The 217,305-nt window shown below is 43.4% G+C and overlaps 6 protein-coding genes across 9 annotated transcripts; 4 read left to right on the forward strand and 2 right to left on the reverse strand.

The window, feature by feature from the left end:
* Positions 1-6,941: 6,941 nt before the first annotated feature.
* LOC119656895 (piggyBac transposable element-derived protein 4-like) lies at positions 6,942-7,969 on the forward strand. Its single transcript, XM_038063575.1, has 2 exons — positions 6,942-7,242; positions 7,302-7,969. The coding sequence occupies exons 1-2, from the start codon at positions 6,942-6,944 to the stop codon at positions 7,967-7,969; spliced, it is 969 nt and encodes a 322-aa protein (XP_037919503.1).
* A 1,580-nt stretch (positions 7,970-9,549) lies between these two features.
* Positions 9,550-20,816, forward strand: LOC119656927 (N-acetylglucosamine-6-phosphate deacetylase). Its single transcript, XM_038063620.1, has 5 exons — positions 9,550-9,929; positions 19,457-19,731; positions 19,789-20,007; positions 20,063-20,384; positions 20,496-20,816. The coding sequence occupies exons 1-5, from the start codon at positions 9,728-9,730 to the stop codon at positions 20,669-20,671; spliced, it is 1,194 nt and encodes a 397-aa protein (XP_037919548.1). The 5' UTR covers positions 9,550-9,727; the 3' UTR covers positions 20,672-20,816.
* Positions 20,726-22,486, reverse strand: LOC119656928. The gene is made up of 2 exons (XM_038063621.1): positions 21,921-22,486; positions 20,726-21,857 (listed from the first exon to the last, which is right to left on the reverse strand). Exons 1-2 carry the CDS (start codon positions 21,960-21,962, stop codon positions 20,841-20,843), a joined length of 1,059 nt encoding a protein of 352 aa, XP_037919549.1. The 5' UTR covers positions 21,963-22,486; the 3' UTR covers positions 20,726-20,840.
* A 104-nt stretch (positions 22,487-22,590) lies between these two features.
* Positions 22,591-35,736, forward strand: LOC119656926 (probable cytochrome P450 4s3). Its single transcript, XM_038063619.1, has 6 exons — positions 22,591-23,124; positions 34,109-34,565; positions 34,630-34,817; positions 34,870-34,994; positions 35,050-35,443; positions 35,523-35,736. Exons 1-6 carry the CDS (start codon positions 22,965-22,967, stop codon positions 35,681-35,683), a joined length of 1,485 nt encoding a protein of 494 aa, XP_037919547.1. The 5' UTR covers positions 22,591-22,964; the 3' UTR covers positions 35,684-35,736.
* Positions 35,737-43,077: 7,341 nt separating this feature from the next.
* On the reverse strand, positions 43,078-44,021 carry LOC119658075 (40S ribosomal protein S10b). The gene is made up of 2 exons (XM_038065335.1): positions 43,916-44,021; positions 43,078-43,592 (listed from the first exon to the last, which is right to left on the reverse strand). The coding sequence occupies exon 2, from the start codon at positions 43,590-43,592 to the stop codon at positions 43,122-43,124; it is 471 nt and encodes a 156-aa protein (XP_037921263.1). The 5' UTR covers positions 43,916-44,021; the 3' UTR covers positions 43,078-43,121.
* A 9,752-nt stretch (positions 44,022-53,773) lies between these two features.
* Positions 53,774-184,958, forward strand: LOC119656576 (integrin alpha-PS2). Of its 4 annotated transcripts, none has more exons than XM_038062963.1 (17): positions 53,774-53,876; positions 55,238-55,486; positions 107,146-107,267; positions 140,309-140,406; positions 155,152-155,281; positions 161,499-161,560; positions 161,618-161,666; positions 162,465-162,536; positions 175,132-175,517; positions 175,601-175,941; positions 176,003-176,172; positions 176,276-176,633; positions 176,696-176,939; positions 177,011-177,180; positions 177,267-177,445; positions 177,516-179,518; positions 184,073-184,958. In XM_038062963.1, the coding sequence occupies exons 2-17, from the start codon at positions 55,323-55,325 to the stop codon at positions 184,163-184,165; spliced, it is 4,641 nt and encodes a 1,546-aa protein (XP_037918891.1). In that variant the 5' UTR covers positions 53,774-53,876; positions 55,238-55,322; the 3' UTR covers positions 184,166-184,958. The 4 variants fall into 4 exon arrangements, with proteins under 4 accessions (XP_037918891.1, XP_037918892.1, XP_037918890.1 ...); XM_038062964.1 differs by having other exon boundaries at positions 53,821-53,871; XM_038062962.1 differs by having other exon boundaries at positions 53,827-53,967.
* Positions 184,959-217,305: the final 32,347 nt, after the last annotated feature.

A 217,305-nucleotide genomic window follows, 5' to 3' on the forward strand; every position in this document is an offset into this window, starting at 1 on the left:
TCAGATCGATTTCACTTTCAAAGAGCAACAGCGAACTATACCGTGCAGTTAATTCATATTTGCAACCTCAAGGGAATCATACATGCCACTACGTATTGATAAGTTTACAAGGTAGTAATTTAAAATTCTCTGTTATTAATATTCCCTAATCAAAGGCCAAATTTGTACAGGGCGCTCCTGTAGGCATTATTGTGCTGTTCGGTACAAAGGTTAGATGCAAATGGCAAAAGGACCACAGAAGACTGTAAATGTTATAGATTCTGAATGAATTATGGTATTCCGTTGAGGAGTATTCTGCATTACAGAATCGGCAGAATTGCGAATTCTCATTATTCATATATGCAGAATGCATTACAAATCTAAAAATTAACCCGAAAACGAAGTCAAATTTTTCAACATCGACAAACCCGTTTACGAATTTCAGCTGGATACCGTCATCTGTTCAAGAATACATAACATTCCACTGCACCTCCAAAGTGATGAGGACGTGTATGGATTCCTTCATGGCAAACAGAATTAAATTAGGAACTTCCTGAAATTTATATCTACACCTTACTACATCCGCATTCACCCTGCAGCCCTCCCTGTATAACGCAACCTATTCACAACTCGGTTTGCTTTCAGCCATTATTCATTCTGTGGGCGCACAGCGTACATATAGATGTTCGTACATTTTCTATGCAAATTCACCTGATTAACTTTAACTTCATACCATGCATCGTTCACTAGAAAACAGTCAAAAATCCTGTTCCCTCCAGCGTATCGGTGCACATATTCGCAGATATTGCCATGATGACATTGTGCGCCTATTTGAAAACGAGAAGAGTCTCCATGACACTACATGTAGGATATGGGGTCCCTTTTTCCATTCCGCGCTGCCTCTGCGCGATAGCACCCATTAGGTTCGCTCACCCCTTGATGCATTAAGCTCCTGATGGGCTAAATTCAATTTTTATGTTACTATTTCGGAAGCATACTATTCTAGCACGAGCACTATTATACGAGAATCATTTCAGATACAAATCGTTTCATTAAATTATATTATTGTCGTGCTGCTAACAGAAATGCTTCCGGATGAAGGCTCATCGACTGAAATTCCATTATGAGTTGCTATTTCTAATCGGCTAGCAACCCAAAAAAATATACGAGCGGCTATCCATCAACACCCTTCGTAGTACATATAAAAGGACAATCATTAAACGTCGACTATGCTGCAACTCCAGGATTTAAAATGTGATAGAATTCTAAAGAGAATTGGCCAGTTTACAGATAAGGAATCATGGTAATGTTTTACACACAGCTCCTAGAAAAGAAGGAAAAGTCGTAATTTAAACTACGAATGAATACTGTAGGTATGTACGGGTGTATAGTATATCCTTTTCCATCTTCATCGCAAGCCGTTCATATTTCGCTATCCGGAGTAACATTTGCACAATATCGCTCTGAAATTGCGGGCTTTTTTACTTTATGATGCACACGCATCCTTGAAACCCCCAAGTAAGGGCAGTCTCCGGCACCACACAGCCATATAACGGATTGCGGTATTCCATTTATTCTATAGCAGCTTAAAACCCATAAAAATCTTTATGTATATGGAAAATATAAAAGTGTTTATTGTTTTTGCTGCTTTCCTGCTTCGCTAACTATGGACTAACGGACGGACTAGAGTGCGGGAAATATAACAGGAAGGAATTGTCCATAGAACTTTGTATAAACTTCATCCCTAATATGTATCCTTCTGGTTGTGTGCCGAAAGGCCAACGCCATCACAACACAACCCTTGCGTCATTAATCTAAACGATTCTGAAAAAATGTGGATCAAAATAAGTACAAAATGAAAGCGAGGGCGAAAAGATGAGAAACTAAATAAATGGCCCGTTTTATTCCAACGCTGGCCATACGGTTAGCCCGGGACTTATTTGTTCTAATGCCTTCTGAAGCTCCAGTATATTTGCCCTACTTGCTTTTGTCTTTATACCGGGTCAACTGAAGAGATACTAAACAGAATATTCGCCACTCCTGCTGTATCCTTTTCCTATTCTCATGTCTGTTCGAATAAGCTAAACCAAGAGCACTCGCCAATTTCGGGAAATATAATACAATCGACGTCTTCGGTATCGGCATCGTTGTCGTCTTCGTCGCTATTAGGGCAAAGATGGACAGAAAATTGTCCCAAATTGTAAATATCTGGGTAGCATTTGGCATTGGTTATTTTATTTTATATCGAGTGATTTTCAATAATGTTCGCCCATATGAAGGCATTAAGGACTTTCCTCGGCCTTCGACTAAATAAAACCGAAAGGATTCCATCAGATGAAAAATTATTTAAATTTCCGTAGAATAATTTCATACACACTCGTAGATTTAAAACTAATATATTTCCGATGCGATACGAGAACCTATAAACTAATTCGCAAGTATTCCTTTTTAATAACCAACCCATACTTCCGTAATGTGATCATACGTCCCGTTTTGTACGAAACTGCCCCTTCTTTTGGTCCTCCGCCCCATTGTCCCCGAAAACAACCAGGGAACGCAAAACTGTCCCGTTTTCCCGAATCGCGCAATGACTGGCAGTTGCGGATAGTGCGGGGAGCACGTTGACACCGAACGGCCACTGGGAGGTGCTGTCAGTTACCTAGAAACGGAGTGGGGGAGTTGACCAAAAAGACCTGACGCCACCTTTCAGCCTTGATGAATCTCAGAACATATAGGGAACCAATATAGACGGATCACTATCTCGTTGGCATATTGCTCTGAATTACAACACCACCTACCATCCACTCTGACAATCAGGTGAGAGTGAATACTTGAGCCATTCACAACACAGCCCTCCGTAACACCTATAATGGGGAAATGGATACCGCAATAATCGCAGCTAACAGATGTTCTGGAGATGAAGCACCAACAAATGATCTTCAGAACCACCTGAATTCGTTATCATTGATACGGCCACAAAGATACTTGGCCCCAGCCGCAAGAAAAGTCAGAGCGACAAGTTAGCAGGATAAAGCCTTATACACCTCGATGCTCATCCTGCTGAGACAAAGAGGGAAATCTTATTTCCGACAGAATGGGCATATTGGAGCGATGGGTTCAGTATTTTGATGAACTGCTTAACCACCAAAATATCGTGAATGGGAGGTCCCGCCAACTAAAGGCGACGGACAAATGTTACCACCACCAAGCATAGAAGAAACAGTCCGTGCAATCCATTAGCTTAAAAACCGTAAGTCGCCAGGAGCCGATGGAATTAGAGCCGTATTAATTAGATATGAAGGCGACCAACTACACCGAGCGATTCATCAACTGATGCTCAAGTTGTGGGACAGCGAATCAATGCCTGACGACTGGCAACGAGGTATTATCTATCCCACACATAAAAATAGGTATATCACGCAGTGCAGCAATTATAGAGGTATCACGTTACTGAGTACCATCTATAAGGTTTTCTCCGCTATCTTGCTAGATACAACATACGCCCAGAACATCATTGGTCCATACCAAAGAGGCTTCACTCCAGTCAAATCAGCAACAGATCAAATTTTCTTTCTGCGACAAGCAATGGAAAAACTATTGGAACATGACCCCGTATCCCGACGAAATTGATAGGACTGACTAGGCTGACCCTGACCAATGTGCGGGGCCAGATAAAAGCAGCAGGACCACTCTCGAGACCATTCAACATCAACAACGGTCTAAGACCAATGCCCAATGCCCAATCATGCGTCCTCTTTAACCTGGCCCTGGAAAAGTTAAGTGAAGATGTAAATGCGAGAGGCACCATCTTCATATCCACCCAACTACTGGCCTACGCTGACGATATTGACATTATGGGAAGAACAACCCGAAATATACAGTTTACCTTCTTCCAGGCAAGCGGTGCGAGATTTCGAGCTACACATTAATGAAGGCAAGACAAAGTACATGGTGGCAATGTCAGCGTCAAAAACCAAAGAACAAGCAACATCGAATCACACTGGTCAAAAGAAAACAATAAAGATAGAAAACTACAACTTTGAAACTGTTGGAAATTTCTCCCATCTAAGGTCGAAAATTACAACCGATAACAGCTATGACGGTGAGATCTGTGCACGGATGTTGGCAGCCAACAGAGCCTATTTCAGCTTACAAAAACTGTTTCGCTCGAAATGTCTCACCATAGAGTCAAAGCTGTTACTGTACAAGACTATGGTTTTGCCAGTCTTCATGTATTCCTCGGAGACCTGGGTTCCTAGTAAAAAAACTTGCGAACACTTGGTCGCGTTCGAGAGAAAAATCGTTCAAAGAATTTTTGATTCCCCTAAATGAAGATAAACGATTTCGTAGTCGACATAATGACGAAATTTATTAGCGATACCACGACCGTCTCGTTGTGGATAAAATTCGGTTCAATAGGTTACGGTGGGCGGGTCACCTAATCCGTATGGATGAGAGTGATCCAGCCCAGAAAGTCGAAAGTCTATAAGGGCCATACCTATAGTAGAAAAAAAGATGAGGCAGACCCTGCCTGAGATGGAGCGATGGCATAAGTCAGGACGCCAAACGGCTTTTAGAGGTATCGAATTGGTAGACCTCGACGCAAAACTAGAGTGTCTGGAATTCCTTACTAAGGCAGGCATAGACCAAATACCGGTTGTTGCGCCGTTGATGATGATGATATCGATCTGAACGACCCACGACCCATGCCCCAGGCCTCGCGCCAGAAACATTGGTGCAATAGGTGTTCTCGATTCTCTCTTGAAGTTTTCATTAGTTGAATTGACTAAATGGTCTACCACAAGCGTGTTGACGGAAGTGTTTAAAATCCTCAAGTCAATAACGTTTGATAATGGCGTATGTGAGTGGCTTTCAACGATCGCTTGAACCAGTATGGCAACCAACACATCTACATTGTGTTACACTCTCCACATACGAGTGACTCATAACGAGGGAATCGCTCCTTGGCTGGTATACGCGCTTTTATTTTTATCCTGTTCAAAGAAATTGGGATAAACAGTTCTCGATAATGAGTTCCCCTTATCACATCGTCTTTAGGCAAAGATTGGTCACCCATAGAGCTACCTATGTGTCCGGATAGCTGAGTGGTTAGAGCGCAAGACTGTCGTACGGAAGGTCGCGGTTCAAATCTCACTGGTGGCAGTGGAATTTGTATCGTGATTTGACGTCGGATACCAGTCGACTCAGCTGTGAATGAGTACCTGAGTCAAAATCAGGGTAATAATCTCGGGCGAGCGCAATGCTGACCACATTGCCTCCTAGTGTACCGTTACGGTCTTGAATGAAGTGCTCTAACACACTTCAAGGCCCTGATCCAACATGGATTGTTGCGCCAACGATTATTATTATTTATAGAGCTACCTACGCCCTTTTACGACGACGGAACGCTGTGTATGATGCAAACCTGGAGTCTATTCTCATGATAAACTTGCTATTCTGAGAGCAGAGGTTCAGAGGCGCATCCTACAAACACGGGAGATACAGGGGAAGGGTTACAACTTGCGACGCTGAGCACGTGTGTTTCAGCTCAGAAACATCGTTTATACGCGGCTTTTCAACTTAAGCAGTGCAGTGAGGCGGGGTGTGTGTGTGTGTGTGTGTGTATGGTGGGGGAAGAAGCTACAGCTTCTGAGCACTCAGGCCGTGTTGGCCCATTGTACTCGCCTCCCCGGTCGTTTTTATTCGAGAGGTAGACTCCGGCTCCAGAACCCTCTTCTGTTTTTGAGCCATCAGTGTAGAAGACTTCCGTATATACCGCCACGCATACCTCTGGGTCTTCCCAGTCCTCTCTACGCTTCAGGGTAACTACATATCTCCTACCAAACAGATGTATGGGGACACGAGAATCGGAAGGCATTGTAAGAACTGGATTTAGTCCTCCCAGTAACTCTTCCAATGCTCTGTGCCCCCCACATCCGTTGTTTTCCCATAGATCTAATCGAATTAGCCTATGAGCTGCTCTCATTGCAGTGCTTTGAATAAATATATCCAGGGGCTGCAAATTGAGTAGTGCATTCAGAGCTGCGCCGGATGTCGTGCTCATGTGTGAGCGGGACAATGGCAAACTAGATGAGAAGTTCGTGAAAGCAAAGATCATTGGTAAGGTCAGAACGGTCCAAAGCGAATGAATGCAAAGAAGCAAACAAGCGACCAAATTGTTGGGTTCTTGGGGTAGGTTTCCCCGGTTGGTCGTCTCAGGAGAGTCTTTGACCGCCACCAACTCAAACAAGTCATTACACTTTTTCAACTCGTTATGAAACATGTTTCCAACAAAGATTGAAAGACACGCTTCGAAAGATTTAAAGACACGTTTGAAAGGTGTTGTCTCGCGCTTGATGGATGTAACATAAATTCAAATAGCGGCATTCATTGCATTATTCGTACTCAAAATACCATAAAACGAAAATTATATTCGCTATTTCGAGCGGCTTGTTCGTTATTTGCGGGTTCGTTATTTCGCGAGTACACTGTATTCTTCAATCCCACCTCGCAGGACCTTTAGAAATGGTACATTGGCGTAAATATTATATTAACTTGAAAATGTGGGCTGTAGTAGAAGTATCTGAAAGAAAGTCCACGTATTTCTGGTAGGTCTTTTATTAACCTTCATCCGTCCCTCGTATCAATTTGATACGAATCGCTACTTTCACGTTCTGTATTTTGTAGTAATATTAATATTTTGACCTGCTTTTTTGGCCCAAGGAATATTTTTATGAAATTCATTAGATAATATATTTCCTTCTTTTCTATTTTTCACCCAATTGGCACAATAAAAAAAGTCACGTAAAAGCTCCTCGCGTATCAAATTGATACTACGTAATGTTATGTGTTCGGAACAGAGGTACAGTACCGACATTTGTTTTCTTGTAGCTATCAAACGAACACAGTTCTGTCTGCTTGCCAAGCGTATTTTGTGTTCAGTTTCGCGTTTTATTGTCGAAATGTCGAATTTATTTGATTTCGATCCTCGTGAAGACGACGAGGAAGAAAGTGATTTTGATCCATTTGAAACTAGTAGTGACGACGAAGAATATTTACCAGAACCGGGTGAAAATGATGAAAGTAGTGAATACGAGTCAGACGACGATGTTGTAGATAATGAACCACAGCAACATGAAACTACTTGTTCTGAACCGAAGGAGTTTGTGTTATCGAAAGATGGAAAATATTGTTATTATTTCGAGCCGCCGCCACAATTGCCGAATAGATCTAATGCTTCATTTGCTCTACATGAAACACCTGGTAAATTTTTCTTCATATTCTACTTCTTCTTGTTATGCTTGTGATATTTGCTTGAACAGGTCGAACTTTGTTTGCGTCGTCACGATGTACTGGTATTTTGTCGTCTTTTCTATTATTCATGGAACCAATCGAAAAGACAATAGTTGAAATGACAAATTTATATGGATCTCGAAAATACAAGGAACTTTGGTTACCAGTTGATGTTGCTTCTTTGCGCGCCTATTATGGTTTGCTAATATTAGCTGGCGTGTACAGATCGCATGGGCAATGTATAAATGAATTGTGGGATGACCAAACAGGACCACCAATCTTCCGCGCCACAATGACTTTGAAAAAATTCAAACTAATAAATGAATGCATTCGTTTCGATGACAAAGAACAGAGAAAGGGAATTCGATCAAGAGATAAATTGGCACCAATACGAAACGTTTACGACAAATGGGTGAATCGATTGAAAATGTGTTACACTGTTGGAAAAAACGTTACAGTAGATGAACAACTTGTACCATTTCGCGGTCGCTGCCCATTTACACAATATATACCATCAAAACCGCATAAATACGGTATCAAAATATGGTGTTTGTGCGATGCAAGTACATATTATGCTTGGAATCTTGAAGTATATACGGGTCGCGATCGAAATTATAAAGCAGAAGTAAATCAAGGCCAAAGAGTTGTTCTGACTCTAAGCAATCAACTGAGTTGTCGTTGTTACGACAACAGATAATTTTTTTACTTCACGGCAGTTGGCCCTAGAATTGAAAAAGAAACAAAACAAGTTGATTGGAACGATCAGAAAAAATCGAAAAGAAATTCCACCATTGCTGCTGCAAATGAAAAACAAACCAGTATATCATTCCGAATTTGTGTTCAATCATGATTTGCGCAGCACAATGGTCTCTTACGTACCAAAAAAGAATCGTTTTGTCACTCTATTTAGTACACTTCATGACCAGAAAAGTGTGGCTAACGACGAACAAAAAAAGCCGGAAATTATTCGATTCTATAATCCGACGAAAGGTGGTGTTGATTCTCTAGATAAACTCGTAGGCACTTATCGCTGCAAACGCAAGGTGAATCGTTGGCCATTAGCCCTTTTCTGTAACATCCTTGATACTTCAGCATACAACAGTTTCGTAATATTTATTCATCTCAACGCAGATTGGAAATATGAGAAAAAAAAGTATCGCCGTCGCTTGTACTTAGTGGAGCTCGGAAAGCAATTAGTTACACCATATATTGCGAACAGAAAAACTCGTCCTCGAACACCAAATGCAAATGCTGTTATAGATGAAATTCAGAATATTTCATCAAGATCATCATCACCAACGACATCAACATCAGCAGCGCCAACATCAACGACAAACGCATCGCGAAAATCGAATTTACCAAATTCTCAAAAACTCACGCATGCTCCGTCAGCAGGAAAACGAAGTCGTTGTGCACATTGCGAATATAAAAACAACAAAAATTTATACAGCAATCGCTGTGATAAGTGTATAACTTATGTTTGCAATGCACATCATTTCAAACTATGCACAAACTGCATTGATAAACTATAATTTAATTCATTTTTTCATTTTTTACATTTCGGGATTGAAAGTTTTTTGCGAAAATCGACTTTTTTTTTAATAAATACTTATGAACTGAATTCAATTTTGTTTAAATAAAATATTTTCGAAATATTTTATTATTTATTTTATTTTTCCAAATAAAAATAAATAAAAATGCATGAAACACGTCTACTTTCTATGGGGTATCAATTTGATTCGCGAGGAACTTTAATGTGTGGGGAAATGAGGGAGGGATGAAGGTTAAAGTTACAATTGCTCCAAGAAGACTATGTAAATTGGTCTTACAAATTCAGTTCCGAGATACGAGATCATTTCTATGCAACTTATTTGCCGATGGAGTCGCCTAAGTGTGAGATGCAATTAGCGTGAGCAAGACGCGAGTGCTCCATCTAAACTACCAAATCAATTTCATCCTGTGTATAACGCAAAGTACAATACCTCGCTCGCTCGCTTAAAAGATTCAAAAAAATGAATTTTCCCACCGCGCACGCTCGCTCTCGTCAATTGCACTCGAAGCTTATACCATAGAAGGGCATCAAAGCTCCTCATAAGCTTTCATTCCACATTTGGGCAATTTGTTCTCAAAGTTCATTCCGTGACCACCATATTCTGCCAAGAGAGAACTTCACCCATATCGCATCCGTACTCAGCTTTTCAGGCCAAGAAAGTTGCGGATGCATGCAAGTCACTCGCATGACACAAAAGTATCTACATTTTCTATCTTCTCGAATATATTTTTCACAAGCTGGAACAGTCGATCAGCTGTTGTGTGTCATAGAAGGCGAGTTGGAGGTGTTTGTACTCGTTACCGTGGTTTAGTGTACCGAATTGCGATAGCCACAGTGAAATGTTTAGTTAATAACAAAAATTAAGTTAGCTCGCTTGTGCCTTAACGAAAAACTGATGCAAAGATGGGGTCATCCGTTTTAATCCAGTTTCGAAATTGCCGTCTCGTCAGAAACCATGGTCTGGTCGTTGATGATTTGTGGGTTCGAGACGGAAAGATAATAAATCCCGAAAGTGTTTTCTTCGATGAGCGCCGACAGGCGGACGTCCAGATAGATTGCAAGAATGCAATAATCGCTCCCGGCTTCATCGATCTGCAGATAAATGGTAACGTACGACTCGGAGATGACCCAGATTCAAAGGTCATACTTATCACAAATTGTGTGGCCTTTCTGGTGACTAGATATCCCAGTTCGAAAAAAATATGTATATATGAGCGTCATGTTGTGTCCATTATCAACGGACTATGCTGAGCTGGACAGGGCTACTTTCATAATACTTTGTATATCTTATCTTCATCTTATCTCATAGTTATCCCAGTTGTTGTGAAGACGTCGGTGCGGAGGAAAGTTCGGGTGACAAGTATACCCTCCATTAGGCACTATACCATGTAAACGTGTCCATCAACCGAAATTAATTCACACGCTAAGCCCAATAAAACGAAATCAGCTAGGCACTGTTGGGCGGCGACCCATAGCAATAGTTCATTGGGAGCCTAAAGCCGCGGAAAATGAACCACACATTTGAGAATCATTATCAATGTTTGCGGAGACAAATTCTATGGCGACCCGTCTCAACCGCAAAATTACTCGAAAGTGATTGAACCTATTATCATGAAATTTCGGTAGCAGTATAGGGACAAGCATAATCTACCACTGATTGTAATAGAAGCTAATGTGGTCATGCCTGGGTAATTTACGGAAGCTATTAATATTTGTTTCAGATTGGTTGAGACTCAGGGGAGTCAAAGACGACAAAAATCGTGTTTCTAGAATCTACAGCCTCAAAAATACCATGTAGGAGGCCCAAAATTCTTAAATTATCATAATCATCAACGGCGCAATAGCCGGTATCCGGTCTAGGCCTGTCTTAATAAGGAACTCCAGACATCCCGGTTCAGCACCGAGGTCCACCAATTCGATATCCCTAAAAGCTGTCTGGCGTCCTGGCCTACGCCATCACTCCATCTTAGGCAGGCTCTGCCTCATCTTCTTTTTCTACCATAGATATTGCCCTTATAGACTTTCCGGGTGGGATCATCCTCATCCATACGGATTAAGTGACCCGCCCACCGTAACCTATTGAGCCGGATTTTATCCACAACCGGACGGTCATGGTATCGCTCATAGATTTCGTCATTGTGTAGCCTACGGAATCGTCCATCCTCATGTAGGGGGCCAAAAATTCTTCGGAGGATTCTTCTTTCGAACGCGGCCAAGAGTTCGCAATTTTTCTTGCTAAGAACCCAAGTTTCCGAGGAATACATGAGGACTGGCAAGATCATAGTACAGTAAGAGCTTTCACCCCATGGTGAGACGTTTCGAGCGAAACAGTCTTTGTAAGCTGAAATAGGCTCTCTTGGCTGACAACAACCGTCCGCGGATTTCATCATCGTAGTTGTTATCGGTTGTGATTTTCGACCCTAGATAGGAGAAATTGTCAACGGTCTCAAAGTTGTATTCTCCTATCCTTATTCTTCCTGTTTGACCAGTGCGGTTTGATGTTGTTGGTTGATTCGTCTTCGGTGCTGACGTTGCCACCATATATTTTGTTTTGCCTTCATTCATGTGCAGCCCAAGATCTCGCCTCGATTGCCGCCTGCTCGATCTGGATGAAGGCAGTTTGTACGTCTCGGGTGGTTCTTCCCATGATGTCGATATCGTCAGCATAGGCCAGTAGTTGGGTGGACTTAAAGAGGATCGTACCTCTTGCATTTACATCAGCATCACGGAACACTTTCTTGAGGGCCAGGTTAAAGAGGACGCATGATAGGGGATCCCCTTGTCGTAGACCGTTGTTGATGTCGAATGGTCTTGAGAGTGATCCTGCTGCTTTTATCTGGCCTCGCACATTGGTCAGGGTCAGCCTAGTCAGTCTTATTAATTTCGTCGGGATACCGAATTCCCTCATGGCCGTGTACAGTTACCCTGGCTATGCTATCATAGGCGGCTTTAAAATCGATACATAGATGGTGCAACTGTTGTCCATATTCCAACAGTTTTCCCATCGCTTGCCACAGAGAGAAAACCTGATCTGTTGCTGATTTGCCTGAAGTTAAACCTCTTTGGTATGGGCCAATGGTGTTCTGGGCATATGGGGCTATCCGACCTAGGACGACAGCGGAGAATATCTTATAGATGGTACTCAGCAACGTGATACCTCTATAATTGCTGCACTGTGTGATATCTCTCTTTTTATGTATGAGACAGATAATGCCTCGTTGCCAATCGTCAGGCATTGATTCGCTGTCCCATACCTTGAGCACAAGTTGATGAACCACTTGGTGTAACTGGTCGCCTCCATATTTAACCAATTCGGCTGTAATTCCATCGGCTCCCGGCGACTTATGATTTTTTAGCCGATGAATTGCACGGACTGTTTCTCCTAAACTTGGTGGTGCCAGTATTTGCCCGTCGTCTTCAGTTGGCGGGACCTCCAACTCGCCGATGTTCTGGTTGTTCAGTAGCTCATCAAAGTACTCAACCCATCGTTCCAATATGCCCATTCTGTCGGAAATCAGATTTCCCTCTTTCGAGGTGTATAAGGCTTCATCCTGCTGACTTGTTGGTAAAACTGCCGCGCCTGGTGCGGTTGCTCCCTGTATTTTGCTAGTTCAGAGACTTGTTGGTTCTTCTAGGCTTGCTTTTTATGTCTGTGAAGTCGCTTCTCCGCTCGACGGAGTTCGTGATAAGTCTCTGCGCGTACCCGCGTTCTTTGAGAATGCAACATTACTCTGTATGCGGCATTCTTCCTAGCCTACATTCATCGTCAAACCAACCGTTCCGACTCCTTTTGCGGCTGGGGCCAAGTATGTTTGTGGCCGTATCAATGATAACGTTCTTCAGGTGGTTGTGAAGATCATTTGTTGATGCTTCATCTCCAGGTCCTCTGTTGACTGCGGTTATTGCGGCATCCATTTCCCTCTTATAGGTGTCGCAGAGGGCTGTGTTGTGGATTGTTTCAGTGTTAACTTTCACCTGATTGTCAGAGGGGATTCTAGGTGGTATTGTTATTCGAGCTCGGAGCACCATGCCAACGAGATAGTGATCCGAGTCTATATTGGCCCCCCTATATGTTCTGACATTGATCAAAGCTGAGAGGTGGCGGCGTTCGATCAACACGTGGTCAATCTGATTGAAAGTGGTCCCGTCTGGAGAGGCCCACGTATGTTTGTGGACCGCTTTCCGCGCAAACCAGGTACTTCCAACAACCATTTCATGTGACCCTGCTAATTGAATAATCCGCAATCCGTTATCATTTGTATTTTCGTGTAAGCTATGGGAGCCAACGTATCGCCTGAATACGGGCTCCTTCCCTACTTGACTGTTAAAATCCCCGTATGATTTTGATATCATATCTGGGACAGGCTTCGAAGGTTCGTTCTACTGCCTCGTAGAAGGTATCCTTCTCCGACTCTGCAGCCTCCTCTGTAAGAGCGTGAACGATAATGAGGCTTATATTTCTAAACTTGCCTCGCAAGCGCAGAGTGCATAACCGTTCGCTTATGTTTTCAAAGGCGATAACAGCAGGTTTCATTTTTTGGCTGACTAAGAAACCTACTCCCAGCACATGGTTTACTGGATGGCTACTATAATATATGGTGTAGTGGCTCTTCTCCAGGAAACCGGTCCCTGTCCAACGCATCTCCTGTAATGCTGTTACATCAGCCCTATATTGGGAGAGGGTATCGGCTAGCTGCTCATCAGCTTCATCTTTGTACAGGGAGCGCACGTTCCATGAGAAAATGCGCAAATCATTATTCCGTTGTCGTTGCCGGGTTCGTCGTTGTGTAATCCGTCCAGTCCGAGGCTCCTGTTGTGGCTTCGTAACAAGTTGTTTTCCGTGTAGGGTTGTCCGCCCTACCCAACCCCCACCCGGGAGGAAAAGCTGGTACAATTTGTCCCGTTTTTAGGCGCGGGAGACTCGCTTTCATCCTTCTCCGTCTGCAGCTTTTCGTTAAGAAAAAGCTCCCACAGCTACAGCTTCTGAGCACTCAGGCCGCGTTGGCCCATTGCACTCGACTCCCCCGTCTAACGGAATATTCCGGATTCGTTAACGTATCGCAGGATTCTCAATGCCCTCAGTGCAGCTTGACTGTCACTGCAGATTGCGATACGCCTGCCCTTCAACCGCTCGTCAATCACCCAGTTTGCCACCCTTAGGATCGCATAAACTTCGGCTTGAAAAACCGTTGCATATTGTCCCAAAGGAAAAGCCCACTTCTCGTTTTTATTCGAGAGGTAGACTCCGGCTCCAGAACCCTCTTCTGTTTTTGAGCCATTGGTGTAGAAGACTTCCGTATATCCCGCCACGCATTCCTCTGGGTCTTCCCAGTCCTCTCTACGCTTCACGGTAACTACATATCTTCTACCAAACAGATGTATGGGAACACGAGAATCGGAAGGCATTGTAAGAACTGGATTCAGTCCTCCCAGTAACTCTTCCAATGCTCTGTGCCCCCCACATCCCGCACGTCCGTTGTTTTCCCATAGATCTAATCGAATTAGCCTATGAGCTGCTCTCATTGCAGTGCTTTGAATAAATATATCCAAGAGCTGCAAATTGAGTAGTGCATTCAGAGCTGCGCCGGATGTCGTGCTCATGGCACCAGTGATACCCAGACAAACAGTTCTTTGCAGTGCGGCTAGTTTACGGTGAAAACCTTTTTGTCTCACCTTAACTCACCACACTACGGATGCATATACGAACATCGGCCTAATGATGGCAACGTATATCCACATTACCACATGAGGCCTGAGTCCCCATGTCGAGGCAAAGGTCCGTCTGCACAGCCCATAAGCTGTGAGCGCTCGTTTCATCTTTACCTCTACATGTTTGTTCCAAAGAAGTTTTTTATCTAGAGTTACCCCCAGATATTTCACTTCGGAGAGTTGAAGGGTAGTACCCCTCATCTCAGGGAGACAAAGTTCATCCAGTTTTCTCCTTTTTGTGAATAAAACCATTGTGGTTTTATTTGGATTAACTGACAAACCATGTCTAAGGCACCAGCTGTCTATCAAATCAACGGCACGCTGTATATTCCTACACACCGTTCCAAGATCCCGATCAACAGCAAGTACAGCCACGTCATCGGCATAAGCTTGAGCGTGTATTGGCAAATTTTGCAGTTCGCATAGCAGTGAGTCGATCAGCATACTCCACAGAAGCGGCGAAAGCACACCTCCTTGGGGGCAGCCCTTCGTTGCTTCCGTAGTCAGGTAGCGATCGACCCCTACCTCAGCGCACAACAATCTTTGCGTTAGCATAGCGGCATCACAAAGTTCTTGAAAAAGCGCACAGTCAAAAGCCCCTTCAATGTCCACGGACACCCCCATCGCGTACTCACCATTCAAAGTTGCATCCTCTATCTTTGTGACCAAAGAATGAAGAACAGACTCACAGGACTTTCCACGTTGGTAAGCATGTTGGTTTTCACTAAGTGGGTGTGACCTAAGTGCGTTTCCACGAATGTGACGCTCCACCAGTCTCTCCAAACCTTTCAGCAAGAATGAAGTCTAGCTGATTTGTCTGAAGTTCTTTGGATTAGAATAGTCATCTTTCCCAGGTTTCGGTATGAAAACTACCTTAACCTGTTGCCAAGAAGAATTCACGTAGCCCAGAGCAAGACATCCTCGAAAAATATTTCTTAGAGGTCGCTCTAAATGCTCCATACCCTCCTTTAGCATTGCCGGATAGATGCCATATAGATGCCAAACGTCAGCTTAGTAATTATGGTTAAAGCTAAAAATTGCAAAAATGAACGTTTTCAATTAGAATTTATTTTTAGAACAAGCGAGTGATTAGTGACAAACACAGACATTTGTCTGATGCAGAAAAAGGTCTTGCCTGAAACAGGCATTTGTCTAACGGAGATATTTTCCTGTGTGATATCTGATGACGCCTCAGACATTTTTTTGACTGATGTGTGATGCAGGCACAGACCTTTGTCTGATGCAGGAAAAGGCTTTATCTGAATAAGGCCAAACAGTTTCCAGCTGATGAAATGAATGCATGTTTGAAAAGTTCTTTTCTGTGGGGAAATGTACAGAAGTTATGGGTGCGCATACGCAAAATGGTCAATCAGTCCGTGGGATTTCAAAGCAACTATTCGAGATTTTTTATGGCAAAATTGCAAGTGATTTAAATGGTTTTATCATGTTACCAAGTAACTTTTGCACAATTTTACCATCGAAAGAAGAACTAATTTATCTTGTTTTTGCAATCTACCAGAATCATAATCGGTTAAGAGAATGCGCAATTTTAGCATAAAAAAATGACATCTTGAAGTAAATTGTCTGATTCAACAAAAATTGCCTCGTGACTTGGTCTCATACAAATCCATTGACACTGCTAGGAATGAAGAAGGCGCAGTCAATCGTCCGGTTTGCCACCGCATTGTTAGAATTTGAAAGTTGAAGAAGGTCATACTTCTTCGAAATCTCAATTCATCAAAACTTTCCAATGGAACGAGACTTGATCGAACCAACAATTCTCACCGGCAAAGCAAAAGGAAAATTTGTGCTAATATCGCGCATCCTGTTGCTACCAACAGAGATACCATTTTAATTCAAATGTTTCCAATTTCCAATGCGGTTATCCTTTGCTATAACCGCTAATAAAGTTCAAGGGCAAACGCTTCAAGTGTGTGGTGTGAATTTAGAGAAACCGCGGTTTTCTCATGGCCAATTATACGTAGCCTATTCCTGAGTAGAACCATCGAAAAATTAAACAAAAAATGTTGTATATATATTAAATAATTAATTTATTTTTATTTTTAAATTAAATGTATTAAATTAAACTAAAAAAATAACGTATTTGATCTAATGACAGTATTCGTGCGTAGCGGAGAACCAGCATATATATGTATTATTTTGAAAATATACACGCATATATATATTCCCAAAGTGTTCGTTTATTCTTGCCTAGAGCTAGTAAGAGATAAAAAATGAACCAGCAACAATTTACTTGTTTCGTTACTTCTTTTTAAGAACAGAAAAGATCCAACCCACGTTAATTAAATATAATTGAGTTTAATCGAAGTTGCATTGGAGAAGTAATACTGCCACTGGTGTCAACGACCAGGTACTCTATTTTACCAAGGAATCGGTAGTAGATAGGACTCTGACTAGCTTAGCACAGTTTTATGCACATTGTGATAAAGAGCACAACTGTTAAAGGTATTGTGAATATCAGGGGCAACATAAACATTGAATATAATATAAAAAATGCAACCATAATTAAATAGTTCATTTGATAGATGGGGATAGGAAAAATAAATATCCAACAACGAGAGCGCAGCAGTCGCTCCTTGTGTAGGTCTACCAGCTGACGCTTCACTAAAGTTTCCGTCGATACGCGCTCGAGAATGTGATAGGGTCCTTTTGGACTTTTCAACCCTTGTTAGAATACAACAATATTAGCCATGCATACACAAGCAACAAACAACTATACACATAATTATATAATACTTATAATGCATAGAGAAAAATTCAAACTTTTTGAGCCATCATCTGCCAGGACCATTACCTAAAGTTTGACTAAATGCAACTGGCCAACAATCAATCATAAAATTCCAAATGCTCTACTTGCATTGTTTAATTCACTCAATTTCAATTTTGAGTGCGTGGCAGTTGCACTTTCATAATAATTTTAAATTCAACTATGTCAGCATCTATTTACACAAATATTTTGCTCTGCAAAGTATTCTATCGATTACAGCTAACTCCATACGCTTCCCACTAGGAGTTCAACATTATTAGCAAATGTGAAGAATTCCACCAAAAACAGATACAAACAAGTCGGAATACCGGAAGCTCGCGCTTCGGGTATAAAGGTTTTGTGTTCATCTTATGTGAGAAACTTCAACGCACATTTTTCTGTCCGTATATAGCTACAAGGCCAACATAATCCTTCATATTTTTCCAAACTACGAGACATACGTACATATTACAGCCATAGATATCACGCTCACCCTAAACAAACAAACTGCTTATTACCGTGCACATATATATGCACGTATATAAATTGATCGTACCCATATTTCCGATTTACTTCTTATATCTATTTGAATTAGGCACTACCCGCAAAGTTCATTAGCACGCATATATTATATACCTACATACACACATGTCTGGCTGACAAAAAACTATAAAACTAAAACAAAATAATTCTCTGGGACCCAATTCATAAGAACTCATTTCGTTGTGGTATTGTCGAATTGATATGTGATGATGCCGTCATGCAGGTTGTAGAATGCACGAAATTCACAAAAAATTGTAAAGTTTCACCCCCTATAACTTTGTTAATAATAGTTGGATTTTCTTCAAACTTGACCAAACTGTGCATTATGTACTTCATTACACGCATGCCAAATTTTGTACTTCTGGGATGAACATAAGGGGGGTGCCGGGTAAATTTCTAAAATGTGGAAATATACTATTATTAAATTTATTTGTGCAGATATCGGAACCGGATATATTTTGAGGCCTAGATTCCGTAGAGATGCACCACTGTGATTTTTTTCAGATTTTTCGGTTTCCATTCACATGTATGGGGAGCCCCCCTTAAACTTAACACAAGATGGCGCCACTTACTGCATGTAAAGGGAACACCAGATTACATACTCTCACCAATTTTCGTGACAATCGGTCTAGCCGTTTCCGAATAAATCGGCTGTGACAGAATGACAGACAGACAGACAGACAGACACCGTCTCGATTCTAATAAGGTTTTGTTTCACACAAACCTTAAAAAAGGTCTCACCAAACAGGAAAGCGTAAAAGGGCTGGAGAGAAGTAACTTCTTCATATATGGGGCTTTAATATTTCACTCGAATGCCAATTATTCTGGTTAATTATGACGTCAGCATCTTGCAGTAAATTTGCGCGAAATTGATAAGTTTGAGCTGCTAATGGCTGAATTTTCATGAAATTTGGCAATGCGTATGCGAGATATTGTCCTCTATTTTGATGTTCCTAGCATGAACTTAAAGGGGGTTTTCAGTCAATTTCTAAAAGTTGAGTTTATTTGAGCAGATATCGGAGTGGGACATGTTTTGAGGCCTAGATTTCATATAACATCCTGATTTTTTTTCCTCGACAGAATTATGTGCGATACTGCCCGCTACAAGATTTATTACCCCTAGAATGAATCTAAGGGGGGTTTTCCAGTAAATTTCAAAAAGTTGATAATATTCTATTAGTGCGTTTATTCGAACAGATCTTGGATTGGGACATTTTTGAAGCCTACATTTCATGTAAGGGCATCATTCCGACGTTTTTTATGAGATTTTTAGGTTGCGTAGTTTCCGAAAATGAGTCCTGTTTCACTTTAAGTGTACACAATTTGACTCCTTACTTACGAATTTTACAATTTACATCAAAACTGATGTCAGTTTCGGAAAGTACTTTTCCAAGCCTGTGCATTCCCCCTGTCCTTTAACCTCCACGTAAATTTGTGTCACTCACTGTATGCATGGGATTTCATAGTTTCCATATGTCCACCAAATTTCATTTGGATCGATGTAGCCATTTTGGAGAAAAGTGTGTGTGACAGACAGACAGTGAACCGATTTTAATAAGGTTTTGTGTTACATATTCAATTCAATATTATTTAACTTTGATCTACATTTTCAGGTGGCTATGGAGTGGACTTTTCTTATGACATCGACACCGTCGAGTCCGGTATAAACAAAGTTGCAAAAGAGCTACTGTCGCATGGTGTAACATCTTTTTGTCCAACAATCGTAACATCACCATCAAGCACATACCACAAAGTTTTACCTAAAATTAAAAAGCGTGCTGGTGATAGAAATGGTGCTACTATTTTAGGAGTTCATTTGGAAGGTCCATTCATTAGTCGAGAGAAAAAGGGCGCACATCCTATGGAGTTGATTCGTGATTTGGAGAAGGTATCTACAATACAAACATAAAATCATATCTGCAAGTTTAATTTATTTATCTTTTAGGGGATGGATAATATTGAGGAAATGTATGGTAATCTGGACGATGTGGCAATCATAACACTTGCTCCTGAAAAAGAGCATTCGTGTCAAGTCATTCAATCACTGGTACAACGTGGAATAACGGTATCTATTGGACATTCCACAGGGAATTTACTCGATGGGGAAAAAGCAGTTAATAAAGGAGCAAGACTGATCACTCATTTATTCAATGCAATGCTGCCGGTTTGTTAGTCTCGAATATGCAATATAATTTTCGGTTTGAAATATTTCTTTGTAGTTTCATCACAGAGACCCTGGTCTTGTTGGCCTCTTAGCATCTGATAACATTCCAGTTGGGCAAACTGTTTATTTTGGAATAATTGCCGATGGGGTTCACACGCATCCTGCCGCACTTCGGATTGCACACAGAACCCATCCCGATGGTTTGGTCATAGTGACCGATGCTATTTCAGCAATGGGTTTGGAAGAGGGGTTTCATCATATTGGACAATTTGATATGGAGGTTAGAAATCATAAAGCGTACATTGCCGGAACGGAGACTTTATGCGGAAGTATAGCGTCAATGGATGAATGCATTAAGATACTCAAAAAATCAACGAGTAAGTGTTTAGAATTCTATTTCAGCGCTCTAAGTTTCAATTACGTAGTAGACCTCGTAATAAAAACTTTCTTGGAAATTTTTTATATAAAATAACAATCTCTTACTTCAGATTGCAGTTCCGTGTTCGCTTTGGAAGCGGCATCACTTCATCCTGCCAAATGTTTAGGCATTTCAGATAAAAAGGGTACACTTGATTTCGGAACAGACGCTGACTTTGTATTTTTGGATGACAAATTAAACGTTCTATCCACATGGATAGCCGGAGAATGTGTATACAATCGATAGTAAACCTCATTAGAACTGGGATGTAAAGCAAATTAGTTTGTAAACTTCCAGAGAAAGCCCAATCTATTTTATAATAATAATGAAGAAAGATACATTCAGTTCATCAATTATACAAAATATATATATATTTTATACTTGAAGCAAATATTGTGGTATCAATAAATCATGTCTATTTTGTTGCATGAGTAATTCTTTTTGCATACAGGAAAGTCCTTGGTTTTTTCCACACTTCGTCGGCTGCTCGTTGAATACGCATGGAAACAGTTCTTTTGAACACTTCTTTTTCCATTGGATTGAACTCGGCGTCTAAAGAAACACTTGGTGAAGATTGTCGCGGTCGTTTGGGATCTCGACGAGGTACTTCGATGTTATGTTTCGTTTCTGCGCCACGGTATACACATTCTTCGTTTCTTAAGCCGTTTTTATCCTTGCAATAATAACATGTAGTGCCGTCTTTGTATCTCCTCTTGCATTTTGACCAATTGTTCTTGTCATCATCGGTGTCCCCAGTAGCACTTCTGCTCAAATGTGGATCCAATGTGCTTTGGGTGAGTTGCTCATGAGATAGTTCTTCATTAAGTGGTGGTACCGCAGTCGTTCTGTAATGGGCGTGTTGACTTGAATGGTTCACATATGATGTGGGCAGTGCAGGCTTTTCTTCACTGCTGGAATATGTGTCCTGTTCGTTGCTGCCATTGCCGTAGCTCCGTTCTTGCTTGAAAGCATACTTTCTCAGTTCGGGAGCAGATGAATACACACAGTTTTCCGCTTGGGCATTCGTTTTCGTATTCTTGCATACTGTACATCGCTTCCCGGCTTTGAAAAGGGTCTTACACAACTTTTCACCAACCGGCTCGGAACTCTCGTCTTTGTTTTCCGAAAAACGAAAGTTTTCAGCAATAAATTGTTCATATGCTTTGGAATAGTCATATTCGCTTTCAGGTTGCTCACGTTTATGTCGAACATCATCTTTTTCTGCATCTAACACTTCATCTGAAGAATTGAAATGCAATTCTGAATGAAAATATGAAGCATCAGAGAGATTTAATGGAACATCAGGCAGGCCAGGATGCAATCCTATTCCATAGTGAGCATTGTTTATCTCCAAATCACTTTCAAGTAATCCTTCTTTTTCACTGGATTGCACAATACTGAAGAAGAAAACAAAAACTATGTTCCTTAGATGCTGAAATGAGTTTGGTAAACTGATAATTAGATATTAATCAAAATAATATATCTTGACGGGTACCTTCATTGTAATAAACGTAAGAAGAAATGCAGTGATCGGCATCAACTCACTGAATCTTTTATACAATATATTTCCGAGGAAATTTCTCAATTGCGGCAGTTAGCGAAGCGTGTAAAACCACAATTTCACAATCTCCTACATTTCTAAGGAAGTCCAAGTGGAAAATTGATATAGTAGCATCGTGCCGGTGGTGATCTCAGGTTGGAGAAAGATATGCAGCTTTTATAGAATCAAATAACCTGGACATGGTCTAGACTGCAAAGAAAACTGAATTTGGAAAAAGTTTCAGTCTCCCAGTGTTGGTAGAAGGATATAGCAGATAGCGGTCAGTGAATACTTAAAATTACTTCTATGCATCTATTAAGATTCAACATACAAATCAGGTAAGGCAATAGCGCAAAAAAGGTTCATTTTTAGTATTAGTAACAACAAAGTGGACGAATTTCTTCCCACGAATGATTAACTTCTGTATTCACGTTTTGGTCATGACTTGCAGGAAAAGTTTCCAACAACGTTTGATTTTTTCTGGTACTATATGCAATCATGTGCGATTCATGCCATCGTATCTGAAACGACTTCCCCATTATCAATCTACTCGCGAAATTAAAATCGTTACAATCTGTACACTTGCTTTATTGAGTCGCTTCGTAATTCGCAACCCATTCAGTACAATGTAAAGCGCAGAGAGCGTCGGTTGGCCTCATGCAATTATATATGTATGTCCAACCGGTTTCAAATAACTGCTGAGGTTGTTATTGAGTACAGCCTTGGATCTAATGTAAGGCGCCTAGTTTGGCGGGGGTCCATTTTTATCTGCCATATTATAATCTTAACTGCCGAGATTAGTGTTCTTATCAGTGCTCGTTCTAAGAAAGTTTTTAAAGACCCAGCCGTGGAGTGGAGAGTATAATCCATTTCCACTGTTCGTAGCAGTCGCTAGTCTAGTTAACAGTCATCTCTCATTGCTGTAACTAATCAGTTGTACAGTGAACAGTGCTTCAATCATTTTTTTCACGAATACGGGAAAGTGATTCCAAATCTAGAATGTGGTTCTGGGTGTTTGTTCTTTACGTGATAGTGGTGCTCATTGTTCTCAACTCAAAGAATGTAGTCTCCCTTATAAACTTCAAGCGTCGTATAGACTTCTCAAAAACGATTCCTGGTCCGGAATTCCGGGAGCTCTTGAAAAATGCTAAGAAAGAAAGTAAGTACTTAATTCAATATTGTGTATTATTTGGTATAATCGCTCAAGGGATTTACATGGTGAACTATGCCTGATAACGACACTTCTCTAGTCACGAACGGGCGGCGGGTTATCGCTATCTTAGGAGGTAGTGGTATATTGATACTATATTTAAAAATCAATTCAGCATTGAGGATTGTAAAGAAAATTTCGAAAACATACATATCAACGGTTGTCTGGGGAAATTAATAACAGTCGCTTGAAAGTCATGGTCAACTTCGGCTATGGGATTTATTCCAATGCTTTCAAACAAATCTGCCCCTTCTCTGATGCCCCTAGAAATGGGGTATCATGTGGCGAGAATTCATGATTTAATGTCTATTGATATAACAGCCTGAGAAACGCTCTTCGTCCGCAATACAATAATATCACTTTCACTAAAATTATAAGAATATAAATACAAACTTATAAACAATCTCTGATAATTCTTAAGCTTTTTTTCCAGTCAGATTATTACATTATGCTCTTCTAGATTTTCTCCCCGCTCAGAATCTAGCAATGTATGTCGTTGTAATTAGAAGATGCATTCAAGTAAAAAATAGTCAGGGAGCTTGACACGTTCGCCAATCTTGGCTGATTATGCCTCTTACAAAAAAATAATCCAATGTTTCCTTTTATATATGTGAATCACAAGGTTCTCCATGTGGAATCTACGTTTATACAGAATTATAATATGTAGAAGATTGACATTGTTTGATAGCTTGAAAGCATCCGGATGTGTATTCCTTATCTAACTTGGCAGTTTTTACGCTAAATTATGCTAGAGATGATATCACCCTGAGTGCAAACTGCACAGATAGTATTATGCATTCAAAGACTCAATCGTGTACAGTAACAAGTTGGCAAGCGACTACCTTTGCATTGTAATATCAACTATCACTTAAAATATCGACCCGACAGGTAGGTAGGTAGGTATCAAGGGCCCAATTAGCGCTGCGGTGCGCCGTTGCCGATGCCACAAACTCCAAAGACTATGACTGCTGTTATGAGAGCAGGGAAGCAGAGAAGTTAACCCAGTATCCGTAGCCTGACTCTAATTAGAGCTGATCAATCCCAAAGGAAGACCCTGAAGGTTTTCCCCCTTCCCTATGTTACGCTTGGCGCTCGGATCATACCCCAAACACCGACAGGCTTCGAGTATCGCTAGTACTTCCGCTGAGAATACACTGGGACCTGGGAGACCATACGACTCAGATACACTGTGTGTATTCGAAAAAAACCCCGCACCGACCCCACAGACCGCCTTTGACAAGATAGAGTTCCACAAGACCTGCTACTCATTTTTGATCTCCGCTTTCCAATACCAATGTTCTTTCTTATTTCCAACATTATCTAAAAATACATATTTAAGAAAATGATATTGAAATTATGAAAATAAAGAAGTTGATTCCTTTTCAGGTTGCAATCAGATTTTTGGTTAATAAATACAGAATTTCGGGAAACAATTCCTCACTTCTTCAGTGTTACATATGGTTGCTTTTTGTTTTTTGTTTTTAAAATCATTGTTATTTTTAAGAAATAGGTAACAATAGTATATAGATTGGAAAAATGAACAATAAAAAACAATCTTTTAAAATAACAAAAATAACTTAAATCTAATGGCCACTGTGGGCTCTCAAAGTTTTCGAATAACAATTTACAGGCAGAGAAGAGAAACATTAAGAAATAAAAATCTAATTTTACAATAAGTTGTTGGGAAATGGTCAAAAACCCGACAGAATTCAATTGGCCTTAGTGGCTGTTAATTTCTCGTTAAGTACTTGCAAAATAATGAAAAGGAACCTGATTTGTGATCTTGAGATCTGAGGGTATCAGCGTCTGAGAGCAAGTGTATAGCCTGTGATTTGATGATGACGAAAAGAAAAAAGAAATATAAAAGTAATAATAGTAAAACTTATCGCTTCAAAAGATACTTTTAACTTAAATTATTGTGCTTAAAACTATCATGATTATATATTTTATATTATATATTTTTATTTTTTATTTTTTTTACAATAACAATACAATAGAAAAAAAGAAATAAAAATAAGAAATAACAGTTGTAATATTTACAAGGGAACAAAGAATAATAACGTATGTATGTATAAGTTATTATACAACTGGAGGCAAAATCAGCACACGTTCAATATGTACATATTTACAAAGCCCCACCAAGTAACAAATGGCAGAACTGAGTACGGCCACCGCTAACCGGCATCCCGCAGCCACCAGTACCAGGATTTCTCTTTTTCATCCCGCTTAATATCAATTGCTCTCGCTCTGGAGTATCTCCAGTCGAATCCCGGAGCCCCCACTGTCAAATTCGGGGGGTATTCTATCCTTTTGTCCGTGGCCCGTCTATGTATATGATACATAACCGGATCACCGGCAGAATCAAGACTTAGACCATTCCTGTCAAGATACACGAACGCTTCGGGAGGAATGAGGCCTGTCGTGAGAGTTTTCTCGAAATACCCATCATTTGGGTAGAACGGCTGCGAAACCCCAGGGTTCTCACCATGCGAAGCAGATCGCACTATATGATTCAGAATCAATCTGACGATAACTGTATCGATTCTTGGCACAGCAGCAGCTGCATACATCACTTCATTAGTTACATAGTGCTCATAGTTTGACGAAGCAGTCCTATTAAGCCCCGTGCAAGCACGCAGACATTTCCTTTCAAAGATCCTTATTTTCTCCATTTGGCTAGCACTCAAATTAAACCAGATAGCACACCCGTAGGTAAGCACCGGTCTAACCAAAGTAAGATAGCAAATAATCTTAACCTTCCGGCTAAGATGTGGAGCATAAAAGAGTCTTCGAAGAGACATGAATGCCTTGCGAGCGCTTTCTAGCGCGACTTTAACGTGCTCGTTAAATTGGAGACGCTCGTCAAGACGCACACCCAGGTATCTAACGCACTTCTTATGAGGAATGCGCTCTGAACTATCCTCGTTCGAGACAATGTGGAAATCTCTCCAATTCCTTTTCAAGTTCCTACTGGCATACGCCAAGGAATTTCGAAACAGAATCGTTTCACACGTTTACGCATTGATTTTCATCCGCCAACTGTTCGTGAAGAACTTAATATCATTGAACATCTTCTGAAGTTCAACTTGCACCTCAGTTACCTTCTTGTGTACCGTGTAGGCTATCAGATCGTCAGCAAAGGCAACCAACGACCTTTTAGGAGATTTATTAAAATCGAAAGAATTGAGTAATTCGCCGGCAAATACCGCAAAAAGTGTAGGCACAGTCACTGTCCCTTGCTGTAATCCATTGAGAACATGAAATTCTCTGCTAGTATTGAGATTTCCGTCCGTAATGACAAACCACTTGCCATACAGCATACTACACATCATCGCTACGAGGTGGCTGGGAAACTCATTCTCCAGGAGCCTGAAAATCAGTCCATCCAACCAGACGGTATCAAAGGCTTTCTCAATGTCTATAAGGCAAGCGCCTACGCACTCACCATTGTTAATCCGCCAGCAAATATCAGACGTTACCTTCGTTATTGCATGTATTGTCTAATGTCCAGATCGAAATCCGAATTGCGCGTTCGGCAATAATTCCTTCTTCTTGATATGCCCGTTCAAGGCTTTCAATACCAAAACCTTAAACACCTTGCTGATGTTAGGCAGCAAATTGATTGGGCGGTAGCTTTGAGGGCTCGATGAATCCTTCCCTTTCTTTAAAATCGGGAATACTCGGGCTTTCTTCCATTGTCCTGGAAAGAAGGAATTGTTCAATAAATTATTGAACAAAATGCAATAATTACGAATGGCAATGTCTGGTAAATGCCTGAGGACCACGTGGGGAATGCCATCCATACCGGATGATCTCTTACTCTTCTGAATATGGAAGTTAACTCTACACATGAGACAAAGTAATCAAGCAGATTATCATTCGGTATAAGATCAGCCTGCAACGCAGAGCTAAATTGGAGAACTGTGGTGCCGTTCAGGCTATATTTGAAATTGTGGACATCTCGTTCTACAATTTCCGAAAGTCGCGTTGGCTCTAAGTCCGTTCTGGGCCGATGCACCGATTCAAAATCCCCCCTATAAGTTCGAGTTTCAGAGCATCATCCATCACGATGTAATTGCCTTGCGCATCAGCAGTTACACTATTCGTGTCTATACCTGAGTGAATAAGGTGTTGTATTTCGCTGTCACCGACTTTAATTCTCGGTACAGTTATTCGTGACTTCTTCCGGAATAACGTATTTATCTTAGTAAACATGGAATCTGGATCGCTTGGTTACATATGGTTGCCATTTATAGTGGATAGTGCGTCAAACACATTTCAGTGGACCGTGTACGGTCTAGTTGCTACGATCCGCTGAAATGCACCTCAATTCCTTGCAATACAACCCTACACGCCTCCTCTACTATTCTGCACCAAATGCTCCTGGGCGATCCCCTGGCTTCCCATCTTAGAAGAATGGATTTCACTGATAATATATGACTTATCCATTGTAATTTCCGCCTTTTGATCAACTCGTTCACGAGAAACTGACACGGACAAATGTAACACTTACATGGTGAGAGAAACTAACGAACATATAAACTTCGAGTATAAGGACTATACCCGATTTCGCATTAAGTGTAGATGATATAATAAGTTTTTTAGCCTTCAAACAATCTTTTTGAGCAGAGATCCTTGCATGATTGATTTTTTTATATTTCTTTAAGGAGGCTAGAGTCAGATTATAATACATATAGTTTCAGTTTCCTCGCGGCCCTCCCTGTTCTTTTTTCTTGTATTGGTCTATAATTACCCCTCGGCGCTCCAATACTTCGCAACTGTAGTAGAGTTGCGGAGAAGTACCTGATTCACACGGTGTCAGATACCATTAAACTATCGAGCAGCCTCTATGTTTTCGTGCGTCAAGTTGCTACCGACTTTCTGGTCTGGAAGGAGGGCCTTTAGGATGCAGGATGTAGACAACCTTTTATTTCACTCGAAAGAATACTGAATCTTGGTTTTGCAGACCCCAACCACCCTCGATTCTACAACGAACCCTGCTTTTCCCGGAACTCATCTTTTTGTATATTAAAACTTATAATGCATCCTGGTCATCATTAACAACTACGATATCGACTAAAAACCGTGTGAATTACTTTTTTCATCTTAAATATTATGAACTCAATAATGGCTAAACATTCCTGACCCTACAGCATGAATAACTAATACCTGTTAAGCTTACAACATATATCCAATTTGTTCGGGCAGTCTTTGACACTTATGTGTTTGTAAGTGTGTCGGCTAGTTAAAAAAAAGGATCAAACTTAATAAATTTGTGTTTGGCCGTTTATGGCCATAACCAATAGTGTGTTTCTGGGAGCATATGCTAGGTGCCTGCCATCAGCCCTTTTAGTGTACTTCGTGGGTGGCATCAGGTTCTGTTTGGACCGTTAGCCTGCCGGGCCCCAGACGACAAACAAAAAACAACATCAGCAGCGAGTAACTAGCTTGTGTGCCGACCAAGTTCTTTGTTCGAAATAGTATCAGGCCAGCGTACCTCGATGAGAAGTCGCAGATAAATGTTGAAGAAGGCTTGGAACTTTTGAATAACGGTGGTGGTCACTTTCTATGTGCTACTCCTATACTATCCTATGTCTTGGTGTTTAGATATCTGCGTTTCAAGATTTTAGACAATGCAGAGACGATCTACCGTTGTGAATGGGTGGAGCAACATCCAGTTCCACGAAATTATGCTTCCTAGATATACAAATTTATCAATGCCTTTGATGCTCTGTCCATCAACGTACTCGTAGGGGAGAGTGTGAGGATCCGTCGGACTGAGAACCTTAGTTTCGTTATCTTCAGCCCGAAATTTCCTTTTGTCATAGCGCACACTACGAAGCGCAGTATCGGAACTTGAGTGTGCCATGGTTGCTACCACTTACAGCGATATAGTTTTCAATAACTTCCGTTCATCGATCCGTTGCCATGATTTCACAGTCAGCCCGATGTGATGGCGATGGTTGCTCAATGTCCATCAATATTCTCACGCAGATTACTCAGTGCATCTGTTGTCCGATCAGCAAGATAGCTCTCCCACTGCCGAGCGATCGCTGGATCATGTAAACGGTGGATATTGAACTTCGGAAACCACAGCTCTCCAACATTGTGAGAAGTGGCGGATGCAACAGGCAAACAACAGCAAATGATCATTAGATGTTGATCCTTTTCATGGCCAATGTCAGTGACCCTCCATCCATAAATCTACTGCCGATCTGAGTGTAATTATGCGATATTTCCAACGATTAATTATTTTAAATAATAAAAAAAAACTTGTGGTCTCTTTTTCGTTGGTGTAGATATTCATTCTTGCAAATACCGATATTTCGGGAACCACTTGTTCCCTTCATCAATGCTAACAAGTCTCGCTCTACTGTTGATCGCAAAGTGGTCAATCTGATTGCTCGTACGGCGTCGATCAGTTTAAATCCGACATCACGTTTAGCCTCTCTTGAACTCTAGGTAACTGCACGTAGAAAGCATTCTTCTCCACCATATCGAAAACCTATGTATCTAGATTCCCCAGGTCGGCAATGTTTAGTTTTTTCGTTTCGGAGTCTTCCAGGTGATCGTTTACCTCCACCCTACCTTCGATTAGGCACTTGGGAATTCTTCTGTCGTACATACCCTCCACATGGCCTGCCCATTGGAACATTCGAATCTTAATATGGATGGCGGCTGTCACTGTTCTACCTCATTCGCCATGCACCGTACACCCGTACACTGGTCCTAAGATTCTCCTTGAAAAGTGTTAGATTTGCTGATGAAAAGAACAACTGGTCCTCGAAATGTCAATAATTGCAAAATAAACATTTTATCGAAAAAAAGCTAGCGTTTTTTCTAACCGTGTCTCTTAATGCGGTTGTCTACCGTCAAACTCAACCATAAATTTCAGGCCTCTATTTAGGAATAAATTGCAAAGCAACCACTGGAAATAATCTAATGATTTTTTTTTTTAATTAAATTTGTATATATTTTGACTTTCCAAAAATACTTTTGAGAAGTACCCCTCATTTTTCTTATGTTTTTGAAACGTCCTTACCATATTCCTTGCCGAAATGCCATGGGCGACTTTGAGGCACCTGAACAGTCATGTTTCTTATCCGAAATCAGAAAAATTGTATTTCTTACTAGTAAATGTTCCGTTGGCTATGTTTTCTGAGCGGGATTTTTACCATTTTGAACTTTGGAAAAATAGGCATCATTTTATAAAAAAGGTGTATTTAGGACTTTTTTTTAACCCTTTAGATGCTGTACAAACGATTTATAGCCAAACGTTTTAGAGCCAATCCAAACACAGTTTTTGAGGGATTCGGGGCTTTTTTGAGTGTATGCACCCAAGCATCTTTCTAATAAATTACCAGAAGGCAGATCCTTGTATTTCGATTTCATCAACTGTGCAATCTGGGATCGATGGGAATCCAGTCACGCTGAAAACTTGTGAAAGTCCCTTGGGTCTCAGCTTGGCTTCACTTGGTAAGTGGAGTGGTCACATGCCACTAAGCGCTCGAAAAGACCGCAGGGGTTCATATTCCCCCTCTGAAATACCCATGAATGAACATGCCAGCCAGGAAATCTTTTTTACGGCGTATTCTTAACATCATCTTCTTTCAAAATATGCGAAAACCAAAAATTGATTATTTATCATTTAATCCTACATTCACATCTCGTTATTTATGTGCTTTCGTTTCTTCTTTCTGCAGACTTTGTCAGCTGTATGGCTTAACTCTACGTATTTGTTTCATTTGGTTTTTGTGGGTCGTTCTTGATCTTGTTTATTGGCAGCATTTTTCTCATGCGCGCGGAGAGTCGAATCCGGCTTTCTCTGCAGCCATCATCATCTTCTTTTTCAACTGGCTCCATTTGACATCAATGTTATCGGCTCCCTGGTGCTGGCTATAGGATTTGATCTTTTAACACTCCAACATACATATTGCCATGCCATTTTCTGGTTCTGGACCTTTTCAATATCGAACCTGATAGCTAGGGCGATACTGCTACCCCAATTATTTGCTAACGGGCATCGGCATCTAGGTCTGACGAGATCTCGATGCGGAGATTGTTAATCTGCTTGAACGTCGTTCCATCTGGTGATGGATGAGGCGTACTTTCTCTTGCAGATCCCATGGTGGAGGAAGCAGAACTATAGGATTGCCAAGATTTTGTTGGAAGGGAATTCTTTGAGCTTTCTTTCGTTCTCATTCGATGTATCGTGGAGACTATGGCCTAAGAGCGCCAGTTCTGAACAGGGAGCGTTTCAGGTTCCAAATTCATAGTCCCTTTTCTGCCGCCATAGTTGGGGTTGTCGGTTGAGTCGGAGAAGGATACCTCCTACGAGGCAGTAGAACGAACCCTCGAAGCCTGTCCCAGATATGATATCAAAATCATACTTGGGGATTTTAACAGCCAAGTAGGGAAGGAGCCCATATTCAGGCGATACGTTGGCTCCCATAGCTTACACGAAAAAACAAATGATAACGGACTGCGGACTATTCAATTAGCAGGGTCACACGAAATGTTTGTTGGAAGTACCTGGTTTGCGCGGAAAGCGGTCCACAAACATACGTGGGCCTCTCCAGACGGGACCACTTTCAACCAAATTGACCACGTGTTGATCGAACGCCGCCACCTCTCAGCCTTCATGAATGTCAGAACATATAGGGGGGCCAATATAGACTCGGATCACTATCTCATTGGCATGGTTCTCCGAGCTCGAATAACAATACCACCTAGAATCCCCTCTGACAATCAGGTGAGAGTTAACACTGAAGCCATCCACAACACAACCCTCCGCGACACCTATAAGATGGAAATGGATGCCGCAATAACCGCAGTCAACAGAGGACCTGGAGATGAAGCATCAACAAATGATCTTCACAATCACCTGAAGAACGTTATCATGGATACGGCCACAAACATACTTGGCCCCAGCCGCGAAAGGAGTCGGAACGGCTGGTTTGACGATGAATGTAAGCTAGCAACGGAACGGAAGAATGCCGCATACCGAGTAATCTTGCCTTCTCAAAGAACGCGGGCACGCGCAGAGACTTATCACGAACTCCGTCGAGTGGAGAAGCGACTTCACAGATGGAAAAAGGAAGCCTGGGAGAACCAACAAATCTATGAACTAGAAAAGTTTTACCAACAAGTCAGCAGGATGAAGTATTATACACCTCGATGCTCATCCTGCCGAGACAAAGAGGGAAATCTGATTTCCGGCAGAATGGGCATATTAGAGCGATGGGTTGAGTACTTTGATGAGCTACTGAACAACCAGAACATCGGCGAGTTGGAGGTCCCGCCAACTGAAGACGACGGACAAATACTGCCACCACCAAGTTTAGGAGAAACAGTCCGTGCAATTCATCGGCTAAAAAATCATAAGTCGACAGGAGCCGATGGAATTACAGCCGAATTAGTTAAATATGGAGGCGACCAGTTACACCAAGTGGTTCATCAACTTGTGCTCAAGGTATGGAACAGCGAATCAATGCCTGACGATTGGCAACGAGGCATTATCTGTCTCATACATAAGAAGGGAAATATCACACAGTGCAGCAATTATAGAGGTATCACGTTGCTGAGTACCATCTATAAGATATTCTCCACTATCTTGCTAGGCCGGATAGTCCCATACGCCCAGAACATCATTGGCCCATACCAAAGAGGCTTCACTGCAGGCAAATCAGCAACAGATCAGATTTTCTCTGTGCGGCAAGCGATGGAATGGAAGGGGATGCGCTATCATGCGTCCTCTTTAATCTGGCCCTCGAGAGAGTGATCCGTGATGCTGAGGTAATTGCAAGAGGTACGATCCTCTTCAAGTCCACCCAACTACTGGCCTATGCTGACGATATCGACATCATGGGAAGAACCACCCGAGATGTACAAACTGCCTTCATCCAGATCGAGCAGGCGGCGCGAGATCTTGGGCTGCACATCAATGAAGGCAAGACAAAATATATGGTGGAAACGTCAGCACCGAAGACGAATCAACCAACAACATCAAACCGCACTGGTCAAACACGAAGAAGAATAAGGATAGGAGAATACAACTTTGAGACCGTTGACAATTTCTCCTATCTAGGGTCGAAAATACCACGATGATGAAATCCGCGTACGACTGTTGTCAGCCAACAGAGCCTATTTCAGCTTACAAAGACTGTTCCGCTCGAAACGTTTCACCATAGGGTCAAAGCTCTTACTGTACAAGACTATGATCTTGCCAGTCCTCATGTATTCCTCGGAAACTTGGGTTCTTAGCAAGAAAAATTGCGAACTCTTGGCCGCGTTCGAGAGAAGAATCCTCCGAAGAATTTTTGGCCCCCTACATGAGGATGGACGATTCCGTAGCCTACACAATGACGAAATCTATGAGCGATACCATGACCGCCCGGTTGTGGATAAAATCCGGCTCAATAGGTTACGGTGGATGGGTCACTTAATCCGTATGGATGAGGATGATCCCACCCGGAAAGTCTATAAGGGCAATATCTATGGTAGAAAAAGAAGACGAGGCAGACCCTGCCTAAGATGGAGAGATGGCGTAGGTCAGGACGCCAGACAGCTTTTAGGGATATCGAATTGGTGGACGTCGGCGCAAAACCGGGATGTCTGGAGGCAGGCCTAGACCGGATACCGGTTGTTGCGCCGTTGATGATGATGATAGTTAGGGTTGTATTTCCAATCCGATCACATCCGAGTCTTAGTTTTCCAGTTTGCAATCTGGAGGACTAATCAGCTCATCTCTGTTCCCTTAACTCGTGAATTTACTTTGATATTCAAAATCGAAAAATATCTACGAAAACGTAGAAAATCTAATGAATCAAAAAAAGATATCCTACTATTATCATCAACTGTTTTAAATATAAAAATTTTATTTTAAAAAAAAAAGGAAACAAAGGAAACCCTAACCTTTCTCTGTTCATTTCAGAAATTCTTCCTTGGCTCAACAACGTACGAAAGCGCTATGGTCCGCTCTTCCGAATATGGTTTGGTAAAGATTTGTTTGTGTTTGTGACGGATCCTGAAGATGTCCGAGCCATTCTCAGCAACAATCAACTACTATATAAATCCCGCAATTACCAAATGTTGGAACCATGGCTTGGCAAAGGACTTTTAACAAATGGAGGTGAAGAATGGCATAAACGCAGGAAGCTACTGACGCCCGCATTTCATTTCAAAATATTGAGTGAATTCAAACAACCCATGGAGAAAAATTGCCAGATTTTAATCAGCAAACTCAAGGAAAAGTGCGATGGAGAGACCGTTTTCGATATTTACCCTTTTATCACTCTGTTTGCACTTGACGTGATTTGTGAGACTGCTATGGGTATCAAGAAGCATGCCCAGGATAATAGTGAATCAGAATATGTAAAGGCAGTCCAGGCGTATGACTTTTATACTTCTTTGTTAATAAAAGTGTGTGTTGACACCCTTAATTATAAATTTCAGGATGTGCCGCATTGCTCATAGGCAATCGTTCAGTACTTGGCAACGCATATCCGTACTTTTTAATTTGAGTCCTGCTGGTCGCGAACGAGGTCGTGCTTTGAAAATCCTCCATGGCGAAACCAATCGGGTCATTGCATTGCGTCGACAAATGCTAGAAAACGAGAAAATTAACAACTTTGCTGACACTGGTGAGTCCTTGAATAGCACATTGACTTCTAGTAAAAGGGATCGCGATTTCAGAAAGAGCTAATATTGGAATAAAGCACCGTTTCGCTTTTCTTGATATGCTGTTGATCGCTCAAAAGGAAGGTGCACCTCTAACCGATAAGCACATACGCGAGGAAGTGGATACTTTTATGTTCGAGGTATTCTTCGAAAATCCCATTGAATATATTTGGTAGAATGACGATTATATCGTAGGGTCACGATACAACAAGTTCAGCTCTCTCATTCGCAATTCATTTACTATCGACACACCCTGAAGTTCAGCAAAAAGCCTACGAAGAAGCTGTTGCCTGCGAAGGCAGAGAAAATGAACCAATGAAATATATGGAAGCTGTAATAAAAGAAACACTTCGCATTTACCCTGCAGTACCATTTTTCAGCCGAATTTTACATGAAGATCTACAGTTCCGCGATATGACTATTCCAGTGGGCACAGCCGTAAGCGTTTTGGCCTACATGGTTCATCGAAACTCACAAGAATTCCCAGATCCTGAGAAATTCAATCCAGATCGATTTTTAGACACCGATGGGAAAGAATTACATCCATTTTCCTTCGTTGCTTTCAGCGCTGGACCCAGGAATTGTATAGGTATGTACAGACTTTTGGAATAAAAATAAGAAACGAACACATCAACAAATATCACTTGCATCTCAAATATCACTTGCAGGTCAAAAGTTTGCGATGTTAGAATTGAAATGCACTTTATCGAATCTTCTTCGAAGTTTTGAACTTTTACCTGCAGAAAATTTCACCGTAGTCCCACTAGCTGAGCTGGTAATGAAGAGCGGTTCAGGGGTCCAAATCAAACTAAGAAAGCGATCATCATGAAAGCAATATTTTTTTCAGATTTTCATATGAAATAAAGAAAAATAGTATAAAAGGTGTTTCGTTGAGAAGAAATCCCGACTACCAGGGAGTATTATTTTTACTACTAACAAATTTTAACATAAGCGGATTAGTCCCATTAAAACTTAACTTCCTTGCATCTTAACAAAATAGCTAGGTCCCGCTCACAAGCGGGGTCGGCTCGTTGTGATCGGTTTCGCCATTTGGTTCTATTAAATGCCTGGATGCAATCTCGAGGATTTTAAATGCCCATCCAGCGTATCAAGCCACCGTTGTTTTGGCCAGTCTTTTGGTCGTTTACCATCGGCTTCAATGTTCAGACAAATCTTGGCAAGTGAATTCTCGTTAGCGAAATATAAGTACTAATTATGAATAGATAAGGTTTATTATATGAACCGTCGTTCGGTGTGCGAACGTTACTTAAACTTTATCTCCTACTCCCACGAGGCGAGTTCTCTATTTTCATAGACATATTTGAAGCCGAAAATGTTATTTCAGGAAGAACTCTTCTATAACAGCAAGCCTCGTCCCCCAGATTATATATGATGTCCTGCTTCTTAACACTTAATCGACTTTTTGTCGCCGACGTTTACCGACCGGTCCATTAATAAGCTTTTTTTCGTTGATGCTTACGCTTCGACCTATTAATCGATTGCCATGGCGATAAAAAATGAGGGATTATTTATTACTCAATTGCATTAGCTGCGTGGCTTTGTAAGCTCTCAAATATTCACACAGTTTTAAAAAAATTACCCTTTGCAAAGAAGGAAAAAATAGTGTTGGATTGTCCTAACAGTTATTAAGGAAGGGATAGTGGTGATGGCAGCGATATCATAATTCGGAATCGAGCTTCTGTATTGCCACTAAGAGATAGTGAACCTTTCACCCTCTATGAAACACTAGAGGGTCAAAGGTGGATGGAGGTCACGTCGGGGGTAGCACAGGGATCCATCCTAGGGCTAGACCTCTGGAACGCTATCTATGACAGTCTACTTAAACTCGACATGTCAGAAGAGTCGCGCCTGGTCGGCTATGCAGATGATGTCGCAGCGCTTGTTGCTGGACGCACTGTCGAACAGGCGCAAAGCAGACTCGGCATATTGATGCGACGGGTAAGCGGATGGATGACTACTCATGGTTTCAACCCTGCACTAGAAAAAACCGAAGTAGTCATTCTGATTAAAAAGAGAACTTTGACCCTGCGTCCCATATTGTTCGGCGAGTCGATAATCGAGTCAAAATCGGCGGTAAAGTACCTCGGGTTGACTCTTGACTCAAAGATGAGCTTTTCTGAGCAAATCAAAGCAGGAGCGAACAAGGCTGCAGCTGGAGTTTCGGCGTTAATTAGGCTAATGGCAAACATGGCGACGTCTCCTGATGAGGCGCAGAGCTATGGGCTGGTGCTCTTAACAAGGAGGTATATCGTGAACGCCTCGCGCAAGTATAAATACGAGGAGCTTTGCGGGTGGCGTCTGCGTACCGCACTGTCTCTGAACCGGCCGTGATGGTGATCGTGGGAGTGATCCCCGTTGCCCTTCTTGCTAAGGAGCGTCACGCCATATACAAGCGTAAGGGAGATGGTTGCTCGCGCAGAACGGCAACGCATTCTAGACGAGTGGCAGCTCTCGTGGCAAAATGAAACTAGAGGCGGATGGACTGCGCGGCTCATCGGCAACTTAGGTGCGTGGCTGAATCGGAAGCATGGTGAGACTGACTATTTCCTTACCCAATTTTTAAGTGGACATGGAAGTTTTCAGTCTTACCTGCACAAGATTGGAAAGGCGCGTTCTCTGGATTGTGTGTTTTGCAATGGAGTTGTGGACGACGCCCACCACACTTTTTTTTCTTGTGGAAGGTGGGATGGGGTTCGTCAGCAGCTCTATTTAAACACAGGGGATCTCTCTCCAGATAACATTGTCGAAGACATGCTGAGGACTGCTTGCAGGTGGAACCGTATTGCCCATTACGTTCGGATCCTTCTCGTTGCTAAGAAGATAGAACTCGACGGGTGGAGGAGCCGGATGGCAGGCGGTTCCTTGAACTGACAGTTCCCTTCCTCCTCTCCCTTCCCGTTGGTGAAAGGAATTCCCTGATTTGAAGGCTCCACAAGGCGAGAGAGTTCGGGGACTAGCCCAAAGTAATGTGACAAACGATTTCAGGCTAGCTCTCTGACGACGGGGAGGTGTTTTGTTGGTAGTCCGACGACGTACCGAATCGGGAGTCCAACACTATGTGCGTAAATGCATCCACCTACCTCCCCCCCCCCCAAAAAAAAAAAAAAAATGTGAATCAGAAGATGGCGAAACAAGTAACATCGATCTTATTTCGATTATGCCAATATAAAGATTATGGTATATTATGTAAACTAAAAACCCTTATAATGGACAAAATAATTATAATCCAACAACAACATCATGAAAATAAATTTTCTGTTAACTCTAATTTTCATATAATAGAAAGCGGACATTTTTGTCTGATCCTACACAGAGATACTCCCGTGTAAGTGTCTAAACCGAAATAAAAACGGCGCCACGAAGAATCTGCTGTTGAGCGGTTGGTCAAAGTGTTAATGTTGAGTAGGTTTAAGGTTTAGTCTAATGCAGCGGTCCTATAAGAGATTACTTTAATTAATTATGACTAATTTGTTAACTTTCCTGCACATGGCTATCCTGATTTGTTTTGGATTGTAGTCAACCCTCATCGTCTGTTGTCCTAATAGAAAGCCTTTGTTATAGAACGTTTTAGCGAATTCCTCATCAATTTTGGTCTTGGGGTGTTTAGGGAAACCTAATGTAGAGAACCACTTGGTGATTGTGAGGTTCGGCACATATCTGGGAACTGAATTTGATTTAAAATTATTGAAGAGCGAAGAGGACCTCAGGTAAACGTTGGTGTAGCTATTTCGTATAATAGCTTGTTTTGTACAGTTCTGAGATTCGAATTTTTTCAAAATATTTAGATCAACTTTCTCAGGCATTTTTGATAACAAGGCCGTAACATGCTTTTGGAGTTAAAAAAATTTAAAAGGAAACTGCTTCTCCCTTTCACTTTACTTAGCTGTGGAAACAGCTAAGGGGCCTGTTGGCAGCCAAATACCACTTCAGCTCACAAACATTTTTCCTCGAAACGTCCCATCATAGGATTGAAGCTCCTCCTGTACGAATCAATGATCTTACTGGTCCCCCCCATTTTTCGAAGAATTTTATTCTTAGCAGGCAAAATTACAAGATCTTAGCCTGGGTCACGAAAAAAAATTTCTAAAGAATTATTGACACCTACAAGATCGATGCTTCCACAGTCGACATAGCAAAGAAATCTATAAGCAATATCGCTACCGTTTGGCTATGGATGAAATCCGGCTCAACAACGGCTACAGTGGGGAGTGGATAGTCACCTTATTAATAGTGATTGAGGGTGATACAGCCTGCAGGGGCAACATGTACGACAGAAAAGGTTTAGCGTTCCTTAACAGGGCAAGCCTGGACCAACACCGGTTGTTACATGGTTCATGAATGAAAAAAGCAGATTGTTTTCTAATTAAGGAGAACCCTAGTGTATTTGATCCCATATGTCGTTATTTCGGGAGTCATTTGCCCCGTTCCTCAGTGCTCACTATGATTGCAAGCAGCTGGCAACTGACTCCCGAAATATCGATCAAATATACTAGGGTTACCTCTAATTATTGGCTATCCAAGTCTCATTGGAAGCCGTGAGGAGCACTCGAGAGGCAGTTGTAGCATCGGGATACTTGCCAGAAGACGAGAGCCGGGCTCCATCGGAACAAGTCGCAAAGCTGACGAAGTATTGCGAGGAGAGGGCGTTACCACTTCTTCTCGCCCACCACGAAGTCTGGGGAAGCAGCGACACTAATCGAAGAGGTGAGTACCTTCTCGAATTTATTCTTAACAATAAGTTAGAAATATACAACGTAGGGAACACTCCAACATTTGTGACCAGCACCAGACAAGAGGTACTAGATATAACTCTAGGAAATGAACGGGATGGTCAGGAATTGGAGGGTGTCGGATGAACCCTCAATGTCTGATCCCAGGATAATCAGATTCGACATTGAGGGTAACTCCGAAATAAAAAGAATAATAAGGAATCCCAAGAGAACGGATTGGGAATCCTACACAACGCACCTGAGCAACAACATTGCCCACCTTCAAGGAGGCGGTGACATCAGGAGCGAACTGGAGTTAGAAACGGTGGTGGAAAACCTCAACACAATCGTCATTGACGCATATGAGGCCAGCTGTCCGGCCAAGACAGTCAAGTCATCAAGGGATGTACCATGGTGGAACAAGAACCTAGCCAGAATGAGAACAGAAGTACGAAAACTATTTAACCGGCAAAACAAACCGGGGACTGGCGGAGGTATAAAAATGCACTGACTGCGTATAGCAACGCGATCAGGGAAGCAAAACGGAACAGCTTTAGGGAATTCTGTGAAGGGATTGAACAGATCACAGAAGCAACCAGGCTGTACAAGGCTGTAGCCAAAGACGGGGGAATATCCTCTGTCTGCTTGAAAAAGGAAGATGGGATATTCACCGAGAATGAGAAGGACAGGGTACACCTGCTTCTCAGAACTCATTTCCCGAGGTCCTACCCCTCGGCGGCAGGCGACAACAATCTGCCTGACACCCCAACAACGTATAAAGGGGGAAGGAAAGAGAGCTGGAAACTAGTAAAAGAGGTATGCTCAGAAGCTAGGCTAAGATGGGCAGTGGGAACTTTTAGACCAATGAAATCTCCCAGAGTAGATGGCATTTTCCCAGCACTTATCCAGAGAGGCCTAGGAATTATCTTAGAATCTCTTCTGAGGGTGGTAAGGGGGAGCATAGCATTGGGTTACATACCAAGGGCATGGAGACGGGCAAAAGTGGTCTTTATTCCGAAAGCGGGTAAAAAGGATCCTTTTCACCCTAAATCTTTCAGACCAATCTGCCTAACATCGTTCGTACTCAAAACGGTGGAGAAGATCATAGACAACTATATTAGAACCTACATCACTGTCAACACGCTTACCGGGCAGGACGGTCAACTGAAACTGCTCTGTATCAGCTGACAGAGGTACTACGGGACGCCATAGAAACAAAAGAAATTGCACTGTGCGCGTTTTTGGATATCGAAGGAGCATTCGACAACACATTGCACACAGAGATACAGGATGCCCTAAGCCGGAAAGGAGTAGGAAACACCCTGGCACTCTGGATGGGAAAAATGCTAGAAAGCAGACAAATAGAGGTACAAATAAGTACAAATTCTATTATCATGAACACCACTCAAGGCTGTCCACAGGGTGGAGTACTATCGCCGCTGATGTGGAGTATGGTAGCGGATGAACTCCTGGACGTGTTAACTAATACTGGAATACAAGTCCAGGGCTACGCAGACGACATTGTTCTAATCTGTAGGGGCAAATATGAAGATACCCTATGTGATAGAATCCAAACTGGATTAAGGGTTACTAGTGCCTGATGCAGGAAGGTGGGACTGCGGATCAACCCAACCAAAACCACTATAGTACCATTCACTAGGAGGCGTAAGCTGGATCACCTGAAGGCCATAACATTACATGAGATGGAGGTGAAACGAGAAACAGAGGTCAAATATTTGGGAATCACGCTAGACCAAAAATTACTCTGGAAGACACATGTCGGAAAGCCACGAGGGCTCTGATGACTTGCAGATCCATAGCAGGAAAAAATGGGGTTGCAGCCCGAAGATACTACTTTGGATATATACTGCAATAGTAAGGCCAATGATTACCTATGGAGCGGTAATCTGGGCAGAAAGAACCCAACTCAGCACACAAGCCAGGGAATTAGATAAGCTCCAAAGGCAGGCTTGCGTGTGTATCAGTGGGGCAATGAGGACATGTCCAACGGCATCCCTGGAGGTCCTTCTGGAATTAACCCCTCTCCATCTGCACATACAGATGCAGGCAAGGAGATCAATATTCAGGATGGCCGGTAGTATGAGTGAGGCGGGGAGCTGCCTAAATCGAAGGAAGATTGATATCCTTTCTAGGCGGTATCCCGAATTACTGATACCGAGGGACAACATGTCAACGAGGTTTCACTTCGATTAGAAGTTTGAAACACGTTGGAGTAACAAGGCAAACTGGAAGAGCGTGGCTGCGACATACGGCTTAAACCAGCAACTGATTACTTGGTACACTGACCGATCCCTCACTGCAGAGGGAGCGGGTGCCGGTGTCATTGGTCCAAGGAAAATGTACTTTGAGCCAATGGGCAGGTACACTAGCATATTCCAGGCGGAAATTTACGCCATAGACAAATGCAATCTGCAAAGGAACTACAGGGGGCAGAACATAGCTACCCTCACCTATAGCCAAGCAGCGATTAAGGCACTTAGGTCCAACCAGGCGAACTCGAAACTGGTATGGGAATGTCTTGAGAGACTGAAAACACTCGGCTCGTCCAACAAGGTCTGGATACTTTGGGTTCCAGGCTATGCTGGGTTGGAAGGCAATGAGGCAGCGGATGAAGTAACCAAGAAGGGAGCAGGGATGCCTTTACACGGGCCAGAACCCTTCTGTGGAATCGGAAACGGTTTCATGGCTATGAATCTAAGAAACGAGAAGAAACGGTTGAGGGAACTATATTGAGCGGGCCTAATAGGGATGGAGCAGTCCAGGGTGCTTATTTGGGGATACGAACCCATGCGTACAAAGGATTGCTTAAACCTCACCAAAAGGAACCTCCGAATCATAGTGGGAATTCTCACTGGTCATTGTCGGCTGAACTATCACCTAGGGAAGCCTGGGGTTATCTACGGCCACTGCCTGCAGGTTTTGTGAGGAGGACGAAACCTCTATGCACGTTCTGGGACAGTGTCCGGCACTTGTGCAAAGTAGTTCGATACCAAAAGCTACGAACAGTTGATGGCAATATTATTTCAACGCTGGAAATCCACGAGTTCCTACTCTTATTTATGAATTGCTACCGTTCGCACCTGATAACTCCTTCACTATGGGATTCGTATGTTGCACAAGCATCCCCACGAAGTGCTTTGCAGGAAAAAAGAAAGACTTGGAAGGTTTTCTTGTTTTGCAAAACTCACACGTTTACGGCAGCCTGAAATGTAGATACACACTGGACTGGAAATTGGCGACGGAAGAAAATGGATTATTATAAACTTTTCCATGACATTGTCGTTTGCAAGCGTAAAGGAACGTCTTCAGTGGACGCTGAGAACCTTATGCCATTGCAGCACAAACGAAGATTCGTGTGAGGCAGACAACGCTGCGATCGAGGAACCAAGCGGTGAACCAACGACGATTTCAACACCGTAAATCATTCCACAACTACCCGCGTCAACAATAAACAGTATTCAAAACACTTCACTCACAGTTTAAAAATTATTCTTTTATTCGTCCTTACAAACTGTTTTATTGGGGTCGGGAGCCACGACCGAATCCTCCACGGAATTCAACATCGCCAGTACCAGCACCAACGTCAGCCTTCTTGTCGGCGGCTCCGGGTACCCTTCGGTAAGAGGAGCGGTCTTCGCCGGTCTTTGTAGAGTCCGAGCGTGGAGCAGCTGTGGGACGTGGACGAGCCGTCTCCGAGCGGGTTGTGCGCTTCAGTGTAGCTGGCACAATTTCTGGGGGCAAATGCAAGTACGACCGCAGGTATTCGATGCCTTCATTTGTCAAATACCAGTAGTAGTGTCTCCAGGCGAACTGTTCCGAGACGAATCCTCGTGAATGCAGCGACTGAAGAGTCTTGATGACATGCAGATTGGGAATGTTCTCCAATTCGGGGTGCTTGGGGGCATTGAAGTCCTTCTTGGCGACCATAACACCTTCCTTGAAGAGGTACTCGTAGATAGCTACGCGATGCTGCTTTGGCATAAACATCTAAAATGAAAGGAAAACAAATCATTATTGGCGCTTGTACGAATCTTCTCTAAGAGCATAAATGCGAGGACGCGGGCAAAAGACACCAGTCACAGAAATAGGACTCATATTTTCAAAGAAAACATCAGACGCGAATTTGACATTTCTCCATAACCTGGACCCTGGGGCGATTTTGACATATTTTCGCCTGAATCTGGGCATCTTTTTGTAAAATCTCTCTGCAAACAGAGCACAAGATGTCTTCACGTAGCAATTAACATCAAAACACCAACGTCCTCCGCAGGATGACCGAAATAATTAGAAATTCTGGAGCGAAAACTTACTTTGATGTGTTGCGTTTAAAGAACACCGGAAAAGAGGTCGAACTGTCAAAAGTGTTTAGTTCGGCACCGCGGAAGTTTCATACTCTGACCACCAGGCGGATAGCAGACAATGCCTTGGAACATCATGGGAAAGAAACACAATATCCACCATTTCAATATAGGATATTTCCTTTAAAATCTCCAATATATTGTTACGAAAATTTGGTGGAGTCTTGGCAAAATAGAATTTGATAAGTTCATAGGCGATCCATTTCAAAATATTCTACTCTGACTCTTATTTTTATCTCTCTTTTGCCCGTTGTCTCGCGCACGGGCTGCCTTCATTCAATTAATTGATGGATTAATCGATTAACTCATAGCTCTGAGATCTATCCCTGGATACAATTATTAAATTCTTATAGCTATTTCCTTTTATCGAAAATCAGCCCATTGTAAAATTTAATTAAATATTTTCAGCCGATAATTACAGGAATTTGTCTAACTATTTTTTCCTGCCTGAATGTATGCCAAATAATCTTCTGAAATTTTTGAAGGATTTGATTTTATTTTCCAATTTTATTTAATTTTTATAGCACAGTTTATCTAATAAGCAGTATCCGCACTTGCTAAGGTAGTGCGGAAGGTTATCCGTACACATTATTTATTTATTTAATGAGGACAATACACAGAAAGCAAATTTCTTATTACATATTGTCCTCAGAGGGAGGAGCAAGTAAATGGCATATTTTACGCTTAAAACTAGATAGGGACATTGAGTCGAATGACCCAAGCTGTAGGGCATTGTAGGACCGGCAAAACCTCAGGATCGGAGAGTGAAAGTAAATCTCGAGCTCGGCGAAGGGTACATAAAAAATGTCCACATTACGTGTGTTAGGAGACGAGGCGATACGGAAGGTAATATCCGAGTTGGCGGAGCAGTCCATCAGACCATTGCAGAGTTTGAAAAGAGTACACATATCAAGGAAGATACGGCGTTGCTGTAGGGAGGGGAGATTGAGGGTGCGGAGTCGTGACGGATAATCAACCCGTGGAAGGTTCTTTTAAAAGAGGGACCGGGTGAATTTGCGTTGTACAGCTTTAAGAGCGCGGCCGTCACGGATGCAGTAGGGGGACCAGACTACACAGCTATATTCAAGGATGTTTTTGACAAGGAAACAAAAGAGTGTTAAGGAGGGCTGGATTGAGGTAAAGTCGGACGAGGAACGTAGGATAAAACCAGACATTTTGGAAGCTCTATTGGTGATGTCAACGAAGTGGGAATTGAAACGAAGTTTATCGTCGAATATTACACCCAGGTCTTTGAAGGAGGTCAGTAGTGAAAGGGGTTGACCACTGAGAGAATAGGAAAAGGATGATGGGGAGGGTTTAAGGGAATAGCGCATCCAGTGGCATTTGTTGACATTCAGTGTTAGTTTGTTGACCGAACACCAACGGGCTAAATTATCAAGGTTGGATTGTAAGAGAGCACAGTCCGATGGAGACGAAACAGAGGCAAACAATTTAAGGTCGTCTGCGTAAAGTAAATACAGACAGGTGAGAATGGAGGCGAGGTCATTGATAAAAAACAGGAACAGTAGGGGGCCAAGTATAGAGCCTTGGGGAACACCAGAGGAAGGAGAGAAGGAACCAGATGAGTGACCATGAAAAGAAACTTTGCAGGAACGGTATGTGAGATAGGAGGAAAGCCAGGAGATGACTGAGGGAGGGAAGTCTAGCGAAGAAAGTTTAGAGAGGAGAATGTTATGGTCAACGGTGTCAAAGGCTTTGGAGAAATCAGTATAAACAGCATGTACCTCCTGTCGTGAATTCAAGCGTTTAGCAACAAAGTTGGTAAAGACCAGAAGATTTGAAGCCGTTGATTTATGTTTCACGAAACCATGCTGCTCTTTGACAATGAGGTGACCGAAGTGTGCGGTCAACCAGTCGTTGACGTATCTTTCTAGGATTTTGGAGCAGGAGGAGAGAAGAGAAATGGGGCGGTAGTTCACAGCAAGGGAAGGGTCATTCGTCTAGACTTTTGTTGTAGATTATACACAGGGGGAGGGAAATGTGTTTTCTACAGTTAAGGAGGAATCACATCATATAGCCTAACATCTGGCAGTATCTACCTGCGATTTAGTGCCTATAAGGTTTCCCCCATACATTTGTAAGTTCGGACCATTTAGTGTGGATACTGCTTATTATATTATATACAGTTGGGATGGTCGGGAAAAGCGAAAAATATATCTCAAGAACATTCTCACCCAAAATTCAAAACGATCGGACTTTTGGGTCCGAAGTTATAGTTGTTTATAGCGAGTTACACCAGCGACTTTCGCACCTCCACCGCCGAATATACTGCTGCAATTACAAGAGAAGATGTAGCGACTTGTAGGCAGCATCAAATCGATGCTTTGGAGTCTGTAGAAGAGGACTCCTCGGCAGTTCAAATAAGTTAAGTTTTAAACCTTAACTCAAGTCGGTTAGTCTTTGTTAGAAGCAGAAATACAAATGACTTGGGATCGAAATGAAGCCAGGACACAAGTTGGGTATACGAGTTATCACGGCCATCTTAGCCATGTATTAGTTATCATGGCCCATCAAGTTCTTTATATTTCCTTCATTATGATGCCCTCAAATTATACGGGTATCCGATAAACTGCTCACGTTGCATTTTCTTCAGCAAATTCAAATTAATTTCTTGAATTCCCGCGAACTAACTACTTTGCAGAAACTTTAACTTCAGCATGTAGGGGAACGGACAATTGTACACGCGTTCTATCGCCAGAAGAAATTATGCATAAAAGTAATTGTAATCTAGTTTATTACGGGAAAGCGAGTGATAAGAAACCGCGAACATATCTACGTGAATCGGGTCCTCTTGTAAAGATGCATACTTTTTGAAGAGTTACGGGTGTAACTCGTCGAAGAAGAGGTATCGAAGGATACGAACATATCTACATACTCGTAATCTTGGAGAGCCAGCTCCACACGAGGTATCAAGGGAATATGAGCGTTGATGAATTTTACGCTAACGTGAATTATTAACTCTCACTTTTGATAAATAAAATGAAAACCGAAGACCATTTACCAGAGACACTAGCAGCGCTAACCGAGAAATACCGTAATAGGCCCTTGATGTCTTTGTACGCGGACTAAACGAAGATCTCGTTCGGCCTATCATCCAAAAACTCCAAACTTTATCCGAAGCTTACGGATCATGCCTCGAGTTTTAAAATTTAAATCTCAGTCAGTCATGGTATCTGCGCTTATTAACCAAGTATTCCGCCAACGGCGAAACTACTCTTGAAACCAAATGGCAATGGGCAACCGGCAAGCTTCTCTTTTTGAACAAGTTAAAATATATAACATATATTAGAACTCCCATCAAAGTTTGCCTGGTACTTAAGATAACCCTCCACCAAGACCTACCTAACCCAAACCGTCAATCCCCATGGGAATAGATAGAAGTATTCAGATCCGTCAAATTTACTATCAAAATATACCTTTCTATCCCCAACCGAAGAAGCGCTTTAATAACAACCCCACCCAATACCCCGAGAAATCGCAAAGACTTTTCAACCTTCAAACCTGTAACGAGCAGTCAGTGGAATCTGAATATGAAGCCGACCCCGAAGCTTTGGATGATAGCCTTGTTGTCAATTTACCACTCATAGAATATAGATCGAAAGACGGCGAAATTTGAAAATTTCTCATAGACACTGGGACAAACAAAAACTTTATCTCAACAAGGATATCACAGGGAGCAAAACTCCCCAAGAGCAGAGCCTTGCCTGGCCAATCCGTCAGCCCGCTCATTCCCCTCTAGGTTCCTATGCCCGGGAACCCAGAGGAGAGTGATCTTGAGCGTGCCGCCCAGATGGTTGAGCGCGTCTCTGCACTGCCCCACCAACCGGGAAGATGTCGTCGTTGAGTACAAGGCCTTGATGGCCGCTTGGCTGTCGGTCAGAATGGCTATGTTACGCTCGAATCACGCTCCAGCCATCGACAGACTTCCAATATCGCCAGTACTTCCGCCTGGAGTACACTGGTGAAACCTGGGAGACCATACGACTTGGATACACCATGTGTATTCGAGAAAACCCCCGCGCGGACTACATAGGCCATCTTTGATCCGTCCGTAAAGAATACCGTGTCATAGTCTTGCAACACGCCGCTGGTTTTCCACTTTGCCCTGGTTGGAAGGTCCACAGCAAAGTTTCTCGTGAAGTTCAGCTTGCGTGTGACATAGTCCGTGGGGGATGCCCAGATTTCTCGAGGTATTTCACCTAGAATGTTGCTGTGGCCGTAGGACTTCGCTGCCCAGCATCCGGACTCACGTAGTCTGACAGCACTGCACGCTGCAACATATTTGATGTGGAGGTCTAGGATGAGGAGACGCAGGAGTACATTGAGAGCATCTGCCGGGCAGGACTGCAGAGCCCCCGTAGCACCTGCACACGCGGTTCTTTGAATCCTATTAAGCTTCGTTCTATTGTATTTCTTTTCCAAAGCCTGCCACCATACAATAGATCCGTACGTCAGGATCGGACGCACTACAGCGGTGTACATCCAGAGAACCATCCTCGGCCGGAGACCCCATTTCTTTGCAAAGGTTCTCTTACAGGCATAGAAGGCTATACAGGCCTTCTCAACCCTCAGTTCTATGTTCAACCTCCAATTTAGCTTAGGATCCAGGATTACACCCAGATACTTTACATTAGAGGAAAGAACCAATCTTTGTTCATTCAGCCGTGGTAGATGGAATTCAGGTATCCTTGTCCTGGTGGTGAATAGCATCAGTTGCGTTTTGGTTGGGTTTATGCTGAGTCCGCATCTTGCGACCCACAGGCACACCTTTCGCAACGCTCCTTCCATGATGTCGCTCATAATGGACAGAAACATCCTTGATACTAATATCACCAAGTCGTCGGCATACGTCACCACCTTCATCCCGTTGCTGTCCAATGTACGTAAAATTTTGTCCATTACTATTAACCAGAGCACCGGTGAGATAGCACCGCCCTAGGGCGTGCCTCTGTTCACAGCTCTGGTCAAGTGGTTGCCTCCCAGATCCGACTGGATTATCCTGGTACTCAGCATGGATATAATCCAATGCGTGAGACACCCCTCCAATCCAATACCGGTCAAGGCTTCCTTGATGGCGTTGGTACTGACGTTGTTGAAACCTCCTTCTATATCCAAGAAGGCAGCAAGGGTATACTGCTTGTACTGCAGCGACCGCTCAACCGTGCCAATTACCTCGTGGAGGGCGGTTTCTGTGGATTTTCCTTTGAGGTAGGCATGCTGGGACTTAGAGAAAGGCGTTCTCTCCATAATATAATAATAATAATAATCGTTGGCGCAACAATCCATATTGGATCAGGGCTTTGAAGTGTGTTAGAGCACTTCATTCAAGACCGTAACGGTACACTACAGAACACTGTAGGAGGCAATGTGGTCAGCATTGCGCTCGCCCAAGATTATTACCCTGATTTGACTCAGGTACTCATTCACAGCTGAGTCAACTGGCATCCGACGTCAAGTCACGATACAAATCCCACTGCCACCAGCGAGATTTGAACCGCGGCCTTCCGTATGATAACCCAGTGCTCTAACCACTGAGCTATCCGGACACTGAGCTATCCGTTCTCTCCATAATCGTCCTTAAGTGAATGTTCAGGACGCGTTCTAGGGTCTTCAGCACGAAAGAGGTCAGGCTGATTGGCCGAAAGTCCTTCGCGGACTCATGACCTCGCCTGCCGGCTTTCGGTATGAAAACCACCCGTGCGCGGCTCCAGGACTGCGGTAAGTATCCTAAAGTGATGCAGCTCCGGTAAATCTCAACAAGCCACGGCACAACCCTTTCCTGCTGCTACTGTAGCATGACTGGCATTATGCCATCTGGGCCTGGAGATTTGTATGCGGAGAAGTTGTTTATAGCCCAGCCGATCCTATCCCCGGTAATTACCGATTTGATAGTCTCGCACAGCTGGGGTTGCCGCAAACCCTCCAAGCGAGGTTCTGACTCACAGTCCTCCTCGCTGGAGGGAAAGTGCGTTTGCACCAGCTGCTCCAAGGTTTCACTAGAAGATTCCGTCCAGGAGCCTTCCGACTTTTTAAGGAAGGATAGACTCTTATGTTCCTTGGACAGAATCTTATTGAGCCTCGCGGATTCACTAGTGCTTTCAATGTTCTGACAATAGTCTAGTCAAGACCGCCTCTTGGCGGTCCTGATGGCCGACTTGTACTTCTTTAGGCAGTCCTTATATGGCTGCCAGTATTTTTGCCTGTAGCAGATGTTGAAGATTTCTCTGGTCAGCTTCCTGAGACTAGAGAGATCTTCGTTCCACCACGGTGGCAAGGTCTTTTTGCTGTACTTAGCAGGGCACGAGACTTTGAAGGCGGTATCAAAAGCCTTCTCCAGAGCCCCGACCTTTGACTCCAGTTCGTCTGTCGTGCCAATCCTACCAATTTGCGCACCGGAGAGTTTCTTCTTAATTACCTAACCAAACTTTCTCCAGTCGATCCTCTGGGGGTCTCTAAAGGGCTTGGGAACCTCTGCGGCGAGATCTAGACTGAAGAGTATCCAACTGTGGTCAGAGAAGGATCTCTGGTCAGACACTCTCCAGTCCTCCACCCTAAGAATCCCGTTGTCTGTTATTAGGGTGATATCAAGGACCTCCTCCCAACCGTCCCAGTTCTCCGAGCAGGGGAAATGAAAGGTTGGTGTACTGCCCCTGTTACACACCGATAGATTCGAAGTAATAATAAAATCAAAGAATGACTCACCTCTTTCGTTGATTTCGGAGCTGCCCCAAAGCGTATGCCTTGCATTTGCGTCGCAGCCTATCAGCAGGTTGGCTTTCTTTGCTGTTATGGTGTTCGTCAGATGTTGTAGTTCTTCTGGCGGAGCTGATCGGTCATGAGCCATGTACGCCGAGGAAATATACACGTTCTCTGCCCCCACCTGCTCCAGCTTGACGACAACTAGGTCACTGGAACTCAGGTCCGGGCACAGGAAAGCGTGCAGACTCTTCCTCGCAAGAATACATGCTCTAGGTCTATCCTGATCAGCGTCTCCTGTGCTGTGGAATAAATTAAAATATTTGCTTTGGAACCCTTTGATGGTTCGGTCGCTTCCGACCCAGGGCTCCTGTATTAATGCGATGTCGATGTCTTCCTCTAAGAGGAAGACGAGCAGATTAGCCGAGGCGCACTTCGAGTGCTGCAGATTGATCTGCGTTACCCTCAGCATGATCTGCTTGCGTGGGGGGTTTGTCAGCCCCCGTCGGACCGTCGATCGTCATCTCCTCCAACAGCTCGTTGGCGGCGTCGATTGGGTCAAGGTCGTCGTCCGGTTTCGCAGAACGGAACACTTTTACTTTGGCATTCCTGACTCCGAACCACACTTTATAATCAGCCTTTTTCAGTGCCTCCAGGCACTCCTCGTTTATGCGGAGTAGTACGGACTCGCTGTTTATCTGAGGTTCCTCCTCCTTTATAACAACCCAGTCGTCCATGGGAATCCCGGGGTTGTGAAGGCGCAGGAAATGGACGAGCTTGTCCTTCTCCATGCGGATCTTCGGCAACCAGATGCGAGCGACCGGTCTCCTGGGAATCTTGTCGTAAGGGATAATATTGAGCTTAACGCCCTCCCAGGCGTCGCTGATCTTAGCGAAACACGAGCCGAGAAAGTCCTTAGAGAACTGGTCCATGCAAGCTATTATATTACGTGGAACCCACGGACCACCTGAGATGAATCAAAGTGGGGAGTGAGTCCCGGGTGCTTGCCTCCGGTCTCCACGAGATGTTCATAGACCATGCCCGACAGCCTAGCCTCCATACTGGTCCACACCTCCAGCGTTAGTTTGCCGCTAGCAGAATTGCCATCCGCCAGCGTCACACGTAAGTGACTCCTGGCCACGTCGCTGAAGGGCTTCGCAGTACGTGGCCCGCCGGCTGACGGTTGCTGTACAATTTCTTCCGTATGTTGCTTGGCGTCTGCGCTCTTGCCCACTCTGCTCCGCTTCTTATCTTGTTCGACCTCGTCTTGAGATTTTGCCTTTTAGAGCGATGGGCTTCGCCTTCTGCTCGTCAGCCCGGCGTTTGCTGTTGTATTCATCAACAATCGCCTGGTATTTAGCGAAGTCTTTTTCATCCCGCTCGTCGACAGTACCGGCCTCCTTATTCTTGGCAATCTTGCCGAGAATATGCATGGCCTTCTGGTACTGGCTCTTGAGCAGGACACCCGTGGACCTTCGCTTCTTAGCCGGTTTCCGGCGACCGACATTCTTGTCGGTTTTCGCTTTCGAGGCATCCCCCGACGCTGAGGGCTTCGGGTCAGGAGCACTATGTCTGGTACTCGCTACACCCAGCTTGACGGCAGTGGTTTCTAGGCTGGAAGCCATTAGTCCGTCTGACGCCTCGCTCCGGGAGGTCCCTGCGGTTGGTTTCAGCACAACGGTGCTACGGCTGGTACCGAGTGTATCGCTCTCGATGGCCACTGTCTCCTGGCTGGAGGCCAGCAGCTCGTCCTCCGATGATGCGCCTGGCATCATCTCCTCCTCTTCTATCGTCGTTTTAGTTTTTTTGTTAATTGAGTCCATGTCTTGGTCCCACGAGTAGTCCGGGAAGAATGTCCACCCTGGCTGGCCCGGACACCAGGGTAAGGGTCTTATTTGAAACTGAAGGTGCCCAAGGTATTCAGAGTTCGCATACTAAAGACCAAGCTCCCCATTGGCCACGCAGCCCTCGTCGTATGCTGTTCCACCTTGGCTTGGGGTCCTATTAGCACCTTCTCCGGTGCAGGGAGGACGATCCCCGGGCTGTTGCTTCGGTCCATCCCCCCGCCAGATCTACTTGCCCCTAACACATGGCCAGCAGACAAGCAGATCCTCGTCAGTTGAATGGGCCTACTCCCAGCCCGGCCCTACAGACTCTTGGCCCGCCCGAAGACGTATGAGGACTTGTCGAATTATGCAACTTTAACCTGAAGCATAATCAGACCAGGCCGCCCTCGTGGGAGAGTGGTAGAAGAAGGAAGTGATTTTAATGAGTAGGAGTCTCATATAACTGTATGGGAGGAGCCAGCAGTAGGTTTTGAACCTTTCCACCTTCCAACGATGAAAAAAAGGCAGACATTGAACCGATTTTAATAAGGTTTAAAAAATTTAAAACTAATTCGTGTTCATTTTAGGAAGCGATTTTTTACTTGCATAAGTCAAATGAAAGCTACAAATAAGGAAATCAAAACTTCTTCGGTATTAACTTCGCTTTAGTAATGAAAGCATGTCAGTATCGAGTTGCTCATAAAAATCCCAGCTTCCGGTCTTCGGTTTGTTTTAAATTATCAACTGTTGTTCAGAGGAGATCCTAAATTGGTCCATACCTATTTTTGTAGGATGCAGATACCTTCAGGAAGTGAATTATTGCACTCCTCAAATCGCGACAGCATTTGAAAATCTTCGAGGCGCCCAACGTCCAACACGCACAACACCTAATGTCGGTTACATTGTGTGGTGCTCCCCAATGCTCATGACGTCACTCGGGAGCACATATGTATATAGCATTCACCTGACCATTTCTGGCTGAAGGACACTCGTAGCCAGGACGCTTATACTAGAACATGGAGCTATGGAATAGAATGTGAGGTGGATATGGAGCGTACGGAATTCCTGTTGACGGAAAAACGCTGCGTAAAGGAAGACCATTTAAATGCTACGATTCTCGCAGCGCCAAGAGCGAACTCGGTTCCTCCATTAAGGGGGCATGTAACGTGCGTTCCCATTCAATTCACGGGTCGGCGGTGCGCTGCCTTGCGTTTCGGACAAGCAACTCGCGCCTCCGCCTGGCACACCATTCGCTCCTCCGACGAGACGAGTATCTTTTGCTTGGTTGAATCTGTAGTTGATTGCGGCGTTTCAGTCCGGTTCAAGATTTCATGGGAGTTGCGCGCACGAAACGAGTAGAACGCAGTACGGTGGGTTGTTTCCATCTGAGATTGAGCCCACGAAGGAGTTTAGTGTGCCGGAAGTTCGCGACAGTTTCGACATCCTTTTAACGATCTTTGGGTACGAGGATATGTGGGATTGAGTTCATACGCGCAATATCCGCCGCGATTGGGTGGTGGAAACGGTCAATGAGCCAATAGGCGGGTGCGCTGAACCTAGGCACTAGCGACAGAGTATCTTTCGGTTCAGAACCAAGTGGATGTTCAGATTAGATGTGGATTAGAGACATGGTCGAGTTCGTTCACTAATTGACTCGCGATTCCTGATCTTTATGGCCTTGTTTTCTTGGCGGGTTATGTAATCGACGGATAGACGCCTTAGTAGCGCGCTTTTAGTGTTGAATTGAAAAAGGGCCGGTGCCCCGTAGTGCCTTGAATTGAAAACGAATTGATCATTGAAGCGGGTCCGGTTTCACTCGCCCGTTTACAAATCTGTTGTTTTTATTACTCAAAAGATCTAATTTAAGAAGTGATACCACCTTTTTGACTTTATTTTTGAATTTCCGAAGCACACGCATGCGCTATCGTCGACAAATTTGCATTCGGGAGTAGGTGGAAGACGGGAGTGATGGTATCTTTGCAAACGTAGAAGTGCGGCTGGTGCATCAAAGCTAGAGATGAATAGATGCGCGACTTTATCAATTTGTCAAGTGATAAGAGCCTGATTGAAGCGAGTAGCAAGTACTGGAGAGTCTAACCTCGCTACATGGACTATTCAGAACCAGGTGTTCGCGAGCGCTCTCTGACCAGATCAGAATGGAATGTCGGCTTAAAGATGTTTAAATTGAATTCACACCTTCGCAAATCGTTGGCAGATGAATGCCATTTATGTTTTCAGTTTCGTTTTCATGGAGATGTACATTTAGCGATTGATCTCGTCTCCGCGTAGCTTATGCTCACAGCTCCGTTGACCTTGGACCACGAAGTCGCTTTGGCGAGTCGTCGTCAGCCAACTTTTCAACTCAGCTCCATTGCTCATTTCCTAACTTCCACACTCACGTCTCGGCCTCTGGCTATGACCGGCTTTCCTTGAATGTCTACGACGATTTGATGATATCAACGTCGACCATTCATTTACAGATAATTTAACAGACAAACATTCAAGATATTCATAGAAAAATAAGATGTGTTTTGGGCTTTGTTTATTTCCATGTATTTTCTCAACTTATTGCTACTTTTAAAGCTTCTTAATGATTGTACACCTCAGAGAGGAACGTGGCGACTAGAGGTCCTAATTTATTGTATACACGATCTAATTTCAAAAAAGATAAAAATAAAGTTAAAGTTTGGTGGAAGGAGAAAAATCGCTAATTGTACTCCCAATGCTTCAGTTTCAGTACAAAATGTGTTAAACGATCCGCTACTTTATTAGAATATTTTAATTGAGAATAGTTTTAATAATATAAAGTATATACAATGAAAGTGCATTTAAGTGTCCTTCTGCTGGTACTATTCGCTGTAGCGAATAGTCCTGCGTTTGCCTTTAATGTTGATGTTTTCAACTACATCCGGCATGAAGTGGAGCCCAATTCAATGTTTGGATTTAGTGTTGCATTACACAAAGAAGACTCGAGAGGATGGTAAGTTTCGAAAATATTTTATTTTAATTATTTGATTCCAATCAAACACTGAAAACTTCAAATATGTTTCATTTCTTAAGGGGGTCATCCCGTGTGAAGGCCGTTTTTTTGCCTTTTTTTGAAAAATTATTTTGGAGGACTGGGTGAAAATAGAAACGTGATTTTTTTCACCATATGTTTATTGATATCTCTAGTATATGTGATAAATTTTTCAGCTTGATATCGTAGCTAGTTTTCGGAATACGTGTCAATTTATGCACCCATCTCCAAAAAAACGTGTTTTTCTGCCGCCACGCTGGAGGGCGCTGTGTTCATCTGAGGAAAAAAAAACTAAACGGCATTTTATTGTGGACAATATTCCACGGTCCGCAAACTAGGATAATTCATCATCATCATCATCAACGGCGCAACAACCGGTATCCGGTCTAGGCCTGCCTTAATAAGGAACTCCAGACATCCCGGTTTTGCGCCGAGGTCCACCAATTCGATATCCCTAAAAGCTGTCTGGCGTCCTGACCTACGCAGGGTCTGCCTTGTCTTCTTTTTCTACCATGGATATTGCCCTTATAGACTTTCCGGGCTGGTTCATCCTCATCCATACGGATTAAGTGACCCGCCCACTGTAAGCTATTGAGCCGGATTTTATCCACAACCGGACGGTCATGGTATTGCTCATAGATTTCGTCGTTATGTAGACTACGGAATCGTCCATCCTCATGTAGGGGGCCAAAAATTCTTCGAAGGATTCTTCTCTCGAACGCGGCCAAGAGTTCGCAATTTTTCTTGCTAAGAACCCAAGTCTCCGAGGGATACATGAGGACTGGCAAGATCATAGTCTTGTACAGTAAGAGCTTTGACCCTATGGTGAGACGTTTCGAGCGGAACAGTTTTTGTAAGCTGAAATAGGCTCTGTCGGCTGACAACAACCGTGCGCGGATTTCCTCATCGTAACTGTTATCGGTTGTGATTTTCGATCCTTAGATAGGAGAAATTATCAACGGTCTCAACGTTGTATTCTCCTATCCTTATTCTTCCTGTTTGACCAGTGCGCTTTGATGTTATTGGTTGGTTAGTTTTCGATGCTGACGTTGCCACCATATACTTTGTCTTGCCTTCATTGATGTGTAGCCCAAGATCTCGCGCCGCCTGCTCGATCTGGATGAAGGCACTTCGTACGTCTCGGGTGGTTCCTCCCATGATGTCGATATCGTCAGCATAGGCCAATAGTTGGGTGGACTTAAAGAGGATCGTACCTCTTGCATTTACCTCAGCATCACATATCACTTTCTCGAGGGCCAGGTTAAAGAGGACGCATGATAGGGCATCCCCTTGTCGTAGACCATTGTTGATGTCGAATGGTCTTGAGAGTGATCCGGCTGCTTTCATCTGGCCTCGCACATTGGTCAGGGTCAGCCTAGTCAGTCTTATTAATTTCGTGGGGATACCGAATTCCCTCATGGCCGTGTGCAGTTTTACCCTGGCTATGCTATCATAGGCGGCTTTAAAGTCGATGAACAGATGGTGCAACTGTTGTCCATATTCCAACAATTTTTCCATCGCTTGCCGCAGAGAGAAAATCTAATCTCTTGCTAATTTGCCTGGAGCGAAGCCTCTTTGGTATGGGCCAATGATGTTCTGGGCGTATGGGGCTATCCGGCCTAGCAAGATAGCGGAGAATATCTTATAGATGGTACTCAGTAACGTGATACCTCTATAATTGCTGCACTGTGTGATATCTCCCTTTTTATGTATGAGACAGATAATGCCTCGTTGCCAATCGTCAGGCATTCATTCGCTGTCCCATACCTTGAGCACAAGTTGATGAACCACTTGGTGTAACTGGTCGCTCCCATAATTAATTAATTCGACTGGAATTCCATCGGCTCCTGGCGACTTATGATTTTTAAGCCGATGAATTGTACGGACTGTTTCTTCTATACTTGGTGGTGGCAGTATTTGTCCATCGTCTTCAGTTGGGGGGACCTCCAACTCGCCGATGTTCTGGTTGCTCATCAAAGTACTCAACCCATCGCTCCAATATGCTCATTCTGTCGGAAATCAGATTTCCCGCTTTGTCTCGGCAGGATGAGCGTCGTGGTGTATAAGGCTTCATCCTGCTGACTTGTTGGTAAAACTTTCGCGCCTGGTGCGGCTGGTCTCTCTACTTTTCGAGTTCACAGACTTGTTGGTTCTCCCAGGCTCCAGGCCCACGTATGTTTGTGAACCGCTTTCCGCACAAACCAGGTACTTCCAACAACCATTTCGTGTGAAACTGCTAACTGGATAATGCGCAATCCGTTATCATTGTTATCCTTATGTAAGCTATGGGAGCCAACGTATCGCCTGAATACGGGCTCCGTCCCTACGTTAATCCATTGTCGTTGCCGTGTTCGTCGTTGTAAAATCCATCCTGTCCGAGACTCCTTTCGTGGCTTCGTAACATCGGTTTTCCGTGTAGGGTTGTCAGCCCTACCCAACCCCCAACCTGGAGGACCAGTTGGAACATTTGGTCCCGTTTTTAGGCGCGGGAGACTCGCCTTCATCCTTCTCCGTCTGCAGCTTTTCGTTAAGAAAGAGCTCCCAGCTATCACCACGTGGAGGTGGAGATAGGGTTTGGTAGTAAAGCTGTTGGTGTTTGTTCAGCAGGTGTTTCCCAGGTTTTATGCTCCATCGTGGGTACCAATCCACGTTTCACCCTGGGACCTAGGAAACTAGGATAATTAGAAAATATTAAAAGGTAAATTTTTGGTGGGCTTTTAAACTTAATTTTTTTGGATTTTGGTGTTTTTTTTACGGTTTTTTTTATGAATAAAAAAAACGACCCGTCCGATTGCAATTATCCCTGTTTGCGGACCGTAGAAATATATATTAAAGAAGTCGTGAAAATTTCAAGGAATTTGGTTGGATAGATTTTGAGCAATGGTGGCAGCCGATTTTCAAGATGCAGTTTCGAGAAAAGCGCATTTGAAAATTTAAATGTGATTATTAACAGTAAAATTTTAACTCGCCATTAATCTGCTATACCTGGTCCATAGAGAGCACCCTCCGTTTCTTCAAAAAAATCTTGTAAGGCCGATTGTTGCTCCCTGGTTTCAATTCTGGCTCTTTTAGCGAGGTCAGTCGATCGTCGTTTGGACCGCGAAATTCGTACTTCATTACGGTGGTCGGCATAAACCTGACATATGTGACCAACTTGACATCCCATTGTCACTAAGATTTTGAGAATGCCATTGAATCCTTTATTGAAAATAATTATAGCCAGAAAAGTGGCTATTTGTACGACCTTGGTCCCAGAATGAAGGTGTTTAGGAGCGAAAGTCCAAATCAATGCATTTAACGACTCATTGTTATTCTGGGTCTCTGCTCCTAAACATCTGTTCAAGAGATCATCTCCTGACAAATCTTGGTAGATTGGTTTGATGACTGTTTGAACTTCTTCAGCCAAAGGTGCCTTCTCGTGGTGGAAACTATCCAGTTCTCCTTTAGCTTCCGCTTTGCGCGATTTGCACCAACTGTCCTCGCCTGCTGGACAATTTTGATGCTGAGGATTTTCGTCTGTAGAACATTTATGGAAGAAAGTTGCCCAAATTTCTTGCTTCATTCCTTCTATCATGTGCGTGTCGACGAATAGCTAGCCCAAAAAATGTAGTGAGGTCGTTAATAACCTTATCAGTAAGTTTTCCAACCCCTTTTCCACCAATGCCTTTGTGATTCTTCTTTGCATTTCTAAGCCGCGTTCCCATTCTTTTCTCGACATGTCCTACGCATTCCTTTTTTACTACTACGTATATTTTATTATTTGGAGAAATTTGCAGAAATACCGGAGAAAACTCCAGCAAAATCCAATAAACAATATACAAAACTTGTCGCAATTGGAACATCCATGTTCATGCTTGCTTCTTTGCTGATGTTGATGTGAAGTCCTTTTTCTTCTCTGATAAGTATCGATTGCCATGAAATACTCGTTTTTTAGTGCGAGCATGACGTTAAACGTTAAAACGACCTCCCTTGGTACGATCTATTTAAAAAAATCACTGAACACACAAACAATACAATACTTACAACAAAATATAACTGAGTATAGCTTGAAAGCCTTTCAGTGCTCACTCTAGACTGGATTATCCTTTTTATTCCAAACAGCAAATAAGTTTAGACAATTGATTGGTTTTCCATCTTTTTATATTTATACCTGTGTTCGAATTTATAAGGCTCAGGTAAAAAACTAACAATGAAAATAAGATTCGATGCTCTTTCTCATCTAGTACTCTAGCCGCGGCTGCAAACTCCTTACCTGTTTAACACTGTAATTTCTGAACGACTCGGAATATCGGAAAATCCCTTTGCCCACATATTCTCCACTATATATAGATACAATTCATGCAAAAAAAATCGATTTCTCCAACCCGACACACAGGATGACCCCCTTAAAGCTAAAAATATAATCCTATTCTTAAAACTAGTAAATTATTGATATATCCCCTGCCAACGCCGGAAATTTTGTGGTTTAATATTGAACTATATTTTTTTTTTGTTTTTATATTTTTTTATTTAATTTAAATTAAGATAAAGAACAAATTGTTAGGGAGTGATAATCAATATTAATTTAATTATTTAAAAGAAAAAGCAACATTTTCAAACATGTTAGTGCAGACGCCTTTCCGAGGTCTTGAATTTTCAATCAGATAAAATTTTCTTGGCCATTGTGTTGGGGTGACTCTTCAGTCCGGCTAAATGTTTACTATCGGAAGATTCAATTTCTTCCATTATCGTCCTGGTGAATAAGTCCGGAAATACTATGTAGAAAGCACTGAATATAGTGTTATAGTGCAAAAATGAGTCAATGTCATACGAAAATGAAAAAAAAAATCCCGATTAAAAATTGTTTATTCGGTTAACCAAATAATTTTTTGTTTATTTTATTGAACTACAATTCATTAGTATTAAAAAATGTAATCAGAATTAGTAATTTTATGAACTAGTGAAAAAATACGGACATTTAAACACCAAATATCATTGACTCATTTTTGCAACAGGCAAAAATTTCGTATTTTGTCCAAAGTTGTTTATTTTTTTTTGGCAGTTTTATGTATAATAATTTGACATTGAAGTGTGTAATTTGAAAACATAGTGTCAAAATATATTCCTATTTCTCTTGTACTCTTATCCAGAGCTGTTTGATTCCGTAAGGATGCCCGTCCTCCTCCTCACAGAACCTGCAGGCAGTGTCCGTAGATATCCCTAGCTTCTCTAGGTGATAGTTCAGCCGACAATGACCAGTGAGAATTCCCACTATGATTCGGAGGTTCTTTTTGGTGAGGTTTAAGCAATCCTTTGTGGGCATGGGTTCGTATCCCCCAATAAGCACCCTGGACTGCTCCATCCCTGGTAGGCCCGCCCAATATAGTTCCCTCAACCGTTTCTCTTCGTTTCTTAGATTCATAGCCATGAAACCGTTTCCGATTCCACAGAAGGGTTCTGGCCCGTGTAAAGGCATCCCTGCTCCCTTCTTGGCTAGTTCATCCGCTGCCTCATTGCCTTCCAACCCAGCATGGCCTGGAACCCAAAGTATCCAGACCTTGTTTTACGAGCCGAGTGTATTCAGTCTCTCAAGGCATTCCCATACCAGTTTAGAGTTCACCTGGTTGGACCTAAGTGCCTTGATCGCTGCTTGGCTATCGGTGAGAATAGCTATGTTCTGCCCCCTGTAGTTCCTTTGCAGATTAAAGGAGGCACATTTGTCTATGGCGTAAATTTCCGCCTGGAATATGCTAGTGTACCTGCCCATTGGCTCAAAGTACATTTTCCTTGGACCAATGACACCGGCACCCGCTCCCTCTGCTGTGAGGGATCCGTCAGTGTACCAAGTAATCGGTTGCTGGTTTAAGCCGTATGTCGCAGCCACGCTCTCCCAGTTTGCCTTGTTACTCCAACGTGTTTCAAACTTCTTATCGAAGTGAAACCTCGTTGTCATGTTGTCCCTCGGTATCAGTAATTCGGGATACCGCCTAGAAAGGATATCAATCTTCCTTCGATTTAGGCAGCTCCCCGCCTCACTCATACTAGCGGCCAACTGGGTTTAAATTCGAACTCTGTTCTAGCCAATTTGCCATTTTAAGACTTCAAATTCTTGGTTGCTGATCCATTACTTTGCAATTTTTTGCCGGGAGCTAAGGGTCATTATTATGTTGAAATATGACCCCGCGAGATACTCTCGCATTTTTTCAACTGCGACAGGAAGATTGTTAACAAGAATGCCCAAATAAAACTAATTACGAATTACCTAATCTATTTGAATAAGTAGTTCAGTTCCATTTGACTTCACCCATTGAAGAACGAACATCGCCTTGCTCTGTAGTTTGCACATGAGATAGAATTTAAGGACCTCGTTACTTTGCCCACTACCATTCTCACTCATATGATATGAACAGATTTATTTTGATCTAATCGGACCAAATTATCTAAAAACCAATAAAAAATGTTTGTTTGAAAGGACAAATTTTGAGTTATCGAATTCCAATCTCAAGCAGTCCAATATTGGCATTTTTTTTTCAAAAAAAAAGTCCCTTTGTTTTTTGAGAGTTTTCGGAGAGACTTTTAGCTCTTTCGTCTTCACAAAAGCCTTCAGCCAATGTCTTTTAATGCTCTTTGACTTTTCATTCACCAATGAGAGTGTTCATAAGAGCAGTAGCTTCTTTAATCCTTTTTAGCCTACTAGAAACGATTAAACGTCCAAAAATACACTGGCTGATGCGTCAAAATTCATGCGTCAACTGGTTAATCTTTTATGAGTTCCTCTTTTTGCTTGGGAATTTTTGAGGGTTTAGCCATATTTAAATGATTAATAATAATTATTAACCCGCAATGATTTTACATTATGTCGACCTAACCAATCTCCCTTGGCACTCAAAATAACTTCAATTTCTATTACGATGCTAAGGGCTTTCATTTTATAGCTTACCACGTGTTCAAACAATAATTATAAAAATTTATTTTCCCATTATAATAGTGAAAGAGGAAATTGAGCCAATGCGGTGCAAGTGTTCTCCTTCGAGAGAATGGGGGGCAGGAAGAAAGAGAGGCCCAATTCCAAACCGAATAGATTCTTCTTCTTTTTCTTCAGCCTTTGTCCCGTTCACAAGCGGGGTCGGCTCGTCGTGATCGGCTTCGCCATTTGGCTCTATCGAATGCCTGATCTGGGTGCAATCTCGAGGCTTTCAAATCCCCATCCAGCGTATCAAGCCACCGTTGCTTAGGTCTGCCTTTTGGTCGTTTACCATCGACTTCGATGTTCAGACCAATCTTGGCAAGTGAATTCTCGTTTGCACGAGTTGCGTGATCATACCATCGAAGACGCCTCTCTCGCAACTTTTCCACGATCGGTGCAACCCCATAACGATCGCGGATATCCTCATTTCGGATGTGATCTAAACGTGTGACGCCACTAGTCCAACTTAGCATCTTCGTCTCCATCACCGCAAGACGCCGTTCATTGTATTATATAGTCGGCCAACATTCAGAACCATAGAGAGTGACTGGACGGACGACATTGCAGTAAATTTTAGATTTGAGACGTTCGTTGATACGTCGATCACAAAGAACACCAGTTGTGGAACGCCACTTCATCCAGGTTGCGTTAATGCGTGAAGCAATTTCATAGCCTTGAAAAAACATAAATTCACAAAAAAAAAAGCTTAAAAAGGCGCCAAAAATTTAGCTTTCAATATTTTTTAATAATCCTAGTTTGCGGACTGTGGTTAAGTCCGCACGTTAAATTGCCGTTTATATTTTTTTTGAGATGGTCACAGCGCCCTCTAGCATGGCAGCAGAAAACCACCTTCTTTTGGAGATGGGTGTATAAGTTGCTTTGTATTTCAATAATAAACTATGCTATCGGGTTGGAAAAATTATTACACATGCTCAAGATATTAATTAGAAAGTGTATGGTGAAAAATTCTCTTTCTTTATCTAGTTCTTCTTTATCCAGTTCTTCACAAAAAACATTCTAAACAATGCGAAAAAACGGCCTTCACACGGGATGACCCCCTTAAGGATTAATTGTGTGGGGGAAATGGTGGAATTTCGAGGATGTCAAACAGTGTGTTTGTCATGGCGCCCTTATTGCATTCTTGATGTGATTGAAAGAGTGTAAACAGCTCTAAACCATGAACCTCTTTTGCTCTTAATGGACCACGTGCTATCGTTCACGGTTCGCTGCGTCTCAGTTTCCTCAAGGACTTCTTGAGGTACTTGCATTCCCGTCCCCTTCCACCGTTTTTCGTCAAGTGTTCCGGGGGCTCGCTGGCTATCTTAGGATGCGTGATGATGGTTATTACTTTTGACCGGAATCTGGTAGTGAAGATACTGTCAGAAACTTACTCCCAGGTCAAGAGAGTGTACCTTGTGATATCCACTGACACCGGAATGGAATGGTGCCATGAGCACGACATCCGGCGCAGCTCTGAATGCACTACTCAATTTGCAACCTCTGGATATATTTATTCAAAGCACTGCAATGAGAGCAGCTCATAGGCTAATTCGATTAGATCTATGGGGAAACAACGGATGTAGGGGGCACAGAGCATTGGAAGAGTTACTGGGAGGACTAAATCCAGTTCTTACAATGCCTTCCGATTCTCGTGTCCCCATACATCTGTTTGGTAGAAGATATGTAGTTACCCTGAAGCGTAGAGAGGACTGGGAAGACCCAGAGAAATGCGTGGCGGGATATACGGAAGTCTTCTACACCGATGGCTCAAAAACAGAAGAGGGTTCTGGAGCCGGAGTCTACCTCTCGAATAAAAACGAGAAGTGGGCTTTTCCTTTGGGACAATATGCAACGGTTTTTCAAGCCGAAGTTTATGCGATCCTAAGGGTGGCAAACTGGGTGATTGACGAGCGGTTGAAGGGCAGGCGCATCGCAATCTGCAGTGACAGTCAAGCTGCACTGAGGGCATTGAGCAGTCCTTTGATCACCTCGAAAATCGTTCAGGAATGCAGAAACCGTTTGAACTCTATGTCTAGATTCAATACGGTGGAACTACTCTGGGTACCTGGTCACTGTGGCATAGAGGGAAATGAAATCTCGGACGCTTTAGCGACAGAGGGGTCAATCTCCCCTATGCCGGGACCGGAGCCAGCAATTGGGGTATCAGTAGCATTGGCTAAATCTGTTTTCAAAAACTGGGAACAAGTTTCCCATAACGACAGGTGGCAGAGCTTAAATGCTGCTCGACACACCAAACTTTTCCTGCCAGAACCCAACATACGTACCGCAAAGTTTATCCTGTCAAAAAGCAGGAGGACTTGCAGGTGTATTGTGGGCATTCTGACAGGCCATAATTCACTAGCTGGGCATATGTTCAGAATAGGAATTACCGAAGATGATACTTGTCCCTCCTGTAATGAGGAAGCGGAATCCACGGAGCATTTCCTATGTAAATGCCCCGCCTATGGACGCATCAGGAATCATATCTTTTGTGCCGATGTCCTCCGATTGCGACGGGTAGCATCACATCCACTAACGGAAATCCTGCGATACGTTAACGAATCCGGAATATTCTGTTAGACGGGGGAAGCGAGTACAATGGGCCAATACGGCCTGAGTGCTCAGAAGCTGTAGCTTCTCCCCCACCATACACACACACACACACACAGACACCGGAATGCCATTTAATTTTGCAGAGAACAAAAATAAAGCACCGCCATAAGGAGAGGAGTACTCTCCAGAGCGTCGCTTAGCCCCAGTATGTCTATCTTATGCTAGAATTCTCATGCAAGTTGGAGCAAACGACAATTCTGGGAACCCTCAATATCGTTGTCAAGGAGCGTGCGCACATTCCAGAAACCAATTAGCAGTAAAACGGCTACGTTGGTTGACTTTTCGGTAGCAGTAAAATTTCGAAATTTGCATGTTATTAGCTCACAAATTTCTTTCACTTTTAGTCACCTTTTATGACAAGCCGGGAATACTTTGAACTCCAGCTCACAGGGCCACACAAGCCCAAGTGATTTCCCTTTGTGACAGAAACTGAGAAATGTTAACTAATCGTAAACCACAATTATTCAGAATTCCTGGATATTTTCTGGGACCGGAAGAAACGGTGATCATTTCAATGCAGACCGTTTTCCTCTTGCGTAAGCAAAAAATTATGTAATTTCAGAACGCCACCACATTTACTCATGCACATTGAATTTACAAAACAAACGGTTGGTACGCTCCCTGCGTACAGTTTAATCGTTTCAGCTATCACCAAGAATGGTTCAAGTGAGCAAGTATAATTAGCCGGCAATAAGTAGGCTGCCATTTATAGTTCTTAGAGTTTCTGACATCGTAATCGGAACGGGTTCGTTCATTTCAATGGCCGGAATTTGAATACAATATTCGATGACGCCTAGTATGTGCGATCAAAGTCATATGCTGTTACGCGTTGCAATGTACGTGGGTCATCCCATTCAAAAAATCAAAAAGACATATCGGGTGTGTAGGATATTAAAGGTAGCATCTAGCCCCTTTTATGGTGCAGCAATGAGATCGTGACGTTAATAAACAGGAAAATGAATGAATGCTCCTCGGTTATAAACTCACGACTGCATAGCACTAGTGCACTCTCTGTGAAATGAAAATTTAACAGATGTTATTCGAAAAGGTGCCGGGAATTACGTCTTTTAATCTCACACAAGATATATTTTAAGCATTTCAGAAGAATTTTCAAATTTATTATCACATGTATGCGTTATGCACATTTAATGCACACATGCGAGTTGAGGAGGAATGTAAATTAAAGACAGTCGTTTACTTTTTTAAGGATATCTCCGAGTTCCTGAAGTAGCTGCGGTTGCATTTGTTACCATATTTTATTGATTTGGACTCACAAGCACGAAGATCCATGGTGAGATCAATAATTGAGATATTTGCCTTAACGGACTATACTATGTACATTTGTTCAGATAAATATGCTATTAATTAAACGAAAAGCCCTTAAGGTCACAAATTACAAAGTATAATAGTATGATATCTTCATGTATGCGGCAAAACAAACAACCAATTTTTATCCATACACATCATTATCTTTCCATTTAATTGTGAATCTAATGGATCTTTAGAGAAGAGGTATCTACACTAACTTCATTGTATTGCTCAAGTGAGTTCTAACTCAAGCGGTTCGTGACAAGGAAAATAAATGAGCTGACGCGCCATACCATGGCGGCGATATGAGTGAGTGACTACCAAACCGAGTTGGCAAGTACTTACGGTAGTAGAGTAGATAGATTTCCGTAGAAAAGATCACCCCCTTGATAACTTTCATATCAACTATCAACTGAAGCCCTACATGTAATGATAACATTATACTGTAGCAAAGGGAGGGCATTTGGTTAACTACGAGGAAATGTAAAGATCACCCGGCGATAATGCCATTGTGCAGAAATATGGGTATCATCTTGCTAATTAATAACGTACTCACGCGATAGCTTCAAAGTTATCAACTTGACATCATACTACGGCCAAGAATGACTTCCCTAATGAAAAATTAGAAGCACATACTCATCAAGATCTTGGAGTTCTGGGTATAACATGAATGTCGATCATTTAGATAAATAAGCGACAAGATAGGAATGTGCGAGTAATTGTGGTTGGTCCCTACACAGTTTATCGACGATTCGATTCACTGAACAACTGTCCTTCATGCAATATGCCGCACATGTTGCAACTTGATTTAAATATTCAAAACTGAAGTTTGTTAATAGTTCCGCATTCTTAGCGAAATTCTTTTTTTTTTTCAATATAAAGGACGCCAACTAGTTTCCTAATAGCGTTATTTTTTTAGGGTTTTTTTGTAAAACAAAACCTTATTAAAATCGATTCACTGTATGTCACACGTACTTTTCTCCAAAACGGCTAAACCGATCCAAACGAAATTTGGTGAACAGATGGGAGCTATGAAACCCATGCATACAGCGAGCGGCATAAATTTAGGTGGAGTTTAAAGAGGGGGAGCCCCTCCCATCTATGCAAAGGGGGGATTTAAATTTCTTTTACCGGATATAGTGTGGCATATCAAAAGAAACGTCTCGGTTAGTACTTTTCGGAACTAACATTAGTTTTGGCTTGACTTGCAAAGTACGCGAGTAAGGATTCAAAATGTATACACTTAAAGTGAGACAGGACTCATTTTCGGAAAACTACCCAACCTAAAGATAAAAAAAAAATCAGGGAAGGTGCGCTTAGATGAAATCTAGCCCTCCGATATCTGCTCAAATCAACTTACTAATTATTATATTACCAACTTTTGGAAATTGCTTACAAAACAATGGAAATACGATGCTGACGTCATAATTAACGAGAATAATTGACATTCGAATGAAATATTAAAATTCCATTCATAAAGAATCTACTTCTCCCTAGCCCTTTTTAAAGTTTTGTGTAAACACAAAACCTTATTAGAATCGAGTCGGTATCTGTCTTTTTTTTTTTGTTGAGGAGGTGGAAATCTACAAAAAGACACTGGTCTGGACACACCAGCGTGTGGGATTTTTACCCACTAAAACCACCCCCGACTCCCTCCCTGCCCCGCGGAACCACCATAAGGTATTACATCACGGGGCGGAGTCAGCTCACTCTAGCTTTGTCACCTTTCTTCTATACGCGGCGCACGTGACCGCGTTTTTCTCCTCTCCTCTGCTTTTCGCAGTTTATTTTGGATAGATGCGATCATGGAGTTTACCGCATCCCAATTCTCTTGATGTGCTAGCATTTTCGGCACCAGATTTTCTGGTACCAGCACCTCCCCTAGAGTCTCCTCTAGATTCCTCCTTTCTTCCACAAATCTCGGACAGTGGAAGAATACATGCTCTGGGTCCTCTGGGACTCCATTGCAATTTGGACAATCGGGTGAGGTCTCCAATTTAAACCTGTGAAGGTATTGGAAATATCCTCCGTGCCCCGTGAGAAACTGGGTGAGATTATAATTAATCTCACCGTGTCGTCTCTCCAACCACTCCTTGATGGCAGGAATGAGCCTGTGCGTCCACCGGCCCTTTCCCGAGCATTCCCACCGCTCTTGCCATCTATTTATGGATCTCTCCCTTTCCGTCTTCCTCGTCCGCGATGAGGAAGAGGTTGGCTTCGCATGGTATATATTCGCCATCTCATCTGCCAAGATGTCAATGGGCATCATTCCAGAGATGACGAATGCTGCATCATCTGAGACAGTCCTGAAGGCAGAGCATACCCTCAGAGCTGTCCTCCTGTAGACTGCATTCAGTTTGCTAGTGTTAACTAATATCCACAACGCCTCGCTCTAAACTGGGGTCGCATAGAGCATGATTGAGGTCACCACCCTGGCTATAAGCAACCTAGAGGTATGCCGTGACCCTCCCACGTTCGGCATCATCCTGGCCAGGGCCATACTGGCAGTGGATGATTTATCACAAACATACTGTACGTGTTGCTTATAGCTGAGCTTCCTGTCTATCACCACCCCCAAGTATTGGATGGCCGGCTTGGAAGTGATGATATGATTCCCGACTCTAACACAGGCGTAATTCTTCTTCGCTTCGTGATGAGGACCGCTTCCGTTTTTTCCTCCGCAAGCGTCAGACCAGAGCTCTCCAACCAGCATTTGACAGCACTGATTGCCTCGCTTGAGTATAACTCAGCATCTTCGAGATGCTTTGCGACAACAACCAGCGCAATGTCGTCAGCGTAACCCACTACTGTGGCTTCCTCCGGAAGGGGAAGATTAAGTACATCGTTGTACATGATGTTCCACAGTAGTGGGCCCAATACGGAGCCCTGCGGGACACCCGCGGAAACGACGTACTCCTGCGGTCCGTCATCAGTGTCGTACCAGAGCCTCCTTTCAGTTAAATAACTATCGACAATTGCGGCGAGGTAGGCGGGAATACCAACCTTCGCTAGGGATTTCCGGATTAGATTCCAATTGGCCGAAATGTATGCATTTTTCACGTCCAGGGTTACTACCACGCAATATTTGCTGGTACTACCCTTTCCGTGGATTGCATCTTCGGCCAGGCCAGTAACCAATTTGATGGCATCAATGGTTGATCTGGCTTTACGGAACCCATACTGCCGATCTGAAAGGCCGCCTTGGCTCTCAACTACTGGGAGTAATCTATTATAGATTACCCGCTCTAACATTTTCCCCACCGTGTCCAAAAGACATATGGGTCGGTATGAGGATGGTTCACCTGGTGGTTTACCAGGCTTAGGCAGAAGCACCAACTTCTGCCGCTTCCATACCGCTGGAAAGATTCCCTCGGACATGCACGCTTCGAACAACTCAGCAAACATGTCCGGCGTGGATTTCACGGCAAGCTTAAGGGCCTTATTCGGTACTCCGTCCAGACCCGGTGCTTTATTGTCTCCTATTCTGCCGCAGATCTCCAGCAGCTCGTCTCTGGTGACTGGCGGGATTGCCGTCACATTCAGAGGTGGTTGGAATGTGTCGGTGTTCTCCTCTTGCTGGGGGAATAACCCCTGAAATTTACCTAATTTAACTAAATCGGAAATATGGGTACGATCAATTTATATACGTGCATATATGTGTACAGTATTCGGTAATAAGCAGTTTATTTGTTTAGGGTGAGCGTGATATCTATGGCTGTAATATGTACGTATGTCTCGTAGCTTGGAAAAATATGAAGGATTATGTTGGCTTTGTAGCTATATACGGACAGAAAAATGTGCGTTGAAGTTTCTCACATAAGATGAACACAAAACCTTTATACCCGAAGCGCGAGCTTCCGGTATTCCGACTTGTTTATATTTGATGTTGGTTAAATTGTTGGCATTTGCTAATAATATTAAACTCAGAGTGTGAAGCGTATGACTATTTCAATATAGGGCTTTCCATCAAATGATTTATTTAAATTACTTTCTAAAAAATAGATGCCAATAGAAGTTTTAACTATGTGACAAGGAACTGTCAGGCTCATCGCTCCTCACCTCTTCTTCTTTTTCCTTAGCCTTCAGTTCACAAGCGGGGTCGGCTCGTCGTGATCGGTTTCGTCATTTTATTTTATCAAATGCCTGATCAGGATGTAATCGCGAGACCTTCAAATCGCCATCCAGTGTATCATGCGACCATTGTTTTGGCCTGCTTTTTGGTTGCTTACCATTGACTTCGATGTTCTGACCAATACTGGTTGTTGAATTCTCGTTAGCGTGAATTACGTGACCACACCATCGAAAACGCCTCTGTTTTGCAGTTTTTCCACGATCGGTGCAAACCCATATCGATCGCGCATATTCTCATTTCAGACGTGATCAAAACGTGTCACACCACCAGTGCAATGCAAGATCTTCGTCCCCATTACCGCAAGACGCCGTTCATTGTCCTTTATAGTCGGCCAACACTCAGAACTATAGAGAGCAGCAGACGGACGACATTGCAGTAAATTTTAGATATGGGACGTGCGCTGATACGTCGATCACAAAGAACACCAGTTGGGGAATGCCACTTCATCCAGGTTGCATTAATGCGTGAAACAATTTCAGTTCTCCATTGGCTGATAGCATTGACTCGAGATATTTAAATCGCTGAGTTCTGGCAATGGCAGTAACTTGCCCTTCGAGATATTTAAATCGCTCAGTTCTGGCAATGGCAGTAACCTGCCCAGAACTGAGCGACTTCAATATCTCGGGTCAATGCTATAAGCCAATGGAGAATTACGTTATGCTCCTCACATAGGGAAACACAAAACCTTTTATACCTAAAGCGTCAAGCTTCCGGTTTCCCGACTTGTTTAAACTTTATTGGTTTTAATTATAAGAACTAGGTTGCTGGCCAATCTCTCGCTTGCATTATTGTAAGCCTTTTTTTCGCTTTTTTAGAAATTTTTTGTGAAGAACTGGATAAAGATACAAATATGAATTTTTCACCATATATTTATTAATATCTTGAGCATGCGTAATAATTTTTACAGCCCGATAACATAGTTCATTTTTGAAATACTGAGCAAGTTATACACCCATCTCCAAAAAAGGCGTTTCTCTGCTGCCACGCTAGATGGCGCTGTGATCATCTTAAAGAAAAAAGGAAACGGCATTTTAACATGCGGACTTAACTACGATCCGCAAACTAAAATTATTAAAAAATATTAAAGGGGTTTTTTAAACTTTTTTTTTTGTTGTTTCTCAAGGCTTCTTTAATGAATACAAAAAAACTACCGAATGAATCGCAATTGTCCTAGTTTGCGGACCGTAGAAATATGTTTTGAATAAGTCAGGAAAATTTCAAAGAGTTTCGTTGGATAGATTTTGGACTATGGTGGCAGCAGATTTTCTATATGCAGTTTCGAGAAAAACGTATTTAAAAAGTAGAATGTGATTGAAAAAATCAAAAATGACTGACGGTTTCGTCCAGGGCAGAGGCAACTCATCAGACGCTGCCTCACCTCTGCCCTGGGAGCAGCGTGACCGAAAGTGCCAACAGGTGGAAAGACGCTCCCTTTTATCATCGCATCGAAACCGTCAGTCATTTTTGATTTTTTCAATTTTTAATGCTTGGGGTGCTACGCTCCAAACTAGGGATCCATGGACTAAAAAACGTGGGAGTAAGTTGCTCCTCATTTAGTCCGGTCCACCATCATGTGGATGGGGACTTAGGATACCGCAGATCCCAAACAACAACTCAGAATGTGATGTTTAGCCATAAAATCTTAACTGGCCAATAATCTGTCAAACCTTAAGTTTCTTCAAGAAACACATGTACAGCCTTGGCTTCAATTCTTGTCCTTTTAGCGAAGTCATTCGAACGTCATTCAAACCCATAAATACGCTCTTTATTACGGCGAGCCACATAAATCTGGCCTGTGACATATTATCTGTTCAACACTATAATTTCCGAATGATTCTGAATATCGAAAAATCACTTTGTCAGCGTCTTGGCATCTACAATTGTTTGTTTTACTGGTTAGGCTGTTGTTTCTGAGGTAGGGTATTCCTTTCCAAGTTCAACAAGGGTTTGGACTCGTATTTCTTTTGAGTTCCAACGGGTGAAGTTACTACCAGCAAAGTAGTTTCGATTTGGTATGATGTTAAATCTATCGGTTCACGATGGACGTGTTGTTGATTTCTCCCGCATGAACTTCCTTCTTCTGCGACCCTTCCATTTTGCCGGTGTGTTCCACTAAGTCAAATTAACCAACTGGAGTGGGTCAGTTCTTCTTTTGAAGCAGCCATATAAGAATGCTTTATGTAGTTTTTGCTGCGTATAACACATTCTTCCTTGGACGGTGTTAATATTGGTGTCACGTTGTGTTATTCTATTGTTAACGTAGCGAGGTGCCCCAAGTATTGATCTAATTACCTTTGTTTGGATTCACTGGATAATTGCAAGTCTGGACTTTCTGGCTGATCCCCAAAGCTTTATCCCATAAGACCAAATTGGCTTCAGCAGTGTTTTCTATAAAAGAATTTTTGTTTTTAGGTTCAGTTTATATCTTCTATTTAATAACCAATAAAGTTTATTGAATGCAAGTTCGACTTGGTCCCTTTTCTTCTGGCTACGGCTCTTCCAATTCAACTTGCTATCCAGGTATCTCACTACTTCGACCTGCTTTATTGCTTTATTCTTGATGCTAATTGGGCTGCAATTCTACTTACTTAGATTAAATGCAATTTGCTCTGTTTTACCGTCGTTGATCTTGATATTCCATGTGGTGAGCCAATCCATAACCTTATTAATATGTTCTTGGAGCTCCCTTACAACCGTTGTAGGGTTGACTGTGAGTAGAATAATGCTGTATCGTCAGCAAAAGTTGTGGTTACGATGTGTTTACTGGTTGGTATATTGGCGGTTTATAAAAGATAAAGGACCTGTCCTAACACGCAGCCCTGCGGTACGCCTGCTGTTATGGGGTGGTGCCTATTGACGCTGTCTTTGTACTTAACTTTGAATTGTCTGTTTCCTATGTAGCTATAGAGAATCTGGTGGAAGATATCAGGAAGGCTTGTCGGCTATTTTGTACTTTAGGACTTGGTGCCGCACCGCATCAAACACTTGAGGTACGTCTACGAATATATCATGATATATTTTCTTTGGTTCGAGGGCTGTTTTGATTTTGTTTACAATCTTATGTACCTGCCCTATGGTGGAGTATTTCTCTCGAAATCAAAACTGGTGTTCTGGAATATGAAATAATTCAAATACATAGTGGTGATCATCTTGTGGCAACGAGTATAACAAGCTACATATTGTCCAGTTCGTTAATTTGTGGCACCCTTAATTCAACGAAATTAGAAAAAGTGAAGACTTATCTAAGAAAGCCCTCATCTTTAATAATAAATTGTAACAGTTATGGAAAGGTCGCATACCACCTTATCAGGGCGCTTATCTGAGGATACCAATATTTCAGAGCCTATCCCTTTGGTTCTACAAGGCACTGAACCCCCTTTCATGGCTACTAAATGATGCCTGAAGGCATGGTTCTGCAATAAAATATGGCCGACGTGCTAAGTGCGAGCTGACACAGTTGATGTACTTAGATAACATCAAGTTGTATGCTGGTACTGAAGACCATCTTAGAAGTCTGTTGCGAATAAAGGACATGTTTATTCGTGATATTCGGATGGAATTTGTATTAGACAAATGTCGAATTCAAGCCATCTGCAAAGGTCGTCACGAGCCGCATGTCGGACATAGTATTGGTGACCTCCACATCAAAGCTATAACCGAGACAGGTATTATAATTATCTCTTATTTTGCAATCGTACAATTTCTATATCTCCTTAGCCAAAATAACAACTGATATCGATGATTTAGCATAACACCGAGGTATTAATGTACGACTTGGGATTTATCGCATGAAACTTTAAGCGTTCCTCCAACTTACTCCTACGTCCAGTCAAGTTATGTCTGCAATTACCTCCTCTGGCAGACTGACTACTGCATCGATGGTATATATTGTTGATCGAGCAGTGCGAAATCGGTGCTTTTGGCCCGACTTGTCTTTTGCCTGCTCTACTATCGGGTGCACTTTTTGCTTATATACTGTCAGGTAAACAAATGAAGTGATACGAGAATGGCTTACCGCATGGTCTATCACCCTAAGTATTCCATCCAGCGCGGTTTTTTGGCATCTAATATAGCCATATCTATGAGCGACACCATGACCGTCCGGTTGTGGATAAAATCCGCCTCAATAGGTTACGGTGGGCGGGTCACTTAATCCGTATGGATGAGGATGATCCCACCCGGAAAGTCTATAAGGGCAATATCTATGGTAGAAAAAGAAGACGAGGCAGACCTAAGATGGAGCGATGGCGTGGGTCAGGACGCCAGACAGCTTTTAGGGATATCGAATTGGTGGACCTCGGCGCAAAACCGGGATGTTTGGAGTTTCTTATTAAGGCAGGCCTAGACTGGATACCGGTTGTTGCGCCGTTGATGATGATGAATATAGCCATATAGGGTATTAAATAAAAGGTCGGCATTTGTGGTAAAGAGGGCGCTCTTAAATCAACGGCCTTTCATCCCGATATCTGCTCAAGCTAGTATTAGTATATTACTGTATTTCAGTTCATCCCAAAAGTATCATAATATGTAAATGCTACTACTATTGTGAGTAAAATGTATCTTTTTCGATGAAATTTACTGCATCTTAAGGCATCACATAACGATCGTACATATAAAGCTTTCGTGCATCGAGATATTCTTAGATAAAATATACACAAAACCTTTCATATCTGCAAAACCGAGCCTCCGGTTTCCTACTTATTTTTTCGTTGCTAGAGGTGAAAACTAAAGCTGGATTGAAATCTTCGAAAATATAGAAAACATACCGGAAATCCTCTTTAACATTTTGAATCATTTTCATACTTTTGTATATCAATATGTACAGACAAGAAGTATATCAAGGGCAAGTTTGAAATATTCATCCTGTGACGTAATATGCGCTATATTTTTTTAATGTAACATAGTGAATAACTCCATGACTGAATACAGTTTTCAATTGATGATGCTTAAGCAATCTATACTTTAATCGGTGGCCTTCTCGAGCAAATTAGACAGCGCTTTCATTTATTAACGGCCACATGCATCTATTAATATCTTCACGCTTTTATTTCCATGATTGCTTCAAATTCTGATTATTGTTTATTTGCTTTATTGAAACAATCTTTTACTACATATAAGAATGGAGTTACCAATAAGTGCTAGCACTGGTTTCTGCACTAGTTGGACATTTCATTTGTGTATGACGTAACGTTTTATTTTCAGATGAGCGCGTTCTTCTCGGATAGATATTCTAATTGAATTGAGTTTATCGTTGTCTGGAAGATTTTTAAGTTTTCGTTTCAACCTAGTAATATTTTCTAAAATCTTGTGAATTTGGATGTTAGGCAACCTGGCATACCGGGATTTTTTAGATGCTAGAAACCGGATAAATTTGAAATGGACCGTAAAGAATAAGTTTAATTTTTTTTAATTGGATATCTCCAAAAAAGTGAATTCTTTGTCCCAGCTTGCTAAATTATTTTGTAAGAATTCATTGCTTTTTGGGTACGACTGAAAAAACTGATTATTGCCAACTAATCAAAAGATATTTACTCCGAAATATGGACGACGGCACCAATGAGTTCGCACAATTTCTATGCTCATAACATTTGCTTCAACGTGAAATGATGGCCTTACAGGAATTGGGTTAAAATCATTTCCGTATCACTTTTCCCTTAACTTCCATTTACGACACATGAATGACAATGTAAAAGCAAGCAAACTAAAATTAATCAATATCTAACTTAGTTGCCTGCAAAGAATTTTCGAATAGTGACCGCTCACTAGTCACTGATATTGATTTACTATAAATGTAGCACTTTTTATAGAGTATATATGTCTCAGGTTATGTGAGTTCTAGACAATTAAAAAATCGACACTTCGAGGAAGTATAACTACTTTGGAAATTAGTAGCCTTCATATTTCAGAATATTAGAAGAAAACAGTAATCACAATTTAAAACAATTTTAGGAGCTTGTATTCTTTTCCTTTTGACAAATTTAAGATCTTTTATTCTTCGAAATAGGTTTCTGACATGTTTTTCGTATTTAACAAAGTTCTCGTATTTAACAAAGTTCAATACACAATTTAAAAAAAGTACTCCTATTATAACTCCGAGATATTACAAATTATACTGATTTCCGTCTGTAACTATTTTCTTTCTGCACAAAACTCGTTATTCTCACAATGACTGCCAACTGTCTTTTTTCTTATTATTATTTTTTTATCTGACGTTTCTCGTCACTTACTCTGCTCTTCACTCTTGTAGCGAAGTCTGAACTGAGTGGAGAGCGCCGGTGACGCTGGTATTTGCGACATTCGAAATAAATTTAGAATGCCGCGAATCCTGCCGCGCCACATCACTCCGCCCCCAGATGAAACCGAGGGGTTTCAGCGACCGAATCCGGAACTGTGTTTCCCATCAGTCCTTGAAACGAACGCGCCGCTGTTTAGGGATGCACACGCGGTGGTCGGCCTGGACGAGGAGTCCATCGTGCTCGTGTCTGACGTAGTGAAATCGGCTTCATATTCACTGCTCAAGACCGAATTAATCAGGCGCCTGTCAGTAAGTGAGTCACCAAAACTGGATCACTTGCTGGCAGGCCTAGCGTTGGGAGATCGGACTCCTAGCCAATTGCTGCGCGAAATGAAGCAATTGGGTGGGAGTAAGATCGGCGACGAATTGATGAAGTCCCTTTGGCTGCGTCGGCTCCCGGAAGGCACCCAGGCGGTCCTCGCGTGTGTTTCAAGTTCCTTGGAGGCACTGGCAGTTGCGGCCGACAAAGTGCACGAGGTGCACGTACGCCCGACCATAGCGGCCGTTCAACAGCCATTAGACGAGGTGGGCGACTTAAGGCGCGAAATAGCCGCCTTAACAGCCAGTGTGGCTGAGATGCGGGCGACCCTGGACGCTCAGCGTTTGGGCGCCAGATCGCGAGCTCACCCGCGGTCTGCCACCCGAAAAGAGCGATCAGGTACCAGGTCGTCAGGACAGTCCACGGACTGAGGGATTTGCTGGTACCACCGCAGATTCGGCGATAAAGCCACCAAGTGTACAATCCCTTGTAAATTCACGCTTGGTGCAAAAAACTAGGTCTGTCCGCTGGTATTCGCGACATTCGAAATAAATTTCGAATGCCGCGCATCCTGCCGCGCCACACAATTATTAATGTATCTATGGAAGTATAGTGCATGTCGTTAAGTTGACGTATGCATTAAAAAAATTTTCACAGTATGCAGTATGGAGACCAGAACGTTTGCGTAATCAGTAATAGTTTTATCTCCTATTCTTTGACCAATAATGAACAAGTTGGGAAACCAGAAGCTAGACGCTTCATATATATATCAGCATATTTGAGTGGGCATTTGCCCCTTTGTACCTAGCTCGTAATTTTTATGCATTTAATTTGTCAGATTATTCACTTTAGTATGATACTGATATTCAAAGTCTTAGAATCCAATAAATTTGCATAAAAACGACAACTTTGACTCTGTCAGTAATAGTGAGATTTCCACCAAACTTGGAGGTTTCGTGCTCCATAATATGTCCGTTATTACTACTTGGTAATTCTAGGATAAACTAAAGGGGATTTCCTGTCAATTTCTAATAAATATACTTGTAATGAATATGATAATATAGTTAGTTAGTTTAGTTAACTGGGGGGAGCCGCAGCTTCGAGCACTCAGGCCATTATTAGGCCCATTGTACTATCCCCGTAAGTTGCCTATTCAATGGCTTCCCGCCTACGGTGTTCGCAGGCTTTAGCGAATCTGAGAACATTCTCAAGAGGCAGAGAGTGTGCAGATTCTTCATTGAAGAAAACCTTGTCAAGGTGCAGGGCTGTCACTTCCTTCTCCTCACATAGCCGAAACCACGTCCCCAATCTTTTCCATATGATAATTTTAGTAGCGGTATCCCGTTAGAAGCCCTACTAGGGTTTTCATGCCCCACTTCTTAAGGGATACCAAAAATGCCGCTCTAGTGACCCCATGCTCTTTCTCAAGGATTTTCGCCTGCCGGCAAGAGTTCAAATTTTTCCACTCGGCTGCGTGAATCCTTGCCAAGGTGTCTTAGTCTGAGATCTGAGGATGCCGGGCAGCTGCATAAAAAGTGCAGGGCTGTCTCCTCCTCCTTCTCACATTGGCCGCACACAGCCGAAACCACTACCCCAATCTTTTCCATATGGTAGTTCAAGGGGCAGTGTCCCGTCAAAAGCCCTACTAGGGTTTTAATGTCCCTCTTCTTAAGGGACAACAAAAATGCCGCTATAGTGGCCCTAGGCTTCTTCACAAGGATTTTCGCTTGCCGGCAAGAGTCCAAATTTCTCCACTCGGTTGCGTGAATCCTTGCAATTTCACCCTTCAGAGTAGACTTGACAGTAGATGGTCGGATACCAAGAGCTGGTTCTGGCCCCACCATTGTGGATCCAGACCCTTGGCGAGCCAGTCTATCAGCCCCCTCATTACCGGCGATGTTAGAGTGCCCCGGCACCCACATCAGGAATGTTTCGTTCAGTCGGCAAAGTTTCAGCAGCACCTGATGACAACTCCACACCAACTGGCTTGATATGTTGTTGCTATTTAGTGCTGATAATGCCGCCCGACTGTCGGAACAGATTCGAATGGTGCGACCCCTCCATTTTTGTCGCAGATATTCTTCTGCTGCCAATGAAATGGCATATATCTCCGCCTGGAATATGGTCGTCATTTTTCCGAGGGGTCGGGCCAGTTCTATAATCGGATTCTCTGAGAACACACCTGAACCCGATCCATCCTCCGTGACTGACCCGTCGGTGATGATTATTAGGTCTGTAATCTGAAAAGACTCATGGCCACTTATCGACCATTCTTCTCTTTCGGTGATTACGACAGTGTATGTCTTTTCAAAGACGAATCTGGAAACCATATGATAATATACTATCATTAATTTTAATTAAACTGGTATCGTTATGGAGAGTATTTTGAGCATTAGATACCATGTGCATGGACCACCGTACTTTTTTCAGACAGTTGGGTTGGGTAGTTTCTGAGAACGAGTCATTAAAGTAACTGATCCTTTTCGGACTCCCGCATTCCAACGTTGAAACTTGCATTTGATACCACACAAGACTATATTCGGTGAAAAAAATGTACTCCTCCTTTAGCCTTTCTGATAAGCTGATAAGCTCACAGTAGCAAGACAAATACAAACACCCACGAAGACTGGGGGCCGAACCCAGGGCAACGAGATCGAGAGGCCCGCGTTCTAACCCCCAATCATATTTATGTATATTTGAAGTTGGACTTAAGCAGATGACGACCGCAAATCATAATGGAAGTATCCTCCCACTATTTGCATCATGTGCCAGGCCAAAATGGAGCTTAGCGTTCAGGAAATACCTCCTCCAGACCAGCTGCATTCTCCGGTTAGAAAATTTATCTAATTTCCCACTGATCGACTCTTTTGGCTTTGCTTTCGAATATTTTTATTCGCTCTCTGCCCGCTCGTTATATATGATCGGTTCACTGAAATTTTGGCAATTTTATAAAAATCGACGAAGTTAAATATTTCATTAACAAGTCGGGAAACCGAAAGCTTGACGCTTCAGGTATAAAAGGTTTTGTGTTTCCCTATGTGAGGAGCATAACGTAGTTCTCCATTGGCTTATAGCATTGACCCGAGATATTGAAATCGTTCAGTTCTGGGCAGGTTCCTGCCATTGCCAGAACTTAGCGATTTAAATATCTCGAGTCAACGCTATCAGCCAATGGAGAACTGCGTAATGAAATTGTTTCACGCATTAATGCAACCTGGATGAAGTGGCATTCCCCAACTGGTGTTCTTTGTGATCGACGTATCAGCGCACGTCCCAAATCTAAAATTCACTGCAATGTCATCCGTCTGCCACTCTCTATAGTTCTGAGTGTTAGCCGACTATAAAGGACAATGAACGGCGTCTTGCGGTAATGGGGACGAAGATGTTGCATTGCACTGGTGGCGTGACACGTTTTGATTACGTCTGAAATGAGAATATCCGCGATCGATATGGGTTTGCATCGATCGTGGGAAAACTGCAAGAGAGGCGTTTTCGATGGTGTGGTCACGTAATTCACGCTAACGCGAATTCAACAACCAGCATTGATCAGAACATCGAAAGCAATGGTAAGCAACCAAAAAACCGGCCAAAACAACGGTGGCTTGGTACGCTGGATGGGGATTTAGAACTGCTATAATTTCCCCGCTAATAGTTGGATTTTCATGAAACCTGGCATGTGTATGCACGAGATTGTCCTCTCTGTCGGTGCAAAATTTAGTACACTTAGGATGAACTTAAGGGGAGTTTTTTTAGTCTATTTCTAAAAGTTGATAACATACTATTAGTAAATTTTTTGAGCAGATACCGGAATGGGACATCTCTCGAAGATTAGATTTCACATAAGTGTTTTACACAAAGCCTTAAAAAGGGCTGCAGATAAACAGATTCTTCATAAATGTGACTTTAATATTCCACGTGAATACCAATTATTCCGGGTAATTATGACGTCAGCATTTGATTTGCATGTCTTTGGAAGCAGTAAACTCGCGCGAAATTGCTAAGTTTGAACTGCTATAACTTTGGCGTTAGTTGCCTGATTTCTATGAAATTTAGCACATATATACGAAATATTGTCCCCTATGCTGGTACAATTCGGAAGACCTAGGATGAATCTAAGGGGGGTTTTTCAGTAAATTTCTAAAAAGTAGTAATATACTATTAGTAAGTTTATTTGAGCAGATATCGGAATGGGACATATTTTGAGGCCTAGATTTCATCTAGGCGCACCACCCTGATTTTTTTCGGATTTTTGGGTTGGGTAGTTTCCGAAAATGAGTCCTGTCTCACTTCAAATGCGTACATTTTGACTCCTTACTCACGCACTTTGCAATTTATGCCAAAACTAATGTCAGTTTCGGAAAGTACAAATCGAGACCTTTCATTTGATACCCTACACAACTATATCTGGTGAAAAAATTTTTGAATCCCCCCTTTGGATGTATGGGGAGCCCCCCTTTAAACTCCACCTAAATTTATGCCACTCGCTGTATGCGTGGGATTTCATAGTTCCCATCTGTCCAATTTCGTTTGGATCGGTTTAGCCGTTTTGGAGAAAAATGCGTGTGACAGACAGACAGACAGACAGACATTGAATCGATTTTAATAAGGTTTTGTTTTACACAAAACCTTAATAAAAACGGTAGCTTTTCTCATTTCATGTAGATAAGTAGGCCTTTCAAAAGGGCCTGGAAGCGATTCACGGCTGTCAACCAACAAAACCGAAAACAGTGTGCGTTATGTTCGATAATTGTTCTAATTGTTGGTCTTTGACCATCGACTGAGTATCAAGATGGTTTCCATGAACTCAACTTGTCCTCTACTGTTTTGTTTCGCATTATTATTCAAGATTAAGCGATGAAGGAAGTGTGCGTCAAGTTCGTGCCCAAGCTATTGTTAGATCAAACGTGTGGAAATTTTAAGTGAACTTTTGCACCGTATTGAAATTAAACTTGATTTTTTGGTTAATGGTGATGAAACCTGGACTGGAAACAGTCCCCCAAGGCGAAAAAGGCAAGAATGATCAGGTGCAAGGCGAAAACAATACTCATTGTTCTTTTTTGACAGTAAAGTAGGGGTTCATAAGGAGTTTGTTTCTCAGGAGAGACTGTCTACTACGTGAATCTGCTGGAAAAGCTCCGAAAAAGGGTCATCAGGACGAGAAAAGTCATCTCCGTCATCTGGAAACTCCACTACGACAACGAGTCTTGCCAAAGCGCACTACTAGTCCGGGAGTTCCTAGCTAAACACCAGGTATCAAGGCTGCCCCATCCCCTTTATAGTCCTGACATCACCCCAGCAGACTTCTTTTTGTTTCCTTGAAGAGATGCAATCAGCCGTGGCGAGGATTTTGCGAGAGGTCCCTGAAGACACCTTCCAGGGCCGGCATTCTTCATGGCAGAGTGTATAGGGACCCAAAGAAATTACTTTAAAAAAAAAATAATTGAATTACGTTTGGAATGCACCCTGAATTACTTAATGTTGGGCGATCCCCCTTGGTAAGTTATAATTAGGTATTGACGCAATTAGGTCCTGAAGGAATTGAACATTCAAACCCTTTAATGCATTTAAGTCTATTAAATGTGGCTTTTAACGAAGATTTCGCAAACATAATTTGTCCTTGCTTTGATTTAGACTGTCAGATAAAGGAGACAATAAAGTTAACTTATAGTTTTTCTGATCACCTTAACGGTTTAGACCTCTACAGGGTCCTGAAAATATGAACTGAATCGGAACCTAGTTCTTACAAAACTCCTGATTTATTAACACTATATTTTCCATTTTTTTCAAATATGATTTTCTCGAATGAAGCTAAGAATCCCATCTTATCTGTACTTTGCTATTGTTTGCCTTTGCAATCTTTAATTCAATGAAACTATTAAAACTATATCGAATAGAAGAAAATGAACAAACCAAAGAGACAAAGTCTGCCAACTGATTTGATATAGCTTTGCGTAATGTTTGATGTGGCCAATCAATTTGATATGGATACACACCAATAATATTTGAAGTCAATTGATAATATCGATTGAGTTGCATGCAGTGTATCTAATAGATACATATACATACAGATTCAAAACTTAAACGCTAATTTATGGTAGTTGAGATATGTAGATTGGGAAATCAAGAAATGCAATGCAAATCTCTTTTTTCAAAATAATATGGGTATAATATCAACGAGTGTAAACCAGGAGATTATTAACAAAAGACATCGGTGAAAACATGGACCTTCCAACGTCTGGTTCCGAGTACTGGGCAGCCAACAAAGACAACAAACGCCACCTCGGCGTTGGGGCAAGAAGATGTTACGCTGTTTCTATGGAATATTTGTTGTGGTTTATAACGGTGCCCCCATTGTAGTGAGGCCCCGGGGGAAGTGACTTCAATCGTATGATAATGCCGTCCGTGTTGATAATAACTCGCTAGCTAGTTTGAATTTCTAACAAGGAAAACGATCCAGAGGTCTGAAACGTTAAACGTTGGTTTGAAAACCTCTCAACTTCACCTGAAACATTTTTATGACTGTCAAAAGAGATGAACCTGGTCAAAACCAGTCGATCCCGCTACCGAACTGGATAAAGACCTAAGAAGAAAATAATCATATTTGCAGATTTCACTTTCCTAGGTTCAAATGAATCCAATAATGTTTGTCACCAGTTTAAATGACATTTGGGACTCAGATGATGCGAAATCTCCGAAATACCAAATCAGATTTTTTTGATTCATTGTATCATCACAAACTAACATATCTAGAATAATTATCAAGTATTAAGTGGCTCAGCATCATAAAGATGCAAATGCGAATTTAATACTTGAGTTTTCTGAATGCTTTGTATCATTCTCAAGTGGCCGAAAACGAAACCATGTGGTCAAAGTGTCCTTTCGAAACTGGTAAATTTTTCTTTGATTTAAAACTCAAAAAGACAAAACACAAATAGGGAAATGTGCAGATCGAGTATTTGCCGGGAATTGTACTGGAATGTTTTTTTTGTGCGGATGAAATCAGAACATTATCTATTTTTGCTATAAAATCTAAAATCAGGTCCACTTGAACATGGGATGGTTATGTTGTAATGCTCCAGACCAACATACGCTTCTTTCCATTTTCGACATCGGGAAGATTAGAAAAAAAATCATAGACTCCTCTAGACGATCTAGAATAGGAGTTTTTTTAATTTAATGTCTGTCTGTCTGTCCGTCTCTGTCTGGGGGCCCATACATGTAAAAGGGAGGTGTACAATTTTTTTTCACCGAATATAGTCATGTGGGGTATCAAATGAAAGGTCTCGATTAGTACTTTTCGATGCCTGTCTTAGTTTTAACATTTGTTAGAAAATCGGGGTGGAAATTGATGATTTATTTAACGGACCCATTCTCAGAAACTACCCAACCTAAAAATCTGAAAAAGAATTCTTGAAGCTGCCTCTATATGGTGCCCAGGCCTCAAAATACTCTCCATATCGATATCTATTCAAATTTAGTTACCATATTTTTGGGGAAATTAAGTAAAACCCCCCATAAGTTTATCTCAGAATTATATGTATAAGGCGGTAGTAATATAGAATATAATATAAAGCATATTATCGCCAAGTTTGATCAAAATCCCACTATTAGTAACAAAGTTACAGTAACTCAAAGTTAACTCTACCGTGTAAATTTACTGCAACTAAATATCGATATCACATTAAAGTGGGTAGTTACACATGCTAAATGTATCATATATCCATAACGGGCTACGTACAAATGGGATAGTTCTACACTCAAATATACTCACAGAAGAAGCAAACAAAACCTTTCATACCTGAAGCGCCCAGCTTCCGGTTTCCCGACTCGTTTTATTTTTCAGGTTAGCCCGCATGTTGGTTATTTCGTTAGGCTCGTGCGTATTCTCGTGTTTGATTTGTTTTTCAGGATCCGGTGCGAACCCACGCACCGGCAGGGACACGTAAGGGATCGAAGCGCTCAAAGGAATCCCCACCCCTCCAACATTCCCGAGCCTGGTTAGCACATTGACGGAGCACTTCGATGAAGCTGCAACAATAGTCAGCGGATCATCACGGTCAATTTAGTGATTTTTTTGGCCTTTGGCATAGCTCTTCCTTCTAGGTCGTCTCTGACCACTCAGGTTGGTCATCTGATCTTCGACAACTTCCATTTGTCATTACAAATGGCACCCAACATGAGCCCAACGATTCCTAGATTCAGGCACACACATTTCCTAATTCCAGGCTCCTTGAGTCAGTGGAAGATAGCCTATTCCGGCTCACAATTTTCTTTTCCTACCTTATAGACTAGAGTTTCCTGTCCTATCCTTGGTAGTATACCACAAGTCGTTTGTTGTGGTTCTCTTTGAGGCTTAGTGCCTCGTAGGTGGTTGCCTTCCAGTAGCCTCTGGATCTACGGTTCTTTGCGGCTTTATGCTGAAAGGTATTGCCACACGAGCTTTTGAGGAGTGTCTTTACCTACCTACCTGAAACGACTATTTCTTCGTTTCAGAGTTTGAAAAATTGAATATTCTTTCTTCTTTGTCAGGATGAAGTGACGGGTGAGACGAATCGTTGATGGAATTCGGAGATAGTCGGCTAAATGCTGTGCTGTTTCTTCCTCAATGATTCATCCTCACTTTGCTCCCTGATTTCAAACGAAGAAGATTGAATTTTCGAGGTGCCTTTTGTTTAATTTGCTTGCCTTATACTCTGCCACGAAGAGCAACTTGATTGCTGTTTTTCCGTATATATGACATGTGGGCGGAAGTTATTCTGGGCACAAATTGCAACAATTTATGAGGTTGGGATGGTATTTTGGCCATCGATGTGTTTTCCGGGAGGTTAATGAATATAGAATCGAAAAATTTAGGAACGAAGGAGTTCTCAAGTTTTTTTCTGTTTGATTATTTTTGTTTGCTTTTCTGATTATTTGACTCTTATTTTATTTAACTCATTTTCTTTTTTTTGTTTAGTTTTGGCTGAGTTTTGAGGTTGGACTTGAATTTCCATGCTTCTCTCTTTTTACCCTTATTTTGGAGGCGAAATGTCTGAAAGCGGACGCGACGTTGAAGCTAGGTTGACGTCGAGGGTGAACCTGTTTGTGAAGGAGGTGTTGAACGAGGAACAGCGCTCTTCCGCTCTTAAGAACCCTGCGAGTATTAATCGACCCCAAGCTCCTGTGTCGCTTTCGTCGCCGTTGCCTCCTTTGACACTCCTAGCCAGTTCGACGGGTCGTGCTCGTGGCGTGATGTCTCCTGACAAAATATTCCATATCTTAAACTCTTGGGGTTTATAGTATGATGGGTCAGAGAGATCACTGGCAATTGACAAGTCTCTTTTTACAGTCGAATCCTTGACTCATTCGACTCTACAGGGGAACTGGACGCAGCGGAAACTTCCGGCGACAGGTTCCAACAAGATTCCCATGATATTTAGGAAGCGGAGGTCGAAGTGATTCGGTCTCGTGTTTGTTGGAACTGCGGTGACCTGGGACACCAGTGGCAAGATTGCGTGGGAGAATTACGTTGTTTCTGTTACGGCTGTGGAACGCCAAACATGATGAAGCCACAGTGCCCCCTCTGCGCGCTTCCAAAAAATTTCAGGATTCGTTCCTCTGGGGAAGGGAGGCGCGAAGCTCAATTGCCAATGCAACTCTAAACGCCCCGACTTCCGTACTGCCTTTAGTATTAAGGCCAATAACCTAAAATTGATCTGCCCGGATTTGACAATGACAAATGGAAATTGTAAATGATCAGTCCACCAACCTTAGTGGCCGAGGACGAACTAGAACGAAGATCTATTCCAAAAACTTCGCCTCTATGGTTCCCGTGGGTACGTGTCTCGGGGACTTAATCCCACGGTCTTCTTAAGACATTGATTGAGAGATCAGAACCTTGCTGCCAAGCTACAGTGGTACCAGTCTATACCGAGTGCATGGCTTAGCATTCATACTGGTGGATGCAAGACCTACCTACTTAACGCAACACCATATCGAGACCCGAAGGTCTCTGTGCTTGAACGTAATCACAACCTCCATGAAGATCCCACTAGGGGACCAACCGCAACAACCGAGCTGAATGCACATACAACAGGAATTCTCATGAAGTATGTGAATTCGAGGGGTATTCCTGTTCCCATTGTACCAGTGTACCCTTGGTACGGTTTCGTGACTTATTGCCACTTCAGATGAGTCCCCATCCAGACTCAGGTCCGATTGCCTCAATTAGGCCTTTGGAGCATTTATCTACTACATCACGGCCGGCAAACCAATGTGATACAACGTCTCCGGGTGCTGCCACTATGGAGGTTCTCGTCGGCCACTTGGTTTTGTTTTGGCCAATAGGGCTACTGCACCATCCTCCTCACCATCACATCTGAGCACCATCCCAGAGACCTAAAAAAAATTGGCTAATTTGACCGTGAAGAAGGTCCGCCCGTAAATTGTGAAGCTCTATCGAAGTGCTCCGTCAACACGTGCTTACACGCCTCTGTGCTAGCCAGGCTCGGGAAGGTGGGGGGATCCTTTCAGCGCTTCGATCCATCACGTGTCCTTGCCCAGTATGGGTCCGCATCGGATCCTGAAAAACAAATCAAGCACGGCATATGCGCGAGCCAAACGAAATAACCAACACATGAAAATGGCTCGACCGCGCGCGTGAGCCATAAAACTCCAGCCCCGAGTACCGCGATAGAGAAGGAGGATCTACGACGGATCACATGCAGTGTCGCTAGCGGATCACATACGGTGTTGCTAGCAAGACTTGCACCGCTTTGTCCTGACAGACACTGGAAGTTGGGTTTGAACGTGGTTCGTGCAGAAAATTCTGAGTGCCTTAGAAGTCTTTGGTCACGTGTGAAGGAGATGATCCGAAGACTCTTTTTTTGTAGAATTTAGGTACTACCGGCGGGTCAAAAAGAAAATTGCGGGATCTTGTCGTAGAGACGAAGAAAGTAACGTTTCTTTATAATTTGGACCTTCACGGTCAATTTAGCTAATTTTGTTTAAGTCTTTGGGATAGCTCTTCCCTCTAGGTCGTCTTCAGCCATTCAGGATGGTTGTCCGATCATCGACAATTTCCATTTCTCATTATACCCTAATTTCCCAGTTAATTGTCTGTAACAAGCAAACTAAACTATCGCATAAAATATGTTAACATATACGCGGTGAGCCGATTTTAAGAAGTTTTAATTGAGCACGAAACCTCAAAAACAAAGTAGATACATTCTTGTATTGTCTCCCCAGTAATGGAATCTACTTTATCAGCTCGAACTGCAACGTTTCTTAACACCTAAAAAATACAATTCAAGCTTGATTGAGAATGATGACATCAAAGTGAGCGTTTAAAGACCAACAACGTTGGTTAGGAAAGGTTGAACTAACAAAACAGTTTGTTCACCAGTAAACATGCTCACTCAGCAACGACAAAGTCGCGAGCGGATAATGCTTCGTAAGTGATCACATTAGTTCTATGAAATCTACGGTTGGAATCAGTGCGGGGTTCCAGTTGAATTCAGGTCGGCCTATTGGCTTCTTGCAATGGAACGTTTTACTCAAGCAGAAATACTAATGCTAGTCGCAACACGGTAATCAGTGCCTGAATGTAATCATTTGCCCATTTAGAAATTGAGAGTGTACTCTGTTGAAATTAACACCCTGCAACCAATTGAAACGATTCGACAAAAGGGTAAAGCGGATGCATCCAGATGCGTTCCTAAGAGCAACGATGGTTGATCTGTCTGGCTGGAGAACATGGTCGATCCCATAATGTTGATACCTTGTGGAGCACAAAATGGTCTCTGTAGTATTATATATATTGACGATATATGACTGTGCGTCTGCCAAGACGATTATACATTTGCGTTCAAGTTTAATTGCATCAGCAGGAATGACTCCAGTGTTAACTAACTAATTGGTACTTTGACCATGCTCGCTATCTTATTGTTATCCAGAGCGAATATGTCATCCGTACGAGCAAAGGTACATACGTGTGTGTATACCAGACATATAATCTACTCAGTGTCTTATCATTCCTCAAACAATTGGTGTCAACTTAACCTTGTGCAATATTTGCATTTCTACAATTGCATAAAATATGCTGGCAAGTTCATTACTGCAGAATTCTTGACTACATGGGCATAGCTGCATAATCATATATGCATTTATACATTTATCTGTACTTTGACCGTGGGAAAATGAATGTATGCGCAAAATTAACAAGTTTTTCATGGTTTGACAAATTGGTAAATAAAATAACTAGTCTTTATCTAAGCTGTACCCTGTCTCTGGAAGGTCCAACGTCTCTAACGCCGAACCTAACATTCTGCACTGGTCGTTCTCCACCCATTCTTTCACGATGAGCTTTTTATAAGCCCGGGTGACGACCACGCCGTCCTGAATGGCACACATGAACCCCTCCGTCTCAGCAAAGAGCTCCCCAGCACAAAGCCATCTGTTCGACAAATGCAAATCGACAAATGGCTGCCAAAGACAATTCACGTCTTTACCGTGCATTGCCTTCGACTTCCATTCATCGATCCGCTCTTGGTCCGACTTCACCCCACTCAGTGGATTGAAAGATCGATTCTTCAAGTTAAGTGGAGTCAGCCCACAGTCTGCCTTACAGACAGCTGCATGCAAGGGACTCGCTTGCTCTTTGCTGTAAAAATAAGCGCGCAGCGAGTCGACTTGGCAATGATGTTGTGCCGCCACGTCAACCACGCCCCTACCTCCGATGTCACCAGGCAGGTTCATCCGCTCCACGGCCGACTTTGGATGATGCATTCGGAATTTGGACATAGTTGTCCGTATCCGCTGCTGGACGTTTTCCAGATCGGTCTTCGTCCACGGCAATATTGCGAGTGCATAAGCCAGTGAAGGGATAGCGAATACATTCAAAGCGCTTATTTTATTCTTCCCCGAGAGATGCGATTTCAGCACCAGCTTTACACGTCGCAGGAATTCGGACAGCAGAGTATCCTTCAGATCACCAACTCGAGCATGGATTCCTTCCTAGGTACTTGTACAAGTCTGTCTCGATCATAGCTTCGATGTGCAGGTCACCAACGCTATGTTCGGCATGTGGCTCGTGATGACCTTTGCGGATGGCTTGGATTCGACACTTGTCTAATCCAAACTCCATCCGAATATCACGGCTGAACATGTCTACTATTTGCAACAGACTTCTAAGATGGTTGTCAATCCCAGCATACAGCTTGATGTCATCTAAATACATCAAGTGTGTCAATTCGCAATTAGCACGTAGGCCATACTTTATTGCAAAACCATGCCCTCTAGCTTCATTCAGTAGCCATGAAAGGAGGTTCAGTGCCATACAAAACCAAAAGAGACTCAACGAATCCCTCTGGAAGATGCCCCTCCGTATGTGGATGGGCTCTGAGGTATTAGCACCCTCAGATGTACGCACCGATAAGGTGGTATGCCACCCTTCCACGACTGTCGCCAAAAACTTTATTAGTTTCGGATCAACGCGATACAGATGTAGGATATCGATTAGCCAGGTATGCGGAACGTCATCAAAAGCCTTGGCATAATCGATATAGCAACTGAAGAGGTTTCTTTGGCCTCTAGTTGCTTGTCCTACAACTACCGAGTCGATAATGAGTTGCTCTTTGCAACCCCTTGACCCAACTCGGCAGCCCTTTTGCTCCTCGGACAAAATGTTGTTAGTCTCGAGGTACGCATTGATCTTCTTCTTCTTCTTTTTCTTCAGCCTTTGTCCCGTTCACAAGCGGGGTCGGCTCGTCGTGATCGGCTTCGCCATTTGGCTCTATCGAATGCCTGATCTGGGTGCAATCTCGAGGCTTTCAAATCCCCATCCAGCGTATCAAGCCACCGTTGCTTAGGTCTGCCTTTTGGTCGTTTACCATCGACTTCGATGTTGAGACCAATCTTGGCAAGTGAATTCTCGTTTGCACGAATTGCGTGACCATACCATCGAAGACGCCTCTCTCGCAACTTTTCCACGATCGGTGCAACCCCATAACGATCGCGGATATCCTCATTTCGGATGTGATCTAAACGTGTGACGTCACTAGTCTAACGTAGCATCTTCGTCTCCATTACCGCAAGACGTCGTTCATTGTCTTTTATGGTCGGCCAACACTCAGAACCATAGAGAGTGACTGGACGGACAACATTGCGGTAAATTTTGGATTTGAGACGTTCGTTGATACGTCGATCACAAAGGACACCAGTCGTGGAACGCCACTTCATCCAGGTTGCGTTAATGCGTGAAGCAATTTCATAACGCAGCTCTCCATTGGCTGATAGCGTTGACCCGAGGTATTTAAATCGCTCAGTTCTGGGCAGATCACTGCCGCTGACAGTGATTGTGCCTGTTTCATGGGGATCGATCGTCAAAAATTCAGTTTTGTTTAAATTCAATCTGAGACCGTGTTGCATGAGGCGATCATTCCATTTTTGACCAAGTTGCTCCAGATCATTTTTGCTATCAGATGCTAGGTAAACATCATCTGCATAAAGCAGTGTGTAGGGCGCTGGACGTTGGATATCCCGTGTGACGGTGTCCATAACAAGGACAAAGAGGAGTGGTGAGAGGGCACTTCCTTAATGAACTCCAACAGAGACACGAAGCGGTTTTGATACACCCACCATAGTTCGAACTTTACTTTTCGGATCGTGGTAGAGCAATTGAACCCAGCGCACGAGTTCTTCTTGCACGAGGTGTTGACGTAAAGTATACCAGATGAGTTCGTGTGGTACACGGTCAAACGCTTTCTCTAGATCCAGAAAGGCAATGTAAAGAGGGCGATGCTTCTCACGGTGTTTCTCCATGAGTAACCGCGCAGCGTGTATTGCGTCAGTAGTTCCACAGTTCTTGACAAATCTGGCTTGATTCACGGTTATTTCAACGATTTCGCGAATACGGTTGTCAAGAATGCGTTCAAAAATCTTCATGGTATGGGAAAGTAACCGGATCGGACGGTAATTTGAACATTCTGCTGGGCTACCTTTCTTTTTCCATATTGGAACAGTGGTACTTTCTTGCCAGTCAGATGGTGTTCTTCCTTCCTGAATAACCCGGTTAAAGAATTCACTGAGCCACAGTGTTGGGTCCCAGCTCTTCGCTTTCCACAGCTCAGATACGATGTCGTCAGGTCCTGTTGCTTTCCCCGATTTCATTTGTTTTATTGCCTCCTCGACTTCAGTTGCGCTGACTAGTGGAACTGCTCCAAATGTCGGCAATGATTGTGGAAGTGGAGGATGAGCAAATTCTTCAGTTAAAATCTGCTCGAAGTATTCTCGCCATCTATCCGTTGCGGCTCGACGGTTGGTAAGCAAAGTACCGTTCTTGTCATTAACACAACAGAAGTGTTCGATATCCTGTGTGCGTTCATCACGGCTTTTAGCAAGTCGATACAGGTCTCTCTCGCCATCCCGAGTGTCCAGTGTATCGTAAAGATTTTTGAAATGGTTCGCTCGGGTGACAGCGACCGCTTTCTTTGCTTCCCGGTTGGCATTCTTATAAATTTGCCAATTAGCAGGCGTTTTATCGTCGAGAAATTTGTGGTAGAGGCGTTTCTTTTCATGGACCTTCATTTCAACATCATCATTCCAAAGCCAAGTATCTCGGTTGATGTACCGCTTACCCGGCTTGGTGACCCCGAGGGTTGCAGAGGCCGCTTTGTGGATCGTGTCTTTCATTTGGTTCCATGATTCTTCCACATTCGTAATGGTTGGCAATCGTATGAGTGAGACCGTTTCTTCGTTCTTCTCACCAAATCGCCACCATTTAATGCGCGGCGGGCCAGTGCGTTCCTCACGCCATTTTATCGGTGGCTTAATTCGCAGGACAGCAATCAACGGCCGATGTTGAGGTGCGATGGTCTCATAGGGAACGACTTTGCAATCAGTGACAGTGGTAAAATGTTAACGTCTTATGAGAATATAGTCGATTTGCGTTTTATTGTTCCACAGGTCGGCCTGTCTGTGGTGCATACGCGGTGAAGAAGTGAATAGTGCGATCAGCTGATATAATGGTGAGCTTCATCAGCCGATCATCAAATTGTTCGACTTCTTTAATGGCATCACGGAAACCCTCTGAGATGGCAATGCCAACACCATATTGAGTGTGTGGGTTACCAAAATAGAGAAGTTTGTAGTCATTTTTACCGCGTTCGCGTTCAATGTCGCAGCTTTTGAAACCAGACCATCGGGTTTCTTGCAGAGCGTCAATGCACCTTTTCCGAAGGGCTCTTGCGAGTTCCTCGGTCTTTCCATTTAGCGTGCAGACACGTATTTGTTTTGTTCGTTGTGTGCGGACTAACTTGCTTACGTCCTGACGCCGTCCATGCGTCAAGAACCCTTGCCCATTTCTCGACAAGACCGGGGCCCGTCCTGCCGCGTCGACTGAGGTGGACGCCCTAGCATTTCTCCAAGGCCTGTGACTTAATCTGATCATCATGTTTGTAACGACATTCTATGCATTTTCTTGGTCGACCTGTCGCGGGGCCTGTCACCAAGAGATATCAGGTAGGATTTAGCATAGTGGAATAACTCCAACTATACTCTATTTATCTCTTTCCCTGATCTCAGCATTTTATTTTTGTTTTACTGAGGATAGTACAGAGTACGTTGCCTCAAATCCTCCTCCTTTACCTGGGCTTGGGACCAGCATACTATGTTAATAGCATGGCGGAGTTAGGTGCGCATTGATCGTTCCACTAATAATGGACGTGATGAATTTGTAGAGGGTTGGTAAGCAAGTGATCGGCCTTGTGTCTGCGGGGTCCTGCAACGTGTCCTTCTTAGGGATAACATAGGTAATCCCCGCAGTGAGGAAGAGTAGAAATTCCTCCGGCCGACTCATGACCTCATTTGTACTGCGTGCCAACCGACTGTGTACGCTGGTAAATTTCTTATACAAGAAATTCTGCACCCGATCCAGACCTGGGCCCTCCAGTTCTTCGAGCTGTTTATGGCTCGTCGAACTTCCTCTTCGGTAACATCCGCAAAATTCATGCCACGCGTATTGGCATGGCGGGTGCCTTCGGCGGTAATCCACTCAGCATGCTCAGCATGCTGGGCGGGTAACCCCCAAAGTCCACCCCAATACTCTTTCGCTTCCGTCACCGAGAACTGTATTGTCTAGACGCTCTGTTGGGATTCGTTGAGAGATCTCCGCTGGTTCCTCGCGTATGTTGTATTCTGGACACGTCTGGAATGACTTTCGCCATACCGTCGTAACCGACTGCATATGACAGAAAGTTTCTGTTTTAGTGTGTCCAGAATTTCAACTACGGGTGTCTCACTGGGGATGGTATAGTTCCGGTAAACCTTCTGCACTTTATTTTTCACCCGTCTGCTGGCATTGCCAGTGCTGATCTGAATCAGTCTAGCAATGTCCTGCCTTAGTGAGTCCCGCCGTCGTTGCAGACGAATTTTCCATAGTGGATCTCTCTGGTCACTCAAACCAATAACACGAAAGCGAATCTTCTGACCGTGCAATCTGATAGCCGCAACTGCACCACAATACACAAGTGATTGTAGTTGGAGCAGCGACATATCAGCACGCAGCCGAGACGCAATCTCATCATTGATTTGAGATTGAATTCCCGGAGTTGCTGGAGATGCATAGAGCCTGGGAATACCTGGTCTATGCAAAGGATCCATATCCAAGAATTCTATACACGCTCTTTAGAATTCGTCCCGAAACTCAGCGGAAACCTCAGCTGGACGTTGGAGAAGAGTGCTTCGGCGAGTACTGAACCTGTTGCCTACAGTGCGGCGTGGTTTTGTTGATGCCGCCGCCTCTGCCCCCATCGACTCTCGGTTACCAGTTTCCCCGATGACCTCAAGTCGAACAAGCTCCCTGATGGTGACCGGGATTGTGTCGCCACAGATTGTGGCGAAACGGCTGCATCAGGCGGAGCTGTGCTCCTGGTCGTCGTGGCGGCTAGACGTCGAACCGCCCCACGACTAGCGGTTTCGATACCGTGCTGTCCATTACGGGAGCCCGACCCAATCACCAAGTCAGACAACTCCGGCCCCGGTTATCCGTACCGTATCTCAAATTTCTCCTTCTTCTCATTGGGTGGATTTGCATTTTATACCTAACTGCTAGGTGTTGGGATAGCTTCCTCAGTGAGTAATCTGCAAGACTGCAAAGTTCCTGCACTCTCCTCATCTACCCCCTGAGACGCTGCGGTGGCGTACAGTCATTCAGACTGAAGCTATCCATCCCTCCTCCTTTCACAACCGGGCTTGCGACCGGCTTCGGGGGAGTTTTATTACTGTTTTTATATTATTATTTTTATATTATCATATATTACTACGGTCTAGTTTCCCATATTAGTCCTACTCATATGGGAGCAAATTACAGCTGTCTCATAAATTTTTGAAGCTAGTCATAATAGCCTGCCCCGAAAGAGTCATTTCTGACTAAGTTAAATACTGAACCTAGGCTGTATCTTACATCGACATACTATAGTTCGCTGAGTAGATGCAAAACTGTGCCTAGGGAGCATTTGAATCAAGATCTAGAAAGCAGCGAAATGAAATCCAGAAGGTATTCTCATGAACATATAAAAATACGACGTACATATATTACAAATGATGAACCCATATGAGCACTGGGACCAAATGAATCCCTGATGAACTTCTACCCAGCAACGTGAAAAGACAACTTACACCGTGCCACGTCAATCGCTTGGCTGGTTGCCTACAGTTCTTCTTCATTTTAGTATATGAGTACATATGTACATATGTAGGAGAGGAAAGCAATGTTTAACGTTTAGCGCATGCTAACCACTCATCTGAAGCTGACGACGGCTAAGATGCCAAAATTCTTCTTCCCCTCTTCGTAAGGGGCATAGAGGTAGTATTTCGGCCTACCACGAGATCAATCTGATTTTGTTCTCATCATGAAAGTTGTTTTTCATAGTCTGGATGTATCTTAAAATAGATTCCCTGTAGGTTGAAAGGAAGTTTTCTTATGTGTTATTTTTTTTTAAACTCTGTTCGCTCAATGAAGAGTGAATGAAGTGAAGTAACTTCCGAAGAAGTTCCAAAAGTGTAAATAAGGAGACAGTCCATAGTTGGAACATTAAAACAAAAGTAGAATATTGGAAAAAATAAGGACTAACCTTGAACAACAAACTAAATTACATTCAGGTATTATTCCCCATTGCATGCATTGCCACATGTGAAAAATAAATCTATATTATGGAATTCTGTGTTTACGAATATTATGGGAATAAGAAAATGTGAGGGATTTGAGGCACACATATGTATATCGTTTCTAAGTTCTCATTTATGCATATGTGCCTAGAATTGAGAAAATGTTGATTCCCAGATTTGTACTAGGGGTTGGTTTCTAACAAAAAAAAAACGAGTTCCAATATTTTTCTATTTTATAAAATGTTTCTCAAAGGGACCGGCTAAATATATGATTCTGCTGTGACAAGCCACGGAATCAATTACCCTATTCCTATTCACTCCAACCCCTTTTGTTTGTTATGATGATTAATTAGCAATAAATTTGGTCGCAATCGTATACTGAATATCTGTTAATAATGTCAGATCCCCTGCAATAAAAAGATGTTGGTGCGTTAGATGCATTTCTGTCGCTTATCCTCCACACTCTCTGTAAAATCTATTTTCATATATACATATAGATATGCAAGCGTACATTCCAAATATGATTTCAATTTGAGTTCCTTAAAATTTCCATGACCGCAGTAAATGTCAAAGGAAATTTTTCAAATTTAATATCCTACATGTGCAGGACATCCGCCCTTGTAAGAAAACCCTCATCATTCATTCGAAGATTTTGGACATCCATATGTTTGTTGAAGGTCTATTTGAAGGCATTTACGCATTTACTTCCACTCTGAGTACACATGGCAAACCGTTTTCAGTGCCCTTTGAGTGAATACATTTATTATGTGAAAAGAATTGTTTTCATGGTTAAAGAAACTCTCAGAAGTCTAGTAATTAACTTTTGTAACATTTGACTGAATACCTAATGAAGCAGTGAGCGGATGGAGTATGCACGGATTATGTTTCCCTGATAATATTCCGAAGATGATGTTTGGTAAGGGGGTGTTATGTTGATCATATGCATAGATATTCAAGGCAGATAATACATATTTTTTTTTTTAATGGATGGAGGTGGAAATCTTAGAAAGACGCTACTGCGCCAGGTTGCAGCAGTGTGTGGGATTCACACCCACTAAAACCACCCCCACTCTTCCGCCCCTCCCCGCGGGACCACCGTGAAGTATTACTTCGCGGGGGAGGCTCTGGTTCGCTATACCAGCTCGTCCATGTCACGTTTCCGTCGCGCCGCCTTCCGAGCTCGATCCAACTCCAGGAGTTTTGTCTGCACCACGGCTACTGCCTCATTTACCGCCATCTAGTTTTCCTCCGACTTCAACATCTCTTCCACCAGGTTGGAGGGCTCGATGTCCACCCCTAAGATGCTGTTCAACCTCCTTTTCTGCTGCAGAAATCTGGGACAATGGAACATAACGTGCTCCGGGTCCTCGAGTGTAGCACCGCATTCAGGACAGTTGGGAGACTCGTCCAAATCGAAGCGATGCAAGTACTTCCTATAGCCACCGTGTCCCGTAAGGAACTGTGTCAGGTTGTAATTCAATTCTCCGTGCTTTCGGTTGACCCATTTCTCGATGCACGGGATCAATGTATGGGTCCACCTGCCCTTGTCGGAGTTATCCCATCGTTGTTGCCACTTGCCACACAACTCTCTCCTGATGGCTTTTCGGAAATTCGCATACACCTCGGCTGGATTTGCCTTCCGTTTTTCGTAGAGCCAGTGTGCCTCGCTCGCTAGAAGATCTATAGGGATCATTCCTGCGATAACACACACTGCCTCCGTCGAAGCTGTCCTAAATGCGCTGCACACCCTTAGCGCAATTGGCCGGTATGCCGAACATATCTTCCTCCGGTTGACAGCGTGGTTCAACGCTCCCGCCCAGACAGGGGCCGCGTATAGCAGGATCGACCTCACCACTCCCGCGATGAGTAGCCTGCGACTATACTTCGGCCCTCCCACGTTAGGCATCATCCTTGCAAGGGATGAGCTGGCATTTCCTTCTCTCGCGCATAATCCAAGTGTCCCTTGAAACTCAACTTGGCATCGATCATCACCCCCAGGTATTTGACAACCGATTTTGAGACGACCTCACGATTACCAACCTGGATGGTAACCGTGTTGTTCTTCCTACGGTTAGTAATGAGGACCGCCTCCGTCTTATCGTCCGCCAGGTCCAGCTTGGCCATTCGTAACCATGACTTGATGGTATGAATGGCTTCATTTGCATAAAGCTCCACGTCCTCGGGATGCTTTGCAATTGCAACTACCGCCAAGTCGTCTGCAAAACCAATCAGCGTTGCCTCGTCCGGCACGCGAAGGCCAATCACTCCGTCGTACATTATGTTCCACAGCAGCGGTCCCAATACAGAACCTTGAGGCACACCTGCTGTCACAATGTACTCCTTCGGCCCGTCGTCCGTCTCGTACCAGAGAAGTCGGTCCGAAAAGTAACTCTCGATGAGCCGAGCCAAGTAGCTAGGAACACCCAGTTTTGCCAAAGCGCCCGTAATCCAGCCCCAGTTGGCTGAGTTAAAAGCATTTTTGACGTCGAGCGTCACCAGAGCACAGCATTTGCCCATGGCCATTGCATTTCGAGCCAATTCCACGACCTTTGCTACTGCATCGACCGCAGAACGGGCTCGCCGAAACCCATATTGCCTCTCTGAAAGACCACCCGCAAGCTCGATGAACGGGAGCAGCCTGTTGTATATCACCCTCTCGAACATCTTCCCCATGGTGTCTAAGAGACAAATAGGGCGATATGAAGAGGGTACGCCGGGTGGTTTTCGAGGCTTCGGTAGCAAGACCAGCTTCTACCTCTTCCACTTGGCGGGAAACACTCCTTCCGCCATGCACGATTCGAATGTGCTTGCGAACTACCTTGCTCTGGCCTTGATCGCCACCTTCAGAGCCCTGTTCGGAATTTCGTCCAATCCCGGAGCCTTGCTGTCCCCAATACGTCTGCAGATTTCCCAAAGTTCCTCTTCAGTAACATCAGGGATCGAGAAGACGTCCTGCTGAGCTGCCAGTTGGGGTTCTCTTTCGTCCTGCTCTTGCTGCGGGAAATTATGCAATTATTTGCAACAAGAGCTGTGGGCATGTCACCTGAGGTGATTTTCGCCCGCGGATCTTCTTCATTACAACTTGGTAGGCTGTACCCCACAGATTCGTATTAGCCTCCATGCAGAGCTTCTGGTAGCATTCCCGCTTGCTTCTCCGAATGGCCTTCTTAAGGTTGCTACGCAGATCCCTGTATTCCTCCTCACGCCCCTGGTGCTCCGGCCTTTCCCTTGTCCTGTAGGAAAGTCTCCTCGCTCGGAGACAAGAGGATCTCAAGGCAGCGATCTCGGTGTTCCACCAGTAGTTTGGCCTCTTGCCATGGTGCAAACGTAGTCGTGGCATCGTAGCGTCGCATGCTTCGATTACACGCTGAGACAGCTGTGTGACCCTTTCCACCGCTGTTCCATCCGGATCATGGGCTCCTTCCAATGCGGCCAGGAATGTCTCCTCGTCGAAAGTTCCGATAGACCAGCCAACCGCCTTAGCCTTTCCACCTCCAGAGCGTCGTTGACTGCTTCCCCGGTTTCCAATGCGGAGGAAGATGGCCTGGTGGTCACTGTGGGTGTAGTGCTCACTCACTTGCCAAGCCATCCCCCTCACCAGTGAAGGGCTAACAAATGTCAGGTCAACGATCGAACCCGACCCTCTTCCTCGAAAAGTGGGCACGCATCCAACGTTGGCCAGCACGATGTCCAGCTCCGCAAATGACTCCAACAGAATTTGACCTCTGGTGTTCGTCGATCGGCTTCCCCACTCCAGGGCCCATGCGTTGAAATCGCCCGCAATGATTTTAGGGCTGCGGTCTCTAGCATCCAACACCAGACTGTCTAACATCTCCTCATATTGTGCTAAGGTTGCACTAGGAGGAGCGTAGCAGCTGTAAATATGGACACCGTTGACCTTCGTCCTTATAAAACCGGCTGCCGGGGGGGCCATGACTTCCTGAATGGCCTGTCTTCCGCACGCCCAGATTGCGGCGTTGCCAGACGCATCCACCGCCCAAGTCGCACCGCCGTAGTTTCTGTACGGCTCGCAAATAACCGCGACATCGACATTCGACTCTCGAATGGTTTGCGAGAGCAGGTCCTGAGCTGCCTCACAGTGATTGAGATTGATTTGTATCAATCTCATTTGCCTGTGCGGTTCAGCTCCCTCCTATATATCGGACATCTGCTGCTTCCCGCAATATGCCGGCCATCCACGCCCTCTTTCCCACTACATAACATACACCGTGGATCTCCGGTGCAATCTTTGATGAGGTGGCCCTCTTCCCCACACTTCCTGCAACTCCTCGACCTATCATGCTGGCTAGTGCATGCCGCCGCAAAATGGCCGAAATCGAGGCATCTGAAGCATCTCTTTAGAGAAATTTGCTCCCTGAGCCTACACACGACCCAACCTACTCTTACCTTGCCCGCGGTAATTAACTTAATAGCTGATTCCGCCGGCAAACTAATAATAGCGGTCTGTGTGCCACCATATGCCTTCTTCATCCTTTTTATGGCACTCTGGTCTATATCGCCAAGGTTGAACTGCTGCTTTAGCGCAGCACAGATGTCCTCCCGTGAGGTGACTTCATCTAGGTCCTTGCATTCAACCACTATCTCCTGTTTCCGAGCTCTTACCTCAGCTTCCTCTCCAAGTACACTTTCCACCTTCCCGCGGAAGTTATCGGCCGACTTGTCGGCGGATTTACTTAACTCCAGCATCAGATCCCCTCTCTGTGTTCGCCTGATACGGCTCACACTATCGCCCAAATCCTTCAATTCCGGATCTGACTTCACCTTTCGGAGGATGTCGGCATAGAACATATTTCCCTTCTTGGAAATAATTATTATTTCCGGGCGGAGCTTCTTTTTGTCCTTTTTCCTCTTGTTGCTCACTTTAGTCCATTGCTCCGGGCGTTGGTTTCTTCCACTTTTGTAGGTGTTGTGGCTGCAATCGTGAGATTACCGACTTTCGCGGGTACTCTCGCCGGCTCCGCCTTCTTTGGTGAAGAGGCTTTTTTCTTCTTCGGGACTTGCTGTGGTCCAAGAGGCTCGCTGGTACCGTCTCTAGCCCGTTTTCCTGTCTTCCCGCCTGCTTTATTATGGGGAGGCGTCACCTGCGTTTCCCTTGTGACCTTGCCAACTGACGCTTGGGAATTCTTTTCTTCGAGTGCCTTGATATAAGACAATTTAATGCCTCTTATCAAGACTCGAATATTTTGGTGGATATTCCGCCTCTCCTTGATGAACTCGCACAGTTCATTTATTCGTTCCCCGAGTGTAACGAACGCCATTCCGGTATGTTCCCGTTTGCTTTCGCGCCTTGCACCACAAGGAATGATCTCGATTAAGGGACTATTCGTATTTCTTTCAGAGTCCCGCGACGAATCTCGACTACCAAAAAGAACCATTGTTCTCGGTGGTGATCTCCCAAGCTTCGAACTCCTCCTAAAGGGATCCGGTGTGGCCCTAATTTCCACTCCACCATTATCTCTTGTAGCATTAGATGCCACAGTAGCCAAGTTTCCCACTACGGAGGCACTGCGGTCGTTGGATATCGACGGCCGGGAGCCCGCTTGCTCACTCCCATTATTTAATTATGGTAGAGTGCCGGATTGATCTTTAGTTAGTTCTTCGGTTTTCACCTTTTCGAAATCGATATCATGAAAAAAATTGCAGGTGGATTCTCGTTGGTCCCGGAAAATGACGCCAATCGAAGGCTTCTCATCCACGATAATCAGCAATCTCAGAGGCAAAGACAAAAAACAAATTGATTTGTTCTTGCCTCCTATTTAGCTTCCCTCAGACTGTATCCTCTTTTCAAACTCCTACGTCTCATGCCAACATCATAAAACAGCCAAAATCTTCATTTATTCCGAAATATTAATTGCAAACAATAACAAAAGTTCCATAACCCTAAAACTTATTTACATATTATCAATTTTAATGTAGGAGCTCTCCAATATTTCAAAATGAACATAAACCTTTCCTTTTTGTTATTGAATTAACAGTGCATTGCATGGATCCATTATAGGGTTGATCATGGTGCATGTTAGTACATGCATTTTTAACGTTTGGTTCAGGTTAGTGCGAAACGTTTTGTACACAAGTAGTACTAGGAACAGCTGACATTGCGGGGATTTTCGTTGTGTGGAAAAAGGTCGGTTTAAAATAGGATGAAGATAGCTGATACTTGAAGTTGGAGTTTTGCTTTTTCTTTATTCATGTTCTTGAGTACGTAAACCTAGGCACTCCAAACATCCAGCTGCTTGTAAAAAAGTCCCTGCCAATATTTCGCGCACACTGTTTTAACGAAGAACCCGACGTATCATTTCATGGCCTGCTCTTCATCGGCCATCCTCAGATAACAAGTTACATCAGAGCATTTCACCACTTTCAACCAAATTGACCACGTGTTGATCGAACGCCGCCACCTCTCAGCCTTGATGAATGTCAGAACATATAGGGGGGCCAATATAGACTCGGATCACTATCTCGTTGGCATGGTGCTCCGAGCTCGAATAACAACATCACCTAGAATCCCCTCCGACAATCAGGTGAGAGTGAACACTGAAGCCATCCACAACACAACCCTCCGCGACACCTATAAGAGGGAAATGGATGCCGCAATAATCGCAGTCAACAGAGGACCTGGAGATGAAGCATCAACTAATGATCTTCACAACCACCTGAAGAACGTTATCATGGATACGGCCACAAATATACTTGGCCCCAGCCGCAAAAGGAGTCGGAACGGCTGATTTGACGATGAATGTAAGCTGGCAAATGAACGGAAGAATGTCGCATACCGGGTAATGTTGCATTCTCAAAGAACGCGGGCACGCGCAGAGACTTATCACGAACTCCGTCGAGCGGAGAAGCGACTTCACAGACGGAAAAAGGAAGCCTGGGAGAACCAACAAGTCTGTGAACTAGAAAAGTACAGGGAGCAATCGCACCAGGCGCGCAAGTTTTACCAACAAGTCAGCAGGATGAAGCCTTATACACCTCGATGCCCATCCTGCCGAGACAAAGAGGGAAATCTGATTTCTGACAGAATGGGCATATTAGAGCGATGGGTTGAGTACTTTGATGAGCTAATGAACAACCAGAACATCGGCGAGTTGGAGGTCCCGCCAACTGAAGACGACGGACAAATACTGCCACCACCAAGTTTAGGAGAAACAGTCCGTGCAATTCATCGGCTAAAAAATCATAAGTCGCCAGGAGCCGATGGAATTACAGCCGAATTGGTTAAATATGGAGGCGACCAGTTACACCAAGTGGTTCATCAACTTGTGCTCAAGGTATGGGACAGCGAATCAATGCCTGACGATTGGCAACGAGGCATAATCTGTCTCATACATAAAAAGGGAGATATCACACAGTGCAGCAATTATAGAGGTATTACGTTGCTGAGTACCATCTATAAGATATTCTCCACTATCTTGCTAGGCCGGATAGCTCCACACACCCAGAACATCATTGGCCCATACCAAAGAGGCTTCACTCCAGGCAAATCAGCAACAGATCAGATTTTCTCGGTGCGGCAAGCGATGGAAAAACTGTTGGAATATGGACAACAGTTGCACCATCTGTTCATCGACTTTAAAGCCGCCTATGATAGCATAGCCAGGGTAAAACTGTACACGGCCATGAGAGAATTCGGTATCCCGACGAAATTAATAAGACTGACTAGGCTGACCCTGACCAATGTGCGAGGCCAGATAAAAGCAACAGGATCACTCTCAAGACCATTCGACATCAACAACGGTCTACGACAAGGGGATGCGCTATCATGCGTCCTCTTTAACCTGGCCCTCGAGAAAGTGATCCGTGATGCTGAGGTGAATGCAAGAGGTACGATCCTCTTCAAGTCCACCCAACTACTGGCCTATGCTGACGATATCGACATCATGGGAAGAACCACCCGAGACGTACAAACTGCCTTCATTCAGATCGAGCAGGCGGCAATCGAGGCGAAATCTTGGGCTACACATCAATGAAGGTAAGACAAAATATATGGTGGCAACGTCAGCACCGAAGACGAATCAACCAAGAACATCAAACCGCACTGGTCAAACACAAACACGAAGAAGAATAAGGATAGGAGAATACAACTTTGAGACCGTTGACAATTTCTCCTATCTAGGGTCGAAAATCACAACCGATAACAACTACGATGATGAAATCCGCGCACGGTTGTTGTCAGCCAACGGAGCCTATTTCAGCTTACAAAGACTGTTCCGCTCGAAACGTCTCACCATAGGGTCAAAGCTCTTACTGTACAAGACTATAATCTTGCCAGTCCTCATGTATTCCTCGGAAACTTGGGTTCTTAGCAAGAAAAATTGCGAACTCTTGGCCGCGTTCGAGAGAAGAATCCTCCGAAGAATTTTTGGCCCCCTACATGAGGATGGACGATTTCGTAGCCTACACAATGACGAAATCTATGAACGATACCATGAAAAAAATCCGGCTCAATAGGTTACGGTGGACGGGTCACTTAATCCGTATGGATGAGGATGATCCCACCCGGAAAGTCTATAAGGGCAATATCTATGGTAGAAAAAGAAGACGATAGTCAACCCATGGAAGGTTCTTTTTGTAAAAGAGGGACCGGGTTAATTTGCGGCTAACCAGTCGTTGATGTATCTTTCCAGGATTATGGAGCAAGTGGAGAGAAGAGAGAAGCGTAGATGGTGGAGTCCTCGAGGGAGACATTGAAAGGCCTGGTGGACCGACTTCTGAGAAGATATTGAGGTTACACTGTTAGCAACAGTAGGAAGCGCCTTTTCAAAACATACTTTTCTAATCAATTTCCCAAAAACAGTTATATACTATTATTAACTCAATATGACCAGATATCGATATGGAGAGTATTTTAAGGCCTGGTCACCGTATAGAGGCAACTTCATGATTGTTTCAGATTTTCCGGTTGGGTAATTTCTGAGAATGGGTCCCTTAAAGAAATCATCACTTTCGACCCTCCACACTCCCCGCCTTCCCTGTGAAAACTAAGACATCTCGGGACTAAGGCATCGAGACCTTTCATTTGATACCTCACAGGACTATATTTGGTGGAAAAAAATGTTTACACCACGCTTTTGCATATATGAGGACCCCCTCCCTTAAACTCAACGTAAAAATATGTAACTCATTGCATGTCTGGGCGTTCACAGTTTCCACCTTCCCACTAACATTCGTGTTAATCGATACAGGCGTTTCTAAAAAAGTTGCATGTGGCAGATAGACAGACAGATACTGAATTGATTGTAATAAGGTTTTGTTTTACACAAAACCTTAAAAGCGATGTAAATACCTTTGAGATGACAGTCAGTGTGAATGTGAAATGATTGATTTGATTTATTGAAGTAATCTCGTGATACATTTAAAAGTTATTTCTAGCTACATATACACATCTGGGACAATAAATATAAAAAAAGATTAACTCAAATTACTCGCATAAGATCGAGTTCGGCTTTTGACCTACATAGGAAACCAAACTCATGATCGTTCAAAACACTAGCTTCCATCTATTTTCAAGCAAACTCGATTCTTGAAGGCAACATTCTATCAACATCACCGTTTCTCTTTTGAGAATGTATTTTTGGCACTCAACACCTCCGCATTATCCACTTATGTGTTAGCTTGAATATGAATGAAAAAAGATTGGAGAATCTATCATTGAAGGCTGTATCTGAATCTACGATCAGCCACAAGATTCAGCCCTTTGCTACGATTCTAGACAATTATGGTTTTATCGAATCGGTCATTAGGCATAGTAATTTATTCGACTCTCAACTTTGTTTGCCCGGAAATATTTTTATTATAGATACCTCGCCTAAATAACCTTCTATCGAGGTCCAAACATGGCAGGTCCCACTCGTATGAGCGAGTTAAGCGTACATATATACACTGTGCTTGGTAAAAGAACCACACGCGGTGTTCTGTGTCTCATGTCACCAGTGACCAAATATATTAAGTGGTCTGTTCAATCTGAATATTTGACGTTTAAATGCTAGTAAGATTGTATTCACTGGTATGTGAGATATAATGGTAATATTGGCTATGAGTAGACAAGTTGGAAAACGGTTGTGACATCCTACGCTGCTGAATAATGGCGTGAATAATATGACCATCTGGTGATTGGATCATCAAAATTATTAGGAGCTATTAGTACTGCAGTTATGAGGCAGAAGTGGACAATGGTAGTCAGCGAATTTGACTACTATCACCATAAGTTTAGTTATTACTTCATGTCTTTCACCCTAAGTGCAGATGATTCAGCGTGTTCGCAAGAAGTGACTACTTCTGTTAGATTTTTCTTCACATAAATGACTCAACGATGTCAAGATTAATGGCGTGCTTATGGCATTCTGCCAAAAGTATGTCAACTACTATTTATTTTGAACATATCTAAATTTACACGATCTTCTTTTTGGAAATAAACACTGAATGAAGGGTTAAGTTTAAAATGCATATAACATATTTGTTGGTAGCTATTTTTCGGTTTTTTTCCTTTTCACCCATGGCCTTTGTGATATTTACAAAATAAATAGAGAAAAATATCTGCCTGGGTCAATAAAAGTAATAAAAAAATCTGCTGGCGCCACGATTTTATTCCTGAAATTTATTTCCTTTTTATCAATCTCAAAAAAATAACTAGTAAGGTACTAACCAAGTAGATCTGGATCCATTCACATAAATGTTTTACCAAGAAAAAAGATACTTGTACCTGTACCAAAAATCCTACGTTAGGATGTCATGCAAATAGCCTATTTTATGAAGGGGTTGGCTACAAACCTTTTACAACGTATTGTTTTCAATTGAGTTTATTGGGTCGCATCGACTTCTTTCCATAACCCAAACATTTTTGTAGATATTTTTTACTTATAGAGTCCAATTTCATTCTAATGGTAGCTGTTTCTTTTTACAGGGTCCTTATTGGCGCTCCCGAAGCACAATCCGGACAACCGTCGGTGGTACGCGGTGGGGTTGTTTACAGATGTGATATCTCTGAAGATAATCGTTGTCAAGCAGTACCTTTCGACAGAAATGGTAAGTTTTATTATATTTGTTAGGTTTTATTTATTTATGTGGCCCTTTTATTTTACGCGATGGGTTATTATGAAATTGAAATGCTGCTCAAGTCTGGCAATTTCAAAACAATAGGAAAACTCATAAAAAGTGTAGTTCAGATAATATGGGGTAAAAGATTTTGGAATCTTGTTTGACTAATTCTTTATCTTTCACAATAAAATAATGTCTGGTATGTGTACATAGATTACAATGAAAAATTTTGCTAATTGGAAGTTTTTGGTTTAATGTATGCAAACCTTCATTATTTTAGATTAATTTTTGGGGGCAATAGTTTTCTGAGTAGGACGTCTACATAAAAGGAATTTAATAAGGTCACGTCTCTATTAGAGTAGTTGACCCCGGGTGGGGTTAGTTTCATCTGGCAGCATTCATCCGGTTCCACATTATTATATCGTGCAGTCGGTGTTCACGACTGGCAAACCTGCTAGGGGAGTCTGGTTAGTTGACGGCCCTGATGATCGTGTTGGTGCCATGGGGATCGTAACAAATATCACATTACCATCACCCAACGCAATTTAAAAATTATCAAACTTGGCAACATCACTGCATGACCTAAGATGTTCGCATTATCAAACATCACCGCATTACCTAATGATACCACATTCCAGAAGTAACAGTTTCTTTTCAGTGAGAATTTGTCAAAAATTCCTCGAAATACCGGTATATGAGCAATAGAAACTCGTTATTCGGCAATTAAAAAATAAAATTTTGTCTTTTTTTCCATTATACAGGGTGCGGCAGCATAACGTCCTTTTTTCAAAACTCAATAAATCAATTATAATGTAGGTACATGTCTAAAGTTTTTATTTACATTGTTTTGAAGATCAAATCTGTTAGGTGACGTCCCCCATTCTCCATACATTGCGTAAACCGATTTCTGGCGTTTGTCATGACTCTTGTTAGCATAGCAGGTGTTATGTTGGCAATTTCTTCTTGGATGTTGGCCTTCAAATCTTGTAGGGTTCTTGGACGGTTCACATAAACACGGGATTTCAAAAAACCCCATAGAAAAAAATCCCAAGGGGATAAATCGGGAGAGCGTGCCGGCCATTCCAAATCGCCTCTAATTGAGATAAGGCGCTCTGGAAAGTGTTCCCTCAAAACAGCCATCGATGCTCTTGAAGTGTGTGGAACCAAGTGTCCCTCAAATCCAAATTTTCTAGCCGCGGGAAAAAAAAATTCTGTAGCATGTTTACATACCGGTCCGAATTCACTGTCACTGTAACCTCATTTTCCTCAAAAAACCAGGAACCAATAACTCCAGCTGAGGAAATTGCACACCACACTGTGACTTTGGGTGAATGCAAAGGCTTTTGATGCAATTCTCGAGGGTTGGTGTCAGCCCAGTAGCGCATGTTTTGTTTGTTAACCGACCCAAACAAATGAAAATGGGCTTCATCGCTAAAAAAAACAATGGCACCCTCGGGAACGATATCAAGAAGAAGTTCACACGCGTTCTTCCGAGAATTGAAGTCACGTTCTGAAAGTTCCTGCACTATCGCCATCTTACAGGGATGAAAATGAAGATCATCACGAAGAATTCTTCTCACAGAACGATCGGATAGTCCAAGGGCATATGCGTGTTTGCGCGCAGAACGCCGTGGCGATCGCAACATTGACGCTCTCACTGCTTCAATGTTCTCAGGTGATCTAACGGGCCGAGGGACTCCAGTTCTTCTTTTTGTCGCACTTGCAGTTTGTCTGAATGTAGTGACCCATGTAACAATTGATTTGCGGTCTGGGACGGGAGCCAACGAGGCTAAATTAAAGCGATTCCGAAATGCACGCTGTGTTGCAATAACCGAACATCCGCTTGAAAAGTAAACCTCAACGGGAAAGGGACGCTCCTCACTATTCCAACGCATGATGGCGATGGGTATCCCCTCTTGAACGAAACCACTAGCGCTCCGCTATGACATCAACTAACTGAGTGGCGCGCATTTTATAAAAGGAAGTTATGCTGCCGCACCCTGTATTAGAACAGATAGCAGAAACTATAAAGCGATTGGAAGATTCCCCTGAAGAACCACAGGAAAGAAAGGAGGAGAACTGTAGTGTGTCAGGATGAAAAGCCGATGCATCAGGAAGTGAGCATATCGTGAGATCGCCAACGAGATTCCAAAGCCAATGGAAGAGATGGTGCAAGAAGTTGAAAGACGGCAGGAGGAATTTGACAAGTTGCAGTCCAGTCAGAATATTCGAAAATCACAAGAAGTAGTCAGTCAGGAGGTGACTAAAGAGGAGGAGCGAAATTGCCAAGAAGCAATAGGCCATGGAGAGGTCATAAGTGAAGGTGTAAAATGGCAGGAGGAGGCCCTGCTCTTGTATGGCAGGTACGAAACAGGAGGAAGAAACTTGTAAGCAGGATGAGCATACTTGGCGGGACAGTGCAGAGCCGGAGGAGATGACTATTCATGAGGAGATGAGTCGGCAGACGGAAAATGTTAAGTGGCGAGAAGCGATTGAGAAGAACTTGAGACTTTTAAGGTAGCAACAGGCATATGCCGGAAAGCAAGGGATCTAACAACAGTGTATAACTCGCTTAGTGACATGAAGACAATGGTTCGCCAAGTAGTAAAATTGATGAGCGTAACACTTATGCGCATATTTAGAAGGGAGTGCTATGATTCGAATAGAGGAAGGAACGTAACACGGAATTATAAGAAGCGCCGGAGGAAGCGGAAGGGATCAGAATGGATGGATAAATGGACACGGAAAAGGTAAAAGTTTTGGGATAATTACAGTGAAGAAAGCGAGGAGGATACACGAGTGAGTATCGTGGAGCGATTTGATTCTTCAAATACTTCAAAAATTTTAAAATACCGGAAAACTCGGGTTTTCTTCGATACAACACAATTTTATTTCCACAATAAATTCAAAAAAAAACGCCCTCCTTTTTAAGGTTTATGGAAAAAGGAATTTATTGTCTGTACGCCTGCAATTTGTATGTATCAGAATGAATGAGAAATTAAATTGATGGCAGGTTAAAAAAGCAGGAGAAAGTTCTCGGCCGGAAACTCAACTGGAACATTGCTGAATGTCAGTTATCAAACGATTCAGATCTGTATGAGTACCTGAATGATATGAAGGTAATAATTCAGAGTGATTGTGGTGCTGACCCCATTACCTTCTAACATACCGTCATATGGTTGTCCATCTAAGCGCCATCCTTACCGATTCCCTGAAATATGTTTTAGCTTTCTTTGTGAACCCTTGGTCACTTTGAGATAGTGGATTCGATTACATTTCATCCAGAAGAGATAAAACTTCGTCGGATGTTATATGATTTAGAGCCGTGGTGAAATTTTCCCCGTATCTTTTAAGTTGCTCGAACGTTAATGTTCCTCACAGGACCATTGAACGCTCTCTATGGTTCTGAGTGTTGGCCGACCATAAAAGACAATGAACGGCGTCTTGCGGTAATGGAGACGAAGATGCTTTGTTGGACTAGTGGTGTCACACGTTTAGATCACATCCGAAATGAGGATCTCCGCGATCGTTATGGAGTTGCACCGATCGTGGAAAAGTTGCGAGAGAGGCGTCTTCGATGGTATGGTCACGCAATTCGTGCAAACGAGAATTCACTTGCCAAGATTGGTCTGAACATCGAAGTCGATGGTAAACGACCAAAAGGCAGACCTAAGCAACGGTGGCTTGATACGCTGGATGAGGATTTGAAAGCCTCGAGAGTGCACCCAGATCAAGCATTCGATAGAGCCAAATGGCGAAGCCGATCACGGCGAGCCGACCCCGCTCGTGAACGGGACAAAGGCTGAAGAAAAAGAAGAAGCAATGAAAACGGACACAACCAAGGGGTTTGTTGTCCTACTGAAAGACAAACGAATTTTTTATTCTTCAGCCGGCGTTTTGTGACAAATTAAAATACGGCGCATTGAAGTATACTTGCTGCTCTAAATACCAATCTTTTCACTTTGGTTGCTTTGAAGCCGCAAGTTAATTGATCCCTGCCCCCATGCTTGACGATTGCTTGTATGTGTCGTATGGTGGTATGGTCTATTTCTAGACATATTGCTTTCTATTAAACTCAAATGAGTTTTATTTATTTTTGCCAGACCCCCTAATTGAATATCAAAATGCCGCGTGCAGCCACTTGGCACAAACTTCAAACGTTCAACAAATATTTACCTTGATTTTGGGTATTAACATCGTCATCGTGTACAAGTGCGCTAAACTAGAAATGTACGTGCAACCAAGTTGTCAAGCAAGTTGTTGGTTGGTGAAAGATTGCAGGTGCATGGGCAAGTTGCAGTTGCCATAACTCGATCGACCAACTACAACTTGTCCACACATGTGCAATCTCGCTGCAACCGCAACTTGCCGGCAAATACGCAATCTCTCTACAACCAACAACTTTTTCGACAACTTGTTTGCACATCTGTGGTTAGTGTTAAGCCGGCTCCACACGGTTGCCGCAACTGGGTTGTGCACCAAAGGGAAAGAGCTTCCTTTAAGATTCTTTTAGGATTAATGGTAAATCTCGCTGGTCAGCTTCCTGACGCTGGTCAGCTTCCTGACGCTGGTCATATCTCCTTTCCACCACGGTGGCAGTGTCTTCTTACTGTATTTAGCAGGGCATGAAACTATAAAGGTGGTGTCGAATGCCTTTTCCAGAGCCCTACCTTTGACTCCAGTGCATCTGTCGTGACAATCTTACCAATTTGTGGTTAGTGTTAAGCCGGCTCCACACGTCTGCCGCAACTGGGTTGCGAACCAAAGGGAAAGAGCTTCCTTAAAGGTTATTTTAAAATTAATGGTAAAACTCGCTGGTCAGCTTCCTGAGGCTGGAAAGACCTTCTTTCCACCGCGGTCGCAGTGTCTTCTAACTGTATTTAGCAGAGCATAAAACTATAAAGGTGGTGTCGAATGCCTTTTCTAGAGCCCAGACCTTTGACTCCAGTGCGTCTGTCCTGTCAATCTTACCAATTTGCATGCTGGAGAGTTTGTTCTTGATAATTTGACCAAACTTCTTCCAGCCGATCCTCCTGGGGTGTCCGGAAGGTTTCGAGACCTCCGCGGCAAGATCTAGACCGAAAAGTACCCTACTGTGATCTGAGGGGCATCTCTGGCCAGACACTCTCCAGTTCTCTACCCTAAGAATCCCATTGTCGGTTACTAAGGTGATATCATGGACCTCCTCCCAACCGTCACAGTTCTTTGAACTGAGAAAATGAAAGATTGGTGTACTGTCCTTGTTAAACAACGACAGATTTTTATTAATAGCAAAATCAAAGAATGATTCCCCTCTTTCGTTGATTTCCGAGCTGTCTCAAAGCATATGCTTTGCATTGGCGTCGTACCCTATCAACAGGCTGGCCTTCTTTACCACTATGGTGGATGTCAAATGTTACAGTTCTTCTGGTGGAGTTGATCGATCGTGAGCCGTGTAAGCCGATAAAATATACACGTTCTCTGCCCCCGCCTGCTCTAATTTGACCACGACTAGGTCGCCGGAACTCAGTCTGAACACAGAATAGCGTCCTTGCGAGGATGTTCTATTTATCCTGCTCAGTGTTTCTTGGACTGTCGAATAAATTATAATATTTGATTTGGAGCCCTTTGACGGTTCGATCGCCCCCGATCTAGGGCTCCTGTATTAGTGAGACGACGATGTTTTCCGCTAGAAGGAAGACAAGCAGATTAGCTGAGGCGCCCTTCGAGTGCGCAGATTTATCTGCACTATTCACAGCATAATCTACTTGCGTAGAGGGTTCGTCAGTTCCCTTCGGACCGTCGATCTTTATCTCCTCCAGCAGCTTGCTAGCGGTGTCGACTGGATCCAGGTCGCGGAGCGGAACACTTTCACCGTTGCATTCCAGATTTCGAACCGTAATTTATCGTCGACCTTTTGCAATGCCTCCAGACACTCTCCGTTTATATGGAGTAGAAAAGTTTGGCTGTTTCACTTGTATTCGCCCTCCTTGATAACTACCCAGTCGTCCATAGGAATCCTAAATTTACCCTTGAGTTAGGATTGCTGAAAAATGAAGGGAGACGATCTTTCCATAATCATACTTAAGGAGCACACAAAGAAGGTAAGTGTGATTGCCCTAAATTCTTCGGCGAACACACCACGGCCCCAGTAAATTTCCTCCACCACAGATTAACCCTTTCCTGCGGCTTTTGTTGCGTAGCTAGGATTATGGATGGGGTAGGAGGTTTGGTGGTCGAGAAAAGTGATCTGACGTTTTCTGATAACGAGGACGGCGTCCGCGCGGACAGTCTTTGTATCGCAATATTTCTGGAGAGCATATATTGAAGAATCCTCCTCCCACCACTATCTTTCTCAAATTGGACGCGATCGGTTATGAGCAGTATACGCCCAGAAAATATGCAAGGTTTCCCTACCAATTCTAGTTTGGCAATGGTCACATCATTGGAATCTGGGTTAAATAGCCGGAAAATATGTAAGGACACAGCTTTGGAGCTTTTCCCAATTGATATTTTTTTGGAGACCTCTTATTGCCGGATCTCCTCCAACTCACGACTCAGGGGAGTATTAAGAAGGCCATTTGGTATCTTCTATTTTTTTCAAAAAGTCGATTTTCTAAAAACGCTTTTAGCTTATGTGTAGTATATATGTAGCTATAGAAATAAGATACAAAATATTATATAGGCCTGCGAGCTCAGCAAAAATAAGTGAAATTTATTTCGAATGGGCGTGCATATCACCAACTTCTATACGCGTTTTTCTAAACGGTGTTTTTTTCAGGACTACACTATTTGAACCGGTTTTTTGTGTTGGACTCCCGCAACAGCACGCTGGCAGACTACCAACTAAACACCTCCCTGTCATCAGAGAACTAGCCTGGAACCGTTTGACATATTACTTCGGGCTAGCCCTCCCGCTCTCCCGGCTTTGGGAGCCTTCAAGTCAGGGAATTCCTTTCACCAACGGGAGGGGAGGGGAGGAAGGGAGTTGTTAGTTCAGGGAACCCCTTACCGTCCGATCCCTCTGCCGGTCGAGTTCAATCTTCTTCGTAGTAAAAAGAGCCCGTACATAATGCGCAATACGATTCCAGCTGCCAGCGCTCTTCAGCATCTCTCGCACAATGTTATCTGGAGAGAGCTCCCCTATGTCTGCATAAAGCTGCTGGCGGAGGCCGTCCCACCTCTCGCAAGAGAAAAAGGTGTGTTCAGCATCATCCGCCACTCTATTGCAGAATACACAACCAGGAGATCGCGCCTTCCCAACCCTGTGCAGGTAAGACTGAAAACCTCCATGCCCACTTAGAAGTTGGGTAAGGAAGTAATCAATCTCACCGTGCTTTCTGTTCAACCACGGATCTAATTTGTCGATGAGCCGCGCAGTCCACCTGCCCCTTGGCTCATTTTGCCAAGAAAGTTGCCACTCGTTAAGGGTGCGTTGACGTTCTTCACGGGCAACCACTTCTCTTAAGTTTTCGCTCTTACGGCGGTAGATAGCTTTGCGCTCTTTGACAAGGAGGGCAACGGGGATCACTCCCGCAATCACCATCACAGCCCATGAGGAGACGTCTCCTAGTTGATATAGGGCCGCCGACATTCGCCATTAGCCGACTCAAAGCCGCGACTCCTGCTGCAGCCCTGTCCGCTGCTGCTTTGATCGAGCATTAAACCAAGGTATTTAATCACTGGTTTTGACTCTATAGTCAACTTGCCGATCGATATGGGACGCAAGGTCGGGATTTTCCTTCTGGTCAGGATGACTACTTCGGTTTTTTCCAGCGAAAGGTTGAAACCGCGAGCAGTCATCCATCCGCTTACCCGTCGCATCAATATGCCAAGTCTGCTTTGCGCCTGTTCAACAGTGCGTCCGGCAACAAGTGCCGCAACGTCGTCTGCATAACCGACCAGGCGCGACTCTTCAGGCATATCGAGTCTCAGCAGACTATCGTAGGAAGCGTTCCAGAGGTCCGGCCCTAGAATGGATCCCTGCGCTACTCCCGACGTGATTTCCATACTCCTCTGGCCCTCTAGCGTCTCATAGAACAGGGAGCGGTCTTTCAGATAATCCCTTATTATCCGCAAGAGATAGGTTGGCACGTGAAAGGAGTTCTCTAGTGTGCCTAGCATATCTGTCCATCTTACGGAATTGAAGGCATTTCTGACATCAAGAGTTATGAGGAGCACTATCCGTCGAGATCGGCGGCTGTGTGCCCCGGCTCGATTAAACGCATCTACGACCTCCATAACAGCATCCACTGTAGATTTCCCTGTTCTAAACCCGAACTGCCTTGCGGATAAGTCGCCGGCGGCACGGATCGCTTCAGCGAGTTTACCCCTGATGAGCTTCTCGAGCACTTTTCCGGCCGTGTCAAGCATACACAGCGGTCGGTATGCAGACGGGAGCTCCGGGTCTCCTTTACCCTTACTGATCAACGCGAGTCTGGCCACTTTCTAGCGACAAGGAAAAATGCCCTCCTTCAAGCACGCGTTGAACGCTTCGAGCAGCAATTCTGGCCGTTGGCGGAACACCAGTTTGTAAACTTCCGCCGGGATGCCATCAGGACCTGGCGCCTTCCTGTTTTTCATAGTGAGAACCGCTTCTTCGAGTTCTCCCATTGTGAAAAGGGGGCAATCCACGACGCTTTCCGTGCTGTTTACATCAACCCGTACAGGGTGTCTGGGGAACAATGCCCGTACAATGCGGTCCATCTGGTCGGTGCTCAATATGCAGGGCTTCCGCAGAGCCCCGATTTTCCGAGTGACAAGCTTATAGCCAAGTCCCCACGGGTCATCATTCACCTCATTAACAAGCTTTTGCCAGCCGCGAGCTTTGCTTTTATTTATAGCACTGCGGAGTCTCCTTTTTGCTGATCTATATTGTGCCTTTATGGCACATGCCTCCTCGTTGGCGTACAAACGTTGTGCCAAACGGCGGAGCTTATGACACTCCTTCCATAGGTCGGCAATTTCCGCCGTCCACCAGTACATAGAAGGCTTGTCGCGCCTGGGGCCTCTCCGGGGCATGGAAGCCTCACACGCCGTCGTTATCAGGTTCATCATTGAATTTACGACGGTGTCAGCTGCGACACCACCACCCCCCGGAGTGCCCCCCAGCGCGGCCCTACCTGCTCCAAGAGCTTCGATGAACCTTCCGATGTTCACCTTCGCGACATTCCAAACGCAGGGGAAACGTCGTGTTGGTGCTCGCCGGCAAGTAGCGTCAAACACTTCGAACGCAATGTACTGATGATCACTTGCCGAGAAGTCTTCTAGGACTCGCCACCCGTTCACCGATGATGCCAGAGATTCCGACGCAAAAGTGATGTCGGGAATGCTTCCTCCACAACCTGGGCGCCGAAACGTTGGCGTGGATCCGGTGTTTAAAATTACGAGCCCGGTTCTCGCCGCCATTTCCAGAATCCGTTTCCCTCTGGAGTCTGACTGAGGCATGCCCCATTCAAGAGCCCTGGCATTAAAATCACCGCCAACCAGGATTCGTCCCTCCGTGCTCGAAACGGCGTCCTCCAGAGCATCAAGCCGGCGCCGAAAGTCCGGAATCGCCTCATTCGGCGTCAGGTAAACGCTAAAAAACGTTATCCCTAAACACCGGATCCAGACAAATCCGTCCCCCCGGCCTTCGGCAAGAACACGAAGTCGAACGTCGTCCCGAACCCAGAGGGCAGCGGTGCCCGATAAGTCGAGATACCATGAGGACGGGTCCTTGTTTCGGTATTGCTCGCTAATCAGCACTAGATCAGCATTTACTTCCGCAGCGAACTGTGCTAGCAACTGGTGAGCGGTTGCACTCCGGTGCATGTTAATTTGCAAAATGCGGATCATGGCGTTCGCACCCTAGCCCTCTCCAATTCCGCCCTGAAGATTGGACACCGTCCCGAGCCCGCAGTGTGTGCGACGCTTTCGCCAGACGCGCCACGATCCCTGCAGAGAACACAACTCTCGCTTTCCTTGCAAGTCTTCGCTTGATGACCCGCTTGGCCGCATCTCCGGCATGCTGTCCTCCTGTCCGGACCCTTGCAAGCTGCTGACGTGTGTCCATAGTCCAGACACCTGTAGCACTTGGTGGGGACTATCCGCATTCGTACCCTGCATACTACCCATCCGATTTTGATTCTCCCGCTGTTAAGGAGTTTCCCCGCATATTGCTCGGGGACTTCCACCACGGCAAGTTTTTGGCCTCGAGCATTTACAGAGGTAATACCTACCCGGGCATTGGTTACCTCTGGACATTCACGCTTTAGCGCCTCCTCTACTTCGACCTTTTCTGTGAGGCAGTCAAGATCCCGTATTTCTAGAGAGCACATGGGTTCTAGGCTGGAAACAAGAGCCTTCTCCCCCAATAGCCCCTTGACCGCTTCGCAGAACGTGCTCTTGCTGGTCGTCTTTGGGCTCAGTTCACCTCGGGTTTCATCCTGTAGCGGATTTTACTAAGGACCTCTGCAAATGTCTTGCCTTCCATCGGCTTAATGAGCAGAGCCGACGGTCTAGTCCTTCTTCGTTTCCTCGTTTTTTCCACTACTGGCTTTGGGTTGGCAGCCTCCTTGTTTTTGGACAGACGTGTCTCTGGCGACGGAGTCCGTTGTTTCTTTTTATCCTTTTTCGCCTTCTTTTTTTGTGCCTTGGAGACTACTTCGACAAAGCCTCCTTCAGGCACGTCGTCCTCTTTCCACTTTTTCCCCTGTTCATTTTGCAGAGGGCTATCTGCAGTCCGTTTGGCGCAAGCAGCATTCTCAGCGGGGAGTGCGACTGTTTCTGCTCTACAATCGTCTTCCGCTGCTCTCCACGTGCGTCTATAAAAGGAAATGCGATCCAGTAGTTCCTCCAGTTCCATCAGCCCGTTTTTGACGCCTTTGCTGACGTTTCTCTGAAGGAACGTTGCTGACCGCATACGTTTCACCACTGCTGCGCACTTTCTGATGAGCCTTTCCTCTTCGGCTCTAGCGAGGACAGTCGAATGCGCTTCCACTCGATTTGTGTCCAAATCCATCTGCTCAGGACTAGCGTTTCTCACTGAGCTTACTTCCAAAACAGGGGCACTGCAAGGTAATGGAGTTGCCATCTCCGCACGGTCAGTTGCGCCACTTGATGAGGCTTCCTCTTTATTTGGGCGCCCCGGTGTCTCATCGGGTATATCAGCCCTCATTGCCTCTTTCACTGATCGTTGCGGCGAACGACGCATTTTTGTGCTCCGCCCAAACGCACCCAGCTCTTCCTCCTTATCTGTTGTTTCGTCGTTTTTTTTATAATTTTCAGAATATTCTCCATGAAAAAGGTACCAGCGCATCGTATGCAAGGGAGCGGGCCGCAATAGTCAAGAACGGGTATACCCTCGGGGACACAGCCCCTACCCCAGTTCCCTGAGGCCTGACCTACGCTTAGCCGATCCCGGAATTCACGGACGGATCAGCGCTCGCTCGGGGCAACGCGGTCTACTAACACCGGTTCAATGCACACTTCCCGACCAGGGTCCCGAAGGGGCTGGCTCCTGATACACGTCGCAACTACCACCTTGGCAGAGCTACGCTCACATCACCCCGTCGACGCCGACAGAGAGTTGTCGACGGCTCCGGAGACTCCCAGTGTGTCCCGACGTGTACCGGTCATTCGCGGTTCGCTCTTCACCGAGAAGCTTTCTCGAGGCTACTACCTAGGACGCAGGTATGCTGCCAGCTAGGGAGCAGAACTACTTACTCGGGCACCTCGGGGACGTCACACCCCGTATCGTAAGCGACCTGTTTAAAAATCGCTAACGACCCCTGAGGGAACCGGTTGACATAATTGTGAACAACCTATTCGACCGATTTAGCTTAAATTTTGAGGGATTATTATGAAAACGCATTTATTTAAGGAGCTTGTACTTGTACGTCTCCTTAATGCAGAATCGAAAGCATTATTTATCTTAGCGAGGGATGAGTTTGAGAAAATACCGAGAAAATTGGTCCTCTGTTTTATGACGGGTAAGATATATAGAAACTTGAAGTCCACTTTTCAACCAGCTATAAATTCCCCTTCCCGCGTGCCTCACTTTTAAAACGTTGAGTTTTCTAATTTTTGGATTTGGACTAGCGAAAAAGAACAAAGGAATCTATGGGGTTCGTTTTGACATTGCGGAACAGATACAGATAAGTTCAAAACAGCAAGAAATGATTAGCCTTGACTGACTCGTGAATAGTTATTCACTAGAAATAACTCAGTCGTGACCATTATTTCGGATACCAGAACTCTGCAGCTTATTGTGAATCGAACAACAATCTTAAAGAATACCAGAAGACTAGCATTAACGTTAACAATGTTTCTTGACCCCTTTAACTAGTTGATGAAGACAAAAAAATGAAACCGATACTTGGAAACCTCATGCAACACAACAGTTTGTTTTCGTTGTCTTTAAGCTGGTTTGTGCCTTCATTCTCCTGATAATGCTCATAATTTTTAATAATTTATTTTTATGTCTGCATTTCTTCGACGCTGTTAGCGACACAGAAGAAATATTTACGAATGGAAAATAATACTGCGGTAGAGACGACGATCATCTTTCGGAATTACGAAGACATTTAGATGGGAGAGTATCAACAAAAGCCGCCACTTGAGTATCGTCTTCATTGCATTTGCTGCGATGATTTGAAGGTTATCAAAGAGGATGCCACCGCGGCGTTAGCCTTTTAGCTCATCTATAGGTTCTCCTCCAGTCCCAACCGAACGAGCTCTTATTGAACTGATAGAAATGATAACAGCTTAACGGAAATGAATGATATTATAACCATGAAGCTGCAAAGTAGAAAAATATTGGAACTCTTTATATTAAAGTCATTTAAGCACTTTCCAAGTGAGGGGACATAATTTTTATAACGTGGGCGGAAGGTAGTATTGCTTGGCAGTCCGTGTAAATATCTATTATCATTTTGTGCTTAATCTGCATCTACCTCTGTTCACTTTGAGGGCAACGATTACTTCCGCTCGTTTCAGGGGATTGGATTGATTCATTGCATCATAAATACATACAAACATAAATGGAATACCATGCATTTTGAAGACTTGTTCAGATAAATCCAAACTTTAGTCCATGCGACAAAAGATACTATATTTTTTCATTTTCTAGTTGTCTTAACTCGTTCAGAATGAATCACGCTTAATTCGGATATTCGAGTTACTATTTTTGGGCCAAAACTGGATAAGAGTGGAGAAAACAACAAATCTTAAAACCTAGAAATATGGAAATGATGTAAGAAAATTTCCAAGTATGGGAACATTTGCGTAAAGTGAACAATCGCTCGACGATAATTCGCAGATAACATTTCGAGTGACACAGATGCCATCGGTTATTTGCGTGGGATAACTAGTTTTGTCAGAATGAGAGCAAGTAGCTTTTTAAATTGTGAGGCATAATAATAATTGATTAAAAAGATTTGATGTACTATTTCTGTTCAGCTTTTGGCTTTTGCTATGCAGATGATCCTTTACAAAAAGCAATAAGATTCTGAGTCTGCCTAGCAAAAACTCCTAAGTCGTGAGTCGACTTATTGACACAAGTGGAGACAGGTATGGTACACACAGCTCAGGTGTAATGAACTACTTAATTGGTATTTACGAGCCAGCGACCAGCACACAAACGTGCAAAAAGATTTTTTCATACATGTTTTGGTATCTAAAGTTGTTTAGTAACTTTTTGGGATTTTATGGACATGAATATATTTCGAGGCAAACAAAGCTATCTACGTATTTCGATACATATGTGTGTAAAAAAGTCTTGATGACGTTCTGTGGTTGAAATTCTAATACTGGATCTACTATGACGCGGTTGAAACCTTGACGAATTTATAAAAGAAAACTTTTGTGTTAGTTGACGCCACTTTAAACTGCACCGTAATCAGTTCATCTAGAGCGAGCTTGTTTAAAGTATAGAATTTTTGAAGAAGACGCTTTATTTTGTTACACAGAAATCGGAGGAAGTTTGAAAACTGATAGTAGGTGTGAACATGCCCATTTCATGGAAATGTGCGGATTTCTTTTTCATTGCCTCATTTTGGTAGTAACTGCAAGCGTTATTTTGTTAGTTTCTCCGTTGAGTTTTTAAAATTCCAGTAATTTTGTTTTGGAAAAATTAGGAACGCAACAACATCACGGTGCTACGAGTATTTTCAGATTCTCGTAGTGGTGGTTGCCAATCTTTTTGTTTGCCCGATATATACCTTCGGACAATCTGAGCAGGCGATTTTATAAATGCCGCTCATCTCTTCTACCGTTTTTCGATCTTTTTCCCCCGCCAGCTGGGATTTTAGCTGGTAGATACGGCTTGATCCTACCAGCTGTATGTCAAACCTTTTCAATGTCATTTGTATGTGTTTGGACAGATTTGAGAAGGTGACACTTGATCTTTTTTGAGCAGTTAAGGGTAATTATTGGCTATAGAGTGTAGTAAGATTATTACGTTCTAACCTTCGGGTATGTTTCTTAATCATTGTTTCCATGGTGGCGCTGGGGTATCCGTTCTTCATAGCCGTGTCCAAGATGTAGAGTTTTTCGCTTCGGTAGTCTTCCTCTATGAGAGGAATTGTTAGGAGGTGGTGGATCATAGTGCCATAAGCAGCCATTTTGTGCTGGTAGCTGTGGAACGAAGTGGCCGGGATTGTACGTTGAGTGCTGGTCGGTTTCCTGAAAATAGAAAAGGTAAATTGTCCGTTTTGACGTTTGATTGTCAAATCTAGGAAAGCCAATTGGTTATTAACTTCAATCTCGTGAGTGAAGGTAATTTTAGGGTGCAGCGTGTTAATTTTATCCAGCATATTTTGGATATTTGTGTCCGGGATCACTGCCAAAATGTCGTCCACGTACCTGAACCATTTATTTGGCAATAATCCATCCTGCTCCATTTTTTCCTCTAGTGATGCCATGAAGATTTCACTTAGGAGTGGGGAGAGGGGATTGCCCATCGCTACACCTGAGGTCGTTTTGAAATATTTTCCCCTGAATGTGAAATAGTTCTCACTCATGCAGAGGGAAGCCAACCTCGCATATTGTTTAGCCTTTTTCCTCCATTCTGGTGTCGAACCAAAACGTACTAGCCACTCTTCAAATTTTTTTATGGCTTCTTTTACAGGCGTGCTTGGGAATAGAGCTTTGACGTCAAATGACACTAGTCGTTCATTATCCGCCAAAGTCCCCACTGCACTCAATCTATCAATCAATTCTTTCGAGTTTTTGACGGATTGGTTTCCGTTAATGGATCCCAATTTTTGGCATTCTTCATCTCATTGCCTGGTTTATGTACTTTTGGTTGGCATCGAATTCTAGGTAACGAGGGGTTTGGCATCCGCAGCCTAGCGGGGTTACCAACCACTAGAGAGCATTGTTTGAGGGCCTTCCCTACTCTTTTTATGGATCCTAGTAGCGGGTCGTTCCTTAGTTCGAAGTAGTTTCCTCCAGTCAACTTTTCCATTACAAGGTTGTCGTAATGTTGCTTGTCCATAATTACGATCATGTTACCTTTATCCGCTTTTAAGTAGTATACCGGCTTCTTCTTCAGTTCTCGTACGATCTTGATTTCACGCTGGTTAGCAGACTTCCCAATCCTGTTTTGGTGAGCCATGGCTTTTGACATTTCATGCCGGATTTTCTCCTTTGCTTCATTGCCCATGAACTTTATAGCTCCTTCTACATCTACTACAACGTGCTCAACTGGCAGGTCGGTTTTTACAGCGTAGTTCCAACCCTTGTTTAGGAGATCCATTTCCTCCTTGCTGAAACTAGTAGAGGATTTGTTAATAACTTGAATAGGAATAGTACTTACCGTTGGTTTTTCATAACTAGTGTGCGGGGAATTATTTATCAACAGCTTGAGCTTTTTCCTTAGCAAAGTCCGCTTGCGTTCCTTTTCACATTCGTAACCCCGTTGAATTTTGAAGAAAGTAGGTTCCGCACAGTTTTCTGTTGCTGCTAATTGCAAGTGCGCATTATATGCCTTCAGTGTGGTAGAGGCTAATTTTGCATGAAGCTTTTTAACACTAGTCCTAATTAAGGTTTCTTCTACTGATCAAGTAAGATTAGAGGGTAAACTTAAACCTGACTTAAGACTAACCACATGGGACTTAGGCGTGATACCATACTTCAAGCATAGTTTGAGAAATTTGATGTCTTCACCGAGTGCAGCCATGCTTTTTTTGAATTTGAGCAAACTATTAAAAACCGCTTGAGGCTTGACAGCCATGTTAATCATAGTGAAATTATGCGGTGTTTCCAACGATTAATTAATTGAAGTAATAAAAACTTGTTGTTTCTTTTTCGTTGGTGTGGGTATTTATTCTTGTAAATACCGATATTTCGGGAACCACTTGTTCCCTTCATCAGTGCTAACAAGTTTGCTCATCTGTAGACATTAAGGTTCTATTTATAGTATTCTAAATCTATACTATACCTTTTTCTTGTGTCTCGGTTCGCTGCAGTGGATGCAAACGGCTTGAATTTTCCTATTTGATCCTTTGCAGTCCATTATCAATTACTGTACCCAAAACATCTAGAACACTTTACGCTAGTGTTGTGTTGTTGCCGTGTTTTTCGTTTATCCCCTGAGACCCGCCAGGCTAGCAATCCAAATAGGACCTGATAACACCAGGGAGGTGTGGCTTATGTTGGCCTTTGTTGCCAGAAACACACTATCCTTTATGGTCAAAAACAGCCAAACACAAATTTATTAAGTTTCATTCTTTCAAGATTGCGGCGGTCTGCACGGGGCACTGGCCCATAGGGGACCATGCCGCTAGGCTCGGCTTACCCTACAACTCGCATTGCCGAAGCTGCGGAGAAGGAAGGGAAACCCTCATGCACTTTCTCTGCGATTGCCCGGCTCTGGCTCGAGTCAGGCTGCGGACACTGGGTAAACCATTCTTTGGGGACCTCAGTGAGATTTCTAGTTACAGGGTCGGAGAGCTGCTTTCCTTCGTGAATGCTACGGGCTGGCTCTGAAGATCCGAGCCAGCTGGACTCCGCTTCCCTGTTCCTATAACAACAGTCACGGTCTTAGGAGTTTGTGGCATCAAAACGGCGCACCAAAGCGCTAATTGGGCTCCTCGGAGCGGCCACTGATACCTACCTACCTACCTTCATTCTTTTTTTTAATTAGCCGACACACTTTAAACACATAAGTGTCAAAGCCTGTCCAGACAGACTGGACACGTGGTGCAAGCTTAACAGGTATTAGTTATTAATGTTTTAGGGTTATAAATGCTTAGTCGTTATTGAGTTGATTATATTTAAGTTGAAAAAATTTGTGCGTGATGTTTACGGAGATAGTAGGAAATGAGGTGCCACGAAGAAACTGAAACTATACGTATTATAATCTGATTCTATTATAGTTTCCTTGAAGAAATATAAAAGGTCATCAATCATGCAAGGATCTCTACTCAAAAAGATTTGTTGACAGTTAAAAAACTTATTATACCATCTACACTGGCTGGGGCATAGTCCTTACACTCGAAGATTATGTGTTCGTTAGTTTCTCTAATCATACAAGTGTTACATTTGTCCGAATCTATGTTTCCAAACCTTTTGAGAAAAACTTTGTTATATGTGTGGTTGGTCTGAAGACGATTCAGTAAGATTCAGCTTCCGGTTGAATTATGGGTAAAACAGCAGGAATGTGATCCTTTGACACATGATATCGCCAAAAAGTCATTCTCCCGCTCTTCATAGGAGTGTTCCTGAATTACTTTCATAACATCTACCGGGGAAGGTTCGACCAAACTTGTGGGACTAGTGCCCCAGAGCTTTATGGGCCTCTACATGGGCGAGTTCACTCAATGGATGTCTCGTGTGCGCCAGACTTAAAAACTTAAAAAGGGGTCAGAAATAAGGGCATGTATTTTGCCCATTACAAGTAAGCCGCTAACCGTTAGGAATTTTAATATATTCCCTACTTTCAAGTCTTAAAACTTTGTACCTGGTACTAAGTATTCTCCCTGGTGTCTCGACCAACTTTGTTAAAGTGCCGGACACTGTCTCAGAACTTGTATAGAGGTTTCGACCTGTAGGCATATCATAGTATCCATAGCTTCCCTAGATGATAGTTTAGTCAGTAGTGACCAGTGAGAATTCCCACTATGATTCGGAGGTTCCTCTTGGTATGGTTTAAACAGTACTTTGTACGTTTGGGTTCGTATACCCAAATAAGGACCCTGGACTGCTCCATTCCTGGTAGGCTCGCCCAATGTAGGTACCTCAGCCGTTCGTCTTCAAATTTTAATATCATAGCAATGAACCCGTTTCCGATTGCACAGAAGGGTTCTGGGCCCTGTAAAGGCGTCGCAATCCCTCATGGCCAGGAACCCAGAGTATCCAGAATTTATTTTGCAGACCGAGCCAATTCAGTCTCTCAAAGCATTCTCATACTAGTTTAGAGTTCACCTGGTTGGCCGTAAGTTCCTTGATCGCCCTTTGGCTGTCAGTGAGAATAGCAATATTCCCCCCTGTAGTTCATTTGGAGATTAAAGGAGGCACATCTGTCTATTGCATATATTTTCACCTGGAATGGCACCTTCATTGATACACACGCAAGCCAGTCATGGATTGATACACACCACTTGCACCATGCACTAGTAAAGCTTAATCCAGTTTGAATTTAATCATATAGGGTATCGTCATATTTGCCCCTACAGATTAAAACAATGTCGTCCGCGAAACCCTGGGCTTGTATTCCGGTATTTGTTGGTTCGTCAATGGCAATACTCCACATGAGCGGTGATAGTACCCCGCCTTGTGGACACTACTCCAGATTGTCCATCTTCATGACAATAGAATTTGTACCAGTCGGTACTTTTATTTGCCTGCTCTCTAGCATTTTGTCCATCCAGAGAACCCAGGTATTTCGCATTCCCTTGCGGATCAGGGCATCTTCTATCTCTGTGTGGTATGTGTTATCGAATGTTCCTTCGATTTCTAAAAATGCACACAGTGCCACTTTTTTTGTTTCTTTGGCATCCCGTAATACATCCGTCAGAGCAGTTTCGGTTAACGGTCCTGCCCGCTAAGCGTTAGAAAGTTAGTTCTAATAAAGCTGTCTATGACTTTCTCCACCGTTTTGAGTACGAACGATGTTTGGCAAATTATTCTGAAAGATTTAAGATGAAAAGGATCCTTTTTACCTGCTTTCAGAATAAAGACCATTTTCGCTGGCCTGCACACCCTTGCTATGTACCCCAGGGCTATGCTGCCCCTTACTACCCTTAGAAGAGACTCTAAGATGATTTCTAGGCTGGGAAGATTCCATCTACTCCGGTTGATTTCAGTGGTTTGAAAGTTCCCACTGCCCACCTTAATTCCGAGCATACCTCTTTTGCTAGTTTCTAGTTCGTTTTTCTTCCCCTTTTATATGTTGTTGGGGGGGGGGGGGGGGGGAAAGAACCCAAGGAAATGGGTTCTGAGAAGCAGGTATACTCTGTCCTCCTCATTCTCGGTAAAAAGATATTGCCCCGTCTTTGGCTACAGCTTTGCATAGCCTGGTTGCTTCTGTGGTTCGTACGAACCTCTTTTGCTAGTTTCTAGTTCGTTTTTCTTCCCCTTTTATATGTTGTTGGGGGGGGGGGGGGGGGGGGAAAGAACCCAAGGAAATGGGTTCTGAGAAGCAGGTATACTCTGTCCTCCTCATTCTCGGTAAAAAGATATTGCCCCGTCTTTGGCTACAGCTTTGCATAGCCTGGTTGCTTCTGTGGTTCGTACGATCCTTTCATAGAATTCCCTGAATCTGTTCCGTTTTGCTTCCCTGATTGTCTTGCTATACATAGTCAATGCATTTCAGTAGCTGGGTACCCTTGATGGCTTAACTATCTTACCCCGACAACTGGCCAATCAATGGCGACTTTCTTTTCCACCACTGTTTCTAGTTCCAGTTCGCTCCTGATGTCACCGCCCCCTTCAAGGTGAGCCATGTTATTGCTCAGGTGCGTTGCATTGGATTCCCAATCCGTTCTCCTGGAATTCCTTATTATTATTTTTATTTTGGAGTTGCCCTCAATATTGAATCTGATTATTCTGTGATCAGACATAAAGGGCTCATTCGACATCTTCCAATTCCCGACCAGCCCGTCTATCAAAGTATTCCCTAGAGTTATGTCTAGTACCTCTTGTCCAGTGGTGATCGCGAGTGTTTGAGTGCTCCCTATGTTATATATCTCTAATTTATTGCTAAGAATAAATTCAAGAAGGTACTCACTTTTTCGATCTCCAAACTTGGTGATGGGCGTTGGCATCGCAGCCGAGGAGAACAGTTTACCAGTCCAGCGACTAATTCCGGTGGGATCCAGATGTCGTCTCCTGGGAAATAACTCGATACCATGGCTGCCTCTCGAGTCTACCAGTATGTGACCTGATGGAAAGCGTATCTCGGTAAGCACAAGCTTCGCAGTCCATCCCTGACACGTCTGCCTGACGACAAGATTTCCCATAGTTTCTGGCTCTTCAGTGAGTATTTGCTCGGGAAACGTTTTTGGCAATATGGGTAGTCACATGCCCCTGGCCACACTAGCATAGCTTCCTGATTCCTGTCTTTATTCCTGATCTACCCAGGTTCTCTCCCCTCTTAGGTTCAGGTGGGGATTTTTTAGGGGCATTCCCTTCATCCGGGCTAATCTCAGCTGCTCCCTGCTTTTTTTGCTCCAATAAAGATAACTTAGGTCGGGCCCGAGCCTTCTTAAGGGCCTCTTCTGGTTTCATGCCTTCCTTCAGATAATGCAGGTACCATTTAGCACCTGCGTTACTGAGGCCTGTCTCCTTCCTGACGTTTGACATATTGATCTCAGACGTGTTTGACCTAATAAGAAATGTTGCTAATTTTCTTCTGCATTAGCCTATGATTATTGAACGAAGCTATATAAGCTAAGCGCTGAATCTGTTAAGATATGTTTATCCAGCACCATTAAAATTGCGTGCACATTCACTACTTCACTACTTGCTCCTGCAATTAATCTCTATATCCTGCAAGCGATTATTTATAGTTGTGCAATATAAAGATACTTCTTGACGTGCACTCAAACCGCAAACGTGTTCTCATCTTACGACAGTAAGTTTGTATGGTGGTTGCTCGCTACTTCCATATGTGCGTTACATGACCGCATTGTGCAGAACTTACTTTATGTTTCTTTGAAGCGTCATATGTATGAGAAGTTGTAATATATTCATTTTATTTATCAAAATAAGTTGTTGTTGGTTACCTTTTACTTTGCAAAATAGACATCTCTGTTAACACTTTGTTGGCGGATAATTACCGAGCTATGACTTGTTTCAGAGAAAGTTATTTTTACAAACAGGACTAAATATGAAGAGCTAATCGTTCTAGTTATCATTCTGATAGAAAATCCTAATGTTTTGCCGATCAAATCGCGCTAACAAGGAATATTCCAAGTGCAATCTGCAGACCTATTGGCACTGGGATTTACTCCTGCGCAAAAGAAACACGATTGCATGCTACATGGGCAGATTACTCATCAACATTGTTTTTTTGGGCAAGAACCAAAAGTAGTCAGAAGTCAAACAAACTAAATTGATTTGTTGATTTTGCAATGCGCTCCATATGTTTTTATGAGTCTCTTCTGTCGATTTAACGCTCATGCCATGTTTACTTCGACGAGAGATAATTTAATCCCCAATTACCAGATACAGATAACAGCAACACCTGGATTTTTTCGCATTTTGCTGTTTCCATGGTCAAATGTATGGTTTAGTTACTTTTTAAAAGTTGTAGTTTAAAGAACTTTCTTCGAAAGAATCTCCATGAATGAATTAAATTGAGTGCGCCCTCTTCGCTTTTCTCTTTTACTCCCTTCTGAATTTTGCGTAATGGCAAATTCAAATTTAATGTGCATGAGTGGATTATAAATTAAACAGTTGCTATCATCGTCTGATTCAGGAGAATGAACATGGTTTTTTACTGCAGTCGGTTCGATGACTCTTCTTGTTCTTCAATTTAGTTGTCTCTTTGTGAATCTGACTTCCATCGCTGGAATAATTTATCATGCGAATTGCGACATCCGTTTTCCCTGTCATTTAGCAAAGAGGATGTTATTGTCTAGACGATCACACAATACTATTTATTGAAGACAATATTTTACTGAGCACCAAAATAGGTGAAAGTTAAATTGAATCCTTACACCAACTACTTATTTTACCTTTAATGAAATGAAAATTAATTACATATATTTCTCGATTTTACAGTGAGTGCTAAAGCTCCTAATTTAAAAATGTTCCGGTCTAGGCCTGCCTTAATAAGGAACTCCAGACATCCCGGTTTTGCGCCGAGGTCCACCAATTCGATATCCCTAAAAGCAGTCTGGCGTCCTGACCTACGCCATCGCTCCATCCTAGGCAGGGTCTGCCTCGTCTTCTTTTTCCTACCATAGATATTGCCCTTATAGACTTTCCGAGCTGGATAATCCACATCCATACGGATTAAGTGACCCGCCCACCGCAACCTATTAAGCCGGATTTTATCCACAACCGGACGGTCATGGTATCGCTCATAGATTTCGTCATTGTGTAGGCTACGGAATCGTCCATCCTCATGTAGGGAGCCAAAAATTCTTCGGAGGATTCTTCTCTCGAACGCGGCCAAGAGTTCGCAATTTTTCTTGTTAAGAACCCAAGTTTCCGAGGAATACATGAGGACTGGCAAGATCATAGTCTTGTACAGTAAGAGCTTTGACCCTATGGTGAGACGTTTCGAGCGGAACAGTCTTTGTAAGCTGAAATAGGCTCTGTTTTCATTTCATCATCGTAACTGTTATCGGTTGTGATTTTCGACCCTAGATAGGAGAAATTGTCAACGGTCTCAAAGTTGTATTCTCATATCCTTATTCTTCTTCGTGTTTGACCAGTGCGGTTTGATGTTGTTGGTTGATTCGTCTTCGGTGCTGACGTTGCCACCATATATTTTGTCTTGCCTTCATTGATGTGTAGCCCAAGATCTCGCGCCGTCTGCTCGATCTGGATGAAGGCTGTTTGTACATCTCGGGTGGTTCTTCCCATGATGTCGATATCGTCAGCATAAGCCAGTAGTTGGGTGGACTTGAAGAGAATCGTACCTCTTGTATTTACCTCAGCATCACGGATCACTTTCTCGAGGGCCAGGTTAAAGAGGACGCATGATAGCGCATCCCCTTGTCGTAGACCGTTGTTGATGTCGAATGTTCTTGACAGTGATCCTGCTGCTTTTATCTGGCCTCGCACATTGGTCAGGGTCAGCCTAGTCAGTCTTATTAATTTCGTCGGGATACCGAACTCTCTCATGACCGTGTACAGTTTTACCCTGGCCAGGCTATCATAGGCGGCTTTAAAGTCGATGAACAGATGGTGCAACTGTTGCCCATATTCCAACAGTTTTTCCATCGCTTGCCGCAGAGAGAAAATCTGATCTGTTGCTGATTTGCCTGGAGTGAAGCTTCTTTGGTATGGGCCAATGATGTTCTGGGCGTATGGGGCTATCCGGCCTAGTAAGATAGTGGAGAATATCTTATAGATGGTACTCAGCAACGTGATACCTCTATAATTTCTGCACTGTGTGATATCTCCTTTTTTATGTATGAGACAGATAATGCCTCGTTGCCAATCGTCAGGCATTGATTCGCTGTCCCATACCTTGAGCACAAGTTGATGAATCACTTGGTGTAACTGGTCGCCTCCATATTTAACAAATTCGGGTGTAATTCCATCGACTCTTGGCGGCTTATGATTTCTTAGCCGATGAATTCCACGGACTGTTTCTCCTAAACTTGGTGGTGGCAGTATTTGTCCGTCGTCTTCAGTTGGCGGGACCTCCAACTCGCCGATGTTCTGGTTGTTCAGTAGCTCATCAAAGTACTCAACCCATCGCTCCAATATGCCCATTCTGTCGGAAATCAGATTTCCCTCTTTGTCTCGACAGGATGAGCATCGAGGTGTATAAGGCTTCACCCTGCTGATTTGTTGGTAAAACTTACGCGCCTGGTGCGGTTGCTCTCTGTACTTTTCTAGTTCACAGACTTGTTAGTTCTTCCAGGCTTCCTTTTTCCGTCTGTGAAGTCGCTTCTCCGCTTGACGAAGTTCGTGATAAGTCTCTGCGCGTGCCCGCGTTCTTTGAGAATGCAACATTACTTGGTATGCAGCATTCTTCCGTTCCGTTGCTAGCTTACATTCATCGTCAAACCAGCCGTTCCGACTCCTTTTGCGGCTGGGGCCAAGTATGTTTGTGGCCGTATCCATGATAACGTTCTTCAGGTGATTGTGAAGATCGTTTGTTGATGCTTCATCTCCAGGTCCTCTGTTGACTGCAGTTATTGCGGCTTCCATTTCCTTCTTATATGTGTCACGGAGGGTTGTGTTATGGATGGCTTCAGTGTTCACTCTCACCTGATTGTCAGAGGGGATTCTAGATGGTATTGTTATTCGAGCTCGGAGCACCATGCCAACGAGATAGTGATCCGAGTCTATATTGGCCCCCCTATATATTCTGACATTCATCAAGGCTGAGAGGTGGCGGCGTTCGATCAACACGTGGTCAATTTGGTTGAAAGTGGTCCCGTCTGGAGAGGCCCACGTATGTTTGTGGAACGCTTTCCGCGCAAACCAGGTACTTCCAACAACCATTTCGTGTGACCCTGCTAATTGAATAACCCGCAGTCCGTTATCATTTGTTTTTTCGTGTAAGCTATGGGAGCCAACGTATCGCCTGAATATAGGCTCCTTCCCTACTTGACTGTTAAAATCCTCAAGTATGATTTTGATATCATATCTGGGACAGGCTTCGAGGGTTCGTTCTACTGCCTCGTAGAAGGTATCCTTCTCCGACTCTGCAGTCTCCTTTGTAAGGGCGTGAACGTTAATGAGGCTTATATTTCTAAACTTGCCTCGCAAGCTCAGAGTGCATAGCCTTTCGCTTATGTTTTCAAAGCCGATAACAACAGGTTTCACTTGTTGGCTGACTAAGAAACCTACTCCGAGCACATGGTTTACTGGATGACCGCTATAATATATGGTGTAGTGGCACTTCTCCAGGAAACCGGTCCCTGTCCATCGCATCTCTTGCAACGCTGTTATATCAGCCCTATATTGGGACAGGGTATCGGCTAGCTGCCCATCAGCTTCATCTCTGTACAGGGAGCGCACGTTCCATGAGAAAATGTGCAAATCGTTGATCCGTTGTCGTTGCCGGGTCCGTCGTTTTAAAGTCCATCCTGTCCGAGGCTCCTTTCATGGCTCCGTAACTTCGGTTTTCCATGTAGGGTTGTCAGCCCTACCCAACCCCCAACCTGGAGGACCAGTTGGTAGAGTTTGTCCCGTTTTTAGGCGCGGGAGACTCGCCTTCATCCTTCTCCGTCTGCAGCTTTTCGTCAAGAAAGAGCTCCCAGCGGTGACCACGTGGAGGTGGAGATAGGGTTTGGTAGTAGAGCTGTTGGTGTTGGTTCAGCAGGCATTTCCCAGGTTTTATGCTCCATCGTGGGTACCAATCCACGTTTCGCCCTGGGACCTATACTACCCTTTGACCAACATAATATGCATAATATGTCAATATAAAAATTTATATGAGAAACAGCGTGGATTTTAATGCAGCAAAAGTAAAATGAAATATCTTGATTGCTTAACCAATTTAAAATGCCGGAAGTGATTTCTGGCCGTCGCGGGCGCTTAGTTGCATAGATCCTTATACGAAGCGAGCCTCGACAACGTTCATAGTTCATCCTTATTTGATTAAGCTGACAATAGAGACTTTTTGGTAGACCAAATGCTGGAACATGCGCTTGGAAAAACACCAGACCGATTTCCATTCATTGTTTATATCTAGGCTGGCAATTTATAATTCAAAAGCGTTCCTTAACGGGGGCATACATTAGTGTCGACGGTAGGAACTGTGTATATTATTGAATTGGTGAATAAACAAATCTCCAGTTGTAATAGTTTTCCTATACGGCTGAACCAGTGCTTCTGAGCGTGCCACAGGGGGAAGGGCTATGTTACATAAAATGAGTACCCTCAGAGTAGGATTGGATTGAATAGTTCCCGAAATCAGCTTCATTGTTATTCATTTGAACCCTTACTGCTTCTGGGTATGTAAATTATTCAGTCAATTCAGGCAACGTATTCCATTATTGGACAAACTAGGCCTCAGATCGAAGTATGCAAGGGCCTAACGGTACGGGAATTTTACTCTTATTTATTTTTAATTCAACTTCTTTTCTGTCTTGTTAAGCATTATCGGGATATTTATATCATCTGCATAGGCTTATATTCGAGGTGATTACTATACCAATACTCCGATTAAGTCTGCAGACATCTCTTAGATTACCGTTTCACGATCATTGGACCCAATTTCGAGGTGACCTTGCGACGTTGAGATCTCCACCATTCTCATCCTCAGATGGCTCGGTATGTTTAAGGACGACAACTGGCAGCTTTATGGATTCATAGACGCTTCGCAACGAGCTTATGCTGCTTATCTTCGCTGTCGTTCCTGGATATGCATCTACGCCGTTAATAGCAAAAACGAAGGTTGCTCCAACAAAGGTTTAATCCTTACCTCGATTGGAACTTTGCTTAGCGAATCTTCTTACTCGTTTCGTTTTGCATATCCTCGATGCAGGGCAGCGATCACCGAAGGCGACTCACGTGTGGTGAGACTCCCAAACCGAGCTGGAGTGGCTCAAAGGCCATCCGTCTAATGGAAAAACGTTATTGCCTGTCGCACAAGTGAAATAATCACCCGGCTTCCTACGGCTACTTGGAAGCATGTATGATCAGACGACAATGTCGCAAATTGTGCCTGAGCCCTGCTAACCTCGCTTCCCATCGCCTTTGGTGGCGTGAAACAGATTGGTTGACGAAATCAGAAACCGATTGACGGAGGACGTGCACTCCCTTGCTTTCTTGGAAGAGAGAACAAAAACGAACCCTCAACGCCGTCTACCTGCAATTGCTTGCGGTTTTCAAAATTTGAAAAATCATGCGGATTTTGATCTATTGCTCCTGTTGGAGACTTCGCATTGTTGAAAAACCAACGCGTAGTTTCTCATTGAGCAGAGAACGGAACCTTGCTCGTGTATTTTGTTCCAGAGCTGTTCAACTTTCAAGGTATTTCAAGGACGAGCATGTGCGGCCCATCGCTTGCGAGACAGTATCAAAACGTAGCCCATTGGTCAGACTCAGCCCTTTCATTTGTCAGTAAGGACTGATTCGAGTAGGTAGATGCCTACTCTACTCATCGCTTCCATTCAACGAGAAACACCCCATCATGCTTCCAGCCGGGTGCACCACCATCAGACATTTCATCGAGTACGCACACCAACTGACATTGCATGGCGGCGTTTAACTCATGCTATCGCATCTCTACCACCCGTTCTGGATAACGAGTTGTTCAACAGTCGCTACCGGAGTACTTCGTCGGTGGGTTCGCTACACTCCATTCGGCGGGAGAAGGCCTGTGCAGCAAACGGGCCCATTACCCTTCGAGTGCGTCCTTCAATAAGAGTCTTCACCATCACAGGCTTGGATTACGCTGGAGCAATGTCCGTGCGATACGCCAGAGGGCGAGGATATAAAACCACGAAAGGCTACATAGCTATTTTTACCTGTTTTTTTAATTCGAGCAGTGCACATCGAAATTGTATCCGACCTTTCTCCAATGCATTTCTTGCATGTTAATCCCGATTCTGCGCTTGCTGAGGAGTCTGTGAGAAGCTCTACTCCGACAACTACTACTACCTCCGACAACGATTTACAAGCTCTTTTCCTCAAGTAGTCTCCCTTCATGGACAGCGAGAGTAGTTATTCATACCACCTTGCACTTCACACTTTGGCAGCCTCTGAGAAGCAGCGGTACGAAGCTTCAAGCACCACTTTCGCAAAACTATCTAAGATCTCACTCTTACTTTTGAAGAGCTGTCAACGCTGGCTGCAAAAATCGAAGCATGTTTCAATTCGAGGCCCATTTGCCCAATTAGATCAAATGCCAACGATGTTGCCGATGTTGACCAGCGAATGTCCATCAACCAATCGATGGAGGCTACTCAGCAACCTGTGTAACTCCCTCTGGGCTCGCTAGAAGAAGGAGGTTATACATCACCTGCAACGCCGCAATAAATGACTGAATCCGTAACCCAACTTACAAGAAGGAGGTAGCGTCTTGTTGAAAGACGAGCTCTCCATTTATTCTGGTCATTCCTTTGATTCACGACTTCTATTCACTAAAACCACCTCCTTCTTCTTCCACTCTCCCCACGGGACTGCTATAAGCATTGCATCGTGGGGCTGGATCAGTTCTTAACTGCGGCGCATTATTGTTCGCTCCCTTTCTTGCTTTCTTCGCAGTCCTTCATGCTTTAGCTGTTCATAAATCATTTTCAGCTCAATTACGACTTGATTCCAAGCCTCCGTTGATTCCAACATAAACTCCACTATATTTCCAGGTGTTAAGCGCCTGTCTGCGATCGCCTCCAGCCTAGTTCGGTGTGCTGCAAACCTTGGGCACTCAAACACAACATGCTCCGCATTCTCAGCCACGTTACCACATCTTGTGGAATGTGTGGAATGATACGGTGGGTCCAACGGCCAGTTTGTGCCTCGTTCCATCTCTTTTGCCATTTTGCGATGGATTCCCGCCATGCTAGTTGCCGTCGAAGTACAATAGACTCACTGATTGCATACATATTGTCGTAGAGACGCCGACCTTCATCCGCCAAGATGTCTATGGGGATTGTCCCTGCCAGTACATATGCTGCGTCTCCTGATGTCGTTCGATAAGCACTGCATACCCGGAGTGCACTTAGTCGATACGCCATTCCTAGTTTTCCGCAGTTTGATTTGTTTTCCAGAACGGTTGCCCAAACTGGAGCTGCGTAGAGTACACGGAACTAACTACCCTTGAAATAAGACGACGTCGACTTTGTCTTGGTCTACCAATGTTCGGTAGTATCCTCGAGATCGTTACAGCGATGGGAGACGCTTTAGTTACAGCGCACTCAATGTGTTTTTTAAAGTTGAGTCTTTTGTCAATCATTACTCCCAAATATTTAAGCGACTCTTGGGAGTAAATTGTTTTTTCACCAACTTTAATTTTCACGGTCGTGTCTTTCCTTCTTTTGCTGATTAGCACTAGTTCCGTTTTATGTTCAGCAAGTGATAGACCGGACTTTTTCAACCAGGAATTGATCTCCCATATCGCTTCATTTGCATAGATTTCGATCTCGTCTAAGCGTTTTGCCACTATTGTTACCCCGATATCGTCCGCAAAGCCAATAGTTGTCACGCCGTTAGGAAAGCGTAGCGTCAGCACTCCGTTGTACATAATTAACCACAGTAAGGGACCTAAGACAGACCCCTGTGGTACGCCGCACGTCATTGGGAATAATTTCTCTCCATCGTCCGAGTCGCAATATAATCTTCTTCCAAGAAGAAATGCAACAACAATGCGTACAATGTACTTTGGAACTTTTAGTTTGGTTAGAGCCTCTACGATTTTCGTCCACTTTGCAGTGTTGAATGCATTTTTTACGTCGAGGGTCACCACTGCGCAGCATTTGTCATCTTGTATTGCAGCGCGAGCCAGGCCAGTCACCATGCTGATTGCATCGATGGTTGATCTCCCCTTACGAAACCCGAATTGCTTGTCGGATAGGCCTCCTTCCTTTTCCGCAACAGCGAGCAGCCTGTTGTATAATACTCGTTCAAATAGTTTACCAATGGTATTGACCAAACATATCGGTCGATATGAGGAGGGGTCCTGGCTTCTGAATAAGTATCAACTTTTGCAGCTTCCATTGCTCGGGGAATTCTCCTTCTCTAACGCATGCCGTAAAAACTTTGGCAAACATACCTGGTGCTGACCTGGTTGCCACTTTCAGGGCGATATTCGGGATTCCATCTGGCCCTGGGGTCTTATTTTCAGCGAATTTCCTTGCTGCATCAAAAATTTCCTCTTCTACCACTTCAGGAATTTCCTCGGGGTTTACATGTACTTTAGGCAGATTTGTGTAGTTCACATCCTCTGGGAAGAGAGTGTCCACTATGTTTTGTAGTAATTTTGGACAGGTAATCGGTGAGGAGCGCTTGCCTTTCAGGGATGACATTACAGACCTGTAGGCGCCACCCCATGGATCAGAATCAGCTTCGGTACACATCCGCTTGAAATGTTCGGATTTGCTCTTCGTGATAGCTACTTGCAATTTTTTTCTCGCGTTCTTGTATTGCATGTGTAGCTCAACGAATTCAGGTTGATTTCTTCTGCGCTGGGAGCATCTCCTAGCTCTGAGGCAGTTTTTCCGACATTCCTCAATTTCTGAATTCCACCAGAAATTGGGATTTCGTCTTCGGAAAGCGCTACGTCGTGGCACAGAGGCATCGCATGCCCGCTGCAATTTTTCCGCGGCCTGTAAAGCTTTTTCTTGTGCGCTTCCCGATACTAATGTGTCATCTAGAAATACCTCCTTGAACATTTCTTCATCGAATTTGTTAGTTACCCAGCTCATCGTTATTCTTTTTGGTGGCTTCATATATTATAATTCCTACGCGAGGTTTGGAAGACAATAGCCTGATGATCGCTGTGTGTGTACTCTTCGCTAACATGCCACTGCAAGTCTTTGATAAGGGTGTCACTGATGAAAGTGAGGTCTACTACCGATTGTAATTCTCCCCTCCGGTATGTGTTGGCTCCCCCAGAGTTCGCAAGTACGACATTTAGACGCGAGAATACCTCTAGCAGTATTTGCCCCCTTGCATTTGTTTTTCTGCTTCCCCATCCTTCTGCCCATGAGTTGAAATCACCGGCAATTATTTTGGGATTATAGCGCCTGACATCAAAAGATAGTTTCTCAAGCAATAAAGTGAATTCCTCCAGCGTGAGGCTCGGGGCTGCGTAACAACTATAGATGTATATACCTCCTATTTTGGCACGTGTAAATCCGTTCTCTGGATGTTTTTTTACATCTTCTATAGCACGACTTCCGCAGCTCCATATCGCGGCTTTGCTGTTTTTGTCAGCTACCCATACTCTGCTATGAAGATTTTCATATTGTTCGCATACAATAGCTACGTCGACATTATTATCAAACACGCTCTGGGAGAGCAGGTCTTGGGCCGCTCGACAGTGGTTCAGATTTAGTTGCATACACTTCATTTGTGCTTATTTATGAACGCCTTTCTGAATACTGGGCAATTACTGCTTCCTGCAATGTGAGCACTGTCGCTATTTTCCATTTCGACACAGAACACGCATTTGGGCTTTCCGTTGCAATCCCTCGCAAAATGGCCTTGCTCCCCGCACTTGCGGCGCAGACTAGATCTGTCTTCTGAGTTGGTTCAGGCTTTCGCAATGTGGCCGAATTGCCAGCACTTAAAACATTTATGCACCTGACTTTGCTCTCGTATCCGGCAAACCACCCATCCAATACGAACTTTACCTGCTGCTATCGCCTTTTTTGCTGCTTCGACAGGAAGACTTATCGACGCTATCTGTGTATCCCCGTACGCCTGCCTAAGTCGTAACACGTTGGCCTCACTAACTGACTGTAGTCCTAATTGAGATTGCAAGGCTTCACAGATTTCCGACTTCGTGGCGATTTCATCCAAGTCCTTACATTCTATCACCACTGAATCTCTGCTCATTTTGATTGCCGCAGCCTCATCTAGTGCCACTTCGATTTTTTTTCGTAGGTGTTCGCCTACATCTTCACCCGCTTTAAGCTCCAGCAACAGATCACCTTTCTGCGTACGTCTGTCTGTCTGTCTGTCCGTCACATGCATTTTTCTCGGAGACGGTTATAGCGATTGACACCAAATTTGGTAGAAAGGTGGGAACTGCGAACGCTCACGCATATAGTGAATTACATCCTTTTACATCGAATTTAAGGGGGGATCCCCATACATGCAAAAGGGGATGTAACATTTTTTTTCATCAAAAATATAGTCATGTGGGGTATCAAATTAAAGGTCTCGATTAGTAATATTCAAAGCCGGTCTTAGTTTTGACATTCGTTGGAAGGGTGGGGAGCGCGGGGGGTTGAAAGTGATCACTTCTTTAAGGGGGCCATTCTCAGAAACTACCAAACCGAAAAATCTGAAAAAAATCAGGAGGCTGCCACTATATGGTGCCTGGGCTCCGAAATACCTTCCATGCCGATATCTGTTTAAATAAAGTTAATAATAGTATATTACTACAATTTTTTGTAATTGGTTAGAAACTCCTCTTAAGTGCAGTGATATAGGCTATAATATAGAGCATGATCTTACCAAGTTTGGTGGAAATTGCACTATAACTAACAAAGTTATAATACCTCAAATTTGTTGCTTCTTTGAAAATTGAAGACTATGAATGTCAACATCACCCGAAAGTGGATACTCTCACATAATATATGGATATATTACGTGCTACGTACTAAGAATTACATAAAACCTCTCGTACCTGAAGCGTCCAGCTTCCGGTTTCCCGACTTGTTTGATGCTGATTGTGTATACATAGGATATGGTGTTCTAATGTTTTGACATGTTTGGAGGTGGTTTCTCCATTCTGGAGCCTTTCGATATCAATTCTGATAGCGGAGGTAACCAGATATTCTGACTATTTCTATCTGTAATTGATTTCTGATCACTCATTTTATGACGAATGAGTGTAAAAAATCGTTATTTTAAATCTGATCCTAAAGACCTCTTGAGATTCCAGATTTATAAGCATCCATAAAACAGTATAGAAAGGTAGCACATTTGGCTGGTATTAACATATGACAACTCATTAAAGTTTCATCCGTTTCCCTTAATTATAGTCGAATTTGTAAGTTTATATAAATTGAATATGTATGTCAATTGTAAACATATGAATATCGTAAAGTTCTTTTACTACAAAGTGGAAATATTTTCTCTAGTTAAAGGTCTGTACAGATGGTGGTGCGGTAGGTGTTAATTTGCTTTTACAAAAGTATATTATGTTTCGATCAGAATTGAAAATAAATCTTAATTTGTAGAATTATATATTCAATATATAGATTTTTTTATATCCATGTTACTTCACGAATGCTAATTGAGTCCGTATTTTTCAATAGGAAATAACTACAACAATCGAATGGAACAAACTGATACAAAGTCAAATCAGTGGTTTGGAGCTACAGTTACCAGTGCTGGGATCAATGGTCCAATTGTGGTAAGTATCTGATGAAAAGCAAGTTGCAATGAATCTCTCGGCTATAGTATATATGCATATTTATATATAGATATATAGTTGCAATGTGGTAAGTGGTTGTTTCTATTATAGAAGCCTTCGAAAACGGGCTCTTTGGCCCGTATGCTTACATCGTTCCGTTTATTATGAAAAATGTCTATCAAGGTGATGTTTCTCCACAAACTCTTCCTTCAACGCACTCGAGAAATATCAATTTATAAATCCCTAATTACACAATTTAGAACTGCAATCATCTAATTTGATATTTGTCACCAAGCCCCAAATAGTAATGAATAGCAGAAATTAAACGACACATAAATGGGCAACCATTAATTTGCGCTTTCAGCTACTCATTGAGACTTCGTTTCGCAAAAGTAGTTAAACCTGCTCCGTCCATTATCCCTTGAAAGACACCCTCCTAAAGAATTGCGTGAGACCGTGTAAATCTCAGTTTGCTTTTCGCGAACACACCTTCGTTCACCTTAAATCGTTGTCTATAAACCAAACGACTCCCCCAACAATAGTGAACTAACATATTTGGAAGTTGCGCTCTAAATAAGGCCAATTATTGTCTTTGGAGTCATTTCCACTTTGTTTGATTGACCCATTTGCGGTCTGACAATGAATTTACGTTTTTCGTGCCAGCGTTGATAGCTTTACGATTTGAGTTCAGGAAATTGATGTTGCAATTTGACCTCTTCTAGTCACATGATGAGTTGGTGGGTGCGCCTACTACGGAAAAGAAAAAAAAAACTTATTCCTATTTGTTGCAAAGGCTTTATTTCTAATTCCGTTTTAAAACATATTTAAACGTTATGGAGCAACATAATTTATAATTTGAGTTTAGCTATTCACCAGAAACAGGTGGAAATAAGTATATATTTTCGTGGGAAATTAATCAATAGTTTTAGTTTAGTTAACTGGGGGGAGCCGCAGCTCCGAGCACTGAGGCCATTATTAGGCCCATTGTACCATCCCCGTAAGTTGCCTATTCAATGGCTTCCCGCCTACGGTGTTCGCAGGCTTTAGCGAATCTGAGAATATTCTCCAGAGGCAGAGAGTATGCAGATTTTTCATTGAAGAAAACCTTGCCAAGGTGTCTTCGTCTGAGATCTGAGGATGCCGGGCAGCTGCATAAAAAGTGCAGGGGTGTCTCCTCCTCCTCCTCACATTGGCTGCACACAGCCGAAACCACTACCCCTAACTTTTCCATATGGTAGTTTAAGGGGCAGTGTCCCGTCAAAAGCCCTACTAGTGTTTTCATGTCCCTCTTCTTAAGGGACAACAAAAAAGCCGCTCTAGTGGCCCTAGGCACCTTCACAAGGATTTTCGCTTGCCGGCAAGAGTCCAAATTTGTCCACTCGGTTGCGTGAATCCTTGCAATTTCACTCTTCAGAGTAGACTTGACAGTAGATGGTTGGATTCCAAGAGCTGGTTCTGGCCCCACCATTGTGGATCCAGACCCTTGGCGAGCCAGTTTATCAGCCCCCTCATTACCGGCGATGGTAGAGTGCCCCGGCACCCACATCAGGAATGTTTCGTTCAGTCGACCAAGTTTCAGCAGCACCTGATGACAACTCCACACCAACTTGCTTGATATGTTGTTGCCATTTAGTGCTGATAATGCCGCCCGACTGTCGAAACAGATTCGAATGGTGCGACCCCTCCATTTTTGTCGCAGACATTCTTCTGCCGCCAATGAAATGGCATATATCTCCGCCTGGAATATGGTCGTCATTTTTCCGAGGGTCGGGTCAGTTCTATAATCGGATTCTCCGAGAACACGCCTGCACCCGATCCATCCTCCGTGACTGACCCGTCGGTGAAGATTATTAGGTCTGTAATCTGAAAAGACTCATGGCCACTTGTCGACCATTCTTCTCTTTCGGTGATTACGACAGTGTATGTCTTTTCAAAGACGAATCTGGAAACCGTATGATCGGTCGGCATCAGGGCTACCGGATGTTTTTCAAGGAATTTCCAGATAGACGCATGCCCGTTGGATTGGCCGCCTTTCCACGCCCCAATGGTATCGAGCCTATATGCGTCGTTGGCTGCTTTCCGTTTCACCTCCAAGTGAATGGGGGGTAAATTTAGGATAGCTTCAAGTGCCGCACTCGGCGTAGTACTCATTGCTCCAGTAATACTTAGGCAAACAAGTCTCTGAATCTACGTTAGCAGCTTCCTGCTGTTAGCAAAGTTCAGTCTTGGCCACCAGACGATGCATGCATACATCAAAATGGGTTTTATTATGGATGTATACATCCAATATATCCGTTTAGGTGAAAGTCCCCAGGTCTTACCTATTTTCTGGTATTGTTCCTAGATATGATGCTTCCACGTTAACTTGGAGTCGAAATATACTCTTAAGTACTTGACTGTTTGTGCCAGCTGGATTTCCGCCCCTGCTAAGGTGGGTAGCGTATAGCTGCCCCACCTGACCTAGTGAACATAACTAGTCCAGTCTTCCTAGCGTTCGATATGTGGATTTTTCTCCACTCCATCATGTGAAGGATCCAACTGATTAGCAGCGGTTCGATTCCATGCTGTCCCGCCGCATCACAAATTGCCGCAAATGAGGCATAATTGAAGTCACCTTCGATGTCCATGAATGCGCCTAAGGCGTATTCTTTTTCGGACATCGCCTTTTCAATTTTTGCCGTAAGTTTATGGAGTGCTGTCCCCGTGGATTTGCCTTTCTGGCAGGCGTGTTGCCTATGGTGAAGTGGCCATTTAGGAATGTGTGTATCCCTTATGAACTGATCTACTAATCTTTCTAGTCCTTTTAGCAGAAAGGACGTTAGGCTGATCGGTCGATAGCTTTTTGTGTCTGTGTAGGTGGGTTTTCCTGGTTTGGGAATGAACAACACCTTCACATCCCGTCATTTAATTGGAATATAAGCGTAGGCTAGGCATGCACGATATATATTCCGAATGGGTAGACCCAGGGCATCCATTCCTTCTATTACTAGCGCAGAACGAGTTAAATGCCCATTCAACTCGCTCCAGTGATACTACTTTGCATGTCTCTCGGTTGAGGGCTGTATGCACCTGTTGGCCCCGAGATTAGATTTTGGATGCTGCCTGGGAAGTGTACTTCAACCAAATGATTTGCCGTTTCTTCATCGCTTTTTGTGTACTTCCCATTCTGTAAACGTAAATAACTCAGTTTCTGGCTACGTTCTTTGATCAGAATCCGCTTCAGCTTTGAGGTTGCCTCAAGAGAGTTAGTCTCTTCGCAAAAGCGTCTCCAAGATGATCGTTTAGCCGATCTTATGCTCTTCTTTAGAGCCTTCTGTGCCTCTTTATAGCGATTCCAGCTAGTGCTTGATTCACCCTTCAGAGCACGATTAAGGAGCATCCTTGTCGTTCTCCTCTGTTTTGCCAAATCCGAGTTCCACCATGGTGTTTTACCCTTCTTTGGCGTCTTGATTGGACAGCTTTCTTCGAAAGCTTCTCTCATGCTAGTTGTGATCATCTGGGTTGTCTTCTCAATTCCAGCAATGGATTTGATGTGCTTCCCAGGGATCGTGACTCGGGCGTTCAATTCTGTTTGATACATTACCCAATCTGTCTTCCTCGGATTCCGAAATGGAGTGGGTGGAGGTAGATCCATGCCCATAACGAAATCAATGCGTCTGTGATCCGAGAGTGTGATATCGTTTGATACTCTCCACTCTCCGGTCAGAGCTGCGATGTCAGGAGATGCCACCGTGATGTCGATGACCTCTCGCCTGACCACGTTGAAGAAAGTGGGTTCATTACCCACATTTAGAATCTGCAAATCGGTTCCTACTAGATACTCCAGTAGTCTCGATCCTCTTGCATTGATGTTCGAACTTCCCCAGCATATGTGGTGAGCGTTGACATCACATCCTGCTATTACCCCCATGCCTTTACTTTTAGCATATTGGATAGCTCTGATGAATGTTCCACTGGGAACGTCTTCTGCGTCGTAGGGGAAATATGCAGAGCACCACAGTATCTCTTTATCTCCCTATTGACTTTTTATGGTTAGCTTAGCCGATGTGGTGTCGCCATCACATAGGTTGTTAACCAGGTTAGCCTGGAAGTCTTTGGAGACTATCATGCAGGTGCGGGGTCGCTCGCTTCCATTGGCATACAATAGGTCAGCATGTTGGAAGTTTAGGCCCCTGACTACCCCACCAACAACCCACGGTTCTTGTATGAGGTATATAAATGTCTCGCAGCTATTGATCCGACGACTGATAAGTGCAGTCGCCACTTTACAATGCTGCAAATTTACTTGAGATATGTGGCACCTTATTTACGTTTCAGATGAAGATGCCGGGGGCTGCATGTCCCCTTCAATGGTTTTAGGAGCCGACACTTGTAACGTGACGGTCCCCAGCCCATAGTAGAGCCGGCAACCCGATTTTTCCCGAACCTTCTTAACATCAGGTTCGAGAACGCCGATAGTGAGGAAAGTTCCCGGCCTATCGGTTCTCTCTCCTGTTTTGCTGCCTAGCAGCAGCCAGGTGGAAGTGTTAAGGTTGTTCTGTACACCAAGTTGTTCCAGAACCCCGACACCATTTCGCTCTTCTTCTGGAAGCCAGAGAAAGCACTTTTTGAACGATGGAAGCTCAGAGACCCTTTTCAAGGTTAGTCGCGCACCCTCCCACACATCGTTAAGGGAGAAGCAGTACTGCCTGAGCCACTCGTTCGTGTCTTCGTCGGCAAAGTTCAGCCGTAACATTTTACAGTATACACCTACCGACTCAAAGCAAAGCTTAATGCCTTGCGCAGACGCAGCCCTTACAGCTAGGAGGAGTTTCCTACTAAGCTGTTCGCACTGCTCATACAGGACCCATCCATCGGCTTCGATAGCCTTGACTGCAAATGAAGGCCTAGTCGTTGCCGGCCGAGCCCTCTTTGCCGCCTTTTGTGTCGAAGAGTTAGGATCGTCCGAGGACCGCTGCCGCTTCGGTTTCCCCTTAGCCACAGGTGCCCCGAACGCTCCTTTCCCCTCAACCTTGGCACAGCTCTTTGGTTGTGCGTTGCCCGGAGGCGGTTTGCCCGGAGGCGGCCTGCTCGAAGGCGGTTTGCCCGTAGGCGGTTTGCCCGAAGGCGGTTTGCCCGAAGGCGGTTTGCCCGGAGGCTGTTTGCCCGAAGGCAGTTTGCTGTCCGTGGACAGGTGCTTACCGATGAGCAAGACTTTAGCCTCAGCAGGTGGCGCCGATTGGAGCCGGTGGTCAGGAGTACTGACAGAAGGGGCCTGCTTCGGCTCGTCTGTTAAGGACTGGGTCCCAATTGAATTGGTTCACACTTGAATAAGTGGGGAATCTGAATCTAGACTCAGGTTCTCCATCGATGAGCTCAGGGTTGCCCCTTCACTCGGGGTTGGATCGTCACGATCGAAGTTTAATTTTGTTTGCTTAGTAGGTTTATGTTTTTGTTTTTTCATAGTTGGCTGCCATGGCCTCAATTTTTCCGGGGAAAGTAAATCGATCTCGGCAGAGCCCCTTTTTACCGAGACAAGGCTAGTTGAAACTGGGGGTTGCCTGGTACCCAGAGTTCACCGTTTACGGCCACATCTTAACCCCTGTGACCATTCAGCACTCGGCACGGTAGTCATACCTTGGCTTGGGGTTTTGATTACCGCTTGGCTTCAGGTGTCACTTCCCGTTTTCTGGAGGATCTTCCTTACTGAGCTCCCTCACCACGTCAAGGTAGGTAATCGTCGAGGGAGAAATTAATTAATAAATTAAGGAAGAAAGTAAGAAAAAAAGAGTCCTTGGAATTTTCAGACAGAAATCTTGGTATGAACTATGTTTTTGTGTTATTTTTATTAATCAAATTGCCATTTAAATGCATTTCAAATGGTTCCCGAGCTAAGTAAACTATTGTAAAAGTTTAAGGGATTTTCATAAAAGTATAGAAATCGAGGCTATCATTGCCATATTATAAATGATAAATTCTGTTAAGTTATTTTTGGGGCCATTCCAAACAGCAAAACATTCCTTAAAATATATTACGGTGGAAAACAGGGCAGCGAACATATGGTCGACTTTTCTTTTACTGAACACGGAACGGTACTTTAACTGTCCATATACGTTTGAGCCGCCATCAAAACAACTTAAGTTTCCAAGCGAGTGTCCACTTTTAGGATACCTTTGCCATGCAGGTTTGTTTATGTTGCAGCAATCATAGCGCGAGTAGTAGTCAATGTTCGAATAGCGTTATATCTAAGAAAGGGGAGGACACTACATACGGCAACCTGACGACAGGTTGCTGTAAAGCACAGTTTCTCGAGACATCCGTCACGTTTGTTGTTCATCTTTGTTCCCGCCATGGACGAATAGTTTAATAAATGTGTATCGTTCACTGTCCACCATATTACAAACGAATGTATCTCTGCTACTAAAAAGATACACCGTCGATGATGTTCATCCGGGGTAAAGGTGCCCTAACTACAATCCGATTGATCTTTAATTCAAGACATGTTCTTTGCGGAATCTCTTTTCAAGGCAATATCGACGTTTATGGTTTCTGGGATTTGTATGGATTTGTTGCTTTGACCAGTTTTTTTCCTGGAGCGATTTCTTTTCTATCTTGATGACACTCCATCGAAGAATCTACAATTTAAATGATTTTCTTCAAGAAATGAAAGTATGTATGTACAAGCGATTGTTTGTATTGACTGAGAAAATATGAAAAGAGTTTTTGTTTTGGAGGTGAATTTGGAAAAGTTGAAACTAGGGAATCGAGCAGGCGGTTCTGGGACTGGAGGGATAAAAGGATCTGGGGGAACAGATGAGTCCGGAGACGGTTATCTTCAACGATCTCGATCTGCATGGCATTGGTGACAAGAGGATTGGGATGGGTTTGGCACTTGGCCAGGAAGTTGAGGGCAAGACGAGCAAGGAAGGCGTCAATGCGTGGGGTTTGGCAGGATTCATAGAGGATCTGGTTGGAAATGTACTTGGAGCGGTCCTCGTTCTTAAAGATGTTGGCGCAGTGGCGAAGGATCCTGCGCTCTCTGAGGCGCGAGTCGCTCCACTTGGGATGGGGAGCAATCGGACCAGAAAATGAAGCCGAAGATGAGGAGTGGGCGGATAAGCTGTTTATAGCAAAACAGCTTAACATTTTTTGGAGTCGGGATGTTGTATTTAAGGATAGGATACAGGGACCGGAAGGCACCAGTTGCACGGCCTAGTGCCTTCGTTATGTGACGTACGTGGGAGAGGCGGGAGTTCATTGTCACCCCGAGGTAGGTGACTTCTTTAACAGTAGGAATGGGCTGGTCGTGGATTGTGAGTAATAATGATCTGGTGTCACTCCACATCTTCGGTGTCATTCCCATGTCTCCATGGAGGACAATGGTCTCACACTTGTCGGGATTTAGGGAAAGTTTCCAACGGGTAAAATAGTGGTAAAGTTCGTCCAAATAAGCATTCAGACGCGCTTCACCACGGGCGATGTCTTTGGTGGCCGTATAGATGATTAGGCCATCCGCATATTGGAGGATCTGGATGGGACACGGGTGTGGAGGTGGTTTTGGGATGTCTGCGGTGAACAGAGAGAAAAGGGTTGCAGACAAGACTGAACCCTGGGGAATGCCGGCGGGGCAAGTATAGGACGAGAAAAGGTGTTGGTGGATGCTCACTAAGGATTTCCACCCATCTAGAAAGCTAAGTATTAGCTTACAGAGGTGCGGATGGAAATAGTCCGTATTGCCATACGGAGTCGAAAACTTTCCTTAGGTCAAGGAGACAGGCTATGGTGGGTGTCCTCCGATTGATAGCCAGGAGGATATCAGTCTTGAGGACAAGTAGCGCGTGCTCAACCGAGTGTTTAGTTCGGTTGGCGAATTGGAACTCTGGTAGTGTGTTGTTGGAAGTGCAATGCTCGTCTATGAGGGATTTGATAATCCGCTCGAAGATTTTGGTGGAGGAAGAAAGGATAGAGATAGGCATGTAGCTATCGGGATTGAGTGGATTAAGGTTCTTTTTTGGGACGGGAACTATGCGAGCATTTTTCCATTCGGTGGGGAAGTGAGCGTTGAGGATACAGTGGTTGATGATCGAGGAGAGTATGGTGGAAATGTTGGGGGCGTACTTTTTTAAAACTATGGAAGGGATTTTGTCGAGACCCACTGATTTTTTGTTCTTGAAGGCTGCAATTGCAGCTTCCACTGAATTTGGGCTGACAAAGTGGATGGGAGAAACATTATCATGTTCATCGGGATGGATAAGGGGTTGAGTGAATAGGTTTAGGTTGGGACTGGGTTGGTAAAAAGTTGGTGTGGATTGAAGTTTTTCTATGGATTCGCTCACAACACTTTCGAAGTGTTGATCGCGAATGTGGAGGGTGCAATGATGCGCTTGAAGGAAGTGGTCGGCTAGGATGTTCATCTTTTCAGGAGTTGAAATATTCTGTGGAAGGATGGTGGTTTGCTGGGAGGACTTGCCTAGACGGGGACAAGTTTTTCTGAGTTCCCTGAAGGTATCAGGGTTCAGCTCGATGTTGGAGAGGCGTTTGTGGAGGTGGTTGGTATAGAGTGTTAAAATCTTATTGCGAATTGACCTGTCAAGGGAAAGGATTTCTTTACGGAGAGGAGAGGATTGCGGAGAGTATCTATTCCTAAATAGCCTCCGCCTTAAGGTACGCTTGTACTTGATATCCACGAGGATATCGTCTGGGAGAGAAATAAGGTTGCGGTAGTTAAGGGACCGAGAAGGTATCAGTTCGTCACATACTTGCTGAATTGCTTCAGTGTACTGACGAACTGTCCAATCTATAGTGTCGTTGGAAACTGTTTCGTTGGTAGGGAGGAGGAGAGGTTCAAGTCTGGATTTAAGGGTGCGGTTGATGAGTTTCCAGTTCGCCTTCTGGAAGTCCGGGACTAAAGTGGGTGAGGGCCTGGTGGCTCTGTCGGGGAGTGAAACCTCTAAGACCACGGCATGATGGTCACTGATACCGGGGGCTGTTTCTAGGAAGGGATAAGTATTGGGATTGGGTTTGATGGTAAGGTTGCTGCTGATTAGGAAGTGGTCAAGGTAGGAATGGTAGTACCCTTTATTAAATGAAGGGAGGGCAGGGTTGAAGTGGGAGAGGTTAATATTGGAATTAGAGGTGGTTAGGAAACGGTGGAGAGTTTCCCCGTTCCGGTTCGACCGTACATCGAACCATGATGGGTGCCTGGCGTTGAGGTCTCCCCCTATAATTATGAACCACGTTGAGCGGCACAGTAGGATAGGATCGAACGGATGTCATGGGTATCAAAGGATTGGTCGGGACAGTAGACAGCAGCTACGAAGACCAGGGAGGATTGGATTTCAAAGGAAATAAGGGTAAGAGAAGAAAGTCTATACAGGTGTTGTCCAGAATTTATCTTATATTTTCCGACCCCTTTGTTATTTTACTATATGTGTAGTGAATTTCTCTGCGTAAAGTAAAAAGATGAGGCAAAAAATAATGCATGAAGTACTAATACTTAATATATATATACAAATATGCCTTAATATATACGTGCAAATATGTATGCGCCTGTGTGGAATTGCCAAATCTCCCATTAGGCGCGTCCCTTCGTGCGGATAAGGGAATGCTCGGTGAATGTGCCATGGGCATGCTTATGCGGAGGCTGGATAGGTAAGGACAAAAGTGAATAAAAATTGGCTCTGAGAAAGATACCCAGAAATAAAACCAAACATGGAGGAACAGAAGGGGAATAAAGTTACGAAATAGGACTTCGGAAACCCAGTACCGGCGGTTTTTGGGAGTGGGCAAGCGGGGAATGCCTCCGTAGTGGGAACCTACTGTGGCATCTAATGCTACGAGCGTACGGGAGGGACTGGAACTGGCTCCATCCACAAGCCCCCGCAATCGCTACTATCTGTGGAAAGTGTGTAGCGGGAGTCTTCAATGAGGAAGAATACTTGGCGGCGAATCACTCGCGCGATGTTTTAAGCAAGAATCAGTGTGAAGCTGCCTTTACTGCCCTGGGTGAAATGGTCATGGAGCTGTGTGAATTCATAAAGGAGTGCAAGAACTTTCACAAGGGCCATGATAAGAGGCATCCGTTTGGCGTACGGCAAGACCCAGGACGAAAGAGAGGGGAAAGTCGTCAAATGAAAAAGTGAACCAGGCGACTCAAGTAACGCCTGTTCACAATATAAAAGGGGAGAAACCGGGGAAGAGCCTGCACGAAAAGCTGAACAATTCAACAAACCAGCAAACTCCGAAAAGAAAAATGGATTCAACTACCAAAAAGGCGGAACACATGAGGACTGAAGCTGCCAGCGACCTCGAGAAAAGCGCCCGGATCTTCAAAGGCGAATGTGGAAACCTGGAGCAACCGTGTCCCACACACAAATACCACCTTGTCCAAAAGTGGAATGATCGCCTTTGTCAGAATGGTCTCTGAATCTGAATAAAACAGAGTATTTGACAACTGATTCTAATGGAATAACAATCTTGGATCGATCCTCCCAGCCAAATGGCCCTCATTAACTGATTCCTACCGGAAAGATGGAGCCTCGAGAAAAACATTGAATTATTTTCGGGAGCGACAACAAAAACTACTAGAACTGTGGGAGCTGTTCGAGCAAGGCGACAGCCAAATACGAGAGCAGTTCGGAGATGATCAAACTCATCCATACTTTGCAAAGCGGTACTACCATCTCATGAGAGATGCCTTTCAAAAATACTCGGCGGAATTTGCAGAAAATATTGAAATACTGCAGGCTCAGTCGGAACACAAGACGATGGAGCAGCAACCAGCGGTCATTTCTCGTGAGGAAGCCGGGCTGCAGAAACAGGTCAGACGACAACAGTCAGTCATAGGAGCATTAAAACGAGTGCTTCAAAATGCGCTTCTGGTGGAGCAATCCCGGCAATACTATGAGTTTCAGGGCGCAACCATTCAGCACTATTGGGATCAGATCGAAGAAATCCACAATAACATCTGGGAGGCATCAGAGGATCCAGCGGCAACAGGATACAATTTGGAGGCATATATTCAGTTAGAGCAGCAAGTTCAAAATACACTTGTAATGATAGCAGAGGCAATTGATTCATTATCCACACAGCAGCCTGCTGCTACCAGTAATGTAAGGACCCATTTACCGAAAATTACTGTGCCCTAATTCGAAGGAGATTATTTACAATGGCAGCAGTTCTTCGACCTGTTCACCCAGATGGTGGATAATCAGCCAATTGCACCATGTGAAAAGATGTGGCACCTGAACATGAATCTTGGAGGCGAAGCGGAACGTTTAATACGATATTTAGCTTTGTCGGATTTACACTACGCCGCGGCTTGGAAATTACTGCAAGACCGATACAACAATCCTCGGCTTCTAGTGGCCGCCTTCCTCAACAAAATTCTGGGCCAACCATCGCAATCATCAGATACGACATCAGCCGCAACTCTAAAGTCATTGCATGACACCACACAAGAGTGTCTTCATGGGTTGAAAAATTTGGGAGTTGCGGTGGACACCTGGGATCCAATACTCCTACACATAGTACTCAGGAAATTGGATAAAACGACCCTCACATTGTACGAGCAGTCGTTGGCAAATCCTAAACAGTTGCAATCGCTGGCCGAGTTTCTGCAATTCCTAGGAACTCCTTTTCAGTCGCTGGAAGCGCTGGGTGCCAAGAATATTAAAGCGAAGGACAGCAAAAAGAAGCTACCAAGAACAACGATGTCAGTCACTACCGTCAGCGTAGGTTGCACAATGTGTAAAGAGGCGCATCAACTCTTTGCATGCAACGACTTTTTGCGTTTGTCATCCACGGATCGTTTTCATCATCTCCGGAAACACAAGCTCTGCATCAATTGTTTGAAAGGTGGTCATTTTGGATCATTTTGCTCTTCGAGAGGGTGTACGAAGTGCTCCAAGAAACACAACAGCCTGGTTCACTTTAAGCCCCGGGAAGAAACATCATCGGACGACCAAACGCAGAATCTTGAAAAAAATTGCCTCGAGTCGAAAGCCTTCTAAGGCGGCAAGCGAGAAGGATACATTAGCGGCGGTTAGCAACGACAGCGATGGACTTGACTGTTACGTGTTCCTTAGCACAGCGTTAGTTAACGTAAAAGGACCCGATGGAACTACAGTCAGCTGTCGAGTGATTTTAGATTCTGGCTCACAAGTCAACATCGTATCAGAGAGACTATTGCGGAAATTAAATATGCCGCTAGGAACTAATGCTAAGCCAATGCGCCTACAAGGAGTGGGACATTCGAAGCTGGAGACGCATCGAAGAGTGAGCGTTGAGGTTCAATCAGGAGTGACCAGGTATTCAACGAGAGTTGAAGCAATTGTTCTGCCTCAGATCGTGGCGCCGCAGCCTTCGCGAACGTTTGACATCTCTTCATGGAAAGTTCCTAAAAACATTAAGCTATCGAACCCAAGGTTCAATGAATCGAGACGAGTCGATATGCTAATAGGAGCAGAGTACTACCATGAACTTTTGTGCGTTGGACAAATCAAATTAGGGAAGAACTTGCCGCTGCTGCAGAACACATTACTTGGATGGATAGTTACAGGAAAGCTGAAGGAAGGAGATGCATCTGTTGCTACATGCGGCATCTGCACGATGGGCGAACCTCTAGAGCGCAGTATTGAGAGATTTTGGCAGATCGAACAGCTACCAGAGGCCTCCGCGGCACAGACATCCGCGGAGCAACAATGCGAAGAAATGTTCAATCAGAACACCATGTTAAGCAATAACCAGTTCACGGTAAGCTTGCCATTCTCAGACAGTGCTGAGAAACTTGGATCTTCAACGGACATCGCCAAGAGCAGATTCTATGCACTAGAACGCAAGCTTGCAAAGAATGGGGACTTGAGAAAGCAATACACCAAATTCATGAAAGAGTATCTCGACCTTGGTCACATGAAGGAAGTCAACCCGGATCAGATACCTCACCCGCATTATTTCTTACCGCATCACTGCGTACTTAAATCAGATAGTACCAGCACAAAATTAAGGGTCGTATTCGACGCATCAGCAAAGACCTTTACGAACGTCTCCTTGAACGACATATTGCATGTGGGACCAACCGTACAAGACGAACTTTTCACAATTTTATTGCGATTTCGACTGCCGAAGTTTGCATTCAAGGCAGACATACAGATGATGTACCGCCAGATTCGATTACAAGAAGGAGAAAGGCGCTTCCATCTAATTTGGTGGAGAGAAGATTCAAGCCTACCTTTAAGATGCTACGAGCTTTGTACGGTAACCTATGGAACTTCTTCTGCACCATATTTAGCGACAAGGTGCCTTTAGAAACTCGCATCTGAAAACGCTATAAAATATCCGTTGGGTTGCCAAGTCCTCAGAAGAGATTTTTATTATATATGGATGACTTAATGAGCGGTGCCAACAATCTTACAACTGCGAAGGAAATTCAAAGGCAATTAGTGACCGTCCTGACAAAAGGAGGTTTTAAACTTCGAAAATGGTGTTCCAACCATAACAATCTTCTGCAAGAGATCCCATCTGAAGATTTGGAGGTGCGTCTTAATGATGACAATGAAGCTTCAATAAAGACACTAGGACTGATCTGGCTGCCAAGGTCCGACGTATTTCAGATTAAGGTGAATCCAATAGAACAGTCGCCAACTCGTTATTTGGGGTTCTGGATTCGAATTACGCCACGGAAATGTCGGAAAAAATTAGTGATATTCACCAAAACGAAAACTGGTTCATGTCACTGCTCAAAAATCACACTTCTATCTTGGACGCGACGATCAATATCTTGAAAGAGAACCAGGAAACAATTGACCATCGATACAAGGCCCTAGAAGAAAAACTGGAAGAAGTGGTAAATCAAGGGAATAATGTCATCAATTCCAGCTTCAACAACTATTTCTTTCCTGGTCTATCTACAGCATGGTCCTTATGGGTAGTATAGAAAGGACCCAAACAGCTATACCAGACATGATGTCGGAAACTCACCAAGGACAAATAAGTTACCTCTTACTATCGCCTCACCAATTCCACCAGGAGGCAACAAAAATAAGAACTCATCTCCCGGCTGGTCTTTATCTGCCTGTGGAACCAGAAGATACCCTTCAGTTATATAAGCTCACTTCGGTGGAAGGCCGTCTGACCGTCAAGCACGCTATTTTCCAAATTAAAATACCATTAATCAGCTTGGAGAAGTTCGCATTATTTAGAGTATTCCCGATTTCGACGTGCTATAACAAAACACTCATAAAGGTTCGGCAATCATGCAACTACCTTGCCGTTACCGCTCATCTCGATCGATATTACCCGGTGGCCGATATTGAACTATCGAATTGCGTAATGGTACACAATTTATCTCATTTATGTACCCAGTCACATCCCATTTATTATCACGGAGCAAGTGAGAACAGGTGCGAAATCGACCTCTTTAACAACATCTCGATGCCAGAATCCTGTCAATTGGAACCGCCTGGATAGAAATTCCAAAAACGAATAAAAAAAATATGCAAAATATGAATATTAGAAGCATAGAATTCAACACCCTTTGTAACCGACGTAGTCAAATTCAAAATCTAACTTAGCGTTGTTTGTTCTGTCATTTTCTATGATTCCGAGTGCTGATCGGCCACTAAAAAAATGACCTCCGTTTTGCAGTACCGAAGCGGGCAATGAGCCGCTATGATTAAGTCTAAAATAAGTACATCTACTATTGATGAAGGATTATATCTTCCTTTGAATTTATATGTAAATATTTAAATTCTTTTAATTTCTTTTCAGGCCTGTGCACCTCGCTATGTATTCCACACTTTGAATCCCAAGAAGGTGGAACGGAATGAACCAGTCGGAACTTGCTATATGTTAAAACATAATTTTACTAATTCCCGAGAAATTTCACCATGTCGAACAAGTAAGTTGCTCTGAAGAATGGTAGAATGTAAATGGATAAAATTAGTAATTCCTCAAATTCCTTTCATCTAAAAATGAATCATGTAAAGAAGGACCCACGTTCTTTTTGCCTGTTCGTTTTCGAAAATAATAAAAATGATTCTCAATGTGGTTTTATTAACAAAATCCACGGCTTATCTTTAGCACTCTTTTTCATGTCGGCAACTCAAGAAAATATAATCTGAAATAAGAGTTCCAAGCTGCCCAATGTATTTTCGAGCCCCTGCATATGCAAGATTACAAGGGGCACACATAAGTGACAAGAACCACATGCCACAATTCAGTGTATCATACGTACGGGTATAAGCAGCTAACAAAAATGTTACGAGGTGTGAATGATGTATGTACGCTAGTTTGAATGTGTCAAGGTAATTAATATTGGAGTCAGGAAAAATAGAAAAATACATTTTTAGAGCTTCACTAGGAACATTTTCCACTAAAACCGTCCTTAGGGAAAATTTATTAAGCAAATTAAAACTCCAAATGGAATAACAATAAAATCTGACATTCTCTTGGATTTTTTTTCTATTTTTTAAGAAATCTGGAAGAAAGATATACGTTTTCACTGCCAGTTTCTCGTAATGAACCCTTTACAATTAGAAACTAATAAAAATAACGTGTAGTCGCCTTTTATAAAAAAGGCTCTAATATTTGATCAAACCAGAGAAATTAACTTATAAGGGATGTGGACTTTGGATGAAAGGGCAACTTCATATGCTTCTATCCTTTGAGAAACATTTTAGGAGCAAAGATGACATTAAGGACATAAAACTGTATAATGATTGTGACACGTCCGGAATTTCTATTTTTGTTTTCTATTTAGGTTTCAATTACTGTGAATCAATTTCAGTTATCTCCAAAAAACCATACCCACGAAAACACTCCTTTCACCTAAATGGTTCGTAGTAAATCAAAGGGTCCTCTAGATTTTTCTAATTTGAAATTCTGCTCAGGCTACTTTTTATTACTTTTAAAAAGAATCGGTAACTGGTGCCATAATTGAAGGAACTTACTATGTTATGTATATTAGGCGGTTCCAGTACTTGTTTTATTATCTGATTCTATTCTCGTCAAAATTATATAAAAAATATTAGGAGACAATAAAAAACCAAACTGTTATGGTTTCCTGTGGGATATGGTAATATTTGTCGTTAACTCCTTGTTCCATCGCCATTAATTTAGTTTACCTGAGTGCTGAACTCCCAATGCCTATTTGTTATGAAGGTGCAACCTGCTTAGCACTAGTCTCACGTAATAGTAACATAGTGTTGAGTACGTGTTTTCTAGACAATAGGTGATACCTTTTGATTGTTCTTTAAGGCCAATATTGATACAGCAAATTCATCATTGGTGTTGAATTAAACAAAAAGGCTTTTCTTTGCACGATATTTGCGGTAGCGATGTTTACATGTTAATGCATACAACGGACACCTTTTGTTGTTTCTGCTCTAGTTTAATAGTCATACAAAGGAAGAAGCTGTGACATTATTAGCTTTCAATGTTATGTGTGCTTGAAATTTTGTAACATGGAGTGCTGGGAGAACAATCCCGAGTTGGCATTTGCCAACGACGGGATCAGAACTGTGTATATCTGGATGTGGAATGAAGACCATACAGATTGATCGGCATCTAAATGTAGCTCTACAGGAGTGCCATTGGTATGGCTGCGTGCCTTTACCTTAAAGGATTCCTAAACTGATTACGAAGGCTTTTCAAAAAAAGGTTCATTTCATCCGTTTGATGAAGGGAATACAGTCGGTGTTCCGCTGGCGGCTGTCGGGAGCCAAGTCTACTCGCACTACCTAGCAGCCGTGGGCCTGAGATGGCGAAGGCTTACAAGCTGTGCCAAATCAAGGAGAATTTGGCCCGCTTATAACATAGCCCGATCACGAGAGCTCCTGTGCCACACGCGTGCAAATGCATTCAAGATTACGGCGGTCTGCACGGGGCACTGGCCCATAGGGGACCATGCCGCTAGACTCGGCTTACCCTACAACTCGCATTGCCGAAGCTGCGGAGAAGGAAGGGAAACCCTCATGCACTTTCTCTGCGATTGCCCAGCTCTGGCTCGAGTCAGGCTGCGGACACTGGGTAAACCATTCTTTGGGGACCTAAGTGAGATTTCTAGCTGCAGGTTCGGAGAGCTGCTTTCCTTCGTGAATGCTACGGGCTGGCTCTGAAGATCCGAGCCAGCTGGACTTTGTTTCCCTGTTCCTATAACAACAGTCACGGTCTTAGGAGTTTGTGGCATCAAAACGGCGCACCAATGCGCTAATTGGGCTCCTCGGAGCGGCCACTGATACCTACCTACCTACCCACCCATCCGTTTGATATGATCAAGTTTGATAATAAAAAAATTGTAGTGATTACAGGCGAAGGTATATTTATGAATATTATATTAAACCTGGATACCTCAGTGGTTAGAGCACTAGGCTGTGAATGAGTACCTGAGACAAATCAGGGTAATAATCTCAGGCGAGCGCAATGCTGACCGCATTGCCTCCTACTGGCTATTCTGTAGTGTACCGTTACGGTCTTAAATGAAGTGCTCTAACACACTTCAAGGCCGTGATCCAATATGGATTGTTGCGCCAACGATTATTATTATTATTATATTAAGCAATATTCATGACTTCAAAAGGCTCAGTTATCTTGAGAGTAAAATTTGACGATATTGGAAGACATTTCTACGAAGCAGTCTAGGCTCAGTATTTCTCGGCCCGTAGTCTTGAACCAGTAAATCGTCAAGAGACTTTCTTTGCAGGCGTCCTGGGCCAGAGGCAAAAAACCAATGTGGCGAATAGAACTTATATTCCACATGTTCTTAAGTTTCCTAATACAGGGAGCGCAATTTCTATAGGCACACCCAATTTTTTTCAATTTTGAGATGAAATTCATGTTAAAACAAAATATTATATTCAAAGTAAAGTGGACACATTTATTTTAAATAATAATACAAACAAAAAATAACGAAATAAATATTATTCTTAAAAAAATTAACAAAAAATAGCATTTCAGTGCGCAATTTCCATAGGTGCACTCTCATTGTAACACTTTTACCAATCGAATAAAAGACATCAATCAAACTTTAGTATTTTGTTTTTGCACCATTATTTCTTATTATTTGAAATATTCTGTTTGGCATTGAATTAATAAGGGTTTTTAGTACATTATCATCGATTTCCCCCCAGCACTCTAATATTTTCTTTTTTAATTCAGCGACTGAGCTAAACTGCCGCCCATTTGCATAAACCCTTCTGGATAGTATTCCCCAAAGGTTTTCGATTGGGTTTATGTCGGGACTACGGGAGGGCCACTCCATTATTTTTATGTTTTTAGAATCTAGGTAAGATTTTGTGAATCGGGAAGCATGGACGGCGGCGTTATCTTGTTGGAAAATAAAATCTATGTTATTTTTCTCGTCTAAATATGGGACAAAAATAACCTCTAACAAATCGGTGTAAATGTCTAAGTTCATTTTTGTGGGTACTATCCCAAGGCGAAGTTTTCCATGATAGGAGAAAGCACCCCAAATCATTAAACTTCCACCACCAAAGTTTCTGCTCATACGCGGAGGGTTATCTTTTCGTAGGTCGTGCCAGTAACAACTAAACCCATCGGGGCCATCTAAATTGAATTTCTTTTCATCAGAAAAGATAACTGTTTTCCATTCATCTTCCCATTTCATATGTTTCCGTGCAAAATCTAACCGGGCGGTTTTATGGCACTGTGTTAGGTGCGGAGCTTTCGCGGGTTTCTTGTATTTTAAATTGATATTGGCCTGCAAAATTTGCTGAACACGCCTCTTTTTGATGGGAAGATTCAGTTTGGAAACAATTTCAGCCGGACTTAATTTATTTTTCGTCGCTTCATCCTTAATTTGTGTGATGAGCCTGTTTCCAACTTTTTTGTTTCTTTCGGGTGCTTTCGGGCGGCGTATTTTTCCCCTAATTTGAAAAAATTTCGGATAACATTTAATGATCTGCCGATTTCCTTTGCTATAGCTCGCATACTGCATCCCAGATTCTTCATAGTGGCTGCTTTTACTCGTTCTGTTTCAATTAATACTTTTCCACGTGGCATACTGTTGTTGCTATATAAAACAATAATATAAGACTATGGATTTTAACCTATATAACATTAAACAATACTATTACTAATAACACACCGTTTTTTGTACGAAAAGCCCCCTCTAAACAACACACTATAAATTTTTTTTCGTATGCACTTATAGAAATTGCGCAGTTGAAAACGGATTTTCACCATAAAAACATAGAAATTAGCACAACTAATCAGCTGATCACATTGCAAATGTCAAAACGCCTTCCCAGCAAACCCGAGAACAGATATTAATGCAAGTGGTCATGATACAGCAAGCGTTCTTTGTGCCTTCCTTGAAAATTATTAAAAATGCCATAGCACCTATAGAAATTGCGCTCACTGTATGTATATGTTAATAGGTGGTATGCTCAACGCATGTTAGCAGGTTTCTGTTGCTGTGCTAATATAATTTGAGAGGTTCTGAATTCAAAGCATGTAGTTGGCCTAATCCCACCAATTCATTCAACTTAGGACGCGAAAAGGACATTCGTGAGGAGTGGTAAGATCACGTACTTTGCAAATACTCTCTATGGAACCTAACCACAGAGAAGTCCTTGTCCGTAAAGCAAAGTGATGTGAGCCGTAAGCCAAAAAGTTGATGCTCATAAGATTCGACTAGGTTTCCTTGAAAATGAAACCCCAAACGAACGAAAAAAAAAACAGAAAAATATATTCCCGAGAATCAAGAGAGGAGGAGAGTACCTGAGCTGAATCGACTAGTATCCGATATCCAGTCATGATACAAAGAGAGAAAATAAGAAGAAAAAAAATGTAACCTAAATTTCTTAAGCTCTATTGAGAAAAAAATGTTGCAGTTCCTAGTTCCTCCTAGCTATGTTGCTGATCGAACGGTAGATATACTGAGTAACTCGTTTGAGAATATCGATGAGCATCTCTTCATGGATTTTGAGAAAGTTTCCCATAGGGTGCACAGAAACTGCAGGTGAAGTGCTCTAGGCAGGAGGACATATGGTAACACAAAATGCCACGTGTTGCATTGAGGTAAAATCTCGAAGGATTTTGAGGTCCAAAAGGTTGCATCCTGCTACGATATTAGTTCTTCTTGTTATGGGTGATATTCTTCATGTTGTCTGATCCGGATGAAGTGGTAAAATTCAATGGACTATGACATCTTTCCTCAAACAGGAAATACGTGAATATGCGAATAACATCTGCTTTCCCTCACCAGACAATGGACCCTTTCCAAATGGCTCTGATTTCGGAAAGAGAGGCAAGTAGAGTTTAACTAAAGATAAACACCCACAAAACCAAGATCGTTAATCTGATGGGTCATCGCAGCCTCATTATCTGCTTGAATGCAGAAATTACCCGGCGCATTAACAGCGCTAGATCCGCTTTCGTTGCCTTGGTTAAATCTGGAAATTCAGTTATCTAAACATCAAGATCAAGTTGAAATTATTTTGTGCTAATGTTCTTTTTGTGTTGCTAAAAGGGAGTAACACGTGGAAAGTTAATCCCACTGTTATTCAAAAGCTCTGAGTCCTTATTAACGCCTGTCTGCGTGGTATCATTGGAGTACCCGGGACTGATACTATCTCAAATGAAAAAGTTGGTCGGCGCACAACGGAAGTGGCAATGGATAGGCCACACATTAAGAGGAGGCGACAATTGCATTGCTGGCTCCGCCATGCAGTGGAATCCACTCTCCTTAGTTTGCACTTGGCGCAGGTCTGTAGAGAAGGAGTGCACGCGTCTCAGGAAGTCGTGGGGGAGCTGAAGCGCATTTCAGGTAACCCCGAACGATGACGTGTAGGTGTGGTAGACGCGCTATACCCTACCGAGGAATTATTGACAACCATATATATAGATTTAGTATAGATATTCCATCGTGTTTTTTTTATGTTTTCGTGAATGGGGTCTCAGAACGAGAGCTGCTGCACTTTATACGTTAATCTTGAACACTAACTTCTCTATTTTGAATGTATGTTGAAAGTTAATCCAGCTTGAAAAGCATTAATCAAGCCCTTTCTGTTTAAACCACACGATCAAAAAGATGAAAACCAAATTCGACCTACTAAATGATTCTCATCTGAAATACAAAAAAAAATCTCTTATAGGTTTCTGGGGATACCATCGGCAGGGATCTTGTCAGGCTGGCTTGAGCGCAGCTGTAACGAAGGTAAAAATAGGTTTACATGATCTTTCTCTTTTCATTCCGATCATTCATCAATTTTAGGATGGTAAACGTTTATTCATTGGAGCTCCTGGAAGTTGGTATTGGCAAGGTAAGTTTCCCTCGAATCTAAAATTAAAATATCAATCGCAGTTGGCGAAGTTTTTTTCTCCAGTTCGTAGAGAGTAAAGTGTTCGCTCCGTAACTGTTTCGATGTAGTCGAATTGTTAAGTTTGAATTATAATCAGTTTTTTGAATGCATACGTTCTATTATTGTTTTATATCACTTTCTAGTTCAATGTGCGTTAGAATTAAATGAATCATTTGTAGCGTATAGTGAATGCTGAGTAGATACAAAGGCATCATCGTTCAAAGTGCGTTGTTATCGTAATAAGTTATACAAAGTGCTTAGTGTAGAAAAAGGATCAACAATTTATACACATATCGTTAAGCATCAATCACTAACGGCCAATGCAGAAATGGCGAAATCTATTACGTATCAGGGACCAAGAGAAAATGTTAAAGAAAGTAAAAATAGATACAAAGTGTCGTTTTAATTAGATTTTTGTGCAAAAAGCCTCTTGATGTTGGCAATGTTTTCACATCTATAGTAATAAGCAATTTATTTTCATTTGTATTATATTAACACATTTTATTTACTTTATTTTCCTTTTTTTCTGCTCCGCTCCTGCTTGTATCTGCCCCATTGTTGTGTACTACTATCGTACAATCTCTTTGGCCCAAACATACGCAAAACTGTTATGAAACAACGTTAATACCATGAATAATAAAAAAAATCAATTGAAAAAATATCTTAAAACAAAATTTACCGTGCGAAATATGCACGATTATTAACTTGGATAAATTTAACACTGATCGATTAAAAACCGTCATGAAATGAACAAAATAGGACAAGCGTATTCAGTGAATACGAATGCGGCTTTTCCATACAAGCCGCCATTCTACTCCCAGTTTGGCGAAGGTAAAACGTTTTAAAGTATAAATTTACAATTTATTCTAATATACAAATGACTACTCTTTTTTTGGTGAGGTTTCGAAATCGAAGTATCTATTGATTTTCTCTGAAGAGGAAACAATACTCGAATTGCAATAACGAAAAAAATAACCTTTGGCTTTTATCATTGTGCTTTGTACTAAATTAACAATGTTCATGATTTGTGGAACATATTTTCTGGAACTGAATAATAAATCATGCTTTCTAATTTTCAACGAATAATGGTGTTTGCTCGAGACATTGATAGAAGTTTGGAAGCAGGTTTAGTCTTAAATGTATTGTTGCAACATATGGGACGGAGTGCAAACAATTTGGCACAGATACTTCACGATTGTGCAGAAGGTGTATCGTTATACTCGTATAAGCTTTGGATGTGCGTAGAGACGTGTGCACACGACAACCCCATTGAGACGGTGTTGTGACTATTCTAGTTCTACTCACCAGTACTTGTTAAGTTTAAATACATCCTCATTCGATTTTTTTTTATCATTCATATATATATATAGTTTCTTGCACCTTATCATTAGCTTTAAAATGATTTCTTTTCCCCGCCCTTTATTAAGAGTTATTTTGAAATCGTTCACGCTTCAAATTCATTAATTCCTGTCCGCAATAATTTAGAATTTATTCGCCGAAAAGAAATTTTTAAGTAAATCCAGGTCCAGCCGAAAAATATTTAATATTTAAACAATTCCAGTTGACTTGAAGTAGGGGGCAACCGAAATTTTAAGTGAAAAATTTAACTTTGAAGAGATTTTCCTTTTTATTCATCATCATCATCAACGGCGTAACAACCGGTATCCGGTCTAGGCCTGAACTCCAGACATCCCGGCTTTGCACCGAGATCCACCAATTCCATATCCCTAAAAGTTGTCTGGCCCCCTGACCTACGCCATCGCTTCATCTCAGGCAGGGTTTGCCTCATCTTCTTTTTCTACCATAGATATTTCCCATATAGGCTTTCCTAGCTGGATCATCATCGATATGGATTAAGTGACCCGCCCACCGTAACCTATTGAGCCGGATTTAATCCACAACTTGATGGTTATGGCATTGCTCACAGATTTCCTCATTATGAAGGCTACGGAATTGTCCATCCTCATGTAGGGGGCCAAGAATTCTTCGGAGGATTCTTCTCTCGAATGCGGCTAACAGTTCGGAATTTTTCTTGTTAAGAACCCAAGTCTCCGAGGAATACATGAGGACTGGCAAGATCACTGTCTTGTACAGTAAGAGCTTTGACCCTATGGTGAGGCCTTTCGAGCGGAACAGTTTTTGTAAACTGAAATAGGCTTTGTTGGCTGCCAACCACCGTGGGCGTATTTCATGTTCGTAACTATTATCGGTTGTGATTTTCGACCCTAGATAGGAGAAACTATCAACAGTCTATATAAGTCTATGTAATCTCCTACCTTATTCTTTCCGTTTGACCAGTGCGGTTTGATGTTGTTGGTTGGTTTTTGGTACTCAGGTTGCCACCGTATATTCCTTTTTATTGGCTAAAAGGATTTGGTAATGTATACAAACACGTATTTCGGGGAACAACTGTCCCCTTCTTCAGTGCTTTATCTTCTGAAAATTTTCTTCACAATTTCATTCATCATTTCATTGTTGTTTTGTCGCTATAAATATCGCATTGACATTAGAACGCGCCTTTCAGAATACGAATTGAAGCTGAGAGACCTTCCTTCTCTTTTTTGGTTGACATAAGCGTATTGAAAATGGCCGCTTTGATTAATTTGCTAATGAAATGTTAAAGGCACATAGGACTGGGTAGGTTTGTCAAATTTAGAACTTGCAGGAAAAAATGCTAATAATACTGGGCAGCAAATCATGGTTGGTGGTCGCCAGTGGCATTCACCCTACGGTCATTTGAGGATGCTTCCTTAGGAGTGTTTTAAGCACTAAGTTTCCTCGTGGGTGTATTATCCAACTTTGCACAAGTGTTGGACATTGTCCCAGAATACGTAAGGAGTTTTCATCGTGCCCTCAGAGAATTCACAGACGATGTCCTTGGATATCCCCAGCTTTGTCAGTGGTTAGTTTAACCTGCAGTGAGTGTTTTCACTATGACACTAGGCTCTTCTTGCTTTAAATATCCTGAGACCACTTTGGGTCATACTTTCCTATGGACACCCTTGCCTGTTACATTCCTAGTAAGTTGACTTCATATAGTTTCGTTTCTTTCTAATTATCACGTTCATGGAGCCCTTACTAATCAGTAAGTAATCACTCAAGAGGGTTCTGGTCTATTCGGCTACATTTCTGCTCCTTTCCTGGCCAGCTAATTCACTACCTCATTGCAGTCTAACCCAATATAGCTTGGAACTCAGTGTGTCGAAACGCTAGTATACAAGGTGTGGCTATTTGACTTAATAAGATACTCCGTTTTTTTTTTCCCGATGGAAGGTGGAAAGCTTCAAAAGCTACCGCAGGCTCCTGCCACACGGTTATGTGGGACTCTTACCCACTAAAACCACCTCCTTCTCCTTCCACTCTCCCCGCGGGACTCCCATTTGGTATTACGTCGCGGGGCTGGATTAGAATTTATTCGCGCTCATGTCAACATTCGTGTTCCTCTCATGTTCATTCTTTCGGATGACTTCCTCCTGCCTAAGCTTCTTTCCGATAGCTACAATAACTTTTTCAACTGCGGTCCATATCCCCTTGGCTTTCACCATAAGCTCCATGATATTTTCGGGTGTAAAGTGCTCCCCGGTTGTAGCTTCTAATGTAGCCCTTTGGGTTTCGAATCTGGGGCAGTGAAAAAAGACATGTTCTGCGTCCTCTGGAATGTTTGCACACTGTGGGCAATATGGCGAATCATCACGCCCAAATCGATACAGATATGCTCGATAGCCTCCGTGTCCGCTGAAGAATTGAGTTAGGTCGAAACCTACTTCGCCGTGAGGTCGTTCGATCCATTTCCGGATATCCCATATAATTTTGTGAGTCCAACGGCCTTTTTCTGACTCGTCCCACTTCTCTTGGCATTCCGCGACAGTTTCACCTCGTGCGAACTGTCGTCGACGGGCAGGAGATTCTCCGGTGAGGTACGTTCGATCGTAAAGTCGTTGTATTTCTTTCGCCAGAATCTCAATCGGGATCATTCCTGCTATCACGCAAGCTGCTTCATTAGAAATTGTTCTGTAAGCGCAACATGTTCGGAGTACACTTATGCGATACGCAGCTCCAATCTTTTTCTTATTTATTGTATTTTCCAGTGCATCTGCCCATACTGGGGCTGCATACAGTAGGATCGAACTGACCACTCTTGAAATAAGGAGTCGACGGCTCGGCCTTGGGCCACCTATATTTGGTAGCATTCTCGCAACCAGCGCTCCGATGTTATATGCCTTGGTTGCTGCACCCTCCACATGCAATCTGAAATTCAACCTCTGGTCAATCATTACACCTAAGTACTTAAGTGCAGGCTTGGAATAAATTGTTTGCGTTCCAACTTTGATCTTCATGGAAGTGCACTTTCTCCGCTTGGTAATAAGTACTATTTCCGTCTTATGCTCTGCGAGCTGTAGACCAGCATTCTCTAACCAGGATTTAATCTCATAGACTGCTTCATTTGCATAGAGCTCGGCTTCCTCGACAAGGCGTGCAACAACCGTCACACCAATATCGTCCGCGAAGCCATTGGAGGCCACACCAGTAGGAAGGTCTAGGGTCAGTACCCCGTTATACATAATAATCCACAAGAGTGGCCCTAGGACAGACCCTTGTAGAACTCCGCATGTCGTTTGGTAGGATTTCATTCCTTCATCTGACTCACAGCACAGAGTCCTATCGATTAGGAAGTCGGCAACAATACGCACCAGGTACTTCGCCACGCCTAAGTTGATTAGGGACTCAAGTATCTTGCTCCATCTAGCGGAATTGAAGGCATTCTTCACATCAAGTGTAATCACTGCACAACATTTGCCCTCGTCAAGTGCGGTCTTAGCTGTGTTAGCTACTAGGACAAGTGCATCGGTTGTAGACCTCCCCTTTCGAAAACCGAACTGATTTTCGGAGAGACCGCCATCCTTTTCGGCAATTCGAATTAATCTGTTATAGATTCCTCGTTCAAATAGTTTGCCAGTATTATTTAGAAGGCAAATCGGCCTGTAGGACGAAGCTTCACCCAAAGGTTTGTTTGGCTTGGGGACTAGAATTAATTTCTGCTTCTTCCATTGTGTAGGAAATACTCCTTCTTTAAGGCATGTGGTGAACGCCTCGGCAAACATATTTGGAGCTATTTTGACTGCTGCCTTCAGAGCTTTATTGGGGATGCTATCCAAGCCAGGTGCTTTGTTTCCAACAATTTTATCCGCAGCTTCGAGGACCTCCTTTTCGCTTACCATTGGAACTTCGGCGGTCTCTATCTCGACAGTGTGAAGGTCAGCGGTACTCACATTCTGTGGGAAAAGATCCGTTACTATTTCATCAAGCAGAGTAGGGGAAGAGATCGGTGGGGAGCGTTTGCCTTTAACTTTTGATATTATGGTTTTATAGGCGCCACCCCAGGGGTTCGTGTCAGCTTCATTACACAGTCGCTTAAAGTATTCGCTTTTACTTTTCATGATGGCCACATGTAGTTTCTTCCGAGCGTTTTTATACTCTTCATGTAATTGCTCGTATCCAGATCGGTTTCTATTTCGCTGACTGCGCCTTCTGGCCTTGAGGCAGGCCTTGCGGCATTCTCCGATTTCAGAATTCCACCAAAAGTTCGGAACTCGCTTCTGTAATACAACATACCTTGGCATGGATGCGTCACATGCTCGTTGCAACTTCTCGCCAATCTGCAGAGCTTTATTTTCTGCGCTTCCTTCAAGCGCTGTATTTTGCTGCAGAACCTCTCCGAAAATCTCCTCGTCAAACCTATTAGCTGCCCACCTTACAGCTCTCGTCCGAGACCGTTTCATTCGTTTTCCATGTCTGATTTCAAAAATGATGGCCTGGTGGTCGCTATGTGTATATTCGTCACTGACATACCACTGCAGATCCTTAGCTAAAACATCGCTAACAAAAGTGACATCTATCACGGACCCCATTTCTCTCTTACGAAAAGTGTTCACGCATCCAGTGTTAGCCACTACAAGATTCAGACGAGAAAGAGCTTCGAGTAATATTCGTCCTCTTGCGTTCGTTTCTCGGCTGCCCCATTCGTCAGCCCATGCGTTGAAATCTCCAGCCACTATCTTAGGACTATGGTTTTGTGCGTCTGTTGCTAGCCTCTCCACCAAAGAATGGAACTCCTCTGTCGTAAGGCTTGGAGCCGCATAACAACTGTAAATAGATATTCCGCCTATTTTTGCTCTAGTGAAGCCATTCTCGAGGATCTTGGTGGTTCCTTCTATTTCCCGATTTCCGCATGTCCATATCGCTGCCTTTCCGCTCTTATCCGCGACCCATACTCCACTGTCTAGGTTTTTGTACTGCTCGCAGATAATAGCAACGTCGATTTTGTTTTCGAATATCGTCTGGGAGAGCAGGTCCTGAGCCGCTTGGCAATGGTTCAGGTTTAGCTGTAGGAACCTCATTTGCGCATAGTGTTGATCGCCTTCCTATACACCGGACATGTGCCGCTGCCTGTGACATGGGCGCTGTCAATGTCGTTTATTTGCCTGCAGAACAGACAATTGGGTTTTTCTTCGCAGACTTTTGCAATGTGGCCTTTATTTCCGCATTTACGACACAGGTCGGACCTATCGTGAACGCTAGTACATTTCTTCGCCACGTGCCCAAATTCCAAACACCTGAAGCATCTTTTCAGAGTTATCTGCTCTCGTAGTCGGCAGATGACCCAGCCAATCCGAACTTTACTGGCTGTGATAGCCCTTTTGGCCGCTTCAAGTGTTAGGCTTATGGACGCAGTTTGTGTGCCGCCATATGCCTTCCTCAGCCGTAAAATATCTCGCTCCTGGACCGACTGTATTCCCAACTGGGATCGTAGCGCTTGACAAATTTCTTCCTTCGTTGTGATCTCGTCCAAGTCTTTACACTCAATAACCACTCTATTTTGACTGAGCTTCACTTCTGCTACCTCACCCAGTGACGACTCGATTTTTTTCTGCAAGTCTTCTGACTTGTTTTCTCCTGGTTTGAATTCCAGCAATAGGTCGCCCTTCTGTGTTCGCCTTATGCGGTTCACACTTTCACCTAGCTCCATTAACGAGGTGTCTGTTTTGACCTTGCGCAGAATATCAGCGTACGTAAGCTCACTTGTTTTTGTTATTATTAGCGCATCGGGCCTGCTTCTCTTCTGCAGCTTTTTCTTCTTTTCCACCTTAGTCCAAGTGGAACCTTGATTGGAATTACCGTCTTTCGCCGTAGGCTCTGGTAGTCTTTCGCGAATTTGCCGTGGAGGCGTTTTCTCCATTTTGCGTTTTTGCTACGTCGAGGAGATTCCGGTTCCTCATTAGACTCTCTCGGTCTTTTACGGAGCTCCGGAGTTTCCTTAATAGTGAAGGGGCTGTCCCTAGATGGAAGCAGAACTCTAGGCGATGACTGCAGTGCTGTAGTTTCTCCCTGTTTCTTCCCTTCACTACTTTGTAAGATACTCCCTTACCAGTCTGGTTAGAACTGAGTGTTGTCATCGCCGCGTCACTGTCAGCTGGGATGTCAATGTTTTGCCTCTTATAGCACCTTTAGACGCTAAAAAAAAACATTTGTCTATGATGTATATTTTCGCCTAGAATATACTGGTATGCTATCCATTGATTCGAAGAACGCTTTCCTTGGACAAATGATTCCTACACTCGCTCCTCCACCATTGGCAGGTTTGAACGCCCACTGCCTCGTTCTGTGAATTACCCAGCTCTTTCTTGCTTTTGATATAGACATCTCCTCGCATATCCCCCCCCCCCACATTTTATACATCCAAAAGGCGAGTAAGTTAATGTTTTCCATTGCCTAGGTACTGTGTTCGCCTCCTGGGGGAGTGTTGAAAGTTGCGGTCTTGAGGTCTGGTGTAGTTTCTTTTTGATCCGGTTTTAAATGAGGTTCCTGTTGCATCCGTTTTTATTGACTGCTTCCAGGATGTAGTTCATTTCTTTATTTGTTCTCTCCTCGCTGAGCGGTCTTGTGGACATCCTGTGAATCATAAAATTGTATGGCGCCATCTTATGGTGGAAATCGTGGTTTGAGATGTATGTGATTATTAGTTGTGTCTGGGTCGGTTTCTTGTAGATATCGAATTCAAAATCCCCTCTTTCCCGGATTATTTTGAAGTTCAGGAACGGTATCTTCCCCTCCTTTTTGATCTCCATGGTGAACTCGATGTTCCTGTGTGCCCGGTTGGGTTTCTCGAGGATTGTTCCTGCTTCTTCTCTTTTGATGATTGCTAGTACATCGTCCATGTATCTGATCCAGAATCTCAGGAATGCCTCAGCCTCCTTGAGTTCATTCTCCAAATACCTCGCATAGCAGCGGTGAGAGGGCGGCCCATTGCTGCCCCGGAGGTTGTTTTATAAAATTTATTCCTGAATGTGAAATAGGATTCACTCATGCATGTGAAGGCCAGTTTCTTATACAGTGTAGCCTTCTTCCTCTATCCGGATGATTTTTTGTGTGTCCTGATCCATTCTTCGAACAAGTATAGAGCTTCCTTCATCGATACACTTGGGAACGTCGAAGGATACTAATATTTCATCACTTTGTTTCCCCTCGGCCTCGTTGAGTCTGACAATGACTTCTCTGCTATTCCCCACTGCTCGTTTTCCTATTTTAAAGCCTAAGGACTTCTTCCAAGGACCACTTCGCAATATTTTGGGTCGGTGAATTCGTTGCTGCTATTATCTCTCTGATTTCGTTGCCTTCTTTATGTAATTTGGGGAGGCATTTGATTCTAGGCAGAGATGGGTTAGGCATTGTCAGTTCGGATGCCTTCTTAATAATGGGTTTGAATTCAGCCAGAGCCTTTTCCATTCTTTTAACAGAGTCTGGGAGAGGGTCCTTCCTGATGACGTGAAACTTACCTTCTTTAAACTTTTTGCATACTGAGTTGTCGTATGTTCCTTTGTCCATGATGACCACTGCGTTTCCTTTGTTTGCTGATAAGTAGAAAACGGGGTTTCTCTTTTATTTCTTTAATAGTTTTGTGGTGGTTGGACGATGCTCTTTTCCTTGTGGCCATTGGTTTGGTCGGGGTCAGTAGTCGCCTAATTTCTTCTCAGGTGCCGGCCTTTTCTTCTTGTGATCTATATTTGATTCCTGCCTCGATGTCAATTTCGATGTCCTCTTTGCGGAAAGTGGGGTCTCTTATGGCGAAGTATTGAGAAGCGAAAGTTGTTCCTGGGTAAACTGTTCGTTGGATTTGTTGATCACATAGTTGGGTATGAATTGTTCCTTTGGTTCCTCTGTTGCACCCTGGCCCGCTTATGGCAAGGCAAATTTTTCACTTAAAATTTCAGTTGTTCATTAAACAGTGTTGGCGACTATCGATTAAGATGTTAATCACGATTAAGGATTAACTTAGATTAATAGTCATTGGCAATTGCAATGTTTGACTATGATTAGTGTTGGGTATTCGATTATTGGAATTTTGTTTTTTATAAGTATGAATTTTTTTTTTTCCAACCAAGATCGCCAATTTCAAATATCCATATTTTACTTTAGGGTTACGATTATGCAATTGATTAAATTAATTCAAAACTGCGATTGATTAAAATATTAATCGTTGAATGAGATTAATTAATCACGACCAACACAATACCCTGCGATTTGGCAAAAAAGGGACAATTATCTTATTTTTTGATCTTCAAACGAGGGAGCTCCTTGCGAAGGAGGTGACAACTATGAGTTCTCATCACATCTCGGTGACCTTAATGTTTCTCATTTTGGATTTCAATGAATGTTTACACCTCGAAAAGAGCTTTTGGTAGGAATGCAATTTTCCTTATGGGAGAATAACGTATTCTGTATTGATTTAGGATAAATTTCAATAAAAGTGGGACATGGGAAGTTGCTCAAGATGTTCTCTCTGATTTACCTCATTACCAAGATGTTGTCTCCGGATCTTCCACAAAAGAATTTCATTATTCGATTCAAGGTCGTATGATTTCCAATTGATTTTCCCGAACGAATTACCCGTGTATGAACTCATGAATCCTAAAAAAATAAATATTAAAGTAAAGGTTGCCAATACTCAGCATTTTCCTCTCCGCCTACTGTTTGGTGCATCCTCCTTTGGTGTTTAATTTCCATACGAGTTTTTAACATAACAATGCAATGAAAATGTGGATTAAAAATCGTCAAGATCAGGACTTATTTTTTGTTTAAAGGAAGGAGCACCAGCGCAAACATCATTTAATAAAAGCAATAATGAAAGGCGAAACCGTGATCGAAATTGGTTCCGGTTGGAAGGTTCGAATATTACAAGATCTACTGAACTAAAGCGCCATAAATTGAGTAAGAGTTAAAGAGTTAATGACTTAAAGGATTGCCCGGTGGTCAAAATGTAATTTTCTTGGTCCGGTGCCGACCTAGAGAGAAGAGTTATAGTAAAAATCTAAAAATTGACCGGGTGGGCATCTCCCAAATACATTGAAACTTGTTTGAAATATACCCTCGACACCTGCTACCACGCCTCCATTTTAGGGGATTCCTTTAGGACACTTAAATTCCTTACTTAGCATTATACAAAGTTTCAAGAATCTTTAAACCGACGCATGGACCCGCAACGGAATCTAAAAGGCAATCAAAAGGACATTCCGTAAACCTAGCCCAAGGAAACATCCAGATGGAAATGAAACAAATAAAAGCTCAATCACAACCCTGGAGCTTTAGGCAGCTATATTTCCCAATAATACCTGACATTTGTCTTCCAACCACTACCAGGCTATCTATAGGCTGGGGGTTGTGGAAATTTTCCAATTTTCTTGGGTTTCTGAGCGTCTCCCTCCGGGTCCATTTCCCGCTATATCTTGCCTTCCCGACGCCGTAGTGAAAAAATCCTTGCATTTCCTGAATGTGGACCGCCTCCCCTTCCCGGAACGTAATCCGTCGATTTTGCATTTTTGGCCATTTTTGCTGGCCGGGGGTCGTGAAAGTTTTTCAATTTTCCTGGGTTTCTGAGCGCCCTCCTGTAAGAGCATTTCCCTCGATATCTTGCCTTCCCGACGCCGTAATGATAAAATTCTTGCATTTCCTAAATGTGGGCCGCCTCCCCTTACGAACGAGGTATCCCGCACCATAATCCGACGATTTTGCGTTTTTCCTAGCCGGGGGTCGTGGAAATTTTTCAATTTTCCTGGGTTTCTGAGCACCTCTCTGTAAGAGCATTTCCCTCGATATCTTGCCTTCCCGACGCCGTGGTGATAAAATTCTTGCATTTCTTGAATGTGGGCCACCTCCCCTTACAAACGAGGCATCCCGCATCGTAATCCATTGATTTAGCATTTTTGGCCATTTTTGCTGGCTGGGGGTCGTCCAAGTTTTTCAATTTTCCTGGGTTTCTGAGGGCCTTTCCGCGGGTTCATTTCCTGCGATATTTTGCCTTCCCAACACCGTAGTGATAAAATTCGTGTATTTCCTGAATGTGGGCCGCCTCCCCTTTCAAACGAGGTATCCTGCACCGTAATCCGACGATTTTGCATTTTTGGGCATTTTTTCTGGCCAGGGGTCGTGGGAATTTTTCAACTTTCCTGGGTTTCTGAGCGCCTCCCAGTAAGCGCATTTCCCTCGATATATTGTCTTCCCGACGCCGTAGTGATAAAATTCTTGCAGTTCCTAAATGTGGGCCGCCTCCCCTTTCGAACGAGGTATCCTGCACCGTAATCCGACGATTTTGGATTTTTGGGCATTTTTCCTGGCCAGGGGTCGTGGAAATTTTTAAATGCGAGTGCATTTCCCGTGATATTTCGCTTTTCCGACGCTGTGGCGATAAAATTCTTGCATTTCCTGAATGTAGTCGGCCTCCCCTTTCAAACGAGGTATCCTGCACCGTAATCCGACGATTTTACATTTTTGGCCATTTTTGCTGGCCGAGGTCGTGGAAGTGTTTCAATTTTCCTGGGTTTCTGAGCGCCTCCCTGTAGGAGCATTTCCCTCGATATCTTGCCTTCCCGACGCCGTACTGATAGAATTCTTGCATTTTCCGGAATCTGGGCCGCCTTCCCTTTCGAACGAGGTATCATGCACCGTAATCTGACGATTTTGCATTTTTGGCCATTTTTCCTGGGCGGGGGTCGTGGAAACTTTTCAATTTTCTTGGGTTTCTGAGGGTCTTCCCGCGGTTCATTTCCTGTGATAGCTTGCCTCCCCGACGCCGTAGTGATAAAATTCTTGCATTTCCTGAATGTGGACGGCTTCCCCTTTCAAACGAGGTATCCCGCACCGCAATCCGATGATTTTGCATTTTTGGGCATTTTTGCTGGCTGGGGTCGTGGAAATTTTTGAATCGTCAGGGCCTTCCCGCGGGTTCATTTCCTGTGATATCTTGTCTTCCCGACGCCGTACTGATAAAATCCGCATTTCCTGAACGTGAGCCGCTTCCCCTTTCAAACGAGGTATCCCGCAGGGTAATCCGACGATTTTGCATTTTTGGCCATTTTTGCTGGCCGGGGGTCGTGGAAGTTTTTCAATTTTCCTGGGTTTCTGAGCGCCTCCCTGTAAGAGCATTTGCCACGATATTTCGCCTTCCCGACGTCGTAGTGACAAAATTTTTGCATTTCCTGAATGTGGTCCGCCACCTCTTTCAAACGAGGTGTCCTGCACCGTAATCCGACGACTTTGCATTTTTGGCGATTTTTGCTGGCCGGGGAAATTTTAAATTTTCTTGGATTTCCGAGGGCCTCACCGGGGGTGCATTTCGGGCGATATCTTGCCTTCCCGACGTTATAGTGATAAAATTCTTGTATTTGCTGAACCTGGGCTGCCTCCCCTTTTGAAGCATTCCACACCGTAGTCCTACGACCTTGCATTTTTTGGCCGTTTTGCTGACCGGGGGTCGTGGAAATTTTCAATTTTCTTGGATGTCTGAAGGCCTCCGTGTGTTTGCATTTGGCCCGCATTTCCTGAATCTGGGCCGCCTCCGAAGATACTGTTTTGTAAATACACAGGTGCGTCCCCATGCATTCTTCATTGCTGCTATTCACAAATCAAGTGCTACGTAAAGTGAATTTTATGCCATTATTATCAACGATAATGGCATTGCAATGTCTGCTACCTCATGTGCACAATTCTCCTAAACTTAAATGGCTTGGGTAGTCAAAATTGAAGCGGCCTAGAATTTTTTGGACATTTAAATTGTCTGCACATCTGGTTTACGCATATATATGACATAAAAAAATCAGTGAAATCTAATCATCACTCATAATGGCTTATGTTCATAGGAACTAAATTAGAATTAACAGTCCTAGTTATTTAAGTAGAATTAATTCTAGTACAGTCTTTCTTATTCTCTTCATTCGTTGAACAATAGTTAAACAAAGAAAATTTCATAAAAGGCATAAACATAACACATAAATGCATTTTGGTGTTTTGGCTTCATTCGAATTTTAATACTCAACTTACGAATCCTTTTTGACAACAAAATCTTTCCATTGTTTGAGAATACTTTCATTTTTAGGTCAGGTGTATTCAACAGATGTGAATAATCCGGAGAATAAAGTCTATTCTACCGGGGAGAGTACTTCTGCAGAAGATGACTCCTATTTAGGGTACTCGACTACTACAGGAGACTTTGATGGAGACGGAATAGCAGATGTTGCTGTGGGAATGCCTCGTGGAGGAGGATTACTGGGAAAAGTTCTGATTTTTTCGTGGGACATGATAAACCAGGATAATATAACGGGCGAACAAATCGGTTCATATTTTGGCTATTCCTTATGCTCAGTGGATGTCGATGGAGACGGATTGGATGATCTTTTGATCGGTGCACCAATGTACACGGAACCAAACAACGAAGGAAAGTATGAGATGGGAAGGGTTTACATTATGTTCCAAGGAGTGACGGTAAGATAAAGTTGAATTTTAGGTTCACCGGTGATCGACTAATCCTTGTTTTTTTAATTTAATGTTCGCGTTCAAATCTAAAGGACAAATTCAAAACATTGGAAACTCGGGATGGTACGACATCACGAGGCCGCTTTGGCCTTTCGCTGACCTCTCTAGGTGATATGAACTTGGACGGATACGGTGACTTTGCTGTCGGTGCACCTTACGATGGGCCAAATAATAAAGGTGCTGTCTACATTTACCATGGATCGAAAGAAGGTCCTCTCGCTAAACATTCACAAGTCATTTATGCTGAAGATCTAAACATTCCGTATTTGAGTACATTCGGGTTCTCATTGTCTGGTGGCTTAGATTTGGATGGAAATCTTTACCCGGATTTAGTCGTAGGTGCTTATGAATCAAGTAAAGCGATTTTCTTCAAGTAAGATATAAGACTGCAGTTTCCAGAACGGGATATGTTAAAGTCATCTTTGTATTTGTAGATCTCGTCCAGTAGCAGTGGTTGAAGCATCAACAGTTTTTCTAGCTGAATCGAAACTAATTTCACTTGACAATAAGAACTGTAAAACTCCACGTGACCGCAAGGAAGCAATTTGTACGAAAGTCAAGTCATGCCTCAAGTACAATGGTGTCAATTTACCATCATCACTATGTAAGCAATGAATGCTTATACATTTATAAAGAAATCAAATTTAAATTGCAAGCTTTTTTGAAAACACACGCAAATCTATGTCTTTAACTTTACTTATCTGCAGACCTCGACGTTTCATGGGTGCTTGACTCAAAGAAGCCGAAAAGTCCAAGAATGTTCTTTTTCAATGACGAAGGTAAAAACATCAAAAACTCAACTATGGCGTTGTATCGTGGAAAACCAGAATGCCGTGAAGAAGAAGTGTACGTGACAGACAACCTTCGGGACAAATTGACACCGCTAGAAGTTGAAATGAGATATAATCTTGTACCACCGGTACCGACTGGAATCCGAAAGAAAAGAGCAACTCCAGAACCAGTGATAGACTCTAACCTGGGTCTCATTCAACGCGACTCAATTAACATCCAAAAGAATTGTGGTCCAGACAATATCTGCATACCGGATCTTAGACTATCAATAAAGTAAGCCCTTTTTTTAATGCGTTGTTCTCAGATTGTATACTCAAGGCTTATACTCTATTAAGGACTGTCGACCAATATCTCTTGGGATCTAAGGATCTTTTGATAATTGATGTTCTCATCTCAAACTATGGCGAGGATGCTTTTGAAGCGGGCTTCTACATGAATATGCCTCAGGATTTGAATTTCAAAAAAATTGAAAGAATTGGAGATATGCGTGATTCTCCTGTTACCTGCACCGCTCCGTCTCCAGCCACAAACCATACTCTCAAATGTGATATTGGGAATCCTCTATCGGCTGGTAAAGTGGTAAATATCTAGTGTTAAAATTGTTCTGTTTGATCAAATCACATGTAGATATCGCGAATCCTTACTTCTAGGCAAATTTCAAAGTTATTATGATCCCATCACAAAAGGCCGGAATGGCTCCAAGTTACGATTTCTACATGGAAGCCAATTCAACGAATCCTGAAAAGGAAGGATCAGGTTTTGATAACGTTATCAAGAAAAGTATTGGGATCTGGATTGAAACGGATTTGTCGATCGAAGGGTAAGACATCTTCCTTACTTGCTTACTTGCTTGTTTGAATAAGAATAATTGATTTCTTAACACAATTCTTTGACTTGATTTTAAAGCACGTCTATACCTGACCAACAACTGTACAACATATCAGAATTTAAGAGTCTTGAGAATGCAACGACAGAAAACGATTTAGGACCTCATGTTGTTCATATGTACAATATTAGGAATAACGGACCTTCAACCATTGCAGAAGCAGAGGTCTACGTATTATGGCCTTACGAAACGAAAGGAGGTATGATCACATTTCACGCAAATCCTTTCCTGCGTATTCAAAAGCATTTGTATTTTCCCTTTTACACCAGGTGAGGCGTTGATGTACTTATTGAATCAACCAGAGACCAGTGGCAATATCCAATGCACCCCCACAACCTATGCGAATCAAAGGGATTTAGTGCTCGACTCGAAACTTTCCCGGAAAAGTTTCTTAGAAAGTAGTGGCGCTGTAACTAGGATAAATAACGCGGCCTGGTATGGACGACAACAAGGTGTTTACACGGAACATTCTTCATCTAGTTCTTCATCATCGTCATCGTCATCATCGTCGAGTAGTAGAGGATCATCAGTACTGAGTGAGGAACAAAAGCGAAAGTTGATGGCTGAAGAGCATTTAGAGTCGAAGGGAGATGCATCTTACGTTCACAGCCAGCGTGCGCAGGAAGCAGCAACCTCATCGGGCGGAGCATCAGGTGCTTTCGTAGCTGGTGGTGGAAGGCAGGGTTTTGCTGGACAGAGACAACATTCATACCAAACAAGTTGGACTTCAAGCTCGAAAGATGGCGGTCCACCAGTAACCTTCAGTGCAAGTCGAAACCGAACAGTTGTTCAAGGACCAGATGGACATTTTGTAGTCTCTGAATCAAGCACTGAACATGTTGGGCTTGCCGGGTTCGCTCACAGACCTGCGACCCATTTCGATGAGAGTAGAACCGGGTTTTCAAGTTCGCAAGCATCGCATTCTCAAAGCCAGGGAAACATGCAGAGAGAACATTATGGACAACAACAAGGACAACAGTATCGAGGCGGTGGTCAATATCATGGCGCAATTGGAGGTGAAATTTCAAATGAACGGAATGTAGCTCATCAATCCAACCAGTTCCAAACTGCAAGAGGAGGTGCTGATAATATGCAATACCACAGGGGTTCCTCAAGTGGAGGAAGCTATCGTGGTCAAAATGAACACGGTGCGGCACATGTAGTACATACAAGCGGTCAGGATCAAGCGGCTATATCTCAGGGAAGGCAATTTCAAGAAGGCAGTTCGCAAGGTAGACACTATCAGTCAGGTGGCTCTCAAGGAAGGTACTATAGCCAAAGCGGAGGAGGTTCGCAAACTTATCAAGGACAAGGCAACTATGAAGGAAATATGATTGAATCGGGACGCGCAAGTGGTAGCGGAAATATCGCTCAACAGCACAATTATGATTCTATAGACTCAGAAGCACAGCGACGAGCGTACGCTAAACAAAGTGGGGCATCTTCTCGTCGGCGTATGATGAGCCAACAAGACGGAGAACCACCACGATCAGATTTGATTACCGGAGCGACGAGTTTAGAGGAAATGGCTCAAGGTGGCCAGGGATTTAAAGTGAGCACATTCGATTTAGGCATATCTAACCGTGGAAATGTGGATGATGAGCTTCGCCGAAATTCAGGTGAGAGTGCTGGCTTCTACTCGCAATCACATTCGGGTCAACAAGGTGGTGGATCTTATGGAGGAGCGAGTGGAGGTTCAAGTTATTACTCACAATCTCAGTCGCAATCTGGAAGTAGCGGTGGCTCTTCTGGTGCCTATCAAAGTTACTCTTCCTCGCACGGCTCTGCATCGCAGGGTCAATCAGGAGGCCACTACGAAAATTATGGACGGAATGCACATGGAGATCCTAAATTGACTTTGTATCCGAGAGTTCGACGAGCTAGTGGAAATTCAGAAGACGATCAAGATCGTGAACTTGAAAAAGCTTTACACTGCAATATAGTTCGATGTGCAGCTATTCGTTGTGTTGTCGGACCATTGGCGGATGAAGAGGGAGCTTGGATTGCCATAAGGACAAGACTGATAGCATCAACATTACATAAACTAGCGCCTAGTGTGCCAATGAATATTTCCACACGAGCCGTTTCACGTGTCACGAAACTTCCTTATATTGGCACCCCGAAAGATATGCCAATCAAAAGTCATGAAATTTTGTTCACAGCCACTCCAGAGCCTGTTGCGAAACCTGACGTGGTGCCGCTCTGGGTAGTAATTTTATCTGCGTGCGCTGGCGCTATTATACTACTTCTTCTTATTTATCTACTCTACAAGGTAAGTCCTTCATTCTATGTTGCCATTTTTGAGGTTTTGCGTAAACACAAAACCATATTAAAATCGGTTTACCGTCTGTCTGTCTGTCCGTCTTTTTTTTTTTTTTTTTGAGGAGGTGGAAATCTTCAAAAGACTCTGGCCTGGGCACGCCAGAGTGTGGAATTTTTACCCACTAAAACCACCCCCGACTCGCCCCCCCCCCTTACCCCGTGGAACCACCTTTAGGTATTACATCACGGGGCGGAATTAGCTTACTTTAGCTAGGTCTCCTTTCGTCTACCCGCGGGTTTCGTAACCGCGTCTTCCTCACTTCTTCTGCTTTTCGTAATTTATCCTGGATTACAGCGATCATGGAATTGATCGCATCCCAGTCTTCCTGACAGGCTACCATTCTCCGGACAAAATTTTCCGGTGATAGCACTTCACCTAGAGTTTCCTCTAGGTTCCTACTTTCTTCCACGAACCTAGGACACTGGAAGAAAACGTGTGTTGGGTCCTCTGGGACCCCGCAGCTTGGACAATTAGGCGAGGTGTCCAATTTAAACCTGTACAGGTATTGACGGTACCCTCCATGACCGGTGAGAAACTGGGTGAGATTATAATTGATCTCCCCATGCTTTCTCTCCAGCCACTCCCCGATGGAAGGGATCAACCTGTAAGTCCAGCGACCCTTTTTTGACTGGTTCCATCGCTGTTGCCATCTGCTTATGGATCTCTCCCTTTCGGCTTTTTTCACCTGAGATAAGGGAGAGATGGACCTGGTGTTAGAAATGTTCATCATTTCGGTTGCCAAGATGTCAATCGGCATCATTCCCGAGATGACGAACGCTGCATCGTCTGAGACGGTCCTAAAGGCAGAACACACCCTTAGGGATGTTCTTCTGTAAACCGTACTCAATCTATGTGTATTGCCTAAAACTTGCAGTGCTTTTCCCCAAACTGGGGCTGCATACAGCATGAAAGAGCTCACCACCCTGGCTATGAGCAGCCTGCAAGTGTGCCGCGGGCCTCCTACATTCGGCATCATCCTTGCCAGAGCAATACTCGTGGTGGATACTCTTTTACAAGTATGCTCTATGCGCTGCTTAAAATTTAGTCCTCCGTCTATCATCACCCCCAAGTGTTTGATGGCCGGCTTGGAAGTGATGATCCGATTCTAATGTAGGCGTAATTTCTTTTGCGGCGCTTAGTGATGAGGACCGCTTCCGTCTTTTCCTCTGCGAGTGCCAGTCCAGCACTCCCTAACCAAGCCTCAACAACACTGATTGCTTCGCTTGAGTACAACTCAGCATCCTCGAGATGCTTTGCGACCACAACCAGTGCTATATCATCGGCGTAAACCACCACCGTGGTCTCCTCCGGAACCGAAAGGTTAAGTACATCATTATAAATGGTGTTCCACAGTAGTGGGCCTAGTACAGAGCCCTGTGGGACACCCGCGGAGACAACGTACTCTTGAGGTCCATCATCGGTATCATACCAGAGTGTTCGCTCTTTCAAGTAGCTATCGATAATAGCGGCGAGGTAGGTGGGAACACCAATCGTCGCCAGAGACTTTCGTATAAGGTTCCAATTGGCCGAGTTAAATGCATTCCTCACATCCAGCGTCACCACCACACAATATTTGCTGGTACAACCCCTTCCGTGAATTGCATTTTCCGCCAAGCCAATAACCATTTTGATGGCATCAATGGTTGATCTGGCTTTACGGAACCCATACTGCCTATCTGAAAGGCCCCCTTGGCTCTCGACGACTCGAAGTAATCTATTATAAATGACCCGCTCCAACATTTTCCCCATAGTGTCTAGAAGACATATGGGTCTATAGGAGGACGGTTCCCCTGGAGGTTTGTCAGCCTTAGGCAACAGCACCAGCTTTCTGCCGCTTCCATGGTGCAGGAAAGATACCCTCCGACATGCACGTTTCGAACAGCTCCGCGAACATATCCGGTCTACATTTGACGGCAAGTTTGAGGGTCTTATTGGGTATGCCGTCAAGACCCGGGGCCTTACTGTCGCCTATTCGACTGCAGATCTCCATCAGCTCGTCCCTGGTGACTGGTGGAATCGGTGTCACATTCAGGGGGCGCTGGAAGGTGTCAGTACCCCCCTCTTGCTGGGGAAATAACCCCTGGATTATTTTCAACAAGAGTATAGGGCACGTGATCTGCGGAGACGATCGGCCTCTGAATCGTCCTGTCACGATTTTATAGGCGCTACCCCACGGATTTATGTCCGCTTCCGAACAGAGCTCCTTAAAACATTCCCTCTTACTCCGCTGGATGGCGAGCTTGAGGTTCTTGCGAGCTTCTCTATAGGCATGCTTCTTTTGCCCCTGATCGATCCTACCTATTGCCCTCTGAGCCGTTCGTCTGGCTCTGTGGCAAATCGATCGAAGGCTGGCAAGTTCACTATTCCACCAATAATTGGGTTTTCTACTCTGGAATGAGCATCTCCTAGGCATCGACGCGTCGCATGCTTTAGAGATACTCTGTGTGACATGGAGAGCTCTATCCGTGGAGGTGCCTGCTTTGCTAGGTAAGTCTAGCCACACCTCCATGAATGTTTGCTCATCCATCGCTTTGGCAGACCATCCTGGTGTCCTTCTGGATTTTGGCTTCCCCCCCTGATCGATCCTACCTATTGCCCTCTGAGCCGTTCGTCTGGCTCTGTGGCAAATCGATCGAAGGCTGGCAAGTTCACTATTCCACCAATAATTGGGTTTTCTACTCTGGAACGAGCATCTCCTAGGCATCGACGCGTCGCATGCTTTAGAGATACTCTGTGTGACATGGAGAGCTCTATCCGTGGAGGTGCCTGCTTTGCTAGGTAAGTCTAGCCACACCTCCATGAATGTCTGCTCATCCATCGCTTTGGCAGACCATCCTGGTGTCCTTCTGGATTTTGGCTTCCGGGGTGCGGGTCTCCTGCCTTGTTGTTCCGTCCTTAGTTCAAAGGTGATAGCCTGGTGGTCGCTGTACGTAAAGTATTCGCTAACTTGCCAGGCCATGTCACGTGCTAACGCAGAGCTGACAAAAGTCAGATCTACAATTGAACCAGTTCCCCCTTTCCGATAAGTGTTTATATCGCCTTCGTTGGCCAGAACCACATCCTGCTGGGCGAATGCTTTTAATAAGCACCTTCCCCTTGCGTTAGTTTCTTTGCTGCCCCACTCGGTAGCCCACGCATTAAAGTCACCGGCTATCACCTTTGGACTTCGTCCCCTTGCGTCGTGAACAAGATAGTCTAGCAGGTCTTGAAACTCAGGCAGTGTGAGGCTTGGTGGGGCGTAACAGCTATATACGATTATACCGCTTATTTTTGCCCACACAAAGCCTCTAGCCGCCTGACCCATGCTATATTGTATGGCTTAACGACCGCACGCCCATATCGCCGCTCCACCAGTCGAATCTGTGACCCATACACCACCGTCAAGATTTCTGTACGGTTCACTGATGATAGCAATCTCCATCGCAGATTCGTAAGGGGTCTGCGCAAGCAAATCTTGTGCGATCCTGCAATGATTAAGGTTTATTTGTATTAACCTCATTTTTTCACTGCAGTTAACGCGTTCCTAAATTCTGGGCATTTACCACTTCCGGCAATATTGCCGGTTATCCCTTCTTTCCTTTTCTTCGCACAAAATGCATTTGGGGTCTCTATTGCACTCCTTGGCAATATGTCCTTTTTCCCCACATCTTCGACATCGATCGGGCCGATCGATGCCGCTAGTGCATGCCTTCGCGAAGTGTCTGTCTGTCCGTTTGCCTGTCTGTCTGTCCGTCACACGCATTTTTCTCGGAGTCGGTTATAGCGATTGACCCCAAATTTGGTAGAAAGGTGGGAACTGTGAACACTAACACATACAGTGAGTTACATCCTTTTACGTTGAATTTAAGGGGGGGTCCCCATACATGCAAAAGGGGTGTCAACAATTTTTTTTCATCAAATATAGTCATGTGGGATATCAAATTAAAGGTCTCGGTTAGTACTTTTCGAAGCCGGTCTTAGTTTTGACATTTCTTGGAAACGTGGGGAGTGCGGGAGGTTGAAAGTGATCATTTCTTTAAGGGGGCCATTCTCAGAAACTACCAAACCGAAAAATCTGAAAAAAATCTGGAGGCTGCCACTATATGGTGCCTGGGTTCCGAAATACCTTCCATGCCGATTTCTGTTTAAATAAAGTTAATAATAGTATTATATATTACTACAATTTTTTGTAATTGGTTAGAAACCCCCCTTAAGTTCATCCTAGTACCATGAAATTTCGCAGTGATATAGGCTATAATGTAGAGCATGATCATACCAAGTTTTTTAGAAATCGCACTATTACTAACAAAGTTAGAAAACCCAAATTTGTTGCTTCTTTGAAAATTGAAGACTATCAATGTCAATATCACCCGAAAGTGGATAGTCTCACATAATATATGGATATATTACGTGCTACCTTTCGTACCTGAAGCGTCAAGCTTCCGGTTTCCCGACTTGTTATCATTTGCATGAGATAAATGCTCAAAATAAATATTTCTTAATCTATATTTTTGCTTTTTATAGTGTGGTTTCTTCAACCGGAATCGACCATCCGATTCGTCCGAACGACAACCATTAAACCGAAATGGAAACTATCATGGCGATGAGCATTTATAAAAACCGACATTTTTCATAAAACATATTCTATGCGATAAGTTCTGGAAATTTGTTCATTTCATTTTCCTTCCATGAAGAAAGGCAACGAAGAAAATAATTTTGTAAATGTTTTTTTTTAATTGACGATCATTTTAAGCTACATTATTTCTATTTCCATAAATACCAATTGGATTTTATATGTTCAATTCTTTTCAAATTTTTTTTTTTTTATAAATTAACCTCGATTTTTTTTGTATATTTTCACTATACTGATTTTGTTTTCGGTGAAGAGAATCTCAAATTACTAGTCACGAGAATTTTAAGAGGAAGAATATTAGACGAAGTATGTTTTGAAGGCAACTGTTTGTATACATTCTAGATCCAAGAAAGGAAGGTTTCCGTCTATTTTTTCGAAATACCTTAACTTGTCTGAAATAGATGAGTATTTCCGTTAAGTTTCATCTGGCATTACTGTTGAAAGGGAATAAAGTAAAGTTATTAGAAAAATTAATTGAAATAAAAAAACAAGAATTGCCTCTTAAGCAAAAATAAAAAAAAAAAAAATGCAATACAAGACGACCACTTACGAAACCAATTTTATTAATTTGTAATAAAGAAATCTTATTACTAATAAGTTTAATGCTAAAATAACAAAATTATTAATAATTGCAATTGTTTGCTGTATGAGCACTTTGAATGTACTATAGAATGTGTAAATGTGATTTAAATTTTTTTAGTTTTTAATTGTAATTATGTAATTTGTTATTTATTTTAATTGTAAAAAACAACAAATAGAAAACTAACCAAGTAAAAATTGCATTTATTTTTCTGATATTCAACAGACCACACTATTACGTTCTACTTCTCATAAACTCCAATAGTTTTATTTCACTTTCAGCCGTTTATTGTGTTACAACAATCACTGTGAGACAAGTATCAAAGAAGAAATCAGATATAAATCTGTGTGCAATGTTAACAACGTTCTGCTTTTAATAGATGGTATATACATATGCATAGATAGTCAAATTGAAAACAATGGGATGCAAGGAAGCCTCCATGAAAGAATACTTAATCAAGTTGAGATTTATGAGTATGAAACAACTCAAATGCTTTGCCGTTAAGCGATTCTGGTATACCAAGTTGGGTGCTGAAGGAAAGCACCTGGACCGTAACCAAAGGAAATATTTACAGATTATTGCCATTGTTATAATCTATAAAGATCGGATCGGCATGCGCCAGTTTAAAAAATGTTTCATTTAGTACGTACAATGTTCATGTTTTTTTTATAAAAAGAGCGAATGCGAAAGACGAAAGAACAAAGCCGAAGTTAGGACTGTACTGGTTCTGCTTTGAACGAAAATTTTACCAGAAGACGGTTTAGTATACCAGATACGTTTGAGCCTAAAACTGATAATAAACGGTTAGTTATTATCTCTGAAATACGACATGCCTAGTATCTTATGTTGACCATCCCGGTGACTTGATATGTATAACAAACTAAATAAATCTTCACCAATCAATCAACTTTTTAGACTAAGAGGCGAAAAGGCGATTAAATTGAATTGGCTGAGTCACACCATCTAACGAATGAGTCGAATGAGGAATTCTGTGGTATCCACAGCACAAGAAGCTTCACTTCAATCATTGCAATAATTACAAAATTTGCTTTTCTATACAATGCTATTGCTATTGAGTTGAAATGGTTGAGATGGGCTTCCATATCCGACGAAACTAATGTTGCTCATAAATCTATCAAGCATGAATAGTATTCAAAGATGATGAATTATTGCTGTTGGTCAATTGAGGTTGTAATTTTGAATTCGAATTCTTCTTTGGTTTTTACCCGGTTTGATCGGGTTTGTTACCTTTCTGCTGCCACGGCGCACAGGGCGTCGAAACTAAACTAATTACGAGACCCTTTACATTGAATCCCTAGAAAAAAAACAACTAACAAGTAGTCTAAGGGTTACGCCAACTATACAAATATTGGATTCACCAATCTCGCAAAAATTATTTATTATTTTTCTAAAATGGAAGTGTACATGTACATATGTAAGTGGTTTCATGTTTTAATTCAAAATTCAGTTTAATGCCGTTTCGGGATGTTGCATTTGTAAGAACCTAACTCTTTAGCTCCCTCGACGATTACCTACCTTGTCGTGGTGAGGGAGCTCAGTAAGGAAGATCCTCCAGGAAACGGGAGGTGACACCTGAAGCCAACCGGTAATCAAAACCCCAAGCCAAGGTGTGACTACCGTGCCGAGGGCTGAATGGTCACAGGGGTTAAGATGTGGCCGTAAACGGTGAACTCTGGGTACCAGACGACCCCCAGTTTCAACTGGCCTTGTCTCGGCAAAAAGGGGCTCTGCCGAGATCGACTTACTTTCCCCGGAAAAACTGAGGCCATGGCAGCCAACTATGAAAAAACAAAAAAACAAAAACATAAACCTATAAAGCAAACACTATTAAACTTCGATCGCGACGATCCAACCCCGAGTGAAGGGGCAACCCTGAGCTCATCGATGGAGAACCTGAGTCTAGACTCAGATTCCCCACTTATTCAAGTGGGAACCAATTCAATTGGGACCCAGTCCTTAACGGACGAGCCGAAGCAGGCCCCTTCTGTCAGTACTCCTGACCCCAGGCTCCAATCGGCGCCACCTGCTGAGGCTAAAGTCTTGCCCATGGGTAAGCACTTGTCCACGGATAGCAAACTGCCTTCGGGCAAACCGCCTTCGGGCAAACAGCCTCCGGGCAAACCGCCTTCGAGCTAACCGCCTTCGGGCAAACCGCCTTCGGGCAAACCGCCTCCGGGCAAACCGCCTTCGGGCAAACCGCCTCCGGGCAACGCACAACCAAAGAGCTGTGCCAAGGTTGAGGGGAAAGGAGCGTTCGGGGCACCTGCGGCTAAGGGGAAACCGAAGCGGCAGCGATCCTCGGATGATCCTAACTCTTCGACACAAAAGGCAGCAAAGAGGGCTCGGCCGGCAACGGCTAGGCCTTCATTTGCAGTCAAGGCTATCGAAGCCGATGGATGGGTCCTGTATGACAACTCTAATCCATCCGGCTATGATACTGTAAGCTAGCTGTAAGGACTGCGTCCGCGCAAGGCATTAAGCTTTACTTTGAGTCGGTAGGTGTATACCGTAAAATGTTACGGCTGAACTTTGCCGACGAAGACACGAACGAGTGGCTCAGGCAGTACTGCTCCTCCCTTAACGATGTATGGGAGGGTGCGCGACTAACCTTGAAAAGGGTCTCTGAGCTTCCATCGATCAAAAAGTGCTTTCTCTGACTTCCAGAAGAAGAGCGAAATGGCGTTGGGGTTCTGGAACAACTTGGTGTACAGAACAACCTTAACACTTCCACCTGGTTGCTGCTTGGCAGCAAAACAGGAGAGAGAACCGATAGGCTGGGAACTTTTCTCACTATCGGCGTTCCCGAAACTGATGTTAAGAAGGTTCGGGAAAAATCGGGTTGCCAGCTCTACTATGGGCTGGGGAACGTCACGTTACAAGTGTCAGCTCCTAAAACCATTGAAGGGGACGTGCAGCCCCCGGTATCTACACCTGAAACGTAGATGAGGTGCCACATTTCCCAAGTAAATTTGCAGCATTGTAAAGCGGCGACTGCACTTATCAGTCGTCAGATCAATAGCTGCAAGACATTTATATACCTCATACAAGAACCGTGGGTTGTTGGTGGGGCAGTCAGGGGCCTAAACTTCCAACATGCTGACCTATTGTATGCCAATGGAAGCGATCGACCCCGCACCTGCATGGTAGTCTCCAAAGACTTCCAGGCTAACCTGGTTAACGACCTATGTGATGGCGACACCACATCGGCTAAGCTAACCGTAAAAAGTCAACAGGGAGATAAAGAGATACTATGGTGCTCTGCATATTTCCCCTACGACGCAGAAGACGTTCCCAGTGGAACATTCATCAGAGCTATCCAATATGCCAAAAGTAGAGGCATGGGGTTAATAGCAGGATGTGATGTCAACCCTCACCACATATGCCGGGGAAGTTCGAACATCAATGCAAGAGGATCGAGACTACTGGAGTATCTAGTAGGAACCGATTTACAGATCCTAAATGTGGGTAATGAACCCACTTTCTTCAACGTGGTCAGGCGAGAGGTCATCGACATCACGGTGGCATCTCCTGACATCGCGGCTTTGATCGGAGAGTGGAGAGTATCAAACGATATCACACTCTCGGATCACAGACGCATTGATTTTGTTGTGGGCATGGATCCACCTCCACCCACTCCATTTCGGAATCCGAGGAAGACAGATTGGGTAATGTATCAAACAGAATTGAGCGCCCGAATCACGATCCCTGGGAAGCGCATCAAATCCATTACTAGAATTGAGAAGACAACCCACATCATCACAACTAGCATGACAGAAGCTTTCGAAGAAAGCTGTCCACTCAAGATGCCAATGAAGGGTAAAACACCATGGTGGAACTCGGATTTGGCAAAACAGAGGAGAACGACAAGGATGCTCCTCAATCGTGCTCTGAAGGGTGAATCAAGCACTAGCTGGAATCGCTATAAAGAGGCACAGAAGGCTCTAAAGAAGAGCATAAGATCGGTCAAACGATCATCTTGGAGACGCTTTTGCGAAGAGACTAACTCTCTTGAGGCAACCTCAAAGCTGAAGCGGATTCTGGTTAAAGAACGTAGCCAGAAACTGGGTTATTTACGTTTACAGAATGGGAAGTACACAGAAAGCGATGAAGAAACGGCAAATCATTTGCTTGAAGTACACTTCCCAGGCAGCATTCAACATCTAATCTCGGGGCCAACAGGTGCATATAGCCCTCAACCGAGAGACTGGAATCTGGCATGCAAAGTAGTATCACTGGAGCGAGTGAAATGGGCATTTAACTCGTTCCATAGATACAAGTCTGCAGGTCCGGATGGCATCATCCCTGCGCTAGTAATAGAAGGAATGGATGCCATGGGTCTACATATTCGGAATATATATCGCGCATGCCTAGCATACGCTTATATTCCAATTAAATGGCGTGATTTGAAGGTGTTGTTCATTCCCAAATCAGGAAACCCACCTACACAGACGCAGAAAGCTTTCGACCGATCAGCCTAACGTCCTTTCTGCTAAAAGGACTAGAAAGACTAGTAGATCGGTTCATAAGGGACACACACATTCCTAAGTGGCCACTTCACCATAGGCAACACGCCTACCAGAAAGGCAAATCCACGGAGACAGCACTCCATGAACTTACGGCAAAAATTGAAAAGGCGATGTCCGAAAAAGAATACGCCTTAGGCGCATTCATGGACATTGAAGGTGCCTTCAATTATGCCTCATTCGCGGCAATTTGTGATGCGGCAAGACAGCATGGAAACAAACCGCTGCTAATCAGTTGGATCCTTCACATGCTAGAGTGGAGAAAAATCCACATATCGGTCGGCCAGAAGTCTATTGAAGCAGGATGTCTCAGGGGCTGCCCACAGGGATGGGTTCTCTCTCCACTGTTATGGCTCTTGGTAATGGATACCCTGCTGTGGCTCCTGGAGGACAAAAAAGTCTTCGCGCAAGCATTTGCGGACGACCTAGCCGTAATAATTACCGGCAAGTTTGCGGACACAGTATGTGACCGCTTGAATGCAACTCTGCATGTAATCCACAGATGGTGTCTCTCTGGTGGCGCAATGGACTCACGGTGAACGCTAGGAAGACTGGAGTAGTTATGTTCACTAGGAACGTCAGGTGGGGAGCTATACGCTACCCACCTTAGCAGGGGCGGAAATCCAGCTGGCACAAACAGTCAAGTACTTAGGAGTACATTTCGACTCCAAGTTAACGTGGAAGCATCATATCCAGGAACAATATCAGAAATCCTGCAGATTGCTCTGGTGCTGTAGGAATGCGATAGGTAAGACCTGGGGACTTTCACCTAAACGGATACACTGGATGTATACATCCATAATAAAACCCATTTTGATGTCTGGTGGCCAAGACTGAACTTTGCTAACAGCAGGAAGCTGCTAACGCAGATTCAGAGACTTGGTTGCCTAAGTATTACTGGAGCAATGAGTACTACGCCGACTGCGGCACTTGAAGCTATCCTAAATTTACCCCCAATTCACTTGGAGGTGAAACAGAAAGCGGGCAACGACGCATATAGGCTCGATACCATTGGGGCGTGGAAAGGCGGCCAATCCAACAGGCATGCGTCTATCTGGAAATTCCTTGAAAAACATCCGGTCCTGAAGCCGACCGATCATATGGTTTCCAGATTCGTCTTTGAAAAGACATATACTGTTGTAATCACCGAAAGAGAAGAATGGTCGACAAGTGGCCATGAGTCTTTTCAGATTACAGACCTAATAATCTTCACCGACGGGTCAGTCATGGAGGATGGATCAGGTGCAGGGGTGTTCTCGGAGAATCCGATTATAGAACTGGCCCGACCTCTCGGAAAAATGACGACCATATTCCAGGCGGAGATATATGCCATTTCATTGGCAGCAGAAGAATGTCTGCGACAGAAATGGAGGGGTCGCACCATTCGAATCTGTTCCGACAGTCGGGCGGCATTATCAGCGTTAAATGGCAATAACATATCAAGCAAGTTGGTGTGGAGTTGTCATCAGGTGTTGCTGAAACTTGGCCGACTGAACGAAACATTCCTGATGTGGGTGCCGGGGCACTCTAACATCGCCGGCAATGAGGAGGCTGACAGACTAGCTCGCCGAGGGTCTGGATCCACAATGAGAGAAAAAATCATGCCATCTGACATATAGTCTTGGACCCTGTGCTTTCTGGAATACAGGGAGTACTTGGGGTAGGCCAGGGAAGGAATGAGAACAGAAATTGCTGAGTAGTTAAAATCCAAAATGAAATAACCGAACTCAGAAAGAGAGGTTTTGCCCTATATGATCTGATGCAGCAACATTGGCTGTGGCTTCCAGCTGTGCTGTAGTCTCTGACCACCCTCGAATCAAAGCTGGCTACAGGGTGCAAGCAATGGCGGTCCTCTCTGCTGAACTGAATGGGATAAAGAAGGCCACCCAAATGGCAAAGGAAAGATAAAAAAAGAAGATAGCAATAATCACAGACTCCGAATAAGCCTGCACTCTTCTGGAGAAGCAAGACATCAGACATCCTATTGTTTGTTAAATAATTGACGCAATATCGAACTCTAGCTTCGAGAGGATAAGAATTCTGGGGCACACTCAGCAGCAAAGGTAGCCCTAATCAGCAGAAGCGCCATGGTTTCATCCTTTGCAGCTGAGGATGTGTGTGAAATCAAGAAGGATTGGTAATATAAATACCAGGCATCGTTGAAATTAAAAGGCTACGATTTTGCGGTAATCTTTCCGGAACTGCCCGTTAAAATACCAGCTTTCAACTCAACAAATAGTGTAGCAATTGTAAAAACTTTCAATAGACTTTACTCAAAACATGTCTACAGCAAACCTTTCCTTTGGAAGATTGGTAAAATCAACAATGACAATTGTCTAAAGTGTGGCGTGCAGGAACCAATAGACCACCATATTTTTGAGTGTAGGAGGCAAAGTGTGGCTAGGAACAAATTCAGCTGGAAAGAGTCTTTCAACTCCTAACATTTTTTTTAAAAGAAGGATATCAACTCCAGATTGAGAATTTGATCAGCTTCCTAAAAGAATCAAGAATAAAGCTTTAAGACTATGCACCTCCCACGTTTTATTTCACATTCCTTTTACCTTGTTTTGTAAGAAAATATAAATATCGTAAGCCACAAGGCACCCCTCTGAGTTCATTTAACCCATCACATACATCCCCTATTCCATCTTCCTGGTTAAGATCAATTTGAATGAGTAATGCAATAGGGACTTTTTTATACGGGTATTTCGAGGACCGGTTGCCCTCTTCCTCAGTGTGTTTTTGTCTGTTAAAAACTGGCACATTTAGCAAGAGTGATATCAGCTGTACGCAAAAAAGGGATCTGATGCTAGAGGTAAACAAATTCAGCGAGAAGTCAGTGGATGGTTTCCGCGGAAGGGTGGGGTAAGCAAACTGAAGTCAAAACTCGAAAGCAAGAGATAGTAATCAACTGCAAGGACCTAGACGAGGTCAACTTTGTTATCGGATCGTGCATGGTGGGAGTGTTTCTCGCCGAATGGAAGGAACATATTGCCCTATCTGTCTTTTAGATGTTGGAGAGGGTGATAAACAATGTCCTGTTATTGGAGCGGTAGTATGGGTATCGGAGAACCCGTTTTACGTTCTGGAGGTGTCAGCCTTTGGTAAGTGCTACGCTGGATGTTATAAATGTCTTTAACTCCACCAACTGACATTGGACTGAAGGCAACCTGGCTAAACTGGATATTTGCATTCGGGTAAACGGGTGGTTGGAATCGTCACCCACTTAGCAGTAATGATCTACAATGAAGGGTTTTTGTCCACTTTGCAAGTCAGGATTACTTTGGAAGACGAGAAACGCATCGACTGTACCAAGCGTAGGGTCAGTGACGATGCACAAAATGCGCGGATTTAACAGAGACAAGAAAATGCGCCCAACCGAGAACATTTTCTTAATCAGGAAGAAGTACTCTGCGGTGCTGGAATTGTAGACTGAATTGTCTGCCATCGTGTTTTATACTATACTTTATCTTGAAACGCGTTTTCTCGAATATTGACTTTTTTAAACATTGTGGCATCACTTCTAAACGAAGTAATTATTGAATTCAATCAATTTTTTAAGGTTTTGTGTAAAACCAATCCAATCACGCCGCAATATAGGCTATAACGTAGAGCATGATCCTACCAAGTTTGGGTGAAATCGCACTATTACTAACAAAGTAGAATAGGTCAAAGTTGTTGCTTCTGTGCAAATTGAAGACTTTGAATGTCAGTTTCACGCGAAAGTGGATATGCATATATTACGTGCTACGTACTAATAGGGCAAATGCACGCTCAAAAGTCTTTATCAAAGAAAAACACAAAATCTTTCATACCTGAAGCGTCCAACTTCCGATTTTCCGACTTGACTTTCCGAGTCAGTCCAGTAAACAAAATGCAGAGTAGTTAGAACAAGCCAAAAGTCGCCAAAATCGAACGCCAAAAAACAGCGGGAAAGGTGTTGGCTTGTTTTTTTTTTATATCCATGAAATTATTTTTATAAATCATCATCTGAAAAAGCAATGACTAAATGGAATCACCACAACTTTCGAAATCTTTTCCAACCACCATATTCCCGAGACATGTCACCGGACGTTTATATAGTTGACATTGACCTCTGTATTGCTCTCGTGGTAAATAAACAATTTTCCGGAAAAATAATTTGTTTTCTTCGTGTTCGCGGATTTTTCACCCCATATATAATAGTATGTACAGGGTGCGGCAGCATAACTTCCTTTTTTAAAATGCGCGCCACCCAGTTAGTTGATGTCATAGCGGAGCGCTAGTGGTCTCGTTTAAGAGGGGATACTGTAAAGTTTTGTCGCGACACGGTTCAGTCGCCATCATGCGTTGGAATAGTGAGGAGCGTGCCTTTGCCATTGAGGTTTACTTTTCAAGCGGATGTTCGGTTATTGCAACACAGCGTACATTTCGGAATCGCTTTAATTTAGCCCCGTTGGCTCCCGTTCCAGACCGCAAATCAATTGTTACATGGGTCACTACATTCAGACAAACTGCAAGTGCGACAAAAGGAAGAACTGGAGTCCCTCGGCCCGTTAGATCACCTGAGAACATTGAAGCAGTGGGAGCGTCAATGTTGCGATCGCCACGGCGTTCTGCGCGCAAACACGCATCTGCCCTTGGACTATCCGATCGTTCTGTGAGAAGAATTCTTCGTGATGATCTTCATTTTCATCCCTATAAGATGGCGATAGTGCAGGAACTTTCAGATCGTGACTTCAATTCTCGGATGAACGCGTATGAGCTTCTTCTTGATGTCGTTCACGAGGGTGCTATTGTTTTTTTTAGCGATGAAGCCCATTTTCATTTGTGTGGGTCGGTTAACAAACAAAACATGCGCTACTGGGCTGACACCAACCCTCGAGAATTGCATCAAAAGCCTTTGCATTCACCCAAAGTCACAGTGTGGTGTGCAATTTCCTGGAAGCTGGAATTATTGGTCCCTGATTTTTTTAGGAAAATGAGGTTACAGTGACAGTGAATTCGGACCGGTATGTAAACATGCTACAGAATTTTTTTTTCCCACGGCTAGAAAATTTGGATTTGGGGGACACTTGGTTCCAACAAGACGGTGCAACAGCACACACTTCAAGAGCATCGATGGCTGTTTTGAGGGAACACTTTCCAGAGCGCCTTATCTCAATTAGAGGCGATTTGGAATGGCCGGCACGCTCTCCCGATCTGTCCCCTTGTGATTTTTTTCTATGGGGTTTTTTGAAATCCCGTGTTTATGTGTACCGTCCAAGAACCCTACAAGATTTGAAGACCAACATCCAAGAAGAAATTGCCAACATAACACCTGCTATGCTAACAACAGTCATGACAAACGCCAGAAATCGGTTTACGCAATGTATGGAGAATGGGGGACGTCACCTAACAGATTTGATCTTCAAAACAATGTAAATAAAAACTTTAGACATGTACCTACATTATAAAATATAAATAAATATTTTCCGATGCATACAATAGTTTTTATTGAGTTTTGAAAAAAGGAAGTTATGCTGCCTGTATATATTGTATATTGTATTCACGTGTATGTTCATGTGCAAGAAATATGTAGTGGCCGCTGCCTTTCGACATTGACAACAGTTTCTTCCCCTAATATGCAGTATTCCTTCGGTTTTTTTCCGTCCTAACACTCCTTAGCCTCCTCCAATTTACTACTTTCAATTTACCTATTTCCATCCCTACATTCCAAGTCTAACTTTCAACTTAAGCATGTAACTTTTGAACTTTTTGGTGAGCACGGCAGCCGGAGGCATGAGATAGGGCTTAGGGTCGCAGAGGATGGTGGCTCGTCAATTGGTCGTGAGTTGATTTCAGTATTGTGTTTTGGAGTGAATTTTAATGTAATATTTCATCGCAGGGAGGAGATCTAGAGCCATTGCCAACCGCAGCATCAAAAAGAAAAGGAACGGATTCCATCCTATTTTCGCCGGATTTCTAATGTGCACTATCTTCCGTGAAATTTTTTTCACGCAATTTCTCCGTTCTTCTGGCAAGGTGCACAGCCGATTCGGTAAACTACAGCGATAGTTGCCCAGAAAGATCGCACGCGGAAGTCCTGGCGATTCCGTTCTCCAGTTTTCCGCTGACATGTTTTTCGCCGATTGGCCATGGTTTGCGTTGTCCAATCAAGTGATGTGGTTGAGGTCCTGTGAAAACTCGAGGAAAAGGTGGTTGTTATCCAACTTGACATTTTTTTTTTGGGAGTAGGGTAGGTGAATGCGTTTACGCACAGAGTGTTGGACTTCCGCGACAGCACACTGGCGGACTACCAACTAAACACCTCCCTGTCATCAGAGAACTAGCCTGGAACCATTTGGCACATTACTTCGGGCTAGTTCTCCCGCTCTCCCGGCTTTGGGAGCCTTCAAGTCAGGGAATTCCTTTCACCAACGGGAGGAGAGGGGAGGAAGGGAGTTGTTGTCAGTTCAGGGAACCCCTTACCGTCCGATCCCTCCGCCGGTCGAGTTCAATCATCTTCGTAATAAGAAGAGTCCGAACATAATGCGCAATACGATTCCAGCTGCCAGCGCTCTTCAGCATCTCATTGACAATGTTGTTTGGAGAGAGCTCCCCTACATCTGCATAAAGCTGCTGGCGGAGGCCGTCCCACCTTTCGTGTGTTCAGCGTCGTCCGCCACTCCATTGCAGAACACACAAGCAGGAGATCGCGCCTTCCCAATCCTGTGCAGGTAAGACTGAAAACCTCCACTTAGGAGTTGGGTAAGGAAGTTAAGTCCTTGGGGTTTTAACGTAAGTACCTGTCGTAAGACTTAATCCCACGGTCTTCTTAAGACATGGATTGATTTTGTGACCACAATCAGAGCCCCGCTGTGACAAGCAATAACGGTACCAGTCTATACCAACTACATGGCTTAGCACTCATACTGGTGGATGCAAGACCTACCTAAATCTCTACCGAACTAAGGAGTACGGCACCCGTGTTGAAACGCAACACCACGCCGAGGCCCGAAGGTCTCTTCTCGCTTGAGCATAACCGACAAACGCCGTGAAGCTCCCACTAGGGGGCCAACCTCAAACAACCGACAACTGTACTCATATAAGACAGGAATTCTCCCGAAGTATATGAGTTCCCATGGTACCAGTATACCCCTGGTAAGGTGTCGTGATCGAAGCCACTTCAGATGAGTCCCCGTGCAGACTCGGGTCTGATCGCCCTAATTAAACCTTGGAGCATTCGCCTACTGCATCACGGCCGGCAAGTCAATGCGATACAGCGGTTCCCGGTGCCACCACTATAGAGGTTCTCCTCGGCCACTTGGTTTTGGTTCAGCGGGCAGGGTTGTCGCCCCGTCTTCCTCCCCGCCACCACTGAGCACCAGGGTAAGGAAGTAAACAATCTCACCGTGCGTTCTGTTCAACCATGTGTCTAATTTGTCGATGAGCCGAGCAGTCCATTTGCCCCTTGACTCATTTTGCCAAGAAAGTTGCCACTCGCTAAGGGTGCGTTGACGCTCTTCACGGGCAACCACTTCTCTTAAGTTTTCGCCCTTACGGCGATAGATAGCTTTGCGCTCGTTGGCAAGGAGGGCAACGGGGATCACTCCAGCAATCACCATCACAGACAGTGCGATGAGCAGACGCCACTCGCAAACCTCCCCGCCTCTGCACTTGAGCGAGGCGTTTACGATGCACCTCCTTGTCAAGGGCATCAGCCCATACCTTCGCACCATAGAGAAGAACGGACTGCGTTGCTGCCATGAGGAGATGTCCCTCAGTTGATATAGGGCCTCCGACATTCGCCATTAGCCGACTCAAGGCCGCGACTCCAGCCTGACAACCTGGCAATTTAAACGCTGGGTTCCTCGGCAGCGAGAGTGCTCGCAGCGCTTTCCAAGAGCCAATTTAGCCTATTTCTTTTTGGTTTTGGGATAGCTCACGATGGTCGTTTGATCATCGACATCTCACTTTACAAATGTTTATAATAAACGATGATTTTTTACTCAACGGGAATATTATTCTAAATGCATTAGATATCCCAGAGTTAGCTTAGGAGTTTGTGATTTTTTTATATCAAATTTGTTAAAACCACTGAGGGAAGTAATTATGAATGCGATGATTGCAAATAAAACTAACTGCACAATTGACCGGCAGCCGAGAGTTAGTAGTATCCTAACAAAGTACAAACACTCCAATTCCAAGGATATCAGAAAGTGGCCTTGGAGCGCATCTGTTACTGACGATCGATTGATAATTGCTATGATCTGAAGTGATTGCTGGGCTAATTGTGGAATCAATAAATATAAATTAGCACACAAATGGAAGTGCATAACTACATACATATGGACAAATGTTCAAACCCAAACATGTTGCTATATTTATCTTTAATCGCAAACCGGGAATAGTTTGTGCAAAGTACGTGTAGACAAGCGTATATAGATACACATAAGTATGCCCAATATCCAACTCATTCTTCTTTCTGAAGAACGGATAGGATGTTTCCCAACAATTTGTCATCAAGTTTATATTTGTACGGCAAACATAAATACCAAACAATGTACACCACGCCATGTGCGCCAATGGTTGCAAAAACGAATACGACGCGCACGTCACTTACAAATCCTATTAAGGAGTTGTGGCCAATGCCCCAAGTTTATTTACAGTGAATGACGATTTTATGCGATTCTCCATTTGGTTCTTTGGCGCCAGCAAGCAAATAAGCATTGCATTCACAAAACCTTTGTTAGAAAGCTGACGACGCAACCGCACGAATGAAAGATTACAATCATGAAATTATATGACGCTGTTAGTGGCTTTCTTGTAGACCACTGTCATCACTGTTAACTCACAAGCAATTTCGAGGAGAACACATATCTTTAATTTATTGGAAATGTAAGCGGAAATATTGGATTATTTGTAGAACTGTCTATCCCAATATTCAGATTCAGATACTTAAGCAAACGGTTCTGAAATCAATGCAATAATTACGTAGAAATGCATCCTTTTCATCGAATTTATAAAGGGTAAAATGCAAGGCTACGTCACTGTTGCTAACCTGCAAGAAATGCATGTATCTATATTTTATATGATTTATGGGCGCGCATATCGGAAGGAATTCGGTACTTTAGATCAATATGCAGATTCAATGAATTTTATCAATTTTCGGCATCTTCACTTTGTTGTTTGGAAGCCAGACAAGCGCCAAGTCCTTTACTATATATGTAGTTCTAAAGTACCGACTTCTTGGACATGGCTAGGTGCAGGGAACATTTGAGTGCATTCTATAAGCAAGAAACAGAAACCAAATTTGTAAGATATAAGTTTATATAGCTGATGGAGGTGGAAATCTTAGAAAGACGCTGCTGCGCCAGGTTGCAGCAGTGTGGGATTCACACCCACTAAAACTACCCCCACTCTGCCGCCCCTCCCCGCGGGACCACCGTGAAGTATTACTTCGCGGGGGAGGCTCTGGTTCGCTATGCCAGCTCGTCCATGTCACGTCTCCGTCGCGCCGCCTTCCGAGCTCGATCCAACTCCAGGAGTTTTGTCTGCACCACGGCTACTGCCTCATTTACCGCCATCCAGTTTTCCTCCGACTTCAGCATCTCTTCCACCAGGTTGGAGGGCTCGATGTCCGCCCCTAAGATGCTGTTCAACCTCCTTTTCTGCTGCAGAAATCTGGGACAATGGAGCGTAACGTGCTCCGGGTCCTCGAGTGTAGCACCGCATTCAGGACAGTTGGGAGACTCGTCCAACTCGAAGCGATGCAAGTACTTCCTATAGCCACCGTGTCCCGTAAGGAACTGTGTCAGGTGGTAATTGAATTCTCCGTGCTTTCGGTTGACCCATTTCTCGATACACGGGATCAATGTATGGGTCCACCGGCCCTTGTCGGAGTTATCCCATCGTTGTTGCCACTTGCCACACAACTCTCTCCTGATGGCTTTTCGGAAATCCGCATTCACCTCGGCTGGATTTGCCTTCCGTTTTTCGTAGAGCCAGTGTGCCTCGTTCGCTAGAAGATCTATAGGGATCATTCCTGCGATAACACACACTGCCTCCGTCGACGCCGACCTAAATGCGCTGCACACCCTTAGCGCAATTGGGCGGTATGCCGAACATATCTTCCTCCGGTTGATAGCGTGGTTCAACGCTCCCGCCCAGACAGGGGCCGCGTATAGCAGGATCGACCTCACCACTCCCGCGATGAGTAGCCTGCGACTATACTTGATGAGGGGGGGATGAGCATTTGCTGCCTTCTCTCGCGCATAATCCAAGTGTCCCTTGAAACTCAGCTTGATCATCACCCCCAGGTATTTGACAACCGATTTTGAGACGACCTCACGATTACCAACCCGGATGGTAACCGTGTTGTTCTTCCTACGGTTGGTAATGAGGACCGCCTCCGTCTTTTCGTCCGCCAGGTCCAGCTTGGCCATTCGTAACCATGACTTGATGGTATGAATGGCTTCATTTTGCATAAAGCTCCACGTCCTCGGGATGCTTTGCAATTGCGACTACCGCCAGGTCGTCCGCAAAACCAATCAGCGTTGTCTCCTCCGGCACGCGAAGGCCAAGCACTCCGTCGTACATTATGTTCCACAGCAGCGGTCCCAATACAGAATCCTGAGGCACACCTGCTGTCACAATGTACTCCTTTGGCCCGTCGTCGGTCTCATACCAGAGAAGTCTGTCCGAAAGGTAACTCTCGATAAGCCGAGCCAAGTAGCTAGGAACACCCAGTTTGGCCAAAGCGCCCTTAATCCAGCCCTAGTTGGCTGAGTTAAAAGCATTTTTGACGTCCAGCGTCACCAGAGCACAGCATTTGCCCATGGCCATTGCATTTCGAGCCAATTCCACGGCCTTTGCTACTGCATCAACCGTAGAACGGGCTCGCCGAAACCCATATTGCCGCTCTGAAAGACCACCCGCAAGCTCGATGAACGGGAGCAGCCTGTTGTATATCACCCTCTCCAACATCTTCCCCATGGTGTCTAAGAGACAAATAGGGCGATATGAAGAGGGCACGCCGGGTGGTTTTCGGGGCTTCGGTAGCAAGAGCAGCTTCTGCCTCTTCCACTGGGCGGGAAACACTCCTTCCGCCATGCACGATTCGAATGTGCTTGCGAACCACCTTGGTCTGGCCTTGACCGCCACCTTCAGAGCCCTGTTCGGAATTCCATCCAATCCCGGAGCCTTGCTGTCCCCAATACGTCTGCAGATTTCCCAAAGTTCCTCTTCGGTAACATCAGGGATCGAGAAGACGTCCTGCTGAGCTGCCAGTTGGGGTTCTCTTTTGTCCTGCTCCTGCTGCGGGAAAAGAGTTGTAATTATTTGCAACAAGAGCCGTGGGCATGTCACCTGAGGTGATTTTCGCCCGCGGATCTTCTTCATTACAACTTGGTAGGCTGTACCCCACGGATTCGTATTAGCCTCCATGCAGAACTTCTGGTAACATTCCCGCTTGCTTCTCCGAATGGCCTTCTTAAGGTTGCTTCGCAGATCCCTGTATTCCTCCTCACGCTCCTGGTGCTCCGGCCTTTCCCTTGTCCTGTGGGAAAGTCTCCTCGCTCGGAGACAAGAGGATCTCAAGGCAGCGATCTCCGTGTTCCACCAGTAGTTTGGCCTGTTGCCGTGGTGCAAACGTCGTCGTGGCATCGTAGCGTCGCATGCTTCGGTTACACGCTGAGACAGCTGTGTGACCCTTTCCACCGCTGCTTCATCCGGATCATGGGCTCCCTCCAATGCGGCCAGGAATGTCTCCTCGTCTCATGACTTTCTGAATGGCCTGTCTTCCGCACGCCCAGATTGCTGCGTTGCCAGACGCATCCACCGCCCAAGTCGCACCGCCGTAGTTTCTGTACGGCTCGCAAATAACCGCGACATCGACATTCGACTCTCGAATGGTTTGCGAGAGCAGGTTCTGAGCTGCCTCACAGTGATTGAGATTGATTTGTATCAATCTCATTTGCCTGTGCGGTTCAGCTCCCTCCTATATACCGGACATCTGCTGCTTCCCGCAACATGCCGGTCGTCCACGCCCTCTTTCCCACTACATAGCATACACCGTGGATCTCCGGTGCAATCTTTGATGAGGTGGCTCACTTCCCGCAACTGCTCGACCTATCATGCTGGCTAGTGCATGCCGCCGCAAAATGGCCGAAATCGAGGCATCTGAAGCATCTCTTTAGAGATATTTGCTCTCTGAGCCTGCACACGACCCAACCTACTCTTACCTTGCCCGCGGTAATTAACTTAATAGCTGATTCTGCCGGCAAACTAATAATAGCGGTCTGTGTGCCGCCATATGCCTTCTTCATCCTTTTTATGGCACTCTGGTCTATATCGCTAAGGTTGAACTGTTGCTTTAGCGCAGCACAGATGTCCTCCCGTGAGGTGACCTCATCTAGGTCCTTGCATTCAACCACTATCTCCTGTTTCTGAGCTCTTACCTCAGCTTCCTCTCCTAGTACACTTTCCACCTTCCCGCGGAAGTTATCGGCCGACTTGTCGGTTTCTTCCACTTTTGTAGGTGTTGTGGCTGCAATCATGAGATTACCGACTTTCGCGGGTACTCTCGCCGGCTCCGCCTTCTTTGGTGAAGAGGCTTTTTTCTTCTTCGGGACTTGCTGTGGTCCTAGAGGCTCGCTGGTACCGTCTCTAGCCCGTTTTCCTGTCTTCCCGCCTGCCTTATCATGGGGAGGCGCCACCTGCGATTCCCTTGTGACCTTGCCAACTGACGCTTGGGAATTCTTTTCTTCGAGTGCCTTGATATAAGACAATTTAATGTCTCTTATCAAGGCTCGAATATTTTGGTGGATATTCCGCCTCTCCTTGATGAACTCGCACAATTCATTTATTCGTTCCCCGAGTGTAACGAACGCCATTCCGGTATGTTCACGTTTGCTTTCGCGCCTTGCGCCACAAGGAATGATGTCGATCAAGGGACTATTCATATTTCTTTCAGACTCCCGCGACGAATCTCGACTACCAAAAAGAACCATTGTTCTCGGTGGTGATCTCCCAAGCTTCGGACTCCTCCTAAAAGGATCCGGTGTGGACCTAATATCCACTCTACCATTATCTCTTGTAGCATTAGATGCCACAGTAGCCAAGTTTCCCACTACTGAGGCACTGCGGTCGTTGGATATCGACGGCCGGGAGCCCGCTTGCTCACACCCAAAAACCACCGGCACTGGGTTTCCGAAGCCCTGCACCGTAAAAAAACTACTTTTCGGATCTTCCATATTTGTTTTAATTTCTGGGTGTCCTTCCCATAGCCAATTTTTATCCATGGGTGGGCGTTAACTTCCTACCTACCCGGCCTGCGCATAAGCATGCCCATATACGCGCATCTTCGGATGGGTGCATGTGCATGCCCATGACACATTCGCCGAGCATTCCCTTATCCGCACGATGGAAGATTTGGCAACTCCGCACAGGTACATATATGCATATGAATCTTATAATTCATTAGATATCTCTATAAAGAGTTAGCTTTTTATTCACACGAAGGATGATAGGTATACCGAATTCAGTGCATACAGACTACACAAAGTAATATCATTACCCGCCTTTCCCCGATCCCTCATGTGAGCCATATTCTAGATAAAACACTGCTTGGTCTCAAAAACCTCTGGCCCCACCTCAATAACAACTCCTCTCTCCTATCAGAGGTCAAATTATTCAATTATAAACAATTAATTCGACCTCTGATCCCTTATGGTTTTGTCGCTTTGTACGACCTTTCCTCGCACAAAATGGAACGCTTTACAACAAAAGAGAGGAGATTCTTCCACATAGCCCTGAATCCCGACCATCCTCTAAATAACCAAGATGTCTATGACGCGGTGAAAACCATCCGCGCAAACGTCTTCCTCATCAAATCCCGAATAAAGCTCCTATCCTGAACCCAAACCCATCCCAACGAGTTAGTATGTCGGTGCATGCAAGATCGACCTATCCCGGCCACTAATTTCCCACGATCGCATCAACTCCCAGTCAATATATTATTCAACCACAATCAGGATCAACTTTTCCGACAAAATTCCTTAAAACACTATAACCGTCCCTTCCACAAAAGTCGAGCTGATTTTGACTACTAGCTCAATAACCTAATGACAAACTAGACGTATCTGACTTACCAAAATCTCCAAGGAAGCACCTTGAGATTCTTTCGTTTTCTAAAGAAGAAGACAATTTGTGAAGAGTGGAGAAAACGAAAACGAGTTTAAAAACCTCCACACCTCCTGTGTGTTCAAAACATTTTGTGCAAGACGATTATAAGCTCGAAGACATACTTCTGGAGATTGTGTAAAGCAAAAGGCGGTTAAAGGACGACGCTATTTCGAGTCAGTATTTACGGCAACAGGGTAATGAAAGCGATAAATCCAAAAAAGCTTAGGAGATAAAAAAGGTGGTAAAAGATGCAGTATCATCTTTTGAGTGATAAGATGTTATTTAATTTGAAGATGAAGTTTAAAAAATTGAAAAAGGCTAGACGTGTTCATCCAGGACGGAGGCATAATTCATCAGACGCTGCCTCGCCTCCATCTTGTGAGCAGCGTGACCGAAAAGCAGTGGCCAGGTATTGTTTTCTGCTTATATTTGCTCGTCGCGTCTCCTTCTTGGACGAAACCGTCTAGTGTTTTTCCTCTTTTTTCAGTGGGTGCCAGCCCATGAATGAAGGGTTCGCGCATAAATAATGGCACAGTCGTCGGTCTAAGATTGAATCTGAATAAAGCAACATTTTTGACGACTGACCCAATGAAAAATGCACCATCACAGTCAGTACAGTGACCTGCCGAGAACTGAGGGATTTAAATATCTCGCATGAACTATAATGGATGAAAGGCATCTTTTAAGGTTCGCTCATTGATGAAGTGCGTTATGAAATTGCTTCATGCATCACCGCAATCTGGATGAAGTGGGGTTCTTTGACGAACGTCTCAACACCTCAAATTCAAAATTTACCACAGTATCATCCGCCCTGTTTTCCGCTTCGAGTGTTAACCGACTATAAAAGGCAATGAACGACGTCTCGCGTGAAGAACAAGTTGTTGCTTTGGACAATGATGGCATCCGAAATGAGAATATTTGATATGGGGTTGCACCGATCATGAAAAAATTGCGAGAGAGAGTCTTCGACGGTATGGTTTAATTCACGCTAACGAGAATTCACTCGGCAAGATTGGTCTAAATATTTAAGTCGATTGGAAACGACCAAAAGGCCGGTCCAACCAACGGTGGCTTGATACGCTGGATGGTGACTTGACAGCCTTGCGGCTACATCCAGGGTATACTTTTGACAGACCAAAATGGGGCAACTGATTAAGACAAGCCGACCCGCTCCTCAAAGAGGCAAAGGCTGAAGAAGAATATAAAGCGTACCATCTGAACATTTTTCCTGCTGTTACGCTACTGGTTGGTTTTTGGCTGGTGAATGGGGGTGTAAGAGGTTGAAGTGGTGGATGGAAAAGAAGAAGGTGGAGGAGCCTTGAAGGAGTGCGCAAGAGGAGTTTGGTTTAGCTTTGGGAGTGGATGAGCCGTGCGAAAGAAAAGAGCAAGGAGGACAGTCTTTCTTTTGGGGGTGAAGGAGAACGAAGCAAGAGGGAAGCGGGACAGATTGGAGATTGGGACAAAACGAAAAAAGTGGAAAGCAGTGAAGTTTTTGGTTTTTTTTTGGGTGCTTTTGTTTTGGCGGAGAAGTGCAAACAAGTGAGAGTTGGGTGGAAGAAGTTTTGGTTTTTGTTTGGAAAAGGAAAAAAAAAAGATCTTGCCGAGGAAAAGATTGTCTAGAAGAAAAACGGAAGGCCGAGGGCCAGGAGGAGTTTCGAACGTTGAGGAGAAATTCCGGAAAGGTTGTCGTTCGTAGGAAACGACTGATTTTGAACAGCCAAGAAACGTGTGGATTCTAACATAATATATTAATCGTTTCTGTATGAATTTAAGCAATACGCCTGCTTGATGCCAAGTGTTTCATATTTTGCCCGAGAAGGAATCGTCAAGTTAGAATAACATAAATATATAAAGATGAATTAATTTTTCTTATAATTGTTTTTATTAAAAAAATTTTAGAATTTGTACACCAGAATCATCCCGAGCTCGGAGTGACGACCTGGGTAAGTCGTTTTTTTCTATTTTTTTAAATTTCTTTTTGTTTTCAATACATATTTTTTTTGTTTTCTCCTTCTATATAATTCTTGAATTTAATTTAACTATTTTTTTTATTTTTATTTTTTATTTTTATTATTTATGTTTATAAGTTTGTTGGTTGAGTAATTCTATTGTAATTTGAGGACTTCCTCCCTTTCTTAACCTCCTTTCTCCCGCGGAACTTCTAAATAGGGACATCCTCAAAATGATAAACTGGCCTGAGGATGTTGAGGAAGGGTGGGAACCTCAGGGGCCGCGCCTCATACAAGATCTGAGGCGGAAGAGGCAATAATTGAGACGGTGATCCGTCGTGGATCTTCCCCTCCTTGATCGCGGCACTCGGGTCCGGAGACTTACGGCTCCACGCGCGCGGTCGAGCCGTTTTTTTTTTCTTTTCTATTTTCCAATTTTAGTTCGCGTTCTGTTTATCATTCGATAGGCCGTCGCGAAGTCCCTTTTAATGTCTATCTTGGAATCCGGTGCGGGCCCACGCATCGGAATAGACACGTTGTTTTGTAGTAATGAAGCGTGAGGGATCAAAGCGCTCAAAGGCTCAAGGCCATTTGTAATGATAGAAGTCGTCGTCGCAACGCCTGCGCAGTCACGTGCATCCAATGCAGGAGCGCCCTGATGACTGGGGCTGGGCTCTGGAACTCGACAATTCGGACATACGGGCTTACGAGTGTTTGGGCGCACGCAACCGAAACAAAAGACTTTGGGATCCTCCCAACAGTCTTCAAACAAATGTCCAGTCTGCCGACAATTCCAGCAGACCAAGTCCAAATCACGATCCTGAATCTCAGACTGAGGACTTCCTGAGATGTTCCTTATGTCAACACCCTCTTCAGATTCAGCAGAACAGCTGTGTACTTGGTGAGAGAGCCTGCTTGAGAGACGCTCCTTTAAAATTTCGCCCTGCTGCACTAACTTACGCAGCTCGCGAACCGTACTAGCCGGAAAATAGAGAAGTTGCCTTTGAACGTCGGGTCTCAGTCCACGACGTAGCAACTTTCTCTTCCGTTAAGGAATTTTCTAGCCTATTGGCTAGCGATCGCACAGCTTTATAGTAACTGTCGAAATCTCCGGATGGACCTTGCATGTGCTCCCTAATCAGTTCAAGGATATCCCAGTCATCTAGAGAATCCTTAAACTCATGGCGAAGAGCCTCACGAAAAGAGGTCCACTCGATTCGTCCGACAGAATGGTGATAGTCCCAATATTAATCTGCTGCTCTGTCTCTGAAAAGGGTGTGTACATAAGTACACAGCAGGCCGAAATCCCCCTGTAAGGTTGTGTTGGTCAAAGCCTCCACGCGGAAGAGGAATTGGTTGATGGGCAAAGTTTTCGATGTGCCATCAAAAACCAAGTCCCAGGATGCCAAAATTGAATAAACACGATCCGCTGACCTGGTATTAAGCGGTCGTGCCTGGCATCCAACGTCATCGTCAGAGTCAGTAAAATCATACATATAGTCGAGTCCGGATCTGTCCTCATGTCGGTGAAAGTTCTCGGACCCGGACCTGTCGTCAAGTCCGTAAAAATCAACGTTACGTCTATGGTCAGGCGTGTAAAAATTGTCATTATTCTGTCCATTGTCACGTCTGTCCTCAAAATGTACTGCACGAGTTGAAGCAGGCTGATGTTGAGCTGCCTGATGCACTGAGTGCGTGTTCGGGTTCGAGTCTCGAAGCGGGACAAATTGCTCTCGAACCAATCCTTCAACCCGTGAAGCGTCCGTCGCCCTAGCATCCCGCGTGGAAGGATCAACCCAACCCACAGGATCTCTCCTCGCCGCCTCATGCCACCGTCAGCCGTCACGGCGTGCTGGCAGGTCAAGCTCAGCTGAGCTCCACTGACCTGGAGGTAGCGCAGAAGGAAGGCGATAAAGGTCGCGAGACCCGTGATCTTGTCGATGTGACATGTCGTTATTAAAATTAAAAAAAAAATAGAATAAAATTGGAAACGACCAAAAGGAAGTCCAAAAAACGAAACGAAATTCTAAGGCGAAAAGAAGCAATAAATTGGAAAAAGAAACGAAGTATATAGAAAAAAGAGTCTGGAGTCAGAGAACAAAGTGAAGATGAATCATTGAGGACGGAACGGCAAAGCATATAGCCGACTACCTCCGTATTCCATCAAGGACCAATCTCACCCGTCACTTCATCCCTATGAAGAAGAAAGAATATTTAATTTTCTTCAGATTCTGAAACGAAGAGATAGCCGTTTCACATAAAGATAGGGAAGGACACTCCTCAGAAGCTCGGACGGCAATACCTTTCAGCTTATAGCCGCAAAGGCCCGTAGATCCAGAGGCTTCTGGAAGGCAATCACCTACGAGATGTTAAATCCCAAGTCAAACACAACAAACGACTAGCTATACCTAATATTACCAAGGATAGGACAGGAGACTCTACGTTACAAGGTGGGAAAGGAAATTGAGGCTTAGGAACACTTGCTTTCGGGGGAAAAGGCGTGAAACCTAAAACTAGAAATCTGAAGGCAAGTGTACGTGGAGCCTAGCCGGGAACAATATTGAGAATCTATTGATTCTCTATCCGACACCACCAAACGAAGTTGTGAGCCGGAATAGGCTATCTTCCACTTGATTCAGGAAACCTGCAAATAAGAAATTAGGCCTGAATCTAGGAAATGTTGGGCCCCACGTTGGGCGCCATTAGTTGCTTGACTATTTAACTGCCAAAAACTGCTTGACTATTTAAATTTGAGGATTACTGTTGTGAAACTGTCTAAATAATTTTTGTCTGCTGGATCACAGAGTATTCCACTATTCTGCACAATTGAGGACTCAGTCATTATGGGCGATGCTAATCCTATACATTTGATTGCAAATTACGATTCTGAATTTCGGTTTTTATACGAGTATAGAGTATAATGTCCACTGATTTTCAAGTGCATTTTCTTTTCAAGTGCATATATACATATGCTGTTCCCACTAGGATGGTAATCGATGTCCATACTTGAAGTAATTTCAAAGGTTATGCCGCCACTTCTTTTCAAACCATAGTAATGCCTCCGTACGGCTTCACGGAAATTCTCCGCGACTTGTCGTAGGTCAGAAGGTCGAATTCTTTCCGTTGCGGCAAGTAGGTAGCTTCGGAGCGTAACGATGTACATTTGATACTCCATTCGAATTTCTTATTAGCATTTTCCTTTCGCGGAATATGTTCTGAACCCAAAATCGACAATGTCAACTACGTACATTATTCACATTCTCTGCGTGCATGCGAAGGAATCATTTGCATATTCGTATGCCACGGCTCCGTTTAAAACAGATCTTAGATAGTTTCCAATAACTTGAATTTGTGGTCGTCGCAATATGGGTATTGATTCAAACGTGCTATCTGCTTCACACTTTTGTAGAAATGACAATTTTGAATTTTAGCAAAGGAAACGTTTAGTGAGCACAAGAAACTACATATATTGCTGCTTTTAAGGCTATAGAATATGTATGGCCAAAAAGCGAGTTTGCATAGGTTGTTAAGAAGGTCGAATTTCTTTTGGAGTCTTATCTAAATTATTGATTATTATTTCCTCGCATCTGCATAGGTTTTTGCTAAAAAACGCTATATTAAAAATTTCTTTCCGTTAAGGTAGAATCTGTCAATTTGAACTCACCATTCCATCTCCTGCATAGTTTGCCAAAACTTTACTTCATTTAATAAGTCACCATGCATTTTCTTACCTGTTCTTTTAAATATGGTCAATACAGGTTCCCCACGCTCTCTGAAGATGTTAGTATGTATTCAAAGCGGTGTTCATTGTGTTTTCTAAAGCAGTTTTATTTCAAGATCTGTTCAGCCAAGTTCATTTGGATGCCAAGTACCTTTGATGAAGAGAGGAAATCGGGCCCCGATGTGAAAATTAACACATTGTTCAATAAGTCCCGGGACTAGCGTAGAGATGGTGCTAATAATGCCATTTATATACCAAGGTTCAGTAGTACCAACCTTCAGATAAGATGTGCTAAAATTTGATGTAATTCGAAACATAACCAAGAAAGCTATAGTGGTTAAAGTGACGCTACCTTTGCAATCGTGAAAAAATGGACCAAAACGAGTTTCGTGTGTTGATAAAACATTGTTTTCTAATGGGAAAAAATACTGTTCAAGCTCAGCAATGGCTTGAAAAACGTTATCCGGACTCTACTCCGTCGAAAACAACCATTTGTCGGTGGTATGCTGACTTGAAACGCGGTCGTGCTGATACAAATGATGCGGAACGTTCGGGTCGGCCAAATGAGGCAGTAACTCCCGAAAACACCAAGCAAGTATAGAAAATCGTGATGGGTTAACCCCAAATGAAAGTGCGCAAGATAGCTAAGATGGTGAACATATCAACTGGTAGTGCATTTACTATTTTGCATCAAAAATGGGCTATGAAAAAGGTTTTTTCCAAATGGGTGCTGCGTTTGCTCACAATGGAACGAAAGCAACAACGTATCAATGATTCGGAGAGCTGTTTGGCACTGTTTACTCGCAATAAACAGGATTTTTTGCTTCGATATGTGACAGTGGACGAAACATAGATTCACCATTTTACTCCGGAGTCAAGTCGGCAGTCAGCTGAATGGCGTACGACCGGTAAAAGCCGCCTGAGGTGTCCAAAAACACAACAGTCGGCCGGCAAAGTGATGGCGTCCGTATTCTGGGATGCGAATGGTATAATTTTCATTGACCACCTCGAAAAAGGAAAAACCATCAATAGCGACTACTACATAGTGTTATTGGATCGTTTGAAGGCCAAAATAGCGAAAAAACGCCCACACAGAAAGAGGAAGAAAGTCATCTTTCATCAAGACAACGCACCGTGCCACAAGTCAATCAAAACGATGACCAAATTCAACGAATTAAGCTTCCAACTGCTTCCTCATCCTCCGTACTCGCCGGATGTGGCCCCCAGCGACTACTGGCGCTTTGCGGATTTCAAAAAGATACTCCAGGGAAAAAGATTTGGCTCAAATGAGGAGGTGATCGCTGCTACTGAGGCTCATTTTGAGTCAAAACACAAATCATTCTACAAACATGGCATTGAAAAGTTAGAGAAGCGTTGAAATGATTCTATTACACTTGAAGGAGATTATGTTGATGAATAATAAAGAATTTTGCCGATAAAATGTTGTTTTCATAGTTAGTCCCGGGACTTATTGAACGATGTGTTATGCATGCGCAGAATGTGTGAAAATGTATTGAAAATTATACGGTTTGGGGAGAAGATTTTGCGGGTCTGCCTATTATCCCTTTTTTCATTGAAATTTATATCCTGAGCCCACAAGAAAACTCCGCGCTCGGGGAAATTGTCTCCTCTCCAGGCTCTCTACAGAGGTGAAAGGGGGTGTATATTTTTTTCTAAGAATATGCTCATGTGGGACATCAAATAAAATGGCTAATATAGTAGATAGTTTTTTTTTGGAATATGAAGTATCCTAAGTCTCATCTACTTGATGTTGGACCGGACCAAATGGAAAAAGTGAGAGTAAGTTGTTCTCCATTCGGTCCTGCCCAAGATCAAGTAGATGCAGACTTAAGATCCCTTACAGCTTAAACAAAAATCTATCTTTCCCCTAGCTTAGGCTCAAATTATTGGCGGTTTAAACTTGGATATAATTTGCACCCTTGTCGTGTTTTTGCGATCCTATGAAGGAGCGTTTTCCAACTTTTAGTCACGTTGCTCCCAGGGCACAGGTAAGGTAGCATCTGATGATTTGCCTCTGCCTTGGACGAAAGCATTAAGTGGGAAACACTATTGATGAGATGCGTACGGAATGCGCACGAAAGAGGCTCCGATTCGCACGCAGTTTCAATGTACAATCAAGATTTCACCTCGGCAAAGTTCACTCTATGTCGGCAAGGTTCGTTCTGGTGACAAATTACGCCATTTGTAATTTGGCGGGGAATTTCGTTTTCGGCTGTTACTTTTGAATGTAATTAATTTGAAGGAATTCCTTTTAAGAATTGCGCAAGACACTATTTTCGTTGCAAGTGCTAATTATTAACATCACTTGCATAGTCGTCTTGTCCGTTTGTACTACGAAATATTAAGTGCATAGACCAATACTATACCCAGATCAACTAGCAGTGGACATATATTACCATAGCCTTACAAATCAATGACTTAAAGTCAGTCATATTGACATGCAATCGACCAAGGCAACCCAAAGCTAGCCAAAACCCAGCGAAACGAACAGGCAATCGTAACAACAAGCGGCGGGAGCATCGGCTCGAGATTGGATAATTGCCTCCGCCACTTGTACTACGAATGTTAGGTGATGTCTTGAAATGTGATATCACATTATAAAACACTACCTATCACGAACGTAATATTACGATTACTTTGTAATGCGGCGAAATTTTTGATAATGCGGTTATGTTAGGTTATATGGTGATGTTATGTAATGCATTGACATTAGGTATGATGTGGTAATGGTTGGATCCCGCTCGATGTTGGAAGTGATATATCACACTTTTGTGATATTAACATACATGCTTCACATAGTTATCTCTACTGTGTTCGCACATAAATGTCCATCTAAATTCACCATCGACTGTTCCCAACGTTGATTTCGTACCTCTAAAGTTTAATATGCAGATGCTGCAAAAATGTTTACATCTTTCAGAGGTAAGATACAGTTGCAATGGATGACAACGATATTTTCTCGATTTTTTCCGACAGCTTACTAAATGAACGGTTAGTAGCATCGATTAATACACATTATGGGGTACTTGTAAAAGTTTTTTTAAGAAAAAAAAAATTAAAAACAGCGGATCTACAAAGTGTGCTTTTTTAGGAATGATCTACGATGGACTCGATAGCTCGGTAATAGTTCGTCGGAAATCAGAATCTAAATGGCTGAACGATTAATTTGTCAAAACACAAACCAAATATTAATTTTTCATGGTATTAAATTTTCGATCTTTTTACTTAAATAAAAGATACTACCCTGATTTGACTCAGGTACTCATTCACAGCTGAGTCGACTGGTATGCGACATCCAGCCACGATAACAAATCCCCCTGCCACCAGTAAGATTTGAACGGCGACCTTCCGCTACGACAGCCCAGCGCTCTAACCACTTGAGCCATCCGGACATTATCATAATAAATATGGTGAAAATTTGACCTTGATTGGATTAATAGTTTTTGCGATTCTAAGAAAGCCGCGTTTAAGGGGGTCATCCCGTGTGAAGGCCGTTTTTTTGCCTTTTTTTGAAAAATTATTTTGGAGGACTGGATAAAGATAGAAACGTGATTTTTTCACCATATGTTTATTAATATCTCTAGTATATGTGATAAATTTTTCAGCTTGATATCGTAGCTAGTTTTCGGAATACGTGTCAATTTATGCACCCATCTCCAAAAAAAGGTGTTTTTCTGCTGCCACACTGGAGGGCGCTGTGTTCATCTGAGGAAAAAAGCTAAACGGCATTTTAATGTGGACAATATATCACGGTCCGCAAACTAGGATAATTAGAAAATATTAAAAGGGTAAATTTTTGGTGGGCTTTTAAACTTAATTTTTTGAATTTTGGTATTTTTTTACGGCTTTTTTTATGAATAAAAAAAAACGACCAGTCCGATTGCAAATTATCCTAGTTTGCGGACCGTAGAAATATGTATTAAAGAAGTCGTGAAAATTTCAAAGAATTTGGTTGGATAGATTTTGAGCTATGGTGGCAGCCGATTTTCAAGATGCAGTTTCGAGAAAAACGAATTTGAAAATTTAAATGTAATTATCAACAGTAAAATTTTAACTTACCATTAATCTGCTATACCTGGTCTATAGAGAGCACCCTCCATTTTTTCAAAAAAGTCTTGCAAGGCAGATTGTTGCTCTCTGGTTTCAATTCTGGCTCTTTTAGCGAGGTCAGTCAATCGTCGCTCGGACCGCCAAATTCGCGCTTCATTACGGCGGTCGGCATATACCTGACATATGTGACCAACTTGACATCCCATTGTCACTAGGATTTTGAGAATGCCATTCAATCCTTCATTGAAAATAATTACAGCCAGAAAAGTGGCTATTTCTACCACCTTGGCCCCAGAATGTAGGTGTTTAGGAGCGAAAGTTCAGATCAATGCATTTAACGACTCATTGTTATTCTGGGTTTCTGCTCCTAAACATCTGTTCAAGAGATTATCTCGTGACAAATCTTCGTAGATTGGTTTGATGACTGTTTGAACTTCTTCAGTCAAAGGTGCCTTCTCGTGGTGGAAACTACCCAGTTCTCCTTTAGTTTCGGCTTTGCGCCATTTGCACCAACTGTCTTCGTCTGCTGGACAATTTTGATGCTGAGGATTTTCGTCTGTTGAACATTTATGGAAGAAAGTTACCCAAATTTCTTGCTTTATTCCTTCTATCGAATTTGCGTGTCGACGAATAGCTAGCCCAAAAAATGTAGTGAGGTCGTTAATAACCTTATCAGTAAGTTTTCCAGCCCTTTTTCCACCAATGCCTTTGTGATTCTTCCTTGCATTTCTAAGCCGCGTTCCCTTTCTTTTCTCGACATGTCCTACGCATTCCTTTTTTACTACTACGTATATTTTATTATTTGCAGAAATACCGGAGAAAACTCCAGCAAAATCCAATAAACAATATACGAAACTTGTCGCAATTAGAACATCCATATCCATGTTTGCTAAAATTTTCTTTGCTGATGTTGATGCGAAGTCCTTTTTCTTCTCTGATAAGTATCGATTGCCATGAAATACTCGTTTTTTAGTGCGAGCATGACGTTGAACGTTAAAGGGATCTCCCTTCGTACGATTCATTTTAAAAAATCACTAAACACACAAACAGCACAATACTTACAACAAAATATAACTGAGTACAGTATTTCCCGGTTAATTGAGCCAGCAAAATTTCACTAATTTCAACCCTCTTAAGCGGGGAACGCAATTACGGAAATCCCGGTTAATTGCGTACCTAACGCAATTACGGAAATCCTGGTTAATTGCGTACCTGATGCAATTATGGAAATCCTCGTTAATTGCGTGTCTAACGCAATAAACAACATTTTCAATAAGGTCACTGGATTTGAAGTAAACTCACTTCTTTACTACCTGTGTTTTATTTTATTTTATGAAAAAAATTAACATAAACAAAAAGGAAAGAAATCCAATAACAAATCATTAATTTTAAACTAAAAAATTTAAAAACTCAAAGACATAAAAATTCATATTAAATAAAGGAACTCAAAAATCACAGAAATGGATATGAAGATTTAATAAAATAAAGGAGAATGCGTCAAAAATTTCATTCTGAGGAAGGAGTTTCTTTAAAATAATCAGTAATTTTCGACTGAGTAATTTTTTTCAAATAGTTTTTATAAACATATTCCTCAATGTTTTCCAGCTCCTGTATGAACTCATTTTGAGGCAATAAAAACTTTCGGACGGTCGTTAGGGAATTTAGCACATTCGGAAGACTAGGAATTTCATCAGGAATTTCATCCTCTGCATCACTATCGGAGTAGTCTTCATTGTCTTCCTTTTCCAATGAAATTTCTTTAACTATCTCTTCATCTGTAAGTTGTCCACAGCACACCAAATTGTCGTCACAACGGATGTAGTTGTCGAATTCATCCCCTGATAAGTCACTGATGGTTTCAGTGATATCCTCCTGCTCATTTTCTGCAGATGGTGCTGCGTCACATTCGGAAATGAATTTAGCCTGAAAGTATAATACTTAGCTAATTCAAACGCACAACTTACTGAAATTATTTACCTTTTGGAAACACCTTGTTATAGACAATGGTCTGACTAACCACCAAGCATGTTTAATTATATGCAATGCATTAAAAATATTTATAGATTTCGCAAATTCTCCAATAGTCTTTCCACTTTCAATAGCAGAAATCTGTTTTCGTATTATATGATAATTTGCCTATAATACGCTTTAAAAGAGTGTATTATCCCTTGATCCAATGGTTGGATCAAGGAGGTAGTATTGGCCGGTAGATACTGAATATTAATGTTTTTCAAAATTTTTGTTGTTTTGTGAGATGCAGCATTATCCACGAACAGAATAATCTTACGGTTTTGTTTGGCCATCTCCTCGTCTAGAGAGATTAGAATACTTTCCCAGATTTCCCTCGTCATCCACGCTTTTTGGTGGGGATAGTATTTAAGAGGCACAATTTTATTTTTAAAACAGCGTGGATTTTTCGGTTTACCTATGATAATTACTTTTTTATAATCACCGGTGGCATTACATATGAAAAGCAAAGTTAAACGATCTTTTGACGATTTAAATCCATTATTATGACTTTCTTTTCTGCTTAGGGTTGATACCGGTAAAGCTTTAAAAAACAGACCACTCTCGTCGGCGTTAAATATATCTGATGATTTGTAACCTTCAATCAAATTCGGGAAAAGTGTGTTGATGAAATTATTTGCACTTTCCGAATCGGCAGATGCAGTTTCTCCATGAATTTTTTTCAAGGATATTCCATCACGTTTCTGCCAGCGCCACAGCCAGCCGGTAGTGGGATTAAAATCCTTGTTCAATGTCACAGCAAACTGTTTTGATTTTTCCAAAATCATATTTGTTGAAATGATTGCACCCGATGCTATCATTTGATCAAACCAAATTGAAACAGCTCGGTCAACATCGTAATATGCACCATTTATAATTCGCTTGCTTGACAGGTTATGCATTTTGGAGTTTTCTAAAATTTTTTTTCATTTTGGATAATTCTATTGATCGTAGACATTGAGCATTTGTATTTGACACACACTTCCTGTTTGGTTTTTTCCTTACACTTGATTTCCTTAATGATTTGCATCTTTTGTTTTAAAGATAAGGTTACGTGTCTATTAGGACTCATTCGTTTCTGAAAAATATGCAAAGTTTTGCACTTTAGATATTATCACCATGTGTACATTTCTTAAATGCGTACCTACTTTAGATTTTTCCGTTATTTCACAAGAAATTTAAACACTTAATTTGCTTTATGAACTTGCAGAATCTTTATAAACGCTGGAAGCTTAAGTGACACATTTGACAGAAAGAAAACTACATTTCAGTAATGCCATATACATTTGTTGGGTTTTCTGTATTACAACTAATATTCATTTAAGTCTATTACGATTTCTTCAACCAATTTTTAGCTGTGCATTTAAGCGGGAAGACATGTGGACATTTTCTTAGGGACAAAAATTTGCTTTTACTTTTAATGCAATAAAAAGGGAAAATCAATTAAAAGGGACGCAATTAACCGAGAAATACTGTATAACTTGAAAGCCTTTCAGTGCTCACTCTAGACTGGATTATCCTTTTTATTCCAAACAGCAAATAAGTTTAGACAATTGATTGGTTTTCCATCTTTTTATATTTATACCTGTGTTCGAATTTATAAGGCTCAGGTAAAAAACTAACAGGTAAAAAAAGATTCGATGCTTTTTCTCATCGAGTACTCTAGCCGCGGCTGCAAACTCCTTACCAGTTTAACCCTGTAATTTCTGAAGGTCTCGGAATATCGGAAATCCCTTTGCCCACATATTCTCCACTATATATAGATACAATTCATGCAAAAAAAAAATCGATTTCTCCAACCCGACACACGGGATGACCCTCTTAAGGGGGCCACCCCGTGTGACGACAGTTTTTAAGGTTTTGTGTAAACACATCAGCGTCCAGTTTCCGGTTTCCCAACTTGTTTTTATCTACTCTCACTCTAACCTTTATACAGCCAGGTGCTGTGGGAATGCCAGTAAGTCGGTCACTGTTCTCTGTGGATCTGCACATGACGGATGTCTATACTGGAGAACCAAAATGCGGATACTGATATTAGAGGGTCCGCACCTGCACAGTATATGCATATTTATATACCACCTGGGGATACCAAACCTTGAGCGAACTT

Source organism: Hermetia illucens, chromosome 5 (genome assembly GCF_905115235.1).
Source record: "Hermetia illucens chromosome 5, iHerIll2.2.curated.20191125, whole genome shotgun sequence".
In the NCBI taxonomy this organism is placed as follows: domain Eukaryota; kingdom Metazoa; phylum Arthropoda; class Insecta; order Diptera; family Stratiomyidae; genus Hermetia; species Hermetia illucens.

Coding starts and splice junctions, on each gene's coding strand:
- LOC119656895 (XM_038063575.1), top strand. CDS start 6,942: ATGTCGAATTTATTTGATTTCGATCCTCGTGAAGACGACGAGGAAGAA. Junction 7,243..7,301: donor TGCTCTACATGAAACACCTG/GTAAATTTTTCT, acceptor TTGCTTGAACAG/GTCGAACTTTGTTTGCGTCG.
- LOC119656927 (XM_038063620.1), top strand. CDS start 9,728: ATGGGGTCATCCGTTTTAATCCAGTTTCGAAATTGCCGTCTCGTCAGA. Junction 9,930..19,456: donor CATCGATCTGCAGATAAATG/GTAACGTACGAC, acceptor CTACATTTTCAG/GTGGCTATGGAGTGGACTTT. Junction 19,732..19,788: donor TGATTCGTGATTTGGAGAAG/GTATCTACAATA, acceptor TTTATCTTTTAG/GGGATGGATAATATTGAGGA.
- LOC119656928 (XM_038063621.1), bottom strand. CDS start 21,962: ATGCCGATCACTGCATTTCTTCTTACGTTTATTACAATGAAG. Junction 21,858..21,920: donor TTACGTTTATTACAATGAAG/GTACCCGTCAAG, acceptor AACTCATTTCAG/CATCTAAGGAACATAGTTTT.
- LOC119656926 (XM_038063619.1), top strand. CDS start 22,965: ATGTGGTTCTGGGTGTTTGTTCTTTACGTGATAGTGGTGCTCATTGTT. Junction 34,818..34,869: donor TAACAACTTTGCTGACACTG/GTGAGTCCTTGA, acceptor TCGCGATTTCAG/AAAGAGCTAATATTGGAATA. Junction 34,995..35,049: donor TGGATACTTTTATGTTCGAG/GTATTCTTCGAA, acceptor ATTATATCGTAG/GGTCACGATACAACAAGTTC.
- LOC119658075 (XM_038065335.1), bottom strand. CDS start 43,592: ATGTTTATGCCAAAGCAGCATCGCGTAGCTATCTACGAGTACCTCTTC.
- LOC119656576 (XM_038062963.1), top strand. CDS start 55,323: ATGAAAGTGCATTTAAGTGTCCTTCTGCTGGTACTATTCGCTGTAGCG. Junction 140,407..155,151: donor GGATCAATGGTCCAATTGTG/GTAAGTATCTGA, acceptor ATTTCTTTTCAG/GCCTGTGCACCTCGCTATGT. Junction 177,446..177,515: donor GCCTTACGAAACGAAAGGAG/GTATGATCACAT, acceptor CTTTTACACCAG/GTGAGGCGTTGATGTACTTA.